The sequence below is a fragment of the Bombus fervidus genome, chromosome 4 (assembly GCF_041682495.2).
Source record: "Bombus fervidus isolate BK054 chromosome 4, iyBomFerv1, whole genome shotgun sequence".
NCBI classification, from domain to species: domain Eukaryota; kingdom Metazoa; phylum Arthropoda; class Insecta; order Hymenoptera; family Apidae; genus Bombus; species Bombus fervidus.
The window spans coordinates 10,971,853-11,256,185 of NC_091520.1; the positions used below are offsets into that span (position 1 = coordinate 10,971,853).

The following is a 284,333-nucleotide window of genomic DNA, read 5'->3' on the forward strand; positions in this document are numbered from 1 at the left end:
GAATTTCTGGAGTTATTATACGTGTATATTTATCAATTTTCTCTTTTTATAAAAATGAAAGAGAACGAGAGGATTTTAGTTCTGGCTATGGGTAAAACATTCGATTAAAACATTAAAACATAATATATTTAATGTTAAAGTATTATATCTAGTATATAGTTAAACGTTATCTAGTTACGTAGTACATCTAAAGTATGGATTATCTTGATTTTTCGAATGTTAATAGAATTGAAAATTGCGAAAGAAATTGTAATTTTAAATTAAACACGACAATGGCCAGAGATCCGACAAGACCCGGCAAGTCTGGAAAAATCCGAAATCCAAGCACGTGCGACAAAAAAGTTCCACAATTGCATCTACGATACTTTTAAAATACTCTTCGCAATCTTGTAATTCCCGTCAAAACTAAAAGCAAGAAATTCCAATTCTAAGCACGGATAAAACATCTACAAATCCAACAAAATCCGTGAAATCCCTCGGCCGCTTTTAAGGTACTAAACAATCTCCGCGACACGACTATAACAAATTATCGAGTTTTTCCAATTGTCCATAAAATTGCAAATAAAACGAATCGGAATAGAACGAGGCAAGAAAAGAGGAAATTCCAATCTCAAATATCCAGGAAGAAAATATCCAAGAATTCATCGAAACCCACAAAGTCTCTGGAAAAGGCGCGATACGTCCCGGATAGAGGTGTTTTAATTTGGAAACGTTTCTTCGCCGGGTCCATCGAGCACGCCATTATGATAGTCCAATTACGAGATATTGCCTCTTGGAGTTGAAGTGTTTGAGGAGTGCTGGTCGCGGCGGCGGCGGTTCAATAGGCACTCGAGGAGAGCTTGAAGACCCTTTCACCGTTCGAGTCCTGTCCGATCGTAAGTTATGAAACGCTGAATTTCCTAATTAATTCACCCTTTCGACTCTGACGAGACGAGGCCAAATGTTCGGCTTGCTCTGTAGCGTGGCGAATTTCTTTGTAATGTTATTTTAACGAGGAATTGACCAGGCGAATTCTTAACGAGAAGCAATCGCGTATGGAAGAGAGATACTTATTGGATTTCGTTTAACTCGTCGATTGAGTTGGCTACGAAGCACACGACGAGATGTAAACCGTTTTACGAATACACGCAAGGAAAAGTATCCAACGAATCCTTTATAGCAAAGAATGGAGAAATTGGCTCGGTTCTTTGTCAGTAATGTGAATGACGCGTCAAATTTGGTTTCTTTATGGAATATTCTTTACTTTTATAGAAGAAGCGCGATCTATACGTTTCGTTTTATCAACTATGTATCACGTATCTTTTTTGTTTATTCAAAATACACGTATATTTTTTTTTTAACTCAAATATAGCGTTCAGAATAATTAAAAAATTCTTCGAAGGATTCTATCGTATCAATTAAAAACTCCTATATTGTGCTATGAATTTCTACGGGTCAGTCATCGAAAAACATATTCTGCTACAAAAAGGATGGGTATAAAAATCGAAATAATATAATAAACGATTCTTTAATCGTTTTGAATAATGCGGTAGCCTTAAAGTCGAATCTTAAAAATTATATCCTATATAAATTTACTACTGACGATAAGATTTACGATACATTTAATGTCTCTGTATAGTGATACCTACAAAAAATATTCCTCAAAGACCTACGAGAGTCATAAAAAATGATATACAATACGTTAGCCAGGCGTATCGCTGAACAATCTCTCGTCGAGGTAAAAAGCACGGCAAAGAACTCGTCGTTGAAAAATGCATGCCACGATAATTGGTCAGGTATTCGCGAAGCATTCCTCGACGTTCGCCGTACGCGCAGATATCTTTTATGCAGGGCGTTTCAACTTTCTTCCGAGGGCGAGTCGCACGGAAACAGCGAAGTTTTGAAGATCTGGATCAGCTTGAGATTATCAGGCAAAGGGGAGAAACAGTTAGGCTAGGAACTCGCGATCGGGACATTCCACGAAACTCGAAGAAGGCAGTAGAATTCAATTATAAAACGTTGAAGCGCGATTGAACCCTGAATGCTGAGGAATTTTAACAACGCCACGTATTTCGACGTAGTGGACGCTCGATTCGAAAGCGCCTCGAGGAATCAGAGTGCTAGTTTCGCTCAGACGCTTTCGTCCTCCGATTCTCTCTGCTATCGTATCGTTTTTAATTTCTCTGCAATTTTCTCTCGCCTCGGTGAACATTCTTATATCTTTAAAAAAACAAAACAAAATGTAGTAAATGGTAGGAAAGTTGCGTAAAAATTAAAAGAACTAGAAACAATCTCTACGTTACTCGTCGCGCGATGATAAACTCTGGTGCCGTAGTAAGGTTTTCTCGTTCATCAAGAAACATCGTAATCGAGTTTGCACTTTCTGGAGGAAAAAAAAAGAAGAAGTGAGATTGAAAAACAAGAAGGCGCGAATTCAGCTATCCACGATGAAAGAAAGGAGCTCTGTCGTTTCGAAAATTCTGGAAAATTTCATTTCTGGGCTGAAATACTTGCAGTTAACGAATGACTGAAAGTACCTGGGTCAGAGCTGGCTTATCCCGTGCCTTTCCTGCGGCTGGAATATACCTGTATTATTTCCATGGTCGGCGAATGATTATTCAGAACTCGTTCCACGATGATTATTCATGTTATTCGTTTTGCATTTCCAGTATAATTATATGTATACTCGTTCCTAATGGTCTATTTGCTGATCCAACATTTTAAACACCTGCGCGAGATGATTATTGAAATATTCGAATAATTAATTTTCCACTTGTTATTGTTGAAAACCGTCTGCGGTTTTATTTCACATAAAATTTATCCTGACACGAGTAAGAGCGTAAAGCAGCAATGTTTAATCCTAACTGATTATTAGGTTCGTGCGTATGAAATGTTTCTCCGAAGTTTCAATTTGATGCGATAATATTGCTCATTTAATTTTGTTCGATTGAATCGATTACAAACACATAAAAGATGTAATATCAAAGAAGAAAAATTAGATATAAATCGCGTGTATTTTATTTGAAAAATTTTTATAATAAAAATGTGGAAAAATATTTAGAATGAAACCGCCACAGCTGCGTTCCAAGAACCAATGACTCTTATTAATTTGAGATAACGGAACTAATTAATCGTCGAGAAGGTATATTGAATCGCGTGAGAATTAGTCCGGCTAAACGGCCAATATTTTAAAGAAACGATGCGCAACAAAAATTTCATTTAAAATAAACATTTCATACGCGCCAAGTTAATAGATGAAAGATTTAAAATAGCAGCTCCATATTTGCATATAAATTTTAGCGATCAGTTCCTCGAATAAAAGCACTGCGTGTAATTAAATCTAAACGAATGCCAAAAATTTCTCTCGTGAATTTCCATCGATCTCAAATGAAACGAAAAATTCCTGTTCGAATTCCGGTCACATAATTTCATCGCAGAACATGTATTGTAACGCAATTATCGAAGCTTTCGGTCGGAATTTTTTTGTGTTTCAATCTGTATGCACATGCAGATGCATCTTTGTGTTTCGCGAGGTTTTCTGGGTCGCGCGCAATTTGTCCTCTCGCGACACGGAAAAACCAGATGTTGCAATCTGCAACCCGCGCGTTTCAATTTCACGAATATCGCCAGGTTCTTACTCGCGCGACCTGAGTACGCGAATAAGCACGTCTGATCCGTTTCTTCGCTCTGTTCCACACCTTTGTCCATTCGCTGTGCGCGAAACTTTCGCGCCAATGTCGCGGTTATTAAAACTCTACCAATCTGGTTCGTGGGAACTATCGAATCGAGCTTCTGTCTACAGACAAGCAAGTTGCGAAGTCGTTTGGAAAGACAGTACAGACAATTTTGAGTGCAGATAATGCTAGCGTTGAATTGTACAAATGGACATTTTGTGGTTTCATTGGAAAAATATTCGAACACTTGTGGAAACTTACTCCGCATACATTACGTATTATTAAAATTAGAAATATAAAATAATAAAATTAGAATAAAATATTCGAACACTTGTGTATTATTAAAATTAGAAATATAAAATATATATAAAATTAGAAATATAAAATAATAAAATTAGAATAAAATATTCGAACACCTGTGGAAGCTTACTCCTTATATATTACGTATAATTAAAATTAGAGGCAACGCAACGAGATGCTATTTACGAATCACGAATGATCACGTTCGTTTCTAATCACGGTGAGTTTTCACAGAGATTTGTGATTTTCCGTAATCGCTTTTCATTCCCTCAAACCATAACCATTCTTTACACGCATCGCACAACCTGTATGCTTTGTTTTAACGATATCAAATGAATGTTACGACTGAAATCAAAAGGAAGAATTGATATTTTGCTCTGAGATATAGATACAAGATAAAGAAAAGAAAAGTAAATTATTTTCTGCTTTTAATATTAAGTTACAAAGTAAATTTACATTATATGCAGATATTTTTCTGCAAGCTATATTGTAGTGTTCTATAAAAAATAATTCAATCAAAATCAAGAATTACGACCATAGCGAGCAAATCATGTTCACGGCCGTGATACTGATCATTGTGATAAAATAGCATAAATTCCAAATAGATTTTTCATAGTTTTAATGGCAATATTAATATAAGGGCACATATATATGGTGTAAAATATTTAAACATGAAAATTATGATAGTAAGGGAAAATTTGAAACGTGACCTTTTTGTAGAAAAAGACGAGAAGAAATGAGAAGAGTAAAAAGGAGCAACATTTGAAGGAACAGTGGCCCGGTTCTAAGTAGAATAAATACCATCTTTTATTAACGCAACATAGAAATTTTACGAAGTGGTACAGATTGGCTTCGACGAAACGTTCTATCGAATACGTACATATGTACTTACATATGTACCAAATATGAATTCGTGAAATTGGCGCCGTATGGCTTACAGCAGAGTCGCTTATGGTGCAAATCCGAGGCGGCTGCAGACCATTCAATAATCCCGATGGAACTTACATTTTGATATTACATTTCCATTGTTACTGTTTTATTGTTACATCGAATTCTCAATCAAATTTTGCCAATCCGAGTCTAGATTTACATTACTACGATCCATAGATATTTCAATTAAATAGGTTGATGCATACGCAACGTCGTTAATTTAATTATTGAAATAATTCAATTAAAAAAATACGATTAAGGAATTGTTCGGGCTTCTTCTTTATAATTTCTTTATTCTGAAACAATTTACGCGTTGAAAAGTTACCCAGGTATGTGTTTGAAAGGATGTGGCTATCTCCATTCGCCTTCTGCATGTCGCTTTACACGCAGAATCCATTTATTCATCTTTATTTTTCCAACTTTCGCTACGTGACGAATAATCATAGAATAGCTTTACGAGGTTTCATTTGAAATATTGCCCCTATTTCTGTTTGTCGTGGATTATTTTTCATATAATCTCTCTTAAAATATTATCGTCTTCTCTTGATACTGTACAACTCAAATATTTAACCATAACATGGTTCGCCATGATACCACCAACGCTCTACTTTCAACTGACCCAAAATTCTCTTCCCTTTATTAACTTTCAACCCTGCTATTGTAAAAAGCATCTAATTAGAAATAATGAAAAAGCCACTTTTCACGTACAACCACGTAATCCTATACAATCCAAATATTTAACCATAACATCCCCCTTTCCAAGATCTGGCCACGACTCAGCGTCAAACCGACCCGAGCTCACGACGAACGTTAATCGAATCAAGTATCCCCAAACAGCATCAAAACTCCATCAGCCTGAAAACCGGAGACCTGGCCGAATTACTCGGCATCCCCCTCGAGTCGGACGACTCGCCCTTTCCGCTGTCCCGCAGACTCGACCTCGGAAACCGATGCGCCTTCCCTGTACAGGCAAACTGACACGGTTGTCAGCCGCAAAGCTCGGTTCTTCCGTTTCTTGCTGCGGAAAACGCGACAGGGTAATTCTCGGGCAGAGGCGTCTCCTGTTTCCTAGATTAATATATCGCGACAGAAAAGGAGAGAGGGATTTGGCGTCGGTGGCGTGGCGTTTTCGTGGTGGTGACGCAATCAAGCGGCCTCGGCTCGCGGCTTCTCCGCCGGGCGAACGCGGCGTGATTAATTAATCGCAAATGTCGTATCGAAATTTCCGAAATTACCGGATGCAGTTTGCGTTCCGGCGCGGAGCACCTGGCGTTAGGAGGCAGCGTCGATCAACACACAGGGAGAGCAAGAGGTTGCGAGCGAAGAGGGAGGTCTGGGAACTTCAAGGGTTTCGCCAAGTCGAAGGAGGCAGGAGTCGGAGCCAGCTACACCGGAATCCGGGTGCACGCTTAAATATTAACAGTGTACTCAACGGATACATTAGTAACGCGGGAACAACTTGTATATATACACGCTATACAAGAGCGGAGGTACAAGAGAAAGAGAGAGAGAGAGAGAGAGAGAACGAGGAAGGGGATACAGGAAGCGTGTACAAGTGTAGGTAGATACGGTTTGAATCTCCTGCTCGGTTTTACCTAACGTCTAGACTCTCAACGACCGTCTAGAGGCAGTTGTGGGAGGTTTAGCCGAACGCCTTGTGTGACGGAGTCCTGGGTAACAAGAAACGTCAAAGGAACTCTTGGCAACGGCTTAGAAACCAGTTTGTGCGCGCCATCGGAAACGTATACCGTACAAATCGACAAATAGCGGTGCTTGGGTAATCGCTGCTATCGAACATGTTTGCTTTCCCTTTACGTACGCGCGTTCGCGACCCGAGAGTCCGTGAAATTAAAAATTCGTCAGTCAACAGGAATAAATATATCTTTATAGAATCATTTCGTTTGAGATTCGATTGAGAGACAAGACGTATGATTCTTCTTTTCCTTCTTCGGTTTGTTCCTTTTGAAGCGTGTTTGGATCGTGGAAGGAAAGGAATTGGCAGAATGTCAAAAAGCGAGGCAAAGCCATACGACATGGGCTAAGCGTCGTCCTCGAAAATGCCTACAAATTGCACGCAGTCTCTGAATTATACAGACGGTTTTGCGTGCACCGTACACGAAGTTTTGTAGCTATATAATTCAGTTATCATAAGCTATGCCGCTTAAGTTACTACCACCGCCAGATGTCCAAAATTGCGGTACACGCGTGTATATTTCGCGGCTGGTTACGCTTGCGCCGCTACGTCTCGCGGAGATGGCTTAATAAAACAACCAGGGATCCGTGCTCCCGAATAAAATCGTCTACACAGCCGCATCTACCGGTTTAATTGCAACTACTAATATTGCCTTAATCAGCCGCTGCTACCGCGACTCACGACCATTCTCTTACGAATATCTTTCTTCCTGCGGCACGCGTTTAATTGGCATATTTAACGCCACGAGAAAAGCTAATATATCTGACCCTTAATGTCTTCTCTGTGTTTCACTAATTACGTAGAAATCCTCCACGTAAGAGAATTTTATAAAAAATTTTACGAAAAGAAGATGTTTGTGTATTAAGATTTGAAGCTGAATCTTGAATCTTTTCCATTTCCAATTGCTTTATCTGCGGTCCTTTCTTTTTCTAGATATCGGGAAATTGATCTTCCGTATTATTTGAATAGAAAAGAGTCTTGCAAAGAGTACGAAAGATTGAAATACGTAAAGATGACAAGCACTACTAAAAGTTACGTAGGACAATTTGAAAAGGCAATAAATATATCAAATATATCAGGAGTAAAAGAATCAAGATTAAAGCAATGTATACAAGAAAAAACGAACACCCAAGACAACATCGATTACCGAGCAACAACTCAAGAAGCATCAGCGCAGCGTGAATACACGTCCGCATCTTTTTGCAACGATTTTTTACCAAAGACACTCATCAGTGGAACGTATCACCGGAACAGAACGTTCCCTCTCTTCCTTTTTTCTCCCTGACAACGTGAGACACACGAGTTACGCTCGGCGACTTTCTTTTTCCCGTGTTCAGCAAACGACGTTGAAATGAATTTCCGCTAATTGCCGGTTTATTTGCCGCGCAAGAGCTGCGCGAAAGAATAGAGACGAATTATTTCAGCCAGGCCGACACCGACGACCGATCGTTATCCTGTGTCGGTATTGATTTCATTAATACCGCGAACCGGCTACCTATGTGACTACCGCGCCGCGAAACAACCAGCCGTCTCATTAAGCCGGGCGACGGCCATTTTAATCTTTCCACTTTTATCCGGTTTCTGTGCATCCCCGGCGAACGTCACCGTGACGTTCCCCAAACGAAACACGGAACGCCATTGGCAACGGTGACAAGCGTACGTCTATTCGAGTTACACACCAGAGTCCAGGTTTAATCTCATTTGTCGCGGAGCTCGATGCGAGGATCATCCGTGAACACGGTACCGCATGTTCCTGCCTCCGTCGCCTTTTCGATCGCTCCGAATATTGCACAGCACCCGGCTAACGGGACAAATGCGCCGTGAAGCGAATGACACCCTTGGAGGATGACTGAGATTGTATAGGAGTAATAAGCTTAATAGGGACACGTCGGATTTTGGTGAATTTTTATTAGAAATTGGGGGATGATCGTGTTTAATAAACGAACTCTGTTACTAATTTGACTTTCTTGAAGATTGATCTATTAAGGGTAGGTACACGATACGATATTTGTGAGTTAATTGCAACAATCTATCGGGTTAAATTTTCCGGCAGATTTTATGTTCCGGGCAAAAATTTCGTGCTTTTTTAATAGAACTCTCATCTTTCGAATTAATATTTCATTTATGATAAATATATCTTCTTCGGTTATTAATATACTATATTCTGCAACAGTGTTATGTAGCTATTGCATTAATACAGGTATAGTTACAGGTATTTCGTAGCTAGAATACCAAAATTTATTATAAAACGTTAAAATATATTGCGTTTATGTATTTACATATAGTATGCAACTCTTTTTACTATGTACATGACCAGTCGAATATCTGCATTTTTTTAAGTTTCATTTTTATTAAAGAGATCAAATATTGTACGAAGGAATAAAATATTTTTTATCCAAAATATCGCTATATCGTCGATTGAAAATCCGTACTTCCAAAGTTTGATTTTCACTGGAACTCGAGTTGCGTTTAATATCGCAAACGAAAAAATTAGGCATTTTTTCGTTAATATGTTGCAGAATTTAAAAAATTTGAATATGTAAAATATAAAATATTCCGTGGAAGGGTCGTAGATAGAAGGGAAGTTTCGAAACGTAATGCACCGGAACCACATGTGGAACGATAAGTTGCATCACGATACACGGTATACCAGAGGCGCACAGATTATTCCGAAACATTTGCGTACGAGTTTCGAGTCGCGAGCAGCTACTCTAAATTGCATCAGATCCCGGCGTTTTGCATGAACTCGCTGAGGAATCAGTTTAGCTATATATTCTGTCCCCATACAGTTTTCGTTACGCAGTGATTCGAGGTGGATGGCTACAGAATCTAATTTTGATGGTAACACTTGGTCCTAGTCCACTGGACATTATTTTAACGGGACTAGAGATAATTGTCGCGATATTTATAGAGAAACGTCAAAGCAAGACACTTTGAGATACACTACAATTAGAACTTCAAGTAAAATTACTCTACAAGAGACGAAATCTAATTGTAACTCCAAACGTATCTCGACGCACATCTGAACCGAATAATCAAACGTCGTTAAATCATAAACCAGACAAAACCTGAAATTTCTAAAAGCTTTATAAAGTCAAAGACTAGTCAACTACCGTCTAAATCTCATTTTCCATTTTCACAAATTTCCATATCTGCACTTTTAACTCTAATTGTCCGTCATTTTTACTATTCGATTAATCAGCATTTAACAGACATTATCTTTTACAAATATGTATGTATGTCCAAAGAATATCTTTACAATTTGTACAACCCTTTCAAATCTCAATTTCTCCATTGCAATTTTCAATTGGTATTAATCATCTACGTATTTCTAGTTCCCCTCCCTTTTCCTCTATTATAGATAAAATACGAAAGTTTATTTGTCACCATCGTGAAAATACATCAACGTCGAACGCGTCACGTCGTCTATGAAACTTCGTTTCATAGGAGAAAATCATAAAATTTCGATGAATCATTCAATCGTAAACCATAATAATTTACAAAATATCCTGGCGCCATCAAGCTGCTGCATTTAGAAATTAACGAAACCAACTGAGCCTAATATCATTAACCGATCGTAAAATCTGTAAACTGGTCAACTTGCCCGTTAAAATTCGCAAATTTGACTTTGATTAGCCATGCAATCACGTTGAATCATGATCGAAAGTATCATCGACACGGCTAAAATCCACTGCGCGCGGACTCGTCCTGGAATCTCGACGCGCGGGAAAGAGGTACGCGACAAATGGATAAATCGATTACGTTAATCCAAAGCTATCGACCTGCGTTAGGGGTTTATCTGTATCGATTTCAGGGCGCAGATAGAGAACAGAGTACGCGCACATACGTATAAATAATGCCGCGCACATTAACAATCGGTAATAACATACGTGCCTCTGAAAGCTACATATGGGAGAGGGGCAGCAACCGAGGGACGCAAATATTAATGATCGGTCCCCAATGAACTAGGAATACATAATGCCTATTTGCATGACACCCGGACCACGCCAAGCTTAGTTAATCATTCGCACGCTCTGATGTTTGCTGATTCGGCATTGCTTACACACGCGTTCCCACAAATCAGCCATAGGACTCGCTAATAAATCGATGGTCATTTAATACTTTATGGAATTACTAAGAATGAGTCCCGTGCGAAGTGTACTTAGCTGATTAATTCGATTTTTGTCCCTAGTAGGTTCTCTCCAAGATTCTCTCCGATCGTAGGTTCCATGTTCTAGGTTGATGTTCTTCGGACGACAATAAATTTTACAAATTTGAATCGAGCTAGGACGATCAACAGATTGAAGATTTTTATGAATCTGAGAAAAATTTGAAGTTGTTGTATGGAGTATGCAAGTATATATAATAATATATTTAAAGTACCATAAAGTAAAGTAAAATTTGTACCTAATTTACGCTTCTTTAATTATGTTCATAAAGATATTGCGATGGTTTGGTAATTTCTGTGCCAAACATTAATCGTGAATTCTAGCGTTAAAATAAGAAAATTCTGGGGATGTAGGGTCGATCGATCCGACTTCTGTGAGTGGGTCAATTAAGAGGCAATGTTTAATTCTTCGCGTGTATTAAATCGCCAAAATTTACTAGAAACTGATAATCGAATATTCCAATAAAAGTTTCAATGTCTTATTTTACCACTTAGTTTTACCATTGCCGGGTATGATTGATTCATGAACAATCCCATCCTCGGAGTTAAATATCGATCTGCGTTGTAATCAATTAAATTTATATAGTATCTCACCCGAAATAATGAATCTTATGAGAAGTGCCTGCAATTGAAAATTCATATCGTGAGAAATTAACAATTAAAACGTAAACACTTGTCTTCTATTCTCACGGTAGAATTACTGACGAAGAGCAAAGATATATCCGATAAAACATTTTATTCTGTGTTTCGTGTATTCCAATCTGAGTAATTATATCGTATACGTAAACGCGTTCATATCACAATCGAGCAGAAAAATAAACAAGACAAAACAGGACGTCGGTACTATATCCGCTGTTTATTCTGCATTCGACTCGCGTAACGTAAAGTAAACGGAAAAACTGGATGGAAATGTTTGCTGACGTCATTAAATATTAATTTTACATTAATTTGCTCTCGCGTTACGATTCGTGTTTACAAATCAGAACGGAAAAAGTATCAGTAACCAATTCTGCGCGGCCGAAACCAACCCCCTTTCGTTATCCAGCTCGATCCTCCATATTGAGATAGATCGAAAAAAAGCCGGTTTGATGCATTATAATTCGTTATTGTCGGTTGACAGAGCGACAAAAATATCATTTCATTCCTCGCGTGAACGTCGGTAAACACGAAATGGAAAATTCCTGTTCCCTTGTAAAAAAGAATTTGTCAGTATTTACCATTAATATTGAAAAAAACAACTGTGTGTTTGCGCTGATTTTAGTATTACTTGACGAAGATGCAAAGAGGAAAATATTAAATAAGCAAGGGGCGAATCTCACAAACGTATATAGACAATTATTTTACAACGAATACAAATTGTATGGAGGCGGTATTAAAGCGAATTACATCAGGAGAAGTGAAACTAGAAGACGAAAGGATAGGAAGAAAGAAAACAGGAAAAGAAAGGAAAAAAGAAGAAAGAATGAAAGGATAAAGAAGGAATTTATTAGTTGATTCCATTGTTCGTTGCTTATGCTCTTTTCACGATGAATTATATCTCAGTTTGTAATCCATCATACAAACATCATAATGTCGTACGTATATCAAACGTATCGCGTATGTGCATTGCCGTGTGAATAATTCGACTTAATGTTATAATTTACACACAACTTCACTTCCACTGACTGTAGCTTTTAAATAAAAACGATTGACACACAGTAAAAGCTGCTGTACAGTGAATAGAGTTTCAATTATATTCATGGTCTTTTTTCTTACCATTTGTTCGTCACGTTATGATCAAACGTTCATAGAACGAAACAACGTTCTAACGAGTGAAAAATGCAGCGATAACGATCGCGAAACACAGGTTGGAGGCAGGAAACGGGGCCAGAAATCCCGGCGATTTGCACGCGATCGTTCGATCAGTGCGCAGGGACGCGCGGATCTCTCGCGAGTCCAGCGTACCATTTTCAAAAACGAGAAGCTACGAGAGCCGGGGATGAAACGAACAAACAAATCGAAGAGGAGACGCAACAATCGAGAGATAGGGCGAAAAAAAAGAGGTAACAGTAGTAGAGGGCGGAAACGAGATCGAACATTTATGCGAGAACAATTGATACGGTTTTCGGCAACAAATTCGATAACGTGTATCACGAGCGCATGAAGTGGCGTTATGCGCGTGGCGTAATGGCCATCGAAAACGGTACGAGAGAAAAGTAATCGCGCCCTTTTTAATTACCTACCCTCCGATAAAAAGGGAACAAAGGTGTAAAAATATTTACGAACAAACAGAACGACATTGGGAGAATGTCGACAGCTTGTATCGCTATGCGGAAAATTATTCATAAATGTTTTACTTGACAAAATATCGAGTCCCCCTACAACCGCCATCGTATTTGCTTTATTTATCCTGACAAAGGAAGGAACGAGAATCGCGCACGTGCAACCCTCGTAAGTGTAGAATTTTAATTGGCCCACGACCATGCAATTAATTCCGTTAGCTCTGTTATTTGGGAAGTCGACGCCAGTGCCGATTATCGATAGAAATTTGTCTAATTTCCATGGAGCATAGCTAACAAAAATATCTTTCTGTTTTTTAGTTACTCAACTGCGTATGCAGTTTGATTTCCCCTGGCCATCGAATTAGAACTATATGCATGCATATTGTCACTTCTCTCACTACAATGTACACGTATATTACGTATATTATCGGTGGACAATTGTCCTTGATTATGTTATCAAATACGCAAACGATCATTTACACACATATAGCAATGTGTCTATAAAATACAAGAGTGAAACGTAGAATGAAACGTAAAAATTCAAGGATCGCGGCAAGATTAATTAATACCGACACTCAACCGGAGTTGTTAAAAAATTTTAAACTTCAGATAGAACTACAAGCGGCAAAATCTAAATCGGATTGTTGGACGTCCGATTGAAAGCACTCGTCCACGGTACCCGAAGAGGCCTCTTCGCGGAGAACTTTTCAACGTCCGGGAATTAGCTCGGCCAAAGACCATCGGACTGAAAAGCCGTGCACGAAATTCCAGCGGAGGCTCGTAATTATTAACTCCACTGGCGTAATCTCCGTGTCGTAGAGGGAAAACAAAGCGAAAGCTCGTGGTACAGGGGTGGAAAACAGACCGGGCTGGACGATCAAAAGAACTTGGTCGGGAAACGGAGGAACGATGGTTAAGTAAATCTTTTAGCTCTCCGGGAACCGCAAGAATTCCTCGAGTCGTGGCCAAGGGAACCACAATTTTCGCCGGTGAAAGAGGAAGAGGAAGAGAGAAAGAGAGGGTAGAAATAAAAGAAGGCCGCAGTGGTTGCTCGAAGAAAAGAGCCGCAGGACCAAGCTGCCACGGGGGTTGGCTAGTCCAGAACAGATGAAACCGGCCCAGGTTTCAGAGACTGTACAGCTCCACGACTTTTCTTCTCTTGTTCCGTCGAGACGCGACGATTTACGTAGGACAATTTTCACGTTTCGCTGTAATGGCGGCCGATGGTAGCCCTGAGGCGGTAAGAATAGCCTGCGCTCGTGAGAGAAAAGTTGCGTAAAACGAAGCTAACGGCCTCCACGTCGGCCTCCTCGTCGTTGGAAAGCTAAAGCTTTCCCGATGCTTTTGATGTGGCCTTCTGAATGGGACTCTCCACATACGTCACTCGGAGTCTCATTTACCGTGGCGCATCCCATGAGAAGCAAGAGAGCTTACCTGGCCCGGCCACTTTGATGCCATCCGATGGGGACCGCGGGTTTGTTAGAACCAGCCACTCGTTTGATGTGGCTAACCATATTTACCGTGAAATTGAACATGCGAGATGTGAGGAGCCACCCCTCTCGTTCAACATTTATGCGTGTCTTCGCGATTTTTTTCCGCGAGGATCTTAGTTGGATTACTTCATGGATGTGGAAGGATGTAAATATAAGGGAGGAATTACCTTGCTATATATGTAGCGGTGTAGGTGTTAAATTTGCAAGAATGTAATTATCTATCGCGGGAGAATCAACAACGTGAAATTGGAAACTTGGGGCAACGACCACCGTGTACGTTCTAGCACGAAAAAGTTTTCCAGCGAGCGAGGAATTTAAATCAACGATGAGAAAGTAGAAGCTTTGCTCTTTATAAAATATAAGCACAAAGAGGTGATTCTTTTTTCACGAAATGACAATAATTCGACGATCGACGATTGGTCGGATAAGAAGTCAGATAGAAATTAATGAATCAGAAATATAGTGGGAAAGGATGATAACGATTGGAGAAGGATCTTCTGACCTTCGAAACTCGTTGACGGTAAAAAAAGAAAAGTATTCGTATGCTCGTGAGACCATGGTTGGTGTGTAGAAAGAACAAAATCACATTTTTACAAATTGCACCCTCGTAAAAGTTCGGTTTGAAGAACCAAGAGTCCACCGGAAACGGCGTCGTAAAACGTAGACCGAGCCGCTGACACGAATACCCGAATGAAATTCCGACAGGAGGGAGCGTTACCGCTTCGAAAATGCTTTCTTAAATCCGTGTCAACGACGAGCTTTCCGCTGCAATGGACGGTGCACCTGGCAGTGCCGATACGTGGCAACGCCCGTGCAACGAAATCTTCCTTCTCTCTCTTGGCGGGAGTTTTATTGGGATCAGTGGCGCTTTTTCTGAATCTTCGGTTAGCACGGTATGTTTCATTTCACTGCGTCGATTATGACGCATAAAAACGCCCAACCATTAACCCTGCCGGATGCGCGATAACGATTATTGTTGCTTTCAAAGTTACGAGCCCGGCTCGCCTACCGAAAGTCATCTCGGTGATTCTCCACTCTGTAATTCCAGGGGAAACGTTGTAAGAAATTTTATAGATTTTTATATTTGCTCCTTTTTCTTTTTAAAGAAGAGAGGCTTATATTTAGCACTCGATTGGGGAAAGGAAAGAGCAGGGTTAATATTTGGAATTAAGATGTCGATTAAAGTCTGATGTTCTTTCTTTAGTATAATAAAATTTTGTTAGGGTGTTGTATCGTGCTGGATTTGCGTTCGTTAGTGTTTGTAAGAAATTGAAATTAACTCTCGTAGGAAGTCAATAACAGTATTTTTAAGCACGGTATTCCCGAATATCGATGTTTGTTTGAATCAAATATCAGGAGCTTTCCAACAAAAAACGAACCAGTTGAGATAATTGAAAGATCGTCGCTATTTGCTTACATATTTTTGTTTAATGATCATTTGAGCTTTATTTTTCTCATACTACCATACAAATAACATAAATAATATCATCTAGCTATTGTGGACAAGATATATCGCTATTAGCCTTTGGAGCCATAAATCTTCATCATAAATCTTCCACGGTTCAAAACCTTCCGAAATAAAACCGATCGCCACGAAACCTTATAAATTACTAAATATTTTTCCACGTTGAGCTTTCACCTCTGAAAGCTCTACACCAAACTTTTTGGTGTAAAACCTTTGAAGTGGCAGCTTTCCGACATGAAGCTCCCAAAAGTGAAAGCCTTCGATCCCGAGCTTTTATCACAGCAGTTTTCCAACCTTGAACTCTACGAACTCCGAATGTTAGCAAATTTTCAGTTTCATCCTTCAAATTCGCTTTCGGTTTGAGTTCTCCTAATTCTAACTATCGCTCAAAGTGTATGCCAGTGAAGCTTTCAGAAGCGCGGGGCTTTTCGAACTGAGCCGCAAGCAGCTTAGCGTCTAGTTGTTTCGAGGCTTGGATCGATAGAACGAACCCCGTCCACAACCGAAGACCGAGAAACAGCAAGCCATTAAGCGACTAACACCATTACGCGCTTTTTCTCATGAAAATCACGGCTGACCATTTATTTTCTTGCCCTACGTTTGCCACGCAAGGGAGAACGAACGATCTCATCCACCCTTTCGCGAAAGTATCGTCCAGATAATCGCGTCGAATTATCGCTCGGTAGTTTCCTGCCACGCTTTACGCTCGTTAACCTTTTTCTCGTCTATTGACAAGATATCTCTCAATTTGAGTTTTATTCGAATTTTCAAACAAGATGTCCCATATATTCTTCGATATATATGTATGTAATAGGCAAGCTGTCTCTCAAATCTTTTACCGTCGTAGACTTTCGGTAATTATGAAAAGGATTCTAGTGCACTTATCAATGTCTGTACTGCGTTATGCAATTGATTGTTAAAGTGCACGCGTTTAGTACTTTTCTCAAGAGAAAGAAAAATCCGGAGAAGTGGAACTTAAGGGTGAAATTTCAATTGAGTCACGAGATGGATCGTAAAATAGGAAAATTCTCGAAACGTTACGTCCACAGAAGCTTCATTTTCCCTTTTTTTTAAGACAATATTTACATAGTCCGAAAAATATTCTTGCTGCTGAGAACGAAAGAAGATCGCTCACGGTATTAATAGCTTCACGTTAATCGACGATCTGTGTGTAAATTGTCAATAATCTTCGAACGATACAATATTGAAAAAATACATTTCTAGAAAAAAGAAACAACTTTGAGTATTCTTATATTAAGCCACAAAAAGGAACATTTCCATTTGATAGACACCTTAAGACCTTCGTAGTGTACTGTATGTTATTCATAAACGTGGAAGGATTAATACGGTGTAGGTGAGGCGAGAAGGAATTAAGACAAACAGATCTTTTTAATTAACAGAAACCAATCGAAATTCGAACGCGTGCACAGGTATACAGATGTTGGATAGTGGGCACGTAACAAAATATCCTTTGCCTGGGAAACCGCGGAGATATCGAATTTCCGCAGAAATAATATGAGCCGGGACAAGCTGCGGCCCGTGTTGTTATTGAATTATAAACCCGCTTTTCCTCCACACCACGCACCATATCGCGATACCGTAGAGGGTAATCTAATAATAGAGCAAGAATAACTATTATTATTAGCGTTCGGTATTTGGTTCTTGAATAGATCATGCATGCAACCTAGAAAATGTAATCAAACCCGTTCGTTGATGGATCTGAAAATCTTGGAATTTAGGTTGACGTCTCACGATCGTCATCCATCATTCGATTAACATTGCTTGCGAATTAACGAAGCGGTGCCTAATTCAGCCTTGTAACATTACCGGTTTAAGTCCCGTGGCAAACGTACAGCTGGAAACCCTAACGTGTCAATCTTCTTGCGATTCGCTTAACCCAGATAAGCCAAAAAAAAAAAAGAAAAAAAGAAGAATTAAGTTCAAAGTACTTAATTTTGTTTCGTGATCTCTCAACATTAATATTTTTTTAGAAGAATGACGTAGAATTAATTAATAGCAATTGAACATTTCACTCGAACGAAGGAGAAATAAATCTTGAAGAGGAAAAGTCACGAAAAAATATTGAATATTTCTGAGAGTCGAATTTCCGAGATACGTTTCATAATTTAAAAAATGTCTAAGTCGATTCTTCAAATCAGAGTAATTTCGGAACAAGAATGAGATAATACGAAGAGCCGAGGAAAATCCATAAACTTGCAAATACGTTTCTTCTATGATAATAGTAGGCAGAGACTCGTATTGTCGTTGAGAACATAGACATTTAAGCGAATAGCGAGAGATTCGAACGTTGAAGAATACAACTATTAAGGACACATTAAAAGAATGGAACTATCGACGATTGGATAGAGGGGCCATTGGCGCACGGAAATGGCCGGGAATGGGGATAGAAACGTGAACGGGGAACGTTTTCGGAACATTCGATACGCGACGACCGGGTTCCGGGCTATTAACCATCGAAAAAGGGGACATTTATAATAAAAAGCCATAAACCACAGCGAGGGATGGCGAAATGCCATTGCAATTGGTAGGATGGCGGAAGCTAACCTGTCCGGGGTGTCCCGTGGAAGTACAATGGCCGGTGAAGGGGCGATTTCGAGGCCTAGCCTGCCAAGTGGTGACACAGGTATAATAATTCGGACCGGTCGGTTAGACCCCGACATCGTTTAAGTGGCCACAGATGGCTGAATACGGCACCTCGATGCATTTACAGGCCAAATGATTCACGCTGCAGAGGATGTTCGACGGACTTAATTAAGCGGAACCACTTGCATCCACGCCATCGACAGACGATAGTCGCTTCCGGTTTGCGGCGAACCGCCTCTAGGGGAACGTCTCTTTCGAGATGGATGCGTGGTTCGATGGTCTATGTTCATGTCAGGTTGCTACCGGCTGTTTTGTGATGTCTTTCTTCGCATGGGTAACGCGGAAATTATATGGGGTGAGGAAATAATGACGGTTCGTGAAAGACCTTACGAGGATAGCGAGAGATTTGACGTAGGGTGTTTAAGGATGTTTTGAGAAACTGATCCTCACGGACAAAGTGTGAAAAAGATTGACAGTTGATGATAGAGGCTATATAGGGTTGTTGAGTGATTTAGAGTAAGATATTTGAGAAGAATATTCTGGGGATCTGATTCTCGTGGAAAAAGTGTCTGAAATATTGACAGTTGATGGTAGAGTTTATATAGAGATGTTGAGAGATTTGAAGTAGGATGCTTGAGAAGAATATTCTGAGAATCTGATTCTTATAGGGAATATATGAAGAAACGATGCAGGTTGGTGAAACAGTTTGCGTATGATGACGTATTGAGAGATGTAGCATAGGATGTTTCAAGAATATAGCGTGAAAATATAATTTTTTCATTTTCATGGTTCGATAAAAAGGCATTTAAAATTTAGGATTTTTTTATCACGACAAACTCAGGTCAATAAATTAAGGCTGACCAAATATCATTTGCATTATTTGGGAATTAATGTAGACAGGCGGGAGAGGACTGGCGTTATGCAAATCACGTGGTGTTATTGGGGGAGGATTTCGTTGTAAATGCGTTATAATGCGCTTTGTTTAAAACGAGAAGCTATCAGTGCATATTTCCAGGAAATCCGTTGTAGAGGTATGGGTACCGGTGATAATTCTAAAGAGTATAAGCTCTCTATAACCGAGTATCGATCAATTAAGCGCGACGAACGACACTTAAATGTTCCGAGCCACGTATAATCGGCCCACTCCATTTCCGTTAATGAAAATTTAATAACCGATTTAATAAACGGTCCAAATCGAGCGATTTTCATCGTGACTTCCACGACGACACACTAACGATCATCGGCGAGGAAACCTCGGATGGTCCCAGTGGTCACTTTAAATCGGAAGTTCCGGCTTTTTCGAAAGCTCTGAAAGCTGACAGAATGCTGGAAAGGAAACAAACGGGCAACATAAAACGAGAAAGGGACGTTGCACGACGAGAATCGAGGAAAAAACAATGACGATTCACTTGCAACAGTTCTGCAACGCGTTAAATAAATATTCATAAGCTCGCGGCTGTCGAATAAATTGCGAGTAAACAGTCAGGTGGTTCCCACGATATGGAAAACTACTGGCAGTTCGATCTTCCGTGACCATTTTTCGAACAATCTGTGGTAAACTTGCGCCGTTTCGTTTTGAATATACGGGAGGACCGCTAACATTTTGGATATGTATAATAAAGGCAAAAGGAATAGCGTTAAAGCAGTTCGAATGACACGGATTTTTATTTCGAGAGATATGGATAAAGTTGGATGAAAGACTTTGAATGATTTTAAATATTAAGGATCTTGAAAATCCACAAACAAGCTATGGAGCAGAATGTTTATGCAGATTCGTATTTACGAACGTAACTAAAGTTTGAAATCAAAATAAACTAAGTTTGTTTCATTCTGGAGATATTATAACGAATAATTTACTTTGTATATTTTATATTTATATATTTATGCATATATATGCTTATTTAGTTTCGCACTTTTGCAATTCAAATTTCAAATGCATAAATATCCACAGTCTATTCATAACGATATCATCTATACAAGTACGGATCTTGTGCATCCCATTTTGCTTATTAATTCTTGTGTTTCTAAAATAATGCAATTCTACTATACCGAGCCTTTCAATGCAAATTTTATTCCGATCTTTCCATACTTTTAAATGTCCATTTACCCAGAGGATTCTTTCAGATTTTAATTCTGAAATTATCAAAGGTATCATTTTCAAATATGAGAAAATTGTACAGTATTTGATACTTTTAAACACGTTCTCGGCAAGGTTTTCTAATAAAATTTTAAAAACATGATTGGACTCGTGACATTAGCTAAAAATTCTCGATCGAACAAAACGAGGTGCGAAGATTAACAAAGAATAAAAGGGTACACGCGATTGAACACGAACGACATCGAATTTTGCGACCAATAAGAGCGCAATATCAGCCGGAAACGGGAGGCAAAATAGCGAAAGCAGAAGGCTGCGACTGACTGCCGTTGGACGTGGCGTTAAGTAGCGACAATAACAATAGGACGTGGCGTAGAAAGAACGTGTAATGGGAAAGTAGATAACGTGATAAGTGGAAATAAAACGCGGGGCGGTCAGTTGCGTTCCTTTACACGGTTATTATCGTTGAAAACGAGGAACCGTGCACGCCATTTTTTCTACACCCTCGTCATTCTGAATCAAGTCTCGATCGGTTCTTTCCACGTAATTATTTTCCAGATATTTCAACATGTCGTGTTTATCGTGTATCCCTCTAAGTATCTGACAATTGTTTTTCTTTTTGAACGTTCAATAACTTGAAAGATTTTGAAAAACTAGACTCGCAACATGGTGATTCATTGCTGCATGATTTAATTACATATAATCCTTAATACAAATACAGATATACTTGTAAAAATTCTATGATGCGGTGAACACGTTGTTGACGAAAAATAAGAATCGAGTATATCAAAGTTTTATCTTTTTTTTGCTAAAGAAAGATGAATATCGACGAGAATCGTTTCTGTCACGGGCCCTTCGAACGTTAACTAAGAACTAAAGCTTCTTTTCTGTTCTCACAATCCTACGCAGAATAATTTTAAATATTTATATAGGAAACATATCGTTACGGTAAAAGTAAAGGTCACTCTCGAAAATACCCAGAACAAAGTACCATGAGTCACGATACGATTTTATAGAATTAATTTCTCGGATAAATGTTCCCATTACAGACCATTAAAGCGCGGAATAGCAGAAAAGTTCACAGCCGACCGATTCCATGCGAGAAGTTCGCGATGACAAAAATTAGTACATCCATTAAACGAATGGGATCGGTTAAAAGACCGGAGAAAAATGGAATGAGCGCGTGGCGTGGAGAAATTTGGAATTTTATCGAAATCCATCGAAGCCACTCGAGAGGGTGAAAAGGTAGAAACGGGTGAATTTTTGTACGAGAAAGCACCGTCTGCTACCCCTAGCACGCGCGATCGACCGTCTTCCCCATTCATGTGTCACCGATTCGCATCGGTAAATTGCGGCGATTCGTTCCGCACATGTGTCCAGATCCGATGTCCCCTGTGCCGTGAAAGCTACTTAACGCGATGATCGATATCCTTCCGATTCAATCCGTGAAACGCGATATATCATAGCGAGGATTCGCCACGCGAGAAGAAGTTAATCTGTCACAATGCGAATTCATCCCCGTGCGACTTACACGTGAAACGATACGGTCCCTGTATAATTACGTTTTCCACTGGAAATCTAGGATAGTTTACTGTTTTCTCCAATCGTGAATCTTTTAACAGAAAGCAAGAGAACTAATTAACAACCGGTGAAAGCTCACGGGAACTTGAGCTGAATAGCAATGAATAAATTAAGAGGGTAACCCATACCTGATAACGAAAATCATAGATATCTTCAGCAATTTTTAAGTGGAAACTCGCGAAGCGTGTAAATTGAAAATCAGGATGAAATGATTTATCGTGCATATTTGGAGCAACATAAGTGTATCTTTTATTCAACAGAATATCCGCGCTGCGGCTGTTTCACGGTAAGAAGCACATACGCTTACTACCACACGATTTAAGAACAAAAAGCTATGAATTCTTATTTTTAATGAAACATGCATGTACATGAATATTTAGACAAATGGATTCTTACGCAAGTGGTGGGATATTTGGACGCGAAGTCTCAAAAGTTTATACATAATAATGTCGATAGCAAATCAGTGCTTCGATATATTCAATGTAATCCGTGTTATAATCCATATTCTTTAGAACATATCTTATGCAAAATATCACAAAGTACGCGATAAAGATCGTAGACATTTAGATAAGCGGCCATCTGAAAATCTTTCGACGTAAGGAAATTCCAACGCAACCACTTTTTTTCAAAAAATACCCAAGGACACCAATGATTTTCACCCGCCGTTGGAATCTACAGGATGATTTCTCGCTTCGAACGCATAGTTCGTGTTTTCCGCGAATTGTTCATGGAAATCGTCGTGAATCCGGTGAGTATCGAAGAAGACATGCACGACGATGGAACGGCGCGGAAAGGAAAAATATCACGGCGGTCTAGGGACCGGATGAAAATAATTCAAGTCCCGAGGGGGCCCTTCGCTAAAATTACCAGCCTGGCCGAAGTATTAAACTTGTTAAGATATTTAGAGCCCTATGGAGATTCGCCGTGAATTACGACGGTAAACGGGCGAAAGGCTGCGTAAAATTTCAAGGCGTCGCCGTAGGAGCTTGATAAAAACTCGGCCGTTTCTGGCCGGGGGCCACCGCGAAGAATGGCTGTCGCAGCCAGCGCAAAGATCCCCTGTTTCGTTATTTAGGGACAAAGCCAGGCCACAGAGATAACTTAAAGAATGCAAATTTTAACGCAGCAAAAACCCTGAAACTCTAAAAAGTCCACGAGCTTTTCGTTTATAAATTTTTATCTAAATCGGTCTACGATTTAAATTTCGTAGGGCTTTCGACGATTTTATATTGGAGGGATCAACTTTGAATAAATGGAATGCAAACAATGATACATATGTAACTTGATGGAATGTCATCAGCTGTTTGAAAGGGAACATTCTCCGCGCAACTTTCGTGGATTTAACTCGTCGAATTGTAAAGAGGATTGCTGTAACCATGGAGGGGACGTATTGTCATAATGCGAGCAGCTAAATTCGAGACCTAGTTCTTAAGATTGAAGCGAAACTTTCTCAAAAAATGATCGTGAAAATATATCTTCTGAAAGTTGGAGATATTTTTTACGAACACGCATGATCGAATTTATATCAGGCAATATTTCCTTGCGATATCACTGCGAGAACTTTGGACGAAAAATAGCTGGAGGATGCTGTACGCGCGAAAGTGATTCGAGCGGAAAATAAAAAGCATTTGTTCGATGTTCAACGTGACGAGGGTGAGACATAGCTATGTTTATAGGGGAGCTGTGATGTTTCAAAGGAAACCGACTGTTAGAAACATCACGTATATAGGATGGATCTTCAAACGTTGCGATAAGTTACGAATAACCGAAGCGCCTGATTTAATGACGAGTTTACGGCCTGGAATATATAACGGGCTTAGAGCTCAGTTAAACGTAACTTCGTAAAATGAACCACACCCCTTGTTCTCCACTCGTATCATCTACAACCACGAATTATGCTCTGCATATTGGCTGAACAGATTTTATCTTAATCCTGCTGTTCTTCCGGTCATTTTCCTTTTATATTAAAATATTTCTTAACAATAGAGAAACTATACACGGATCGTTGTGAACACGTACGATTTATCGTATACTTGAATTTTCCTCAAATATTAAACGCTTTTTGCTCATTAGAATAAAATTGAATAATAAATAAAAGTCCGCGATCACATCGTAAATGAAAAATCATTAAAGATGGAAATAATTCTCTATTATTAAAAGCATTTCTTCGTTTTACATCTGTTCTGATTATTCGAAACGGCGTCTAACAATTTACTCTGGAACGAAACGGAATTAATGGAAATAGAAATGGAGGATTGAGCCGGGTGAATATGTATTCATTTACCGGGCAATATAGTTCTTGTGGAGTATTTTGTTACACAGAACTCTGGTATTTTTTCGTTATTGGAACGGGCATCGGGAAACGAGGAAGAAAAGGGGAAAAAAGAAATTGAATAATTTAATAACACGGAGGGAAAACAACGAAAATAAAAACTCTTCCTTTAGAGGGAACCGTGCTCGCGGAGTAGGTGCATGATTTTTTCCTTTCATTTTTATTCCGTCCTCTCCTTTCGATCGGTGCGCGCGTTCCTTTCGCGCATCCGCTTATGGAGAGCTGCACTCGAATAGCGGGAACAAGGCAATAAGAGTCGAACGAGTTAGAAGAAGCAAATTGAAAAATTTAATGGCGTATCGAGAACGACGCAACGGATGATACGGGACGACCTGGAATGCTACGCGAAATATTCCGCCGCGTTTGTCTCTTTCTGTTCGCGCGGAACGTCGTTATAGAAACGGAAAAAACGATAATCGTGAGAAATTGAAAAATAGAGAGCCGGCACGATGCATACGCGGGTTGAATGGAAGAGAATATTGTTATATTAAAAATCTAGAGGTACATATATTCCACAGCAGAACAACAAATAGAAAAACATGAAACAAAAAATATACGGATATTCTACGATGTAACAGAAAATATGTTTATCTTTTTATTGCTCTGGCTACAGATATTACAACGATAATATCTATTCATTAACGAGAACGAAAATTTAGAAATAATTCCGTAATATGAAACTGTACAAGTTCTACATTCTCTGTTGACGATATTTCAATCGTTATTAAAGGATTACAAGAAAAATTGTATAGACGTAGCAGAAAGATGGAAATTTATCAACGTTCTATTCTATTTCCCCCGAACTCACACCCACACAACACGAAACGCTTGGAGAGCAAAATTCATCGAAGAACCATCTACACAGGAATATCATAAAATTAGATCACCAATTGTGAGATAAATACGCCTACAAATCACACGAAACCAATCAATTATACCGAACTTAAATCCTGTAGTTTCTTGAACGCTAGTCATACATTCTAATATTAAAACTAAGAATTATTAATACAGTTCGATCTCTAAGTGGATCATACATGTGTACGATAATACACACAAGTACGTACATCATCAAAAAATGATAATCATTATCAAAAAAAAAATAATAAAATCCCCTCGTAAACGAGAAAGTATCAAATGAAGAACTCCGTAGACCATTTCCGGATCAACAGCGTCCATTTCCGTGAACAGAGTCGCCAAGTTCTCTCTAACCAACGGTGGTCGACGACGTTTTGACGAGCGTTTACCGTTCCAGGTTAAAACCTCACGCTTTGACCCCGGGCTGGAGGACGGGTCACCGAGGAAGCAGACCGTAGACAATGAGAAGAAGCGAGTTACTGCATCGGCGGTTGGTGGAGGAGGGACGAAGAAAGGTAGGAGGACAGAGGTGAAACGTTGAGAAAGAGAAAGCAGAGAAACCACACGGGTCGCGGGTAAGCGGTAAGTTTCTAACGAGAAGCATTAGCGGAGTGGACGAGGCGACATCAAATATGTAGATAGCGCTACGGGGAATTTCTCCGGAGAACAAAGTTGCTACAACGTAGCTCCGGACTCGGAAACAGAAGGAGGTGAATCTAAAGGGGGAACAAGGGGGAGTGAAGCCAACACGCGGAGAAGAGAAACAAGAGCCACACGGAGAGAGAGGAACGGTCTTGCCTCATCCTTGGAAGGCAGCTCGCGGCATCAGACTCCCTTGTGGTGCGCTTCCAACCCTCCGTACGTCGGATAATAATGGGAAAAGCTGGCGAGCTACGGCCCCCTGCACCGTAGCACGAATTAAGTCTGCGGAAACGCCGCCGCGTCTGGAATTGATTAACCTTCGTAGTTCACGAGACCAGCGAAACCCTCGTGCGTGCTGCACGAGGCAGTTTGGATGCCCATAGCCTTGAAGAAACGATGGATTTCATAGCTATTGCAATGTTTCGCTGATGTTCACGGGATTCGAGGTTTTAGGAGTATGATAGGGGTCGTGATATAGTGAGGTCGTAAGATTAAAGTCAGTAGTCGAAGCACAGTGGAACTTTGTTTATATAAGGTTACCAGGATTTCGCGTGGATCGCTCTGGATTTGTAATTATGTTTAAGGTTGTACGGGATCGAAAAGTCTGAGAATTTTGTGAGTGAATGGTCATAGAAGCTGAAGAAGAATATGTTGTTTAATTGCGTAGAAACAAGAAGAGGATACATACGAATATTTTTCTACTTTTGTTTGTCATTTTGTTATGTAACTTGAAGCTGAAGAATCTGTTAAAGAACAGACATAGTTCGTTTAATTAGAATTTTCTGATTTATATAATAACCTGATTCTTAGATAATGGATTCAATTAACGGGAGGTTATTTAATCGGGCGTTAATTGGAACAAAGTTAGAACTTCACGATAGATCGTAACTATATCAGGGCAGAGAAATTGTTAGAGGAATTGAATAAATTTTTTATACGCAGTCAACGTAATTCATTGTTACGATTTGAGTCTTCAGGATCCTCTAGAAATCGTATCTGATCTTTCACCAGCATAGCTTCTCACATGAATGACACATTGATATTGGTCTATATCTGCTGGCTCTCGATATTTATATATTTATATACTGTGCTCATATCATGGAACATTGATCACTAGAACGCGAATATTTATGGGAAATTTATACGTGCAGAAATATACAGAATACACAAATACAAAGATATACGAAATATCCAACATAAAAACATTCGTTACAATATTTAGTGCATAAAAACAATTTCTATTCAGATTTTATATTTTTACTACTGTTCATAAAAATATGAATATGCATAAACATCCGCAGTTTATTGATCACCAATCAGATTTTTAATTGGCCAACAAAATAATTTTAAAAATTAACGTTTAACCTACTTCGTGCAATACATTCCCATGAAAAATAGTTACGTTACAACTGTTTTCGTTGACGAATTTCTTGAAACATTAGTTGCAAGTAAGTGCAACATTATTAATCACGTGTCGTTTAAAATTCACAGTCCCAAGATACAATCAACACTGTTACTCGATAATTCAATTTATAACTTTAATATATCGTGGTCCATACTATGCCATAGTCCATTTGATATTCGATAAATTTGGTAATTCAATCGTATCGAACGAAGTCGGGTCTTCTAGCTTATGATTTTTCAGCGGACATTGTTTCAGCGATTCAAACGACGAGACTTCCTGTAATCGTTATCGCGGCAATTTTCAATTCTACCCTTTTTCGTCGCTGCCCCCCGATGACTTCATCAGAGCGTGGAACGTAACGAGATGATGCGCCGACACAAAAATGATCCATGTAACGTTATTCGCGTGCACGGCCACGTAAAAAGCACGGGACCATTTCGATTCCGTTCAATCGTTCATAAAGCGAACCAGTTTACCGTGTCACACTCTACGCGCAAATGATTTTCCCCTGTATTTAGGAAAAATATTGTCGTCCCGTCCTGCATCGATGTTTCGCTATTTTCCAACACGGATATTCCCAATATCAGCGTCCTTTATTTTTGTTTTTTTTTTCGTTTAAAATAATTTACAAAAGTCCTTAATTCCCTCAGAATGGATTGAAATTTTGTTTCGTTCCGAAACTTGATTAACGGTAATGGATTTCGAATTAAAACAAAGGATATCTACATCGAATGTTCTATGGCGAGAGGGAAACCCGTAAAACTCGGTGGAAACGAATGATACGACGTGCAAAATTTAGAAACTTTTTCAGAAAAGACAGACAAAACTACGAGAACGGAGTAGTTTTTACATTAGCGCTAACCAACCGGTTAGCGAATGATAATGACAATTTCCATGAGAGAACTTACAATCAACCTCGAACATTGCATCGCATTATGCGGTATTGCTAACTGGGGAATCGTCTAATCCAAAGTTGCCAGGCCAGATAGCGGAATTAGTTAATATGTAAAGCAGCCGGGGCTGTTGGAAATTCCAGAAATTCCGTGTCGTCCCGGAGTTTCGCTTTTCGCTTCAAACCGGACCCTCCCCTCCGTCGCCTCCTCGCGGCCTCTTTTCTCCGTGATTTTGTTTGCATTTCAACGTTATTCCCGTTTACGAAAGCGGCGACGAGCCGTTAAAAATGAAACCCGGTTAGCCAGGCAAACGTTACACCTGAGTATTTAACTATACATTAAACCGCGAGCACGTTGAATGTTTTCCAGTCTCTCGAAACCAGCTGGCAGCTTCATTTATCTGGTTTTTCGACAACAGAAAAATAGTAAAAGTAATTCTTCCCGAGAGGTAGTTAAAAATTCCTTTTGATTAATAATGGAAAATGGTACAAGTTGGAACAAGTACACGGTCAGAAATTAACGTAACCTTTTGCCGTATATAACGTGGAGGTACATTTGATGGCAGCGGTTATAGTTTCGACCCGGTAAATGAATATTAGATTTGTAACGGGGATTAGCTTGAATTTGAACTTCAGCTTCGGTTCTTTTAATTAAGAAGGATTTATATGCGATTTAACAAAACGTACATGATATTTGGATATAAGGCACTCGTTTAACATTATTTCACATTAAAACTGACAGAATTATTGAAATCACCAAATTCTGTTTTTTTTTTTTTTTTGTTTTGTTATAGAAATTTTTCATAGATTTACAATCGGCGTATTTTTGAGGATCAGGATGACTTTCAAAAGTTCATTTCTCTCTTTGCATTATCGATTATTCGTTTCCATTCCCTTGACACGAATTTTGTGCTTCAATCGCTAATAAAACCCGAAGCAGTTGTTTAAGAAATTTATCTGAAAAAGCCAGAACTTAAACGTTTCTACGGAAACCGCGAAAAAAGAAAAAAATTATCGCAATTCCCGATATTCTATTTAACCTTTGCTCCCGAAAAATCACCAACAGCCAGCTAATAATCATTAAGATTCCGCTAGTGTATTTCCACCCTAAGAAATATCCCCTTCCTAAATATCAACTCTCTCTCAAACGATCCATCTCGGAAAAAACTCGGTCGATCGCCTCGATTACAGATCGTCATGCAATTAGCGCGCGAATTCGCACCGGCGGACGTGAAAAGTATTCGCATCGTGAGGATGTCGAAACCGGGCAAAGGGAGAACGTAGAATATAGAGGGGTGGAACGTGGCGAGGGGTAGGAGACAGAAAGAGGAGAGAAAAGAGTGGAAGAGATAGGGCAAGTGGCTGGTACCACGTGCTGAATCAAACTAAGCGTAACGTTTTGGGGTTGCACGAGGGCCGAAGTGTAACGAGAGCAAAGCTACGCGGCAGAAAGGGGCGGGCGAAAGGTGGAGAGAAGAGTCGGGACACGGTATCGGTGAAGTATGGGGGCCAGAAAAGGGATGCTCCTCTCAGCAGCTTTCCCAGTAAGACGGGGAAAAGCGAGGGGTGAAAAAGGGCTGGCAGAAGGTGGTTACTCGCACAGGGAAAAGACGGCGGGACACACAGAGAAGGAAGAAAACGATGGTGCCCGGGACGGAGAAAGTTTCGGTGTATCTCGCCACGTCGTCAAGCTACTCGCCGGCTGAATAGAACGGAGGAACGAGAACGAAACCCGACACGTCAGCCGCGCCTCCACTTAAGGGAATGGAATTTGTCAACGGTTCCTCGAGACCCGTCGTATAAAATTCAAATGGCCAGAAAAGGGTCAGTGAATCGACCACTGGCTTCTAGTCTTCTTACGTTCACCTTCGGAAGTTTTAGGGCTCTCGTAATGGTCGACGCTTAATTCCGATCGACTTCGGCCGAGAGGATGGACGATGGTTATATAGGAGAAGAAGAGTTATGTAGAATGGTGAGAATGGTGATGAAAGGAAGGTGGATGTTTAAGATTGTTTTAAGAGATGTAAGAGAACTATTCTTTTTTAGTACTTGTACTTGATTAAGGTTACAGACAGTTAGGGTGAGAGGATTTTTCTTCAGATTATATCTGAGAATACTCGGGAGAAAATTTTAAGATATTCTATTATGGTCGTATTTTTGCATAATTCTGGAGAGGGAGAAGCGAACTTGAGGAATATTTGATACACGCGATATAAGGGAATTGTTGATTGTCTTCAAGTATAAAGTTATTTATATATTAATAATGTATAATATGTTATATTGTGTTTTATTTTGAAAAAAAATGGATAACTGATACAATTGAATAGCGTAGAATGTTTCAGATTTTCGTGACGAGAATCAGTTACAGTTAACGTTGTTAACTCTGAAAGAACTTTCCCAACGAGGAACAAGAAAATGGAAAACGTTAATGTGAAAATCGCCAAGAATTTCTAGACAAAGCTTCTTTTTAAGTGGAAAAATCATTTTTCAAGTGAGTATTATTTTTTATAATTAAATGTCCACCTTCATGCTGGATTAAAGGCTTCTCTTTCTTTGTGAGATAATCACTTTGAAAAGGTACGTGAAGCTTTCCAGTTATCTACAGTCTTCTGCTGTCGGTTCATCCGGGAATAGAGATTTTAATTAGTAGGTAGACGTCTTTACATCCAAGCAACCAGCCGGACTATTAATTTTCTTCTCGTACCCGTTACTCGCAATTAGACGTTTAACCTTCCGTTTTCGATAAACAAATTGTCTCTCTATCGATTCTGTCGTCCCCTTTCTTCTCACCCTACTGGGTTAATCCCACATAATTTATGAATATGTTCATAACACCCTCGATGGGATTCACGACGCGTATAGCACCAATAATAGACATAGAACTTTCACACGATAGAATATTAAATTTGTGAACGATAGAGTTCTGAATATTTGTGATCCAATATTATAGCAATTTTTATTATAATATTTTTAGTATTGCTAGAACAGTTCTGAAATGTAAAATGCATAATATACATATTACGTATAGCACAACATATATACACGATATACATTAAATACGATAGAAAACAACGCAATGCGATTCAACTCGACGATCATTAATTAAAAATATTCTAAAATCCAATTAAAGCTTCGAATCACTATGCATCTTCCTTTCGCATCTCTGACACACGAAATCCAATCACCTGCAATAACCAATCAACGAAATTTCCATTTTTAGAATATTCGATAATTGCGATAGTCGTGATAGTTGTTACCGATTCTATATCGACCCGCTTTAAACAAAATTCACAAACTCCTCGAATATTTAAATAACGATCCAGTTGACTCTCTTTCATCGCCATATATACATTTTAAAAGTGGATCGAAAGAAATATTCAAAGTTCTCGTTTCTATGCAGTTAAAGTTGCTCCATTGAAAGTGCCAGAATAATTGTCGGTTAAAGAGCCTAAGGCGATTATTAATGCGGAAATTAATACCTCGGCGTTGTTAATTATCCCGGAGGGTCGTCGAAGGAAAGGTGGAAAGTCGGTCAACGGAGTTGAACGTCGATGAACAATATTTTTCGGATCATTTTCGACTTCCTTCGTTTCCCTTAGTTCCTCGTCGTCTTTCTCAATGGCCAAACAGAGAGATCGTTCCCTTCCCTGCGGGAGAGATCGATCCGAATATTCCATAGAATCCTCTATATCCGCAGACGGTAAACTACTTTCGACTCTTTTTGCCCGGACTGAAAGAAGAAGAAGCTGGGGGAGTTGAGAGGCGGTTGGGAGCAGGTCCAGGAAGCTGCATTCAAACTCTGGAATATATATATCCCCCCTCCATCTCTTTGGCATCGGGAAAACTAACGAGAGGGCATTCCAGGACTTGGCTTAAGGAAGTTTATTTTCTTAATACTGGGCAGGGAGGGGGGGAAGGCGTGCATCAGTCTTCCGGTTAGAGTCGCAAACCCGGCATTCAGAAGCTTCATTAGGAGAAGCGAGCATTCAGAGGCCATTTGATTCCTCCGTTGGTGAACTCGCGTGACCCCCCGACCATTCTAAAGGTTTAAGAGTATCGGTGTCTTTTTAGAATTTCCTTCTCCTATTTTTTTTTCTCTCTTCTGCTCCTCCCCGGTCTTCCTCTTCTTCGTCTTATTTTAGTTCCTTTTTCGTTCGCCAAGACCACGTAACTTTTTCGAGGTAATTTTATACGGGGATGAAAGACGCATTGGAAGACGCTCTCGTAAAATTAGTTTCTAGAGGCAGAAATTGTTATCAGAAAAGTCTTACTGCTCCAATAAACCCTCACTGAAATTCACTCTTTTTTATTGCACTTTGAAAATCTTTGGAAATTGATACGACGTTGGAAAGTTCGATCAAACGAATGAGTAGATTCCCCTTCGCGTTATCGTATCAAACGTTTCACCTTTAAAATCAAGTGAAAGATCAGGCATATCATTTTGATTCACTAACGCATTGGCGAAGGTTATTGTTTTCACTAATAAGTATAATTATACATGAGCTTTTAATTATACAGAAAGACAGGTATTATTTTCTGATAATTTGTTTAAAATAATAGCCTAAAGTTACTCTTCGGCAATTCTTTTTAAAGTATGCTTGAGGGGAATATCAAAAAAAAAAAGAGGGAGAAGCTGCGATGTTTCTAGTATTAACTTCCAAAGAAGCAGCAGAAAAAGATCACAGAAAATAATTCTACGCAAGCAAACATCAAGAAGGGTAACCATCGGTAACCGGGATCATTATTTAATCCCATAAAGCAACCAGGCTTTTCTCGGCGACTGAACCTACGCGAAGGCTTTAGTTTTATCATGGCGAGTGCGTTGGAGGCGGTCGCGAAGCGCTAGTCAAAGCGACGTCCGCTCCATTTAACGCTCACCTTATTGACCTTATGCTTAATATTAACGAGGCGACGCGACCAGCCTGCTGGACACACATGTAGTTACCGTGTACACGGGGCATACAGAGAAACGTAACTAGCCTGAAGGCCGTTAACCTCCTCATTTGCAGCGCTTTGATCCAACCCTACTTTCCAGCGTTTCCCCTCTTGTGACCCACCGATCCGGCCGATCGATTCTCGAAATCGTCCTACCATCGCATCGCCCGATTTCATGCTAACTAATGTTCCCGACCCCAACCAGACGCGATATAAAATCAAATCGGTTAAACCGGATTGATTTGCATAAATAATTGCGCACATATCATCAAGACACGATCGAAACTGGCTAATTAGTAGAACGTTCCAGTGTAACGAGGCCGCGTCAAGGTGATTACCAACGACGTTGTACGAGTTAAGCCGGACACAGCAACGAGATCGGCCTTTATCTCGCCAGTGGAAATGGAATTACGGTCAGACACAGGCGTTACTAATCGAAACTTTGAAGTTGCGCTGCAACTGGGCATCCGCGGTAACCATCTTCAAAGTTTTCTGTTTTATTAATATAGAAAATGAAGAGTACCGTTGTTGACTTTGGAACTTGGTACAGTCGCGTACCAGCAATCGGGAATATAAGATTTCGGTAAATAATTGAGATGAGAAGAAGAAAGAAATATCTGGCAATAACGACGTTACAACCAGAAGAAATACGTAAAACGGGAGAAGCTAGGAAGTCCCGCATAAACCGAGTGAATCTCAAAGTTAGCCTTGGTTGCCTTTACATCAAACTGAAAGGGCGAAAGGCTAGAAGCAGTTTCAGGTCGACCGCGTTCCACACGGTAACTCCGGTAACGGGAACGAGATTACACCGGTCCAGTTTGTTTCCAGTCGAACTTAAATCTCGATCCGAACGAACTGCAGGTATTACTAGAGTTTCGCCAGGAAATTCCTGCGCGAAAACTCGGTATCGGCAACGTCACCCGGCGACCTAGAAACAATTTCGCATGGTAACGATCACGGAATTCTTTCATGCAATCGAGCGTCAATTTTCTACCCGTAATCGATCCTCGCGAACAGCAAACGAGAAATAATCGCGACGATCCAGGCCAAACGTGATAAAAGAACGTGGAGAAGAATATCGGGCGAAAGAGGAAGAGACAGTTTCATTACGCGCGGCGCGGTTACGCGGCCACCCCGTCAGGGACCGGATGACAATGCGAACGGAACGCGCAAATCACCCCCGTGGAATAGAGAACGGCCCGATTCGTTTTAACGACCGTTAACCGGACGAATGGAGAATGCGATGTTACACTTGGCGATCGTTAAAACTTAACGAAATCCAGCCCTCCCATCGTCGTGCCCGCGGCAGTAGAATGGGCCAGTATGCTGTCAGCCTGGAAATCGGGGTCAGCCATGCAGGGGAAAAGGATATAATTGCGCCCTTACTCAACGAGACTGAGTTACAGCTAGATAACCCGTACTAGTTGTAAGTGGAAGCTCTAAAGTCTAAAGCGAGGTGCTCGATAGAGAGTGAACTGATAGTTGTGGCTGTCGATAGAGTAACGGTGCATAGTATCGTATAGTCGATGAGAAATAAATCGTAAAGCGGATTAGAAGTTACAATCTGGACTTTTGAGGGATTGAAATAAAGAATTTGAGACGTTTTAGGAGATAGAAGAAACTTGAATCTCGTTCAAAGGATCGATACGTTTGGGATACGATCTTCTTTTATATTTAACGCTCGAACCGAATCTGTTAGAATAACGAGTTCTGCAATTGTTATAAATGTATAGGTGTTTGGCAAAATTAATGTTCATTTTTCTTGAAGTAGGGGCATGGTTATATATACTTATCCATTTTCATTATCCTATTTAATTATGATCGTCTAAATGTAAATTCAGCATAAATTATGTTTGATCGCCAATGAGAAAGAATAAACGCGTTCGAATATTTCCGCGTTTTATCTACGATTTATATCGTCCGTCGTCATAAAAGGAACAATCTTACGATATGAACAGTATTATCGTAAGATTCCAACGAAGTAAACATGGAGTCATAAGAAAACAAACGTCGTTCTTCGTTTTTCATTTGATTAACTGGCAGTCGAGTACAACTGCGAGAAAAAGAACGTCGTTTACTGAAAATCGAACGAACATAATTAAACACGAGATAAAAGAAACAAACGCTTGCTTGTCCTCCCCAATATGCATCAAGCTTTTTTAGAACCCATTCATAAGTTGGTGTTATATTTAGCAACGCAAAAACCAGGAAGCGTGTTCTTTCATAAAATAGAATACACCGATTTTGCTTGTACCAAGAACGAGATCTAATGAAGAAAGAACCAACGATGTACCAACTCGTTCCATTTTCATTTCAGAGTTGCAGAGCTTTTCGTATAATTAAGGTAGCGCGTGGATGCAAAGTTTTCACAGCTGTAAATTAAATACGTCACCTGTGTACATTAGAGTTGCACATCAGAAGTTTGAAGAAGCCACCCGAAATGATACGAGCTCGTTGTTGTAACGAAACGAGCGTGTGCGATATGTAATAAATCTTATGTAGTTGCGCGAGTTGGAAAGTATCGTGACGAAGATTCGCGTGGTTAGTCCCAGTTTGGATCGAGGGACATTTCCCCTGGTGAGAATGTCTGTTGGTCTAACCCCCTGGAATTAAGCCTTTGGGGCTGAAACTACGAAGGGTTGATACATGGAGAGCTGGAAGGTTTTTATTGCCCAGGTCGTGAACGGAGAATTGCGGCCTGTGTATCATGAGGGTGACAATGGGAACTTCGATGAGTATGTCGTTTTAAATTAAACCGCTTTAGCGGTGCATTTATATTAGGCTCGTTCGGCATTATTAATAAAGATCACGCGACTTGATATTTTTATTAAGTAAATCTAGTATTCGCGATTTGTAACCAACGTTATTTTCGTCATATGTAATATGCAATTAAAACTTCAACATCATTGTGGATGAGATTTCACCCATCTGAATTCTATACTTTCCTACTTTTCGTTTAATGTTAAAGTGTATTTATTCGCCTCGTTGGATTTCTAAAATAAAAATAAAATATAGCAAAATAAAATTTCATCCATGAAAGCATTAAGATTATAGATTTTCTCCTGGTTGATCGACATTTTCCATAAATAAGTATTGGCAGAAGAAAATTTTCTCTCCCTTTCTCTCCCGTTATATACACAACGATATCGATCGTTAATAATAACGTAATAACATACAAATTAACTTTAATGGAGAAAAAATATCTAGAAAATTAGTGTACTAGATAAAAGTATTCGAATTCTCGGATGATCGTCATTCGATGGAGATTCTTCTTCTATTTGGGGGTCTGTTGTCAGCGTGAACAGCTGAAACTTCCGATAAATCCCATAATCCGGCATGTCACATTAGAAATACGAATTTCTCGTGTTGGCGTTGCAACGGCACACGCTTTGCAGAAAGGAAGATCGCACTTCTTTTATATTAGAGGGGGCGTTGGAATCCCGGAGCTTCCAAGTAACGTAACGCAGACAAATTACACGTGGCAAACCATCCCTTGGTCCGTTCTTTGTGTGCGCACGTGTACAGACCGCTCTATAATTGGCGATACGTGTGCCGCTCACCATGGGGTGATTCCTCGACGGAACGGAGGAGCAAAACGAACAGCGTTTAGCTTATTTATGACGCCATTTTTGGGATTGCCAGCTTAAACGCGCGGTCTATGATCTCTAAGGCGTACTGGAAAACGCTGGAGGGTCCCTTGAATCCAACGAAACATTTCCGTTGCTGTTATTTGATATTCAAATAACGATGGGGATTTTTGTTTATGCTGTGATTAATCTTAATGCCCTGTCAGTGGCACGAGTTTGAATTAAAATCCATTACGACATTTCCGTACATTACGAAAATTAATGGTAAGATGTTTAAATTTAAAATATAGGGTGACTCGCAAAATATTTGCTGTAAGACACTAATGTTTACACATGATTAAGATGTATTTCATGCTGTATCAAATAATGCTGTGATTTCTAAAAAATTTATTTCGTCAGTAAATGTGTTTTAATTTCTACAGAAACGCAGAGTTGTTTCAAACCTCGCTAACAGAATTATTACATATTGTTCATGTAAGATATTAATGGAATTTCAATGTACAGCACATATAACATACCACAAAAGTTTTCTGTATTAAATATTCAAATAATAATGCTATACTTTCACGAATTACCATATGATGGCGGAGCAGAAATTATTAGACTGAGATATAAAAATTACCGTTTTACTTGATACAACAGAAAGTCTGAAATGAAATATCTCTCTGATTAATAACATTCAGAATAGAAAACTATAAATCAGCATCACCGGCATAATTCTATTTGAAAATTTTATTTCTCTCGCAGTAACCCTAAAAAATTGAATTTCACGATCCTTCTTGCGAGTCAGACGAAAAGCAGACTAGCCAAATTTCAAAACCACTCTCATCTTCGTAAACGATAAAACGTAACAGTAAAACGATGCGAACGGAAAACATAAATAACAGATCGTACCAAGCAACGTGTTCGCGTTTATTTCGCCGTCAAGTCAGGGATCAGTTACCCTTCGCTCGCTATCCACTAATTATGAAGCAGCCTGTACGTGTATGCACACACGTGAACGTATCACGAGAATTTCGCCGCTTTCCCTCGCGACGCCTCTTCCTTCGCGCGACATGTAATACACTTTTATGTCGCGTGCAAAAGGGTCCGCAGCCCCCTCGGATCCCTATATTCCCCATACGATTCCGCCGGTTTGATATGCTTCAACCTTCGGAATCGTCGGGGTCGTTGCTTTTTCCTGGCCCTGCCAGATTTCCCCAGCCAGAAATCTCTTCTCGCGGGAAAGGAAAATTTCTCTTTCCATCCCATGACGGACTGGCGATTTTACGGGGCTCAAGAATTTACTATGAAGGGAATTTACTGCAGACGATTCTCTTATCCTGGTTCCTTCTCTTGTTTCTTTCGACTTATTCTCTTTATACTCGGTGATGGTGACATCTCATTTTCTCTAAATATAACTCTGCTAATTGACGTTAGAACTACAGACGACTAAAAAAAGTACAAAGTATGGAGATGTTGCATCGATTATCTATAGATCTTATAAAAAGTCAGAGAAAGGATGCAACATTGTAAATTTATATAATTTTTATATAAAATTATATACTAGTTATTTTGACTATTCTGTTCTAATATTAATATATACGTATGTGTATATTAATTAAGTATTTAATAAGTTAATAATGTATATGTATATTACGTTTATTATTTCATGACTAAACGATGATTTATATTTGAATTAATAATAATAATAAATTATACTCTTGAAATTCTTATTCATACTTTAATTACGGGAGCTTGTTATTTTCTACTTTATAATTTCCATAAAATTACCAGACGCGAATGCGTTAAATAATTAAACATGAATTATAATTTTTCCAGCCTTATCGAGCATTAAAATGTGTATCCAGATATATTCTATATGAATGACTATAATTACCGCGATACGATTATAACAAGTAGATACTTGTAATCAGTGATTATTAATCACATTTCTGTCTCCATAGAAGTCAATATTAATTCTACCAATATGCTATCCGTATAATTCTAATAATTCTAAATAACCTGCAATCCGTCACTTTGATCACTTTAATTTCTAAATTCTAATGTTAAATTCTATCGTTAGATATAATTGATTAATTAAAGAATATAAATTCCAGCGTTAAAAGCTTCAAAATTTCAGCTGAAACATATCATTGCTGACTCAATGGTACTCTTTAAACGGATAAAACTCTTGAAAAGTTGTCCAGCCTTGACGTCGTCGTCATTATCTTCTGGTCATCCTCGAGAATGTCGAGAACCTCGAATATCGGATGGTGTAGTCTTCGCGAGTCCAAATAAACAATATCAAGGCTGCTCATTAGCATGATGTCTACTTAACGAAAGTTTAGAATTTAACGTAGTTGAAAGTAATCCCGGGGATGCCGACGCAATGACCCAATTACTGCACTCGTAAAGTGCAACGGAGTGAGACGTGAGCCACATGAAAGCACCGAACAGCCGGAAACTTTGTTAGTCTCGTAGTCTTTCGACACGTTAAGAGGCAATACTCGGAGCGCGCACGTGGGTTCCCAATGCTTTTGTTCTTAATTAGTTAAGCCACCCCTTAACAAACGACAGAGGCAACGATACTTGAAATATTCTCGCGGTGACGTGTAATTATTTTTCGCGAGAGTACCGTCGGATCACGTGAGGTGCGGACCGAAACGTTTATCGCCAAGCCACGAAAAAAAAAGGGGGTTGTGTGCGGAGGAGGATGGAATCACGGTGAAACGAAAACGTCGGACGTGTACACCGAACGAAAATTTAATTAAATCCAGCGTAAGGTTCCGGCGTTTCGGTATTCGAATCCGATCGCATTAATCCGATCGAGCAAGCAAATCGGTTCCCTAAGTAATTTCATTGATATCGGAACGGACGTTTAATGGCCTCAATGAATTTCCAACTATTTCTCTTTTTTCCACCACCCTTGCCGTTTTGTTTCCTTCTTTGAATTATCACACTGTACGCAATTCTGTTTCACGCTTTAAACGACTTTCAACATTTTCATTTCCCACGTTAATTCGTTCTATTCATTTGCGCGGAATTCGCCGCCTAAAAATTCCTCTCTGAAAGTACGAAATCAATGTGAAGCGTGGTAAGAAAAATCCATTCGCCACGGTGCTATTAACCGCCATCCCTATCGACGTTTTTGTTGTCGTCCCCTACATTTTCGTCAACGAAACCGCCCCCCTTAGTCTATAGCACGACAACTTCCGGAGAGAGAGTTCCTCGACGACGAACGTACGAGGACGAAACGTCAAGCTAGTTCACGCGGCTTGCCAACAACACGAGCTATCCCAGCCAGCCAGGCGCCGTTTTCCGAAATTACGCCAATAACCTGTCCGATATAATGTCCGACTTCAGCGTATTAATTAGCCAGAGCAACAACGCCTGGGAACCATAACTCGGCCACGAAGGTACATAGATCCACGATCGAATTAGCAACACCAATACTGGTGTGCACGTTGAATAATGCACGAGCTGACATTTCGTCCAATAACAAACGCCCCGTTATTCCAGTATGGTTATTCTTGCCGGCTCGCTGCCTGGTCATTTAATCGGAACTACCTTTTCGGTTGCAGTATCTCACCACTCTCGTGGGATAGATGATAGATATATACAGCCCCTTAGTTACGTCTTCTATAATCAAATTCAAATCGACGGATCGTAGACAAGACTAGCGTGCACCAACCCTGTTGACGTATTGTTACGTATTATCCAATGAAATTTATGTTTTCGCGAGCCATAGGGGGCTGATAACTTTCTTTAACGCGTTAAACGTATTCCTGGACTTATCATATTTGTACGAATCCCTGGTGTTAAGCCTGACAAACGAGGCAACCAAGCTTCTCGTTATAAGGGCGACGAAAGTCCCTTTTTATCGACGCGTCGTGTTTCCTACATGGGGATGAATGAGTGGAAATTTGATGAGAATTTGACTAAATACTGTATAGGGAGGCTCGAGAATCGTACCCGTTCATTTTTCTTTCTAATCTGTTGAAAAGTTTTTCGACAGAAGAGAAATATTTCTTAAAGAATCCCCTCATAAAAAACGAAACATCTAATTTAGCATATTTCTCCCCTTGTGATCTTCGTATCGTCGGTTTGCTAGGAAAGTGTCACGATTAGAAGCAAGTTATTAATTACTGAACTCTACATATATAACGATATTTCTCTTTTTTACAATTTAGCTAATTATTTTTGGGTTTCGATGCTCTCTAATTGCTTACTGTAATAGAAAAGTTAAAAGTTAACAGTTAAAATATTAATGTTGGAATGCAACGATATTACATGCATAGACACAAATACTCTTACACAGACACAGACATTTGAACAGGACACTTACACAGGTCATACTCATTACTGTATAGGGAGTGGGGTTCAAAATATTTAAGGGATCATGGGTCACTACCTACGTCTAGTCTGAGAGTAACTGGCCAACAATCAACAATACGTTGGTAATTATATCACTCGCTTATATACATAAGGTTCTGTAGTTCTGTTTAATAAATATCACTGAATATTATTTTAACACAAACATTGTGTCTTCCACAGATTATTAATCTTAACTTTAAGATTAAATTCTAACAATTAAAAAGTTAAAACTTCAAATTGTGTAGCATTATATAATATGATTTTATTAATATTACTGTTCTAGTATCATAGCGCACTCTTAAAATTAATCTTTTTTCATATATTTGAAAATGGACGATTACGGCCGTCAAATTGATGATCGAACCAACTATAAACGAATACAAATGATCGAAAATAATGGTATTATGAAATCTAAAAGCCATATTGATTGAATTATTCTATGAAAGAAACGCTCCCTGTATATCAACTGGAATTGTTAGAGAGCCCTATGTTTCGATATTAATAGCAACGCGTGTGCCGGTTCGTTTAGTAAATTATAGATAGAGGCTGGTAACGCGAGTATCGTCGAAATTTTCGCCGCAGCGGGTACCAGTAATAAGATAGATCGACATTATGTAACCCCATAATGAACCAACGTGTTGTTAATTACAGCTCGGTGCGCGGTGAACGCAAAACGCACCGGTATTCGCACGACGATTTCATTTTGTCCATTCATGGCGTGTTGCATTGACTGAATGGTTGACGCTATTTCCCACGATGGAAACGCTCCCATTTCAAAAATCACGAGATTCACGTTGATACGGATTCTGCCGTATCGATTTCTGTACGGAATTTTCCCATCCTGTTTATTTTTCCTCGAACATCATAGGACATTACGTTCGTAATCGTCCGAGTGGCTTCCATCGGGCAATTTATTGATTCGCTGACGCGAAGAAACTCGTAACGATGTCCACGCTAATTACAACAGAACAAGCTGCTAACTTATTTAGCTTACACGTGCCGGCTGGGCCAGCCGCCTGCTCGTCCGCTGGGATAAACTCGAATAAAGATAGATCCTGGTAGTTAGTAAGTACACTCCGCTACATTTCAGGAATTAGGATGCTAGGAGTAGCACTTTCGCCTCGAAATGGTTTATTGGATCTTGAAACGAATATTAGAAAATTAGAGTTTCAATAGAATTTTCGAGAACTTATATAATTGGATTAGAATATTTAATTACAAAATTCTTCGTACTTTGACGCTCCATGTATTAACATTCTCGTTAATAATATGAGGGTACGTGATATTCAATCACAAAAAGGAATATTTAATTACAAAATTCCGAAAACATTTTAATGCCCCATAAATGTTTAGTAGAGTGCCAATGGAATTTTGAATTTTCAAGAGTCATACAATATCATTAAATTGCATTCGAACGTTTCATCATAGAATTCTTAACTCCTTGACGAAAATATCCTTCTTCGACTATTTTCTATTTTTAAACCTTGAAGGAACATTGAAGAGAAATATTGCAAAAATCCACGACACTATAGCGACACAATTTCTACTTAAACGAACAAAGTCAAGACAAACTAGTCTACAGAGTCAAGAGACAAAATTGCCGGCCATAAGACCGCTGGAAATGCGGTAGTGGAGCCGCAATGGAAACTGCAAATCCCGTTCTTTCATGAAACTCAGGCTGGCAACGACGTTGCCCGATGACATCCGCCAAATACCTGAACGCCAAAAGTGCTCCGTGGAACCTACGGACCTCGAAATTAGCTACTTTCAGCCATCTTCCAGCCGAGACGAATGGCTGGCTGTAGAAGGCTAGACAACCGGACTAATACCGTGCGTTTCGCCGTCTCGCTGGAGCTGGTCCTAATGGAAGCCTAGAATAGCCAGAATCCCAGCTTTTGCTAATTTATTTGTCGATAGTCCGGTGACTGTATCTACGCCCAAATGGCTATTCCTCCAGACGAATGAGGAAACTGCTTATAGGAAAACAAAGAGTTCCGAGTGAACTCAGGGATATTTGCCTGAACCTTCAAATTAGTCGAGTTATTTTAATTCGAACTATTCTTTTTATTTGTATAAAATGAGATAAATGTATACGCTTCTCCTTGTCAGTGAAATTAATTTATTTCAAATCGTTTACATTCAAGCAACTTGATATCGTCTTATAGAATCTAGTGAAACTGTTGTTTAATTTAATTTGAAATATGCTTTCAGGTTTCAAGCTGAAATTCTTCCAATTGTTATCTTGAAGGGAATAACAATTATTGAATTCAGTTTTGCGCTTGCTAATTAGTTTCCTAACCAAGTTGCCAGTAACCATAACCCGTATTGTCATATTGCCAATAACCCGAGTTTCTCTAACCATTTACCAAGTATACTTTGTCCATCTTACATTTAACAATTGGTTACTCGAATTCAGATGATTTCAAGTCAAGTAAGAACATAAACTTGAAATCAATCTACGTTATTGTTATTGAAGCCTTTGATTTAAAACGACTCGAGTTTAACTCGATTGATCTGATGGAGACTTGCATAACTGACAGAACCAGATCATAAATACATCTTAAACAGTTTCGAGTGAAACATAAAAGCGATATGTTCTTCTCCATGGAATTATCGGTTTATGACTCAGAATCCAAGCGGTTAATCGCTTAATAGCTCATATGGAATCCGTTTTATATCACTTAACGATCGACGTATCGTAAGCTGATTTCCAACCAAGCGAAAAGACTCGTTGGCATCGTCTGAATCTCTGCCTCCGTTTCCATCTGTTTCTACGACTTTCCGTGCAATCGTGGAGTTCCCAGAGGTAGTCAGGGAAAAATCGACGATCCATTTGGCCTGGCCTGGCGGAATCGGTCCCACGGGCGAGCCGATACGCCAATCATTTCGTTCCGCAGCGTCACCATCAGCTGTCCCCTCGTTGCTCCGCGTCAATTCTGGATACTGGCTGATTTACTCCGCGTAGATATCCTCGATTCCCTTAACGCGGTCACAGTAGATAGAGCAAGTTCCTGTTCCTGCTTCTCTGCCAGCCACAATGACGTCGAACAGATCATTCGCGGCTAACGTGATTGATAAGCGGTCAGTTTGATAAACAGGAACGTTAAGCGTGCGTGGCAACGACCCTGATAAATCAGAAATATTTTCGTAAGACGGTATTATGTTTCTCGTCTGTTCTTACTTCTCTTTATTTCGCACGTTTTCACATAATTGTTGAGAAACAAGAGAATATCGCCGGGTTCTTTATACGTCTGTTGTAAACGTTGGTATAACGAGACAGACGAATCCCGAAGCGCAACAAGCCACGAGGATTCTCACCTGTGCACGATATTTAATCCCTTACGTGACCAGCCTGTAACTGTCGTCTGATATACCGGTTACACCGTGTCACCAACTGATGTTACGTGCTCCAAAGAAAAAATTAAATATGTATATAGTGTAAATTACGTTTTAAGAAATGAAAATTACGAAATAATTAGAAGATTGTGAAGAAACCTATCAGTTATAGTCTCTTCATCTTCTTCGAAAATTATCTACTATAACATTATTGCTTCTTTTATTCTAAAATGAATTACCTAAGTGATATACGAATAAAAGACGACAGGCATTCTTTGAACTACATCTTTTTTAATTTTTTGGGATTAATAACAAGTGCTTTACAATTTCTGTAAAGTAAATTATTTCAACTCTGAAATTCTTATACATTTAACTTCACACAGGTTTTGGTATACTGTTTTATCCGAAAATCTGTCTTTCTGTTGTCAAGCTTGTTTCTTATCCAATTCGTTTGGATCGTAATGAAAGCGTGACACACGTTCGGCAGGTGACAGTGGAATTGTTCTTGGTGAAAGATTTTTTTCCATGGAAATACGATCGCCAGTGTTTTCATTAAATCGTCGCCTGTTCCGGCGCGACAAAAATTGAACTCTTCGGCCAGCTGTTCCGCGCCGTGTAACAACGCGAAACGATACGCAGACCACGGCGTTAATCGCGCGAGCTCCGGCAAAAAAGTGTGCCATCGCGCGAGAAACAAAATCGCTTCCATTTCACCCGCTAATAAAATCCGTATCATATTTTCGTGTTAACGAATCGACCTGCCGTCTGCAGGAAATTGCTATCAACCGTTTAATCGATACTTCGCTCGCGGGGAATGTTTTCGTGAAAACTGACCGTCGTAGTTTTAACTTCGTATGTTAGCGCCGCGAATATTAGACATCTTGAAAATAACGTAAAACGATTTAACTTGGAACACTCTATAAGCTGCAGAATTCATTTAGAGACTTAGAGACAACGATCCACCCTATATAGAGACGGATGTTAAATTTCTAGATGTAAAACGGAAGGAAAATGTTTGTACAATTCTGTAATCTGATGTTGTAAACTTGGTATTTTTCGAAATTTAATTTTTTTAAGCAATACACAATAACGATTCATCGTATACTTTATATCGTGAATGCAAAGACGGACTTTAAAAGAAGCTCTTGAATAAGCTAATTTCCAAATGCAGAGCAAAAATTTTTCAAAGATCCTTTAACGTGAAACATCATAACGTAGAATTCTCTGAAAGCTCCGAAATTCACTTAATCGAGAACTACATCGCGAAAGTTCAGAGGCAAACGCCAAATTTCCAAATGCAAAGTCGAAAGAGAATTTTTCAAAAATCCTTTGAAAGCTTCGAATTCACTTAAATGACGCGCTGTGTATGTTACACGAATTGAAACGCCAAACGAAGGGCAAAGTCAAGAGAGAAAGAGCAGAGAGAAAACTCGACTTTCATTTCTCTGGGATGAATAGCCGCGTATCTCCATTATCTCCTTCCGGGAACAGCATCGATAACAGCATCTAGGCAGGCAGAGAGCAGTAACTCAAACGAGGATAGCAACCGTGGCAGCGTACTCGGAAACCCTCGAACAAAGAACGCGCCGTATATCGACGAGCTTATCGATGCACCTTTTCCTTTTCCGCAGGATTATTCGCGTCTGGAATCGTCCTCGTTTTTTTCTTCTTCCTTCCCGGTCGTCGATAAACGGACGCGTACTATGCCAGATCGAAAGCATGCCGTCCGCCAACACACCTCGACAACCCCATCGGGCATGTAGATAATCCAGGATAAAGGTGGCACATACGTGCATCGAGCATGATACGCGTTCGAAGATGCACGAATCCGCGTATTCCTCGGATTTATACAAGCTGAACGGCAAAGCATTCATCTCGTTCGATCGGCTGAGAGATCGAGGTTAAAGGAGACTACGGATCTGCGTACATTATATTAATTAAATTCGCCGTTTCAGAACGATTTTACCAAGTCACGTGTATTTCTAGCCAAACGTTTCCCTCGTTGCGCGAATCGGCAAACTTTTTTCGTTCGAACGTAACGATACCATCGAATTTCCATTATGCATTATTATGGGAACGTCACAATGCTGTTCGCTGATTTTGTTCTCGCTCGACGTTGTTTTCAAAGGCGAGCGACACCTCCGATAACACATCAGAGTACATATCGCGGATTGTTTTTACGTTCCATTCGCGTTCGTATTAGAATTTATGTTCGTGGAAATGCCGCGACGTGTATTGTGCAGAATCAGTCTACTAGGAGGTGACTAGTCGCACGATTAATTATTTCCTTTCTTTCTTTACGTATAACTGGGAATAAGAGGATTACATATATTCGTCGAACGTTTTATGTTATCTTTCTCGTTGAAATCGACACGAATCGGAGATACGTGTATCGGTAACGTTATTGAGATTTTCATAATGCGAAGGTCCAATGCTGCGAAGAACGATACGTAAAAGGAGAGGACGTCCAGCGCAGTTTCATGAATACGAAAAAAGAAACAAGGACGAATGCGAAGCCGCGAAGATTTGTAGGCCGGACAACAATATTTATTGCAGGACGTCGAGTCATCTGTAAACATAAAATAACCAGCCGCATCGCGTGCAGCATACGCGCGGCCCTATTGCAGCCCGTTGGCTAGTCCGGCGCTCGCTTCAATTTCCTTTGAGCTGCGTTGGGGAGACCGAGAATTTGTCAGAATGAAATATCTAAATCCCCGTGTATATTAAAATATCCCAACGACGATGGTAGTGGCTTTACGCGGCATTAGTCCTTTGACATTGTACTCTGGATGCCGAGCCACATCTAACTCTTTTATGCCTCACAAAAGCCAATTTTGGCCTCCATTTTCTCCAAATGAGAACAGATAATGACAGCATGCTTTCATTTAAAAACCCCGCTGGAGGGACACATGCCAACATGGAATATTCAGTAACGTAAACATTATGCAAAGATCAACGTATTCGTGGTTCTTAAGCTCCTTCTATTAGGCTTTATCGATCGTGTCGCTCTATTTTGCTTTTGACAAGAAAGAAATTGGGTCTTTTTTAACTGTAACTACCATACAATTTGAGATGCTTCTCGTCATATCTTCAGTAACAATTAATGTTTCCATCTTCTCTTGTAGCTTCTACGTATATTTCAAATACGTAGGATTTACTAAAATCACCAAATAAGCAGGATTGTAAAGATACAAACAAAATGTAGCATGATTTATAATTGGAAGAACCAGGTGCTGAAAATCGTTTGAATTTGAGTGAAACGTCAGTCAGATACTGCAGCGTACTACGTTTAAGTATTTAAGCAGAAGTTTCCTAAGCTATTATTTCAAAGTATGCCAAGGGAACTCTTGCAAACGTCAAAGGTAAAATCAACGACAACCAAAGGATTTCGTAAATGCTTATGTATCATCAGAATTACGTTTACTTGTTACATTAATGTCTAGTACACGTATGATGCGTTGCTATGTACGAATATTCTTAACTCCGTCTTAACAAATACGATTGCCTGTGAAACGTCGTTAAATTCCGCTACTCGCGACACGATGGAAATATCTTCTAGCGACATTAACAATTCTATATACAGGTTATGAGTTATCGTTGATGAAAACACGTTGGAGAGGAACTACCATGGTCGAGGATATTTACATTAATATTTCAGTTAATACTACGTGGCAACGAAATTAATAATACTCTCACGAAAGATTCAGCATCATAAGAACTATTGCAAATAATGTGACAAAATATTCCCATCGTCACGAGCATCGTTCGTAATACAATTGCTCTTCGTAATTCTCTAAAACAGCATCGTGGCCTATCCACCGTGTGCTCCTATATAATTTCCATGAAACAATTGTACTACTACGGTTTGTACACGGCTACGTAAGTATCCACCAGCGGAATACTCGTTTAGAATAATAATATCCTCGCGTAAACATATATACACACACATATACATACGTATGTATATATATATTTATACATGAAATTAAATTACCGCTATTATCTCGTCCTTCTGAACGATGCGCTATCATGGCACGATGCTCTACACGTCTTAAAATACAACGATGATGGTCGATATACATTTCTAAAATGCTTGACTCAGAAACACAGACAAGAGCCTGTAGTAATTACTAATATGTATTTATAAACATGATGCAGCAATACTGTGAAAATACCTGAGTATATTTATGTTTTCTTTCCTAAATGGAAGAAGCATTATAGGACAATGCACGCATAATACGTATGTATTTAATAAAACTCATCGTACATATGTAGACGTCTAGACGACAGATACACTAACATGTCGAACGATAGCCTTAACTGGCAGCAACGAGGCATAATTAAGCACGTTAAAAATTAAACGGACATTGCACGAACGGGAGTGGAACGATCTCGCGCGCCTTATCTATCGGTTGCGCAAGCGAAAAAGGAACAAACGAGCTGGTGAATTATCGACTAGGTCTGATAAATTGTTGCCAATCCTCCCCGGAGACTATCTTTCTCCCTTGACTATTTCATCTATAATCAACGACTCGTCAACTCGTTTCGCGACCAGTCAATTTTATGGCAAATTGATCACAAGCGAACTCTGTTGATTTCAACGCATTGAAAACGAGGGTACTGTGTGACAGCGCGCGTTTAAGCTCCCTTCGTTTTAGGAATTTCCTCGTGCGTTTCACTCGGAAGCTTTCAAACCATGAATCAGGTAGTCACAACCGATATTCTTCGCACCAGGAGGAGAAAAACTTTTGAAAGACATTGCTGCTGCACGTTTCTCACCACCACTTTCTCCTTTTCTTTTCAATTCAGTTTCGTTTTTTATTCGTTTCTTCCCTATCTCGTTGATTTTCACACTTTTTCCTTTTTTTTGTTTCCTTTGCCCCTACTCTCTTCCATTTGTTTCTTGCATTTTGTTCTTTTCCGGATTTATAACGCGCTGCGTTGCATCCGACCGCCCTTAAGACGGTGAATCCTGCAGTTCCTGTTTCTGCTGCACTTTACCGATATTCTCCGCCTCCCACACCGTGTCCGGAAGTTTGGTTCCCAATGTTTCCGGGAAGAATAGAGACAGCAGTCCCGCGGACAACGCCATGCATCCAAACAGAATCAGCGGCAGCTCCGGCATTATTTGTGCCTGTATCATACAAAAATACGTAAAAACACAAGAAAACGAAGTACATTATATCTATATATTGCGTGTATTTCTTCCGTGAAAAATTCATTTCGCGAAGATTTATAGATTGTTATTTGAGCAGTTGGTCCTCTTGCACACTATACCAACTAATGATATTATTAAATTGATAAGTAACAAGTCTTAAGTTGTACTTTACTATCGCAATTCACTTCGAGCAAGAATTTTATCTGTTTCGTTATTAAATCTATTACTATCGGGTACAAAAATTTATTAGCGTATCTTATAGTCATGATATTAATGTAATTGTACTAATCCACGGAAACAAAGAACAATGCACAACTGTGTAGAAATAGCTACAATGTAAAATTTCGTGTCTGCAAAAGCCACAAAGCTCATTCTAATTATTTTGTCCAGTCTTTAAGCCTTCCTTAATCCGCAAGCTTAACATATCGATAAATCAGAATCTTTGTTTCACTCGTATTGTTCGAAAATAAAGCGCAAGCATGCAACAAGCGGCTCGTATCGGTATCGTTCTACGATGTACATTCTTGCGGTGGTAGACTCACCAAAAGAGGAGTTTGCGGTGACAATATTGACCCCATGCGGCCAGTCATGCTGCAAATTCCAAGAAGGGAGTGTCTCAAGTTCGTAGGAAACAGCTCCGCCGTGTAAATGTAAATCGTCGAGAAGGACATCGTAATACACCATTTCCCGCCCATGTACAAGAGCAGTGGTAGAAAGCTCAGCGAACCTGCAATGGATTCGTTGTCTATCGATACTTGACGTTTCCTTTGTAAATTAATCTGTCATCGCTCGAACATTTTCAAACGAATAATATAGAAAGGATGTAAGGCAAAATGCTGTAAATTGCAGAGAGAATTTCAAAGAAAATCCAGGTTACCTGTCGGTAAGAATTGTATAGCCAGACAGAACACTCCGCTCAGTAAGAAAGACGAGGAAAGGGTAGCTTTACGACCAATGTAATCGGTCAGAAACCAGGTCAGAAAGTAAGCCGGGATTTCGACGATGGCCACTAGTATGAAATTAACGTATTTGTCACCGGCGAAAGCCACCGAGTTTAACGATAATCCATAATAGACGAAAGTGTTTGTCAGCCAGCAAAACGAACACGCCAACAACCGAGTGAGCATCACCGAACTGTTTAAAACTTGCATCGCTGGTGACTTCTTTTCGGCTTGTACCAATCGTTCCGTCTGAAACATACGATGCCAGATATCGTTTCGAACTCGAATATTTTCCTTTGTACTCCGTTGAAAATTAATCCTACCTTTTCTGTCTTCACCATGTTCAATTCTTTGAACGCTCCAATGGCTTCCTCGGTGATTTGTAGTCCGTTAATACGCGCCATTTTCCGATAAATACTTTCCACCTTTCTGTGTTTTCCATTCGCCAATAACCACCTTGAAAATGGGCATCATTGTGTGTGTTTTTCTTTTTCTTTTTTTTTTTTTTTTCTACAGTAATTTTCGAACGGAGAAACGATTGAGTGTATCTTTGTATAGGACACGCTTTATCGATAACCTATAGCGTAGATAGAAAAAAAAGGAACGATGAGAAAACTAATCTGATAAAATACGATTACAACTTGAACCAAAGATTAAAAGCAGCCTACACATTCTCGACGATCCCTCGGTATCGTGATCCGTGTTAATTAATTAGAGAGTACCGAGGTCCAATCAAGGGCGCAGTGACGTGAAAAGTTCAACGGTTAATTAGCCGGATGTCGTGAAACGCGTTTAAGGGAATTCATTTCGAGATCGTTAACAAGGCGTCGGGACAATGCGAATGAAACATTCGCCAGAGGAAATTACCTGACTGATTCCGGGATCAGGACGGGCAATAAGATGGCGAGCAATGCTGGACCGTAAACCATCCGAAGGACCATCCGCCATGATCTCAGCCACATCGCGATCAAACCGAGTAACATCTCACCCACTGCGAACATGCAGCAGATGATCGTACTGGCTAGCACTCTGCCGTTTACTCCTGCCATTTCCATCCCTGAAAATAATCAAACGTTGCTCATACGGTGAACTTGCGGTTATTCGCTAGCAATTTAGGCTATGGTTACAGCGAATGCATTCTCTGACAATCTTATGCTATCATAAGAGTTCAAATTCGTCGTTGTTCAGATGTTTAATTTGTCAGAAAGATACTTCAAAGGAAAAGGCATCTAATTATGTTCTCAATGAATTTCCGCTTTAATCAGCTACATTTTTGTTGAGATGAAAGCTATCAACTAGTAGGTCAAGGTTTGATATTGCTCTGCGAACAAAGTTAAATTAAAGAAGCAAAAGAAAGCCGCCGATATTTTTGTTAATAAAAATGTCCAGCAATATGGAAAACATTACAAACGTTTATATCGATAAATGATAATCGATGTGTATTTTTGGCACTGATTCTGAGATCCGTAAGAGATCAGAGTCGCTTGATCTGATAAATCGTGATAGGTGATTGAAAGGCTTTTCTGACGAATTATTGGAGCTGGCATCATTGAAACGTGCATTATAATACATACACTGTATGGATATTGTATGTACGTATAAATGAAATATTGATGAAATTATAAACGTGGCAATAGTAAACTGGAGGACAGCAATGGTTACCTTCGGTTACGTTTTTCGATATCGAAGGGTTCCTGCATCGAGTGGCCAGTAGCATGTGAAACATGGCCGTTATTTATATCAGCATTATTCACGTCGAACATCTTCCCTTACTTTGCCTCGTTATTAACTCACCTAAAATAAATCCAGCGCTGTAGATACCGGCCGCGACAGTCGCGTCGATAAATTCGAACGCGAGAAACATCCAATAATTCACGGAGAAGGAATGTATCAGGCCGCTGATTCCGCTTAGGAATGTGGTGAGCGTTAGTATCGTGCGTCTTCCGTATCTGAAAGTGGCGAAACGAAATATAAGCGGACGTTGAGGATTTGACGACTAGACAGCGTTTCTCTATTTGTCGATGATTCCCATAAAAACTTCAACGAACTATGTTCTCGATGTAACTCTAGAAGGTTTTTGATAAGAACGAGAGGAATGAGAAGGTTCATATCGAAAACTATCCTTGTCAATTTTCATATTTTTTCAGAAAAAGAAGAAAATACTTCAACGTCCTTTGTTTTCGTTCGGTAGATTTCTATTTTTGAAATAAAATATTTATCATATCACGCAGTTACTAAGACGAGCTATATCGATATAATCACGAAGTTGCGCAAGTTGGAATAGTACGATGGACAATGTACTCTCTTTATGAAATAAGAATAACAAACAGTGGGATAGTTAGAACATCAGTATTTTTGTTCTTCGCGGCTGTTATCAAACTGAATTCTGTTGATATGTGAGTCATCGTTTAAGAAAGCAATGATTGTGGTAGTCCAAAATACATAACTGTCTCACTAAAAGTAATAGCCTTGGTAACTTCTAGAGAAAATCAATTGTTATGCTGCGATAGATCATTTATGAATTTTCCATCTAACGATTAAAATATCTATTATCTCAAATATTAAAGAAGTCGACAAGAATTGTTCTCGTTACGAATCGCTCGACCGTTCAAAAAGGGGAATCTCAAAAAACAACCTGCAAGTTCGAATCATTGTCATAGATCTTCAAAGTTCGCCCAAAGTACAGTTTCATTTAAATACAATTTCCCCTTTGGACAATCTCAAGTATTCCCCGACTTCGAATTAGGATTTACAAACCACAGACTCGCGAAAGTCGTCTGTCTGAATACCGGAGTTCCGGTTCTCCAGGGACACTCTAGCACGTGTCATAAAACGCTCTAAAAACCTCGAAGATCGTCGAGTTCAAACTGCAGGAAATAGTCTGGAGAAAAACTTCATAGATCTCAGTATAAATCCGTCACGGTTCGATTTCTCTGTATTATCAAGCATCTTAATTATCTCTCACACGTTTTTCCACGTTTTATGAGATGATTTCGATAAGCGAACACTAACGACCTGTTGATTTCCACCGAATCTCAGTTAAAGTATTGCATCCACCCTCTTCTTCGATCGGACGTCGTTAGATATCCGGTTCGAATCCAACAGACTCCATTATCTAGACTTGAGATTCGAACCGATAAGGACTAATTGATAGATTGTGGACTTTTGTAAGTTTAATGGAAATTTGAAAATACCAAAATACATGGAACACATATAACATTAAAAAATACAGAAGTACTCGTAATCGTATTATATTACGTAAAACAATTCTCTGCTTAGGTTCCATTTGTTTAATTATATTTGTAAAAATATAATTTGCCTAAACGTCCACGGTCTTCTAATCAATTTTGCTACATATAATCTTTCGGTAATTTCCAATCGAATCGTATTTTTCCATCGTTAGAAAATTTCCCAAATTTGAAGACAATGCGGAAAAATCGCTATTGACACGCGTGATTTCTCGTTTCAATTTCATACCAAAGGTTTCTTTGGAACATTAAAACGAAAACGAAAACGAGATTGTGACATAAAAAATTCGAGAGTCGCAAATTTTAATGATTGTTTCTCACTTGTCCGATATATATCCAGCGAAGATCAGTCCGACGAATTGGCCAACGTTATTTATCGTGCCCACAAGCGTGAGTTTCCATCGATTAGTGTCGCAGGTGAGGTCCCACTATATCGAGAAAACGATAGGATAAACGTGAGTCATCTAAATAACCATAATTAGCTGCGATCTGTCGATGGCTCGGTCGGTTTTACCTCGCTGAGCACCGTGTTCTCCGATGGATCGTAGATCCACGAATCGCATTTCTGGGTAGCGTTAGTGAAAGTCTGATTTGTGCACACCCCCGTGTGATTCTGAACGACGTATCGGTTGCACTTGGACATCTCCGACACGTTCGGAACAGAGTCCGGCACCCAGGACTCGTCGAACTTCGTATTCAATGGATTCTCGCATTCTGGTACCGCGCACCTATTTTTGAAATAATCATTCATTTATCAAGATGAGAATTTTTTAATGAAGATCGAAATGTTAAGGAGGAGATATGTTTCCAGAAATTATTTGAGCAAGTGAATTTTTCTATTCTATATGAATATCCCGGAATGTTTTCGACGATAGAACTGATAGTCTTTACTGTGGTAAAATATATATATCTTATAATTAATCCTAATATGGGAAATGGACCTCCTTCAATAATTTTTTATTGTTTGATGAAAATATCACGAAAGTACTTCGAATCTTCGTTCCTGCTTTACTTAAAAATTTTCAGCGATTGTAAGAACGAAAGACGTAACTATACTGTTAACGCAACACATAAATAATCATTAAAGTAAATCTGGTTCAACGATCCATCTCAACAATGTTGTGTTTTATAAATTTATTAATAATTGTTCGAAGTATCTCGCAGAGGTCTATAGAACGTTATTCAAAGAAATTTCCTCTTAAAATAACGTTAAATTTGTTAACAGAGCGCGGTTAGTTGCTTTAATAAAATACAGTTAGCTGCATAAAAGTGGTCGCTATACGCGTCTAAAGCTCGTCTACCGCGAAAAAGTTAACAGGATGGCTAATAAAGTAATCGATTATCCGTCGCATCGATTACATAATTCAATGTTCGATCACTCATGTAGTCGCGGAGCATTAGGTGCTCCTCGTTGATTGCACTTGACCGGCGCACATTATTCAAGCCTTCTCGCCAGAGTTTATTCGTCCGAGCACGAGCCATGAACGACACTGATTCGCTGTAGGCGACTAGCCCCGAGTAGCTCGAACAACAAAGGAGACGCTCATACACACAATAAATTACACAGAGATAGAAAAAAAAAAATGAAAAACACGAAAAGAAAAAATAAAATCACTGCTCGAATCGCTGGTTGCATCATGTGGTAACGTACCTGTATTTAACTTCGCCGGCTGTGAATACGTAAGCAAGCGTGAATCCTGCTGACAAGAACAGAGGCAGGCTGATTATCGCGAACATGATCATTTGATAGTATCCAAAGCGATCCACTTCCTGCTTCCTGTCCGATCCTCTCTTTCCCTCTGCGAAAAACACGGTTTTCCAAACGATCAAACGATATCGTTCGATTCGCCTGGTATCTAAAAATTCTATCATTCGGAGGGAAAAGCATGGAAAAAAGAGGAAATCGTGAAACTCTTGAACTTTAGAGCCAGCAGATTCTCCGGTGAAAATCGACGCCTGCCGTTGACACGCGATATTTCTTCCACGAGCTTACGAGAAAGGAAAAAAGACGAAGAAAACATGATTTTACATCCCCCGCCTCCTCTGGTACGCGTAATCGCAATTATGATAATTTCCTTTTAAATTATATATCAAGCGTCTTGTTTCATTGCTATTAGTCAAGCAATCACAACGGTATGGTCTAGCGGCCATTGATTTATTCGTCATCGTTAAAACTAACTTATTTTGTCTCTCTCTCTTATTTTCTTGTCGGCTAAACGGACATTGTTATTGTTGTGATTCAATTGACACAAACTTAGACCAGAACAACTATCTAATTGATTTAGCCGGTGTTGTTAATGAGTCGCGTAACTAAACAATACAGACCGCTTACTGATTTTCTTTCAAGCACGGTCTTTGCGTAGATCTCTTTGTAATTCCAGCAATAGGCGACAAACAATAGTAAACGATTAACTCGAGTTACGACTAATCAAGACGAATAGACGCGTCAAGCAAATCGCGCCGGTGGGTTGCAAACGGGCACGCGACTAATCGACGTGGTAATTATATAATGCCATGACCTATCTACGATCTACGACATGCAAAAATAAATTTTTTAATATTCTTTGCTATTCAATAAGGTAGACATACAAGGAGATGAAAGTGTTAAAAATGAAATCACTATTGTAACTAGATCGAATGTAGAGTACTGCCATATTTACATTTTTAATTAAAGAAATCAGTAGAAAAGAACTATATCTTTTTTCTAAATATATACAATTTACATTTATATAGAATTTCATTTCTTCATAAATTTCGAAGCTTTTATGCGAAGATACAATAACCTGTTTTGCTGCCTAGCAGCATACAGATTATTTCACTTGTATAACGTAGGCATTTAGGCATATGTTGCATGCCAGATATATGTTTTCTATTAGGAGTACTGCATTTGTAACATAATATACTTATACATCACCTACGAGAAATTATGTAAATATGTGTTATACCACTTTTCCTTTAGTCTCTTCAACTTCCTTTTCTTAAGACACAGAATACACGATTTTATTTTCGTTACTTGCGTTATATTTCAACAAATAAATTCCGCATGCTAGCAAAATTTTTCATGCACATGCAAATCGGCAAATCATATCGTGCAGATACCTACCGATTCAAATCACAGACATAAACCTACATACAATACATACATATAATATTAATAAAACAAGCGATTACCTGTCCCATCTTTGGTCGTCGAGGATTCGCCACTCTGCGAGGAAAAGAGCTTCATGCTGTCCTCCTCGTCGCCTCTCAGGCTGCAAACATACAGAGATTCGAAAATTATGCCTGATCCGTGGGAAACGCTTCTCCATTGACCCTGCTTCGAAGATCAAATTGCTGTTCGATCGTCGACTGCTCGAAAAAAAACACGCGGGAACGGCGCAATTCAACACATTACATAAAAGCAACGAGATCGCGCTAAGGTGCTTCTACAGACGTTCTACAAGGAGAAAAAACGTAAAAAAGCAACAAGACGCAAAGAAACCAGTCGCGAACGGGACTTTCACGTCTGTCGTCTGTCATCTGATTAGTCTTAACGCGGCAGAGAAACGAACAATGCATGCAAGACACACGATGGTTCGTATCCGCGAGTTATCATCGTAAAAGCAAAATCGTCGATGTAAAACTAACTGTTGACAGAGAAGTTGGATGAAGCAGTATGGAACCGTAATCGTTGACACAAGGTCCAGCCGATAAACGCCCGATAAAAGGGAAACGAGCTGCCCGCGTGTTCGCACGAACTCGACGCGCGATCGCAACCAACTGCTCGCGGCGAATCCCGATTTTCTACTGGCGCGAATCGAAGCGAGTGGACACTAAAAGAGAGACAAAGGAAAAACCAGTGCAAACAGAGGCGTTCACATCGTCCCATACATATATACATGAAAATCAGCGCGTCATGGAGCCATGCTCTCGAACCCTAGCTGACCGATTTCTAACCGGAACTGCACGCTCCCATTGGTTTTCATCGGAACGGTTTCAATCTTTTCAAGGATTTCATTGTATAAATAGACTATAAAATGGTCTGTATAAGAAAAGAGGAATCTTGATAGACTAGTCGGACATCAGAGCCATCGGTATGATCATCGTTTAGCGACGGTCTTTCATACCATTGACTTTCTAATACGAAAGAGCGCGTCTGAAACTATTGCACGTCTCGATACTCTGTATTTATATGCAGTTCGTGGCAAACCGTCTCCTTGACGATCCTCTCGTAACCAACTGCACGATGCCGATTTAACGTTTCAAGGAGGAAACGATCCGTCGTTGCTCTTCAATTTCGTTCGATAAATATGAACGTGGAAGCTGGGCATACCACGGAAAATGAGCACGTTCTCCATTGTCTTCGTAAATCATCGGTTTATTGTTATTTATCGCCGACATGTAACTACTATGTAATTCTTCTTTGGTCTTCTCTTTTTTTTCATTCCGATCGCGCGTTCCCGTATAGATAAATTGTGATTATTACAAGGTGATGTCACACGCGGAGGATTTGGAACAGCGAGAGAATGGCGGAACTTGGAACTGTATCTTTTATATTTGTTAATCGTCCCAAGATTCCTCGTTTCCTGAATTACACTTTGCCCTTCTTAACTAAAATGTCCTTCTGAAATTTTACCATTTCCTTTGTGCGATTCTTTTTCATTCAATTTAAGATACATAACTAGTCATTGTTTCGTAAGTCTGTATAATATAAGTCTATTTAAAAAGCGAAATATTTGACGAAGGTATTTCCACAGATCTTGAAAAAAGGTAGAATGCTAGAACGTTTTAACTAAGGAGGATAATAACGCTCGCCTGTGACGTTCTTCCATGTTTCGAGTTTTACGTCATGCAAAAAATTCGCCACACGATAGCTCGCAGAGATACGAGATATTATGCGGCATTGTTGCACGCGTGACGAACTACCTAAACGCGAATCCAAGGAGAAGACGCAGTGACATTCGTTGAATTGACCGTAAAGATTGGATCGCAGATGGATCCAGGTCATTTGTCCTTCGCGCGTAATTCCACGATGCCTGCTACTCATTCAAACACTCGGTGAGATTAACATATATTTAACGATATAAACGACCTGTCATAAAGAATCCTAATTCTTCAATAAAGACGCCAATGTGCGCTGTTCGTATCGCATTACTACGGCTGCTATATCTTTTCTACATCCTCGAATTTTTCCTTCTTCACTTTGCGCTCCAGCCAGTTTTAACTCGGCTGATTAGCAGCTGGTTTTATAACTAGTTCTGTTGCGCAAGGTTAGGGAAAAAAATTACTCGAAAACATAATGAATTTTTTAAAAGCCTTAAAGAAATTATTAACTCATGCATGACTGGGTGTTTGTCGAGCTGTGTGAAACAATTCTGCTGACTACTGGTAACAGAAACACATTATTGCGAGAAAGACATAACGTACCAAAATTAGGAACAGTTTTACTGAAAATTTACATTTATTGTTTGATTAATTTTAGATTAAATTTAATCGAGCCTCGATACGAAGATTAGAAACATCGCTAAAAATCACGTCGAAAGAAATCTTAGATTATCTAAAACATAGCAATTGTGTAAAATTCTTCTTACTACTATTTTACTCGAACCTCGAACGGTTCTTACAATTAAAATTTTCACTGAACGAAAATTTTCTGCTCAATAGCTGATGATCCGGATAGGTCGCCCAGTCAACTGAATTAAAGTCTAACTCGACTCGTCAATTACAATATCGCGATTCGATCAACTGAAACGAGACGGAACTAAACAAACGCAACAAGAGGAACAAACAAACAATACCGAGTATATCGTCTACCTTGAAACGCAGTCTTGTTATACGATCAATTATAATCATCAACTTAAACGCTTTCATCTGATCGCTATTCTTCTTAACTTGACGTGCAATTGAACCTAAGTCTTCAACGAACACGGAACAATTTCCAGCTACCATCTGAGCGAAAAGAATAATTGCGCCCATTCGATGGTACTCTAAATCAAGAACCTATCTCGATCAAGAGACAAACGACCTCAGATCGAATTCCATGTACTCGTGTAATTACGATCGCGTATCTTAGATCGTTCCATTCATTCTGGTAATTCTTGTTCTATGAGAACACAAAAGTTCCCAGGATTAACAGTGGACGAAGGAAATATGATACGCTTCAAGATCTAATGTGAACCGATGAAAATATCAATATTCGTTGGACCAAACCTATTTGCAATATTTTACTATATTTAATATAACATGCTTGTAACTTGCTAACTGAATCAACCTTTAAACAGATAATTCTATACTCGCAGAATCAGATATTAATAAATGCAAATTAAATTCCATTAAGTTGGTTTTAGTCAGCGTAAATTTTAATGTAATACAGGGTAGAACTCCATTTATATGAACGGTATATAGTCAAACAAAATTTTAATTAATCATTAATAAACTCTGATTAAACGGACTCTTGCTATACGAATCAAAAAATCATGCATAGTTGGGAAATTTATGTATTTCAATTGCGTTGAACTATTACACTGTATCTTATTTCCAAGAAAAATGATGACATGCAAAAAAGATATAAAGAAATTACTATGTTCAAAAAATTGCTAATCCAAGCAACGAATTGACTCTTTCTTATTTAACAGATTGAGAGAAACTACACTCACAATTAGAACCAATTCACGTTCCTATCCGCAACGTGTTGTCGCTCGAAACAAAGTATGTAACACGTGTGAAAACAGGTGTCCAGCTGCTTTTCGTTTTCTTTCGCGAACACGCCTACACCATCGTCTGCGTGTCCATCGATTGCGTGTGACTCGTTAACTTCACGGCACGGAGAACACCGTTAAGTGAAAAAAATCACGGATCTGCGCGTGCCAAGAACACTATATCGGTCTAGCGACCACGACCGCCTTGTTGCTGCAGCAACTGTCTTTGAAGGTAAACGTATGCCCACAACTCTGTTCTGTTCTCAATGGTCACCCGTGAGGCCAGTGGGAGAAGTGAAACAGAAGGAGAGGGGAAGAATCGGTCCTTCTTAAAGTTCTAGCCTTTTCGATCGGTAGGTCACTCGCTTTATCACTGGCCAGGTATCACGCAGCTTTCACGTCAATTGCATACGCCATAAAATAATCCGATGACTATTTCGGAAACTTATTGCACAAGAGGCGTGCTGGTTCGAATAAACTGGCGATAAAAATGTTTGAGAAATGATAGAATATCCGAAAAAAATCGTCAAAATTAAAGAATATACTTAGGATCATAAGCATTAGGACACCTATCGATATCTAGTGTAAATTAAACGCTATTTACGATACTATTGTATAATACTTCAAGTATTTTATTGTGAATCAGTTATTTCATTTGCAACGTATGTGTCTTATAATATAAAATAAAATAAAGTGGAAGTTTCCCAATGAACGTAAAGAATGGATGTCCTAATTATTTATAGCCGACAGTGTGGCTTTGATTTAACGGATATTGAGCAACTTTGTCGAGTCGCGATAAATCCTGATGTTAGAATAGAAGGAATGATAGATGAATAGAATGTCGCGTAAATTCACTTTGCTTGGAATCGTTTGACAAAAAGGACAGAAAACTAATTATAAATCTCCATAGCCTGCAGTGCGTTGTGATTAATGTGCGACGAATAACGCTTAAGAGACATTTACAACGCTGAAATTGTATTGCCACCGAATGATTATGTTAAGTAAAATATTGGAACAATATAGCTTCCTCACGGTTCAGTAATTATCAGTTAATTACTAAAATTTCGCGGTTCGACGCCAGTATGCGTAAAGTATGCGACGGTCGATCGTATTTCACAATTGCACGGTGCTTGACGAAAGACATTATGTCGCTCCTTGAGCTTCTGGCCACCATTAAATTAGGTTGCAATTTTTTCGAAACCTGTAATTTGCTAAAATCTAAACTTCGAAACGTTTTAAATATTAAAGAACCACCCAGAAGCTTTCTTTTAACGTTTTAAAAAATATCTTATCATAGAATTGAAACAAACAAATATGCGTGTTAACAACGATCATTTCACACGAATCTCTATCTTAAAAAATCGTTTAGCGCGGGAGGAACACGATTGAGTCAGAAAGGATCTAAAGAACACAAGAGAGTTAATTGTCATCCTGCTAAGAAAATATGTAAACGAAAGTGATCGCAGTTACCAAAAGCGCAATCATAAAATGTTCTAAACGCTCTAAACGATGGAATCATCGTTTCCTCAGAAAAACGCCAGCCCCGTGGCGAAAACTTTCTCGCTCCAGGAAATATCGAAGCTGCATACTAGGAAAATCCCCGGATTAAACGTCCCGCGTGCGCTATTATTTTGTTTACGCTGTCACCGTTGCGTTGAAAAGTGACGGGTTTTTGCTTGGTCGAGCAGCGCTAGATCCACATGGGCGGAGAAAACCATGCGCACGATTTCCCGCGGTCGACACACCGACAGATAACGCGATAGATAAGAGAGAACGAACGAGCGCTCGCGCTCGCGATTGCATTCGCATGCCCATGTATACGTATTTTTGTCTTATTCAGTTCATCGAAAACAACCGGAGAAAAATCAAATAAAACTGGTTTACGCCGGCTTAGAGCGGATGCGACAGCTTAGTTGCAACTAACGTGCGACGGTTTATTGTTACATCGACCGTTATATGCAACGGGTCTATGGAAAAATCGGTTTTCCCCGTCGTCCGATCGTCGAACAAAATTGAAAACCGATATCGGTGGCTCGTTTTCGCTGCTCTCTCGCGATCTGTCTAGCTCGATTCCGCATTTTATCCACCATGTTCCGACCGGATGAACGGAACACGGAATAATGACGGATTAGACGAAATTGTATCTGTGGTAGTTGAATTTTTGCTACGAAATTATAGGAGTAATTATGACCATATGTCACGCAGAAGGCAAACTAATGCGCTCCAAGTCCGAGCTAAATCGTTTGATCTCTGCGAAATTGAACGCTAATTGCGTAGATTTTCATATGGAAATTTAAACATTTTCGGGATATGGGGCTGATTACTTTCACTTCTAGAGAACTAGAGCTCGTTCGTATATAGCGCCAGACTTGTTCGACGTGGCATGTATTTATGCGAAAGTGACACTTAAGAAACTTGAGGCTGAAATTTTTGAAAAGTTCAAAAAAACAAAATTGACAACTTTGGTTCCTAGAGACATAGAGCTTGTATCGGTATAACGAAATTGTATCGAGTGTGCTTGTCCGATGAGACGAACCTGAGAATCGTAAAACAACTGTGAATGAAGTAATGAACGCCGTCACATTGGCGACTATGAAAATTACAGAAGACGGAAAATGCGCAGCAAATTTCAAATTAATTTTGTTATTAGTGTTCATGTCTCTCTCGATGCACGATGCTACTATGATTCAATTGGATAGGTATAATCTACTACATATATCATTCTGATTGTATCGTTGATATCGACATACGATTACGTTCAGACGATTCTCAAATCAGAGCGTTTGAAATTAATTCATGGATCTCGTGACTAAAGGATGAATCCGGTATAAAGAATCGCAGAAAATATTAAACATCTCATAATGCGAATAACATTACGAGATTTCTTTACTCGAAGGAATGTAAACTAGGAAATTTGAATTATTTATCACGACACGATAGTCAAGAAACGGGATATAACTAACTTCATAAAGAATGTCCTGAATCTTTTTCTGTAATACCAGTTCAGAGGAATTTGAAATCTAACAAACACGATATTGCATTATATAAATGTGTTAGTAGGAAATGATAAATATGAATTACTAAAACACGGTTTATCGGCTCGTATTAAAAGTTCGCATCTCATTAAGGATTCGTCAAAATATCGATAAAATGTTTTTATCGTAATCAAAACAATATCGAATATCGTATTTAAAAATTTCTTTTATATAATATCATATTTATATCGAGTATCTATCCGATAAGTATTCCCGATTAAATATTTTCGATCAACAGCTTTCAACGATAATAAAAGACAAATAAGAGATGAAAGATTACAATGGAAAGGAAAGCGTAAGAAGGTCGATAATTGTACAAATATTTACGAACTACTGCAGTTTATCGAATTAAATAACGTTCCATGACCTAGTTAAAAACCAGACGAAAGGGGAAGCGGCATCGACGAGGATAAAGGAAAAATAAAATAAATGATAATGGTCGTTTATCTTGACCGTCGAAGAAAGGCTGCATTCATCGAACGAATGAAGATTGCTTAGGATTTGCTTAAAATTTGTTTGTTCAAGATTTTTCATGATCTCGTTAATGCAAATAATATTCCCTGATGATGGTCGCTCGTTAAGGAAACCTCCGATGAATCTTTGACAAATAAATCTATCTCAACCTTTAAAACTTCCACAGAAGATAATTTTCACTTCCTTTAGAAATCAGTTTTACACGAACACCAAACACTGGAAAATTATAAAAACCTGTGGTGATCCATGGTTTACGTTTCTAGAGATTCGCACTGAGTTATCGCCAAATCTTCACTGAAAAAGTATATCGCGTACTCGTTACTCGTCAACAATTTTTTTCCTCGATCATACGACGTATTATCGTGGACTATGTTCGTCATTAAATATCTCCAACTGACAGAAAAATCTTATCTACAGGTTGTTCAATAAAACAAACGAAGGAAAAATGGGGTCGCATAATTATTCATGTTCGAGAAATCACGCGTCACAAAAACTTCGCGAAGGAAACAACTGTTTGCTCATACAAATAACGCTATTTAACGCTTCTACCTCCGAGTTTTAAATCCTCCGAGCTGCACGTCGAGTCATCTTGTTCGATCGCAAGATAAATGAAACGAAAAGATTCGAAAAAAGGTGAGAAAAGGAGAGCATAATTTGGCCGCGTGAATTGGCATTGATTACGAGAATCGCGCCGCTTCTAAGCGTTCCCGTAAATAGGAGTTAAATTCTGCAAACATTTCGAAGGTCGGTTTCGACGCGACACTAATGATTCCCCGCGCGAATTAGTCAGCGAAGCATAATGGCAAGGTAAATGAGCCCACGCCGTGCGTCGCGGCAGCCCCGAGTAATTTCCATTCAATTTCAGTGTGTTCGACCAGATGGTTGACGAACCCTGGTCTATACGAACGGCCTCCGTTACGTTGCTGTGCGACGATAATCGAACATCGGAAAAAGAACAATCGGTGCGTTTTAAAAAATGTAAATCATGAAACAAAACGCTCAAGTACACCGGGTTACCTTGTGGAAGTCTGACTAATTTTGCATCGGACCAAAGTCGCTTAAAGAGAACCTTAAACGATTTCCAAAAACGTACCAGCTTATTGCTAGCGCGAAGGTTCTTTTTACAGCTGACATACAATCCGTTCTTATTTTTTTATTTGCTCATTTGCTGTTCTACTCATCTACTACTATTAACCGTATTTCAAGGAAAGTACTATAAGAAAGTATCTACATGTAGATATTGTGATAAGAATATGGCAAGAGCATGTGACAACATGAAACTCAAATATTCGTTAATGCGAAATAAATTATGTTTGAAGATACAAGTTACTCAGAAATCGTGTTTATGAAATGTTGATCGGTTCTATGAATAGAAGAATGACGATGATATATATACCTTCTTAATATTTACCTTCAAATTCGAATTTATTATCTTTTTGTGATAAATAAATTGGGAACAGTTTGTTTGCCCTTTATACTAATTATATACAGAGCTATTCAAATTGTTTAAAGTAGCATATGAATGACTCGTGTAAAAATTAGTTTCTCAACATATTTTCCTATTTATCCTTGCGCCAAATACACGCAACAAAGACGCGCTGTAATTACTAATTTAGCACAGCACATTCGTCGGATGTAACGAATCATTTCCAAGAGGTCATCGCGGATCGTAGTTCGCGATAATCATCCCAATGATACTTTTTCCTTTTTGAGGAAATTATCAACCACGGTAAGACGCGCGACACCGCTTCGTTCTGTTTGCTCCGCGAAATTATCAAAATGCTTTATTAAACACTCTGGTTGATCAAACAAACGGATATGGATGATGGTGTATCGCAAACAAGAAAATCGACAAGAAGACATAAAACTTCAGCCGCGAGTCGTCCTCGTATGCGAGGTTTAATAAATATGCGCATGCTGTATGTTGATCCATTCCGAGTGTAAGTCGCAAAGTGTAACGACCGTATTATCTTTAAACGATTCATGACTGAAAATTTCTCCGTATCTCCAGATACGACTGTTCCAGTGTGACGTAAGAGACTTGTCTATAAATACAAGAAAAATAGTAATCACCAGCGAAAGAAGAAAAATAAAAATCGAATAGAAAATCAAACCGTGGATCGTCGTTTCGCGCACGATCATTCATACGAGTAACAACCAGTCGATCGCTGGCCTCTCATGCTTGTTGCGCGTGAAACAACGCACAACGATCAACGAATAACCAAAGAGAAGGATAAATGCTCGTAAATAAACGTGAAACACGCGTCCTTATGAGTTACTTACATTCTAGAGCCCATCCTGGACCCCATGATCCTGCCACGTCGAAACTGGTCTAATGTACTCGAGTCGTGAGAAGAGTGACTGCTGTTAAAGCGAAAAAATATTTTCCACTCCGCGAACGCGCGACGAGGAAATTGTCGAAACCGTTCGACTTGACGCCTCTCTCGCGCGGCACTCTCTTTTGTCCTATATTCTCGCAACTCGCGAAGCTTCAGAGACACTCGAAAGTTTGTCGGTGCTTAGTCGTACAGTGGCGGCAGAAGTTTGTACCCAGTACTAAGTAGGAGGTGGACTGGTGCACAGTGGTCGACGAATGTTACGAAAAGTCGGGAGAGAGACGCGAGGCCTTCGTGGCTAGAAACCGCGGCATTTTTCTCACTTTGATGTCACACTTTCTTATCTGGATTATTATAGTTAGATCGACGATTCTTGATACTCCTAGGAATATGAGACACGTTCTATGAGACTGATTGGACTACCGCGCATATCTCCATGGTTTCTTACATGAGGTCATACGTTTTCTTTCGTCGTTCTTTTTTTCTTTTTTTAACGCCATTTCTTTCACTGATACGTCAAAGAAAAGAAAAGTAGAACTTCCTTATTTACTCCGTATCATTACGGAGTACTGATTATGGCCGTGTAGTATCATCTTCAAAATTTTGTAAAATCATCAGAGATAACAGAAGACATTAACTTAGTAGATCGCGTTCCAGATGCAACTGATAAACGATTGCTACACCTCCGATCGCGCTTAAGCGATACTGAGGTCTGACTATTCCGTACCGATTCTGTCGCGTTTCCCCGATGAACCGTCATAAAGAAATCTTTTCAGACAGATACGCGACATGTAGTAGGTATATGTAATGCTCGATATGTAATTTTAGCATAGGAGATATAGTGGACATTTATGTAAATATAATATAGATTATATATTCGAGATGCTAGTAGTCTAGATCCTTTGCTAGTTCGTAAGAAGTATCGAACGTTATTATGCGATTTTGATTCGCAGAAAAACTATTAAAATCGCATATAGAATTATGCCGCGGTCACAAAATTTGACGGAGTTATCGATTCGGTTTTGCTTGAGTTTTTATACAGTCATATAGCTAAAACGCGTTTAGTGATTTTTTAATCAAATATTGATTCTAGTCAGCAATAGAAATTATCTCAAGTATAACACTTGGAGTAAAATTAATTTATCAAAATACGATCATATCTGATAATTTTTAATCACCGTATGTATCTTAAACTTAGACATACTTTCATATACGATTTCCATAAGCTATCCTTATCAGATTATAGAGAAGTGTTCTTGGATCTTTCTATCTAACATGATACTTTGTTTCAAACTGGACCGCTCTTTTTTAGTTCGTCGATATATCACTATATGGCGCGCGCATTCGACTGCATCTTGGAATTTGTTGTTTCTGATCTATCAAGAGATGCCTGTCATTGTAATTTATGGTATGAATTATATTCATTGTGTTGAATGTCAATGAAATTTGTTAATTCTGGAAAATACATAATTACAAGTCCGACGATTTCGTTCGTTTCTCAATGAAAGTTCTGTGCATATAGAATTCCTATAATTATATCTTAAATATCTCGCCCGTAATGCCTTGACAAAAGGAATTTGGCTTCTGAACTCGCTGCATTTATTTGATAAACAAGCTATCTTTCGTTTGACAGGCTTGTCTAAACAAAAGTATCGGGAAGCATTTAACAATGTCAGCCACCGAAACTACGGTCATTTTCGCAAAACTGGAAGCACTGAAGGACATCAAGTACATATACGAATTTGCATATACAAAGTCTTTCTTTAAACACGATGAAATGTTTTGAATAATCCGAAAAGTTTAACGTGCCTTTGTGCAACGTCACTATAGTGAACTGCAATACGATTCAATTTATATTTTTCTAAAACAAAACTTCTAAATATTTTGTGTATTTTGTTAGATCGAAAACACTCCAATTGGAAAAGATGAAGCAGAGAATCTTGCAAGAAGTAGAACAAACTGAACAAGAAGAAAAATGTTTGCTGGAGTACAAACAAGAAATGGATCTTCTTATGCAAGAAAAAATGGCACATGTCGAAGAATTACGTCAAATACATGCGGATATAAATGCGGTATGATGAAACATAAATCTAATATCTTGGTTCTAGATTATAGGTGTAATTATTTATGTAACTATGGTAGATGGAAGCTGTTATTAAACAAGCAGAAGAAGCTAGAAATAAAGCAAGAGAGACAGCAAAATTAATCCATAATAACGATTATCAACCTCTAAAACATGATATTGATCGTATGCGTAGGGAATTTTTAGGATTGGAAAGGTTACCAGAATTATATGAAACAGAATCTGATCTCATTTCACCAGAGTAAGTTGAAATGTGAAATAAATAGAAGCTGTCTTGAGTTGAATTACTAAACTATTATAATTATTATAACAAAGATTGTTTGTTCATAGCTACTTTGACCGTCCAATGCAAAAAGCAGAATGGAGGGTCGAAGTAAGGGGAGAAGATTTATTACCCCCTCTTACTCTGCACCATCCTGGACACCCAGGTGGTTCTACACCTTTCCTTGCTCCTCAACCTCTTCAAGGTCCAAGTAAGCCAGAACCAAGACCATTGCCACCAGCCCCAGGCCCACCTGCTCCAACATTCAGGTACCACTGGTATATCGCAATTTTATATTATATTTCTATATAATACATAAGTCACATTAGCCAACTAAGTTAGTTGTATCCAATATATTTAACTTTATAAAAATTTTTTTGACAGTGACAAATAACAAAAGTGCTCTATATGTTATGATATATTAAAATATACTATATATAGTAGTATATTAGCTTTTATGTTTTGTGTCTTTGCTTTTAGGCAACAACCACCCCCTATGAAATCATGTTTATCATGTCACCAACAAATTCATAGAAATGCACCAATCTGTCCCCTTTGTAAAGCTAAGTCGCGATCACGTAATCCCAAGAAGCCAAAGAAAAAAGACTAATTATATTTATAAGCGTTATTTATATTATGAAACATCAAGCATTTCTATCACATAATTCTAAGGGTATGTGTTAATGCTTTTTTTATAACTTAAAATAGTTTGACTACTATAAAAACATGCATTCATGCAAAGTGTATAAAAGTGTTTGCAAAATGTATGTATTTATAGTAATGTTTTTAACTTTTCTTAGAAATTTATTTTTGATTTTTATAATACTTGTATCAACCAGTTGTAAGACACTGAATTTTCACGACGATAATTAAATAATTTTTACCATAATTAGATATACAAATAAATCTGCACGATTCTTAAGATTTTAATAATTTTTTTATATTCATTTTTATAAAATAGTAATTGATGCAAAGATAATTTCTTCAAATACAAACACATATTGCTTTAGGCGCATCCTTTATTGCACACGTCGTTTTATATAATTATTTTAGCAAATATATATACATTTTATTAAAACGTACTTCACTAACTACAATTATTTTAATGCAAAAATTTCTAATTTTTTTTTTAATTTGTAACCTTATCCAACTTTCTTCATTCATAATACTCATTGAGTTTATTAAACTGTAATATAAAACATCATTCAATTATTTATGGTAAGTACTTATAAATCCAGATTATTCTGTGAAAAACATTTGTAACTGTTAAATTTAATTGCAGCCTTATTTTTATATAAATTGAGCTAAATATCAGTCTTTCTATGTTATTATGACAGGTATATTCATATAAATTTAAAAACTATACACAATATTTTTAAACAAATTTTTCGATAAAAAATATACTTGTATGTGTATACCTGTATAATTTTCATGTATTGAATCATATCATAAAATCGTAATAAGTGTTGTAGAATTCTTTTTTTTTTTTTTATCATATTGTATTATATATCATTTTCATTTTGTAATTTTACTTTATGAGATTGACTCTAAAACTGAACAAATTCATTACTTACATTATATTATTCTAAAAACTACACGACCCTGGTTATATTCTTTCATTGTTACCTACATATTTATGTATATAAAATATGTATTTTAAAAAACCTGTAAATATCCATAAAAAATATACTTGCATTTCATAATATCATAATTGCATTTATATTAAACTCTTAGTGGCAGCTGTATGTTATGTATATAAGCTCGAAAAAAATAAAATCGAACTTAGAGTGTAGTACTCACTACACTTTATCACATCCCTCACTTTTGTTATTTTTATGTGAATCATTTGATCCTTGAGCATCATTAGATTTGAAGTGAACTAATGGAATTTCCGCGTCTTTTGGTGGAATTGTTACTTTTGGCGGAACCAACCGTTCGTTTACAATTTGTAACCATATCATACATACTATCAATGTTAAACCAGTAACACTAAACGTATGATATGTTCCAAAACGAGTATAAATTACACTAACAAATATTGGACCTAACACACGAGAAGCACATCCAGCACCTGTCATAAATCCCATCCAAACTCCTTGAGGACGAGGTCCCAATACTTTACTGAAGATAGTTTGTATTAAAGTGACACCTAATGGATATCCTATAGTAGTGAATCCGTACCCAATGAAAAACTGTGTGACAGTAAGTTGCGGTGTATAGGTACACCATTCTTGAGTATGTGGACATCCTACGATGTCTATACCATCGGCATCTTTTGTAATGTTGTTAAATGCTATAAAATAAAATAATTTTAATGTCTCTAGATTTAAATATTATATACAATATAAATGAGATGTTCTGTTTATTTCTGTACATACGTCCGTAATCTGCAATTTTCGGAGGGTCTGGCCCCCATGGAATATATAAAATTCTTCCTATTACCATAAACAAAAATCCACCCCATAACATTACTTTACGTTCATTAAATCTGAAAATATTTAAAAAATAAATAAAGAGTCATTTTCCTGCAACATATCTCCACAAAAAGTTGATACCTTTTGCATAAAGGTTCGATCATAACAAATGTGATACATGACATAATAGCCCCAATACTCATTAGTAGACCCATATAATATAGAGATTCAGTTTTCGACCATGCAAACTGATCCATAGTTAAAGAAGTACCAAGTCTATAAAGAAATAAAAGAGTATAAAATATGACATAAAAAGATTTTATATTTTGAAATTGTACTTACGTTTCAAGAAGGACAAAATTAAATACTAAAACAAAAAAAGCACATATCAATGTCACTGCTGCCAGAATGTCTGGTTTTATAGACTTCAGGGTTTCTTCTTCTGTAATTAATAGATGAATTTTTCAATAAAATATTAACATATCTATTTAATTAGAGTATTATTTAATTTAAATACATTTACCAGTTTGTTTTCCTTCATTTCTCATTGCTTCGCGAATAGCAATTCGATGTTCTGTGAAATTCCATGGAAGGAATAAAGCAAAATTAAGGATTCCCATTATAACATTTATCCAACCAGTCATAGTATACATATTAATAGGTACATTTATAAAATATACGCCCTTCTCTCCAAGAGGTGTAACTGCAGCTTGCAAACCAGGACCTACTACAAATCCTAACACCTAACACATTTTAAAACAAGCTATATATAAAATTCTATTAACACATATGAAGAAATGTTAAATCACATTACCTGAGCTAGAGACACCATTGAAACAGCATGTGTTCTTTCTACAAATTTTGTAGCTGCTGAGAGATAAGATCGAGCTACTGCGATATTAGCTAAAAACATCATATTATATAAATAAATAACAATTCTCTTTTAACTGGTGATATTAAAATTAAATAAACTGCTAACCAGAGCTAACTCCAACCAAGAATCTAGCAGCTATCATGTACATTTTTTGATCACCTGGTACAATCTCAAGAACACTATATAATCCTGATGCAAATGTAAATAGAGCTAATGTTGATAAAAGTGGAAGTCTTATAGATCCCCTTCTATCTCCCCACCATCCTACTAAAGGAGAGAATAACATTTGTCCCAAAGGATTTGCTGCAACTACATATCCCATGAACTCTTTACCAGCATCTTTATCCAACTACAACATTAATCCATAATAATATTTTGCATATCAAAGTTCATCTTTATTATATCTTTATTATACTTACTTTATCAAGATATGGCCATACTCCTGTGAGTATAATACTGAATCCAAGCGACATAAGAAACATGGTAAAATAAATTGCATAGATGCTTCTCCATCGTTCTTTTCTTTCATTAACAGTTTCTAACTCATCATCCACAGGAATAATATTTCTGCCAAAATAAAATATTAATATATCAATATATCAAAGTAATTAAATATTTCAGAATTTTAATGTTCTTTTATATAATACCTTTTGTGAAGTAATTTCCTACACCACTCCATTAAAAGTCATATAAAGTTTGCATAAAACAATGAAGTACACTCTCTTTTTACAATTATAAATTTAGTATAAATATAAATATTAATTTCTCACAATCTTTTTAATGTTAGCTGACTTCAATAATAATGTTACAAACCTAAGAAATGATAATATATAATTTTAAATATATATTTTATTGTTAAAGATTACATTGTTAACATCATTAAACTTTTGTGAAAAACAAATAAATCGCATTTATATCATTTATATTTATATTAGAAAATACTTGTTATAAAAAAAAGCATTGTATACATTTTTAAACATTCCATTTTCATCTTGTCGAAAAGGTATTTAAAAATATTTTATGGATATAAAATAATTTACGCTCTCAAAAATACATAAAGAACAAGAAATGTTACTTACTCTATTCAATGAATAACTGAACTACTAAATTATGCTTTTATTATCGCATTTTAAATGAACATTTTCGATATATCAAAAATAAAAGATAGTAGAACACAGGATTTTGCGCGTGCTACTTCCTTTTAAAAATTTGCGCACACGCATGTCACTTGAGAATATTACAAACAGGCTAAATTCTCACTGTAGACTCAAAAAAAGTTTGTCCTACGTCATCGCAAGTGTTTGTCGAATTTATTCACGTCCTCTCTCATATACCAAACAATGTACTGACTGCTACAACAAGTTAGATTAATGCATAGACGAATGCAAACGAATGCTCAATTGATTCACTTATTATTATGGATTGTGGAGCATACGCTTTTCATTTACATATGAATATTAATCACTAATCACGTTTCGAAGCGACTACTTTCTAACTATCAACCTTTACTTCAATTCCACACATATATCTCTAAAAATGGATAGTTAACTCGTGACATATCTACATGTCTCTCTTCTTTGTTCAATTACGTTTAATGATATCTGTCGAAGACAAAAAGAACACGTGTTTCAAACCTACTAATATAACAGCTGATTGTCTCATTTAATACATGTATACATATATGAACATATAGTATATATATATATATACACATATATAAATTTATATTGCTACATAAGTGCCACATTCTTAGCTGTATAATATTTCATCTTCATCGTGTAAATATGTACCTATGTTTGTATGTACGTGTTATGCAAATATGTATTTTGCAGTCTTATTGCATTAGTCCTGCGTTATAAGTATGCCCGTTAGATGTTTTATCATTTTACAATAGAAAAATTGATGATTGGATAATTAAAATTATTTATTGAATTAGATTATACATCATGAGAAGTTTCTAACTATTTGACATCTATCTCGTGACTTTTATGACAAATAACTTTTTAAATTATATCTCAAATAGGTTATTTTTTAAAAAGAAATAGTTCATTCCTATTTTTCTTTTATTTCAGTATTCATTGAAATCAGGTCATCATGATTATATGATGTCAAATTTAATTTAACTCCATCAAAGACAGCATTTAAATTAAAAAGTAAAATTTAATATAAAAGTGCGCAGTATATGTAATTGTAATAAAATATTCATTTGGTTCAACTATAAACTACCTAATTTTATTTTGGATTATTTTAAGTAACATGCATCAAATTTGTTTCTCCCAAAAATTAAATTGTACAATAATTAATAAAAATTATATTACAATGTAAAAAAAGTACTAATGTTTTTATGAAGAAATTATGTACAAACTTATATTATTTATATTATTAAATTTATATTGTTATATTATTGTAAACAACTATGTGCTTAAATATTTTATTATCCAATAAATGATTACAATCAGTTGTAGAAATTTATAGAATACATATTTGCAGGAATTTATTTATAACTTCAATAATCATGATCTGTGATAAGGTTTATAGCGATGATTAGAATAATGTCTACCACGATGTCGATATCTTTCATCCCTATCATTGTTATATCTCTTATTTCTAGGATACCAGGGGTCAGCAATGGGTGGCTTTTTTAATTCCATATTTTTAATTTTCATAAATTCTGTATCTTTCTCAGTGTATCGATCTTTAAATTCCTCTTCACATTCTTCTAAAAATTTTTTTTGTTCATCAGTTAGGTTTTTTTCTCCCATAGCATTCCCTTTTGTTTATGTAAATTTGATAACAACAATAGTATATAGCTGTAAAATAATTAAACAGTTTTAAGATATACAAAAATGTAAATATTAAAAAATATTAATCAAAAATATTATCATAATTTTGAAAATAAAAGTAAATTTGGTTTATCTAAAATTCTTCATTGCTTGATGTTTATAAATAGCTTACAATATAATAATACGCAAATCTTTTTGTTCTGTTTATGCAACAGAAATACTAATTTGTTCTCAATATGTTTTTTAAAATTTTCCATGTCACGCAATTCTATATATTTATTATTATTATTACCTTAACTATGATTATTTAATTTAAAATTTCGACCGTGTACTCGTCACTTCGTACAAATTCAAAATTCCAAGATCTGGTGTAGTTTTGTAGGTTATATTTATATTTACAAACAGAAATTACAATTTTACATCGATCATATCTGTGAGATATGATGCTTTTATAAATAACATTTATATTTTTTAGTAAATATAATTATTTCTAAAATTAGAGTATGTTAGCTATTTTTACGTATAAAATAAATATATTGAATTATATAATTAACCAATCATGTTTCAAAACATAATGCGGCTTTTAAATAAGTAAAGGATAATATTTGAATTAACAATTTATTCGAATTAAATGTGAAGTACGAATATTAAAACATATTAATAAATATAATGAAACATAAGATAAATTTGTAGATTACAGAAATAAATAATAAATATATAAAACAAATGAAAATAAAGCGTTTCTATGTAGATACATATCAATATGGCACCAAACATGGTATTCTCATGTGAACTAGGTTTAAAAGATTTTGGCGGTACAACCGTCAGCGTTGTGTCCTAACACTGTTATATGTATGCTATTCAGCTGAATTTTGTAGTACCCTACACATTGCAAGAACGAGAAAACGTGTTCATTTGTAATTATTTTTTAAGGTACAAATACATTCCTAGTGCATTTATTTGGACATAAATATAAGAAGTTCGTATTTTTTTGAAGAGTAATAACTTCTGTAGAAAAATTCGATAAAAATAATCGATTTTATACAATATGATATCCGCTATTATACCAAAGGCAGAAAGTTACGAGGTAGAGAAACAAATACAGGATGAAAATGATGGGGGAGAAATACCCTTAAATAGTCGAATTATCGAAGAAAATAAGGGCACAGGTAAGAAATAAAAATAATTTACAAAGATACATAGTTCGTAGTTTAAACAATAAGGGTTAAATTTAATTTATATTTATTAGTGACTGACGCTATGATACTTCAAGAAAATAGTAACGATAGGAAAAAACTACGTAGTGGAAAGTATATTAATATAGATCCCACATCTGATTTAAATAAAATTAATGCAGATGTGACTAAATATCCATCATCACAACAAAGGTCCCAGTCAAAAAAATCTGTTAAAAGGAAAAGTAATGAAAGTGAAGAGTTAGAAGCAAAATCTCCTATGTTAATACAAAAAGAAGAAATAATATGTGATAATAACATTGATTTGGTAGTGAAACAAAAACAATCAGATTCAAGTGATGAACCTGAGAATATCCTAAAGAAAACTAAAACTGGGAATAATGATACAACGAATACAGAAGAATCCAAAATTTTGCCCCAGAAACCTGTCAATGTACATCAAAAATGTGATTATTGTTGTCAAAAATTAACAAGCATAGATATAAAAATATATCCAGGGCATCCTAATGGTGCAGTAGAAGAAATGATTGCATTAACAGACCCTAGATTATCTTTATTCACAGGAGAAGAAGCTATGGTTCATGAAAGTGACGAAAGGCCACAAAATAAATTGACTCACTTCTGGTAGGCATTCCTTATAATAGAAAAATTATATAAATCTATTTTCTCTTAATTAAATTTCATTTTATGTATGTTGTCTTTCTTTTTCTTTTTATAGTGTATATGATAAGAATGGTCATTTGTGTTCTTTTGATACTGGTCTAATTGAAAAGAATGTGGTGCTTTATTTTTCTGGTTATATGAAACCTATTTATGAAGAAAACTCATGTCCAGAAGGAGGTGTGCCTACAAAAGACATGGGACCAATAAATGAATGGTGGGTGTCAGGATTTGATGGTGGTGAATTGGCACTTGTGGGATTCACCACAGCCTTTGCAGAATATGTACTGATGGAACCTGCTGAAGCATACGCACCATTTATGGATTCTGTAAAAGAAAAAATTTACATGAGCAAAATAGTTATAGAGTTTTTATTGGATGAAATCAATCCTACATATGAAGATTTATTGAATAAACTGCAGGTAAAATTTTTTTCACCTTTTTAACATAAGATATTTCACATTTGATGTATTAACTTTTATCAAAACATATTTTTTAGACGATAGTTCCACCAAAAGGATTGGCTAGATTTACAGAAGATTCTTTGTTACGGTATGCACAATTCATTTGTGATCAAGTTATTTCTTTTGATGCATCAGCAAGACCAGAAGATCCTTTATTAATTACAAGCCCGTGTATGCGTGCGTTAGTAACGCTTGCTGGTGTAACATTAAATAAGAGGATTGCGCTACGCAGAACACAATCTAGAGATCCAAAAAATAAAAAAGTCACTTGGACAAAAGCTACAACTACAAAATTAGTCAATAATATGTTTGAAACATTTTTCTCTGATCAAATAGCTACAAATAATGACAAAGAAGTATTGGTATGTAATCAAGATTTTTATAATAAATAATGTTATATGTATACATACTATGTATAATATATTATTATAGGGACCTAAAAGACATAGATGTGGGGTATGTGAAACTTGCCAACAGCCAGACTGTGGAATTTGTACAGCTTGTAAAGATATGATTAAATTTGGTGGATCTGGAAGAAGTAAACAAGCTTGCAACAGAAGAAGATGTCCCAATATGGCTATACAGGTAAGATATTTTAATAATAAATGCCATTAATATAAAACATTTTCTTTTATAAAATATACGTATTAAATACTTATTAATTAATTGTAGGAAGCAGATGATTCAGATCAAGAAGACGACGATTTTAATGATACATTAGTAGAAAATGTAAAGATTACTCAAAAAATGATTTTGAAAGAATTTAAACACGTAGAGAAAGAAATTACATGGGTGGGAGAGCCAATCATAGACGATGGACGAAGAACATTTTATAACTCTGTCATAGTTGTTGATGAAGAAATAAAAGGAAATGATTGTGTTTTAATTGAATCAAATGATCCTACTGTACCATTACAAATAGCTAAAGTCATTTATATGTGGGAAGATAAAAATGGTGCAAAACTGTGTCATGCTAACTGGTTTAGAAGAGGTAGTGACACTGTACTTGGTGAAACATCAGATCCTTTAGAATTGTTTTTACTTGATGAATGTGACAATGTTCCATTCACTTCAGTTAAATCCAAAGCTACTGTAATTTATAAAACCTGCCCAAAAAATTGGAATAAATTAGGTATTTATATTATCGACTCTCAAGGAATATATAATGATAAATTTTAGACATTAGTTGATTATATTTCAGGAAATGTATTGCCAGAAGATGAAATACAAAATAAAGATGGGAAGACATTCTTTTATCAAAAAAAATATACTCCAGAAACAGCTCGTTTTGAGGATTGTGCTTCAGATCCCGAATGCCCACGGAAAGAAATCAGCCATCGTTTTTGTCCTGCCTGTGTGCGTTTTACTACATTGCAATGTTATTACACACCAAAAGTTTTTAATAGGGAAGAAGAAAAGAACAGCAAGGAAGTGAAGTACAGTATGGCAAAATATAAGGGCGAAGAATTTAGAGTTGGTTCCACTGTATTTTTAATGCCAGCGGCTATAAAGTATAAATTTACATCGACGTATCATATTTCTCCCAAAGTAAAAAAAGGGAAAGTAGATGAAGATATGTATCCCGAATATTATCGCAAATCATCAGACCATGTGAAAGGGTCTAATTATGATACACCAGAACCATTTCATATTGGATACATAAATTCAATCTATGCAACCACTAATAATAAATTAGTTGCATCATCTGATATATGGATTAAAATAAATAAGTTGTATCGACCAGAAAACACACACAAAGGACTCACATTAATGCAACAGGTTGATCTCAATATGGTATATTGGAGCGAAGAAGGTAAAATATTACTTAAAAAATTCAGAAATTATATAAGTTAATGTAAGTCAATTAACATATCTTTTAACTAAAAAATTTCAGTTTGTGATGTTAAATTTTCGGATGTAGCCGGAAAATGTTATCTGGCGTATTCAGAAAATTTAGATCAGTCTGTAGAAGAATGGACTGCTGCTGGTCCAAATCGTTTTTATTTTTCTCAAGCATATAACGCCTTAGAAAAGACGTTTGTTGATCCACCATACTATGCTATGAATATTGGAAAATCTGTGATTGGGAAAGGGAAAGGAAAAGCAAAGTGCAAAAGTAAAAAATTAGAGAATAGTGATAAGAAAATAGTTGATAAACCTATAGATTATTGTAAGGTGATAAGAAAGTTAAAGACGTTAGATGTTTTTGCTGGCTGTGGTGGTTAGTACAATCCTTAAAATTTAATTGTGTGAGGTACTGAAAATTTCCTAAAATTGAAATTGCGTTATAGGATTATCTGAAGGATTACGACAAGCTGGTATTGTTGACAACCAATGGGCAATTGAAAGAGACGAACCAGCTGCATGTGCATATCGACTCAATAATCCTAATACAACAGTATTTTGTGAAGATTGCAATGTACTTTTATGGAAAGTTATGAAAGTAAGTTTAGCTAACAATGCAAAATTATAAAAAAGATACGATATATATAATATAAAATATATTTCTATCTTTTGTAGGGTGACCTTTGCGATAATAATGGACAACGTTTACCTCAGAAAGGGGAAGTAGAATTATTATGTGGTGGTCCACCTTGCCAAGGTTTTAGTGGCATGAATCGTTTTAATTCGCGGCAATATTCGTTATTTAAAAATTCTTTAGTTGTATCGTGTTTGTCTTATTGCGATTACTATAGACCAAAATTCTTTATTATGGAAAATGTTAGAAACTTTGTATCTTTTAAAAGAAGTATGGTACTCAAATTAACGTTAAGGTGCCTTGTACGAATGGGTTATCAATGTACATTTGGTATTCTGCAAGCTGGAAACTACGGTATTCCGCAAACAAGAAGAAGGTATATAACATTTAAATTATATCAATTAATTGTTTTGGCATATATATTCTTTATTCATTTGTTTCTAGATTAATAATATTAGCTGCTGCACCTGGAGAAGTACTTCCAAAATACCCTGAACCAACCCATGTATTTAGCAAACGGGCTTGCCAACTAAGCGTCATTGTTGATAATAAGAAAGTAATTGATTTAATTAATTAAATTTATGTAGACATTAATACTAATTTGTCTACCTAGTGTATTTATTAATACATTTGTATAAGTTCGATAACATATTTTATGTCTTTTTTAATAGTATTCATCAAATTGTGATTGGATAGAGTCAGCACCATATAGAACGATTAGTGTTCGTGATGCAATGTCTGATTTACCTAATATCCGAAATGGGTGGAATACAGAAGAAATGGCTTATAGCGATGAGCCAATATCCCACTTTCAAAGAAAAGTAAACAAAATAACAGTAACTGCTAACATAGCATTATTAATATTAACATAACTTTTCTTATATAACTTTCCTTATGTTTGTTTACAGGTAAGACCTAAAGAACCAGATGCAATATTGAGAGACCATATTTGCAAAGATATGGCTCCACTAGTTGAAGCGCGCATAGCACATATTCCGACTGCGAGTGGATCTGATTGGCGAGATTTGCCAAATATTGCAGTGCGTTTAAGTGATGGAACATACTCAAAAAAACTGTAAATAACTTTTATTTATAATTTTTTAGATATTAGAACAGAATGATTAATTTAAAGAATAAAGAACTTATTCTTCCTTTGTTATATATTGCAGAGAATATCTGTATCATGATAAGAAAGCAGGTAAGAGTTCTACTGGAGCACATCGTGGCGTATGTAGTTGTTGCGCGGGCAAGATGTGTGACCCAATGGCTAGACAGTATAATACTTTGATCCCGTGGTGTTTACCTCATACTGGAAGACGTCATAATCATTGGGCGGGCTTATATGGTAGATTAGAATGGGATGGATTTTTCGGCACTACCATCACTAATCCTGAACCTATGGGCAAACAGGTACGTATTATGTTACTTTTAAAATTTTATTTACAAATATTTAATTGTGTCGTTTATGCATAGGGCCGTGTCCTACATCCGGAACAAACCAGAGTTGTCAGTGTAAGAGAGTGTGCTAGATCACAAGGTTTCCCGGACTCTTTTCGTTTTTACGGAAATATACTTGATAAACATCGTCAAATTGGTAACGCAGTTCCACCACCATTGGGTGCTGCTTTGGGTTTCGAAATTAGAAAATGCTTAGAAGATGACGATGCCAATCATATAGAAAAGAAGATGGAAGATTTTCAAGATTGATAAGAATATTATAAATATAATCTTTATAAAAATTAATAATAGCATACTAAGTTACAAATTTTCTTTTATCTATATAAATTTATCCGCATGTGTTCAGTAAAAATATGTGGATGTTTTTACTAGTTACATAACCAAAAGTATTATGTGATGCATATTTTTTATGCAATATTAGTCGTAAAAAATACAACGTTTATTTCTATATACTAAATAATTTCTAAGAATAGATAGCAGTATTTTAAGTTAACTTATCAAAATAATTTTCAATATATTTAAGACTTTGTATGTATTAAAAACCATTTTATATAAAAAAACATTTGTGATTTTATTATGTCATATGTATATATTGTATCTTTTCAGTTATACGTTAAATTTATTGTTTATCGATATAATTTTAGTAATTACAAATAAAGTTTAAGTAATGCACAAAATATTTATTATATAATAAAAGTTTTATAACAAAAAAATGTGTCCGTAATCTTTAAGCTTATATAAATTATTTTTATACCAATAACAAATATTTCTCTTTAATTTTTCATAGCAAGCACCCATGCACGTATAGTAAAAGATGATGAAGATTAGTTTCTCTCCCATTCACAATTGTTCAAGTTTGTTTGAGAATAGGCATGGTGTTTTCAATGTACACATTGTATATCCGAATAGCTTAAACGTTTAAACAGTATTTCACGAATTCTTTCTTTTATCATGTGGGCTGATACTATTTTAATCGTATTTATTAGTATTTGTACAGCTTTATTAGGAGAAGGTAATGCCATTTTTTAAAAGTATTGTTTTAAGTTTAAGGTTATATTTATTTCTATATTATACTTCCTTGGTTAATTTTGATATTATTGGTAGGTTTAACATGGTTGATGGTTTATAGAACAGAAAAATACCAAAAATTAAAAGCTGAAGTAGAAAAACAAAGTAAAAAACGTAAGTTTTTAATCATGACTATATATGAAGGAACATTGATTATTTAAACATGCACGAAGAAAACTGATCATAATTTTAATAAATTAAATCTTTATCTTTAAATTAAATTCATTTTAGTGGAAAAAAGAAAAGAAGCACATGGAGATTCATTAGATAAACAACAAAAAAAGAAGATTGAACGGGAAGAAGAAAGATTAAAAAACAATAACAGGGATTTGTCTCTTGTAAAAATGAAATCAATGTTTGCAATTGGATTTGCATTCACAGCTCTCCTAAGTATGTTTAACAGCATTTTTGATGGCAGAGTTGTGGCAAAGTTGCCTTTTGTACCCATTAGTTGGATACAAGGTTTATCACACAGGAACCTTCTAGGAGATGACTATACAGAATGTTCATTTATTTTTTTATATATACTGTGTACCATGAGTATTAGACAGGTAAATTCATACATTTCATGTTTGATATGATTTTGTTATTATTAATTTAATAACCTTAATTAAGAAGTACTGTTGGTTGCAGAATATTCAAAAAATGCTTGGATTTGCACCCTCTAGAACTGCAATTAAACAGAGTGGAAGTATTTTTGGTCCACCACCTCAACAATTTAAATGAACTTAAATCATTATATTGTAAATTCAATATTTTATGATTCATTGTGTAATTATTATTTAAATTTTGATACCATACTTGGTAAATATTTAAATGTTTATGAATGACCAATATATGATAAATATAAACCTAATGTATGTTATATTTGTTAAGTATATTTAATTATATATATAATGAATACATATTCAATACTGATGCTTCTTTTTTAATGAAACTTTATATAATACATTATATCAGTGAGCATTATAAAATTATTAACGTTTCAGACAAATATATAAAATTAACGAAATAGACTATTATAAACACAAAAACGATGTTTTGATGTAATAGTAAAAAGGTAAATTAGAAATATTTAAAAATAAATGGAGAAAATAATGTATACATATTATAAAAATGTTATAAAGGAAGTCTTTCAATTTAATAATGCAGCATATTTTAGAAAATAGGTATGACTCATGTATTCCATCAAGCAGCTCTTATACAACAATCAATGTTATATACAAACATAACGATCAATCATATACAAAAAAATAACCACTACCTTTAATTCATAAAAAATATTTAATACAATAATAGTATATCAGTGATCTATTTCATGGAGCACATGACCAAATTTATAAGTGAAAATGTACTCTATGAATATTAGATCTCTTTGAATTTAACTACTTTAAATCATACGTACACATTTTTACTAAAAATTGTTGCTTTTTAATATTATTACATATCATTTAAGCCTAAAACAGTCTCTTGTTATTAGAACTAGCGACACTTTATACAAAATGATACAATTATGATATTTACAATCAATCTACATATACGATTAAATGTAAGATATCTTCATTTAATAAAAAGTTATTTAAACTGTTATTTGAACTTTTGGTGTTATAATGTTCCGTGGTATATTACGTTTAATTCGTTTTAACAGCAGTTTAATTACATATATTCATTAGTAGAAAGCGATTAAACACCCAACTGGCAATCGTGAAAGACAAATGCTTCTCAAATTGGAATCTGCACTTCCTGCTTACTAGCGTCATACTTTGAAATCACTATTTGTCATGCCAATAAGATTAAAACTCGCAAAATCCCATTTCTTTGATTATACTAATCATTCTTTCGGCAGTGGCTATCTGTAAACCGTGAACGTAAAGGGAAGACATAATCGAGAGTTCATTTTACATAACATGTCCCAATTTTCTTTATATTCTGAAAATAGACCAATAAAAATACTTTTGATGTATTTTCAGTTTTTTAAAAACTCCTATTCAAAATCATAATAAAAATTGATGTATAGGAACCTCTTGCTGTCCAGCAGCTGATGAACCTATTGTTTTCTTGTTTATTGTCATTTTAAATTTAAAATGACAGTTTCCATACTTGAAATTCTGCGGGAATAATTCACGAAAAATAAATTTATCACGTATTCTTTCTATAATATTTATCTTTAGCATAATGTGACGCAAATAAATCGGAAATTATCGAATATCATTTAAATCTTGTGAAAATATAACTGTATAAATATTATGCGCTTAATTCTTTGTATCATTAATAAAAATTGCACATTATTATTCATCCTTGTAGCTAACATGAGCCGGTATCTAGTATAATTTAAAAATTTTAGGATCGTTCAGTTCCATTGATTCATTTCAAATAGAATGAACATTTATATCGTGCTACTGCAGAAATTTCAAATAAATAATTATGTTAATTTCTTTCAAAATGGTGGACAGTTCACTCCGGGATGTAGATATTGGCATTTGTCACCGACACGACAATAACCGTTTTTTGAAAATTGTCTGCATACGGGTGGTTGTTTCCCGTTTCCCCTCCATCCGCCACCGCCACCCCTCCATCCGCCTCTTCCTGGCGGCCCCCCACCACCTCTATACCAACCAGGTCCAGGAACGCCTCTACCTCTACCATGTATTGGACCAGCGCCTCTAGGACCTTGAAAGTTAGGTCCAGGGCCGTATAAAGGACCAGGAGGGCCTTGGAAGTTGTTTGGATTCATATTATTGAATCCCATATCTTCTGGACCCATCATACCATAACCTTCTTGTTGTTGATTATACATAGGTGGTGGCCCCATCATTCCAGGTGGTACCATTGGACCACCTTCCATACCTGGTGGAAATGCATTTGGCATATTTCCCATTGGATTCATTCCCATTCCATCAGGTACAACGACTTTTCCATCTCCAGTTCTCCAGCCGCCTCCTCCTCCAGCAGTCAACGGACCTCCCATTTCGGGACCCATTGGGCCCATATGAGAAGGTCCCATCATTTGTTGAGACATTTGTGGCATTGGACCCATTGAAGTTTGAGGACCCATGGGTGCCATTACCGGCTGTTGATTATGTGGAAATGTAGGATAATGGAAATTTGAAACTGCCGGTGTTTGAGGTTGCAACTGAGGTTTTGGTTCTGGCCAAGGCAGGGACGTGAAATCTTTCTCGCTTTCCTTATTTCCCGTAAGATCATCCAAAGGAATGATTTTAGGTTCACTATATACATGATGCCGTTCTTCATCGGGTTCTGCCGCAGAGTCTGGAATCCTAAAATTAATATTTATATACATAAAATAAAATGCTTTTCTAGCAATTGAATTATAAAAAGATATTTTTTAAACAAATATAATTTGTAGAACTCGTATCAGTGAGTACAGTTTATATGTTAAACTGTCCAATGGTTCGATGTCCCTATGCTTTTAATATAGTATGCGTATCATTTTTACACGAATATGTAAATTATTAATAATCGTGTATTTTAACATACAATACTGAATTCTATTTTAATAAATGAAACTCTATTTTGATAAATAAACTTTATTATAATAAGAAAACAATCGATTAAAATATACACATACATGCTTCGGTTGAAGTATAGAGCTTGTAAAATTCCTTTCTCTCTGGCATATTGAATATCTTTTTCTCTACTGTCTTTCCCAGGCTCTACTAAAGGTGGCGGTAAATCAATTGGAATCAAGGGCTTCCATCTTGTTCTTTCTTCCATTAAGTCTTCATTACCTACAAGATTAATTTATATCAATCATTTATTAAATTGTTAAAATAGTTTTTTGATGTTTAAAATAATAAGGATATTATTGTTAGCAACAAATAATTATATTTTTGCTACTTACTCAATTTTCTGGCCATTTGGAATGCTTCTCTTTCGTTTTGTTTTTCCATTTGTTTCATATCCGTAAACGTTTTCGTAACGTTTACTCTTTCTGTTTCATCCAACTCGAAATAACGCACCGATTCTAGATCTGTTTTCCATTTTAATGTTTTCTTCGGTCCTTTGCGTTTTTGAAGCAATAAAACGCTTCTCAGACCATCAACGTATCGTATTTCTGGATAAGAACCTATATTATCCTTTTTCATCGATTCAGATAGGGAAGATATGTCTTCCGGAGAATCGGATGTCTTCTCTTCCACGTCATCGTCCGGTGTTGGTGCTAAAAAGTAACAGAATATTTTTCAACGTTCTTTTTTTTAAGTAGTATATTTATATATAAGAATATATAATTATAAACAGATATCGGTAAATAAGAGTAAAATACTTACTACTACTTCTAGCGTCATCATCAACATCCGATTTGAATATCCTGTTTTCTTTCTGATCGTCCAGCATCTCTTCTTTATCTTTCTTCACATCTTCATCTGAATTGTCCCTCTCCTTTTGTTCTTTATCTTCATCTGTCTCTAACGTATCTTGATAAAACTATAAAATAAATATTTTTATGTGTAATAAATGTATAAATAAATAAAGAATGTATTAATTTCTATCAGCGATGAAATTTCGTAATTATGTATACCTTAAAGTTAGGCTTGACAACTACGGGTGATTTTTCATCGGCACTTGGTGGTGAGGTGGGTGGAGGTGTAACATCACGATTATCATTACTGGCAGTTTCTTGTTTCTTAGCTTCTGTGGGACCATCCTTCGTGATAGATGTTCTTCGCTTCCTCTTCCTTGGTTCTTTACTCTTCGTCGACGCGGTTAAAGCATCCATAAACATATCGCTTTCTTGTAAAACCATTGCTATAAATAAGAAAAATAATAAATATTTATAGATAAAATAAAATGCAAGAATATTAATCAAAACATATTACTTTGAATTGGGAGAAAGATTTAACACTGTCTTAATAATTACATGCAATAAAACATTTGCGTTAAATGACTGATTTACAAAAATCATAACTTCGAATTAGACTAAAAATTATAATAAAATATTTTGTTAAGTAATTCTAGGAGCTACGCCGCGGAAAGAAAATATTTATAATGTTGCTCCTCATCAGCTCGAATTAATGACAATGATCTTACAGAGTTTAAAAATATTTCCATGATAAAATCCTATAGAGCAAACATTAGTTTTATTCGATTGTACAAAATTTTATCACATATAGTCAGCAACAACCTGCAAAGAAAAAAAATGTATATCGCACGAAGACAGAAATTAAACTTATTCCTTGGTAGAGCTGAAACCAGATAACGTTCTAACAAATATTGGGTGAAGAAGGAATGAGAAAGACATCCGTAATGAATCTGCAACAAAAATACAATTATTGTCTTTTAATAATACGAAATAGTTTATTTTAAAAACATGTTAGAAGTCATTGCGATTTATTAGTAAAGAGAATTTTTTATAAAAATGTTATATGTACAATGGGACAATTTCGCATTTAATGTTGAAAAAAGAAATAAAATTTTATTATGCATTTATAAATATAACTATAAAAAGCATTTACATCATTACATGTTTTCTAAGACAGATAGATCAATAAATTTATCAATCGATCATGATCAATTAGATTTGATCCACTGGATCATTTTATTTATTCAAAATTTCAAATGAAATTTAAAACGGAGACTAAATGCGTGCATATTAGGACCAGTATCGAGTATTTCAACGTTGTAAAAGTGCAAGGAATTAGAAAAGTAAACGTTAATTTAGGTGAAGCCTTTTATATAATATAGATATGAGATTATATTTTTTGCTATTAAGATATAAAACCTTTTTCTTTACGATTAATTAAGTACTAATTCAAAATCTTTTAAGTGAACAATATATTTTATTTAAATTAAAATTTTATCATTTTTACGTTATAATAGATGCGTTTGATTTAGTATCTTTTGATAATGTTATATGGAAGATAATATATTAATTATTGTTTCAATACAGCTTGTTCATAAATGCATTTCAATAACGCACAAAAAACGAAGACTTTGTACATCCGTTTGGCATTTAATGCAATATGTCTTGAATTTTGTAAAAATTGATAATTATTCATTAGATGATACCTAAACTGCTGTAAAAAATATGAATTTTGTTCAAAAATTGCTTGCTATCAGACTGTGTTCATATATAGTAAATTAATGTCGAATTCAATAAATATACAATAATAACAAAAGTCGTTATAGACATAGGAAGAAACTATAAGATATATCAAATCGATAATAAGTCGCATTGATAAACATATCAATATTTTTGGAATGTATTCGATAAAAGTGATAATAGTAAACTGGGGAATAATATGCGGGTTTTAATTATACGGCTCCAATTTTATTTCCATAAACCTTTGATTTATCCTCAAGAGTCGTTTACTTCGTTTTAAAATGTTTCAAATCGTAATAGTACTCTTAACGTATTATCTTATACGTAACAATCAAGACGCATTTTTTTGTTAACATTTCGTTTCATTTGTAAAAAAGATCTTCACGATCGAATAGTACACATTAATATATTGACTAAAATTATTATTAAACTTTTACGCAATGTATCAATAGCGATGGTTTTCTATTCCTTGTGCAAATGCCTAAATAGATTAAAATCTATTATTATTAATTATATAATTTTCATCTTCTTTACATAAGGGACTTCTACATATTTTGCTTTATATAAAAGTGAATATATAATCATTAACGATATGCAATCACAGATATTATAACAGTATAATTGTAATTACAAATAACAACTTAAACTTGAGCAAACTATAAACAAAAGATAATTAAACATTAAAATTAGTGCAACTATTTTCTTTGTATCATGTTTCATGAAAGGCATAAAAATTATTATAGATAAAAAAACAACTTTGTTTCTTTAAGGTAATGCCTCGTATATCATAAATTGTAAGAATGTGTATATCTCTTTTATAACGAACAAAAACGATTTTTTTCTCGAAGTAAAAGAGCATTTCTGATAGAGAGAAGATGAACTAATTTGATAATATTAGTTTAAATAATGTGTAACTACTGTAAATTTTATTTTTCCATTCCATCGCTTTTTCAAATTCAAATATAAGTGAGGTAAATACCACATGACAAGCATTGTCCACGAATGGCGCGGACCTAAATACGTTGAATGGTTAATATACTATGTGAGCGTAATGCAACTACTACGAGACAGAATCTGACCCCATACACGAGTGTCGACATAAAGACTATCGCAAAAACATCAGCCTCGGTATTCTGCCGAGCACACTACGAAGTGCGTCGTTGCGCAACTCCGTCGCTAACTCCCACCTATCCTCCTTTACGCGTCTTATTCAAATGATTTCCAAATGCTATCTTTTCCATGGTATTTAGTCATCTAAATTATTATCAATATCATATAAAATTTTTTGCTTTTTTCTTTCAAATGAATGACTAGATAAGGAATTAATTGTGCTCTGTTTTATTTTAAACTTTTAAGAAGAAAAATTTTTATGATCGAGTTAAGATATTCTTGCAAACTAAAGCGAACTATTCTTATTTAGGAAAGTTCAGGTATACAAAGATACACCATCTCAAAATTACTTTTTAACTCAATAAAACCTATATTATTTAAAAGAATATAGTAAGCTCGAGAGAATAATACTTTAAGAAAATAACAATTTCCTTCAATTAATGACGAGCACAACATGATCATTCTCGTTTCGTTTTTCCTGTCTTCTTCTTTATATTTTTTTCTCGTTCCAGTAATGTTTTTTCACTCGATTGTTAATCCGCGATTACTGGCAAGGAAGAAGACTTCTTCGCCATGTCGACGTTGTCATTGCAACTAGACGATTATCTGTCGTAAGAAGAGGCCCGCTGATCCTAAGGGGCGGCTTGTTCGAAGACGTCGAGTCGATATGCAGCGTCGTATTTCATGCATTTTCGAAAGTGCTTTCGTTCCACGAAATTCTGCATTCTTTTTTTTTTTGACAAACTTTCTTCAAACGTCGTGCCATATTTTTCTCGCTTTTCCATCTACTCGTTCATACATACTATTACTCTCGCTCCCTCTCTCACTTTCGTTCACGCGTTCTTTTTCTCTTTCTCTCGCGCTCTCTTTTATTCTTTCTCACTTTCATAAGGATATCTTGGGACTATGCGCCCGCAAATTTCAATTCTCTCTGATGAACGCACGAACGTATTCGAATCATTCTGCAAATCCACTGTAAACTAAACAATGATACAAAATTGAAAAATAACATAGCACTTACAAGAATTTTTTCCCTTGTGCAGTGACACTCAAAATGGTGTTATTATGTTAAGTATTATATAATAATTTTAATATAACTATTCAAGCAATACAAATATGTGCAAGAGGAATTACTAAATAAAAATGTGACTTCGCTACGAATAAGGTTAAATGTTATTATTTCGTAAGAACGAACTCACAATTGATCAAAAATTAGCAACAACTAATTTTTTAAGCGTTATATCTTTATTATTATTATTGTCTAGAAATTCAGTGTATAATACCATTTTGAGAGTCCTGATTTTACTTGCACTTTAGATATGTGCGATTAGTCACCGAGAGGATGGAAATCTGGATGGGCTCACGGTATGAGTGTTTGCTTTATCAAGCATTCAGTGAGCAAGATGTATAGCAGAAACCCAAGAGTTAAATATTTCCAGATTTCTGATCAATTTATTTAAATGCTTAATAGGGTGTACATGTACAAGGGAAGAAGTATGGACAGACAAGAGTTGGTTTGTTTCCTTACCTAGGTAGATTAGTAATATCCATAGTGACTTCTATCGGTGTATCGTTCGTCGGAGAACGGTAAAACACACATCCGGGAAATTATATCGATATAAAACACACCTTTTTTCTTTTATCCGAATAATTTTCAGAAGGAACTGCACGATTACTTCCGATGTATTAGTTATCAAAAAATATTCGACTCTATTTTTTACTAAATGGCACTAGTTATCAAACATTTCAACCGTACGATTTAATTAATACTTTATCGAAGATTACCTGCTGAATCTTCTTAATATAGGAAATAAATCGATGCTGAAAGAGCCGATCCTAATGTTCTTCATTCTTCTAATGTGACGTTAATTATAGAGGCAAGCACGAGAAATCCGGTCGATCCACTTCCACGTGGGTCAATTGATACAGGTTTTCTTTTACCTTCTATAATACTCTAATAACTTTTAGGAAAATAGCATAGGGTTCTAATAAATACTATAAACTAAAATATAATATGCCTGAAAGAAATTGCAAATTAATGAAATACACAAAAAATCTATGCAAATTTTGTCCAATTCAGTAAAACGTTAACGTTCGCGCAATACATAAAGTATAGAAGTATATAATTTGCTCGTGTTTCTCCTGGACCCAACCACCTGCAAACTCAATATTAAGAAGTTAGTAATAGCACATACAATAGAAGAAACTAGTGTTCAAAGACCAGTTAAAGTTAATAAAGTTAGTAGTTTTCTCCCCCTAATTTGCAATGTTCTTTATATCAAATATTCATCATAGAATTAATACTACAATCTTTAACTGAGGTCATTTTATTATATTTGATATTATTTTTTATATCATTTTATATTTTAAAAATTAGAGAAGTTAAAAAACAAGAATAATATATAACAAAACAAATTGAACCAATTTATCACATATAACACATATAATCCTAGACTGAAACTTAATATAATATCAAATATAATTTCATCTCAATTCTAGATTGTTTTTATTAAAACACATTTGATAACTTAAAATTCATTAAAGAAAAGAGATATATTTACGTTTATTATATATTTAACATATAATATCTTCAATTTCTTTTTTCTAGTCTTTGAACATTAGCATTTTATAAAAATTTAAGACAGTGTGTACCTTTCTCCCTAAAGAATCAAAATTATATTTGTTGAAAAAAAAATATATATATACATATTTGTGTGCAAAAAGAAATTTTTAAATATAATATTTGAGACACTATGTAATACTTACGTTTTGGTTTAGGTGGTATTAATTTGATGCCTCCCTTCTTTTCTTCACTTGGGGGTGTAGTTGGTGAATCCAATGATAACTTTGTTCGTTTATCTGTTGATGGAATAGCTTCTCTGAGTGGGGATGGCCTTTTCAAGGCAGGTAATTTCTGTGGTATGACCTTTTTGTCAATGACAGGTGGTTTCTTTGCTGATCTTGGTGGTGGTGGTTTTACTTCTTCTTCTAAACCTGTTGATCTGAATTTAGAGTTAAATGTTTTCACAGTCTTCGGCCGTGTTGTGGAATCTTGAGAATTTTTTCTACTTTCAATGGAAATAGAAATATTCTTCTTCTCTGGCATTACAACAGCTTTCTTTGAATCAGTCTTATTTTCTTTAGAACTATCTCGAGAGTCTGTTGATGACTTCCTTACAATTACATCCCCAGATTTTTCTTCTTCCAACTTCTTTTTGGGTATTTTTCCGAATTTTGAACTCAGTGCCTGCCCTTGAACCTTTTCTAATGTTGCTTTGTCCTTTTCTGCCTGATCCTTCTTCTGCTTCTCCTTTTCTCGCTCTTTATCAGATTTACCCTTACTAGAACTATGTTTACTGGATGAATTGGATGAATGATGTTTTTCCTTATCCTTGGAAGACTTATCCTTGGAACTAGAACTTTTTGAACTACTACTGCTAGAACTAGAGCGATGACTACTAGATTTGTAAGATATGGAACTAGAACGATGTGAACTGGAACTTGAGGTATGTTTAGAAGAACTTTTGGAGGATGAAGATGAGCTATGGTGATTCTTCTTATCTGAACTACTAGACTTTTTTTCATCTTTCTTAGAAGAGTCCCGATTTTCTTTATTACTAGATTTACTACTTTCACTATTACTATTGTCTTTAAGGTCTTTAATGTCTTTACTTTCTTTACTTTTAACAACATCCACATCAGGGCTATCTGTGAAATCTACTACAGTTTGTTTCACTTCACTTGAAACTTGGTCTAATTTTTCAGATTGTGCAATGTCCTTTTCACAATCTTGACCACTGACTACACCATCACTAAGTTCTGTAGATACTACTTCCTCGGGAGTTTGTTTCACAGGAAGAGCATCTTCCACAACATCTCCATTAACTTCTACATTTGTACTATTCGTATTTAAAACACTATTAATATTTGTAGCATCTGTCTCCACTTTTGTAAGAATCTGTTTGCCTTCACGAATTGTAATTTTATACACAGGAACTGGAGATTGTGAAGATGCAGATACCACAACAAAAGCTGGCTTTTTTGATTGCTGGGTTGACAATTGTTGTTGTATTTGCATTTGCTGCGGTTTGCTAACAACTTGCAATTGTAATGGTTGCACAGTTGTCCTCTCCTGGACCTGTTGCTGGTCTTGTGATTGTTGTTGCTGCTGCTGCTGTTGTTGTTGCTGGTGAATGTGGGATACTGCAATAGTTGATGCAGAATTTGGAATAAATTGCAAATCTTGCACTTGAACTGTTGCATTTTCTGTGCCATCCGAGACTTGTTGGATACCGCAATGAATAGAATACTGTTGTGTTGATTGAGGTACCAAAGTTTGTCCTAAAACTCCAGTACTTTGTGCTGGAATAGTCATAATTTGTGCTGGCACAGAATTTGGTGCAGCTTCTCCTTTCACTATTTTTAACCACTGCTCAACCAATCGACTAGCTAATACTCTAACACCTTGATGACTACCTTCTTTTGATAGACCTTTTATTAATTTAGGGCAATTGTTGCTTTTCAATCTTTCTATATCTACTGGGCATAACAACAAAAGTTCTAAGAGTTCTTGAATTAAAGCCCAATTTTTTGCAAGAATCCCATCTGTAAGCCACATATGAATGAGATTCCATCCTCCAGCTCCCATAAATCTAAATGAAGAAGAAAATAATAAATTGATCAAACTATTAACTATTCTGTTATAAATTCATTATGCTTTAAAAATATATTAAAGATATCTTATGGGACTCACATCAGTGAGTACAGTTCATTAGTAAAACTGTCCAATGGTTTTGAGTTCCTAATTTTTTACTGTTGCATACATTTTATATTTTACACGATTATACAAATTATAAGTATTCGTGCACGTCAGTATGCAATTTGCATAATTTTACTTTACATAAAAATAAATTAAAATAAATATAAATATAAAAATAAATATTTAATTAGTTATTTTACAAAAAATGTTCTATATATGATTTAATGAAAGAAGTTTGTACTTACTGGCTAAGTAAATCAGTATTTGTTGTTTTTAATATTTGTATGTAGATGCATTTTGAAACAAGTTTCTTTGAAAACTTTGTCATTAAATTAGCCAACCGATGAACTTCTTCTTTACTTTTAATACCTCCAGTTGGCCCCAATAAGACACTAAGACATTTCAATAAAGATAGAGGGTCTATACGTGGCTGAAAAAGCACATGCAAAATATTACAAATTTTTACTTTTTTTGAGGTTATGTATAATCATATAGAAAAATTTAATCTCTATCAATTAAATTGAAATTAGTCCATCTTTGACTGACTTAACAAAATGTAATAGTCTGTTATATGAAGCAAAAAAATTGTAATCAACTGGTATTTATATAATTGTATGTTCAAGTATTATTAGTGTTTCTTCAAATTTAACCTTTACTGAAAAACCTTTTTAAAGACATATATCACATTTCACATGAATAATTGCCTTCACTATAATAATGATAAATTGTACGTTACAGAAAAATATAACTAGAATAATAAATAGAATAAGAATTTAAGTATCAAATAAGATAACATCACATAGAGTCGTCGCGCACAAGAGAAAAACGCGAAGATCATTTACTTTGCCCATTCTGCTACTCAATATATAAGTATTACTAATACGTATTAAATTAGTTTTTAAAAAATTGTCATTAAACTACATGAGCGTTCGTATTGTACGATCATTCAAAGTTAGCGAAGCCAAAAATAGGATATGAGGTCATACGAGCGAAGGTTATTGATCTTACCGCTTTCCCCTACCATTACATCTTGTCGTAATTTGTCGTATATGGCGCCCTCTTTCCAAAAATTTACGAAGAAAAGGGAAAGTAACTGGATTTCAATAAATAATTTGACTTACCATTTTGATGATATTCTTGATGATTTAACGCATATTGAAGTACAAACATAGGATCATGACGTAAATCTGTAATGAAACACAAAGATATTCGGTTTTTTTCATGGATACAAGTAATGTACTTTTTCAAGGATAAGCATACACGTACACCGCCATATTGTTGAATCTTTTTCACGCACGTAAAATACAGCTAACAGATTTTTCTATCTACGAATACGAAATTATTTTGTTAAAGATTATTACCTATGTCTAAACATATCTCCACCAATAATTATTCGCAAAATATACCTAATTTGCTTTGCTACCCTCTCATTGTCTTTTCATTTCTATAGGAATCATCTATATCACGAAATCGCAAATACCAATTAAAAGGATTTTTATATCAAATCTTTTCTATTTCAATTATGGTTTCAATATTTATATTCATTTCCTAATAAGAGGTAACTTGAAATACAGAAATTAAGCAACAGAAGCTACAAATAGGAAAACTATTAATCTAAGGTGTAAGCTTCTTAGTCAACGGCGATCACTCGATGGTCAACTGGCGAGTCTTCTCCTGCGCAATACCTTCGCGCATGTCGCACCCAAAATGGTTACACAACCAACCAATCACGCACGCGTTTTGAATTTTCTTTCTCGTCGACCAATAACCGAAGCAACCCCACCCCTTTCACTTGACGTCACCGAGCAACTGCTATTTATAGCACACCATAATTGTCCATTTGTGCTACATTAAAAATTTACCAAAATTGTTTCTTTTTAGGATTATGCAATCACTAACACTTTTAATAATACTTTAAATAATATCCAATTATCACTTGCTCATTTTCAAAATATAGTAGATAGCTTGCATGCAATTTCTATTGTAAAAACCAGACAATCCCAAGAAAACCTCAACTTGTATCACTAATACATTATTTCTTTTCACCTTATTTTAGCCTTAAATACCTTCGTATTAATCTCTTCTATCTTTTATTATACCCTCTATGAAATATATGTAAAATTATATAGTAGTAATTTGATAAATGAATAATAGTAACTAATAAACAGACAGTCGTTCTCGATCAGAAATTGTAGAAAAAATATGTATACTTCGGCTTTTTTGAACGACAGAAAAGCCACTCACATTTGATAAATAATTAAATCCTTTCTATGGAAAATATATGTTCACAGATGTGTATATGAAATTTAACATTTCCTATACACAAAAACGATGTGGCCCTACGCTCTGATGAAAATAGGCTACGCATCGGCAAATGTTACAAGATTGTCCAAAATCTGTAGATATCTTCTTGTTGATCTGCCATCTGCAATCAAACATTGTTTAAACTTTATTTTTATTACCTTAATGTCGGTTTTCTTGTAATATCTTGTTGAACGATTCCAAAAATCTACTCTTAACTGGAGTAAAATTATTCTCACCTAACTACGTAGAAGCTGCCGTTATTCCCAACCGGAAATGCTGTATTTTTTGTAAGCGAGTCAAGTATAAGCCTATTTCATCTACCAAAATTTATTGATAACTCACATTTAAATATTAAATATGAAAAATATATAATTTAATTAAAGTTGGAATATAAATTAAATATATAGGTCTCATAAAGCATTTAATACATTTTTGTATTATATGTATATATATTTGATTCTAACTTGACTAATTCAAAAATTAATCAAATTAGTATCTTCTATAAACAAATTTTAATAATAAATAAAAAGTACTACGCATATATATCATATATCTCTTTCGAAATAACAAAATTATTTTTACGTTTATATTAAATTTATATAATTTAATCTTTTGAAATATTTTGTCACTACTAGCAAAGATATCAAACTATTTTAAATATTGTAAAAAAACTAAGATGAACAAGGATAAGAATATGTAATATAAATTTATTGTAATATAAATTTAATAGATTTGTAAGTATTTAAGTAACTGTTATAATGTTTTGTGCTTGAGCGTTTTCAAGTTGAAGAATTCCGGTCTTATATACGAACGTGCATCATACGCCATATCATATAGTTCAGCAATATACTTTATAATATAATTGGAAAATTAGCTTAAAATAAAAATTATGCCATTAGCATTGAATAAATTGCAATTTGCTGCATCTCTTTTACGAAGTAATTTAACTCCGAAAGTAAGGATCACAAAGAGATAATCATTGTCAAAGGTCATTTAATGCTTTAAACGATTTTTTAGGTTATACCCGTGAAATTCATACATCCTACATTTATAAAACATGACAAAAATATTAATGATGAAGCAGTTCCCATTTCAAAAGATAGAACTAAAGTTATTCCTGTAGAAATTAGCATGAAATATCTAAAAAGTACTGGTACGTAATTACGTAACATTAATTTTGTTTCAGTATGACTTTAATCACATTTATAATTTTTTGTTTAGCTTATAAGAAAACCTACGGAGAGTATCCTGTTTGGAAATATTATAGAAGAAATTTCAAAGCTCAAATTCCTCCCCAAAAAACACGAAAGACTTGCATTGTATGTATTTTTAAGAAATAATTAAAAGACTTCTATTATTTTATTTCTTGAAATAATTCTACAAATTTTTTAGAGAGGTGGTGTAATTTCTACTGGTAGCCCATGTCCCATATGTAGGGATGAATATCTAATTCTTGATTATCGCAATATTGATTTGTTAAAACAATTTATTTCTGAATATAGTGGAGAAATTTTAAGTTACAAGTAAGTTTAACTTCTTCTAAATTAAAAGTAAGTATAGCAAGAGAATATCTATATAATTATATTGTTTATTTTGTTTTATTTACAGTTATACTGGTATATGTCAAAAGGCTTATAAAGATCTATGTGTAGCAATAATGAAAGCAAAAGAATATGGTTTACTTTCATATGGTGTTCCCTTCAGATATTATGATTATTCAGAATGGAAAAATTAATGTATTAATCTTTAACTTGTAATTATAAGAATTTGCATTTAAAAAATAAAACATGCAAAATGGATAAAGAAGAAATAAACTGTACGTTTGCAATAGTGGGTGGAGGTATAGCAGGAGTATCCTGTGCTAAAAGTATAGCCTTCCTTGTTCCGGAGGAAAAAATCATCCTAATTACAGCAAGTCCGTTAATAAAAGCAGTTACAAATATAGTTCCACTTAGTAAAACATTAATGCAGTTTGATATAGAAGAAAAGGACACAGCAGTTTTGATGGAAGCACATGATTCATTAAAAATTATTAATGATTTTGTAATACAAATAGATAGCTTAAATAAACAAGTGCAAACTAGAAATGGGAGAATTATAAACTATAAAATGTTATGTCTTTGTAATGGTGCTAGACCAAAACTGATAGAAGAACATAATAATTTTATACTAGGGATAAGAGATACAGAATCAGTTCTCCAATTTTCTCAAAAAATAAAAAATTCAAGAAGAATTGTAATAGTTGGAAATGGAGGTATTGCTACTGAACTTGTGAATGAAGTAGATGGTGTTGAAATGATATGGGTAATTAAGGATAAACATATTTCTGCAACATTTGTTGATCCTGGGGCTGCAGAATTTTTTATGGACAAGGTATACAAAACTGATCCACGTACAAATACTAATGCTAGTTCATTAACTAAAAGAATGAGGTACACTGTCTCTAATACATCAGTTGTAACAGGTGGACCAGCTTTAGGTCCAGATTGGCATAATAATTTTGATGTAAAAGGTGCTTTCCTTAAATCTGCAAAAGTACAAATAGAATATGAATGTGAGATCATTAAAATTCTTAATAAATCAGAACAAAAGGAAGTCGATCCCATGGAAGAGTGGTCCATATATGTTGAATTAACAAATGGAAAAATTATTGGCTGTGACTTTGTTGTATCAGCAACCGGTGTAATACCAAATTCTGATATAGTAGGTTTGGAGGATATAAAAAAAAGTGAAGATGGGGGGCTGCTGGTAGATTGGAAATTAGAAACTTCAAAACAAGATATATATGCCGCTGGAGATGTGTGTAGTGCAGGGTGGGAATTAGCAAAACATTGGTTTCAAATGAGACTGTGGACTCAAGCACATCAAATGGGACGGTATGCGGCAAAATCAATGGTTTCTAAATTAAAAAATGAAGAATTTTTGCAGGATTTCTGTTTTGAACTTTTCACCCACGTAACTAAGTTTTTTGGTTACAAAGTAGTTTTACTTGGTTTGTATAATGGACAAAAGTTGGATAACAATTATGAGATATTGTTACGAATGACCAAGGGAACAGAATACATAAAACTTATCCTAGAAAATGGTAAAATGCAAGGAGCGGTATTAATTGGAGACACTGATTTAGAAGAAATGTGCGAAAATTTAATACTTAATCAATTGGATTTAAGTATTTATGGAGAAGATTTACTAAATCCTGATATTGATATCGAAGATTATTTTGATTAACTGTATCTAGGAATTCAACTTAAAAACAGATTTATATGGTATATTTCACTAACTTAGTATTAAGAAAATATACTTTATCTAGAAAATGCTTGCTTAAATTTTGTTTGAGTAATATTATTATAATTTTACAGATCGTATAAAAATTTAATTAATAGTTAAATATTCATATTGTAATATTTTGTATGGATGTATGTATATAAATATTACATAACGCCTTATGAGTAATAAGAAATAAAATGGTACAGTTACATATAAATATAGCTAAATATATTTTTTGTTCCAATTAATGTCTTTAAAGTATATTATTAATATACGCTTTAGGTCTCTCTACAAATAGTTATCTTATTTAATTACGTTAAATATTATGTAATGATGTTAATTTTCATTAAGTTAATTCTTGTTGTAATTTATCATTAAATCTAACACTTTTCTTATCAAAACCGTTAATACTATTGCGTAAAGTAGATTTTGTCAGAGAAACAGATTTTATATCGTAATTTTTAGAAACTGCCAAATTTGCATCAGAATCTTCAATTACACTATTATTGAAACTCTGCATAGGAGTTACACTTTCATTGGAATATTTATTTATATCTTCTATTTCTAAAATTTCACGTAAACTACAAATGATACTTTGCATATTATCAAGTGATTCTGCAACTGACTGAATTCCACCATTTCTACTGCATAATTTACGTAAAGTTCTTGTAGCGAGTTCCATTTGAACAAGACACGTATTTATGGTTTCTTGATCTTTGGAAACATCAAACGTTTGATTAATTAGTGTACTTCCAAGTATGGACGTATCTAATGAGAGCTGTTGTAGACTTTCGTTTAAATGTTTTTTTACTGGTGTTATGTTTATTGAAATCCGGCTATTATTTAGGGAATCTTCAAAAGTTTCTGTATTTTCATAGGGTTCCCAAGTTTCTTCTGATGTACATAGCTCCTTTATTGAATCTTCTATATCATAGTCTCGCAAACGATGAACCCAATCTAAAAAACGCATTGGCTGCCAAAATGTCTCTCTCATGCTATCTCTATTACGTATACGAATTACTGGTTTCAGACTCTTATTAACAATTATTTGTTGTTGATCAAACTCCTAAAAATGTAACGAATAAACTTATGGAAAAGATATATCTTTTTAACTACTATCTATACAATAAATACAATAAATATTTACATAATTAAGACCAACTTCTCTACACCGTTCAGTAGCTTCTTTTACCAATATTTGCATTTCATGTAAGCTAATACCACCGTCACTTATTGCTTCTGCACTAGCTTTCATTTTGAGAGCGAATTCGGCATCTGCTGCCCTTTCACTTAAAATGCTTTCCAGTTCTTGTAAGAAATTAGATTTATATGGCGCGACGCTAACTTTTTTTTGATCTATTTGTATTTGTTTTAATCTATTATTTGTCTCAACTTCGTTTTCAAGTAATTCTTTTTCTAATTCTAATTCTTTCTTCTTTTGATGAATTTGTTCCAATGCGAGTTTTTGTTCTTGAACCGTGGAACCAAGAATTTCGATTTTACGTTCGTACGATAATTTTTGCGATCCCAATTGCATTTCAACTTCTCGTTTAGCATTTTCTAATTCTTTTATTGCTTTCTGTTTACTTTCTTCTAACTCTGCCCTTAATCTATTGAATCAAAAGTAACATAACGTTAAATACCTTTTAGTCACGCACATTTGTTGAATAAAAAGAGCTATTAAAAATTCGTACTTTTCTTCTTGCACTTTTAGAATTTCTTGATGAGCAAATTCATAGTCTACAGCCTGCGCTGAAATTTGTATATTGCTATGTTCATCATAAGGACTTGAGACTTTAAAATAATGATTGCCGCCAATTACTAATCGATCACCATGTTTTAAAATAACTTTGCCAGTTACCACCTACGATATGATAAATAAATTAATAATGATAAAAATAAAATAAGATCATAAATGTAAAATATGTTATACCTGTCCATTCACGAACGTATCTCCTTCCATTTCTGATGATAATATAAGTTTCCCATTACTGTTTTCAATAGTACTGTTGAACGTATAAAAAATCGATAACCATTAAAATTATCTATCTAAAATAATTTATTAAAATTGGTGCATATATAAATAATTTCAATTATATTTGACATATCTTTCCATCAAACGTAAATGATTAGCATTTCATGCTCATAAACACGATGAAAATGTATTTGGAATCGTTTCGGGATCATTATACTATACAGTGACAACTAAATAATGAAATACTGTCATGCAAATTTTTTTAACCAAACAGATTAATTACAATATTATTTTGGATGACTTTAAATAGATCGTGAGGAAAGCCCGTGAAGAACATGCACTCTTGAGAGGCAGAAAGGAGAAGGGAACAAAAACAAAGTAAAATAGTTCCCTCCAACATAATTCATAAGCGTCAAGCTGAAAAACGAGCACAGGAGGGAAAAAGAGGAACAAAAGTGAAAAACAGAAACAAGACCAACAACCGCATCCTTTCAAGTCATTGAACCAACCAATCCAATAACTAACCAGTGTAAAGGCCTAACCAGTGGTCCATCCAACATGATATCCAAATGTTCGGAAAAGTTCTGACAACCTGAATTTTTTCCGATACGAACAAGTCCTGGAGGAATGAGATACAAAAGCGTACCAGATAACATAGGATCGGCCGCGAGATTTATAAGACAAGGTTGCTTATCCTTCTCACGAAAATCGAGTTCAATAGCGATACCACAGCGACGTAAGTACTTTATTTCAGAATTTTTCTTTTCCTCGGTATCCCGCAATTTCATTTGCCAAGTCCTGCAATTACATGTAGCTAAATATTCAAATCTTCAATTGGTAAATATCCTCCGATCTGTTCCCGGAGCAATGTGACGAAACATTTATTATAGGAAATACATTATATTAATAATGATTATAGATAATTACTCATTGAAACAATTTGATTGTTCCGAATTGTTGTAATTAATGTTCTAAAATAACTATAACAGCTTACGTTGATGTTAACTTACATTTCAGTAATCGCAAGTTGTTCTTCAGTCTTCTTTAGCTGGTGCCTTAATTTATCAATTTCTTGTTGTTTCTGCTTAATTTCATCGTTATTTTGGTTAACCGGTGGGACGGAATCGAGAAGACGACGTGGAAGAATACCAAGTTGCTTTTCGTATCCTTCACGTACACCGCGCAATCGCAATACTTCCGCTTTCAATTCCCTAAGAGAAAGATCACAATTATATTTCAAATTAAAAGCTTTAGGTTAGGCTTGTTGCAAACTGGAAAAACTGTATCGATAATATTTAATGATATTCTTTTGTTTATCTGTCCCAAAGTGGAAGACTTATTTTATACACGAACTTTCGATTTATTATATTCATATTGGGAGGAAATCTGTTATATTTTATTGAATGTAATAATGAATTATTAGTTGTTCATTCATAAAGAATATATCACCGAATTAATTTCTCATGTGGATCTTCATTAATTCGGACACGATTAATAATGGCTCGAGCTTGACAAGCATATCGGAGTGTTGCAAGCGTCTCTTCTACATGTATATTAGCTGGTGATACTGTTCCAAGCATTGCTGTCCTTGAATTTCCTCCGAGGCTTTCCTATGTTTAAAAAAGGATAAAAGTTTAAAAAATATGTTGAAAAAAAGGAAATCTAACAGTTTCTAATAAATATATGGGAAAGTAGAAGCTCTGAAAAAGACAAGTTCGAACGTACATAGAAAACAAAATGAAGTCATTGAACTGTATTAATTAAACGAGTGTGAAATTGTAGAGCTAAAGAAGTGACATTGTTAGTTTTGCACGTCGTATTTCACTCGTTTCATCTAACTTAATCTCAATTCTTTTGCGCATAAATAATCATTATCAGTATTCTGCATGATAAGACAACACGCTCGGTTAAAACAGATTGCGATTTAATCTTTCCTAAGTAATACTTAAACTGTTATCGATCACACCTTGAAGTTTATGTTTCTCAATGTTATCCTGATATAATTAATAAACGATAAGATATCAGATAGAACATTAAATTCCTCAATGACATGTATACACAAGGGTGTGCTAAATCATCATATAATGATTCAACAGTGACCTCATACACCTTTATCTTCAACATTTTTTATATTTAATTAAATTTCTGGCTATCCTCGAGTACAATATAATTTGTAGATTTTATTGCAAGGTTTTATTCATTGTCGATAAAACTTATTGAAGCAACATGTATCGTTAATTAATCGACAGATGTTGGACAGAACCGAATAATTTAAAGAATTTGTTAGAGTACTATTTTTCATACGCCATCATTATCAATTTAAGCACTTGAACTACACTTGAACTACACTTGAACAAAATTTCTAATCAAGATACAATCAAAATATAATTATCAGTTTATAATTATGATAAAACAAATGTATCTATACATAAAATATCTATATGTCACAATCCTTTTTTTACGTTATTCATTTTATTTTATTCTTAAGATAACAAAAACATTAATATCTTCTAACTGCGTACCTTTCCTCAAGGTTTGATACAGCAAAAAACTTTTTATTGCACCTTATTCAATGTTATCAGTAAACGCGACTTTATTTCTGTTCATAATTGCTATTATTTGAAAAATAACTCACAATATACGATTATTTGATAGAGAAATAACATCTACATATTACCAATGTATATATTCGTTTCACTTAATTATATAATAAATCTCGCTATAAAACACATTCTATCCAATAATTATTATTGGATCATATTTGCTACTTTGAAAACATTAATGTTTTCATAGGTGATAACTATTTAAATAATTTTGTTTTCACAGGTGATAACTATTTAAATAATTTTGCTTTCACAGGTGATAACTATTTAAATAATTTTGTTTTCACAGTAAAATACACTTCAATATCCCCCCCCCCTTTTCTAATCGCTAAATGCTTGATAATAAACGAACAAATTGTATTATTATACGAACATGCATTTATAACATGAAAGATATGCTCATATCATAGGATAATAATTATCGGAAAAACAGTTCTTTACGCTTTCAGCAAGATTCTGGAGATTAGTAAGCATTTACGACGTACTGCATTTTATAGTGAGGCACAAAATAAACATTAGCTAATATTATCGTTATACAATTCTCGACAAGTACATAGTAAGCGTGAGGTATTATTGAAGTGTTAATGACGATTCCTAATAATAGCCTTAAAAAATACAATAGCAACGTTGTTTCTTATCTCTTATAAAATAACATCCTAAAAGTCAAGTATATATACATATGTAATGAACGATAAAAAAAAAACGGCGTAGAGAATTGAAACTAGAGAGAAATTTATTTAACGGTCACGCAATACCTTGCCACCACAAGAAATAGACCGTGTTGAAGTTGTACAAGATTAGATTAAGAAATTTGTGAGACAATGTCATAGATGAATAAGCGCGGGAAATGCGTTGAACAATCATAAAATCCACAAGAAATTCGCAAAGGTGATTGGAGGAAAAGGAGGGGCAAAGCGCTGAGTTGAAGGGCACGCGGTAACAACGGAGAGGAGAGGAGAGGAGAAACAAGATCCGATGGAGAGGGAATAACCGACTCATAAACATTGCATGCTCAGTGTCAGTACTTCTTTAGTTCAAAGTAAAACACCACAGCAATTCGAGCATAACGTTGTCTTGTTTTTTAGCGGTCGCAGCTTTTTCCTCTCTTTCTTCCTCTCGAGTAATATGTAATAACACGAATTCGATAGTTTATCTATAAGTTATTCTCAACTGGTGAAAGAAAGAAAACCGGAAACAACGATACCTAGCAAATTTTACTGGTAAAACGAGTTTTAGCTGCGTTTTAGAAAATCAGTGCAACTTTGCGTCAGCGGGTTTCATTATAAACTGAAAGAATATAAAAAAGAGCAGATTAAGTCAAGAGTTGATCGAAAGTATCAAGAAGGAAGGAAGATATACACGGGAATTTCTACTAAGAGAATAAATTCTGAATTTAATTATTCTCGAAGATACCTCGGGTTGGAACGATGGATTTAGTCTACGTTCCCGAAATCTTGACCTATGGTTTCTTTAGAGCTCCTCAGTATCGGGACTACGAGCAGCCGTGGAATAAAGATTATTTTAATTGTGGTACGTCTCAATCATATGAAAATGAATCACTTTTTATATATTCACATATGACAACTTTCTTACTGAAGAGAAAAAAAGGGAAGAAGAAATAATATTGAAGATCTATGATGATCAGTTTGTTATCGTTCTTCCTGGATTTCTTTAGACAGATACTATAATTAAATTTTCATTAATTAACATCACGATAAATATCATTTCATTATTTACTATACATAACTTCATTTATTCTAATTTCACACGATCATCATATCAAATACTATCATTGGTATTTGCTATTATTGTTTTTCACGGTTCTCAGCATTTGAATAATCTAACTCGAGAAATTAATATTATTTGCTGACATCTCGTGAATAAAGTTTTCCCTTTATGTCCTTATTCATATGATATCATACTACACCAATGATTAATGTTTATGTACGTTGTCGTTTTTATCACTTACTTTCCGTATTTAAAAACTTCGAAATATGCGACAAAAAATACAACCTGTCTTTACTAATGAAAGTTTACGAGTATTTTAGAAGTATTTAAATTGACTCTCAATTTCGAACTATTAATCCGTAAAATGTACGTGCATTCATCTATCCTGATCTGTGATATGTTTCAACAAATGCTTATTTTCCTTCTTAGAGTAAAATAAAGATTCCAACAGAAATGACCAAAACATAAATCAATTAAACAACTCAATAATAACAAATAATCGATTACATAAAATCGTTACGATTCATCTATCGAATGATTGTCATATTATTCAGTGTTCTAATTAATATGATAATAAGGAATTTCAAGATTCAATTGAGAAAAATGATTTATATATTTTTAATCGATGCCGGTGCATACGTGTAAGATATTTCACAGAAATATCTAAGATAACTCTTAGATATTTCTGTGCAACGTAGTTGCCCCTCCCTTTGCCTTATCGTTGTGAGGAATTGGTTGCCTGAAGGCAGTCCTCCGCATTATTTATCATATATTAGGTTTTGAATCTATCATTATCGCAATTCGAAAAACGCCATATTACGCACAACGTAAAATAGTGAGAATAGTACAAAAGAATTGGTATCATTGGAATAGCTTCGTATTCTATTTCATTGAGTCAATTGTCTTCTTAATGAAATTTTGGAAATGCATATAAATTACATATTTCTGAAAATTATATATGTATGTATGATCAAAAAAAGAACGCAGCATCAAAACAAGTTAGATCGTAAACACGAAAAACATGTTTACATCGTTACGATAACAAAACGGTGAAGGTTGTAATATAATATGCTAGATCAATTCCATTGTAATAGATATAATAATAGCGTTATAGTTATTATACTTGCGATTATTTATATTTTGCTACGGCTTGTTATTGAATAAAATAGTCTAATATATATATATATATATATATATATATATATATTTATATATGCATGCAGGTAAAAAGATACATAGATCTAAAAATATCTTTTGAAATCAGCATGACACATTAACGAGAATAAACAGAAATTAACGATCCTTTTATTCTATTTGCAATAACAGATTCTGCATTTGTATGTGCAGGAATGCTTCGCGTTGTGTGTAGAAAAACTCTCGATTATTCACGCATTTTTAGATGAAATCTTTATGCAATTGATTTACGTAATGCTATAATGAACTTACCGGGAGGGACATCTATTTTGATATAAATTCAATCTATTAATTTTTCTAGCAATCTATCAATGCAATGAAAAATCAATCAAAATCAATAATAGAATTTGAATAGGACTAGGAAGATATATGATGATTCTGCATTACTTTTATCTTATCAAGGTATCTTTTTTACTGCCCGTACAAAATATTACGATCTCGGTTATCAAATTTTTACCTATTGGTTTTTTTATCTTCAATAATTATTTTTCTTTACTGTTACACTTTACTAACATAATTTTCGCCATAATAGTTTTCTTTGAACACGTTAGTTTCACATGATACGTGTAACGCATCACATTACTTCATTCACGAGAAGCAATTATAACATATTTTTCGGGTTGAGAATGACTCAAGAACCACGAGTTAGGTCAGCAGATTGGCTACGTGCAACAACGCACGGAGCTACCTTTCAAAAAATCGTTGAACCTTAGATAACCGATAACCAGGATTAACAATAAAAAAATATTTTGAGGTGAAAAGGCCACTGATTATGGAAATTGACAAAAAGTTGACAAAAAAAACGTTAGTTTCAAATAAAAAAGATGTTGCGTATTTAACAGATATTTTATTTTTCCCGAAATAATAAAATTTAAAATGAAATAATAATAGAAAATAAAGTGATAAAAATAGAATACAATGGAAAAAGAAAATTATCTTTCAGGTAAGTCAACACAAGTTCATTCTCAACGATTGCCACAACACCATGAACAAAAAGCACTTTCAAAAGAAAATTGTTACTTGTGCCGGGAGAACAAGAGAAGAAGTCTCGCGGCTTATATACGAGAAAAATCACGAAGGAATTCTTGCCAACAAATTCACGAAGAAGAAGAAGAACATGACTGCATAGACACTAAAGAAGGAATCACAAAAACTGATAAGAAAACGTCAAAGAAAGTTTTAGAAAATAACGGATGTATAAAAATGAATAACATAACAAAAGACGACAAATAGAAATAGAATACATATAAAATCATGTTTCAGCATTTTGATATGGTTTCCATAAATTGATACCGAAACAGACGTACCTCGTATATAAGGAATGCAGAATTATTGTACCAAACTTCTATGATACATGTATTGTATTATGATGTGATGATTTGAAATGTTATTTATTTTTAAATACTTTTTTCATAGAACAAAAGATTTTAATGAATAATTTATGTCATTTTATATCTCCTCAGCTATTTGATATAATGCATAATTTATTGATTTTTTTTTAATAATACTAAAAAGAACATTTTCTATGTATTAATGAAATTAGTAGTTTAGGTGTTATTTTAAATGATACATATATTGTACAAATATCGCAAAAAATCATCAATCAAGTACATAATATATGTATATCCTAACAATTTTGTATAATATATTATTCTGTACATGAGTAACACAAGGTTATGAAGCAACTGATAATATTATCTGTCTTTCTTTTTTCTTTTTTTTTTCAAAATCTAGCATAACCAATAATTGCATTTACAGTTAATATGAACTGCATTAAACTATAAATTAAAATATATTTATACTATTCTAGAAATGCTTTAATATTAAAAAAAAAAAGTAGATTAACTAGATATTCAATGAAGAATTGAATAATTTATAAGACTGAATATGTACATAAAGTTATATAAAAAATACATCTTCAAAAATAAAGTAAACCTAACTTAAGTTTTCTGTATATTGTATAAGAAAAGAAATCATATACATAAGTAATGATTCACTAATCATTAAAGCCATAAAAGCCATTAACAGTAACAGCTTTAATAATTGTTACAACAAAGAACTTTGTCATTGAAGATTCAATAAAAAAAAAATTATTTACTTATATCGAATCTTGTGTCAGTGACTTAATAACACTTACCTTTAGCAGCCATGTAAGAACAGATTCACGATATGGAACAAAACCTCGTTTACGATTACTTGTATTCTCAGCCAAGGATGCAATTACTTTTCCCAATGTAAGCAATGATTTATTAATAGACACTCCTTCCTTTGGAGTACAATAAATTTTATTATTATATGAATAAAATTACCAGACTATAATCAAGTAATTAAATGTAATATGACATACCTTTAATCTGTCACCACTTGCACAAGTTTGACTCAGTCTTTCACTACCTGCTAAATCTACTAAATTAATTTTACTACGGCGACTAGCATCCACAGATTCATTATTTAATTGATTATTTTTTTGGGTTTGTGTTAATATGATACTAAATATACTATGGGACCTTGAACTCTTTTCATTCATTCCAGTTGCTGCTGTGGCTCGTTGTGAATTGCCTACCTTGAGCCAAGTCTAAGAGAAATATATTTATAACAATTTAATAATTAACAAATAATCTTACAGCAGATGCAATTACAACTGATATTATAAATATACCTGCAAATCTTTGTAATTTTGCACACAATGTTGACTTAAATCAACAATATATGGTCCAAATACAGGATGTTCTCTTACTTTAAGAGGAGCCCTTTTTACTCCACTGTTAACATTTGTTAAAAGATCATGTATTTTTTCATTATAAATTTCAAAATAACTAATCTCTACTGTAGTTTTAGTATTCGTATTAACAGACACCCTCGTAAATATTTCTTGACAAAATCTTGGAATAATACCAATTGCTTCATCGAGTGATATTGTATTATTTTGTGCAGATTCTTGACCCATCATGCTATAACTTTTACCAGAGCCTGTTTGTCCATAAGCAAATAAACAAACATTATACCCTTCAAAAGCATTTTGTACTAATGGTAAAACCATATTTTTAAATACAATTTCCTGATTAGCATAACTAGGTTCTGATGCATCTATTTGTGATATAAAGCAATGGTCATATGTGAAAGTATGTTGAACAGATTCGCAAGTAACAATAATATTTTGACCATTTACTTCTACGACTGATATAACTTTTGAATCATTTAGTTCTCTGAAATAATAAAGAACAGAAAAAATATTAAATCATAGTAATACCTAAAGAAAGCTCTTGGTATAAGAATTTAATAACTTACTTTGTATTCAAAGGTCTAACACGTATACCTACAGTCAAATTACTATTTTCTCCTTCATATACAGTCTGATCTTCAATACCAATATCGTTTGATTTACCACATGGTGTTTCAACTTGAACAACATTAAAACAGTCAGGAGTAGCTTGTGATAAAATGTTGTCACTAAAATAACGTTTTACAGGTGTTTTATTTGGAGGCAAGATATTTATTTTTGAATTGCTTGTAGTACTATGAATTTTATATTGTTTGGGAGTACAAGAATGCATGGTTAAAGTCTTTTCATTCAATGAAGTAGTAGACACTGTTTTCGTAGAGGTTTTATACTTTGAATCAGATGCTGCATATTCAGGAAATAAAACTTGTTTTCTTTGAAATGTATTTATAGACTTTGAATGACACAGATTTATAGTATAAGGTGTATTTGTTGATTTCAAATTTTCAGTATCATTGTCAAGTAATATTTTACGCTTTTCTAGTTTTAAACATTTATTTTCAGTAATATTTTGGACTCCTCTTTGAGGTGTATCAAGTATATCAGAACATGTTCCTTCCCTACAAAATAATAAAAAGAATTAATATATGATAGCTTCTATTTTTTTTTCTTTTTTTTTTTTTAATGTACTAATATAAAAAAAATCTTACTTCTCATTTAAAGAGTTTATATTCTCCTTATCGAAATTAATAGGCGAACTTGAAAAAATTGCATCACAAAATCCATGTCCCATAGATTTTAAAGTATTATGTGACATGATGGTGGAATTTTTTTAACTAAATACCATCAGTACGATAAGATTTGCTTTCCTCTCAACTAACCTCCTCAAATTCTGTTCTTTGACAGTTCACATGAACTATTTGGGAGAATATTCACCAGTTCGTCACAGTTTGGATCCTTTGTAACGAATTTTTTCGTAATAACAATATAAAAATGACATAAACTTCAAAAATTATATTATGCTTAATGGTTCAATACTAACACCGATTGTTCATACATTAATAACAGACTTTGGGTTTAAAACTGATTGATCTATTAATATTTTAGTTAAAATATAATATCTTAACTATTGTTGTAACCATCTTTTGAATTTTAAATTTATAAACTACCAGAATAGCCAATATTAACAAATCAATGCTGCCAACGTTAATCTGTTATTTTTTTAAAAGAACAAAAGTGATAACGCATCAACCTCTGACGTGGCCGCAATCATGACACAATTCTTTAATTCTGTTTAACATCATAACTACAATATCAAAATTGTTACACTTTTACACTTCTGCACGGATGTTAAGATTACACCAACAACGATACGTAAACCGGTTGTGTTTTAACAAGACTGTGCAAAATTATAGAAATGATCACGACTACACAGGATAACCAACGAAGAAGCCATGCGAATAAATGGATTTCACGAATAGCACTTGGGACGTTTTTATTACTTATACTTCTAAACTTGCCGACTCTTTGTCAAGCTCATTACCATGACGAGTCACCAAGTTTTAAGTATTCCAAGGAAGCTAATGAAATGTACTTAGAAAAACAACATTCTATATATCATAATGAAATTATACATCAACATAAACATGAAGATGATAACTATGACCATCAGCAGAAATCAGTTTTGTCTGACAGGACTTACAACGAAGTGATTTTCAGAGCTACTGTGTCTACCTTAATTATATCAGCAGCACCCTTCCTTATTTTGTTCTTTGTACCTCTAGATAATACTAAAGAAAGTGAACCACTGTTAAAGATATTATTAAGTTTTGCATCTGGTGGTTTATTAGGAGATGCATTTTTACATTTAATTCCTCATGCTTTGGTTCCTCATACACATCTGTCTTCCGAAGAAGTACATTCGCATTCACATTCTCATAACCAAGGTGATGAAGAATCAGAACATGGACATGATATGTCTGTTGGTTTATGTGTATTATTAGGTATCATTATGTTTTTAATTGTTGAAAAAGCAGTGAGAATTATTAAAACAGACCATGGTCACATACATGTACATAATGTCACAGAAAACCTGTCAAAAAAAAATAAAAATGATAAGAAATTACAGAAAGGTTCTGATAAATCTGATATAGACTTTAAAGAAAAAGTAGAAAATTCTGAAAATGAAATAAAAATTGCTGGTTATTTAAATTTAGTTGCTGATTTTTTACATAATTTCACAGATGGTCTTGCTATTGGAGCTAGCTATTTAGCTGGTAAAAATATTGGCTATATTACCACATTTACAATTTTGTTACATGAGGTACCTCATGAAATAGGAGACTTTGCTATTTTAATACAAAGTGGTTATAGTAAAAGAAAAGTAAGATTTAAAAAAAGATGGAGTTAGCAGAATAAATTGTTATGATAAGAATTATATAATGTGACTTTGATTTTAGGCCATGATGCTTCAACTTACAACTGCTGTAGGTGCTTTATTAGGAACTTATGTATCATTACTTGCAGAAGGCATGGGTAAGAGTAAGTTGCAATACATCAATTAAATTCAAATAAATGTTATATTTATCTTAAAATTTAATTAAATATTTTAGGTGATCTTGCAACTATGTGGATTCTTCCATTCACAGCTGGTGGATTTATTTATATAGCTACTGTTTCTGTAATACCAGAACTTTTAATAGATACTAATTTTAGGCAGTCTGTAAAAGAAATTATTGCACTTCTCTTAGGTGTATATATGATGGTACTTATAGCAGAGTATGAGTAGTTTTATATAAAATTTTTTTAACAACATATTGTGATCACTTAATAAGAGTTCATTTAACTGCTATAATAAGAATTCAAAATTAGAATTTATATTTTTACAACGTTCTAATTGTATTGTTTAATGAATGCTAGTGAGTATTCTAATATGTTGTATAACATGAATACCAGTGAAAACAATACTGTATAATTATCATAAATATTAGCATTATATAAAAAAATTGGTACATTTTACGTATCATTCACGTCACAAATAAAAATAGAAAGATCGTGAAAAGACGCGTTATTAAAATATACTGAAACACTGAAATAATTTATTACTAGTTTCATAAGAAATAATAAACATATACCCGTTACACATTCAATATATTTTTCTCAAACGTATTACATGTTTATTTCTACAAACCATTTTATGTTTAATTATTGGCAACGATGTTTTTTACGAAAATTGTGTTAGAACTTCATTTATGCTGTGAGAAGATATATTTTTTACACGTTACATTTATTTATTTTTTTATAGATATTGCTTACACGTATATAGACATGTAACTACTGTAAATGAAAATAAACATTGTATGTTTTCTATATGTATACATAAAAACATATGTATAAAATATTATACATTTTTCTGTAGTTATATCAGTTTTCTATATTACAATAAGAACTTTTATCTAAACACAATGTAAAAATTCATAAAATTATATGCAAATTTGTTTTATTAGAGTCAATAATCTTTACATATGATATAGAATTATCTTTCATTCTACCAATTAATTTTTAAATAAAACGTTTATATATAACGAATATATTATAAATATGTATAATATGTTTAATAATTTTTCACTGTATACATTTTCAATTTCAATATACCTATAAGTTAAACAAATTAAAGTACTGCAATTTAATATTTACATTTATATTACAATATTAAACTTTCTATTTGTTCAAGACATTTTTTAGCTTCCACTACAGTTTCATTGTCATTTCTAGCTTTCGCTAAATTTTCTCCCTTACTACAATTTTTTTTTGCTTCTTCATAAAGTCCTTTTGAAATAAATGCATGTCCCAAGTTGACATGAATGAAACCTAATTCAACCATATCGGGTAACTTGTTTCCTAAAAATATAATAATCTAATTTGGAGCAATTCAAATACAACAATATTTGTATTGAAATTACCTATTTCTGCAGCTTTAGATAAATATTTAATCGTTTCATCATATTTTTGTAGTATATAACAGACACTTGCTAAGTTATTTAATAGAATAACAGTTTGTTCATTTTCTTCACCATTTATTTTTATGGATATATCATAAGCTTTAGTAAAGTACTCGAGAGCATTATTATACTGCGATTGTGAGAAAAGCATAGATGCATATTTTTCTAAATTTAAGCCTAACAATTGTAATACATCTAGATTTTCACTGTTTTTGGCTAAATGATTTTGTAAATGTTGTAAACAAAATTTATAACCATTGTCTGCTTTTCTATATTAATAAAATAAAGTATTTTATTGTTTTAAATTATTAGATATTGTATTTTATAAAAATTTAAAAAATAGATGAAATTTGTTACATGATTGCTTACTGTTTATCTCCTATTTTATCATATGTATCAGCAATTTTAAGACTAATATGAATAATTGCTAAATCATCCTGTGGAACTCCCTTAGCTATTAGTCTCTGTAAAACTGATTTAAATAGCTTTTCTGCTTTTTTATAGTCATTTGTATCATATGCTAGATTTGCCATTACATCATACACATAAGTTATACCATCATAATGTTGCAAAGTTTGTGCTTGGCGCAAAGCAATATGTAGCATTTGCTCTGCTTTTAGAAATTCTTCTTTCTATAAAGTTTGAGAATTATTGCTAAAACTATATTAAAATAAAAAGTTTGCATTTAATACAATAATGCAACATCGTTAGCACTTTTATGATAATATAAGAGTGTTATGTCTAACCTGAATTAGTAAAATTGATCGTTTAATTGTCATTGTTAATTCCTCAACATCATCTTTTTCTTCCTTAGGAAAAAATAAATTAAATAAAAAGCTACCTGATAAAATAAAATGTTTAGTTTGTGGCGAATTTTTCCTTTGTTTAATACTATAATATTTTTTCATCTTATTAATTTGTTGCGAATATATCATAAATGTACTTCTTTTTTTATTCAATAAACAGAAATTTACAATATCATAGTTAGACCTTGTAATTACTTGAAAATATTTGAATGTATTCATGATTATCTTTTGACAATACATTATATCGAACTGTGATTGTTTTAATATAATTTTGTAATGATGAATTATATATACTTTTCATTACATAATTTTTTGATAACTATATACATTTACACATACATGGATGAAAACAAATTCTAATAATGTTTGTGAAAAACAATTGCTTTAAGCGAATACTCTGTTCTCAATTCTACGTATATACACACGTGTATCCAAATTTGTAAGTTACAAAGTAGTAGCAACTGTAGCAAGTGAATTGGAAATCAATTTAAATTAATACACATTATGTGTATAAGTAGATGCAAACTCTCTGGTAGATGTATGAGATGTGTCACGTGTATGAAACTATACCAAAAACGTAGTATGTAATTTTACAAAACAGCGCACATTATTATGTTAATTAATATGTATAATTATTTACTTATGTTCTACTAAGTATTCAGAAACGAAATAGAAATAAAAATATATGCACATTTATGACAAATTATTGTAAATATAATTATATGTAAGTACGATATTGTACAATGTCGTTATAGTATTCTTCGCCCCACCCTTGTTTTTCGTATAGCAATGCTGCACACCTTGATTTCGTGCATTACGTACCTTTTCACCTTACGGATATGAGATAGGTCATATCACAACAGGTAAGAAAGTTTCAGTTGTATCATTTTTTTATATACAAACATAGCAAACATAAAGTATATATATATATATATCTATATATGATATTATCTCCGTTAACTTCATGATAAGGATTGCATATAAATATTTCTCGAAGTTTGGTTCCCATGCATATTCGTACTTTATATGTGTTATCATATTTTTTGCTTCATTGAAACTTTATTATCATGTTGATATAAGTATTACTTAACATAATGACTTACCTTTTTTTATTCTAGAGAACCTTATATATATTTCCAGTTCATGTTTATGTTGCAAATTACATGTCCATGGACACTCCCTATTTTTTTTTTAAATCACTGTTTAATAACATTTATCACCATATTTAGCATATTTTGCAAATATATATATATTTTAATGTATTTTAATATAAAAATTAGTTTAATGTAATTTATGTGAATTGTTTAAATAAAGACATTCTATAAATTAATAAAATATGAAATATAGATATTTAATATTTTTGAGCATTAATTACATATATATATGATTTGCTCTATTTTTTATTATTTCTTTAGTGAAAATGAGCTCACAAGATACAACTGACCATGTGTCAACAGTTAATTCACCTAACATATCTTCAAGAACAAAAAATTGGGTCCAATTTGAAGATGAAGCACCTGTTAAAGATAATAATAGTTTAGAAGAGAAAACTAAAACAAATGCACCAGCTGTAATAAAACCGGAATCAGTAACAGTAAACGTTGAGAAAATTGGAAAATCTGTTGATACTTCAGATAATCAACAATCAAAAAATCATGAATATAGAGGTGCTGTGATATCAACTGAATCCGTCCAAATTAATTTAGATAGGTCAGGTTTAAGTCGTTCCATTACATCTGAAAGTCCAGATCTGAATTTACCATCTGATGTAAGAGTTTCTGATCCTAAGAGTGCTTCTCTGAAGACTATTGATCTCAGAGATGTATCTAATGGCAGAAGTACTACTAATAATATTATAAGTACACCTATTGGAAACATTAGACAAGGTTTTGCTAATGGGGATACTATAGTTACTCTTTTACCAGTTAATACTAGATGGCCATGGATTACTCCAGCTAAATTTCGTCCAGAATTAGTACCAGAAGAATTAATGGCTCAAGGTTTAACGGTAATTGTTTAATTATATTTTATTTCCTTTACACTGTTTTATAAAAATCAATAATTTTATTTTATATTTTTTTGTATGTAAAGTTATGTATATTTATGTATAAGATAATGTATTAAATTTTTACAGCTTACAGTAGAGGATTACGTACATATAATGGAGTTGCTTGTGAATGATGTACGTTTCAATATGTACAATGTATGCTACAAGAGAATTCTTGTGCTTTGGATATTTACTGCATTTATTGTATTACTTGGCTTATTGTTTTCTGGAGTAACTGGTCTTACTTTATTTGGGCTTGGCGTCATGTGGTTAGTCCTCAATGCTGCTGCAATATTTTTTTGCATGTTCATCAAGATAAAATTAAACCACAATCTTGAGAAATGTATGGGTCAAGTGAACAAACATTTACTTCGACATAAAATATTGCTTGGATTGGATGATAGAGGAAAAATTTCATGTCACAAAGTCAATCTTTGCTTTATATACTTTGATACTACAGATTGCATCGTAAGTGTTACTAAATATATTTAATTTATACTATCGAGGCTTAATGTGATTGTTATACGTATTGTACGTTGTTATATGTATTATTTTTAATTAAAATTAACAATTTTGTTTAAAAATTGCTTATATTTTGTTACATATCATTTATATAATATATTCAAGAACTTATTTTATTTTACAATAGAAAAAATTACAAGAAGTTATAGAACGTGAAGAACGCGAAGGAAGAGTAATTGGTGAAGATGGGAATTCCGAAATGCGACGAAAAAAAGAATTACAACAGCGAATGGATATAGATAACAGTGATATTGTAATACAAGGCAATACAACCACCAGAATTTCTCGCAAGCAGGTATGTTATTTTTATTTTAAGTACTTGTACTATATAAGTGGAATTTATATTCACTTATTTAACATATATTTTCTATAGTATATATGATGTTTTTATAAAGTACATTTTACAAAAGTGAACGGTATTTTCCTTGATTTTATAATCATTCTTACAATATTTTATGTTTTTATAAAATAAACTAAAAAAATATATCAGGGTAAAAGCGAACAAGTATTCTGCCGCTATGTACAACGTTGGGCAAAGGATTATTTACGTCGCCGATTGGATTGGACAGTAGACGAAGAAGGTGGAAATCCTTCTTCACCTCGTCACTTAGCATCGGCTTTATGTCCGTGTCAATATATAGAAGAATGGTTACGCAATAAGCCTCATGTTCAAGGCAGAGATTTCTGTCCTAGCTGGAGTAGTTTTCTTAAAGATAGAGGCATTTAAAGCAAAACTATTTGATAGATATAAAAATTAAAAACAGTATTGTTCAAAACAATTTTGATAGATTTAATAATTTTTACTTTGAACTTATTGAAATTAATTTTAATATCAGCATTACAATGGTTTTTAGCAAGACATCTACATTAAATAAAAGATATTTTAAAAGTCAAAGAATTCAAATAGATCTATAGCTATATTAAAGTGTAATAGCTATATTAAAAATAGACAAATCAAAATTTATATTGATGAATGACAACTAGAAAAACTAACTTATACGAAATATGAAAACTACTCATAATTATGTACTTAACTATACAAGATTTTTACTTGTAACAATATTAATTACAATTAAGTTTATATATGATATTAATAAGTGAAATATTTTTCTAGAATTATTTTTTGGTGATTTGGATTTTTAATGATACACTTGGTATTGTTTTTTTTTTTAATTATATTTTTTGTTGACTAATATGATATTAAATATGATATTACTATTAAATTTCATATTTGTATAAAACTTGTATAATTACACATATATGTGTACGTACTACAAGCTTTATTTTTAGTGTTTTATATAATTGTACATAGTATGTAAATTAAAATAATTCAGAATTACAAGCTTAATATACATGTACGTAGGAAATATTTCTGTAAAATGGTAAATGGTAAAAAATTTCTTAAAATATAATACAATCTGGTATGCATTTATGTTTGATAATGTTACCACTTATGCATAACAGATTTTTCAATTTCATGGGCTGGCTATTGATGTTTAAGAAACGGATTTACATTATTACTATTATTTTGGCTCTAGGTTTCTGAATGATGATGGTATGTGTTGACAGGAACGGGCGGAGTTGCTGTTGCTGAGGTATGCATCTCGATGGGCACATCACTTTGTGCGCCGCAGACTTGATCTGGTTATAGACTCACAGGAACGTAATAGAGACATCGCGGGTTTATCTGTTCCACCACGACATTGTGTCTCCGCCCGTTGTCCTTGTCAATTTATTGAGGACCATCTTAAGTACAAGCCTAGAGGCAAGTTAATATTTCGTTCGTTTTTTTTGATGCCGAACTTTGGTGGAAAATAGCTACAATCAGTCATTTCATAATTATAATGTAATCATAATTCGAGGTAGTTAGATCTACTTTTTACACATATGAGAAACTTATATTCCATTATGTAAAGAAATAGCAAATTGAAATTAATTAATATTATATAATTAACCAACATAGGTAGTTACTATCATTAGTAACTATTAGATATATACACAAAACTACATATTCTATAATATTATATTATTTCTTCTAATGATATGAGATTATAAAAAATTTTTGTTTCAGATATCTATATTATATTCTTGTTTAATCTGGCAGTACTTTAAAAATATACTAATTTATATAATCAGAATTCATATATTTTATACATGATATCAAATTTTCTAAGGTCATTTGTTTCATTTTGCTTTATTTTTAATTAATCCAAATAACATTCACCATTTTACAAAATACAGTGACACATTATGTTAAGCACAAAAAAGTGATAAAAGAGATAGATTGTTAACTTAAAAAAAGGAAAGCTATAACCATTCCATTATTGTTACATTATTCTCTACAAATCAAATTATTTTAAAATTCTAAAGACATTTAATACATGCTTTTATAATTATAATGAATTTTATAGAGAAATTATATATATATATTATATATGTGATGCTATATAATTTTCCCATAGTAATATTGGGAAGCTTATACTATATAAATTATATGTGATTAAGAGGAATTTGAATATCATAAAACTGAATATCTTTTGACTTGTAAAAAAAAGTTCCAGTATTCATTTAAGTTAATACAATTTATTCAATTGTAGAAATGATATTAAAGCAGGTTAAAGCAATTTGTCACAATTGCGAATAATTGATTATTATAAATGTTGTAAAAAAAAATACAACAATGAACTTATATATCTCTGAATTCCGTCCTAATTGAACATATCGACGCATTATGTAAAAAATATAATTAATATATTGTATACTTTTATATTCCGTTTAAAAAAATACTTAATACCTATAAATGAATAGAGTTGTTCTACTTTTATATAAAACAAATGTAAAGCACTTTTATATATATATTATTGTTACAGATGTTATAAATAAAAATAAACACATAATATATATGTTTTTTTTGGTGGAGGTACAGTTGTAAAGAAAACCTTTTCATGAAAGTAAATTAACTACTTTGTGTAAGTCGTTTGTTTAGCCTTAAATATCTAGATATACCTTATGTGTATAAATATTTTCCTAAAACATAGGTATTTGTCACTAACCACTGACTAATCCAGGGATGTTACTTGCATGCAGCTGGACTAAAGGCAATACATTTTGATATTTCATTTCAACCACATTTTGTGAGCACATGAAAATCATTCATTAAATAGTATAACTGTAAGTACTGAAATCTGAATTCTTATCATATATGCTTAAACATGATATAGGTAATTGCTTTATATGTTGTTTATACATATAATTACATTATAATCATAAAAATACCATAACACAAAATAGGAAATGTCTTTTTCAAATACATATTTAATTATTTCATCTACATAATATTTTCATATTTTTAACAAAAAATATTAATTTAAAATTTTGTGCATGATTTTTTCAGGATATCCACCTGGCTTTACATGGTGTGCTTATCTTAATGACCCATTAGTTAAGTATGATATTACAGCAGGTATCCCTAATTAACAATATTAATGATTGAATGAATGCACAACAGTATTTATTAAGAGATTTGTAAAGAAAATCATATTAATATCCATTATTCTACTATCTGACTTATTTTTTACTATATTCGAGATATAAGCACAACGAAGTTCATATCATGGATATAATACATAATCCAAATAATATAATAAAGAAAAACAAAATACATTTAAAAAATTGAAATTAATTTATTATTTCATATTCTGAAGTACATGTTCAAATATATACAAAGTATAAATATCATAAACTTAAATAGAGTTTAATTAATGATATTTACTATTGTAACTGTAGTGCCTATGAACTGCCTATAACTATTATATTGGTTTACATTATGTAGAATATGTAAAGATTTACAATTGAGATTAATTTAAGAAAAATCACAATTAATTATATGTATCAAATTATTCAAATATATATTTGTTTATATATATATATTTTGATATATATTGATATACAAATAATATAGAAGAATAATTATGTATAATATTTATTTTTATAAAAAGTTAATTATATATATAATAGAGGGGGTATTAATATTTTATATAAAAATATCTATATACACATGTATAAATTAAAATATAAATATATGTATTATGATAAGTATTATTTTGCATAATTAGCTAATTTTTAGTACATGACATTAATAATTAAAATAATATGAAATTGATAATGATTATATATTAAAATTTTTTTCATATGAAGGATTAATCAGTTGATTTCAGTAGAATTTATAAATATAAAAAATTTATGTTATTAATGCAGCTTGTGCTTGTTTTTTAATATTGTCTGCAAGTTTCCTTATTTCTTCGTTATCAGCTTTCAGCTGTTGTTCTCTTTCTGCAAGAGTAGTTTCCAAATATCTTAACTGTTGTTTTATACTTAAATACATCTTCACATTCTGATAGGTATCAGAAGTATTTGTGTTTATTGAATGTTCTCCAAAAGCTTTATCTGGGAACAAAATTTTTATTTTCGTATAGATCAATATTAATAAATAATGACACAGAATTATTATAAGAAGTAAACATATATAGTTAAGCTAACAATGAAGCTATAGCTCAAAACATTAGTTTAATATTCTTATTACAGCCATTAATAGTAAAGTAACGAAATAATACCTTTATTAATTATTTTAAATGCTATGTCATCTATAGGAGCATTATTAAGGTCTTCTAATATATGTTCAGAATCCGGAATATGAGGTCTCGGTGGTAAATTGTTCTTTTTATTACTAAACATATTTAATTTGATGCTATATTCGTTTTACTTCTCCCTCTTGCGATCGTTGTAGGTGCACACAGATACATAATCACTTAAGTTTATTAATATTAATATCATACGAGCTTAGCATAAGCAAATCTGTGTCAGGAAGATCAATAGAAAGGTAGATATTTCGTCTGTTTCAAGTTTGTCTCATTCCCTCTTCCCCCGTGCTGGAATTTTTTCTTACGGGGATAAGACATACAAGTACAACAAAGAACCCACGACCACGGTCATATAAAAGGCACTACACTTATATACTGAAACCTGACGAAACTTAGGAAAAACCGTCCGAAAATTAAGCTGTTACTATTTATGAAAAATCAACATGGAGGACAACAAGGTTCTCGTTCTCGTTCAGCGCATGCGTGATTTGTTGATCTTTCATATTGATTTTGTAAGACTCATATTCGGACGGTTTACCCTAGCAAATGCCGAAATGTGATCGAGATCTATTTATATGATCGTGCGACGGAACCTTAAACAGACCATGGCGTGTATGGCCACGTATGGTCAATTGAACACACAGGCACTAACCACAGCTATCACATCTATCGATGCTTTGGCATGCATACTAGGGTCTAGGCCCACCTATTAATACCTATAAGCTCTCATATAGTCATTAAGAAGGAAATTAAGATTACATTAAATGAATTATAAAGTTACTGATGTTTAAAGTTGGAATACTCTCGTACCAACTTAAGTATATCTCCTTTAACTAAGCTTCTTGGAAAAAGTATCATTAATGCAAATTATATATACATATTAAATTATACATAAAAATTACGAAATGAAAATTTTTTTAAATCAAGAAATATAAATCATTTTCGCTATCTTGCGATGTAAATAGTGTGTACTATGCTGGAAGAGAAATAAACAATAAATTATTTTTGATATTATTTAAATTTATAGAAATTTGTATTAAATTTAAAATCACATAATATTTTTTTCAGTAAATATATTTCTTTTCAGAAATAAATTTACGTAGCTATATACTATTATCATAGAGGAAATTCCTCTCTACTATTATCTGCTATTACTATTACTTCACATTCATACTTCGTATTACCAGGTATCACATTTGTTATACATTTGTTTTAAATATGTATCTTATCATTTTATAAATTTCTAAGTTTCAAATTAAATATAAATTTTAATATTCTATCTATAAATTTAGTAATTCAATTATGGTAATTAAAAAATTTATAATATAAAAGAACAATATATGCAAGATATTTAATTTAAGAATTAATAATTTATCTTCCTAAATACGTTGTCTGTTTTTATGTAAATCTTTCTCTTTTAGTTTATGTGTGTGTTAAACAGTCAATTGAATTAAATTCATGATATCGCGCAGTTTTCAAACTTCCTTCAGGATCGTGCCGGTAACGTACTACTCTTTGTGTGTTATACACTTTATATGTTTTAGATATATTAAAATAGATCAAATATTTATGACATAGTAAAATAGAATAAAAAAAGTCATTTCGATATTGCTAATATCATAATATTAATAATTTTTTAGCGATTTCTGTGTAACAACGTAATCAACATGCCTCCAAAACAAACTCGAGCTCCAAAGGTTAGACAATTAAACAAATCATACTTTAAATATTTTTATCAGTGTAATAAAACAATAATTTTGTGTTAGGATATATATTTTTATAAATGTAATTGCAACACTTTGTTCAAAATGTTTTATGTAATTCAATTATAGAATATGTTACTGCAAAATATTGAGCAATTTATAAAAGAGATATTTACTTTGCTTTTATTTTGAATTAGGAAAATTCTATGGGAATTAAAAGTGAAAAAAAAAATAAAGTAAAATCAGAAGCAACAAAGAAAAGATCTAAACGTAGTACAGATGATAACGAAGAACCTACTGCAAAGCGTTTCAAAACAGACAAAAAATCAATTTTGAATAGAATAGATACAAATTTAAATGAAATTGATTTTGGTTGTTCAAAGTTAAATGCAAAAGGAAACAAATATAATTTAAAAATTTCCAGTTGGAATGTTTCTGGCATAAGAGCGGTCATTAAAGTATGGTAACAATTTTATTATATTCTGTAGCTTTTAATGAAATTTTATGTCAGTTTGATATTATATTGATTTAGAAAAATGGAGCAGAATATATGTTGAAAGAAGATGCAGACATAATTGCATTACAAGAGACCAAATGTGATAAAAATAAGTTACCTGAAGAAGTTAAATTAAATGGATATCATTATTATTTTCTTGAGAGTAAAGAACTATTTTATAATCTATTATAAATTTTTATTTATAAAATAACAAATTATATATATGTTATAAATAGGTAAAAAACCTGGATATTGTGGTGTTGCATTATACACAAAAGAAAAACCAATTGATATAAAATATGGTTTAGATAATGTTGAATTTGATAGTGAAGGGAGATTAATTACTGCAGAATATTCAAATTTCTACTTAGTTAATGTTTGTAAGTTATTCGGACTTTCTATGGATAAAAATCTGTGGATATTATATACTAAATTTTGTAATTGTATATAGATGTTCCTAATGCTGGTCAAAAATTAATAACATTGCCAAAAAGATTGAAGTGGAACGAAGCTTTTAAAGCTTATGTAAAGAATCTGGATGAAAAGAAACCTGTTATTATTTGTGGTGATATGAATGTTGCTCACCAAAAAATAGGTAGAATTCTTTTCATTCATTAAATTATTCCTTCCTAATTTTTGAAAATTAATGAAATTATAAAGACTAATTTCATAATTTGTTTAGATCTCAAAAATCCAGACACGAATAAAAAAAATGCTGGATTTACACAGGAGGAACGAAGTGGTATGACAGATTTCTTAGATGCAGGATTTGTGGATACTTTTAGAGCTTTATATCCTGATAAGGAAGGTGCATACACATTTTGGTCATATTTTGCTAATGCACGTAGTAAAAATATAGGATGGTGAGTATAAAAAATTTGTTTATTATGAATTTAAATATAAAAAATAGAATCTTCATATTATATTTTATAATTTTTTATATAGGAGACTAGACTATTTTTTGGTGTCAAAACAAATTAAGGATAATGTTTGTGACAATGTTATAAGGGATAAGGTGTATGGGAGTGATCATTGTCCTATTGTACTTTACATTAACATATGATTAAATATGTATAACTGAATGCATACTTTATACTTATACTATGTGTTCAAGTAATTTACTAAGTTTGTTGTATTTAACCTATTTATTTCGTGTTCTAAAAATAAAATTTTATTTGAAAAATATCATTTCATATTTATTATTACAGCGATAACATAAAATCTGATTTTTTTAATAGAAATAAATATTTGCAGATAATGGATATCTGAATCCTTTTATTTTTCTCTACACTGTGTAAGATACATTTCTAAATAGTATTCAATATATTGAATTAATATAATTTTAACATTAACCTAACATAAATGATACTTTTGAGGTCTAACCTAATCTCAGATATAAAACTTGATACATTTTATCTCTAGTATTTACTACCGTTTATGTTTTTTAAATAATTGTTTTCGACGGTTTTGAAATAAATTACAGTACCTTCATTCAAATCTCAATAAATCAACTTTTAACAAAATGTATAACATAAAAATCTTACGATCCTTTATCAATAATGATTGAAGAATAAAAGCAATAACTGTAACAAAAACGAACCGATAAATTTAATTGTAATTGGAAATGACTTCGGCAACGGACAAGATTATTAAATTGTATAAATATGAAAGTTTCTTATATTTTCTTCTGTGGACTGGTGCAGTATTATATTCCATTTATAAAGTATTTTTAATTAATTCTTGTAAGAATTTAAGCATTTATTTTATGTCTATCTGTTATAAATGTATATCTATATTTCAAATTATGTACATAACTTTTAGATTTTATTAATTATGATGATTTGTATGGTGATTTTGCACCAGGATGGACATGGATTGGAAGGGAACAAGATATTTCTGATGAAGAATGGAGAATATGGGTACCATTGATGATAAAATTAATACCTTGGTTATTTCTTCATCACTTTATCAGTCATTTTATAAAGATTATATCAAATTCTATGGTGTGACAATTTAGTATTATTCTATATTTTGTTATTTTTCTCTAATTATTTCACTAACAATGTTATATGTTTCTGCAGCTATTGTGTTGTTGGTACATTCTTATATCTTTATTATTTTTGTATTATTGTATTGGAACCTTCAGTATGTTATGTGCATTAATACATCCATGTATGCTCTATATTTTAACATATAAACGTGGCAAATCTATTATATGGATGATAAATATATTATTTTTATTTATAATACATTTTCTTAAAATTCCGGATGGTTCCTTCCAAAATACATTTAAATTAAATGATGAAGAACACTACATTTTAACTCATATATTATGTTGGGTTCAACTAAGAAGCATTAGCTACAGTATGGATAATATAAAATCACATTTAGAAAATAAATGTGATTATATACTCTCTTTTGTACAGAATCTTTTATACAAATTGGCATATTGTTTATATTTGCCTACATTATCCTTAGGACCACTAGTTTTATATCAGGAATTCATTAATTCTGTATGTATCATATTTTATTAAAATCGTGTTTGTTTTTAATTATTGAGAACAAATGAGAAATACGTTTTTACATTCTTACAGGTAAAAGGATCATTTCAATTTCTGCGACCTGCAAATCTTGAAAATTTTCTTTTTAATGTCATTAGATACATTTTCTGGATACTGTTCGCTGACTTTTTTTTGCATTTTCTTTATTTTAGTGCAATACAATATCATCCAGAGGTAAAGTTATTTTTCTACATATAGTATTTTTCATTGAAAATCTATCTATTTATTTTCATAAAAACAGGTTGTTAAGGATTTAAATCCATGGGCTTTATATGGATTAGGATATTGTATGGGGCAATTTTTTTTAATTAAGTATGTCGTAGTATATGGACTCAATCACACTTTATGTGCAATAGATAATATAAAAGCTCCCCCTCAACCTAAATGTGTAGCAAGAATTCATTTGTATTCTGACATGTGGAAATATTTTGATCAAGGTTTATACAAGTTTCTTATTAGGTATGATTAAAATATATAAATATGATATGTAATTATAACGAAAATTTTCAAAACAAAACATTTTTCAGATATATTTATGTACCTTCGTTGAAATCAAATTTTAACAAATTACTCGCCTCGCTTTTATGTTTTACATTCGTTTTTTTATGGCATGGGATGCAGATAAACATTTTTATTTGGGCATTTCTAAATTTTGTAGGATTAAATATTGAAAGTTTAATGAAATTAACTGGTGAAAACAAATATTTTTTAAACATACGAAAAAGATATCTGTCACAAACAAATGCGAGACGATTTCATTGCATCTTAACAAGTCCTCTATTAGCAATGTCTGTAATATCTAATTTTTACTTTTTTGTTGGAGAAGAAATTGGAAATATTTACATCTCTAGAATATTACATGGTACTATTTTATTGTATTTTACAACTTATTTACAACTTTATTATTTCAAATAAAAGTAAACAAATATGTATTATATAATTTTTGTGTAGTTCACAGAGTTGTTTACTTTAAATTTTTGCATGTTTCATTACAGATACATGGTATAGTACATTTGTATTACTCTTCTTCCTTTATTGCTGTTGTCAAGTTTCTATAGATATAAAAAATTGGGAATTACAAAAATATTCAAAATTATAAAAAGCTGAGAATTACACACCACTATACAAAATATTTTGAGAAAATGTATATTTTGTTCATAATTATATTATCAAATAACTTTTAAACATTTTATTGTTTTAAGTACAAAATGAGTATAAAAATACAATATATAACTAAAATTACTTTTTATATTAACATTGTTGTAAGCCTTTAACGTTTATTACAAATGATAATAAAAAATTAGTACAAAGTATATGTATGAATATTTTTTATGTAATTATTATTGTATTTATGATATACTATTAATAACCAACTTTATCATACCTACAAGGCACATTATATTTCGTAATATATAAATTTTTGAGAAAATAATTTTTTACTTCTTTCCTTTTATGTTTTATATAATATTTAATCAATTTATTTGTTTACATGTTTCTACAGAGATACACGAAATGCTTCTGTCTTATTCATATACCTTAAGACACTCACATTTTTATTTTTGAAACTTTACATTAAAATATATTTTCATTAAAAAGTTTCAATTGTACTTTATCTTTAGAAAAGATAAACAAAATTTTATGTAAATTTTCAATATTAAGCTTCAAGCAGTAAAAAACCCGAATTTGTTATTTATGAATGTTAATTTCACTATTATTTTTATTCATTGATATTTATAATCGTTGTTTTGAGTGAAAGAGAATTTTTAAGTCACCTACGTATAATAATTTGAATTTTTGAAATTTGTTTTTCTGTAATGAAATACTGCAATATAAATTACTCAACTTTTTTTTAGCAAATATATTCAATATATTATATTATTCCTTGAATATTAATATCTGCAAGATAATAATAATAAATTGTTTATATATTTTTATAAGAAAACGTTGAGAATATGTATAATATCAAGAAAACCTTAAATTTTTATGGAAGACATTTTTGAGCTATATTTGAAGAAATATAAGTATCTCAAAATATTAAAAAAGATAGCACAATGAATACGATTATTTGCTGTTTATAAATGTTGTACATTTTGCGATAAAAATATGATCTATATATATAAAAGAAGAAAGTGTGCTACAAATAGAAACAGGTAATACATTCTCCATAAATTGCTTAAAATAAATATAAAATATAATGAACAATATTTTTGTAATTCATTTAAGCAAAATATATGAGAACTTAGAAAGTAACCACCAGTGATATTAAAAATTTCTGTTTGGCTAAGCAAATTATGAATTTGTACTACATTTTCCAATATTTGGCACACAAACAAATATAATTGTTATTAAGTATCTAAATTTCTACTGTAGTAAGTAAATTAATAATAACTTTTATATAATTGATTTGTTAATATATACATAAAAAACTGTTATAGAAAATTTAATAAACGCTATCTTTTCAATTCTAACATCTGGAATGCCTAATAAAAACTTTATGACATCTATAATTTGTTTTCAGAAATTATAGGTTGAACAGTTTTAGAAATAATTTTATGTCACTTGAAAACAATATATGTGTATGTATATATATAAATGCATTTTTATTTAATTTTTAAACTTTATTATATATCAAAGCTATGCTAATACTGTGTACTTTGTATGATCGAAATCATATAAAAATATTTTATTAAATGCATTCTTTTCTGAAGATTTATTATTATATATATTGAACTTTCTTTCTTCAAATAATAAAAGGTTATTAAATCTACACTTCTAACAATATTTACATATACAAAAATTCAAAACATTATTGTAGTATTATTTATACTACAAGTGCATTTTTATTAAAACTGTATCCATAGAAATAGGGAATTTATCTTAAAATTATATCTTTTTTAATGCGAATGCCTGATTCAGAAAAAATTAAAAAACTTTTAATGCTTACTTACTTTTCTCAAATATCTGTTCTTTAATTTCAGTATCAGCAGTATTATTTTGATCAATTTTAAGGATATTATTTTGTAACGTATTATTGGTCAACAATAAAATTGTATTTTGATTTTCATTTTGGTTTATATTAATAGCTTGCATGTGTTTATTCAAGAGCGTAAATTTTTTACTTTTATTTAATTGTGTTTTTGATTGAGTTTGTGGAAATATATTAATGCATTTATTTTGTACTATTATACTAGTTAAAGGTTCATTATGAATATATAAGCGTTGCTCAACTTGGTTTAATAACTTTTGATCTTTTTCAAAAACATAATTTGGAGATGCAATCACTCGATTCTTTATCGAATTTGTTATAACTGTTTGATAATTGCTTAATTTTTTATCTTCTTGTAATAGACAATCTTCATTTTGATTCGCCAAAGTTTCCGTAATTGATATTGTTTTATTAGTAATTTGATTAATTCCTTGCAATGTATTTAAATCTATTAAGTCTTCTGAAACAATCTCATGGGTCTCCATTTCTTGAAAAGGTTTGCAATTAAGAGTAGTAATATCATTATTTTCTTTTTCATATTTGATATGTTCTTGACTAAGTATTATATGTTCATTACTATCTTTGTTCTTTGTTTTCATATGGGTATCTACTTGCATTAATTTTGTTTGTTGTTCACTTACAGAATTATTGGATTCCTCATCAAAATAATTTTCAGTTTCATTAATTATATGTATAGGATTCTTAATTTGATTTTCAGCGAATTTAAAATTTTCTTGAAATTCTATACTATTCTCATTTTCTAAATCTTTAACTAAGTTGCTATATTCTACTTTAATATATGATGATGCTTCATTTATATTATGATAAATTATTTCAGGTTGACCAACATTATCATGACATATGATTTGATTATTTCCATCTTTAACTATTTCTAACTTAATATAAGAACCACTTTGCAACTGTGGCAATTTATCTTCTACTTTATCTGCATATTCATCTGATAAACTATTTTCGTCTTTATTAAAAACTCTATTTTTTATAGATAATTCAGTCTCTATCGATTCAGTCTTATTTAAATGAGGTTCTGAACACACCTCGTAAGTTTCAAAACAATTTTTAATAATTTGTATTGTATCACTTGATTTCCAATTTTTATCACTATCAGTGGTATCATTATTTATAATATACTCCTCAGTTGCAGTATTTTGTAATTGATCATTATCATTTTGACAATGCATGATTGTTTTTGTTGCAATTATGCCTTCATCTATTATGTGATCTTTATTTGTATTATTCTTTTTCTTTCTATTAGTTCGAACTTTTTGAAAATCTTCTTCCGACAGATACAGCAACTCTCCAGTAGTTGTTAGAACTTTTCCATGTCTTGTTTTTAAATGACGTTTGTAAGTGTTTCTTGTTTTAAATCTGATTAATATAAAAATATCTTTTTTAATAAAAAAGTATTATATTATAAATATCTTTAATATATTGTATTCAACATTAGCTTACCGTTGTCCACAATCATCACATCCAAATGGTGCTTCACCAGTATGTCTACGTCTGTGTTCTCTGAAATGTGATGGATGCCTAAATTTCTTTCCACAATCAGCGCATGTAAATCGCGTTTGATTTTGATGAATTAACATGTGATATTTCAAGCTATGTCTTCTCGTAAAAACTGCTCTGCATATACGACACTCATATGGTTTTATTCCAGCATGACTGCGATAATGAGACACCAATGTTGTAGGTGCTGTGAAACTTCGTGGTGGATTACAAATTCGACATTCGAGATTACTTCCAGTTGGATTTCCCTTTTTCTTTATACGATCCATAAAAGCTAATGCCATTTCTCTTTCCTCTTTACTAGTACCTATAAATTTTGCTTTCCCTTTGGGTTTACTAGTTATAATTTCTGTATTTTTGTCACCATTTTCAGTTGACCATGATATTTCTGAAAATAAACCAAAATATTTATATTACATATAAATAAAGAGAAATAAACATAAAAATATGTATTTATATTACATAAATAAGACATGCTATAATATGACACACATACAGGATGCATTAAAGTATTATAATAAGTAAGAAAATTGTATTTATTGCACCATCTGTACATTTCAATGTTTTCGGATATAATACATGCATTAAAGTATTATAAATGTTTTATACAGTTACCTGGCAAATAAACGGTATCAGATTTTTGATTGATTTTTTCTGACAATTTTTTATTAATACGTGGATATTCTTTCATATGAACACTGTCAGCACCAACAACCATAAGTACAATCTATATAAGGAAAAAATTGTATTTAAAAATTACACACATTATATTTTTATTTCATATTTACTACTTACATTTTCATCTGTCATATTTTCAAGAGAATTGTTAAATGGTGATGTTTCTTTCTTGCTAGGAATTTCATCTTTTAAGCGTTCAAAATAACTATGATCTCCAAGAACTTTAAAATCCATTCTTTCTGTATCTTTCTGTTCAGAATTATGTATTTTTTTAGAATTTTCTACTGCTTCAACATTTTTCTTTTTATCTAACTCATTAAAAGTCGAATCATTTAACAAAATATTTCTTAAGTAATTTGTTGATTTTTCTGTAATAACATTCTTATTCTCTTTATTTAATGTTTCCTGAGGTTTCCGTGATTGTTGTAATCTGCTTTTCTTACTTTGAGGACTAATTTTATAATTTTTGTAACTTACTGACTTTGCAGTAAAAGTTTTATCTATAAAATATAATTTATGTTTTATAATTAATAGATAACTTCTTTCCTTATAAGCAGGTGTAAATGTTATGTTTACTTACATGCTTCTTTATTAGTTTTTAAATATTCTAAATGTTCTGCTAAATGTGCTTTAATAGACATTCTTGCTCTTCCTTCGCTTGCAAAACTAGTATATTTTTGTACACATCCAATGACAAGAGCACATGTATATGAGTATTGCCTTTTTAATTCATCACTTGTGAAAATAGAAAATTGTTTAACTAATTGTGATGCAGGCATAGAGAGAAGCTGTGGCACATTAAAGGTTAATTCATGAGCCTTCCTTTTTACATAATCTGTTTTTGACTTGCATTGTGATGGTAGTGATAATTTACTACGCTTTTTCTCTGAATGTAACGTCTGAGATGCAACTTCTGCGAGCATATCTAATAATGCACCTGGACTATCATTTCCCATAATACCTAAAATGGTCATTATTGCAAAATGAAATGATTTTGTTATTATGGTATACTTTTAAAAAGTTTTTAGAAAAAATTAATATATATTCATTTCGTAAATAAAACAAACCAGTTTATATAATAAAAAATTAATAGTTAATAATTAATAAGCCTATATTTTTCATTATTTAAAATATGACTATACAAATTTTGCAATGTGAAAGAATACATAAACTTATGGAATGAATTTTCGATTCTTTATTAAGGAGTTTCAGTGATATATCTTTATTTTATTCATCGTGTCAAATGTTAATATTTATTGAACAATAAATGTATAAATCTTTATTAACGTTATGACATATGACGGTTTTCGAAAAAATTCTCAAATCTTAACTTTGTTATTCTATAAAAATAATAAAAAATTTGTTACATTTTTAATATTGCAAAATATTAAAATACTACGAAAAAATTAATTTTTATTTTTTTTACATATGGAAATCAAATTTGTTTTTCAAGCGTCATTCTAGCAGACGCCATAAGGACGCCCAGCAGACGGTTTTTCAATTCTTCTTTACTATGTTCTTAACAAAGTATGTATATTTTTTATTAATATTACTACATTCAGGAGAAGATAATATCAGTTACTTAAAACGAATAAACAAATACCTCCATTATATGAATTAGAAGCATATTCATGGTTTATTTTGGTGTTCATTATGGGATTTGTATTCGCGGCGTATCTTCATTCCACTGCCTTCTGTGCACAACAGGTTCCTTTTTGTTGCTTCCTTGTTTGCTTCCTTTCTTGTCAATCCTGAGTCCTGAGTTCAGTATTGCCAATCTGTGAAACAAAGATCTGTATACGCATGTAAAACTTGATGTAAAAATTTGTAGTTCATTTTTATATAACTGAAAATGTTTTATCTCCGAAGATGGTTCTTTATTTAGATAACAGATTGTGCAATTTACAAATAAAAAGTTTCTATTTTGTTATCATTTATAATTAAGTACATATTACAATATTACAGGTAATATTGAATGTAATGTAAAATTAAATATAGTCTAAATATTAAATATGAGTATCCTTTTATTTTTAATAATTATGTTTTTAATATATATTATTGTTAACTATATTTTTTTGAATAAAATATTATTTGTATTAGTTTCTTTATTTAAATAAGTAATATTACATTATATCTACATAATGTCACCATTGTGACTAATTGAACTATCTTTTTAATTGCCATAGAAAACTCAAAATTTGTAGAGAACTATGAGTAATTTAAAGAATATATACATACACATTGATATAATTATATTTTCAAATTTGTAATTACGCGTTGTGAATTTGAATATAATTTTAATTAATATATGTAATTTAATGTATTTTAGAATACCTTGTTTATTAGATGTTATTGTTTCTTTATTACCAACAAATATACAAAATAAATATAAATATAATTAATGTAACATTAATTACATAATACACATATACGTACACTCTGTATCTATTGACACTGACAACCGCAAAATAAATCTAATAATTTATAAACACTTAAATTATTAATATAATAGATATTTATTAAAGAACTAAAATTAGGGTAAATGATGTACAAAGCTTTTAATAGCATATCCTTAAATAATTTATTACATAAAATAAGAAGTTCCTAACCTCTCATAAAATAGAGATGTACATGTATGTATAGTAGTATCTGTATTATAAAAAAAATATAGTTACACACATATTATAATTATTTATATAGTCTATGTTTTGACCTTGCAGATATTTTAGTATTTCTCTTTTTTTCATTTATATTTCAGTGTAATTTGTTACAATTATCTGTTGATTCATTTTTAATTACATCAGTATCAAATATATCTTTAATAATTTCTTGCTTTTTCTTCATGTGGGATGGTAAATCAGGGAACACATTTTCTATCATTTGCTTTCTGTTTGTTACATTATGTTTTTCATAATCTTGGTTTAGAAATTCCATATTTTCATTATTATCAATAGCTTTCATTGATGCTAATAACTTTTCTTTGTTATAATCAGTCATTTTTGTTTTTATATTGCTTTCAGACATAGTACTAACATCAGTTAATATATCATGAACTGAATCATTATCATGAGATTGTACATTGTGTGAAATCATATCAACATTTTGAAACTCATTCTTATTTAATTTATTTTTTGTTTCTAAACTATAGTTCTGTAGCAGTATATTTTCACTTAATATTCCTACTTCTGTTGTATCTACTTTGTTTATTGTTGCTTTATTTAAATTCTGTGAAGAATTTAATAAATCTTGTGTAGAAGATCTTTTTTGTGTACCATTAAAAAGAGTTTCATTTGTGTGTGATATTTTTGATTCAATATCTACTGGCTCTATATTATTAGTTTTGAATGATACATCATGTTCATCTTTAAAATATGTTTGTAATGATGATTCACTTTTAAAATCATCTTTTTTTATGCTTACATTATTAAATTCTTGTATTTTAGATGGAGCTTGTCCAAACATATAGTTTTCTATATTTCCTGAGTTTTTATATTCTGTATGTATATCGTATTGAGCATATATGTTTTCATTTTCTACATTTTTAGTTTGTATATGCATTTCATCAATTAAAGATTGATAAACATTCTGTGATTCATTTAATATATTTTTTGAAGATGTAAATTTTTCTGTTTCTTTATCAGAGTCATAATGAGCTTGATTGTCATAAACAGATGAAATTAATTTGAGTGTATCATTTTGATGATTCACTGTCAAGTAATGTTCAATTGATTGTTTTCTTATTTCAGATTCTACTTCTGAATCACTTACATAGGAATTTTTTCTTTCTCTTACTAAAACCCTCAATTTATTTCTATATTTACAATCAGAATCTTTTGAATCTGAAGTGTCATCTGCACTGCTAATTAATCTGAAAGATAATAAAATATTTTACAATTAAATAATTATTTTAAATAAAAATAAATGCAAATCATACAAACCTTGCATGCAGTTGCTTAGAATTGTTAGTAGCATTTGTATAATTATTTTTATCATTTTCATGTTCATTTTCATTTTCGCTTTCACTACCTCCAGATGAACTGATAAAATTTTGACATTTTCGGTTGTTATATATTTTTCTAAATTTAACTGCGCTTATTTGATATTTCTCCTCCTTTTTATGTTGTTTTTCTAATTGTTCTGATTTTTCTAAACCTATTGAAAGCTCTGAATTCTCGTTTACAGCGAAATCTATTTCCCTGGATTCTTCTTCTGAATTATTCAATATATTTTTGTATGGCGATTTTTGAAGACGATATCTTCGTACTTGTTCCAAATTTGTCATTGTTTCAGATTTTATACAGTCTAAAGTTTGATTTGAAATTATCTTTTCCTCTGTTTTTATGTTCTTTTCATCTAATTCAGATGTATGAAGTATGGGCTAAAAGTTATCAATATGAGATGAACATAATATCTATTTTCAGAAGATATAAATAGTATACACAATTATACAATAAAATTTATTTTTACCAAATTGTCTTTTTGGATATCTGTTTGCCATTTTTTGTTTTTACTTGGTATCTTTAATGGATTTGATGAGCTAGAAGAAATCACCGAATATGAAGAAATGATTAGTTTAGTATTATATTTTCCACATACCTAATATCTCTTAGATTTGTGAGAGATTGTGTGCCAAAACGTTGATTCTTATCAGGAAACAATAATTGTCCACTATAATATAACCTTCGTTCTCTATTATCTAGTAAATTTTCTAAAGATCTTAATTTTTCTGTTGTTTCATCTAAATGTTTTTGTGTTTCTCTACGCTTAGAAATTTCTAGATGCAATTGTTGTTTTAAACTTTTAGTTTCGAGAGTTAGTTTCTTATGTAGTGTCTAATGAAATAATTAAATGTATAAATATTATGTAAGAAATCAGTTACAAATATAAGATTACCTGTATGGTATCTTGTTGTTGTTGTATTCTATGATTTAAATCAGAAACTTCTATTTGTAATTTTTCTCTCTCTCCCAAATTACGATCCTTACTAAGTTGTAATAGATGCTTATTTTGTGACTAAGGGATAATATATAACTATTAATATTTTCACTTTTTGTTTGAAAACGTTATATATACTAATACCTACCTGTAGCTGTTGAAGCTCATTTTCTTTTTCCTTTAATAAATTACATGTTTCTTTTTGTAAAGTTTTTAATTTTTTATATTTAATCTGAAGTACTCTCAATTCCTCATGATGTGAATTAATAATCCGTGGAAGTTCAGCATTTGTTCCTTCATAACGTTTTAATGCAGAATCTTGTCTTTTCTGTAATGCTCTTAACAATTTGTTTTCAGTTGCTAATTCCTGTGAAAATATATAATTATATTCAATATGCCTGTCATTAACATATACTTGTGATATATACATGAATTTTAGAAATTTTAGAAATTTATGTGATACAATTTGAAATCATTACATTTAATCGATAGTGTGCATCCGCCAACTGATTTTGTAGCTCTTTAATACGTAACATTTTTGCAGACAGAACTCTTTGTTCAATGCTACTCTTATTAGGTTTTGATTGTTCCAAAGAAGGACATTGTCGAACATTACTTTGATATGGTCGTACTGTATATTAAATAAAATGTTAAAAGATTGTTTTAAACATCCAGGGATCATGTATGTTTAAAAGATATTGAAAATTACTTCATTAATTTAAACATTAAAAACAAAATATTATAAATCCTTTAATAGTAGAATAAAGTGCCTATTAATTAAAGTTTTATGAATTAATGTATTAATTCTTATTGAAATTTTAATACAAACCAAGTAAAGGATGTAGGTTTTTTTTCTTAGAGGAGAGATATGCTATATTTTTGTAAGATGAATTAATTTTTGTTTCCACTGATGGTCTTCCTAAGTTAGAATTTTGTTTTCTGTAAATTATATACAAGATTTCTCAAGATTTATAGTAGAAAATACAATTTAAATATATAATGAATATGTAAATAACACAAATATGTTATATGTGGAAAAATTAAATAAAAAGAAATTAAATTGTAAAACAATATACATATATACTAAAATGTTTGTTACAGACACATTGTCGTGATAATATAAAGTATTCAGTTCTCAATTTACATCACAAATATACATCAAAATATTTATAAAATGCTTGGCACTACTATGATTACCTATTGAGATTCTTATGGGCATTGAAGTGTACTACAGGCAACGTAGGAACTTCAGTTTGCATGTTTTATTTGCAAATTCTACATCACAACTAGCATAGTTTTTATAAGAACAAATTATTATATCATTATCCAAACTTATTCAAGACTAATCAGCATCCATAGTTGTTTTTAACCGGTTTCCAAGGTAACCAATGCAACAACATTTCTCTAATCAATGTTGTTTAAAGTTATATGTATTTAAAGAAATCTGTTCAAATGAAAATACTTAAAAACATATTTTTGTAAATGACAAATGCATGTATACATATAAGGAATGAAATATTTCGATTTTATTTAAAAATATTTATATATCATATATTACTATTTTGTGAGAAATCTATATATACATAGAATATAGAGGAATAATAATAATAATAAATTTTTACTTATCTTTTTATTTTTGTTCTATCGACTATATTTTTCAAACATTAATTGTGATAATAATTATACTTTGGAAATTTAACCACAAACTTGTAATTTTGTAACAAATTAAAAATATTATATATAATGCACATGTATATTATTATGTTACAAATTTTTATTATTACAAGCAATTTGCCAAATTTACCATTGCTAGTTGCATTTACAATATACAATAATACATTAAATAATAAATATTTAATCTTACGTAATATTAATTTCATATTAGAACTGGGAAATGTTTGATTAGAATCAAGTCGACTTTTTGGAAATATTTTTGGCTCATTTTGTTAGATTATGATAAACAAAAAAAATTATAGAAATAAGAATCTATTGTTTAGATATATATAGACTTTTCAGTATGTTCAAATGGTTAATTTCAAATTCAAGACTATATGACATTATTACCTGTGCATTATACAATTTCTGTTTCAAACTCCTGGAGTTCTACAGTTATTATCTTTTTCTTGACTAGATTTGAGCATTCCTATGTGTTGTGTTTCCCACAATTTACAATATAAAGAATTTGGCACAGCTAATAAAGAGTCATGTGTTCCTCTTTCAATCAAACTACCATTATCTAATACAAAAATTTCATCTGAATCCATAACAGTAGATAATCGATGGGCTATAACAATGGAAGTCCGGCCAACAGTTGCTCTACGTAATGCTTCAAGAATATTCTGAAAGTATGTTATCAGAGTTAAATATTTATAGTAATAACATTTAACATATAATAGGAACTTACATGTTCTGTAATAGAATCTAAAGATGATGTGGCTTCATCAAAAATTAATATTGGGCTATTTTTTAAAATTGCTCTAGCAATTGCTACTCGTTGCTTTTCACCACCACTTAACTTTAAACCACGTTCTCCAACAGGTGTATCATATCCTTTTGGCCATTTAAGAATGGAATCATGTAAATTTGCCATTTTGGCAGCTTCAAAAACATCTTCCTTACTTTTAGATAAATTACCATAATGGAGGTTGTAAAAGATACTTTCATGAAAGAGAACGGTGTCCTATAATAATTTGTTGATTTTAATATTTTAATTATATGTATATTACTAAATCTTTTTTAATTAAAATTTATGATTTAAATTGATAATAAATGATAAAATTACCTGAGGAACAATTGCTATTGATTTTCTTAAGATATCTAAATCAATGTCTCGAATATTATGTCCATTTATAAAAACAGCTCCAGATTGTGGTTCAAAAAATCGGTATAACAATCTTACTAATGTTGTTTTACTAAAAAACATATATTATTAATTAATACTTTACTTTTATAAAAATTATGTATATTATATTTAAAACTTACCCACAACCAGATCCTCCAATAATAGCTATTTTTTTACCACTTGGAATAGTAAAATTAATATCTTTAAAAATAGGCTTGCCTTCAACATAGTGAAAGCTAATGTTTTTAAATTCAATATCCGAATTCTTTGAAGTTATGTGAAAGTGCGTTGCATTCTCTTTAGACTGGTATTATATCATAAACTGTATTAATTATTTATAATCAATAAATCTTAGAAAGTATGTATAAGTACCTTAATAGCAGTATTCATTGACATCAAAGTAAACATAGTTTGCATATCGATGAGAGCTTGTCTAACTTCACGATATACTGAACCCAAAAATCCTAAGGGAACTGATAGTTGGAATAAAAGACCATTAACCATTACTAAGTCTCCTACTGTCATGGTACCTACATTTGATTCATTTAAATATTATATCAAAATTTACACTTTATGTTATGTACATTGTAAACATTAAAAAATTACCCTCTATAATATTATTGGATGCTAGTACCATTATTAAACTAAGTGCAGCGCTAAATATAGCGTTTTGTCCAAAATTTAGCATTGCTAGACTTGTACTTGTTTTAAGTGATGCAATTTCATATTTCTTTAACGATGCGTCATATCTTTCAGCTTCAAATTTTTCGTTATTAAAATACTAACATAAAAGATATAAAAATTAATTATTTATATAGTACCAATACTAGAATTATATAGAAATATAAATATCATAATTGAAGCATTTGCAGCAAGAAGGAGGCAGCTCTACTTTTTTTCATTTTGTTTCATTAAAAAAATGTGATCTTACACTTAGTGGAAAAAGGAATTAGCTCCAAGAGGCACAACTAAATACATTGAGAATGAATTTGAACAAGTAAAAATGTTCAATATCAAAAAGCATACATTTATAACAATGAATAATCTTCAATCAACATATAAAAACTTCTTACCATTAAAAATTTCAAAATATAAAGGCCTGTTAGAACTTGCAAAGAAGTGCGTTGCAGAAAATAAGATATGGTTCTATAACAAAACCAGAAAACTTCAGATAGTTCTGATGATAGGCTTCTGAGAGGATAAGTTATTTGAAGATGATTTTACACCATATCATACTTCAAATATCATTCTTTTTAAATGCATTAATCATTATTGTCATGATTATAATAAAATATAATCTCTTTTTAAATTTCTTTAATTCTTTTAGTAATTTACTATCTTGTTTCTATTTTTGGCACAAAAGGAAAGTAGCTCCAATATTGAAAATCATATTTATTGAACAATAAGAAACGTATAGATTTTATATTTAGTGTAAAAGTACATTAACATGTATATAGATTGACCATAAATTTATAACATGTTTAAAGCAGTACTTGAGTTTTGTTGATTTGATTGCTCAAATTATCTTAAAGTTAAGCTACCTCCTTATTACAGCAGCCCATTCAATTGTAAAAATGAATAAAGTACAAAATATACCTTTACTGTTTCATAATTGATAAGTGAATCTATTGCTTTATTACTTGCTTCATTTTCTGCTTGATTCATAAAAATTCTAAATTTCGTTCGCCATTGAGTAATAGCCAATGTGAATAATGCATAAATTCCAACACAACTAAGAGCAATACTTGCATATTCTGCTCCACATTTTAAATATAAGACTGTACTAACTAATGATAATTCAAAGACAGTAGGAATAATATTAAATACCATAGCATTTAATACAAAATTTATACCACGGCTCCCTCTATCTATTGTCTGCAACAATTTGTATTGAATAAATGATTATTTCAAATAATAAAAATAGAAACAATAAAATTATCTTACTTTAGATAATGCTCCAGTTTGTCTACCTAAATGAAAAGCCATGTCTAAATTATGTAAATGCAAGAATACATTTTTAGCTATTCTACGAATAGAATGATGAGCAACTTTTGCGAATACTGCATTTCTCAATTCACTAAATCCGGCTGCACCAGCACGTGCTACTCCATCTGTTTTTCAATATTATAATATTAATAGAAAATATCTACTCTCAACAATTTATAAATCAGAAAGAATATTCTTTTTATAATAATAACTTATATGATTTTTGTACATACATCCAATAAGTAATGATGTTGCTACTGTTGCAACCGTATCTGATGCAGTTCCTAGACTTAAAATGGCATTACCAGTAGTTGCCATATGTTGGGTATTAAGAGTATCTATTGCACATTTAAAAATGAAAGGAACGCCAACATTTAGAGCTTTTGCACCAACAAGTAAACCCATGGCTATTTTAACTCTTCTTCGAATATCTGGATCATCCTATGAATAGATATATCTATATTATTACAATATTAATTAGGTCTCTAAGATAACTTACTTTTGGCCAAATATATCTAAGCATTGCTCTAATCATATTTGCAGATTTAACTGCCTCCCTTTCTTGAATATCAATACATTCATGGCTTAAACTAGATACACCAGGATGAAAACAATCCCTTTTTTGTTGTCCTGATTTTCCCCCAGTAAATCCAGGTATTACCAATGGAAATTTAACAGAACTTATAACAGATTTCTTTTTCTGTGTACGATCAATTACATTTCCACTGCAACACTATAAAAATAATTAAACTTGTATTGAACATTAATAAAAAATATTATTAAACATTTTAAAGATTCCTTAGATACTATTAATAATTTGTCAAATGCAAAAATATTTTGTTCAAAATTATAAATAAATGAAGATATATCTTATTTCACATGGTAGAAAAGCAAATAAAATTTAATGAATAATACTATTGTTTTTATTAAAGTAGTGTAAAGGTATAAATTGTTTGAATATGAGTCATACAAAACTCAAACTAATCAATTTTATCAAAATTAATCATTTGGTACCTGAAACTGAAATCTAATCATGTATTCTGGAAAAATTAAGAAATTCTCAGTACATATTAGTTTATTAATTCATATAGTTTATATGCTTAGTTTCTAAATGACTCTTTTACAACAAACATTCTCCTATATACATATTACAAATTATATCTTTATGTTATCAATTATACATTTTCATCAAATTAGTGAAATGTACACAGACTATTATATGATTCATTTAATATTGTAATATATTCTTCTACAAGATTTATTGCAATTGAAAAACATTGTGTATAATATTTCAGCTTTTTCATAGTGGTCAAATGATTTAGTAGTCCATTTTTTTTCAAATTTAGAATTGGTTTTGCTATGTTATATGCGTCTATTATATCCTCTGACATAAATGAATTTCCATATAATTTTGCATTCCAATGATTTTTCTGTAATTTTGTATTCATTATGAATAATGTACAGAGTGCATTATAATTTAAGCCATCTCTTGTAAATGCCATGTTTTGTTGTAAATTATTAGAAATAATGAAATCCAATTTAAATTTTGGGACATCAAAACAAACTTTTACATCAGAAATATCAAAATAAATTTCATCCAATGGATTATCTGATATAAAAAAGCCATAATGGACATATAATTTAAGACTATTATGCGCACCATAATTGATAAAAACTTGTGATCCTAAATTAAATGAATTTAAGGTAGTAATTTGATAAAATTTATTCCCATTTTTATTTATAACTACAGATGCATGTGTTATGGTATGTATATTATGATTAAATAAGTCTAAAAATGGTGCTAAGGCTAAATTATTTGGTTGTTTTATATTAATAGCAATATCTTGATTTTTCTCAATTTCAGCTGTATCTATGTATACAGCTCTTGTATTAACAATATAATATGCCCATTTGTATCTTTCAAATGTAATTATTTTCTTAAGATGTAAGTTGCAATGAGGACAATGAGATTCTCCATTTAACTTCAAATTGTTCATAGATCTAATTAATAATTGAAAATCATTATGTATTTTATGGAACTCATTCATATAATCTGTAATTAATGTTGGTAACAAATTCTTTTCTTTTTGTGTACAAAAATCTGGATTTGTTAGATTTCGTGGCAAGCTATTAATATAGTGATACCATTTTGAAGCACTTTCTAAATGTGATTCGTACAAAATAAATACTGCCAATAAACATTGAGCACTATAATGTTCAGTATTTGAAAATAAAATACTGACATTGCTTTGAGATAATGTATATGTTGTTATTAAGATTTCATAAGGTAGTTTGATCAATATATCATTAATTTTAATGTCTTTTAATGTTTTTAATCCTCGTCCTGTAATAAGAAAGTTAAATGGAATAAGATCATAAACTGATGAACAGTTCTTTGTTAATAACCAAGATCTAAGATGCATCAAACTGTCTTCTGTATTTTCTGCTATTTCTTTATTTAGCTTCTTCTTTTGATGACGTTTTCTTGAAGTTCTACCCATTATGTAAATGTTATATCTGCAGAAGCAATAAAGAGATGCTTTGAAATAAATACCTGTTTAATTAACATTACTTAACATGTTATATGTTATTTATTTATTATTAATTAATAAACATTTAACTTATTTTCATGATTTAAACTTGATACAATAATAATTGGAGAATTAGTAAAGACCCAATATTTCAAAAAACATTGTTATAAAGCTTGATTAATGTTTATAATATTTTATAAAGGTAGAATATGTAAATTAAAAATATTACCCTAATTCCAATGGCAGGATATATTAGAGTACGTGTCAAAATGTGAGATAAAACTTCTTCGCGATAAGTAATTTGTCTTCGTGATTTAATTGAACACGTTACAAATGATCTGGTCCAGAGTTTTTTTTCATTATATCCAATCCGTAACATGCGACGACATAGAATAATACTTAACATTATGCTAGAAATATTTATTCACAAATGACAATACAAAAGCAAAATTCACAAATTAGATTATTAGATCATGATAAAAATACAAATCTAATAAGCCACACCGGCTATTGGTTATACAAGTGTACTATATATGTATATGCATTTAGAGTCTCTGACTGAATATACATGTATGTACTATCAGAGAGAGATACTATCCATCTACAATTTATATGTTCAACAAACGTACAAGTAGCATGTAGGTAATATCAGAGGGGGAATTCCTCTCTGGTAGTATTTAGAAAGGTAATGCCAAGAATTAAGATGGTATTTTTATTAGATCATATGATTTATATTTATACATGATTACCTTTATACATATACCTATGATACATCTTTTCTTCTCTGAACCAAATTGACTAAAGTTACATTACATTTTATATTAAAATGAATATTAAATCATATATATGTAATTTAAACAATATTTTTTAACTTACTTAAGGAGATACAATTGATACCTATATAATTTGACAAAACAATTTTATAGTTTCAATTTCATTTTATTTCCTTCTCTGGCATGTATCAAATACTTACGTTTTCAATCCTAACAGTACGTTGTTCTATCTGGAGATGGCGTTTAGGAGAGTTGTTTGCTCTCATTTTGTTTCGATGAATACAATCTTTACTGTGCAATTCCCTGCTTCATATTACGATTGCTTCGTATATAGACACAGAAATTCATATAGTGATTGAGTGCAAACTTAGTTGCTTCCGGGGTGCAGGACATACAGTCATGTGATACTTGGCGCCGTATTGATCATTGGTCACTCACTCAATGATGTATATCAGAAAGGGAAAATAAATCAGTTAATCAGTTATACTGATTCAGAAACTTGATAAGAATAAGATTGCGCTTGCGCAATCACAACCAATCATCTATGCGGCCCCACGTATCACGTTTCCCGGAAATAGCATCATCCCCATTAGTTATTGCTCGGTCTTCGGTCCCTATAGAGCTATGCCCATATCTATGCCTTTATATTACAATTTTCTCAGTCTTTAATCCTTAATAACTTTCTACATTAGTTCATTTTTCTTTACATTCTCCGTGTTTCATTCTCATATTTCTATTGCATTACATTTCTACTTTTCCGCTTATTGTTTTGTTTTCTTAACTTATACAATATAAAATTAACAATTTCATATAACTGCATAATTGTGGATAAGTTTAAATACCATGAGAATGGACATAATATAGAAGCGTTCCTGCAACACTAATTTCATCCTAATTCTCTACATATTCTCTCTACATACTCTTTGCATACTAAACCATAGATATAGGAGTACGGTCCATGATTAAAACATTACCTTCTTATATAAAAGAATTCATGTACATTGCTCTATTTAATTGAACGATAAAATGTATTATAAAACCATGTATAAATATATAAGATACATATTTGTTTAATGACTTTCCATGATAAAAAATGAATAATTTTTTATACCTAAAGACAAATCACATGATATATTTTAAGAATAAGGTCAAAAGTGAAAGCCTGAAATGTTAATCATATGCGTTATACCTCTTGAATGTGCGACTAATGTTAATGTCGAGAGAAAACGAATTCCACGGGTGTGTGCAGTGCAAAAATGTTTACGAACAAAATTACATTTAATTTATTGAGAAACAGAAATATAACCAGAGGAATCTTATGCAGTGATCATAATGTGAATTGTGAAAGACAAAGAAATATGCACATCTCTACACAAAACAGATTCCATTTACATCAATCCAACAAGGTTGAAGCAAAACTTGGAGGAAGTCAAAAACCAGATTGGAACAGAGCTGTTTCAGAAGCAGAGAAAATTGTTGGATATCCAACATCATTTCTGAGTTTACGGTGGCTCTTAAGCGATGAAATAGCAAATGTAGCTTTGCATTTGAGAAAACTAGTAGGATCTAATCATCCTTTGTTAAAAACAGCCAAGTAAGAATTTTATTAATATATTTCTTATAAATCTACAGTACTATTAGTTCTTCTCTATATTAACATTTATTCAAATTTATTATAGAACTGTTATTTATAATGGACGTAACAACATGCAAGCATGGGGTCTTATTGTATTGTTAATTTCAAAAGCTGCTGGTCATTTAGGCGTAGATGATATGGAGAAAGACAAAGCTGCAGGTATATTACACAGGTATTTATTATAGCTCTTAATAATATAAAATTTTAAAGCATCATAAATTTGTAACAAAAATAATATTAAACGAATTTTTATTTAGTCAAAGAGCTTTAGCAGAAGTAACTGAAATGATACGTATTAGTTATCTTGTTCACAACGGTTTAGTAAATATAGAATCTGATGTTTATCTAGAAACATCAGAATTGAATGATATGTATTTTGGTAATAAAATTGCACTGCTAGGTGGGGATTATTTATTGGCAAATTCTTGTGCTGAATTAGCAAATCTTCGCAATCAAGATGTATGTATAAAAATTAGGTATTTTGATTTATATAAATTGTTTGTATTATATTTTATATTATAATCACATTTAGATTGTTGAATTAATGTCAAGTGCTGTGAGAGACTTAGCAGAGGCAGAATTTATAGGACGTACAGATAACCAACATAATCCTTTACCTTCTATACCACCTGAAGTTCGTAAGGATTATGCAGTAAAGGAATGGACTCTTAGAAATGTTTTAAGTGCTGGTGCCTTATTAGGAAAATCTTGTAAAGGTGCATTAAAATTAGCAGGACACAGCAATGAAATACAGGAACAAGGTTACAATTTTGGAAAGCACTTAGCATTGGCTTGGCAAGCTTGCTTAGATTTAGGTCCATTTATTACAAAAGATCAAAATGTAACATTCAATCTATGTTCTGCACCAATTATGTTTCATATTGAACATGACCCATCAATTTTGACAGAAATTGATAAAGGTTTGAAATCTGTAAATAATGTAGACTATGTTAAGGTAAGCATATCAAATTTAAACATATTTTCGAATGTGTAATAATTTGTTTTCCATTTATGAAACAAGTCATTTTAACAATTTAATATGCAGATTCATAAAATTGTTATGATGGGACCTGGAGTAGAATTAACAAAACAATTACAGAAAAGACATTCACAAAGAGCAATGGAAGTTTTAAGTGTATTTGAAAAGAATGATGCAAGAACAGCATTATATAATATTATTGCAGCTATGGGGGATTTCTGAACAACAATTTCAATTAAAGAGTAATATATTTTATATAATTGCCCAACGATCAGTTTGAGGACTCCGTCCTATTTTAAGTTTTCAGTTTTAATATACTTATGAAATTTATATTTTGTCTATATTATGAAAAAAATATTATTTAAATTTCAATATATATATATAAAATTAAGATAAAATTGACAAATATGTATAATATATATAATAAGATTGGTACATTTTATAATAAACAAATATTTAAACAAATGTGTTATTTACATTTAATACCTAATACCGTATTTATTTTTACTATTATTATTTTACTATTTGATACACATCTTTACGAAGAAACGATGTATTTGTGTACATAAGCTAATAATATTCCAATTTCTAATAAATTATTGTATATTATATAAACATTTCGCTAAATAATTTTAAATAATTTAGATCTTTGTAATTATTTAACATAATTATAAATGTATAAATAATTTGATAATAAATTAAAAATTAGATGGCGAATATCGACTCTGTCACTATATCCGATTGAAGAATCGTACACACATATATAAATATGTCACGAGCAGGCACGAAACTTGACTCAAAAAAAGTTGTGAGTATACCACTATATTGCTTTATTAATTTTTACAAGACATTTAGATTATATGTTATTAAATTCTGTTCTGTTGACAAATAATCATTAAAAAATAGATGTTAAATTATAAGTGAGGTTAGGAATAATTTTAATGTATAGTTATATGTAATTTCATTCTGTGTGAAAGACATATTAAGCTATGATATGATGCTAATTTATGTATAATAATAAATTTCAGAATTCTGAATTGTTTACATTGACATATGGAGCATTGGTAGCCCAATTACTAAAGGATTATGAAAATGTCGAAGATGTAAACAAACAGCTGGAAAGAATGGGTTATAATATGGGAATTCGTTTAATAGAAGATTTCTTAGCTCGAACTGGATCTGGTCGGTGTTATGACTTTCGAGATACAGCTGAGAAAATACAAACTGGGTTTAAAATATTTTTGGGAATAACACCGACAATCACAAATTGGAGTGCTGCTGGTGATGAATTTTCTTTATGTTTTGAAGCAAACCCATTAACAGAATTTGTTGAATTACCAGATCATTGTTTAAATTTAAAATATTGTAATGTATTAATTGGAGTATTAAGGGGAGCTTGTGAAATGGTACAAATGGAGATTGCTTGTTGGTTTGTACAAGATCAACTAAAAAATGATAATGTAACTGAATTACGCATTAAATTTATTAAAAGATTAGAAGATGCTATCCCAGCAGGTGAAGATTAAATAATCTTGTTATTAAAGGTATATGTAAAGTTATACATTGTGCACATTTTTCATTATATATATATTTTATAACATTCATAAATTTATTAATTTAATATTCGTAATTACTATAATAATGTAATGAATGCATAAAAATAAATAAATAAATAAATATATAAATATATATATAATGTGATTTTTTAATGCTTAAATACTTTATATAGAAAAGTTTTTTTTTATACATATCTGTTCATAAGTATATAAATGAAAAATATAAGTTTTTTTATCTCAATTATTTATTTAATAGTAAGAATATTATAAAATAATTTAAATTAATTTTTTACATTGAGTATATATGATTATGACAAAAAAAAATATAATTAAACTGTGTGTAGACATCATTTTTTACGTCAGTTTTTAACCTATACTAATATGTTTCTAGTATATAGACTTCTTTTTAATAATTTTTTTATAAAGTCTTTCTTTTATATATACATAACCTTTAACATTCTGCTTCTATAATATTTACTGAAGTAAAATTAACTTATGCAAAATTACTTAAATTAATTAATGAATCAAATATTGATAAAAGCATCAAACATTTGTAATATAATATATTCTCTTTTTACAGGTTATGGAAGTGAAGTGCAAACGTTGTAGAAAAAATCTTTCTAATAATGAATCTATTTTATTATTTACTTCCCATAATGAAGTCAAGAAAAATCCTATGGATGTTGGATGTGAAGCAAATGATTCTGAATCTTGTTCATATATCTCAATGGAAAAGCTGCCTAAATGGATTGAACATGCTATAAATCAAGTAAAGTTTCTTTTAAAACTATGTTATTGACAATTTAGTATTACTATATGTGATTATAAATATTCTTCAGAATATTTAATAGTATGTAGAAAATAAATATCACATCAATGAAAATAGTACAGGTAAATTTTAAAACTTTTATCTAAAACCCATATAAAATGGTACGTGCATCTTTTACAGGAATCTTGGACGAAAGGTAGACTTCATTGTCCAAATTGTAATAATCGTATAGGTACATTTAACTTCATAAATGAGTTAAAATGTAACTGCAGTACATTTATTACACTACCAGTCAAAATAACTAATAGCAAAGTAGATATTTTGTTTCATTTTAAATAAATCTAATACATTCCAAATTCATCTCAAATAATGATTTTATTATTTAATAGTAGTTATATAATCTTGAGTTCTATTTCACATATTAATTTTATACACAAATATACAAATAAATAAACGAATTAATAAATAAATGTAACAATAATAATTAATTAAATACATTAATATAATAAATAAATAAAGTATTATAAATGTAATTAACTATATGAATAATTTAATAATTACTGCCACTCATCAATTTTTATCTCTACAATGTAGAAACGTAAAGCAAATCAAGTTTTTCCTTATTTTTATTTGATTTATTTGCAATATTTGTTTTAAGTACTTTTGATTGTATATTTAAATGTAAATTACTTTATTAACAGATAATTTCTATTTTACATTTATACATAACAATTGAATACTTTTTAATATGTATTATGTGTATATATATATATATACACATATACATGCATGTGCATCTAAAAATCTAAATAAATATAAATACTAAACGTGTACATTTTATATACAGCACAATTAGTATTTTATGCTACACAATGAATAAATTATATCATACACATTAAACAATTTTTTACTTAAAGTATTTATAATTAACTACTAATGCATAGCATTAAAAATGACTTGAATTGATTGTTATGTATTCATAACAAAGTGAAAAAATAAGTTAGACCATACATGTGTTTAATATAAACTGTAAAATTTATTGTTTCTTTCTCTCTCTCTATATATATATATATGTATATATATATAACTGTCTAAACTAAATTTATCGCTTGTTCATTGAACTTCAATTCTTTTGCTATACCAATTTATAGTTGCTCTTACATAGTACATAATATATTAATATGTATAAATAATATAACAATAATAACATATAATGTATATTTGGATAGATAATGTTATTATATAACAATGAACAAAATGTTAACTAGACAATATAGACAATATTAACAGGTACCGTATTTTCTTCTGTAAAATCTTTATTAATGGCATCAACAATAAATTTATATAACTCCAAAAATAATTACAAATGATCTATATTAACGTAATCAATATAAATTTTATATTTATTAGCTTTTGTAAATGGAATAATTATTTTTATATCACTAATATTCATTTAAAAATTTTAATGATAATTTCAGAAGCAAAAATTTATCTTTCAAATTTAATGAAACCAGTTTATTAATATTTCAATATAATTCATACTAAAGTCATTTGTGCATTATATATAAACTATTCTCAAACGACGATAGTTCTTGGATTTATTAAATTTTGTAATGAAGATTGCTAATTATAAATATCACCGAATTATAAATATCATTTATTATGTAATTGTAACGAAAGATTGAGCATTCATATTAATTTTAATAATATTTCGTATTATTTGTCCCTAAAATAATAATTAGAATATTTTCTACACAAACGAACTCTTTGTTATCCAAGCTGTATTTATTTATCTAATTTTGTATTTGTTTTGTATTTTTAAAAACAAAATAGATTAAATAAACAAATAATATCGACAACGTTTTAAGGAAGATCAAACAATAATTTAGAAAGTGGAGTTGTACTGTAAGAGAGTATAATATTTAATTATATTAATATTTTAAATTATAATTCCTATAAGAGTTCCAAGGAGAGATCGGAAAGTTTCCGGAATCGTCGCTAGGAATTGCTTTATCTGTTATTGTTATTGTCACTCCAAAAACTTTTCAATCTGCCCTCATATTTTTGTTATATAATTGAGGCCACAAAAGAGACATAATCGAATAAAATTCTATGCCCGGCAAAATTATAAACAGTCTAGGAGTACATGCTATCATTCGCAATAAAATTGGATAAATTGACCTCAGGGAAATCATAAACTTAATGTCATATATAAAATATAAGATAGTTTATAAAAATAACAGAAATAGTACACAATCGACTTGGATTAAAGGCACATATGGTTCACTAAGAAATATTGTTTGAACTATTTTAAAAATATGCTTGGACAATACGAGAGCTAGTTGATCCATTGTTGATCGTACTCAGACTACAAGAATAGAAACGATCAATTATCTTTTATAAATGTTCCTAATATTTATAATATATGATAAAAATATCATAAAAAATTTATGAAAAAAGAAATGAATACAACTTACATTAATATTGGATCAACCAATTTTAAATATGCAATAGTCTTCTACTATTTCCAGTACATCGTTTGGTATTCAATATATCTTTTGTTCAAGCTCTTTAATGACATTGTCAATATTAAACATATTACAGTCTAATAAAATTTAGTTGCTACAACTGGAATATTTCATCTTGTTGCTGCTGAAGTCTTTGTAACGATGTTTTTACTTTCCTGCCCTGAGTCATAACTACAGCAGTTGGAAAATTATGCATATCACTAGAAGATGACGGTCTTAATGGTTCTGAAGCAGGTGGTATTGTATGTGTATTTGAAGTTATAGGAAGCGAGTTACGTAATTTAGAAGATGCTCTATGTGATTGTACATAGATATCACTATCCTCAGTGCAAAATCTGAAGTGTAAGTCATTAATAAATTTATATACGAAATTTTTTGTGGTATAAATTGTAAATGTACAATTAATATTATTCATTAAATATTAGTAAATGACTTACTCACTGTTCCCCTGAGTACGTTTAACATCTCTTTTAGCGCTGGCTATAGAAGAATCCATTTTAGCTAAAAAGTCATTAACTGAACTATCATCATCCATAGATAATGTTATTGATGATGGACTAGAAACCTAAAAATATATTTTATCTTATGCAATATTAAATAATATCTTACTAATAATATAAGAAGGTATATACATTTTGAACTATATTATGTTCAATTTCGTCAGTATTGTCCAATGATAATGGGCTTTCTGGATTGACAGGAATAAACAAATGTTCCCGTAAAAATAAACTATCAGAAGCCCATAATCTGTTAGCTCTTCTTATCTGTTCAGTCTAAATAAAATAAAAATATATGAAATATACTATATATTTTTAATTGCTCCTTATCAGTTATACAATAATGAAATAAGATAAAGGATACATACTGTAACTCCATATTTTAAAGCAATTCCTTGAAGAGTATCAGTTGTTGATACAGTATGTTTTAATAAATTTTCATTTCGTGTAATATGTTTAGCTGTACTACCATATTTTTTCAATGTCTTCCCAGTATCTCTTATGCACATTCGTTCTTCCATTTCCCTCGCCCCATTTCGCTCCATTCTTAATTTTTAAAATAGTACTAGCGCTTATAAAGCGCAACAACCATATCACTCTTTAATATTTATGGATAAGAAATTTGGATACACTTTAAACAACATAATCACATAACCTATACAAATATTTAACAGGATTCAGTTCACATCTTATAAATGTTTCAGTAACGTAAATAAATATCACCCACTTTTTGACACAAGTAAGATATCATGTAATTTGCCAAAATATATGAAATATTGTTATTAGTAGGATCTGAACTCTAATTTGCCTAACAAATTATATCTTCCAAAATATGAGTACATACAAAATCATTGAAAGACATACATTTTACTTAAATATATTTTCTTTATAATAGTTGTATTTTCTAAATTTATAATTTCAGCTACAATATGTAACTACACTTAGAATGTTCTCTCAGCTGATCAACGTGATAATAATTTATAGATATTCTTCAACCTGAATGATAATATATGCTTCGTTTTGATTGGACAGTCAAAGGGCGTTACACACATACACACACGCGCGCAAGTCAAATTAGTACTAACTGCTATTAATTTAAAAAAACTTCACTTAAAACAAATTATAGAGATATAAATATAATAGTACAGCGTAAAACGTTCTTGTACTTTATATTAATGTCAACATAATATAAATAATGCAGATTATTTTATTATTAAATCTTATTACATAATACATTACATATAGATTTATACATATTAAGAAGTATAAACTACATTTTGTATGTTCATTTGTTAAATAAAAAATTGTATTATTTTTATTTCGACGTTTTGATTTCATCTTTTATATATATATATTTTATATATATATAAATTTGTTGAAGGAAAAAAAATAATAGAAGTGGAATTAAATTTTAATAAAAACATGTTCATTATAGTACGTTACACAGTTCATCTATTTTTAAATACAATATATTACAGAGAAACACACAGTTATAATTTACTGTTATTAATATTATGTCTCTTATGTTATAATTAACTTATTACGATTATTATTATTATTATTGTTGTTGTTGCTTTTTTGTTGTTATTATATGCCAACCTCGATAAATACATAAGGTAGCATAAAAATCATATAATGGGAGACTAATTGATGTAGGACAACTTTATTTTCGCGTAGTATGTCTTAATCTCCAGTAGCTGTGCAACAGTAACTGTAATATTGGTAATAAATAGTTAACATAGGGATAAATATTATGCTACTGCGGCAGTGTGCTTCCTGGATCCTGGGTAAGGGGTATTTCATGATCTAATTATCAGAACTATATCAACTAATATGCTACAAGACAGACCCCTTCCGCTATCCCAATTAATATTGCTACTTAGTGAAAATTTTATCAATAAGCAGCATTTATATTTGAAATCACTGTTTTGATAAATTGTTGCGGACAAGGGTTATGTGCAAATTTTGGTTTCGTAACATGGATATCTATACGCCCAATTTAATTTCCTAAAGTGGTACTTCAAATGGTAGAGCAATATAAGTTACAACAAAATTGGAAGTGTAACACGTATAGGTAAAACTATCTAGAAAGAATGAGTACAAAATCTGTTCCACCTGATGTATGTTGATAGTAGAAATGTGTATCTTAATTTACATTTCACACATACACCTTAGCAAGAGCATCAGCCCCTGCACTTGCTATAAAAGGTCGTGAAGGATGAAATGCTACGTCTAAAATACTTTCGTCAAACTTTTTACGATGTGCTGTTATTTCTTGAACACAAGTCTTATTATCCATATTCCATAATCTTATACTGCAATCATGGCCTAAAAGTGAGAAATTAGTTATTTAATAATTCTTGATATATTGACATTTCATTTTATTTAATTTGCTATTACTTACTTCCTGAAAGTAAGTATAAACCATGAGGATCTACCGCGAGACTAGTAACTGCATCCAAATGAGCAACCATGGCATGAGCAAGGGTGGCTGATCGGTGATCATAAAATCGAATATGTCGGTCTTCGTGTGCCGCAACAACAAGTGGTAATGTAGGATGCGCTACGACGCGATTTACTCCCTTCGTTTCATTGGCCTCAAGACGAGCTACACTTTCACCAGTTTCCGTATCAAATACCACACAAGCTCTGTCATAGGCTACAACTAATTTATTTGATTCATCTCTAATGAAGTCTACCGACGTTGGTATGCCATCTGTAAAAATGATAAGAAGAAAAGGATAATTCTAGACGCAACTATATAAAACATATTTTTAATAATCTATGTCCGAAAAATATACCTTGTTCAGAAACATATGTATGAAGTAATGGTGATTTGCTTTGTGGGCTCCATAGTTTTACAGTTCCATCAGCACTGATTGACAACAATTGTGATCTCAGTTGATACATGCTTAAACCCCAAACTGCATTTGTATGTCCTTTTAATGTTTGACTAAGGACACTTGGTTCATAAGAGTCATATGGATCTATATTGGCTGATGGAAGTGTCCAACAGTGAATCATACCATCTAAACCACCACTGTAGCATTGATTGCCTGTGCTACACATAGCTAAACATAACACAGGACCTGTATGTGATCTGAATGTATATAATGGTTCTACATCTAATGAAGCTGACCTGAAATGGGAGAATGAACATTTTTCAATAGTCCTTATAATAGTTCGTAATTTCAGAATACAGGTAACCTACTTTTTAGCTGGTAAGGTTTTGTGAAGGTTCCATAATTTAAGTGTATGATCATCACTTGCAGTTATAAGAACGGGATCAGTGGGATGGAAGACAAGAGCTCGAACAGCATCAAAGTGGGATCGCAATGTATATTTTGCATTCCATGTTTTTCTTAAACTTTCCTTTGTAGTGGCTACCATCTATATATAAAATATGTTTAATTTAAATATATTCTATACTAAAAGTGAAATTAAGCTTTCACATAAATTTTATAAAAATATTAAGATTATATATATATTAACATAACATAAATATACACATATTACATACATCTATGGGCATTAACAATAAAAATAACATAACCAATGTAACTCACATCATATGAAGTTTCTGCTTCATTGTTTACACATAATTGCTCTAATTCACCCAATTCTAATGTCGAATCACCTTCCTCATTTAGACGTTTTTGATCTGGATGTCCACCCCTACGTATTGCATCTGTAAATTTTATTTTAATATTACTAAAATATCAATAAAATAGAAATTTGTCGATAAAATTATAAGTAAAATAAATACTAACCCCATTCAGATGAATAGCGAATAGAACGTTGTGGTGATTCTTCAATTTCTGTGAGAAGATTTAGTTCATTTAATACTTCTTCAGCTTCTGCATCAACGTCTTCTGTTAAAAGCATAGATGGCTAAAAGTTGAAATAGAAATAATGTATTAATTAATATTACTTCAATAGAATTCTATAACAATATATATAATAGGACCATATATATGAATTACTTTATTTGGTTTAGGATCCATATTAGTATCATAAGTATCATCTTCTACATCCCCTTCTTCTTCTTCCATATCCATACCTGTTTGTGCCAAAAACTCAAAGTTTGCCATCACAGCTGCTTCTGTATCAAATATCATTGCTTCTATTACAGAAGATGGTTGCTGATAATATAAAAATATGAAAGTATTAATATGTTACTGTAGAAATTTATAGATATCATAAACATATAATAGTGGAATAAAAAACAAAGTGATTAAATTCCAACAAAGTTACTTACCTCTGCCTTTTTTCCTGGGACTCTACGAACACTGTTTTCTGATGCTTGTTTGTTTGATGGTTCATTGCCATTTAATGCAGGAGTATTCATATCTTCTGAGTCTGTATTATTACTTAAACCAAGTAGAGATCTTACTCTGCTAGATCGTACATCTATTATAGTATCAGTGTAACCAATCTCTTGTAAGTATCTAAAGTTACAGTTATATATACACTATTAATGATACTGTACTTAATACCTATTGTTATATGAAAATAATAATTGTAAAAATTATAAAAGTTATATTTTATTTACTGTCTTAAAATTTGGCGGCCTTGTCTCCAACTGATGTTACTGACGGATGTGAATGGAGCTTCCCCATCACCACCACCTCCAACATCAGAATTAGGACAATTACAAATACCTTCTTCATAAATAGGAGGTTTCGTATCTCCTTGTATTACCAAGTCAGTGCCATATTTTAGTTTGTGATACCTTGCTCTGTAAAAATTACAAAAGTATTGCAAATATATTCCTAATATCGAAATTAAACAAAAATATCTCACCGTTCTTGTTTAAGTGCATATTCTAACATTTTTATTCTTCTTACTAAGTCATTCTTTAACCTTTCTTGGCCTTTTCTCTCACCTTGTAAAAAAGCTATCCTAGCCTGCAGAAAAATAATAATAAACATATTATATTTCTTTTAAATCATTCTTAAAGAATTAGTTGTGCCTTTAATGTAATTATTTTATATTTTATACATATTATAAATATTACAATGTAGCTTTCCTTTAGAATTATCCATTTTATATTACAAAGAATTTACAAAAAAAAATAAAGATATAAAAAATATAGAGTATTCACAGCTTCAGTAACTTTTATAAGAATATAACATAAATATAATATACATGCAACTAAAAATAATGTAAACACTGCATTCACTCCAATATAAGAGATATAACTATTTAAATACAACAATTTCGTACTTCAGTGGTATGTGTATCATTTGTTACATTAAAATTTAAAGCATAATGTTACAATAAATAAAAAGAATATTCTTATAAAATATTTCTTAGTTTAAATTAAAATAACTTTAAAATTAAATATATACACAAATTGTATTGTGTTAATGTTATACATATTTAAGTTAATCTTGTTTTTACAACGTTCTGTCACATGACAGATGAAGTGACAATAAGAAAAGAGTATTTTAAAGTAAAGTATACAGAGAAATTTTGAAAATTTTCCAAAGAAATTAGGATTATACCTGGAATTCTGCTTTATCAAGCTCCCATTGCGATCTTTCAAGTTCAAAGCGAGTCCATTCATGCTGAATAAAATGTAGAATACCAGGCATAGAGTATTGTGGTCTTTCGTTCTTAGCATCGCCATTAGTACCATTGTCATTCCCTTGATGTTTATTATTTGTTAGTGGAACATTCGCACCACTAGATAATTGTCCATTATGATTTTGAGATGCAGAACTGGAGTTCTCCTCCATCGTGGAACCACAAAACTGGCTCGGTACCTTCATTTCATGACACGGCAGCCATTACAACAACTTTTCTTTCCTCTGGAGCCTAAAGAGTGCTCTCCTGTCGGATAATGTATTTCGATCGAGTATGCGAAAAGAAGTAATTAATACGCATGCGGACGTATTTAATTTCAATGTAACTAATATACTGTGTAGAAAATATTATGGTTCGTTGCTTATCTATCAAAATTTATTTAATTGTTCAACTCTTCCGAAATAGCAAACAAATATTCTCTTCTTCGCACATCTTCGGAATCGTACTTTTCTTCACCATCCTCATACAGTATATTCAGGTATATTACAACCTTATACTGACTTTCTATGAGAGAATATTACACCAATTACAATATAAATTGGTAAAGAATAAATAAGTAAAAAATAAGTATTTGTTACTGACTTATCTCATAGTATAATTAAATAAACAAGAAAAATGTAAAATTTCATTTTTTTTTTCTGTATACTATGACATCAATTTTACTGCTTTATACTAAATAATAGTATTAAGACCTCAGTTGATATAAAAACATGAAAATCTAAATTTTACATAAATGATTACATATTCTTAGTTAAAATATAATAGAAATTTTTATTTAGTATAATATGTATGACATATATAAATGACAAATATAATACATTTCTAATTTTTCTTGTAAGGCTGATTCTCAAGATTAAAAGACTATACAAATACACGGCAGTATATTTCATTATATGCTAAATGATAAGGCCGACAATGATAATCAGCTGCTAATACAGTATTATTTTATGACTAATATAAGATTTTATGCTGCAGTGTAAAAATTTGTGTTTTTTTATATAATGTGATTTGAAAGAGTATTAATTACATACATTATTTTACTAGAAATTATATACTAGGAAATAAGCTAAAGGTTATTATGCCATCAAATTATAAATATTATAACAATTTAGGATAAAATAAATTATATAATTATAAATAAAATTGTATTATTTCAATAAAATTGTTTAAGGAAAGTTTATCAACATAACAAATATTCTTATGAAAATGTCATTTATTTGAAAATATCTATATAAGTATGAATACTACAAATACACTGATATTAATCCAATTTTTAATAGACTAAGCAAATAACATCCATAATAACACTAAATGATATGATTAGATAAACATTATTAGCTATTTGTTAAATTTAATTGCATTCATATCTTATTTTTTAGTTACAATACTTTATATTACTTTATATAGTTTATCTAGTTTCAATATATGATATAACTATATCGTTTTAATCCTTCTTGAAAAAGATTGTGTCTTCAGAAATGTATATATATGTATATACACAATATATGTTTTTCAGTGTTTTTGTTTCCTCCTCTTATGTATGTACATAATATACAATACAATAAAAAAATAATTTATGTAACTAACAATAATATATTTTTGAAGCACATATTATGAATATAAAATGATATATTTCATTTTACTTTCATCTTTATTATATTAGCATGTACATACATAGAATTTTCTTATCACTTATACATTCATCTTTTTTTCTTTGCTTCTTTTTAACAAAGAAAAGTAATTTTTAGTATTATACATTAGTTTAGCAATATTTTGTAGCTATTTCATTAATATGACATTTATTAATCTTGGTATAAATTATAGTCAGTATAACACATGTTTGATTAATAATTATTTAGAAAATATCACAAAAAAGATATTTGACCCTAACCCATGCTTAATAATACGCGATGTTTCTTATACTGTTAATAACATATCTTACAAAATGGGCCAACGAAACGAGGCATATATAGTATGATTATTATGTACACTTTGAAATAACATTCAAATAATTTTTGAAAAGAAAATCTTCAAATGTTGAGAAGAAATGTTCCACGACTACATGATTATTATTGATCTCACATATTTGTATACATTTTTATGAATAAGGAGTATTTTGGTATCTAAGCAGAAGTTGAAGTACACTTTTGTGTACTTCAACAAATATCATAAGTTCTGAAAGTATTTTATACTATAGCGCATGCGTTACTAAAATCTGAGATGCAAACTATCGTATCTCTTTGTGTACTTACGTCGATAGTTTTGTATATTTCTTTTCACGAAATTGGTAGTCTGTGACCTTTTAAATTTATGTATTTTTTAAAAGTGATCAATTCGAAAACCTACTGGGTTCAACTTCATCTTTAATCGTATCCAAAAACATTGAGTATGTTAGCGGTTACGAATAAAAGTGGCAACATTGCCTGTCGCTTGTTTAGGTTGCGGTGTTGCAGATACTTCATGAACGAGTATCACAGTGTGTATCTTCGTTTCTGACATTTATCGTAAATATAACGTATTTTTATAAGACAAAGAGCATGTTTAACATTGGTTGAAGACTGGCTGCATTATAACATAACGTAAGTTCACTTACATACACAATTACATGTCGCCATTCAGGAGTGGGTCACTTCAGATTTTTTGATCTAAATTATTACACGATCCGAATAATAATATGTATTTATTTAAAATTCCAACAAAATTAAAATTTTTTAAATTTTATTTTTTAAACGCTTTGGAAGGGAAATAAATTATTTAATGTTTAGTTAAATTTTAAAAATTAAAAGGATTTTTTAATTAATTTGTTATATATGTATGTATTTCGTTTGTATAATAATGAGCATTTGAAATAATAAAACCTTATTTTGAACTGTTTATAATGCACTTAAGAATGTGGGCCTCAAGTCCCAAACGTAAAGATCGAATCTATTGTAGACATCAAACTATATACATATAAATAGCTGCCATTTTATAGAGCATAGATACGCCATTTTGTGGTTTCGTCATACAAAATGAAAGTTGATAAATTGATATTTTTAGTATCCAAATTATACAATTTTTGGTCTGAATGTGTTTTTCCGGAGATATTTTGGATCGCCAAAGCCAAATATGAAAGTCATTTCTCACGGAAATAAACAGTTTTAAAAAATTGTTCTTATAAACATTTAAACAACAAAGATCTTATCTTTAGGAGGCCGGAAAATAAAAAATAATCCAAACTTAATCCAATACATACGATTCAGATACATACAGAGTAAGCTATATAGTAGGTTAAGAGTATCAAATTTTAAAAAGGTTTCGTTAAAATCTACGAGGACGTTATACATCAATAGATTGACCAAAAGTTATGTCTTATTTCCGTAAAAAACAACCCATATTTTCGGCTTCAACGACTTTAAAAACTTCTACAAATGTCATTCTAACTGAATATATTACAGTTTGGATACTATAATAGAGCCTACTTTATATTGAATTATAACATGTTCAAATTATAAAATGGAATAATTATTTTTAATACGAAGATAAAATAAAATGACTTTATTGATGCAATGTTATAAAATATTTTTTATTACAAAATTATATATTCTATGATATTAGTATAATAACTATTAACCTATAAATTTGTACAATACGTTGTATCATATTACTACTGCATCTTTTATGAGATAGTATAAATTTGAAACAGGATGAGTAATGGAATTTTTCTTTTTAAAAATATCTAATAAATCTTTAATAAAAACTTCATTGCTTTTAATAATGATCTATTGAAAGTTCAGATTATGAGTATAAAAATACTGGATCTATGTAGGCCCGATCTTTATAATGAGTTATGAAAGTACAATACTTCTCCCACTTAATAAATTCAACATTGTATTACCAGTACGACGAATGTTGATCTCATCAGCGAATTGAAAGAGAAAACAGTGGGATTATTTATACTAAACTATATATCTAAACTAAGAATGTTTGCAAATTGTGAAACAATGCTTACAGGTAGTATTTTAGTGTACAAACGTTTTAATAGTAGTATTTTTTTAGTATACATTGTATTGAAAAATATGTTTATATAAAAGTACTCAAACATGTACATTTGTACACTTACATCAATGTATTAAATTTGATGAAATTTTGATAAAATTTGCACAAATATTGCTACTATCGCGAAACATTAAGTATTGTTAAGTGGCGCATAAGTAAGAAGGGAGTGGGGGTATCATGAGTACGAACTTCTTAAATATTTCAGATTGTTCAGTATTAATTCAAGAATAAGATAATTGGTATAATTTTACATGTTATGTAAATATATATTTTTATTATAAAATTTTTATTTCCTTTACTTATCAAGAATTAATTTATCGGTAGTGAAATGAGACGCCATATTGCTAAACTTCGTGTGCAGTCGTTGAATTTCGTTTGGACACATATCGGGACCTATGTTCAGCAGTATTCGTTCAATAGAGAAGCTTGTCAAGAAGCCCGCCTTTCTGAATATACATTTTTCGTAGATTAAATCATAATTATTTTAATATAGTATCATTTTGTATTAACTGTAGCTATTTGTGTTGTGTATTTGTATTTGATTTTATAAACAAACAGTATTATTGACTTGAATCTCTTAAAGTTTTAAAACGTTAGTGAAACAAATACAAACTGATTTAGTCTATTATGTTAAACTATTTTTTTTAGTATATTATTGATGTAAAGTAAAAAATTACATTCAATTATTTAAAAATAACAATCCTATTGTTATTGTCTGCGACAATAAGGTATATTTGTTATTTGAAACACAATGACGAGTATTAGTAATGTAGTATGTATTTCCAATCCGCCATTTTTGTTAATTGAGTACTCATGGGCCAGGGATGGTATATGTTAGCGCGCATCGAAGGGCCCACATTTTATTATCTGTAATACTTGTATGAAAGTCTAAATTCTTTATGTACTTTTACATGATATCTTTACTACTAATATTAGTCATCAATTTTTTGTATGCATTGCATGCTTAATGATATTGTAGTACCAGACGGAAAACATTGATTCACAGAAAATAAGGACTTATAGTTCATATAGGTTTAATACATTTGTAATTAGTTATTATCGCGAAAATGTTAAATTAAAAATTAAATCTGTTTAAGATATATATCATCCAAACTGTAATGTTCTGTTATTTAATTATGAAATATGAAATAAACTTTATTTTTGGTTTTGATTGAACTTTATTTCAATTTAAAAAAATTATAGTTTATAATACTGAAGGTTCTATTATTAATCTTTTATCATATTTACCGATTGTAGAATTAAAATAGTAAAAAGTTGGTAAAAATTAAAATTATTAACAATACATAATAAATGATAAGAACTATTATATATTGTTTTATTATGAATTTGCAATAAAATTGATTATCACTTCAAATTGATTAAAAAAGTCAAGTTAAGTCAAGTTAAGTCAAGTTAGAGGTACAAAAATATCTATGAGATATGTTGTATGTGTATATAACCAAGTATACTGGTGTATATAAGTATATAAAGTTAATATATGATATTTTAAAATAAAGTTATTCGAAGAAAAGAAATCACAAGTTAAAAATTATTAATTACAGGTTAAAAATTATTACATGAGTAGCTTGTGACATTGTCTTACATACTATATATTTTCTATGATGGAAGCTTTAAGAAGTGATATATTACATACTCCTGACTCTATACATTCTTTGTCTTGTATTAACACACATAATATTGATGAACTATCAAAAGAAAAAGAAGAGGAGTTGTTATATAGTACAGGTGATGATGGTGATGAAGAAGATGCTCTTTCAGATGATAGTATGCGTTTAAGGCTCTCTGATGATGAAATTGAGACAGAAGATATTTTAACACCTGTTTTAGATAATCAAGAAAATACATTAAAAACTAATGAAATTGGTAATCATTATATATTACACTAATTGTAATATTATGATCTGAAAAATTTAAACGACTGTTTTATTTAAATTATAGAAATGACATCTACAAGAACTGAAGATATGGAAATTTCTTCTATCCCAGAAAAAGATATAATGAATACAGAAGCAGATATAAAGAAGAGGAAACACAGTTCAGATAATGATTCGGATGAAAAAATACTAATTGATTATGAAAAAATTGTTAAGAAAGGTGAAAGTGAACTGATGAGAAGACCACGAACAGCTAATGTTTCACGTCTATGGCAAAATTATGGATCACAATATAAGTATCCTAGAACTCCCAATGGTCGTTCTTTTCATTTTATTAATCAAAGATTTCGTCATTCAACACCTAGAGGACGTTATAGACTTCAATATAACTGTAATACAAGATTTTATAATAAATTTGGTCCTTCTGAACGAGGAAGAGGCAATGGAATATTTCATTCATCTAGATCGATTTATGGTGGTAGGCGTCAAAAGAAAGGCTTTAGTTCTAATACAGTGCACAAGCAAAATAGTTCAACAGAATCTAATGTAAGTCCTATATCTCCATCAAATAAAAACATATCTGTAGAAGTAAATGATAATATTGAAACTGTAAAACTTGATAATGACGCAACAATAGATGGAGATAGTATATTATGTAGCAAATCTTTAGTTAATAGCGATAAGAATGACCATTCAAATGAATCATTTAGTGGAAAAGTTGAAAATACTCCTATTAAAAATATTAGAAAAGAAAATTCTGTTAATACTGATTCTGTCAATAATTCATTAGAACTAAAACACGACTTGGAAGAAAATACAAAAATAAAAGTATCTAATGATTCTAAATGTAAAAATACTACAATCCATACTTTGAATGAGAATTCTAGTGAAAATCCTCTAAATTCTGAAACTGATTCTCATAATGATAATAATAATAAGCAAAAAGACGAAATAAGTAAAAACAATACGAATAATGCAAATATTGATTTTAGCGATTTTTGTAATTCTAATAATTTCAAAGTGGAAGCATTGAATAGAGACATAAAATGTAAATCTGGTAAAGATGAAACTATAGAATATACTGAAGAAAAAAGTAATCAAGAACAATACAAAAGTATAAATAATGAGGGACAAAATAAAATAACTAAAATAACTGATATAAAATGTAAATCTGATAAAGATGAAGCTATAAAATATACTGAAGAAAAAAGTAATCAAGAACAATATAAAAGTATAAATAATGAAGAACAAAATAAAATAACTAAAATAACTGATACAAATGAAAGTACAGAAATTAAAGAAGTCTATAAATTAGAAGAACAAGATCTTAATAGAAATAAGGAATTAACAGAACTCAGTCAAGAGATAGAACTATCTGGAAACAATTGTAAGACTACTGTTTTAAATTCCATAGAAGAAAAGGAAATAGTAAATAATGATATAATACTAAATGGAAAAGTAACAAATTATAAGACAGATGAAATTCTTAGGGATAAAAAAAAGAAAATTTCTTCTGAAGATATGAAATCAAACAAAGATTATGAAAACAGTGAGTTTAAATCAACAACTGTATTAAATAATGTAACTAGCAACAAACATGGTAATGTGCCAGAAAAAACAGTTATTAATAGTGTAAAATGTGATAATCAATTAAAAAGTAGTGATAATAGTACAAATTCTATTGAAATTAGTAAATCCAATGCTTCTGAAAATCAATTAACTCATCCTATAATTGATCTTTGGGAACAAAATGAGGATGTTACTAAAAAAGATATAAAAACTACAAAAAATGAAAACTCAATAATAAATTCTGCAAGTAAAAAAAATTTAAGTGAATACATTGAATTGATGTTGGATAAAAATAGTTCACCTAGTGTAGAACTAGAACCTAGTGTAATCACAGAAAATGATTCATTAGATTTTGTTACTAATACAAAAAATAATAGTGATGATAGTGATAAAAGATCTGTTGAAGTTCCTGTGACTACTCAAAGAAGGAAAAGGCGATCAAAAAGAGAGATTGTTGTAGTAGAGCAAATGAATTGTACAGAAGAAAAACAAGGTAGGATGCATATTGAATAAATGGGATACACATTGGTTCAAAAATGAAAAGATATCACTTTTCCTCTATAAAAGTATGTTCTTCCACATACAACTTGAGTCAATAAGAACTAACATCTAAGATAACTGGCTATATATTGGCTGTATCAAAAAATGTTTGAAGTGAAATGTATTATATTTAAGGAGCCTGAGAAAATGAGTACATTTTGATTTCTTAATAGCTTATAATTTTTGAGATATTACACTAACATTGAGTTTTTTTATTTGTTACCATATATTTTTTATAATCGATGCAGTTGGACATTCTATACAAAAAAGAATCCAGCTATTTATACCGAAAAACCATTAGTTTGGCAGATATAACTTTAATTTGTTAAATGTAATGTATAAAAGACAGGGAAAGATGTGAAGCAGTATTCTTGTATTTATGTTCTCTTTGACTTTCTTAGTTCGTTCCTATTGAATTACCGTGTATATGTATTGCATTTTTATGAGTATAAAATATTTAATATATCTTTAAAGAAGAGTTAAAAAATTATAAAATTATTAAGCATTATCTTTTTTGTTCACACTTTCGTTGTTTTAAAAATAAATTATATTTTTGGAAATATTGCAATTTGTAAACTAAAGATATATGTTTAATAATGGAAAAGAGTTAAACAATTTGGTTATATCTATTTTTTATTTCTTAGTTCTGTAAATTACTAAGTTTTTATTACAATATTTGTAGCAGTGAGGGAAAGTGGAAGACGGAAGAGACGAACAGCTAAAAATGCAGAAGAGATTATAAGAACAAAATTCCTTCATAGTGATGTAGAATCTAGTGATGATTCAGAAAAGTTTGTGGCTATAAATTTTAAAATGAATCAAGATGCACGTCCTTCATCGCCACCTTCATTAAAAAGGACTTGTTCTAATACTGATACTTCTGTTATGAATGGTAGTGTTAAGAAAATTAAAGTAAATTTTGAAGAACGATGTAATGAATTAAAAACACAAGAAAATAATTCTGGCAACATTAAAAACCTTAACTATATTCATAAATTTTTCCGAAGAGACTTGAATGAAAAACTGCCAAAATTAAAACAGGAAGTATGTCAAAAACATAAAATTTTAAATTAATTATTTTAATAATAAAAGTTTTATATATTTCAATGATGATAATTTCTTTAAGGAATTAGAAGAACTTCTGATACAAAAAATTGTTGAAACGATTACTATGCGCGACGAAATTGGTAAACTAAGAGAACAAGCACGTATATCAGAAAAAAATCAAGAAGTAACGCGTGCAAAATGTCAACAATTAGCTAAACAAATTAAAGATTTTGAAATGGTATTAAACCGTAATGCGGCAGATCGGCGCGCGAGTAACGATAAATTCAGTCCACCAATTAAGATCAATAGATCTGTTGGATTACAAGTTAATTTTGTAACGGTATATATGAACCATTTTGCGAAGTTATATATGATTTTATAATATTTTATTTTAATTTTATTTTATTGTAATATATGTTTATATAGGATCATGTAATGCAAAATTTAAGGCAATTACAACAGAATTCTAATATGAAGTCTCTACATGTTTCAAGTAGTAATAATGCATCAAATACTTCTGTTAATGAAACAAATAATGCAACCAGTCCAAGGAGAGGAATTAAAACAAGATCACCCAGGAAAACTGAGCCAATAACTGGACAAACCTCTGTGGTGGCACAAGGTCATACTCAATCTCCAAACATTATGACTACTATCACTCCTGCAGCTTTGGTTGTTGCTAAACCCCTAGATTCACAGCACCCTTTGACATTATCAAATCAGTCTAATGTTCAACAAATTATATCAAATGTAAGTACTTCATTCGAATTTTCTTATTTTTATTACAAATCTAATGACAAAAAATTATTATTGGTTTCTGTAGCAACAGATACAACCACAACAATCACAGCAAGCTATAATTTTAAATGGAAAATTTCCAAATCAGATAAATCGTCAAGGATCTACTACAACAAACGTCACAAAATCTCGTGCAAACGATCTTATTGATCTTACGGATGAAGAAGAGAAAAGTAAAGGTATTAAATTTCATAATTTTCTTATATATTTTTGTATTAAATGAATAAAAGCATATTAAGGAACTTTGGTAATTTATAGCTACTACTGGTATGCCAGTTGTAACAACTACAGTAACTGATCAACAAGTAAATTTAACACAAAAAACACAACAACCTTGCTTCCAAAGGGTAATTCAGACTATTCCTGGGAATGTAGCCATAACAAGTCAACCGCCTAGTATAAGAGTAGTACAACCTGCTAGTCAGCCAACACCTACTGCTTTAGTGGTAAGTGTATAGTAAGATATGCATATATTATTCATTTCATCTATTATTTATATAATTTTATTATATGTTTACATACTTTTTTATAGAATAATATGAATGCGCCTCGATTAGCATATGTGATGCCAACAAGGCAATTATTAATAACACCAAATTCCAGTCCGGTAAAATGAATATTTTCTGCCATATTTTTATTAAAATGAAGTTGAAAAATAAGGCTTTGTAGTTAATTTATAATTTTATAATAAACATTTCTAATCATAGATACGGCCTGTGACTTCGTGTAGAGCTTCATTTCCAACTTTAACGTATAAAACTGGTAAGTAGTTTCAGTTTAAATCATCAATATAAATAATATATAGATATAATACTATCTTATTTATAGGAATATCAACTATTGCAAATGGAACGGTTCGATTTTTGACAACTCCAGCTACTTCTAATGTACAGTTAAATAAGGTATACTTTGAATTAACTGTTTTGTTTTAATAATACAGTTATCTATGTCTATTTATGTTTATGCTTGTATGTTTATAATTGTATTTGTTTCAGCATCCAGCACCCTTACCAGATACGCGTAATTATGCTGTAAATCCTCTTTGGAAACTTTCACCACCAGCTCCATCATTAAAAATTTCTAAAGTTGCACATGGTACGTTACAACTTACAAATTTATACTTATTGAAAATGTTAATAGAATACAAAAATTTATTATTATTATCTAGGAATAGTATTATCTTGGAATATGAATTTGTCGGACAAGTATGCAGATATTGTTAGTTACCAGTTGTATGCGTACCAGGAAATTGCTGGTGTTCCTCCTAACACATCATTGTGGAAGAAAGTAGGCGATGTTCGAGCTTTACCACTACCTATGGCGTGTACACTTACGCAAGTAATTTGAACAGATTGTGTTTAAAAACTAGAGTATATTCCATAGATATTTGTAATGTCTTCCTTTTTGCAGTTTTCTGAAGGAAATAACTATCACTTCGCAGTTCGAGCAGTTGATATACATTCCCGAAAAGGACAGTATAGTATACCTGGAAACATTTCTTTATAAAGTATATGATAAATTTTGAATTATTCTATCAATATTATTTTTACGCACAGTTATAACAGTTCACGACTCATGTAACAACAAATTCCGTACAGTCCTTTGCGTTATCGTTCAATTTATTACATTTATTACATGTAAAATATATTTAATTCAATTACAGAAGTGTTTATAATGATCAAATATGATGTATAGATTACATTACAAACGAATTTGTTGTATAGTAGTAAATATCCATTTAATCATAAGTAATTCATACAATCCTTGGTACTATGATACAATTGTAGCTAACGTATTTTTATCCGTCGTTTTTTATACACCTCTTAATTTATAAAATCAAAAAATACAAATCTTAATTTTGACAATATACATATAGTTTACATCCTTATGTCTTTGCTCACAAAATTGGAGCGTAAAGGCTCCATGCAATTTCGTGCCATGTTTCATGAAGTATTATCATTTGATAGTGTGGAATAAGCAATTATTAAACATTTTAGATTCCGTATTTTGAACTTTAAGTAATAGTATAGCATCTAGACAAAAACAGGAAAAAATATTCTAGTCAAAAAGAATTTTTGTACTAATTCAATATTTACCTTTCATAAAGACTGTTACAGTTAAAAACTATATATTTGTTGTATAAATCTGCTATCAATATTATTATTCATTGAAAGTGTTCACAAATATTGCTTCCCCGTGTTTTATACATAAAATACCATTTATTTTCTCTTTCTAAATTTACTTTATTTTTATTGTTACTTATTGTAATTGAATCTCACTAATATATGATTTGCTCAATTTTGATACAATTGTAATAAATTCTAAATGTTAAATGATAAAATACTCCATAGATTTTAACATAAGACAAACTATGCGAATCACTTCATATTATGTATGTAAATATTAATGTTTATATGTTCTGACTGTTAATATTTGTATTGAAAATATAATGATCTAGAGTATAATTATCTAATATCATATTTTTAAGTTTTATTTTCATTTTTGTGTCAAAAATGTATAATAAAATGATTGCTCATTTTTTATATGAGTTTATAATAAAAACAATTCATAATTGTTATAAAATTTTAAATAAAACGTGTTTTTTTAAAGAAATGAACCAATACATATAAAGAACAGAATTTTTTGCTAATTCTTTTAAGCAATACGAATGTGAGATTTCCCTAATATTTATTTATCACCATTTTAGCATAGCTTACAAAGGTTTCTTAATCAACAATAGGAAAAAGTTGAATATAGGAACGGTAGGAAATATACTGCCCTTATTGCTAATGTAATTTTAAATTAAATTTCGCGCATTTTTGGTAACAGATATGTTAAATTCTGTGATTGTTAGTTTACATAGGTAAGTATTTGTATGATATTTTTATTACAGATTTCTTGTTAATTGTATTATAATTAATTAATTAGTAATTAATTTAGAAATAACAATTGGTACAAATTTTCAATTTTATTATACACAAATAATGTTCAAAATTTAGTTATCACTTAAATAAAAATTCTATAGTTCAAAGATATAGTTTGTAAAAATAATGTCAGTTACAATTTTTTCTATATCTAAAGATTTACAGGATAAAATAAAGATCTTAAATTATAAAAAGGAATAAAATTTCACGAAGATATATAGAAATATATTAGATTTATAGTAAAAATTATTGTAAAGAGAAAAATATAATTGATATACGTTTTAACAAGTTGTCATTTACCCTTATCATCAACCAACACTTAAAACCACTTCGAAATTGCTTGAAACTGCACCACGACTTCATATAAAAAATTTACTAGTATTTGGAATCATGCTTTACTAAAATTCTAAACTTTCACTGTATACTAAACTATCTTCTATATTATAAATTATATGATTCTTAGAAATATAGGAAAATATATTAAAGCAAGTATAATTATGATTTTGCAATGTATGTATATCATGATACGAATGTAGCGACAATTTTTTCCGATATTGTAAGAAAAAAGTATAAGCAAGTGGGGGCGGAAGTAGTTAGTCGGTAATTTGTGTATACTGTTTGCAGTACTTTGTGACACAGTATATAAAAAGCCCGTGAAACTAGAAAAAAAACTATAAAATCGAGCAATATTCTAATGGGATGATCATACATTTGCAAAGTTTGATATTCAAAATATTAATGGATGTCCATTTCTTTGAATATTAATATGTGTGAAATATTACGTAGCAATTTTCTTACTTTCGCGATATATCTTGAAATGACAACCACAACATAAATAACGTTTGAAGACAGGAATATTTTTCAACCGTTTTAGTAGCAATGCATAATCTGTTTCGAAGAATTTATTTTTATATAGTTGTTTAATTACCAGTTTTACCCTTTTTTCATTAACTGTTTCGGATTTTGAGTTTTTTTGAAATTAAGTCAAGAATGTAATATGTCAGCAGATTTATGTCAAAATACAACTATATTGCAAAAACAGCAACTTCGCAACTTTCTAATAGAAATCAATATTCAATCACCTTGAGCTTATATGAAAGAAAACTTGAAAATGCCAACTAAGAGGATGAAATATGAAAAATATTGTAAAACTATGCTAGATTGAGTGGATTGAAAATATGCAGTGCCAAATTGTTTCATGGGTGTGACATTTCTCAATTTCATAATTTATATATATCTTCCATTACATGGCAAGTGCTGTAGCAAACTGTCTAAAAGAAGTCAGTAAGCATAGCTCTTGTCTGTAACTGGTAGTGAAATCTACATTGATAATTAGGGGATGCCCAGCCTACATTCGCTCGTCATACGACGAGCTCCACTGATGGATATGGGTACTGCCACCAGTTCTGTGACATCTGTCAATTCTTCTAATAAAGTTGCTGCAAGTCAGAAAAAAGTTGATAAGTCTAACAAACTCACTGGAGTCAGATTACCATTATTGCGCAAAGAAACCAGTGTTATAAATCTTTCATTGACAGAGAGAACTGTAGTAGGAAAAGGAGTGGATGCACCTTTACTTAGACCTGAAAGTAGTGCAAGCTTGGAAGCTCGTGGTAATAGTTGGTTGAGTTTAGGTCCCACAGGATTAAGAAAATGTGAAACTACTGTGGGTTTAAGCACTTCTGCTTTAGAGGGCAGACCTATAAATCGCAGTCGAGTATGTTCTCGCTGCTCCAGTTTATTATCATTGGCATCTAGTTCTCGCTACAGTTTAGCTGCAGGCAATTTTGTTCCTGCAAGTTCTCAACAAGCACTTGGACGTATCTTTTGTAAATTATGTCTTGTTGATACTTCTTTTTCTAAAACATTTAAGATAGAAGGCTGTGGTTGTTCCTATTGTAAAGATGTATGTGCAAACTTTTTTGATACATATTATCATATGAAAAATTATTTAAAATAAATATATTTATACATACATATAGTTATTAAACATATGTATTTTACATGTTTTAGTGTATGAAAGCATATGTTGAATTTGAAATTGAAGAAGGTGCATATGAAATTAGTTGTCCTGATGCACAATGTGAACATGGAACAATACTTTCCATAAAGGAAATATCAAGTCTTGTTAGTGCTGAACTTGTGGAAAAACATCATAAATTCCGATTAAACAGAGGTGTGTAAATAGTACTTTACTTGCTACAAACATTAGTATAACTTAGTTTAACAATTTTTTATATGATATGTAGACGTATCCATGGATAAAGCACGTGCTTGGTGTCCACGTGCAGGTTGCGAAACAATATGTTCTATAAATGCTACTGGCTCAAATGGAACTCCTATTGGGCCAGTTCATTGTCCTAATTGCTCTACAGATTTCTGTTCTATATGTCGGGAATCTTGGCATACTGGTCCTTGTTCAGATATTTCCTTAGGTATACCATTTGATGGTGATCATATCAAATGTTGTCCTATGTGTTCTGTACCTATTGAAAAGGATGAAGGATGTGCTCAAATGATGTGTAAAAGATGTAAACACGTGTTTTGTTGGTACTGTTTAGCTTCTTTAGATGTAAGTAAATTTGCTTATAGCTGTATAATAATGGTAATTTTCTTTTAAAATTTTTTAAATTTTATAAATGTATTGAATAATATAGGATGACTTTCTATTGCGACATTACGATAAAGGACCATGTAAAAATAAGTTGGGTCACTCACGAGCATCAGTTATTTGGCACAGAACACAAGTTATTGGAATTTTTGCTGGATTTGGATTACTCTTGCTCGTTGCATCGCCGTTACTTTTATTGGCCGCACCATGTATTGTATGCTGTAAATGTCGTGTATGTGGTTCATCTAGACTTGAACAAGAAGAAGGTGATACTACAACGTAGGAAAACATTAAAAGTTTTTCAATATTCCTGTATAATTCCTTTCCACTACGATAAATAATTAAATTAGTGTATCCAATCCGTGCACGTAATTGGTGACTTATATAGATATACATTGAATTTGGTGCATCATAAATTGTATGACAAAAAATAATATAAAGGGAATATAATATCTATATTGCGAAACATTTAATTTTATAAATGAAGCGAAATTTAATAATATTATGTTTTCAATCATTTTTGTAGATATTACTTATAATCAATAATTATTTTCATTATTTTGACATATTGCAAACTTATGAGTTTAAAAAGGATCAATATATTTGTATATATATTTATGGTATGATTGTTCTTATATACATAAGAAATTTACGTTTATTAAAAGCTACTTAATATCTAATTGATATTTAATAGTTACAATTTAAATTTTGAAAGCTAATAAGACTTTTTTACTGTTATCAGATTCTAGTAATATTTTCTCATTTTTAAAATGTCTATGTATCGTAAATACTCATAATTTTTGTTTATGACATTCCAGAAAATTATATTTATATTGCATTGGATTGACTGCCATATTCAAAATTGTTTTAAGTTCTTTTTTGTATGCATCAAATAATAGCTTGTTTCATAATTGTTTTATATATATGTGATTTGCTGTTATAATTTTTAGCAATACTCAATATTCTGTTCATGTACTTTTATGCTTTTACTAATATATAAAAAAAGTTTTATGAATATATCCATAAATCATAATAAACAATGTATATCTATATTTGAATTCAGTAAAACTAAGATATGATTGTTTTCAAATCTCATAAATTGTTGATTGTATTGTAGACCTTTTTGTTTTATCTGTGCCACTTCGTTTAGATTGGCAAATAATTAATTGTATGTATATTTATTATCAATCTATATGAATCGTTAAGCTCTACCAAATTTAAAAACATCAAATTTACGAAAACCTGTGAAAATTCCATTATTAATATATACTTAATATATTTACTATTAATATAATATTATTTATAAATACCATTTCCCGATTTGAAGGGATATTATTCCGTGTGTGTCTTAAGCAATTCTTTGAATTGATAATAGAATATAGACCAAAAATAGTAAAAGCAGTGTGTTATAATACATAAACAATAAAATTAGATTACTATAAAGTATATAAGAAATCATCCAATTTCTGACTATAATTATATACAATAATACCAGATCTATTAAAATATTCATTTTTGACTAAGAAATTTGTCTATCTGTTGTGATGAATTTTTGATATAATTGGCATTACAATGTAAGAATGATTTTCCTCATTTTAATGTGCATATACATGTAATCTCACGTGCACAAATGCATGTACAATGAACTTACAGTGCATATACATATGTATCATACACAAAGTTAGCGTTGCCTAATCATAGTATGTGATTAGTTAATAATAATGAATTATTAAATAAAAAATAAAATAGATTATGTAAACGTGCAAATTTCTAAATAGACATACATTTAAAATCTTTCTTGTATCATTGAGTATAACTGTATATAATCTGTATTTGAGCATGTATAACTGTGTATGTTATTGATCATGATATGTAAATATACGCATGATATATATATATATAAAATGCATATATAAAAATACCTATATCTGTGTTGGTGCAATTTTGCACAAAAGTCAGCTTAAGTCGAATATAAATAAAAAATAAAGAATATATCAAATTAAAAGCTAAATAAATGATTAAGATAAGTCATTTACGATTTATTAGTTGTACATTTTCGTATTAATTCTAATATGATACATAAGCAATTAATGTTAAAAAGTCATGATCTTCCTATAATTACATCTATATTCATTCTATATATTATTTTTTTAATATATATCAAATATAATATGTTATTGTATTATTTCTTTAGGAACGAAATCAATTAACATTAATGTACATGTTATTTTTACTTTCATGTCTAATAATTGAAATGACGCACGGTTGGAAGGATTAATTAAAATTCAGTTTTTCTATTGTTTTGATTTTAGATATTGAATATATATATATAGATGTAAATAACAATAAAAATGATTCTTTTATCTTTAGAATGATTAATATTCAAAATTAATGCATACACGCATTTATACTGTAGAACTTAATTTTATGTAAAATTTTAGGAAATTAACAAAACAGGGACAATTTTGAGAATAATGTCAACATTTATTACACAATAACCCATTTATTATTTTTTAATACAATATTTTTTGTAAGAAAATTCAAAACTTGTTTGGGTTAGAATTGATTGGAATGAAATATTTGCATCATTTAAGATGCATCAAATTACAAATAGAATTTTTAGTAACAGCAAATTTCTACTCGAATGAGTTTCATAGGGCTGTATACTTTAAAAATTCTGTCATTATTTAATGCATCTTGTTTGCTAATTTTTAACGGATCGTGAATGAATTGGAGATTTCATGAATTATACAATGATAGTTCTGTAGTCCTACTAAAAAGCTGTGATAGATCTTAGATTGATATTCACATATGTGGGCTAATTAAAGAAGAGGAAATAACAATCAGTAATCTAAGTCTATACACTACAACATATTAGTATTATTGTAAAGTTAATGTCAAAAGAATGATTAATAAATTTAATAAAAATTTAATAAAAATGAGTAAATATAACTATAATAGATAAAAATAGATTATTTGATAAGACCCTTAGCTCTAAATAAATCTCTCATCAAACCCTTTAAGTACCCAATTTCTCGTTGTAAATCTGTTACTTGATTTTTCAGTTTTTCATTATATTCAGTGAGCTCACGTTCTTCACCTAATATATCTTTTATTTCTTGCTTTTTTTTCTGCCTGTACCGTGTTGCCGCATTTTTATTTTGTTCTTTTTTTCGAACTTTTTTATCTTCGATCGATGGACGGGAATAAGGTTTCTGACGATTCTTCGTTGAAGCACATGTAGATTGTTTCGCACTCTTTTTTTCGGATTCTAAAATCCAATCTGGATCGTCAACGGAATCTTCCGATGAAATGTAGCTACCACCTGAGCTAGTACAAGGACTAGATGGTGGAATATCTTCTGTATACAACCGTACATATTCGTCTACGACAGCTAAGTCATGTGCAACATCTGTGTTTAGTGGATCCTCTAATGGTACACTTTTTGGATGCCATTGTACAGGTACTTCATTTACATACGATTTTTCCTCTGGAACTACTATGTCATATATGGGTTGATGATTAGGATATAATGGTTGTACAGGTTGTAAAGTAACAAGTAATTGGGTATCCACATTTAATGGTTTATGTGGTGGAGGTGATTGAGGAGGTGTAAGTGTGGAACTTGATGAAGGGACTATTTGATGACAAGCTTCTACATCTTCCAAAACGGTTTCAAACTCTTGTAAGAGAGTTTGTGTGTCATCATGATGAGGAGGAGCTTTTGCAATTTCATTATATGTTGTTGTTTTGATTTGTCCAGCTTCAGCAACTGAGAGTTCCTCAAAAATAGGTAATTCTATCTTCTCCTCTAACCAATCTGAAAAAGGCTCTGTAAAAAATGAATCATTTTATCAAATACAAATAGATACCATTTAGTTTTGTAATTAATTTATATGTACAAAGAAAAAACAGAAATTGGAAAGAACAGATAAAAGTAAATTTGTGTTCTTTTTTTTACAGATCTGAGTCATAGGAATTTTATATCATCAAAAATATTGATAGCGTATTAAATTTTGATAAATAGCAGTATTTACACGAATTTATTTTATCAAATATATTTTTAATTTTGTGATTAAAATTATTAGAAAAATATGATGAAAGACGTTTCAAGCAAATACATTAACAACTTATTAATTTTCTGAACATGAACATGAAGGTAAGTAGATAAAAATTGAAAACAATACTTGTGTAACTTGTTAACTTAGAAGTTAACAGTACTTTTACTTGTATCTTGCATAAAGAATAAGTAGGAGTGGTACATTGATGTATATATAATTTCATGGACATTACTAGTTTAACTAGAAAAACAAGTTCTTGATTTGCAATTTCTTTGGCTTCTAACACGACAACCAATACTAATACATTAGTAGCATGGTTATGTAGAGCATAATTGTTATCGAAGATATAATATACTTCTTAGTAATGTCTAAAGGTATCTTCAAAAATTGAAAAAAAGAAAAAAAGAAAAAAGATCCACTTTTTCTTTGAAATTTAAGTTTACAGATTAAGTTTCTAAATAAAAAAATCAATGGAAAGTTTTGAAATGTAGTCAGATTCGATTTTCTTTGTTTGTCACATTTCAATTTTCTTGTTCAGTTTCTAGATAAGTAAAATTCGATTGTTAAGGGAAATATCAAAAAAATTTCTACATCAAAACTTAGTCTACAAACAAATCCTATCTCCTAATTCTTGTTGGATCTTGGATCAGAGTCTAACTTTAAATGTTATCTTCATTTAAATACAGAGGGCATGGGGTTAGATAAGAATGTCCTCTTTTTATTGTAAGGAGTTGTTGAAAATATTACTATTTTGCCACTAAAAAATGATAAAACAAAATAACTTTAAGTAAATTTATTCAAAAATAAATTCTGAAGTTCGATTTCTGGTTTTTAAAATATTCTTCATCTTTATATATTACCATTGGTAAAGTATTAAATGATTTAAAAATATGAATATAAATGATTTAAATATTTGGCACACTTCTTTTTTACGCTATATACTAAATATTAATTTAAATATAAACTCGAGATTTGAGAAAATATTGTGTATAATATCAAAAATATATTTTACCAAATTAAAAAGTCAGTTATCGAAAATAAATTTATAGTTACGCGCGGTCAATAACGTTACACATAATGTATAACTAAAGAAATTTTAAGTTATAGACGAATTTAACAATGTAGTAATTTCATAACAATTGTTTGTAGACATCGACAGATTCGATCCAATTCTGTTATTCGATTATAAGAACAATGTGGCAACAGCGTTCTGATATGCGTAATAAAGATATTTTTTCATTGGAGCGAATGCTAGAAAGAGAGAGGAAATGAAACAAGCGAAAGGAAACGTACCACTGTAACATATAGCAGCCATTATCACGTGTGTCTGTTTTCGCCTAAATTCTTATTTAAAAAAAAGAAAAGAGGGAGGGTATACATGTGTTATAATTAAATGAAATTAAAAAACTGTTTTTTAATATATATGGTGGTTTTCGTCGACGTAGAGCAGCCAAGTCCACCAATGGGACGCGAATCGTACCGATTCAACGTCTTTTTACAAGTTTTTGGGAGTTGACAATGATTTCTCGGTTCCACGTGTAGCGATATGCGAACTGCATGCTATTATACAACATTAGCACACTCCAGCATCGAGAAGCTAGGCTTTTTTCTCCGTTCACTTTTAAAGGTGCCAGTATTGTTAAAATTCTTGTTCTAAACACGAATCTTTTTAACTATTATATACATATTATCCAGTTTCGTTGATTGTATTTCTTGCGATCAATTTAAATTATACGATCATGGGATACTACGCACTTCACCAAGCACTTGTCATCAATTATCGATCAATATGATCAATTAAAAATCACCATAAACGATGGTTTCAGTCCAACGGAAACTGGTTTGAAATTTAATATTTATCAGTTTATGTAGTTCGGAGTCCCACTACCGATCGAAACGAATATTGTGAGCACGTGCAATAGGCTAACGTATGTTATGAAAAATTCCCATTTGAAATAAATTCGATTTTGTCTTTTTCAAATGAATAATGTCTATAGACGTTTAAAATTTAAATACAATACAGTATATGATTCACAATAAAGTATTAAACAGTCAATTTTCTCGGCTGTTCAGATCACTGACACCGTCGACGACACACGCTTTAAATTATAATGAACGTGACAGATTCTACTACACTGAGAGAGACAGAAATCTTTCTTAACTCGTATTGAAAAACGATTTTAGCCAGACTATTGATAAATATAAAACAATAACAAAATGTATTAAGTTTGTCAAACGATTGAGTATCGATAGGAAATTGACTTGTAACGAAACTAATAAACAGAATCGTACGATCAGCTTGCAATACTGCGAGAGACCACTCCTGCTTATCTTTGGACTTTCCCCTCTGACGCCCCTACTCCAACACCGTTAAAACACACGTCATTCCCCTATCGGCCTTCAACCAAAGCCGTTTGTATAGAGGTTAACCAGTTTGTCCCACTCTCCTTTCCAGAAAAAAAAAGAAAGGAAAATAAGATACATGGTAGAGGAAGTGAGAAGAACGAAAGCGATAGGAATACATCGACAATGCAGCTGGACAAAACGCTAACATTTAATTTCTATGCTTTAAGTGCACACAATTTTGAAAACTACAGGACACTAGTTTAATAAATGCATTGGTTATACGGTTTATATATATATAAATCAATTAGAAATATTCGTTCACGTATCATTTAATATGTAAAGATATATAATATGTACCACAATATATATGATTCGTTTTGGACATAGCATATTACAGTAATTTCAGACTTATATCAATTCTACTTATCCCCAAAGTAATTCAAGCATAACAAAGTCTAAAATACAGTTGAGGAAACATGCATATTTTAAATCAATATATAGGTCTCTATATATTTTTGCTTGTAAAATACGTGTTTTTTAAGTACATAGTTTGATGTTTATATAAAACAATTTTGTCTTTCCATTATACTTAAAATAAAAGTTGTAGTAGTTTACATTGTACTAATTGTAAACTTGAATTAGTAGATTATATTTATGTTTAGAATGTATATGAATCTAAAAAAAATATTTTGATATAGTAACTGATTACAAAAATGAGACATAAGATATATGAGCAATATGATCGTAAACTTTTAATGTTTCTAATTCATTTGTTCATAAATTAATGTGTATAGGCTTATTATAAGGTCATTACAGTTTGTAAGAATTTTATATGAATATTCTTACCTTCTTTAATCCATTCATCTAATTTTTCCAGAAGTTTTGTAGCCACTTGTGCACGAGTAGGATGGTCCTCATATGCATCAGATATAGCAACTTCTTTAGTAGGATCTACAGATTTATCATCAAATAAAAACCAATCATCTTCAAGTTCATTCGACAGTGTCCCACTAGGGGATACTGGCTCGAACTTCCATAGCCAACTCTCCTGGTCCTGATTGGATGCCATTGTCGTTATAATCCCAATCAAGATGTGTTAAAAAAAGATGAAAAGAAATTTGTGTCGGCTGTGCGACGTAGCTCAAAATGAGCGCCATATTGGCTCTGTAAATATTAAATATATGTATTAAGGATAATGTAAACAAATACATATGACAAATTGAATAATTCTGTGTTATTGAATGCATTTTGTTCCTTATTAAATATTTCACGTATGATATAAGGAGACACCTTATTATTTGAAATTTGAATTGCAAATTTTAAAACAGAAAAAAGTAAAAACATAATGAAAACATAATGTGAGACATGAAAAATGAATTATTTATTAATCGGAGGCTATTAATAAAATACATCATTTATACATGTAATTGTATCGTTTATTCGTTACATAAGTTAAAAGTAATTCATAACCATAAAATATATCTATAAAATGTGAGAAAAATGACCAATTACATCTTCATGACGCAACATTAGATCATGTCATCTGGCCAAATTTTTTGATCATGTTTCGTAACTTAATCGTGCCATAACCTGATTTTGGAACGTAATGTGTAATAGTAACGTAACATTGAGGGAAAAAAATGCATATTAGTTGGTGAAAGGAGTGTTTTTTAAGTTTAAGCGATCTATGGTGGTCTCGGACCTCGGGCATGGATATGATTCACAAAATGGCAGACATCGTATAATGATCCGAATATCGAATACAAAATTAGTTTTTTTTGAATGATAAATATTACTTACTCCATGATTAATTAGTCGTGTCGGCACACTTGCGTGTGCAAGCTGTTTCGTGAACTACTGACTCATCTTGCTCGTGATGCGAAATATAGAAAATATTCAAACGTCTTTCCTTTGTGACACATGGATGGCGAATGAGCGTCTCTTTCGGAGAATTTGACCACTGAGGTCACGTGATTAGGGAATGCGTACGCAAAGGTGCTCAGTTTGAATCATTTTCATGGATTTTCTGCGCAGGTTATGTCACTACAATATCGTATATTTTCTCTTTTTTTTACTTTGTATGCGTATTGTTATAATTACTGCTTTGATTTGATAGTATCATAACTTTATATATAATTATTAATAATTTAGTGGTAGTTTTCAAATGTAATATAAAATACATTACAATTTAAATGTTTTCGTCGTAAATTAAAGAAACTGTGGCTTAATGATTTATAGGAAACGTGTTATCTCTCAATAAAATATGTTTACACGTACCTTTTTACATCTTTTAATTTATAGTCATTAAACTTTATTATTCGAAAAAGAAATACGACTTAGAGCAGAGATTGGGATGGCAAGTCTTAAGGAAAATGTAATATAAATGGAGAATGAAAGGCATATTTTGCAATACATGACATGAATAACGAATAGATATTTTCAACTTGATAAAAAACATTTATTATATAATCATACTTTCTAAAACACATTTATGAGTAATTGTTTCGAAATACGCGGGATTTTTAATCCTTGACAATGAATTTCATATTCCTCCATGCGATTAGTCAAGTAATTAATACATGAAATAATGATATTTCTTTGCACTTCATACATTTTGTACATCGTATATCTATGTATATTAGGATTTAACTTTGCAACAATTATCAAATATACATATAATTAAATTTCTTTATCTAATTAATAATAGCACGGAATTATATCTTTGACTACTACGCATTGTCTGGTGGTTAGTTACTTCTTTTCTGCTTGAAATAGTCATTCCTTAAATACTTATTCATAAGCATTCCAAATATTGTTCTTGTTTGTACCGGTAAAAGTAGTACAATGATCTTCTGAATCCCGTGGCTCCAATAGCCTGTACTGGAATTCGTCTTTCCAAGCGTATTAATTGCATTTTTGGCATATGTCGTCGTACTGGGAACAAAAATGCTAGATACCTGTAACGTTATTAATCAATTATAACCATTATCTGCAAATTAATTTACTTATTTTCACGTATTTATCTTCGATTTACCTGTAATCGATCGCTGAACGCGTTTATCTTTGTATTTACGAAAAACGGGGTCAAATGCTGTACAGTTATTCCACATTTGGAATATTCGGCTCTGAGCGCCTCAGAAAAGCTTTTGATATAAATCTTTGTCGCTGCATACACGGTCATTAATGGCAATGGTTGAAATGCCGAACCGGATGATACGTTAACGATAGCACCTTTTCCACGTTTTTGCATTTGTCCGATGACTATTCGTGTCATTAATGTAGTAGCTCCAACGTTAATATTGATGATATCCCATAATGTGTCTTCTGGGACTTCTCCAACATACATCGGATAACTATACTGCACACCCACGTTGTTTACTACAACATTGAACTAGGATTATATGTATAACCAGACGAGTATTTTATTTTATGTTAACGACTTTCAATAGATAAATATCATGTTGCGTAAAAAGTAAAATTTATAAACGGATTCATAAATGTAGACAAAATAAGCAAAAAGATGATGAGAATGTCTCAGTTACCTAAGATACCAATTGGAATATCTTTCAGTTGTTTTGCAAGCTTCTCAAAAATTTCTTTGCCTTTGCTGAAATCCGCCACGATCACCTCTACTTTGATCGTCGGATTCTTTTGTATAATTTCATTTTTTGTTTTCTCCAGTTTCTCTAGAGTACGACTGATTAGCACCAGGTTTATTCCTTTTGCAGCTAACTCTTTTGCGTAAGCTTTGCCAATCCCATCGGTAGATCCAGTTACGACTTAAACGAAATATTACTCAATATTTGACGAATAGATATATATTTGAATATATATGTGAATATTTGAATAATTATATTATATTTTTGAATAATTCTTACCTGCCCAATCACCAAACTTTGCTCGTAGATCGAGTGGTTTCGAATTAATTATCGGCACGAGGATCTCCCATAGCGCACCACAAATTCTGCTGACAGAATTTGAAAACAACCAAAACACCAGCACGATGACGAATAGCCAGAATACAACTTGTAACATTTCCCTTTGAAGTAATTATCTCGTTTTATAGTTTCGACCAAAATGATAGGAGGTTGTTATCTGCAAAACATTTTATGTTCTAATTTAAATAAAATCGAGAAGATTGACCATATCAACTTTTGAATCTAACTATTCTGAATCTAACTAAACTGAAGAATCTAAACTATTAGTTCAATAGTTTAAAATATTTTATATATTAATTTTCTATATGTAGAATTCTATTTCCCGTAAACAAACATGATAGCAATAATATGTTATGACTATGGCATGGTATGATTTTCACGAAATCCTAGTTCTGCTTTTTCTCATTGGTTAATATATAAAATGGACGATAATCTCTTTAACTCCCTACGATACTTCGTTTTATTTATTTTTAGACAATGGTTAAACAATAAAGACCGAAATGAGACTGTAGCTACTTATGATAGGTTGACGGTATAAAGGCGACTGAAGGCTGAACACTTTCTCCAGTTCCAATAAGTAACATCACGTGACGGGCCAACAGGTGACTATAATTCGATTCCTAACGCGCACAAGTACAAAATGATAGAATTATTTCTGTTTTACCTTCTCTGGGCGACTATTTGTCGTCGACTCACGCTAGATCTGCCGGTAGAAATGTGTTTGATCAGAACTTTTGCATTTGTTATGCATCTCATTAATTTTTTATTCTTTGTAATTATTGATCACATGTTCTTAAATTGTGACGAATGGAAAATCCTAAATGCTGGTAATTAGCAAGGTTGAAATCATTATTACATTTATTTATATGCCTTCAGCGTTAATATTTCTTCACCTTAAAAAAAAACGAATTGTATATGAAATAGTCAACAATTTATATTATAATTAAGATTATCCTTCTATGATATGCATGTTTTCTATACCATGTAATTTTTCTACGATTATCCCAACGAACTTAGAGAAGCTTAATGAAGAGAAATCAAATTTTAGCAATTATCTACCAGACGAATTCGTGGCCACCTCAGCCTCGGAAAGTGGGTACACAGGTGAAGAAAAAGGATCGCCACGTTTGCCAGCGAAGAAACGAGGATGGGACGTAATAGACGCGCGCGCACAGTTTCTTTCACTTCTACAAACTGGCACTACGTTCCGTTCTTCTGTCAGAGGGGCCTTCGAGTCAAGGCAACAGCCGTTTGTCCATCGTATCAGTTCGACCGTCCAAAGTATTTCATGTCGCGTGTCTGCCTCGAAATCTACGGCATTTCTAGTGACTTTTCGTGTCGCGCGTTTGTCATCGATTAATTAAATTAGATTAAAAAATTTGACTGAAGGTGGACTCAGCTAAATGTAGGTCGTTTTATCTAAGAGGCAGTTTATCCGCGATATTTTTTGGAACGAATTCCTAAGAATTTTGGGGGGACGTTCGATAAAACTTTTACGAAGGTGCACAAGCCAGCTAAACATGCCACGTAGAATTTGGCAGCGCATGGTGACGCCTAACAGGTGAGTCTATCTCATTTTTCGACTATTCGAGGACGATGACGCGTGTTCGAGTAATTTTCCGGCTCGACTGCTCGCGTGTTCGTGTTGACAGTTAAGCACGACGAACATCGATACCTCGTGGCATCGATAATTTTTATTGATGTAAAAGATAAACGTATATATTTATCACTATGGTTCTTAATCAGAAGCAGGATTCGCACGATACGGTCAAGAACGAGTTCCAATGCCATTGCATAATGGAATACGAGATTCGATTGGTAACGTCGTTCGATTATTACATCGCTTTATTGACGTAATGAATTTTTAATGTCTATTATTTCTTCTGCAGCATACTTCACTTTCGTATTTTAGTCTCAACCGATATCATGGTCGAAGGTTATCGAAAGGTTAGCTCATTTATTGAATGAGTCTCGTTTGTTCGCCGTTAATCCTTTGTTCATAATTACTTGGATAAGGAAATTTCGAAATAAATCTAACGATAATTGTTAGAATGATTGTAAAAATGTCGTCTATTTGTTTTTATGTGGTCTTTGTGACATTAAGAGTCGGCGTTAACAGCTGAAGCGTCACCGATAACTAAGGATCAGTTATAACGGGCATAGTAATTTCATAGTCATGAATATCGATGTCTCCATTCATGAATCCAGAAAATATTTAGATCAGGATGCTTTTTTGCATGAAACTTGTGAATTCCCATAGTTGTTATCTTAAACCTTTGTAGGATATTACAAGTAAAATGATAATATAGAAAGATGCCGTACGATGACAAAATTATCTTGATCAGTGCAAAATATTTAATTTTTGAGCAAAAATTTATTAGCCAGTCTATTTTATAGTGGTATTTTATTCAATTTTTATGAATACAGTGTCGTTTTATAAAGCTGTCTACTTTTTTATTCCATAGAAAATCGTTACATAACAGAAATTGATACTCTGTTATTATAATCTATTTTTGAACTTACATACTAACGTTTAATAAATTAATCTAAATTTAATCTTTGCAAAGAAATGGTGTCATGGCCTAAAAGGGATGTGTATGTATTATGAAATTTTAGAACAGGTCTTCTCTCGAGAGATCGGATGAATTTTTTCTTCGCGGAAAAGTGGTTTAGCTTCAAGCCGTTTCGAATTAAACGTAGCCCACTTTTGCAGCTTGTTAAAGGAGTATGCTCTAGATATCTAGATGTCAAATGTACCGTGCGCTGTCCATTCAGAACCGGCTTTAAAGGACTTTAGTTGGGAAAGAATTCGAAACGGTGGCGCTTGACCTGATTATCATGTCTTTTGGATTCCGGTTACGATATAGATCGTTCTATGCTTCGACTGCATTGATAATTATCAAATGTGTTTAACTTATTTCTTGTTTTCTCTTTCGCAATGGTTAAATAATTCGTTGAGTTTGCACACGATTTGCGAAGAGTGAATGCATGGCTGGAATCGGGAGAATTGACATCAATGACGTTTAATTGAAGTAAGGTGGCTGAGCTGCTGGTATTTCTCAAGCGATTAAAATTGACTCGGTAAAGCATATAACACGATCGCGAAAGCAAACATTTTACGTACCTCAAAATAACATTCTTTCATTCTTTTTTCTTTTCTTTTTCTTGAACGATGTTTTCAAACGTAAGAAATTCCGTTTGTAATGGAATTATTTTTGAACTTTACAGGAACATTTGAACAAATCAAAAAGCTTGATAAATAATTCTATGTCAAGATAAATCAATGTCCCGGGTGGACGGAAAGGACGATGACAGAATGCCGTGTCTGGGGGACAGTTCTGCTTCTTATCAATATTTCAAGTTTAATGGTAGATGCGAGCGCATTTGGGGGACGCACTTCGACGAACGATGAGAAAAGAAGATCCTTCGAGACGGAGGATTCTGTATACTCTTGGACAGGACCGAACGCCCTGGCGAGATCCGCTTTGGTGGAACGTCAGGAGAGATTACAGTACAATTGCGAGGAGATATTCGAAGACAGAGACTCTCCGAATGAGGACCTGAATCCAGAATCGTTTAGGAATATTCTCGTCGACGAACAACACGAACTTTTATATTGTTACGTTCCCAAGGTACAAATAAATTTTAGATACAGGAAGTAAGAAAAGGAGTAGGTGATGTTATGAAAATAATATTTCAGCCAAGAATCGAAAGAATTATAGAACTTTTTGATAGGTTCTATTTAAAACATGGGTCGTGGAACTTTTTTAGAAACTGTTCTCACATTATAAGTTTCGATGAGAACAGATAAAGAAAAATTCTTGAAAAAAAAAGTTTTAATTTGGATAGAGCTTATAAAATATAAAAATAAAGATTTTTCTATAACAAGAAGAGGTATTTGATTCATCAATATTAAATTAATATTCATTAGTATTAAAAGGTTCTCAATTAGTGTAACAAATACCATCCAATGAATAGTAGTACAACAATATTAACTAATTATTACAGTTATATTCTGAATATTCTAAATATGTTATTTATTTATTTATAATATTTGTTTAAATTCAATTCGATACATTTATTTCTAATGAAAATAACAGTTAGGAAGTTAAGAATATTATTGAATACATACATGCTATTGACAGATATATATTATCTATATGTATCTTATATTATAGAATTGCTATGTATTTCAGATTATTTACATCATAAAAAGGTCTTATCTAGGTATTATTCTTAACAAATCCACTTTTCTGCTCAGTACTTATTACGAAATTATTAATTACCTATATTATGATTTTCATACCTTTTATTCAATAAACATATGAATAATAATTATTATTATTTAATAAAATTAGTACTATTATTAAATATAATTAGTACTAAATAGTTTATTTATCTTATGGATATTTTTTAATACATGGTTTAAAATAACTTGTTACCATGAAACTTATATTATACATTCAAAAATATACATACATTAGAACATTTTTTAAAGAAGCTTCTAAGGATAACATGTCTTTCCATAAAAACTCCACGGGAACGTATCTTAAACGAAACATATAAGTTTGAGTAGAATTTTTTTTAAAAACGAAAGATAACTCTTTCTTTCGATCCTTGATTTCAACAGATTCATAATGTTTAACAAAATATCACACATTTCGTTGTTAAACATAACTAATAATAATATATTTTCCTGATCTTTAACAAAAAGCTTGATTTCACTACAATACTTCCAATAATGTCGTTCTTCAAACATATTAAGTAAGTAACTGGAAATTGTATAGCAGAGCGTTTTACAACTCGTACACGATCATTACGGACGTTATCTGTTATATTATTGTGATTCTTTTGTTTCATTTTAAATCGACGGATTCGTGTATCAGGTTGCGTGCACGAACTGGAAACGAGTTCTGATGGTGGCTACGGGGAAATGGCCAGGTAATGATCCTATGGAAATACCTGCTGATCAGGCGCATTCTCCAGGTACCTTTCAGAGGCTCACCAACTATACCCTGTCCGAAATAGAACGAATGTTGGCAACTTACGACAAGCTGATCGTCGTCAGGCATCCTTTGGAAAGGTTGCTGTCCGCCTATAGAAACAAGCTGGAGGCGAAACACGAGAAGAGTTCGAAATACTTCCAAACTCGTTTTGGGAAGAAGATTATCAAGGTATCGCTTGATTTTTGTTTCTTTTTCCCTCTTGCCTCGCATGAGAGAGATATCAAAGGAATTACAGTGAGAACGTTCTTTCTTGCAGAGGTACAGACAAAATGCCACTGTAGAATCGCTGAGAAATGGTGATGACGTGACATTTAGAGAGTTCGTACAGTTCGTCACAGATGATTCGTCGAATGAGACACGAAACGAGCACTGGAAGCCAATTTACGAGCTCTGTCATCCATGCCTGGTTAATTATAATCTCGTCAGCAAGTACGAGAGCTTAGTTGAGGATGCCACAGAAGTTTTGGAACGGATGGGGGTCGAGTCAGTCAAGTAAGCGTTTACTTTATCCTTGTTTAGATCCTATATAGATGAGCGAATTTTTTCGTGCTAGTATTTCACGCGATTATTACACGCGAGAATATTTCACGCATGAACATAACACTCATGATTATTTTACGAGAGAGCATTACACGCGCTAACATTCCACATTCATTCCAGCAATCTATTGGATTATATAAGAAAATATATATACTTTTTAGGTGTTTATTTGTAGAATTCAATTCCTAGCTAGAAATATATACGATATTTATTGAAGCAATATCGCGTAGTTGGCGCAATCAAAGTGTCAGACTATGAATGTTCATTCCTTTCAAAGAAATATTCCTACTTAATCCATTACTTTCTATTTCGTTGCTATGTGTTCTATTGTTCTTTGATCAACACGCGAAACAAAATCGCTCGTTTGCATCGATCCTTTTGATTCTGATTAATTAAAATTAATTATTTTTATAGTTTCCCAACGAAACCAGTGAACAGTGAGCCAACCGCGAAGAAACTAGAAAAGTATTATTCTACGTTGACGTACAAGCAACTTCGAAAGTTGGCAGATTTGTATAAATTAGACCTAAGGCTGTTCGATTATTCACTGGAGGACGTGTTGGGATTCTCGTTGGCATGACTGAATTTTCATCGAGGATCTTTGTGAATAATACGCTTCAAATTATGAATAGAGATGTGCTAACGGTTAGATAGTTTGGTATTTGCTCGTTTCCATATGTTCTGTTCTCAATATATGCAAGCATGACCAGTTCGCGTGCGGTCATTTGTACGGGTCTTTCCATTGTATTTATGCTCGTAGTTATTAATTAATCAATTGAGTCACAGAGAACAATGCTCAAGCAGCATCGAACCGGTTGTTTCACAAATCTGTAAGATAGCCGCTAGTCGAGCAGAGAGATCTTTTTCCTCCTTTGTCGTTGCTCTTATTTTTAAAACGCGCGAAAGCCCTCGTGCCAAGAATTTAAGGATATAAAAACCGGTGATAGGTTGTTTGTGCCAATGAAACAACTGTTGATAATTACTTTCGAGAATGATCTTCGTGTTTATAGGTATTAAATATCCGGATGTTATTGATGCAAATGTCGCCTTACCTATGTAGACACTTAACAGAAGATCTTGTGGATTGTGCCTTAAGCAAACCTGTAACAGAATTCCCGCCATATTTGTGTACCTACGTATGTTAGTAATAAGGATACAAAAATTGTACGACACACATTCCTATAATTAATCAATTTTATAGTTTATACTATAAGTTACCACCCAAGCCTCTCTTTTTACCAATACACTATTGTAATTTCATCACGAGCTAAATAAAGAAATATTTTATAAAACTGCTTAATGTCCTACTTACTATATATAGATACATGTGGTAAGACTAAGCTGTAGTAGCTTAGTATTAAAAATATTAAGAAACATAAAAATCGATGATTTATGTGTGTCTCTGGCAAATATTATGTAAATAGCTGTCCAAAGTTTAGATCGGACCTGTTCGCGGACTTTGTCCATTATAAGGTTAATGTTTGATTTTCAAGTTAAAATTAGCCGAAGGTCTGGAAATGATGAACGACGTTAGCGTACATTAGCTAAAGAGGAACTGCTCTGCGTAGCTTAATCAAATGTTAAAACTACGCGAACGGGGTTTCGTCGGAGATGAAAATAGCTCTAGCCATCAATCAAATCGAAAGGCTCCTATCTACTAAACGCTATTACTCAAGGAAGATCGATTAGAAATTCTCTTTATCTCTTCCATTATCTTTGTTCTCTTTAAGAGATTGTTATAATTTTGAAAGGAAACAATAGATCGTTGCGTTGGAATATTTTTGTGAATCATCAATGTTTTTTTTTTTTTTACGGAAAAGGTTTTATATTTTTGTTATACTTCGTCACGTGGGAAATACCGTGGCGCCAGCACGTGAATTCTGTCAACATTCCAAGTTCGTCGCGTGGGCGGGAATAAGTTTCGCTTCAAAATAAGAGTTGATTCCTTTTGGTCTCTAGTATACAGTTAAATGACATCGACCGTTTCTTGCGACGTGTTATAATTAAATTAACGCCCCGACGTTGTACGGCTGGTTTGTGTTGTATTGACCGTAACGCTGATACGCACGTTTACGCACTTGCCATTTACGTTGCGAGCTTTATTTAATGCATCAAACCATTAGAGCCATCTGTAACTTGTACAGAGATAAAATCAGTAAGAGTGATTCATTAATAAATCATTCAATAAAGAAAAAGGAATAAAAAGACTGCAGAATATTTTGTACGTAGAACTGTGGATAAATCTGTATCTTCATTGCTTCTGACATTTTTTCTCAAAAGGTGTATGAAAGGTATATAAAACAGTTTAGATCAAATATTTCTTAGAAAAGTTCAAAATTTGAGATATTAGAGACAATGTAATTCATGACGTATTTTAATATTTCAGGTTTGGTTAATTTCTTACATTGCCATGATGCTTCTAAGAGACCGTTGACTCTTAACGATTCGTGATCGTCACCCAGATGACCTTGAACCCTTGAATATCTTTACGTCGATGATGATCGTGAATCGATTCGGAACATTTTCCACCGAAGTTGTATCCGATATTCACGATGCTTAATATAACTCGAGGTGGCGGAACTCGTTGGTTTCTCACCAGTAAAAGACGGTGGTGGGACCTCGGCCTACCAATCCTGGATCAGATGTTATAAGGGAAGGTGCAACGTGTCGGTATTCGCGATCGAATTGGTGGGGATTTCATACGGTTCCTGGAGGAATTTCGGGATCTTCGTTGTATCGTGAATCCTGCGTTGAGTGATCTAGTCGGAGATCGTACGCAAAGTGGCGCGGTGCTTGGTTATTCGTCTCGATCGTTTTCAGATTTCATCGTTTGACTCCAACGTTTCCGGTAATCAGCCGGATCTTTCAGTCGTCGAGCGAATTTTTGAGGGTTTCGTGATCTTTTTTCGAACTTTCGTTTAATCGATCGATTGACGGAAGAGGCGCCAGAAGGAATAAAAAAGAAATACTCAACACGACGATTAATATTTTGGGTATTAATATTTTGAGTATATGTATATCGTGATTACACCTGATATTGATTTTTCTTTAGTGTCGTGAATCATCCTCTGTGAATGCCGAAAAATGCCACAGGCAGCCCACGAAACGAAAAACATCTTAACCACGTACTTTATATTGATCCTCTTGCTGATTTGCCTCTGGTTGTTGTACTCGGGATTGTTTTAACTCTAGAATACATTCCTCGCCATGGTAAGTTCGCTTGCAATTATCCCTTGTAGACAATTGCTACGTAACGCCTGCTTCCTATTGTAGTGATCATTGAAGTCTCCGCAACAATGGTGCATTCTGCTACTTTACAACAAAATCTCTGCTTCGTAGTAAAGTGTTGTATATTATCATTTTTATTTTTATTGATTTTAGGAGTGAAGTAAGAAGCACGAAGAGTATCACACACGTTCGTCGATAACCAGATATCCTTGATAGATCTACTATTACTCAGGATATGCCAGATACCAGTTTTTCCTTCATCCAATTAATGACTGCTCCCTCTCCGCGTCGCATTTGCGACGATACCTGTTTCAAAATGAAGGAGACAAGCGTAATCCACTTAAGCTCTTTCAACGTTCTCTATGAGTTTCATGTTCGTCTATCCCTTTTCCCTATGATTTTATGTATTTCACGGACACGATAATTGGACGTCAAAGAGATAGTTCTATTTCTAATAAAAGGAATAGCCAAATTTAAGGTGGTTTCGTCGGAAACAAGGGCGTGACTGTACTAGTACGATGATCAAAGGGACCCGTATATGTTTCTCTCGTAAATTTGAAAAATTATATCGCACAGGGATGACTATCGGGGCTGGTTACACACGTGGAAACGCGTTCGCCCGATGGCGAGCTAAACTCTGTGTGTAAATGTTGGAAACCAAATAAAGAGAGAAGAAATACTCGGCCGAAAAATCGAGGAAAAAATATCGAGTGCTCGCGCGAAGATAGAAAACATCTCGGGGTATACGGACGATGGTTAAGAAATACGTGGGTGTTAAGTCGAAAATAGCGACCGATGGTTCCAGCTCTTTTCGTCGCTACACGACGGTGGTAACACGTTCAATGTACAGAAAACTAAATCGGTATTTTCGATAGCACTTCCGAAAATAGACGATATGAACACACCTCACCTATCCTGAATATTTCTACGGTATGAACGCGTCCACGCGATACTGACCGAATTTCCACGGTCATTACGTAACTTATTCGCTGCTATTTGTCGTGGATCGTGTTACCGATTCTGCCGTCGATTTCGAGTGTCTCGAATATTTTTACTTATAAATAGAATATCGTTAAGGAACGTTAATCGCCTTCCCTTCCTTCGATGTATCACAACAAGAAACATTATCCTCCTCCTTTCCTGCCCCTCCGTCGTCGAATAAACGTACATTTTCCTATCTTTCGTCGCATAATTTCACAAAACTTTCCACGGCAGCTCTAGATCGCTTTCAAAACGTTCCTATCGTATTACACGGCCACGACGAGAATTAATTACGCTGGCAGGCAACGGGGGAAGCGTGACTTCCGGTTTCGACACGGATCGAGACAAGTACGCCGCACCGAGACAGCAATTAACTATCCTCGCACGTAATCCAGGAATTCGTAGTTCTTGGGTCTGTTGATTAAAGGTCTGTCCGACTAAGTGACATAATCACGAGGATAGAACATCAAAGCGAAAACATGGCGTGGCAAATATTTTTACTGGTCGATGGGTGGTAAACGTTGCCTCCGTTGGCGTTCCAGTAATCGCTCGAAATAGATCTAATTGCTCCAGATTCTCGCTGACACGTGTGCTGGTCTGAGTTATACAATAAACCGCGTGCGGAATCCACGTAACGAATCGTTCGGTCAAATTATTAGCCCAGGTATCGGAAAAATCCACAGTTTCGATACAAAAGTATTCTCGCAGGAAGAGAGAACCTTGCTAAATCTGTTCGAGGAATTTATTGAGATTTAATAAACACGTCGGCGACCGTTTATAAAGATCTCGTTGGTTGTGTGGTCTGTTTGAACCTCGTGTCTCTTACGCGCGAAGATTGCGCGACAATATAGGTAAACGAAGTAAACGATTTCCACGACGCTGAGGAAGCTGCATCCAAGGAACAAGCTAAAGATTCCACCGACTGATGCTGAAACGTAAAATAGCTTTTAAAGAAACTTATTTTAATAACAAAATGACAAGAATGTTTAAGCTCGGTACCTAAGAGATAAGTTTTGTCGGCGGCTGATAGAGTTAGCAGCATCTGGAAAGTTTGCGAATACATGTAAACTTTAATCACAGCACCTTTGTCCGCCGTATTCCTGAAAGTGAATGCGCTCGAAATGGAAAGAAACGTCTAAATTAAAATTTAGAGAATAAATCAATAAATGCGAATTTAACTCACGGGAAGCTGGCTTTCGTTAGCGATACCAAATTAGGGGAATTATCGTAGATTATGTTCTCGCACGGAGTCCTGCAAGAGCAGGTGAAATTCTCGTTCTGTATGTCTTTCACGATACTTATCAATTTCGCATTTCTCTGGATGCATGGCAAATATTCTATCTCGCAACGCTAAAAATCGATCGAATCGTAATTTTGAAGTTCGCGTTAAATATCTGTTTACGATAACAGAATGTATTTACTGAGATGTTGTAAGATTCAGCTATGTTGTCGTAGATGAATGGTAAGCATCCGCATAATTGTATCATGGCCTTGACTCTACAATTTGCGTAACAATTCGAGTAGCGATAAACCGAAAAATATTCCAAAGTGTTCTGGTCCTCCGCTATGCATACGGGGACTAATTGTTTCTCCTTATTACGATGTTGAAGTCCTGCTGGCTTTTGAATGAGTTCCGGTTTTATGGCAATCTGCAATACAACGATAATGCATTCTAGTAATCTCTATCTGTTTTATATCGAATAAATTACCTCCAACTCATGGTTCATTTGCAAGGTGTACATATTAGTATTAAGACCAGGATAATCCATTCTGTGATGTACCAATACCTGGTAAGGAAAAAAAAAAAAAAAAGGGAGCATGAATAAATTAATATTTTTTAAAATTCGACTTAATCGATCGTTCCGCGAAGTTGTTTTTCCATACCACCATGCCATTACTATCCACGACTCTCGAGGAATTACGCATGTCGTCTTGGGTGATCATGAACATTTCTTTATTGAACACGAGCTTTAAGCCGCTCCACAGTCCAAAATCAGCGGAACTCAAAGGCTTCGGTTTTGGTTGTCCCCTTTATATTATCCAGAAGGAAATGATCTTGGTTACATTAATTAAACGAAAGAAATCATTCTAGTTATATTAATATAATTTCTCGGACTTCTAGGATATTATCGAGATACTTGCTTCTGGGATCCTACGTAATTCTCAAGAAGATAGTTAAAGGAGCAACATAGTCCGTAAGAACTATACGAATGTTTAATGGATTTAGTGCAATCTATGCGTTCCGTACTCCACCAACACGATTCGAACATGTCCTCGCAATTGATTAGAGTTTTCACGAATCTCGCCACGCTCCACTTATTGGCATCCAAAAATTCTTTTAATTTGTCCATTTGTTTAAACTCTTTATTCACATACGGATGAGTTATAAGATGTCCGTAGCTATATTCAATTTAAAATTATTTCATCTATATTTCTTGATGTTTCTTGATCATTTTGCTTGATATATATATACGCACTTTAACATCTCTAACGCGAGTTCTCTGCTCACGTTCTTAGGTAAGATGGAGTTCTCCAAAATGGCCAGGCGTTTCTTCAGAGGAATTGGTATAGATGGACAAATGGTTACAGCAGGAAATGGCGCGCGGAATATCGGGGCATCGAAGGTTTGTATGTACGTGTTGGTCGGATTCTCGTTGTAACGACGTAAAAACTGCATTAACATCAAGCTCAAACCTGAAACGAGACGCGCGTTTAATCGCGTGTACCTTTTTAGATGATATACCTCGAAAGATTGACAAGTACAAACGAAACAAGTTAATATGGTAAAGGCCCATAGGATTTTCCCAAGAACTCCGACTTCTATATTCGTTTTACCGAAATATTGCAAACCGTGTACAGAAGTGCTCTCCAGGTAATCTGTTAAAACTTCTCGTGGTGTTGGATTCTTTTCCTCTTTCTTCGTTGATTCGGTTACATCCTTCGTGAGATCTGATTTGACGTTCATATTAATTTTAGCAATTGATTGTCTTAGAATCGTGTCATTATGCCTTGTATCGAGATATAAGAAGTTCCGATTTTGGTTGTTTAATATTTTCGACATGGTTATCGTGGTACTTTTACGGTTTAACAAGTTTTCTGGGTATGTTCCTACTTGATTGTGGCTTTAGTAACGTTTACGAAGCGATACTGACTCTTGAAATGCAGAATAATGCGTTTTATCATTGCACGACAGGATCGCGTGTCTAGTGTTCATGTAAATTATTCACTAACTATTTGAAAATTTAATAGAACATGTACGGTGTGGATGCTTACCGATCTTATCGCAATTAATGACACACTAAAATATCGAATTTGTACTCTGTTCAAGGTTCGAATAGCAATACCTATTATCTTCAGGAATAACCAGTTGAAATTTAAAAAATTCACGATTTAATTCTCTTCTGATATGTAGCGTACAGCCGCACGATACATCGTTACAATACTTTACATATAACAACTTACAAAATTATGACCATTTCTGTCATCACTTTTTATCACTTCTTTGTGTAAGAGGGAACATGTATTCTCAAGCAATTTCACTTCATGAGATGAAAATTGATTTGAGATTACAGTTTCTCCTTCGTGTTACATCGTTCTTTTCTTTCCATTTCTTTTTTTTTATTTACAACGTAAAACAACGAAGAAAAATGCCTAGCCTACTCAGCGAGTACGAATAAATAAACGAGGTGCACAACTAAATAATACAAAAGGGGGCTGCTATATGTACAAAATAAAAAGGTATTCCCTTACGCTTGAACGTAAGAGAAACTTTATACACATCACAATGCTGTTAACTCGACGATCCTAATCCCGACACGGAAGCTCTTCGAACGAATTTGCGTCAATGAATGCCTGGCACGGTTCGAATGTTCGAACGATTGTCCATGACGTTTCTTTTAGAAATCTTGAAACAGAGCCAGTTGTTCCGGTGGCAAGGGAGGCTGGGAACGCCAATCGGTTTCAGGATAATCGTCGAAACAGCTTGGGTCACCTGGTGCTTTTACTCGTGGTCTTATTGGTGGGGTCAGGGCTCTCTGCGGCACCTATTTATACAAAAAAAATGTGATATAAAATCTGTAAAATCTTACTTTGATAGAGAAAGTAATATTGTTTAGAAAACTAAGATTATTTGGAAAAATATCTCTACTCTAATGGAAAACTAATATCATTCAGAGAACGATTCTTACATTAGTATTATTTATTAGTACTAGAAGCTAGTATTATTTAGTAAACTATCCTTGCTTTAATACAAAAATTAATATTACTGAGAAAATTATTCATACTTCAGTAAGAAACTAATACTATTTAAAAAACTATTCTTACTCTAATGAAAAAAAAAAAATAATTTCACATTGACACTATCGATTTACTTGTGAAATTCATTAATTAATTACCAATGGCCATTCGACTAATTTAAACCAGCGATGCCTCTTCACGTCATCAGCCCCCTGTCTCATGTTCCCTAATCTCTTCGTTCGATCTGCGATCAGAAGCTTCTTGATCAGATCCTTGGCGATCGGATCCATATGTTTTGGCCATTCTATTCTTCCACTTAATATCTTCTCATAGATGCCAAAGGGATTATCATCGAAAAATGGTGGAAAGCCCGCTAACATTTCGTAGATGAGAACACCGAGGGCCCACCAGTCTACAGCTTTATTGTGTCCTTTGCTTTGAATTATTTCCGGCGCCAAATACTCAGGAGTGCCGCACAAAGTCCACGTCCTGCAACCGATAATTTAAAATAATTATTCTTCGAGATATGAGACGTTGCCCTATCGTGAGCAATTATCGGTAAATTTGCCGTATGACTACATATAGCAACGTTGAAATTGCTGATGTGTAGATAAGAATAAAAAAGACCTCCCGGAGCAAAGATACGATTTAAAAACTTGTAGTTTAATAGTTAAATACGTATGAAATCCATATACGTGGAATATTCCTACATGAACGATTCTAGTTTGAACAAGACAGCCGCACATATTATTATTAAACAAATGTTTGTGTACAGACGGCACATAGTTACTAAGAATAATTAATAACTTTCCACTTAGATTCCATTTGAATTTGCAAAAACATCTGTAATGTAATTATTATTAATCGGGTAAAAAAGAAAATAAATAGACGATCGTTATATAACGATCGTTTATTATTATATTAACCATCATTACGACCACTAATATATTAGAAATAATATCCTCTTACCTATCCGTGAGTTTCTTGGAGAAACCGAAGTCCGTAATTTTCAGGTGGCCCTGGCTGTCCAAGAGAAGGTTCTCAGGCTTTAGGTCCCTGTAAACGATGTGTTTGGTGTGCAAGTATTCTAAAGCACAGACGATTTCTGCCGCATAGAAGCAGCTGGTGGGTCCGGAAAATCGGCCAGCTGCTCTCAAGTAAGAGAAAAGCTCGCCACCGGCTACGAATTCTAACAGCATGTATACTCTCGCCTCGTCCCTTCCGCTCCAGAGCCTGAAACCATGCCGATGTTAAAGCAGGAATGGTACAACAGTAGAGATTTCCATAGTAGAGAAGCAGAAAAATGTAATTTCGAATCTAATATAAGAGAATGAGTTATTTTCTCTGCATCTTTTCGATCTCTAATTGTATGAAAACTATTATACATGCATGTACCATCGTTCACGAAAGATTAATATTTAAGTATCACTCTCGTCGTTCTTAATTACGCTTTCTTTTTCAGAAACTCCTCCGTTCGACTTTCTTGATCGTATGAAGGCACTTCCTCGCGTTGGAAGCGACAGTTTTCGATCGTAACCAACGAAACAATGTTACAGCTTGTCAGCGATCGAACGAGAGAAAGGAGAAAGCAAATCCGACTTACATGTTCACGATAAAGGGATGCTTGACCTCTTTCAATACGGTGATTTCGTTTCGCACGTGTTCCACTTGTTTCAATCTGATCACGTCTACCATTGAGAGGATTTTCAACGCTAAGGGAGTTCCTTGGTGCCTGCATAGCACCACTCTGCCGAAGGTGCCTGTACCTAAGAATAAAAACTCATTAGAATCATTTAATTCGTTAATCAATGTTTCGCATTACATTTTGTTACACCTCCTACGTGTAACAAATCAATTATTTGTTAATGATCAAGCATATGATTTTCAAGGCTCAGGGAGTGCCTGAAGATAAAAATCCATCAGAAACTCCTGTCTTATTGTAATCAATGACCTGTCACGATCTGTTCTATTGTAATTTATAGTCAATGATCTTCGTTGAATTCTGTTACGCCTTTTGCGCATAACAAATCAATTGCTCTTTAATGATCGAGATTATCGATCGCATACGTTCAGAAATATGCGTTTGGTAATATGTGTCAATTACTCAAACGTTCTTTGTTCAAGGTAATTATGCAAATAAAAAGAAGGTATCATTCGTGTTATCGATCATTCGAAGCAATGGGCAATTATCAACGCTCTCTCTAGTCGCATAATCCGTCGTCCGCGGTCTGTTTAATGCACTTTCCCACGAATGCAGGTGACTAAAGTTGGTCTGCTCAACGTACCGCGACCAATTAACAGAACAGCGATGGCCGCCGGGCCGAAATTAACCGGTAAATTGCATTGCACGAGGTGTTCTCATCACGGACGAGCGTTTTGCGTATTTTAGAGTGGCATTATTATAAATGCGGTAAAATTGGCAGACGGCGCGAATAAGGGGCGAAACCGTGTTGTATACACTGTGAAACGATCGCGGTGACTGTCAGTGACAGCTGAGAACAAGTGTCAATGATAGAAAGACGAACAGTTTCCAGCGAAACGACGCTTTAAATATCGTGAAATTTACGTAATCGATTGTCTCTGATTCTTTTCTCGCGACATAAAAAATAAACGAGGAAAAATAGCTTGTTTTATCGACTTGGCCCAAGACTCTGCTACGACTTAATCGTCCACTTTCGATCCGATATGATTTTCAAATTACTTTGTTGATTCTGACACGTCCTAAGTATATATGACAGATACATCGATCCCGTGCGAATAAAGAGGAAGTCTTCGAGCGAGAATAGATTCGATCGGAGAAGGTTAATGTTTTAGGTAATACCGTTCATTCATCACGCTGGCTGTGGCTACATCGCTCGAATTACGCGCACCAGACGCTTCCCCTCGACACGTCGTTTTTTTCCCGTATGGACACTCGAGAGAGGATTTTGGTGTGCGTCCAAAACTTGTTCTACGTCTCGAAAGCAGCAGCCCGCACATCTGTCGTGATCGATCACCGCTTACAAGCGTGTAACCATTGCTTTACCTGTATAATTCAACAATGACCGAAGTAAATGGGACGAGATGGGATCGATCGCTTATCGTTCTTCTACGTGCCCGATCATGTAATACTTTACTATCCTGGTTATCCAGATCCGATGGTACGGTGATTAGAACCCGGACGTCCTGTTTGCTATTATATTTCAAACGTAAATTGGAACACCCTGAAAATACATTTACAAGAAACTGGTCTACGGATGCTTTATGCTGTTTCATCGTGCAACGTAATGTCTCCAGTTCTCGTTTCTATTAGCCAACGTCGGTCATTCGAAGAATGGTTACACAAGAGACGAAAGAGTGAAAAATCAGCTACGAAACACCTGCACCTTGCCGTGTAACTCGAACTTAACGAGCAGTTAAATATACACTCGGTAGCCTCTCACTCTCCAGTGGCCCACTTCCTTGCTTCGAGGGTAGTTCGCCTCGTCTCTGATGTTTTCTCGCGGAGAATCAACAGCGCGTAACGAGTAACATTTGCGTTTTCAATTGATCTTAACAAATCTGTACCTCGTTTCAAGGATTCTTAAGCAATTATCAATTAATTCGACAGTACATACTATTAATTCGATCTGCTAGTCGTATAGAGGTAAAGTTACGAGTTCAACGAATTTCTATATAAGTGGTTGTTCTATTCGAGTATCGATATAGAGACGAATAGAAAGTTTTACAATGAACAGTAGGAGTTGCCAGTGAAAGGCGTCAGGATGAATAGCGTCGCGCTCACCTATGGTTTTGATGATTTCCAGATCGTCGATGTCGTATCGCGGCGAATCCTCCTGCGATCCCTCTTCGTCGGACGTCGTGTCCCCCGACATGCTTTATGAGCTACTGTTGTCGACGGTGTTCGGTGAAAGTTACTGATTTATTTCCCTCTGCGCCCGATGGACACGTGGAAAGAAAGGAAGCGAGGTTCAACGATCCACTCGCGATATTATTAGATCGCGTGGCGACCGGTCGACCTCATATCTGCTTTTCGCAATTCTTTGTGACGGTTTCCAGTGTTCTTCGCCAAATTAACGAGCATGAAGTCCGAACACAAATGACACACAAAGCCGAGGAAGCGAGAATTTAATTTTCACGCGTGACAGGTGTGTAAATCGGATCACGAGCCGGGACAAACGCGAAAAAATGGAACGTTTTCTTTTTAATTTCACAGGGAAAAGAAACACTAAAGGATGCACTGGTATATTTGTCACGCGTGCTGGCTGTCAACGACCCTCTTTTCTACAGTTCCTCGCTCGGAGCGGTGAAAATGTGTGCGTTGATTTCACAAGTGTCATTTATGGCGAGCATGCACCGCGAGCCGTGCTAATAGAAAGAAAGAGAGGGAAAAAGAGAACAGTGGTCCTGCACTTTCCTGGTTTCCTCTTCGTTAATGTATGCTACCCGTTTTTACGTGGCCGCCTGACGTTTGTTGATTTAAACAGAGTGAACGTGTTGCGTGTGCCGTCACGATCGCAGCTCTGCCGCTTTAGAAGCGGTCATCCTTGATACTCTGTTGAAACACGGAAGGGAAATGCGATATCTGTTCAGCGACGTCCTTGTACGTGTATTATCGACCGTTTTTGCACACTGTCTTCCTTTCCGATTCAATCATAACAGGTGACATTTGATAACGTACTATACCTTTTTCGAAAGAAGAAAGGAAAGGGAAAATAAACAATTAACGCTCGGCTAACACGTGCGCGAAAAAACGCGTATAGATCCACGGTAACCGATTCTCAGGCACCTGTCGCGTGATCGCAAACTATGGATCGCGATCGATCGGCAAGCCACTGTATCTCGTAACGATCAAACTTGCTCCAAACAGATCCTGTATCGAAGTGTGCGCGAGGATCCTAGCTCGTCTTCTGTCACATGATCTCTGGTGCGGTTCGAATGCCAAGCAGAACTAAACTGGTCACCGAGGGGTCTCAAAAGGCTGTCTATCCTTCTCTTGCCCCCTCCCTCCTGCCCCTTCACCCCTCCATCCCTTTTCATCGCGTTTCTCTCCCACCTCTCGTGCCGCCACCGGGAGAACTCTCACTGAGAACACATCTCTCGTGGCCCCAGGTCTTTCTCCTTTATTTTTCTTCTTTTTCTGTAGTAACGAGAGAGCAGAGTGATTTATAGGCAGCGATCGCGGAAGATTCGCGGCCGGCCGCGAAGATAAAAGGCGGCATTTAAAAATACGGGTTGTAACCGCGGAACGAAATCGTCATCGTGGACCCGTTACGCGGTTGCGTCAACGCGGCGCGGATTATAAAAGAGACTCGAAACCAGTCTCCTCTTTCTCCGAGAGCTCGGTAGATTCGTTGAAAACGAGATTTCCGACGAGAGTAATAGACAAACGAGTTCATGGATTTTCTTAAATGGACCTTGTGAATCATCCGATGAGAGTAGGACGAGAGAGTTGTCTCAGAATTTTTATATAGGAACCCTGTCATTTTTCTTGCGAGAAATATATCTTTATTTCAAGGGGGATGAGACAGAGCGTAGGATACGCGATCGTTTCTTGCCAAGCGGACATTACGGAAATAGTGATGATTCTCGGAATGATCGCGGATATTGAGAAGCGTTCTTCGAGACGAGTGTATCGCGATCGAACGATCGAAAACGATACAGAGGAACGGGTTGTAAACGCCTAACGGCTTCGTGTTGCGAGGAGACGCCAAGTGGTCGCGGACGATCACAAATCCGACGAAATTCGGCTTATTTTTGAATCTGGCCATCGTCCAGACACATTTCGCCTGCGAATGTTGAACGGCCTGACGATGAAAGACCTCTCTATCAGCTGTCGCGATTCGTCACCGATTTCAGTAAATCTTTGCACATTAGTCGCGTTACATCTTTGAAACTAATCATCGATTCGAGCCGCGACTTCGCTGAAGACTCGCGTTTCTTTCAGTAGGCGGGCCTCGAAATTGGAGCGATTCGCGTTAGCCTTGACGGAGGACGAGTATAATCCCACGGATGCGATACGAATTTGTAGTTCTTGTTACGAATAACGTGCAATATCCTATAAATAACGATGATGCTGGTACTTTAATATTTACGTTTCTAATAATAACACGGCGACGCGTTATCGGCAAACCAGTACGATTTACAGTAGATATCATGAAACGCAAACGTTCGATCGATTATGTAATAATTCTTGACAGTGTCATGACGATCAATATGTTTGACCGTTCGATCAAAACCCGTCACATTTATATTAATGATCGTAATTATTCACTAAAGTTATTATCGTATTCATAGGATGATGTGCTACTGTAATTTTTACTGTTGTGCTAACTGTCACTAATAACTAAAACGAAAATAATGGTTTTCGTGAATCTTATATTACAGACTCATTCGTTGCCAACGGACTCCAATTAGATTCTTCTCTATGTTTCCGTCAGTATCGTTGTTTTCTTTATAAGAACTTCATACATCCGGCCTGTCGTTTGCCTTAAAAACCACCGACGCAATTCAAATTCAATTAAACGATCCCTGAAGAAATGCGTTTAGAGCATGAGTTATATAATCACGCGTCGTTCCTTAGAAGACCTCGCGCTTTCTTTCTCTTTTCGCAGGCAAACTACTGCTGTGTTTTATTCAGACACGATAATAGAACGTTTTTCCTACTGTAATTCCCAGCACATAGCAGAGAATCGCAATAAAGTCGATGATGTATTTCCAACGTGCGTCTGATCTCGGCCGCGCGTCAATATTTATCTTCTTTATTGCTGATAGTTAAAAAGCGAATGTTGGCTTTTGAGAGGATTCGGAAATAATACATATCGTTCGAGCTCGCAGATAAATAAAATCAAAATTATTCAAGTATTTTTCGGTTGGAAAGACGAGACGCGTTGGCGAGACAGCGATATGCTTCTTCCGATTATTTTTATATTTGAAGCGTCAACGGAGCATCTGGATCGACGACGGCTGCGCGCCTTTTCCACGAGTAATTTCCTACCGTCCAAGCATCGACACTGACACGGAAGCGCGGACAATTCGTTTCTTCGGACCGCAGAAATATCGCTTGCTCCTCAAGGACGAGGAAGTTGCAAATTCAAATGACGTTGGTGCTCGCCCACGACTTCTGGATCCGAATCAATGCCAGTATTTCTTCGTTTAGAGAGCGAGGTGACACGTGCTCGATTGGGAACATCGACTGGACAAAGGTTATTTCCTATTCGAAGAACGAGTATCTTATTCCTCTTACTTTATAGATGTTTTACGATGTTTCGATACATCGAAACGATCATGGTGAAAGGCCACGAAGTAAATGACACGTTAACCTCGTACGTGATAAAATGTTGCTAGTACCGAGCACGGATCTTACGCGTTAATGTTGCTCGGACAAAAGAGGGACTCATCTGTCGTCCACCTTTCCCCATTGTTATGGGACCGACGGTGTTACTCACCTGACCATAAAGATAAGTTTCATGAATCATAAAGTTAACCATCCTCCGATGGTGTAGCATGGGCGTACAGGCGTGTGTGGGTTGCACACGTACTCGGAAGCGGATGGGTACGTTCGTGAATAGCTAATTCGGATTATCAACGTCCAATACCCTATTTTATCTAATACTAATAACATAGCGTAACACGGTAAGTATGTACAGGTAACCACGTATCTGCGGTCCCTAAAAAGAAGTCGTTTGTGGTGACATCACGAGCGAGTTACCAACATCCTCTACGATACCTATATCATCTAACTCTAACAAGTATTACACGCGATATACAGAGCGTATGTACATAGGCACTTATATGTGCGTGTCAAGTTAGCGGTTCCCATGGAACACGAAGGTGGTACGCGATATTTTCAAGCATCTATGCGGTCCCACGGCGACTTCCGGTACTGCGGTGCATTCGCTGGCTTCCGGTGCGATGACATTTTTCCTTGAAGCATGTGGGTAATGGCAGCGTGGTCGAGTGTGCCTGTAAAAGTAATTATTCCCCATTATCATCACATTATCATCTGTTATGATTTTCTTTCGTTATAATCTGCAGTTTAAGAAGAGAAAAGGAGAGATGGTAGAAACAGTTACTCATTCTCTTATACTCACGTTCGAGCGACGACAAACGGTTCGCCGGTGCAATCGTTCCTCGCCTTGATTTCTACCTTGATTTATTGTGGACTCATATCCATCCAATTACTCGGGTTTGTCCCGGTGTTGTATAACGACATCCATGTACCTGGAAGTCTGTAAAACACGCGATCTTAACGTTACGACGAATTGTGTCTTGGAAAGGAGGATGTAACGGATAACCTGGGAGAGTGTTTCTTTTTGACCTTGATCCTTTTACCCGTGAAATGTGGTGCAGGTGTTTAGCTGGACGATCAGGATGCAACCAGGCCCTGTACCCGTCCGTCGTGCTTCGAGTCAACTTGAAACCGGAAGCGCCGCTTTCTGCCCTGCTGCCCACGAACAATGAGATCGGGAGATTCCAACGAGGACGCGAGCACGATCAAACGCCGTGGTGTTTTATCGACACCGGGCATCAAGAATATTCCCTTCGAAGAAAGGGTTGAAGATCAACCATGGTGAAGTCGTGAATCTGTTTAACAAGACTCCTAGGTGCCTGGATGTCCCCATATAAAATATTCGTATCTGGAAAAATGTGTAACTGTTGAGTCAGCTTACCAGCATGTGTAATGGCGTATAAATAGAAAAAAAAAGAGTATCCATGATTCACGAGGACGATATCGTACAATGTGAACGCGTGTAATTTCGTAAGAAAGATAATGGCATCACCTGCATGGCGATAAGTTTAGCTTACCCTATCTTTAGCTTAGAAAATGGACTAGAATCGATGGTGTATACTCGCTTATCCACCCGCTTCTTGGTTTGGAATTTTTGATCAACCGTACGGAAACAATTTGCATTACGAGTATCGTTTCGTATGTCACCCCTATGATCTCATGCGTGTATGCACAGTAGATAATGAGTATAATTGTGACATATTGCTCGGTCGCTTTCAGCAGACGGTGTGTAACGATGGCAGCGGTCCGACCGGGCTCGTCCACACGATCGATATAAGTGTCGGGAATACAATGAGAAAATCTTTTCACGGCCACTGCCGTCACGTGATTCGTGTGCGGACAGCAACAGGTGTGACGCAACAGGTAATCAAATGTGGTCATTATGATTCGTTTGTTATTGTACAGATAAACTCTATATCCCAATCTTTGGTGAGAATTTCTTTGTATCAAAAATTTCAATAAAACGATCCACTTGTTGGAATCCGGAGAAGCTCGAGAGCTCATACTTACATACTTAAAATTGTGCGATACATTTTTGACCTTTTTGAAATGTGCAACTCGGCATACGACATACGAAACCGTGCAATTGCCAATTGTTAAGAAAAATCCTATTTTACAATAATCTAAGTGTCTTACGACGAGCCTCTCAGAAGCCAAATCGATCAACTCCATTTTTTCCTAATTTCTTAATTTCTCGATTCTCAAGAAACAGATTATTTACGGTTATAAGGTGAATTTAAAAAAGCAGTGTTTGTAATATCATCACTTTTCTGTACTTTCCAATTTGTGGAATTAATTAATGTAGCTTCTGAACGACGAATATTCTTGTCTTGGGAGAGGGGCGGTAAGTCTGACCCTTAATTGCAGGATAACCAATTAAACTTCCTCTGGATCCTGAACTTTCAGAGGAAAGGATAGCTAATGTACGAAGCAGTGTGTTGTACGGTCGCTCAAAACTCGTCTAAACCCCATCTTACATGCTATTAGCCGGTCGCCGCTAATAGGATGACGCGCGAAAACAGGATTCAAACGATATTCTTCGTACGTTTCCCCAGCTTTTCATAGCGCACAATGAAAAGGGCGAATGCACTTACTTGGTCGGCTCGTGTGACAGGTGTTGCGCGTCGAGTCGCGTCGCAAATCGATCCACACAGAGACCCTGGCCGCATCCTTTTTCTCCGACACTTTCTTCTTTTGCCTGTACGAGCTGTATTTCCGGTTAGGTACGCGTTCCCCGGTCCCCTCTTCCACGTGGACAGCCATTTCTCGGCCGACAAATGTGCGCCTCAGCCTCGTGTCCCTCTATATACGCCATCGCGTCGCCTTTTCATCGGAGAAGGTCGCCGCTTGTTGCCAAGTCGTGGCGAGGAGAACCAGCGAAGCTTTCGTGCACCACGTGCACGTAGACGACCATAGCCGAGAAAATCAGGCATGAACATAAAACGTTATCGCTAAATAGTCCCTTTTCGCGGTTTTTGCCCGTCCATTAAACGTTCGGCGGCGGAACGAGCCGCCTATCGTTGCTGATTCACGATTTCAACTTGCCTCGAGAGCTTCTTACTGCCTACGAGGAACGTGAACCACGTTCCCTACCGAGCATTAACGATTTCTTATCTCTCAGCATAGCCTGATTTCTCGACGCATTACCAAGTTGATATTGGTTACATAAGCGCGTCGACGATTTCCGGGTTCTCTTCGGGTACTCTCCGGTTGTTTCGTGAGAATCGTGACCGATTGCCTTCGACTCGAACACGATTATTCTTGATATTTAGAAATTGATAAAAAAACGCCGACGACGTTTCGCAGTGGGTCGATTCAAGTCGTGAAAGATAATTTTCCTTGAGCTTAAACCGCGTTGCATAGCCGGACGCTGTGTATGACACGGGAGCTCCACGGGCCCGTTTCTTAAATCCCCCGTGAATTCTTCCAGTGCCATTTACAGAGTCCAAGCACGAGGTTTATTCTCCGCGAAGCTTCTCTTCCTTGATAACATAAAATAATAATATTCGCGGAAGATGAGAAACAGGAGGTATCCACCGTGAAGATCAATGACCGGTATCATTATGTAATTGAACAGATATCGTTATTAATTGTTCGATTCGCGAACCGTGTCGTATCGCGTATACACGTATTAACGAACTTGTAAAAATGAGGAACGCTTCGTGAATCGTCGAACGATGAACGTAAGAACCGGCGGGAAAGAAACGAATTCTTTGCGGATAATTCACGGCCGGGGCATTGTCGGTTGTTTCTTTCTCTCTTCTTGCCTCTTCCGTCACGGAACAACGATCCTTCCCGGAAGCCGTGTCCGCCGTATCTACCGTGGCCTGCCACGATTTGTTCGCCAAGCGTTCACCGCGGCTCTCGTCCTTCGATTCCACCGATTTCCCACCGTTTCTCTTCTCTGCCTTACCCCCCTATGGATTTTCGATTTACCACCTTCGTTCTTCCTTAACAATTGTTCTTCCTCGAATTCGACAAGCTTCGTCTTTTCCTCTAACCTCTTTCTCTTTATTCGTTTCCATCTTTTTGCTCTTTTTTTGTGTCCGCTTCGTTCCACGAAGAGTCACGATTTCCCACGGTTACGCAGCTCGAATCGAGAGCATATCGAGGCCGATAGCGGATAACGCACTGTCACTGCGTTAAACGATCGATTATGAATGGTCCAGGAAGGTTCATTGTGAAACTTATTACGGGACTAAATTGCTAGACGCACACGAGTCTCCGTTCGATCGGACGCTTTCCTTTTTCTGCGTTTTTCCTTTTCTTTCCTTTGAGTTCTTCAAGTTGCTTCTTCTTCTCGGTAACGTAACGCGTGTAGAATCGTTCCGCGGCTTAATTTACAAGCATTAATTCGATCAGAGAGCGGCTTCCAGTGATTTATTATAAAGATGAAACGGTGTGGTATGCAAGGGAACCCGGCGGCCGTGTTTTCCCGTCTCGTTCTCACGATTCGAATCTTCTCAGTGCGCCGTATATACCTGCGATTCTTCAACGACTATCTGCGCGTCTCCTCAGTTCTCAAGCCGCTCTTCCGGTCATGCTATCATTCCGGTTCTCACGCCTGGCTTCGAAACATCGGGACATGCCATGGAAAATAATAGTCTCTCCCCGACAATATCTTTAAACTGCCTTCGTATCGTCTATTCGTCGTCTCTAAAGTCTCTAAAGGCGAAACATGGTAATTACAATTGGACGGGTCCATATTTCGAAGAAACTTTTTACTGTCTGGCTACTGTAAGAAACTATAGGAAATTAGGAACTGCGAGAGATAATCTTTATTGACTGCAGGAGACGCGTTATTATCTCAAAACCAGGGGAATACCAAGTGTGTCACGTTGCGTCGCGTTATCGATAATTTTCGAGCGAGCTATGTAACGACTTTTTACGATTTTTCTCAGCCATGACGCGTTCGTTCAAACGTTTCGCAGATACGCGGTGATTTATTACGCTTCTACGGTTCTTCTACAATTTTCGATACTTCTTGTATCTTTTAAACATAGAACTTCCTAGCCTTTGACGCATTCGTTGAAACGTTTAACAGACACACGATGATTAATATTAGTTTCTCTAGTAGCTCGATTATTTTTGAGCTTCTCGTACCGTCGTTTAAACGTCCATCTTTAATTCTGTCAATTTTTAATCGTTTCTTCGCATATGGTTTAGCTTTTTCAATACTGGAAGATCGCCTAATTAGTCCGAGAAACAAAGGTACGTGCAGAATGTTCCAATCGCGGTGTCCACGATCGTACGCCGAGACAAAACTAAAGTTTCTTATGTGTCAGGCCGTTCATAACGAAGATCGGTTCCCGTGACTGAAAGCAAATAAGGAAAAGCTGTAATAAATACGTGTTCGAAACTGGTTATACGGTAGAGTCGTATAGAAAACTGCCGGTTTCACTTGGTACCCCTATCTTTCAACCCGTTCCCAAGAGAATATCTTGGCTTTCCGCCGATGTTTTTTTGCCAGGAGGAGGAATTTTTCGCGAGATTCTAGCTACTCGTCAAACACGTAGTCTCTCTTAACCCGATATTCTCGTTTCTATTCTATAAACGAATCAATTTGTATCAACAATGATCGTTCTCTGTAATCCACCTCTCCACCAGACAACGTTTCGATCAAATAATTTTCCAAATGGAACAGGCTCGTCTATGAGAAACAATAAACCAGGCGTGATTCTGCCGTTTTCGCGTCTAAATCTTGCGGTTCTCCTCAAATAGGTCAAGCGTCGATCGTGAATTCCTCTCTCGTCGCGATCAGAGCGCGTCTTGGCGTGCCGCTTTACGAACGACTCGCGATTTGCCGCACGTTCCTCCACGTTTTCCGATTGACGTTCGGATCGAATCGACGGCACGTGATACCATGGATCGGATAGAGAGGCAAGGAGATATAAAGAGAGGAAACTATACAGCACGGCATTGTGGCCGGTAATAATGGCACAGAATATGCAGACGAAGCGTTAGCGTGCATTTTCTTGTCCGACTATCACGCGTATTGTTTATTGCATTGCACACTTCTGTTGCGTTTCTTTACTGACCTTCGTCAAACTGCTGCGTTTCTTATTCGTAGTTATTTTCCGTCGATTATTGCGTAACGCTTACAAAACATCGGCGATTGTATACGGTGGACCAATACGAAATCAACGATGGTAAGTATGGCTCCAGTGTAGTCAGTGGAGTGTCAATGACGTTGAGCGCGATATACGAAAAATTTAAATATCTTTTCCTATCTTATCGAGTTTCGTCGATCATATTACGGCGAACGAAAAAGAGAAGAGAAACGAACCGGGAAGAAAGAAGGAAAGGTGTCGATAAAAAAAAAGAAAAAAGGGCGACCGGAGAAGAGCGCTTGGAAGCCACGACAAAAAGATTCGAAAAGATTTCGCCGTAATGGCAACGATAATTTAGGACGAGAAAATGAGACAGTGAAAAAGAAAGGGCACGGATGATTATCAAGGAAGAACCGTAGACGGTGGATAATGAAAGAGAGCGGCAGCTTGAAAACAATAAAATACCAAACAAGCCTGAAACCGCGCTGGATAACGTTCGTAGCTCGCGACTTTCGAAACCATATTAAATCATGACATAGATTCTCGCTCCCCGAGAAACGTGCCCGTTCGTTCGTGTTACGTGGGTGAATTCTTGCCAAGTGATAAATCGATAGATCGTCGTTCTATGCATTCCGGGATACGCTTCGCGTGAAAGCTAACGCGAGAAGGTATGCAAATATCGCTTTATATATTATCGATTTCTTTATTAGTCACGATACACTATGTGATGATAGGTGTTAATTAACGACGCCTAATTCATTCTTAATCAATCCTCCATTGATAATCAAGCAATGATAATCAACGCGATCGATGGTATTCGAGGCTCGATCTATGAACAACATGGTCGGTACGATCTCGCGAAGACGAACAAATTGTACGAATGGTAAGCTCATTTCTCGGATGATCGTTTCGATTCTCGTTGCGCAATCGTTGAGCGCGACGATGTTTTTCGTGGCGAGGTCGGAGCCGAGGAATAACGGTGACCGTAGCGAGGACAGTGACCCGATGAAAATCTTAGGTACATAAGAAAGAGAAACCGTTGAGAACGTGCCCCCATCGCTCGTACTAGAACGAAATGGATTTCACCGGTGATCGTTCCTATCGATAAAAAGCTCGCGACATTTAAGTCGCTGGACGCGGGAACGAGAACCGATCGTTCCCGAGTAATAACAGTTGGATGGAAAAATGCCAAGCGATAAGAGATGATGATTAATTCGATATCGCGCGATTATTTTTTAAGACTAATCTTTGTTATGCACTTTGTATGCGATCCCCAATGACGTCGGCCTTTGAAAGGTTTTCGATCGACATCGAGTATATTTCCACACCATAAACCATACGTGACATTTTCTAACAGAATACCTTGAGATAGACCACTAAGCAAACTCAGATGTCGCGTGGTTAGAAAAATAAACGATTGATTTTCTATTCGATACCTGTGGAAAGATAATTTCCGATACCTCAGCCGTGTCGTCGAACGAGGATGATGCTCGGTACCGATCGCCATTGGTAACAACCTCTCCTTTGGTACCTCCCCTTCTCTCACTGACCGTGGTAATACCTTCTTCTCCCATCAACATTTCACTGTTGTCCAGTTTCAGCGTCCACATTCAAGTCTCCTATCTGTCTTCATTGCCCGATATATTCCGAACAACTATACAAAACCTCAGAGACTATACGGAACACGACTTTCTCAAGTTTTAATGTTCCATGTTGATCGAACCAGCGAGTCACCACGAGGCGGTATATTTCTTGTTTCCGATGAAAACGTCACGCGATTACGCGAAGAAGCAGCAGTAAGAGCAGAAGAAGAAGAAGAAGAAGAAGATAAAGAAGAAGATGATGATGAAGAAGAAGAAGAAGAAGAAGACTAAGACCAAGACGTTGAAGAAGAAGAAGGAGCAAACGAAGGGAAGAGAAAGGGGCCCTGGTGGATGGTTGGCCAAGGAAGAAGAAGAGCGGCGGTTACGTGCGTATACAAAGGAAAAAAGGAGGCAGGTTCGAGAGGAGGCTTTTAAAGTCGTAGGAGCGCAGCCGGGAAGACTCCGCGAACCGGTTGCTCGAAGTGACGTGAGTGAACTGAGGCTGCAGGCTGGCAGGTAACGCCAGGTAAACTCCAGCCGACCTGCGATACACACGCAAGAGAAGGAAGGTGGCTCGCTGGTCGAGTGGCTGGGTGGCTACGCCGAGCCAGCCAGCCGTAGAGACAGTCAGCTCAGTCAGTCGACCTGGGGAGTCAGCCTGCGGCCCCTGCGGCCGCAGGAACGAGCCACAGGTGAGGGACGTGGTGGAGAGGGTTAACATTTCGTCGGGAAGGGGTCGAAGGGGAAAGAGGGGAAGTACAGCCAGAACGAACGGAGGGGAAGGAAAAAGGAGGTGGGAGAGAAACGAAGGAGAGAAACTTGGTGTGGTGGTGTTGTGTGTGACTCAGCTCGGAATGAGCGAATAGGCCAACAGCATAGCAAAAGCTGTGTCCCGTGGCCTGTGTGCACGGGGTATACACACGTATACGCGTACAGAGTGATCGAGAAATAAGGGTCCGGGTATGGTCTTCCGGTGAAGCGGTGCGGATGATCGAATGGCGCCGATGTTTCGGGCACGTGGCACCGGCCCGCCGGATTTTTGTCAAACTGTTCTCTAGATTGTTCTTCCCTCTGCTCTTTTTATCCTTCTTCTTTTTATATTTCGTCGATGTCGTGTTTCGTCGACCAGAAAAATTGGCTGTACCGCATAAAGATCTCTATATACTCGAAACTAGGCAGGGAGGAGGAGTTTATTTTAGAGATACTTCGAGAGCGTTGTATTTTTGCACAAGGGTTTTCCACAGTTCAGAATACAGGCACTTTCAGAAGAGAAGCAACAAATTGGAAACGAAACGATCATTTTTTAAATTGAAATGGGATTTGTGTCGTATTAGTAGCACGGTATTAATAACGCGGACGATTTACGTGGTACCGATGATTTCACGTGCACCGAACCATAATACGTTGCCGCTCCAACGATTCCATCCGTACCTCGTGGGAATGCGTTTCCACGGTTTATTTAACGACGCCCGCTCCGCGCGTTTATGTTCTCAATAAAATGTCGATCGCGTGATTGAACCGAAGCCGTTCGGTTCTCCATGAAACGTTTTACCGATCGTACGAGCTACTTTAAAATTACCCGTATAATACCTCCGACAATCTTTGTCTATTAGGTCTATACATACATATATTTTGTACGTTATTGATAAAATCCTCGATCGAGGGAAATTGTCGTCACGATAAATAAACAAATGGAGAAACGGTTCGTACGTTCGACTTTACTCGCGATTCGATTGCAAATGGTAGACGAACAGTCACCCAGTATATTAGAGACTAACTATACCTGAATCCAGCAGAGCGTGACTTTTCACGTGTAGTCGTGCTGGAGTGGGGTATGATCGTAGCCCGGCGTAGAGTAAGATAGACTTTGATAGAATTTACACGGTGGCTTCGAACCGAGCCAAGAACCTCTGCGATGCAAAGACCGCGATGGACACGGATTGCGACAGGCAATCCTTCATTTTTTTCCCCCTCATAACCCGTGTCCTTCTGTGGACTTGGTCGGTTCGCCTCGCTCATTTATCTGGACACTAGCGACTTCGCATCACTGTTCCCTTTCGTGCACGATGTTATTATTCAGCGTTAAAAGGACTTGCCATTAAATGTCCCGAAAGAGATACGAGAACGAGTATCCTCCGTTCCGATCCATTCTCACCGTGCGATTCTATTCGCGCGTTTTATCAAATTACCAACACGGTAATTACCTCCTTGTAATTACCACTACGTGTATAGGGATTATTCTCCTTGTATCCTTTCGCGGCGTACAAACGGGGGAATGATAAATACTTCTCGCTAATTACTCGTCCTTTGATCAATCTTGGTCAAGTTGAATTTATTCAATATATTCTATATGGAACAAAATCATCGCTAGAAGGTGGGTCAACGACACTTTGCACAGATTCCGTTCGGAACGAACAGTCGGCCAGACTGTTACGGTACTCTTTTTTAATTATCGCTCGCATAGTTGCCCATCGACGGATGGCTAAACCGAGATAGCATGGAACGGACCGCGTTGCAGCTCGTGATTTTTTCACCGGAGATTGTTTTTCGGTGGTTATTTCCTCGTTTCGCGTGGTTCGGGCATCGCCGTTTCTAGTTCCTTCGAAGGAGGATTACCATGACCGTCGCAGCGCAACTGGTCTATGCGCATGGAGAAATGCAGCTGATGCGCACCGCTGAATCTCGAGGTCAGCGACTCGTCGACGGAGTTAGTGGAGCGCTTAGGCTCGCTCCAGGGATTTTATGAATTGGTGCATGGTCGCTGCGCGAAGATCGCAATGTGGAAGGAGGAAGAAGCATCGAGGAAGAAGACGCAAGAATTAGAAATGAAAGAGTTCTATCGTATTTAGACCGGCCAGCCTGAAATCGTCGAAGAAGAATCGCGAGGGAAACGATGGTCAGCATAAACTATGAAAGTTATACGTATGGAAAGAGTCGATAACATTTAGCAACAAGAATTTGCTCGTTGGTTTTATCTTTCCCAATACTTGCTCAAAGTTTTTCTGGTTAACTATATTCTTTCGGTATATTCTGACGAATATAGCAAAGACTGTTACTAGTTTCGATAAAGAAGATACAGTACTCGCTTTATCGCCATGTCGTTTTGTACATTTTTCGTTCTCCTTGGTTCACGATAGAAGAAGGATCACATGGTTCACGTGTTGGATTCCATTATCTTTTTCTTCGTTTGGCATCTTTCAAGGATCGGCATCGTGTACCACCTCTCGTCATCGTCATCGGTAGCAACTTGTAGCGCCATGATTGTCCTCCGTGTTCTATTCTTCGTTCCATCTCTCTGTCCTCCTCGCTTCATGGTGTTCCGCTCACGAGCCACGGAGTACGCAGGTGCATTAACCGGACATTCAGCACCGTAACGCTGGCCTTAGAGACGGGAAGATACCAGAGGAACGAGGGACAAGGAGAGACAGAAACGGGCGAGTAAGGACGGAGAGAGAGACGAAGAAAGTATATAAGAAAGTAAGGAGAGGGGCACCTAAGTACTAGAGTTTGCTGCTAGAGCAGATGGCTGGGATTCGAATTCCTCGGTCGCCCCGTTCTAAACCGCGAAGGCTTAAACCTTAAAGCTGCCCTCGGACGTCGAGACCGAACCAGCAAACGATGCAGCTTATTCGCGCTGGAATGTCTCTGCTTTCGACTACGGTGCCGCGTACCCGTCTACGACTTCGGTTACCATTGGATATCTCGCGTATTACGCTTCATCGCGCAGCTGACCCTCGTTATATTCATGAATTAATGCTTTAGACGTAATTCGTCTTGCTTTACATAACTGGTAACACGAAGACATGGAACTTTTAACGCGACGATTTAAAGAGTGGAAGTTGCCAGTCAAAATAAATACGCGAATCTTTGTTGTACTTGGCAAGTTGATTCGCTCGTTACTCTGGAACCCGGGTAATTAAATGGGTCAAATTGGAATTATTCCATGCCGAACGCTGTGTATTAACGCTTCGCACACAATGCACCGTAACCTGTATTAAGAATCTGCCGTGTTTGGTCTTTGGAGAAACTCGAAACTCGAGTTGCTAGCGATATTGCGTTCCCGAAACGAGAGTACATTAATCCGTGACAATTTGGAACTGCACCAAAACGGCAGGCGTGATATCCCATGCAGGTCTATGAAGAAGCGTCGAAAGCCTGGCGACACTGGCGGCTCGCCAATTCGCGGAGCCGCGTCGTACAGCCAAAGGAAAAGCGGCTTGACCCTCATTGTAGGTTTCAGACAGGTGCTTCGTCTCGTGCAGTTTCTTTGCTGTTGTTGGTTCGCGTCGATCGATCGGGCCATATGCCGAGTTGCGAAGAAGAAGAGTCGCAGTTGATGTTATAAATATAAAGTTGGGGGAATTCGAGACGCAATATCGTGTCTGGCCAAGTCTCCTTGTGGCCTATAGTCTCCATAGTATCGTTCCTCGTACGAAGAGACTGCTCCGTAGTCGCTTTTCACGAGAAACTGGTTTTCATCGCGCCACCGTGGTGATCCCGGTATCGCAGAGGCCGAACAGAGCTCCGTGTTCTCGAGACCTGGTCGCTGTACTCACGGGAGTCGGGTAATGCGGCTTTAATGCTCGAAGATGCAACATGAGACGCGCGTCCTTCCTACCTACTTTAAACGAATTCGATCAGAGAGGAAAAGAAAAGATTTCTTTGCCTCTAGGAGAATTTTACAGAGAATCATCTGCGAGTATCTGGTATAACGATGCATAAAGATCAACCTTTACCTCTTGCTTAACCCCGATTTCTGCTCCACAAGACAATGCAACCGTGGAAAGAGAAACGACGGTACCGAGCGTGAGTTATCTTCGCAAGTTCACGTCATCTGATTCGTCGGCCTATAATCGTTACGTACGAAAAACTGGTTTCCCAGAGAGTCTGATGGTCGCTTTATCTAACGACTATCTTTTATCAGATAGTCCGTGGCTGCGGCTCCGAAAAGTGACCGAGCATTCTCTCGGTTTTCGTTGGTACCGGTACGGTCAAAAGAACTTGTGTGTGGAACCATGAGAATGCTGTCCACCGCTTCTTTGGTGCATCTTTTAACGGGCGTCAAGATAAGAATCCTTGACACCCATCCTCATCTTCTGCACTGATTGAGTGTAGCACGTAGGAAAGGACGCTCGACGACGAGTGCGTCTCTCGTTGTTTTAATTTAGGGCTCGACCAGTTCCTGCCTGTCGTATCTGTAAATAATATCAGTTCTCACCGTGAATCCTTCTGTTCGCCTCATTCTTGAAACGGTGGCCGGTGGCGGGCAACTTGGATCGCTGTAATTTCTTTATGACCTTAAAGCGATACGTTCTGAATGCTAAACGATTCGTATGCCTTCGTTGGCGTGCCGTTCAGGACGAAACGAAACGAAACGAAACGAAACGAAATGAAACGAACGAAATCCACTGGTACATTATGCTTTTCAGAGAATATTTTTTTATACTTTGTGTGAGCAGCCACGTACGTGACGGCCACGTTTACAGCGCTTACCCCTCTGGGAATAACATTTCCGCCGCATTACAAATTCCTCTTTGTCGACTGTACGGGCTGACGGAAGTCGACTATCGTGCTGGTTCTCGACCCTGACCCAACGATCGTACTGCTGAAATCCCTGGACAAATATACCCTTCAAATACGTAGGTATCTTTCTTCGCTATTTCAATTTGCTTTCGTTTAAAAGTCCTAAGAAATCGGAATAAAAAGATTTTCAACAGGTTGCTTGAGTGGTCGTAGTATTGTGATTTAACTCCTTGCCTTATGTTTTTTTCATGAACGAAGATGTAGTTATTTCTAATGTAAAGCGTTGAAATATTTTACGCAGTTTGTAGTCGTTGCTCTGGAATTTGAAATTCGGAGTTAAAACTGGGCTAGAATAAAATTAAAGCTGTAAGTTTCATCAAATTAAATTTCATCCACGATCTAGATAATAAAGATAATTTGATACTACGAGACGAAGGGTCGTTTCCTCCCCTACTTCACCGTACTATTTCCTATCTAAGGTTGTTAGTCCCTTCAAAAATAGTTGAGAAACACGATCCCTCGATTGTCTCCAGTTATGTAGCGCGTTAACACTTCGTAGCATGTTGCTGCGTATTTATAGCGAGACACCGCACCGGTCTCTTCGGTATAAACGTTTGCAAGTGCTTTCAGAACGTATCTAATAATTCGTGGCGTTAGCGACAACATCCGAGGTGATTATGATACATTTGTTTGACTCGTCGATATTCGACGACCTGGTAGTCGAGGGAAAACCTGACTCAGAGCTGTGAGCTCTTCGTAACAGGTGTTGGACGACGATGGCGCGGTGTTTGGCTCGCTTCAACAGGTAAGACCTGCAGTGGCGGTGGCTCACAGGCAACGGACCGTTTCGCAGGTGAAGCCCACAGCTGCGAAATAAGACAGAGAAAGAACCACGGGAAAAAGAAATCGCTTTACTTGACACGCTGTGCTTCCGTCAGTTTTATTCAATAGGTTTCGACCAATTGTTTGTCTTTGTACGTCATTCAATAGAACTCATAGTTCAGATTTCCAATATCTTCATTCGATTCGAATTCATTTGTTAGTTAGGAGATGTTATTATTAGTGAACTGCAGATATTTTTCGCATTTGTAGAGAATTTTAAGTTTGTACAAATTTGCAGAAAGTACGTAATATGAAAAATATTTTCTGCGAAAATGCTCGCTTATTTCTATACACAGAGGATGTGTTTAGCTGTTTTATGATAGTTTTATATTCATAGCAGAGAATGCAAATAATTTCGATCGATGTACGCAGCTTCCAGATACGTATCTCGGTTCATCGTCATAACCAAAGTGTCTACGGGGTTCCTTCTTACAAATTACGACGCCCGCGGCCGTGGCATATCTTAATCTTGTCAGTAAACCGGCTCTCGCTTGATGCTTTCGATTGATGAGACCTGGCAAACCGTACTAGTAATACCTAGGCAGCTACATCGTCGAATCACAGCCACGATCCGCACTACCTCTCGTCATTACCGATCGAAGAAAATCCCTGGTGTAATTTTTAAGATTCTGCAGTTTGATATGTTTCTACGCGAAATCGATCTTTGAAGAACTAAATCTCTTGAAAATTCTCTAACACCAAAAAGATATCCTAATGCTAATCACTCGCGTTACTACGTGGTCGAATGAATTCTAGTCATCAATTTTTCGATAAAAATTCTGCAACAACATTTATACGCTTCTAAAGTCTATGTTAAAACACATAGGTTACGTAGCGTCATAAATTCCATAGTGTAAGTTCAACAGATAATAAAAGTAAAATTTTTAACGTAAGTAGAGTTTAAGCAAGTATCATAGCTGGTAGATGCAATGCAAAATACTATCTATTATCGAATAAAATTAGAGCAAGTAACGCTCTTAGCATACGACCCTTGAAACGTCTCTCCTTATTTTCCACGCGAAACCTCGTCAATCTTCCGAATGCGAAAGATTTCCATCTCTTGCTTGCGAAAAATTATTCTCGGTTTATTTCCCAATTAATGCGAAACGTAGGAAGTAGCGGCTAGAAACGATTTTTCCGACGCGTGCTTTCTATCTAGCGAGGAAAAGGTCAGCGTACCGTCATTTGTTCACCGGTAGAACACATATCGCGCGTGATGTGTGCGCGACGTAAGTGGAGCCCATGGTCGATGGGTACGACGGGTACGTTAGAGGTGCATAAACACACATAGAAGTGGAAATGCCAGGATTGGCAAGAGAGCTGCCGACCGAGTTCGCCGGAGACACGGCTGGCCGCCTGTGGCTTCGCTCTGCCGCTTTTCGTCTTTCCTTTTCTCCCATTCCGTAGACCGTTCCCTCTTCCCTCACGATTACCACCTTCCCTTTTTCAGATTCTGACGCGAACGTACTGTACACCACCGTGGCTGCAACCCTCTGTAGCTAAGGCACGATGAAACGAACTGGTGGTGTCTACCACGTTGCAGGTGCACGTCTACGGGGTGTTCTTGAAACGGGAAACATGGGAAAGCGGTGGGAAAAAATGGAACATAAAAGAGAACGTTACTTGTCGATGAATCGACGATGAGTTTTATAGTCTATAAATAAGCTGGGAAATCGAGAAGCCTATTATTGTCTTCGATGACAAATTTTCAGAAGAAAAGACTTTAACGCAACTATGTGGTGAAGTAACGTTTAATGGAAAAATCAATTGTACTACACTGACTTTGATAAAATTATTTTTCGCCTATGTTATGTTTGTAGAAAGTGTCGAGAATATTTTATTTGATTTTCCGCCAAATACAAAGAAAGAGTTTCCAAATTTTATTCTAGAGCCATTATTCACACAATTTACACGTCGATAGCTAATGTGTTAACGATGTAGTCAATTTGTTGCAATAACAGGATCTCGTTAAAAAGACGGCGACGTGGATGAATCCGCGACTAAGATTCGCGAGCTACCTACGCAATTATGAAATTTCCTGTGATCCGTTAGTTACGATGAGCATAAATCAGGTCTTCGCAACAGATGCAACTGCCGTTTTCCGTTATACGTACACCACGGGCCTTCTATCGTCCTATTTGTAGTATTTTGCAGCTAGCATCTGTCGCAGAGTAATAAAATACCATTTCCACTCTTCTCAAATCACCTCGTAGTATCTACTATAACTCAAAGTACCCACACAAAGTCACGAAGAAGCATCAAACAATCGTCGCTGCAAAGTTATCACGATCCTTATCTCCCAAGCGCTCGCTCAGATAACAACAAAAGAGGAAGAAACGTTTAAAGAAAACTGTAAAGAAAGTATTCTGAAGAATTGTCAGGTAATTTCGAGTCACCCTGTGTATGATTTAGCCGAGCTTCCGAGGTTCGTCCCAGAGTCGCAGCGGTAGGAGCATCGAGCACGAAAGAACGAACGAGCGAGGCTCACTCTTGCAGAGTGCCGCTGTTAGCGCATCGCACTATGACTAATTACGAGCTCAACTCACCCCACTGTCGGTCGATACGGCCCTATAAACGCCGCTACCACCGCGAGTCATTGTTCCTTTCCACGTCTTTGCGTGCACCTTTGCGTTCTTCGATCTTTTTTCCTCCCAAGTGTTCTTCTTCTTTTATATCTCGTCAAGTACCCGCGTACCCACTCGGGGGTACCGAAGCGACTCGCGATAGCTCGTGCCTCGAAACACGGCTTTGTCACGGCATGCACGTTTCCCTGACAAGAACAGTTTTCCCTCGTGATAATCTAGATCCCTTTTTTTTCATACGAATTTCATAGCCTGACGACGTCCAAGAAGAGAATTATTAGTTCCTGGAGCTTCTTCGTAGGAATTTGATGGAACGCTCGGCGGGAATTGTTTTACCGCCGCGGCGCCGCCATTATGGCGAAGGAGCGTGGAACGCGCGCGTTACAGCGACGATTATCGTGAGCATCGCTGCGATATTTCTTGGCTCGCGCCGCGAATCTGCAATTGTAATTGAAAAGAATTCTTTCCCATACTAACGAATTCTATTGTAAACTATAACGAATACTCTCGATCGCGACGATATACCGTTTTCGATGATATTTGACGAACGTAAGCGGGAGAAGGTACGACTTGTAAACAGATTCTTCCGAGTGGTAATCTGTAGGACGGGATCAAGGTGGCGGCGGTTTCTCGCCTTCGTAATTTAGGAGGAAACGATTTACTGTTTCCGGTAATGGGCACCAGCAAACCGTGTCTGCGAGGAGTCACGGTTCGCGATGAGGAAAGACGGCCAATATTAACAAAAAGCGCGTTTATTAGAGTGTACGCTCGCGCAACGGTCGCTTAATTTGGCCGGTACCGTTACGACCCGCATGTAACAGCTTGAACGGAATAAAAGCTGCCAGGAAGGCTTAATGACATATTGTGTGGTGCTTAAAGCACGTTGATAATTGTCCTATTCACGCCACGATGCACGGTCGTCTTTTGTTTCGACTTATTAATTAGAAAATTCTTTGATGAAAAGGTCAAACGAGAATGGGACGGAGATGTCTCGGTTGTTAACACCTCCCGTCTCGTTCTTTTTCCAGGGGAAAGAGTAAAATTAGTTTTTCTAATGTCTGGTGTTGTCTGGAGCACGGTGGATCGGAGTGTTTCGCACGTAGATAACTATGGGCACGTAGCATTGTTTCGAACGGCACTGTCAGTATCTTTCCACGAATAGACGATTTTACGGTAGGGGGGCTCGGAGTGCGAACGACACGGAAGGTAGGAGAACATCCTGTGTCGTAGGACCCCTCTTCACGCTCTGTTGGCTTTACTTCGTAACGCTGATTTCCTAAGTATCCTTCCTTTCCACGGTGTACTGACTTAAAGCCAAAGAGGAGAGCGAAGGGAGACGGGGCCCTCCGGTACCTGAGAATGGAGATGCTCTTAATTAAAGTACTTTGATCGCCGTGCTCCGGTAAGAGAGCGCGGTTTCTCACGTTTCAGTTCGCCCTTTTTTCATTAACTGTTAATTCAGAAAGGACTACGATAGATCGGATGTAATCTTAAAATGGACAATAAAGAAGAACACTCTTTCGATTTTAATGGAACGCTTGCCATTTTCTTCCACTATTGTTTGTAGAAATTTTTTGGAAATAAAGTGGGATTGCATAATTAATAAATATAGATAACATGGTAGAAAGCTTCTCTTGTATGCTAGAATCCTTATAATATTAGTGGTTTTATTCAGAAAGATTAATTTATATATATTTTGATTAATATTGATTGACTTGTCGCAAAACGAAATTTTATTAGTTAATGCGCTGTTAGCTAAATTTGAAGAAGATACGTATATTCAGTTCATAAATCTATGGAATACATATATGCATAGTGTTTGTTTCATTTTCTGACAGCTTTGTAGGTAATTTAGATTTATGTTTTATCGTTCTGTGTCGGTATTGTAACGTATTTCTGTCACACAGTCTGTCCTTACCTTGTAGCAACATTTAGTTTTAGTTTGAACCACTAGGAGTGTTGTTGTCTTATTCTATATTTAATCGGTAATGTTGAATAATATTTCAATTTGTAATAATTAAAGATTTTCTGAAATTCTTTTATAAAACGTTTAATTATAATACCTGATATAATATCTCAAACGATTGTCTGTGATAATATTTTATAATAATTTATAATTTTCTTAACTCAATTCTAAATATATATAACCCTAATATATTTTCACACAACCCTATTTTACTTTTTAATATAAAATTATGTTAAAATTTTAAAGTGATAATGGTAATTATCTATAGTTAATCAATATTATATATGCAAAAATAATTAAATTTTCTAAATATGGAAATGCTAAAAAATATTTTTTTTATTCATTTTCATATTCGACAAATGCTCTACTAATACGTATTTACATATATGCATTTCGAACTCACGTGTTTGTTTCCTCTTCCTTCCTTCCACGTGTAACATGATAACTTCGTAGTTGGAAACATTTCTTACCACATCAAGCGGGTTTTCCAAGAATTTGTTGATTCGGGCACGGTCGATTTACCGCGGGAATAACATTCATCCCCACCCTTATGAAACGTGCAAGGCGAACCGGGCCGCGGGGGGCGTCATTCAGGTGTCGAAAATCGTGACGTTAAGATGTATTAATTTACGTAGTGCGCGACGTGTTAATTGCGTAGTATATATTTATACTTCTATACCGCATTACATACTACTATTAGGTTTGTTCTATTAACGTTTGTTCACTTATTAATTTAATTAGCTTAGTATAACAAAATTAAGTAGTATTTCAAATTCTTCTTTATTCTTTCTTCTCGATCGTGTGTTTGGTTATTAGAGTTATTGGTAGCTTGTATGTATTATTAGCTTTTGAGATAGAATTTAAAGTCTATTATTGTTTTAGTTTTGTTGTTTGAGTATTATACATTTGTTTTAAATTGGTGATTTTCTTTTGTACAAGTTATTAGATCATAGCGAGACTACAACTGGGAATTCAAAATAGCGTGGGTTGGACGCCATGATGATTAATAGCCAATTTGTCAATTTTTCATGGAGATTGAGTTAGTTTTGTTAGAATCGTAGAATATTTTACTTATTCTAACGAAAGCAGACATATAAACGTATGCATATACTATTTATCTTTTGATTAGGTCATTGACAATGCAATTATTTATTTTATGATACATGTTTGATAAATACTTTAATACTATATAATTGATATTTCATATAAACAATAATTAATTAATATAAAAAATATTACAATGAATTAAAAATTATAATTTAATATAATATAACCGAATAACAAGTAATTTCGTCGTTTGTTGAGAATACTAAGATGAAATTGGAAAAGATTATTGGATTCACTTTGTTAGTTCGAATATGATGTTATTTCTTCATTTCGAATAAAATAAACGAATTATTTCATTCGTTTCATGTATATCTTAAACAGAATTCTGAATATTTAGAATAAATGTTCTTAATAGATTTTTCTCATAAAGTTTCTTAATAAATTTTCTTAATATATTTTTTAATTAGAAGTCAATTGACTAGATTTTATGTATATAATTTTCTGCATATCCCGCGCAAATTTTCTATAGTAGTGCCATCTGCACGCTTTCAACAATAATTTTTATTCTTTCTAAAGACGACGCCATTACAATACGTTTAGCTTTTGGCGCGTAATATTATCGTGCTCTTTAAGCAAGTTTTTTGCCAAGGTAATTTTGATATGTTGCAAAGATTGTCGTGTATTTATAATATGTGATATAGTTTATCACTGCAAGACTTATTTCCGCCTTCAGTAACACGCAGTCACGGTATAGTCCTCAAAATCAATTTAATTGCATTTATAGTATTCGTTTGTGTTCAGTTTAGAAATGTTCTATAAAATTCACAAATAATATTTCATGCTTATTCATACATCCTCTTGATAGCTTCATAAAAACAGCAATACTTTTCAAAACAAACGCTCGCTAGGAGGCAAAACGTAAATATGTAAACATGTTTTATTTCCTTCTCTATTCCGCCGCAAACCCTTCCCTCTTCCAATACTAACACAGTTCTACTTTCAGAGAATGTTTGCGATGGCGCGCAATGCGATTAATAGAGACAGTGTTTGTTTCGGAATTGTAATTTCAATATTTCTCAGAATAGTTATACGCGAAATTAGAGTCAGTGGTTATTCGCCGGTTTATTTAAACGGACAGGTTAATAGTTTTTATTTTTCTTTTTTTTAAATATATATATGTATTTTTTAAATATTCGTTCGCGATATTAAAGTCAGTGCTCAAGAGGACACAGTTTCTCTTGGAGCTCAAGAATGTAAGTATTTTTATGTATTTTGCAACAATTTAATATATTCCTTGTGTTTTGCTTGAAATATTATTAAAACCTATTCGAATAAAGCCTTAAATTTTCAATATTGAATTGAAAATCTAAATTTCAAATTGTTATGTTAGAGGTTTCAATTCTTAGAGTAATTAGAGTGTATTAGAATTTCAATTTTGATTGTTATTAGAATTCCAAGTAAAATTCCGTGTTTCATTATCTTGAATATCCGAAATAATCAACACTGTTGTTTTAAGAATAAATTATAATGTTAAGTATTTCATTAAAGGTTCCTTCAGTTTCTACTTCTTCCTGTTCAGTGGAGATCATCTTATAGTGCTTCAAAAGCCAAAAATGTAAGTATCGTACTTCAGTTAATTCTATTTTTATATTTTTCCTTAAACATAATTAATTAGTCAAGAAATAAAATCTGATTAAAAATCTTTACTTCTGCTTATTACATTAATAAAAAAGGAGGTTTTTTCCTTAAGAATAAATTGTAATATTCTATGTTTTGTTACAGATATTTCAAAGCCTGTATTTCCATCATAGGGCTTGATGGTTTTTCCTTGGTGACGGACTTCACGATGGCTTTTTCTGGGCTACTCCACCATTGATGACATCGTTCTTCGCATCTAACCGTGAGTCGCATGCATTTTTGTCCCTCCGGTCACTCAATCATGTCGCAGGATGAAAGGTCCGAATCGACACGGGTGACTGGTTGTATTACGTAGAATTTTTACGAGCATAGTGACCACGAGTATTTATTATACTCGTGAGTGGTAACACATAATGACCTTTAATATAGTTTATTTATTAGTTCAGGATAGGCCTTCTTGCATATCGCGTTTTTTATTAAGATGAATGACGTTAATGTGATGTTAATAATTGATTAACTATCTATGTATGATAATATGATAATAATAATAATTAATTTGAGTATCTATGATTGAAAATATTTTGTACAATTACTTGTAAGATTAGAATATACTTAATATAACTATTTATAAAAGTCAAACATATTCATACGGATATAGGTACACGTATTAGTAAAATATGAATAGTATTTTAATAAATAATAAATATTGAAATTACTTGAATTGATTGTTTTGCAGTAGAGAAGTCGGATATCCTTCGACTTTGTTGCAATAAAAATTGTAATTACAATGATGACAGTACATATCACAAATAATTTTCATAATAAATAATTTATTTCATCTTTTGTTTCATGATAATATATTAAATAATTTCATTGTTGTAAAAATATCAAAGTCCAATTCTTTCTGTACAAAAATGTATCTTTTATGTGCAAGAAGAAACTTCGCGGCAGGCAGATTCTGAACTCAAAGCAGCAAATTTTGAACATTTTTTCGTGATTCCAGAAATGTGCTTTGATGAAAGGATCGCCTAAGATTATTTAACATTAATATTCAATTTGAAATTTATTATTGCATCGAGTTTTAATGTCCTCATTCACAAATAAATTCTGTGTTCTTTGTTTTTGTCTTACTTTTTCTGCAATATTAGAATTTCAATAATCTATTACATTATTAAATTCAGTAAATTAATATTAGATTCAGAATAATTTCAAATAAAATGAATAAATGCAAAATGAAAGAACAGTAGTGCGTTAGATGCATACAAAACAGATAAGTACTAATCATCTTCTAGCTCAGGATTTTCAGGTTTAATCCCTTCCGTGACCATTGCCAGGATCTCATTCACGTGCCCAGGTGCTACTTGGGTGAAGGAAAGGCGATGGGCACGATGACCATTAATTCAATAATTTATTAGCGACTGACGATAGTTAGTGTATCGTGCACGACGTAATTTCCACATTGTGTGTGTGTGTGTGGTTAGGCTGTGGAGTTGCGTCGTATCGGTTCTTATTAGTATTCAAGGAAATCATAAATATTAATATAGATAATAACACTATTGATTCTACAATAATATTCAAATTACAAAATAATCTCATATCATTTGTACAAATAACGTTACTTCTTTAGAAAAAGCAATCTATTTCTTCAATTGTAAATCTATTTTTAATTAAAATTAAGACGTACGAGTGTACGTATTTTTATCGTATTTTACGCAATGGTCGCTATTTATCGTCAGTTGATTTCAGGGAAATGGTACGTACGTAAATTAGAGTGTGAAAGTTGTGTGCCAAACTCGGGTGTCGGAGACGTCCCGGGACGTTCTCTCTAGTGTAGGCTTTTGCGCCCGGGTTATGTGTGAGAACCGTGGAGCGAATGTGTTGGAGTGTTTGTTTTGTCACTTTTTAAATATAGGACTTAGGTAGGATAGGTAGTATACTTTCTGGTGTGAATATTAATTATAAGTAGGTAGGGCCGGGCAGGTTGGCACAGTCTCTGGTCGGGTAGGCGCGTTTTCGCGTGTTCAACCTGTTTCAGGAAATTTCATTTGAAAAATTGAAGCTGGCACGAGTAAAGAAACTCGTCTCTGGCCATCGATTTTTCGAATTTCGCGGACGTGGTCGCGAAATGTTTTCGAAACGAACGTATGCTCGAGCATGCACATGCGAACGGGCAACGATAACTATGATCCTTGCTCATCCATATGCACGGGGAATAGTATCCGTGATTTATATTTTTATTTCACCTTTGTAAGTTATTTTTTTTGGTTTGTGATTAGAAAGTCTCGAGCCTAGATTTAAGTTTCAGCGAGCATTGCGCTCGAAGAAAGAAGAGGCTACAAGCCGAAGAGGCCCGGCAATTGCCATAGAAGAGGGCAACTACTAATGGCTTTCCATCCTCTGGATTATCCAGAGCATGGAAAGTCATTCTTATTATCACTTTGTCACTATGCTCTTGTTTAGTATTTGTAGTAGTATTATGTAGTATCTTTTTGGCCGATTTACATGTCGGTCCATCATTATATTGGGCAAATCGCGGTTTTTTTTTACTAGTGTTGCGAATGATTAATATCGGTTTGAATTAGAATTGCGAACTAGTTAAAATTTCGCGTTATAAATTAGAGTTGCGAAAGAGTGGTAATGTCGGTTTGAATTAGTATTTGCTTTAGCGTTGCGAATTATAAGATGCCGTGGTTGTTTTTATCACTTTTTATTATCAGTTATTAGAATCCTACGGTGTTATATTAGAATACACTTGTTCTGTTTTTTTTCTGTATTTGAACATTAATTAATTCTGTAGTGTTGCGAGGTTTGCCTATCGCGAGTAATTGAAGTAGCTTTTATAATAATTTATTCAGAAATAGTAATTTTTATTTAATTTAATTTAATTTTATTTACTTCTAAGAATTAGTGTTGCGATAATTATTCAATCGCGGCCGTCTTGATTATTTTTATAATTAGCGTTGCGTCGATGAATGGTCGCGTTTTTTTCATTAGTGTTGCGTTGATAAAGTGCCCAAAAATCTTCCTACTGAGACTGAGGAAGTATGTTCCTGTCTTTTGGATCACCTGATGCAGCTGATAGTTGCACTGAGGTAATCGTACATCAGCAACCTCCCATACGGTTGCATTGAGACCTCCCGTCATTAGTGTTGCGTATATTTTAATACGAGTGCATAGATTAGCATTTACTAGCGTTGCGTGAAATGATTAACACATCCTTATGTGGTGTTAGCTTCCGGGAATTTTGTATTTTTCTTTTTTTTTTTGTAGTGGTAAATTAATTATTATTGCAAGCGTGATGAAGCACTCTTCGCGATTTATTCTTCAAATTTTCTATTTTATAACTAAATTTAATAAATTAGTGTTACGAAACAAAGAAATTATTTCATTCATAGTTTGTTCGGGTTTATATCAAGTGAATGGCCCTTCTGGCTAGCGACTTTTGTTCAGCACTCCTTAATTCCAGAGCGTTTGTTTTTGACAATACTGCTGGTATTTATTTGATACTGACAAACATTTCTAATTTGTTGTCGTATTGTTTAAAATTTGTATCATTTCTAAATAATTCTATTAAATAACCAATACTGAAAATATATGATTGAGTAACATTCAAATTATATGGAAGTAATTGAAATTACATAAAGTGTACTTCAATGTGAAGTTGTTTGGTTCTTAAGAGCCATATGGTTTTAGTCAATTCCTCTTTCATTTTATAGTATTCAAACCAAATCTTTAATTTCTTATTAAATTCAAATTCAGATTGCTTCACATTTAGAATATTTTGATTTTGATGTTTAGTAATTTGATTCTTTTATGCATAATGTTTTCCTTCTTGGTGTAAGTCCTTTTTATGTACTAATTCATTTAATTGTAAGAAGTATCTCATAGATATCATTATCAGAGGATATTAATTATAGAAAATGGATAAATGAAAAGATGCGAGTAAATACATACCATAAGATAGTGTCTTCAGCTTTGCTTATTGTGGAATTATTTATATTTCATAGAATTTTACTAAATTCTTTGTATTTTGAGATTACTGGAAGAAGTCTTATATCCTAAAAAGCATCCATTCTTCTTTTATTGCATTAATTAGGTCTTTATCTTCAGATTTTTATTTGGATAGTTTGTATAATCTTTAGGTTTTTGTACAAGTGGGATTTATAATACGAAATTTTTAGGTTCTTTGTAGGCTCTAAAGAACTTTGAGATTTAGTTAAACTAATTCTAATTTAAATTTTGTTCCAAAACCTTTTATAGAACCAATGAAAAGAAGTGCACAATCTCAATATTCTGTAAGTTATTTTCATTCCATACAACATCAATTTCATTAACATTTTTCCCCTTAATTATATTACATTTAGATATTTAGGTAGGACTTATAAAAATCTTTAGAGTTTTGATAGACAGGTTAACTTAAATTTAAGATTACTTAGGAGGTATCTTGAAGTTGAATAAAATTTATGATTATGATGATTTGGAAGTCAGGCTATTCTTAAGTCAAGTCAGGTTTATGTTTATGGATAATAGGCACTTGTTAGAAATTTGTTTAGTTTTGAATGAATAAATGTTTGTACATAATGTCCTAGGTAGGTAGTTAAGGTATTCATTGGGGTGTTTTAATTCCATAGCTACATATAATTTTAATTCCAACCACTAGTGCTATAGTCTTATTCTATACTGAATCGATAACGTTGCATGTGGAACGAAAATGATAAAGGAGTTAAGTTCGTGGGATAACAAAGGGTAATCTATGATTGTAATATTATTGACTAAGTACAGAATAGACGTAAAATGTAATGCTTTTTTGTGTTCCACGTTTTAGGGGTTACTTGATCCCTTACCATTTTTGTGTCACATGCGACGTTATCGATTGAATATAATAGTAGTTTGAATTAAAACCACGGACGAGCCAGGAATAGTTCAATGTTTTTTGTTTTTTTGAGTTCCAGGTTTTGAGGGTTACCTACCCTCTCCTACCATTCCATTTTCCTGTCGTATGCGACGTTATCGATTCAGTATAGTACTGGTTTGAATTACAACTAAAGTCTTCTATAAAATTATAAATAAAATATAAAACAAGATATCCTATAATTGCAACGAAATAGAGAATTTTTTATCCTTCTACAATACTTCAGAAAGCATTACACACTATCAAAATAATAAATTATTGTGCAATAATAGTTAAATGATTCGTTTAATCAGTTTCAAACAAAATTGTAATTTTATATATCTGAAACATAAAGATGTAAATTTTTTAATTTTTCCTATTTTAATCTTTGTATTTTATCAATTTATTTTATGGGTAATTTTTCGGTGAATTAAAAGGATAAATTACGTCCAATGGAAAAAGCGAAAGACCAATGAACAGAGCAAAAAGCAACGAAAAGAGTATACATACATCAATCAAGTACTTGATCTTCACAAATATATTAAAACTAAGGCTTAAAACAAACGATGCGAGCTAAAAATAAAAAGTACGAATACACCAATATCCATTTTTCACGAAACGATCATACTTTATTACAAAAAATATACAATAAAACATAGATTATGACCTACGTATATCTACTTTATAATTAATTCAAACTAAGACACATTCTTGCCACGATGTCCTTGAAACATCTCACGGTATCCCATGAGTTTGTCATTTCAGTTTAGACTGCCAAATAAGCTCCTAAAAGAATTTTGGATTGTTTGACCTGGACTGTGTTTGCCTAGTTTTTAGCTTAGCGCTGCTTTCCAAAGATTAATTAACTGATGTAAGAACAAAGTAAAGAAGCAATGTAAAGATTAATTTTTAAAAAACTATGCCAATTACCAGGTCTCATATACGTTATCTGCTGTCGGTAACTGAACAGCGAGTGATATATTATCATACAATGATACCACACAGTTTTGATAAATTTTCCCAAGTTTTAAACACAATCTTCAAACACATTAGTATATATTTTCAAATGTTCTAATAGAAGTTTCAAACTCATTTTTATTCATTACAAGCATTTGTAATTACATCTACAATCATTATCATTCTCGTATACGTTACAAAAGTATGCGCTAATAGTTATCTTCAAATGTAGAAATTATAAAATGTATTGCACTGGAAATTACCCTTCTACAAAGTAATTAACGTGCATAAATGAGAAAAGAGGTCTGCAGCAATCAGAATCAGAATCGTAGTCATAAAAACTTTAGAAGGGGACTTTTTGCCTTAACCGTCCTGCTCTTTATTCACATTCTGTGCTTTAACCAAGGAAAGCGTAGATAATCGTCGGCAAGCATATCCTTTCATGTTTTGTGTCTTACTTATGAGGCAAATATTAACTGGTGAATGATGTATTAAGTAATACTACGACCCTTTTTCTGCTTCACTGAAAACAATCATATCTTCCATAGCGATCCACGAATCTCAGTATTTAATTCGTAATTCACGTATAATTCATAATTCATTTTACATAAATCTCTAAAAGCTGATATTTGTTATTAAGAATATGTCTATCTATTCATTGACTTCATTCACGCAAAATGTTGCCTTTGACTAACACCGGAATTTGCCTTCGCTGAGTAAAAGGAATACGGAATTTACTGCTTGAGAATGCTTTAATACTATCTAATCTCCCAGCTAGTCTCGCGATATCTTTTATACCTATCATTAGAAGAAGCAGTGAGGTAAAACGACGCGACGGCGCGGCGGTTACCTAAACGATTTTTGCACGGACGAAACTCGGAAGTTGTTGCATCGTTTAAACTCGAAACTTCTCGTCATCTTTGGGTGTAGGTTATTCGATAGCGTCGCAATGAAATTGCGCTCCTCCATTCGCAAAGCAAAGTTAGAGAATATTAAATATTACCTTTGAAGTCTTAAGCGGTTTCACTTGCGAATACTAATGCAGGGTAAATAATATTACGTCGGTGAAATTCAAATATAAAATGTTATCAACGGTAATGAATTATCCTTTGTCTATAAACTATTATCCGATAAATTTCTAAACTCAGTTGCCATCGACTGTCAATTTTACATTCTTTAATTATCTAATCCACTTAAAAACGATTAATTAGATGATCGATGTAGAATCAACAAACAATCTCTGACTATTTTTTGACTATTTTTGAAAAGGCAACAAATTACATTAGAAGACTTCAAATTTCAGATCATCATTGAAAAAAAAAAAAAAAAAATGAATCATTATTTTGATCAACTACATTTACCATTCATTTAGTCAATAATTCATTAATGGCTTGTTAAAGTACATATAAATAATTTTGGTCATGAAAGAGTTCAAGCTTTATGTAATGAAAACATTTAATATGCTCCACCCTAACGCGTATCCACTGATCGATAATAATTATAGGTATTTCGAGTAATCGAGCTCGTGAATAAATAAACGCGATCCTCTCGAACCCTTGCTATTCTCAAGATGATCCCCACGAACCACGCGTGTGTTTCACTCTCGCAAGTGTGCAACTCAACCCGCGGGTCTGATTCAAGTTAGCCACACGCCGAGCAAATCAATCACGTCGCACGCACTCGGCACACATGCCGTTGATGTGCACGCGGGACCACCAGCTAGCGTCAGGGAGAAGGACCCAAGGATCAGGGTGTGTTTCCGTTTCGAGGATAATTACTCGCCGGTTCTCTGATCTTCCGCGGTTGACTACGATAACAGCTTCCTAAACAGGGAATCGCTTCACTAACGCTAGTCAAGAATGACGAATAGATGTTCGTGAATCAAACAGATTCACTGTAACAGCTACTTCCGTTTTCGCAATCTGCTTGGTTTTGAAATTAGGCACCTATAATTAGCTGGGGTTAATTGCTCTTTCGCGTTGGTTGGCTTTCAGTTAAATTTCTCGATCATAGACGAGAAAGTATTGTTGTGAAAATAGAGTAGATTTCATTGAAAAGTTGGATCTATTTAGGAAAGGAGAAGGGGATTATCGATTCTCGACTAAAGTTAGTCGATCAGCCAATTATTAATCAAGTCTTTTGCGAGATTCCATTATACTTTTCACATTATCGGAGAAATTAATTGCTCAGAATCTTAAATTAACGCAAAATCCTCTATAACAAAAATTGCTATATTGTGAAATGTTAAAAATTGTAAAAGTTATTTATAGAAATTGGAGATAAACAGTAAGTTAGGAAATATACATATTGAATTTCACAATCTTCTGATCTGAATCCTATTGAAAAATCAAAGAGGAAATTCTGAGAAGATTCTGCGATCACTTTTACATTATATCATCCAAACGTTATCCTATTCCTGTTTGTTAATTACTGTTTAGTAATCTTCTACCAAGTCGAAGGAAAGTAAGAATATTTTTAGTCTAAGAACTTTTATCTAACACGAGCAGACGATTGGTTGTGCGTAGTTATTTCGGTCAGACGAAGGAACCGGTTATCTTTTGAAGAAGCTGAAACACTCGGTGTGAATCGTTGTCAGAGACACCTTTGAGACGGAAGCAATTTTCCGACGCCATCAGGCGTAACGTAAAACATTTCTTGGCGTAGTTCTGGAGGATTTTTTTCCTGTGGATTCATGGCATGAAATGAGGTTCGGCTGTTTCGTTCCTTCGGTGCTGTTTGCTTTAATCGCACAGTGGATTCAAAGGCATAGAGGAAAGTGGGGTGTTCGATTAAGCGGGCTCGATTTTATGGTTCTACGATTATTCCAACTACTATTAGGCGGGATCTTCATTAGCCGATGTATCAGGAATGTACGGGGTACTTTGGAATTGCACTGGAGTTCGTTAATTAATTCGTTACCTGAGTTCGTTAAAGGGAACGAGTAAAACTGGGCTTTAACGCCAGGCGTGTTCCAATCTAAAGCTTTCTTATCTCCCATTCTTCCGCTATTGGCAAATTTTCTGATGTCATAATATTTTTGTAGAGGATTAAGTGGCAAATTGAACCACATGGATTATCGAATAATAATTTATTTTCTCAGAGATTTGTAGCTTTTTAATATATTATAATACCTCTTAACAATTTTTTATTCCTCTTGCTAAAAGAGTCCCTCTATATAAGGAACGACAGTTATGGTGTTACGTGTAATTTATACATATAGTTCCAAATCCACCATTCTGTAAATTATTTCTGTACAACACAGCGTTGGAAAAGTTTCCAAAAAGCTGGAGATATTGTGAATCATAATAAAGAATATCTTCAGAGTTTTACCTTTATGTTCCAACAGGCGTCAGTCATAAACGTTAACGTTTCTGACGAAGCTCAGGCGTAGTCGAATCTTTTTTCTCTACATCGAGTGCACGACGACAATCGACTGTATCGATCCCCTTTTACGGTTCGATGGTGTACGCCAGGTGGTTGGCGAGGAAATCGCGCGTCGGAATAGGAACTTGACGAGTGCAAGTGTGAGCGCACTTGCACGAGTAATTATCGAGCGACGCATACAGAGCGTGCCCGGTCTCTGGAGGATTAATTAACTCGTTCTGCTCGCTGGACACCGGCTCATTACGTGGATCGACGAGCCACGCTTCGTTGGTGTTTCACGAATCGCCTCTCCATGCGTGTACATGTTCAATTTTCTCGAATTTACCTTCTAATCCTCGAGACTCGTCTATTTCACTCTGAAAACTCCAAACTACCATCCCGAAACGATGTACATGTTTAGATACCGCCCTGGTTTCTCATTCGACCCGTTAACAGGATCATTTTTCACGTACATTTCAGCGTAACCTTTTCTCTTCTCTCGCTTTTTCTCCCTCTGACGCTTCACAGTTTCATCGAGCAGGCACATAAATTTCAATTTTAAACAGCCTGACGTCTTGCGTGTCCGCAGGAAGGATGATCTGGCGTTGCCCAGGTAGCCACTGAACACGTTGCAAGAGAGTAAAAAAAGGTAAAAGAGGAAAAGAGAGAAAAATAGAAGGAAAAGAAAAAGCGGAAAGGGAGAGACGAGAGTAGGCCGCGATTACGGTATCTGGCTTGATTAAAAGGCTATCCCGTACAGGCGATATTGATTTTGGTCGATGCTTTTAAAGCGGCTACGGGGGTCCACGAATTAATGTAAAAGCGCGCGCGACCAGGGATAGGCACGCTGGATTTTTCATGAAAATTAGCCGGCCGCCGATGTCATTTTACCTCCCACGTGAGAATTCAATTTCTGGAATCCGCCGCGCGATATGATTTACCCGAACGACGGACGTTCGATGTACCGCGCGATCCGATCTCCATGATTCATTTTTAATTTGATCCGCGTTAAGCCGCTCCAGATGAATGTACTGGCTGCGATGCTTGAAAATTTCGCATATAACCATGATGATAATAAATGTCGGTACGAGGAATATTCGTCGTGTGTAGAGAGGAATTTAGAGGGTTGTAGTTTGCACTTTATTCAAATTTCACGAAGAAATTCGATATAATATACTTGAGAGCACGTTTATGAGAACAAGAATAGCAGGACTATCATAGATTTCAGAAATTTTTATGAAATATATCCCAAGAGAACAACTCATATATGCACTCGAGGTGGTTTATTATACGTGTCGGTTAGTTTATTAAAGATACAAGTGAGGAGTTCGTAATTGTCAGTTATATTAAAATCACTTTAAGTACAAGCACGGATATAGCGCATGCCGGTCGTAATCGTCGCTCGCTCAATGCTACTCTAAGCTCACTATTTGACTATCTGACTCGTTATAATGTTTCTCCTAGAGAGCACGTCTATTTGTATCGACCGATGTTATTACAAAAAGTTCAAATGTAACTCCAGTTGACGATTACAAATAACAGCGATAATATTTTGTCCAGAGTTCGTTTACCTTTGAACCTAACAAATTAAAACAACGTTGATACTCCAAGGCACAACAATATGAGTCTCTTTCGATTCGAATCTTCCGTTGACTCGTGTCGTTACTCTTTTAAAAAGAACTTTGATTTGATTTGCACGTTTCAATCAAAAGTTAGGGTTTCGTTGTGTCTAACGCTGGACCGACTATATCCAAGTTTTAAATCGAACTTGAAACACGCGATCGTAGAAATCCGCTCTCAGTTGCATCGCTTTTTCACGCTTCACGGCTGCGGAGGCTGCGACGAGCATTAAAGGGGATGAAGCGAGGCGCGTGACACAGATTTAGATAAAAGTGTTGTAGGCTCGGCCCCGGGGCTAGCTTAAGCACGGAATTATAGAATTAGAATCGACGAGATCGCGATATCCCTTTATCGTGCTCCACCACTGGCGTCGCGTAGTTTTCGAAGGGATGATGTTATTTTCTTTCTTTTTATCCATTGGTGGACGAGTGAAAAGAATCATGAAGCGGTGAAAGGGACAAGGAGAGAGAAAGAGAGGACACTGGGCGGTGTAGAGGTGAACGGAACGCGTTTGAACGAAAAAAGGGGGTTGAAAGGGGGAGGGGTTTGGTTCCGAGGAATAAATCCGCTCATGCTCGACGTACACGCGCCGGCAGGAACGACGTCCGCTAGTACGTACACCCGCGGGATTTCCATAATTTGAATTGTAAAAGTATTCGGCCTCCAATTGCAGCCTCCGAATTTATGCAGTCCGCCCCCGTGCTGGCTATCCCTTTCGCGACGGCCCTTGAGGGAGACTTCACACGAAACCGAATATCGATGCGTGTCTCGGATCCTCTTTTACGTCTTTTACGGCCTTGAAAATTCTTTTACTAGAATTCAATGCTTAGAATCTCGCGAAGGATAAGAGCATCTGAAAATTTTCGTACGTAATTAGGACTAACTGATTCATAAGAAGTAAATGACGGGATGTATCTAGTGGAATTAGATACAGGATGAAGATTGGAATTGATAACTATAGATGGTTATAGGAATTCGTGTATCACGGTTGTTTTGAATCATCTTACATTAAAAGATGTGGCTCGTAGACATCATTAAGATATTATACTTTTATTAGCTTAATCTCAATCCTTTTCAGGAATAACACTACAATTTTTCTTATCTAAACTAGTGGCTATTGAGGCGAACTCAACACGTATAGTAAGAAATAAACGGACGATGTACCAAAGAAAAGAATATTCAGTCTGTAACTTAAGTTTCGTACTTACTTGTATTCAAAGCGAGTGGTGAAAACAGTGTCTACAGAAACGACTGCTTCTCCCTATGACGCGTCTGCACCTAAAGCTAAGCATACGAACGCTCGAAGAATTCGAAGTTTGCAATCTGTGGAACGTGTACGTGACACTTAATAATCGAAGTCTTGAGGCAAAGACATTTTTAATCATTCCCAGGAATCATGGAGAAAAGCAAAGATTGCAACCGATTCGAGACGTACGAGCAAGACGACATCGAGGGACGCAATCTCCACCGTGCCTCCATTTTCCGTTCGATTCTCGCGTGTGCCATCCCCGGGGACCGCGAACGAGAATTTTCGACGTTGAAAAATGCAAACTGCGTCCTCGACGAGGTGCGTAGTTCCTTCGTTTTGCCCCGGGAATATTTGTCGGTTTTTTTGGCACGGTTCTTCGCTATCGGATAACGTGGCAGGAACCAAAAGAATTATTATGCCTCTGTCTATGATTTGTCAACCAGATCGTGGACGTGTTCGGAATGTCCTCTTCTCGATATTTCCGCTAAAATATCTCGCCTCCACTTTCCAATACCAAGAAACAGCCATCGAAAGATTATGATTCATATATCGCCTGGAACATATATTCTTCGTTCTATGATTGCTTTGCTCGAATTAGGGATATACGCACGATAAACTCGCGCCCCAACGAGAGACAATGAAGACACTTATTATCGTCGGTGTATTAGGCGAAAAGGGGGAAAATTATTCGATTACGGGGGTGTATTCAGAGGAAAAGGGAGGATAATTGCATTAAGCAAGAGTTTATCATCCGAAATTAGAAGACCAAACGAGAAAAGTTCTTCGATTACCAGCTACATAGGAAGGGAATCCTTTTTTTTTCTAAGATACTTCATATTCCTTTTCGCCTTCTGTTTTCTTTTTCTTCTATAATCGAAAAAACGTGACTTCCCTTTCACAAAGTGAAAATCAAAAACAACATAATTATTAACACGTTCGTTGCGAATTCGATTCAATAATTTTCATTCGTAATATCTGTTTCTGTCTATATTGGAAGACTTTACTTGCGTATTTCATGTGAATTTTTATGAACTTCTTTCGAGAATTTCTTGATCTTTAGTTCGCGTTTCACTTTCAAGATGTACATAAATTAAAAGTACAAGTCAATTCAGATGAACGCAATGAACGTGTTAAGTATCAGAAATCGCGGAGAAACTCATCCCGCGTCGCGTAGCTAAAAGCAACGGCCAGATAAGCCCGACAACTTAGCCGCTAAGCCGTTCTTCCTCAGGATTATCAGTTCAACCGCGACTCCTCTTCGTCATATATACGAATCCGTCGGTGCTACCCTCGTTCTATTTCCTGCGGACAATACCCGCCAACCCCTGGACTCGTTTCGTCTTCGTCCATCTCGTTCGGTTGCTTTTTCCCTTTCTTCCTTTTTCTCGACGCGCGTGTGCTCTCGTTGTCTGGCATCCCCGAAGTCTGCAGTGACAGACAGCTTCGAGGGGATGACGTTCGTCGACCGGATGAATCCCAGGAACGTACAGCTACTCGGCCGATCCCAACGTGGAAAAATCCGATTCCCGTGTAAAACGATTTCTCCGATTGAAACGTTCGTTACCAGGGCAAAACTGGTAGGATCTCTAATCCCTGGGACACGTTTGATTTCTGAGAGTAGAGGACGAAACGACTGTGGAACGAGGAATTAACTTCTGCCGTTTGAAACGGATATCGTGTTGATTTTGCTTCAACCGAAAAAGGTTCGTTTTTACTTTGGACATTTTTGGTATGTGTCTGTGTTCGATTTGCATCCATGTTGAGTATTTTTTTATGGAAGTTAATAGTATACTAGAAAATATATTGGTAATGTTTTGTTAATGAGTCGTTGATGAATTTACTATAACCTATTTTTTACGGCACTGTCTAACGGAAAACGAGGGTTCTCGTCCTCGCCACCCTAATTCTGCGGATACGAAACCGTAGAGGGACATCAGGTTGTGACACCAGAGGGACGAGACGAGAGATGCCGTGACATTCGCCGTAGAATCTTGATTAAATAAACATGAAGAAAGCCGTTCATCACGCGTCTGAAGGGACGACGTAGCGACCCACTGACACGAAAGAATCACTACGAACTTTGTTTTCGAGGGGAAGCTGAGTCTAGGGGTGTGGGCGTCATTAGGTGCGGATCTTGATGAGAAGTGAGTGACGATTAGGATGCAATTTTATAAATGAACTACAATTTTATGCCTAACCAGGAGTAGATGCTTTATAAAATATACGAAATTTCTTTGTAATCTCCTTTTTTAGCATTCGTTGATCGCTATACAACAACAATCCGTTGTTATATTAAATACAATACAAGAAAAGACAGTAGTCTTTCCTCGAATTATACTTGTTAGTGAAGATAATAACTTTTGACAATTTGTTAATACTTCAAATTGATCTTATTCATCAGTTTGTCTAACGATAAACACAAATTTCTAAGTTACCAATGTTAAAAATATCAATTAGTTGCAGTTTATTCTTACGTTCCTTTAATTCTACTTTAATTATTCAAAGTTGTACAGTTTCTCCCCATCGTCAGCTACCGTTTGTCCTGAATCGCTGCTCTGCATTTTAATTCCAATCGAAGTAATCGCCAATGCACCATAGTCGTCGTATTAACAAGTAATTTATTTTCTGAAACTTTTGGAATCTAATCGCGCCAGGTACTCCGCTCGCGTAATTTTCGATGCTCATATCGGATCGAGGAATTAACGAAGTTGGAGACCCGGGTTTCCGCTCGACAGGTTCTGACCATCGTCGTTTAGCCTGGTTCGTCGGAAATTAATTCGGACATCCATATATCGATTGGAAGTTGTTCACGAGACGAAAGTGACGATCTCTGAAAGCTCGGCTCATTGATTCCGCGACAGGGTTGAAGCGTATCTGGTCTCGCGAGAGGAGAGAAAAACACTCTACGCAACGTACCGTCTTATCGGGATGATTTACAGAAGGATACAGTGCATATCGCGCGGAAGAAATGCATCACAGAGCGTGCAAGTACGTTCGTCTAGATTTATGGGGATCGTCGAGGAGCATTTCTAACCGGGGTTTCCTTAAAACCCGCCAGGAATTCGCAGTCTTATTCTTGCTTCCGTGCTCTCTCAGAAAGTACCGCCTCACCCACTCGTGGCTAGGAATCAATTTACGGTGTAGCGAAACACGCGAGTGTACGCCTAGCCTTCCTCGGGATCGCTCAGTTTAGAGCATTTCGCGATCTGAATAACTGTGATGAAGGGGACTAGAATTTTCACTGCACTTTCATGGTTCCTTGTGCTTTTCTTGATTTTTTTTTTATAGAGAAATTGTCTATCTATATTTTAGGATTTTCTTAGGTATTAGAATCAATTTTGTTATAAAAATTTTGAGTAGGGTGATTTTCTTTCGAATTTCATAAGATATCTACCGATATATTTTGGAAAGAGAAAATTTATTAAATATACTAGATATTATACGTATGTATATTGAGTATATTGTATATATATTCATATTGTATATATGTATATTAAGATTTTGTGTCAAGGGGCAGAAATCAGACAAACGATTAGTGAATATTAAAAAAGCCAACATTTGAAATTAGTTCTAAATTCCTCAGAAAAGTAGTGTACACATATTATGTCCATTATACTTGTGTTTCACTTAAGATTATGTTTGAACTGAACAGAAACTATATCTTCACATATGTATATACAAGTATTCCCTAAGCAACAAACTATTGTAATTACTTCGATCGATGTAACATTCATTTCCTTTTAACGTTTCAATTTCTTGAATTATCAAATAGCCCTATATGAAACTACAATACTCACCCTCTTCGAAAGAAACTCTTCAACTTTATCGATTTCCAATTTTACTCGGAGCTTCATCTTCCCCACGAATCCATTCATTCTCAGAGTTGCTCCACGCGAATTTCGAACAATACAACGACCACTAATAACACTCTAACGCGTGTTCTATCAACGGGCGTCGCCCGCGCCCTCGAATGGGGATGTAGGAGAAGAAAAGGAGAAAAAGACGATGAAACACAAGGTGAACGAAGAGAACGAGGAGGTGTACGGCGTGTCGTCGAGGGAGGCGAACGGGGTTAGGCAGAAAACCGGCATAAATCACAATTATAATCAACGTGCACGAAAGTTACACCAGGTTCGTCCCCTTTGGCCCCGCTACTCGCGACTGCCGGCGTCGCATGAAAATTTATCGCTTAACTTCGGTTTCCTTCAAGGTCGTTGTCTCTCGCTGCTTTGCATACGTTGCTTCTTTCATGGTTTTTCACGAGTTTCCCAGAGCGAGAAGGGAGAGAATCGCCGGTCTCGTTTGCGTCACGCTGCTGCGCCTTTCTGTACCGGAAGCTCGTCGAGACGAACAACGGGAATAGAAAGGAGATTATTCCCCGAACTCTCCGACCGTTTCCTTTCGCGTTAACTATGAAACCTCGGAACTCGGGAACCAAGAGGATAAAGCCAACGAGAATGGCGAATGGAACATTATTTATTCATTTGGTAAGATGAGAAAATATACCGGGTTATTTGAATAGTATGTAAGGTTTTTGAAAATCTATTTGCGTTCTGGTGTGCGTTTGGTGAAATTAAGGGAAGGTTAATTAGCGTGAATTTGAACAAATAGTGCTTGGATTGTTGAACACGGTGATTGTAGGAAGAAATTCGGAATTCTATATTAAGGGAGATATTTTTCAAGAAGACGACGATATTAGGTATCTTGTGACACGATGAAAAGTAGAAAAAGAATATTGAAGCTTAGTTGAAATATTAAATTCCAAACAAATCCCAGTCGTCGAATATATTTTGTCTCTAGACATCTTTCCTAATATCACGAAATGGAATACACAGATATATAAGAATGCTATTCGAGGAGAAACTTTCCTAAAAAATTGCACAATATAGCTTAGGCTCAGTGAAAAGAATAGTACGAATTTTTTTCTAATTTCACTACGAATTTCTCTATCAATTCTCCAATATCTTCGTCATACAAGACCGCGCTATACAGTAACAACTTACGGCGAAAGACAGGTTGATAATAATTCAATCAGCTAAATCGTGGAAGGGAGAGATTCACGGCCATTGTGACGAACTGGCTGACAGAGTGGGAGAGATCCATTATCAGTTCCGGATCCATGGCGGTAACAATGTCGATGGAAAAAGTTATTAATAGTTACGAGCTGACGGGCCGTATCGGCCTTTTACGGTCGAACAAAAGTTCCTCTCCGGAGAGGAGGAAGCTCGCTCAAGTCGTTAAGAAAGAATTTCCGGCCGATGATATTCGGGATCCTCGTATGCCTCGCGAAAATATCACAATGACGACAACAACGTCGGCCAAAGGAAAAAGGGAGTATTATTCTATATGGAAGATGGCAAAATGACGAATGAATCACACGAAGTGATATCTCGTGAATCACTAGAAGAGATATTTCAGCCAAGGTCTGAAGGATCGAGCATTTCTTCCATCGAATAATCGAGCGAACGCGAACGCGAGGGTCTACGTCGTGGCGCGACAAAGTATTTCTTGCCACTGAACGGTATCGAATTGCGCGTCGAATCGAATCAATCGGGGGCATCGTAATACAAAGCGCAGGCACGAAGAACCTGACCACGCCGAGAGGCACGTACAAAGTGGCCGGGGATAACTGGAAATCTAGTTTCTTCGTTACGAACGCCCTCGGAGGGTGTAAGAGAAAAAGGAAGAAGAAGGAAGAGGATCTCTCGGTACTCCTGGGATGTAGTGATTCATCTAACGTCACATCGATCGGGGAATACTTTGGACGTGGAAATGTGCAAATTGCAAGGATGACGCGAGAAGGGTGAATCGGTAAGAGTTAAGAGAACACGAGGCAAGCGAGGAACAACGGTAATTCGGCGAAGGAGACGATGAGCAAGAGGCAATTAGAGCGATGACAAATCACAAATTAATCGACGGCAATTAGTCGAGGGCTACGGGCGTACAATCGTCGTCGGTAAATTTAATTTCAGGCCAGACTACTTGTTACGCTGCTTAACGATGTAACAAGTTCCACGGAATTAATCCGCCGGTTGCGCTCGGCCGCGAGCCGAGCGTCGCCGCCGTGCCGCGCCGCCGGTTACCGCGTTCGCCAGTTTGACGATTTCTCATAGCCAAGCCTGTGAATGTACCTCGGGTAATTCTCGCGGAATCAATTACCGCGGTCTCGTCCCGTAACGGATGACCAACCACCCTCGAACCGCGCTGCAAGACGAATGATAATCGTTTTTCACCAGATGCCTCGGAACTTTGCATCGTTACCTCCCTTTCTCCCTGTCTTTCCTTCTCTGTCTCGTTTTCGCTGATATTCCATGCACCCCCAGAAGAGTAGTAAATGGTGGTATGCACCGTGTTCCGCCGCGACGTAATTTCTCGTCACGTCGATGCCAGGAAGAGGAGATGAATTATTCCGCGAGTAATGGCGAACAATTGAAATACCCTTAGTTGCGTCTCCGGGGGCGGTCTAGGTTCTCGGGAGAGAAAGCCCCTGAAAAATTAACGTTATTCCACCCCGCGTCCGATGGTACAAGGGGGAAGAAATCAGCGATGGGAAGGACAGAGATGACGGATCCGTGGGTGAAGGAATACACGCAGTGCGCTTAATGTTGTGATGATTTGAAATCGATAACGAGAGAGCCGGCCAGCCGTGCACAGAAGTCACGCTGAAGTGAATCTCTCCCTCTCGCGTAGGCGATGGGCAAAGAGCAAAAGTCGAATCGCATTACCGTCGAGCGGAAGCATCGTGTGCCGGCGCTTCAAAGAGTCAACTTGCCCTCGACCGAGCTGTACACGGGTGGATAGAAGGGAAGAAAGGGATAGAAGGGACAGGGATCGAAGTACGACCAAGTAGAATCAAACAACAGGCGGTAGGGGGTGGGGTGAGGTGAAACGCGAAGAGAAGAAGAAGGAGAGAAGGGTGTAGGAAGAGGAGCGTAGGAAGAGAAGAACGCATAGATACGAATCAATAGGTAGTAGGTACGTAGCCGAGGCTCCGTTTTACTGGATCTTCCTGTCGGTAATCAAAGATTTATATCTGCAAGGAGAGAGCGTTGCACGGGATGCTGCGCGCGGCGCACGGAGGTTGAAGGAGGCGCACGATCGACGATAGGGGAGGCTGATGTTCGCTACCGAGTTCCGTTCCAAGTGGAGTGACGGGTAAGCGCGCGCGGACTACGATCCACAGATATCGTGGTCGTCTATGCAAACCGAATAGTAGGATGAATTAATGCCACGGCTACGATACGATATGCTGCTTTTATGTTAATAGCCCGATGCGTCCACGCTCCGCGACGTACCATTCGCGAGGGAACACTGATGGATGTTTCGCGGTTGCGGCCCAAGATAAGTCGTCCTGCCATTGGCGTAACGATTTCGATGGTACTGCGATAACGAGAGTTAGCCGGTCGCGACTAACCGCGCGAGCGTTCACCGCAGAGATAGAAAAGGAGAGAAGAACTGCCAGAGAGAAACGTGGCACGAGGTCGTAAATAGAAATCCGTTCGCGTTTATTTTGCACGGCGGAAATATATATCGCTGTCCGGCGATAGGCAGCAATTTCGAATAATTTGGACAGCTCTTATCTTACCGATAACTTATGGATCGAAGTCTACACATCACTCCGAAACCTGTAGTCTAGGCCTTTCTCTGACGTACGTTCGATCGTTCGAGAAAGCAGTACAGTTGTTGCTTCGAACTTCGTCTAAGATGTTCGATTTTAACAAGACGCGTGTGCGATGTTCTTGGCATCGTAACCGTTGCTGCTTTTCGAATTCACACTTATCGCGACGAACGTAGCGACGAACTCGTCCCGAAGCATGCATTAGCATACTTAATGGGCCTTTGTTTGGTCAAGTTGAACTACGAATGTCGCGAGCGACACGGTTCGTTAACTTGACCGAATCAAATTACATGAATTTACTGTCCCAACGCCTCCGTGGTATTTCATCGTGGATCTATAGGCACGTGCACACACGGTACCCATCTCTCTCGAGCCGTATGCCGGTGGTTCCCTGGTCCAGCTGAATCAATTCCGGCAGGACCTTTGCTCTCTTCCTCGCGCGTTCGTTCGTTAAAGCTCAACGATGCATTTAGCCGGAATGATAATTCGAGGCAAACTTGGAAACTTCCATTTACAATTTAGAAACGCTCTTGCCTCGGTAATATAGCGTGACAATATTTAATTTGCATTACTTCGTGCCTCGTCACCTTTCACCGGGATGGGGGAAGCCATTATTAAATCACGTTGCCGTGCTAATAGTCGAATCTCTCGAATAGGTTCCCCTAACGAACTCGCTAACGACAAGCGTTTCGGTCGCTTCGTGCAAACTTCGAATGCCTAGTTTGAGGACTGCGTCAATTTTGCCTACCAAATAGGTATGGGAAGTTGGAATAGGAAAATACGAAAAGCTTTTCCATAAATCTAGTAACGATCGATCGATTAAATGGTAGAAAATATTGTTCTATTACGTCTCTGGCACGTTTTATTTTGTTAACCCCAGAACCACCACTGGCTGAAGTATAAAGAAAAGAAAAAAGAATGGAGGTGAAGAACGAATTATAACTAACGATGGTTGCAAATGCTTTTACTTCTAGAACTAGTTGTTTCACCGGAAGGTGTCAAGCGTTGTAAAAAGTCAGGGGTCCAGAGAAAATAATGGGTAAAGATGATCAAATTCGTGAGATTCTGGAGAACGCGTATCTTCAGGAATCATAGATCAAGGATAGCTGGTTGAAGAACGAAATAAGCATGGTGATTCGGTTGTTTAGAGGATGGGATGTAAAAGTATTTCGAGATTACAGTCAGAAGAGGAGTATGTTATAGTTTTACGCTTGCTTAATACGTTCTTTGTGATTGTAATTTCTTCTGCCGATGCATTCAACAAGTAAAGTACCTGGTACAAGCCGACCGAAGTAACCCACGGAACAAGAAAAAATGGCGGTTTAATGAACATATCGACGAGGATCCTAGGAAGATTCCGTAGATAAAAGCATCGGGTTGTATCGCGATAAGGGGTTCGGACATCGATGGTATAACGCGGTAATTTGCTGCATAATTCCCATGCTTCCGGCTAGGATTAAATCACCAATTAGTACTAATGTTACACAGAGACTAGTGTAGGCAAAGCGGCCGCAGCCAACAGAAGCGCTGCCGGCCGAGTGACCGATGAGTCATTGTCATTAGGCGAACTACGGCTGGAAACTGTTCGCGTTGGCAAGGGTTGACGTTAACGGATCGTCGTGCGTGTAAACGAGAGTTGCTCTGGGAGTCCGTGGTGTACGATTCGTCATTGTAATAATTTCGCCTGTTCCTCACCGTAGATCGTTGGTTGGAAAAGGTTGCGGAGGATACTCGATGAATCTCGGGAATTCAGTCAGAGTTCCACTCGATGGAGGAGAAGTTTAACGGTCTCGGCTTTGAAACCTCGTTGTCCCTAGCTCCCTAGCCCTCTGCTCGTTTTATAGCTTCATTACGAGCAAGGGTTCTCGTTTAATAATTCATCACGGCCGCAACCGTGCCGCTGCCGCTCTCGATGCCTGCTCTTTGAAGAATAACGGGCCGCGTCCCGTGCTTCATGAAATACCTGCGATTATCTTTCGAGTTCTTTCGAGTCATTCTCCGAAGGAAAGATTACTCCATACGCCTCTTAAAACGTTTGTTTCTTTCAAACACAATGGATCTTGAAATAAGATTTTGTATCTTCTTAGTTAGGATTTTTTAGCTTCATATTTAAGGTGGATTTCGGCGATAGTACAGTGAATACGTTTAAGGGAGGCTGCTCGAAGATCGTGTCGCTTGATTTCATATTTCTGTAGAATTTCGCAGGCAAAAGACACAATAGAATGTCTCATCCCCAACGGTGAACGTATTCCAACTACCACGAGGTCGTACTTTTTAATCTCCTGTTTGAATGGAACGGGATCGCAGCGGCGGCAAAGGTAGGATTAAGAAGCGAGCTAGTCCGCTTATGTGTACGGCAAGCGGTATTCAATGGTACACTGATTTTAATTTAACACCGATGTCTTCGAACCATACACGCGGGACGTTAAATCAGGGGAAACGCTGGCCCCAGTCTGGAGACCCTCGGCTGCTTTGTTCTCCCTTATAAATAATTGTTACACAGCATTGTTAGCCCCGCCATGGTAAGACGAATTTCGCGATTGTTATGGTCCGTGTTATTATGACGTCGTACACGGTGACCATAAACGAACGTGACGCAATAAACTACGAACTTCTTGGACGAGAGGAACGAAGAGGAGGAGAGCGTGTCCCAAGAGTAGTGTGTTTTATCCGAAAACATACATTCGTACGAGGACGGAACACGTTGCGGAGAAACGAGGAGCGTCCCCGAGATAATTACAAGTTACTTTCCACGAGAGAACGCCTCGTTTTCGATTCGAGCATGTTGTTTCCTCGATCCTTTTAACCTTCCGAAGTTATGCCAGGCTTGTGAAGTAAAAGAAGAAATATGGTCGAACTATTTATCGAATCATTACTGTCCATAGAAATCCAATGACGCGAGGAACTTGAGAAAGGGAGGGGCCCGTGTACGAGTTGGAAACACGTGGCATGCACGAAGGAAGTCGTGTTTCTTCGGTCGTCGGTCTGTGGATGCCAACGAAATAATTATTGGCTTGCGTGGCTCGATAAATATTCTTGGTTTCGAGCTGGAAACCGTCGACGCGGTGAGAACCTGCTTTGTTATGCAACAGTTACCGCGTAAAATATTTGGGACGGTTACGAAGTGATTTTAGTCAAATCTAGATAAAAATTTCATGGCTTTACGGTTCGTTTGAATTTTATAGACACGAGAAAAAGATTGGGAAGAGCATACTTGCGATACATAGCGCATAATGTTTTTTACACGTTGCAATAAAAGTTTCTTTCGCATGGATGATCTGAGTATCGGCGTGTTTCTTCTGCGACGAGAACGAAATACGATTCTTGAGAGCACGAACATCGAACCGGAACTCACGCAAGACGAAAGAAAGAGCAACGATGTCGGTGCGTTCCGGTATGTTTCGCGGTATAAGTACAAATCCAATTTCTACGACTCGTCGACGTGCTCGATGGCTCGTGAGATGAAGATACGCGGAGACGTCGAAGCTTGAGTACCCACGCATGCCTACAAGGTGTTCCGGAAGAATCGTTTAACGGGAATCGTGTTGCTTTCGAGAGGAGTTTCGCGGAATTTTATTTTCTTTGTCAGTGCCCGTATTCAAGGAAGGAAGTGCCTCTCGACTTACCAAATAATACAGTCCAATGAAGAATTATTCTTTCTTGATTACTATTGAACGTTAATCATTGACAATTTCAGATAGAAAATATCTCTAGTTACTTTTGCAATGTACTAGATAATTGAAGATTAAACGAGACACCTTACTCTACAAAGTTTTCTATGCAAAAAAAAAAAAAAATTCTCTACGGAATTAATTTTTCATTGATCGAAAACGAAATAGTTACGATAGTTAAAGGAACGATCCAATTTGGAACGAAGCAGCGCAACTCGAAAGAAATTTATGGCGGCTAAGATCATTGTCTTGGAATGTCTACTTGTAGGTTAAAATACTGAAGAAAGCGAAGCCTGAGAAAAAGCAGTCTTCAATATATGTAACATGTTTATAAAATTTAGATCACCCAGTAGACATGGAAGAACGGACTTACATTACGAAAAATGCGGAGCACCACCAAAGTCGCAAGCGATTTCTCTCGATTCCACGGGAATATCCTTTGCACGACAAAGGAAGGAGTTGTCCGTGGGCGACCTTTTTCATCGAGGTCCGTGGTCGTCATCCAGGATTTTGGTCTAGCGGAGGGCTCGTTTATTGCTCGCGGGCCGTGCATAAAGTATCAATTCTGATCTTCGTACGACGTGTTTACGGCATCCTCGGGTTAACTTTATGCTTTTCTTACGAACTTTACGAGGCGTCTTAGCCGCGCGCGACTGCACCAGGACGAGCGCTCCATATCGTTGCACGAAAGACGAAAAGCACGAAAAAAGAGAGGCCGGACGCGTTTTCGTCTTTCGTTCTCTCGTTGCATTCTGTCTCCTATGAATTCTTCGTGATACTTATACAGTCATTCACGAAAGTCTTTGTTCACCTTGTAACCAGACTATTGTGTCATCAAAGTAAAATCTAATTAAGTTTTATCGTAAAGCCAATATATTGAATGCTAAGTATTAGTGTCAAATTTAGTTAAGAGATATTTTAAAGTAACGTATTTTACTATGTAATAGTTATTGTTACTTTATATTCTAACAAATATGTTAATGATATTAGGCGAGGGTATAACTTGTTTGAATAAGAATAGTTGTTTTATAGGTACAAAGCCTTTCGTGAATGACTGCATAATACGTGTGTGATCGCGCGCGCGCGCAAAATCCTGACATGATTCAGATTACGCGGTGCTGTTATGGGTCGTTTATCGCGAGACAATGGATTCGCTGGATCGAATGGAATCTGACTACGCGGAAGATAGATAGTATTGTCGCGCGCGATGCCAGAGACTTTCTACGGTTCCGCGTTTATCGCGGAATTTATTCCGGCCGGCTATTGAATTTCGCGGCCCCGGCTGCAAGTTTCAGGGTTGAGCCGCGTGTAACACCGAAAACACGCGGGGAAACACACAATGCCCGGGAACCCACGTGTCACCACGGCTTTTTTTGTCACCCGTAGAATCGATCGGACTTTTTAACTGGTTGTTCTTGCACGTACTCATTCTGTCGCGGAGCTTTTCACGGATAAATCCCTCGAGCATTTCTAGAAAAAACTGGACACCGTCGATAATTTGTATCGATTCGCATTTTACATTCGTCGAACGCTAGAATCTTTTGCTGAAACATCTCTTAAGAAGCGTCGAATTTATGCAACAGAAGAAAATTTCTAAACAAAAATCTCTATTGTAATTACGAATAAATTACTATAATTAAAGTAGTCTATGCATTTATCGAAAATAAGTACAGGAATATATACGATGTACATAAATACGCAAAACTATAAATAATAAAATATCTAAAATATAGTATTTATTATCATACTTAGCGGACGAAAGAAATTTTCAATGAAAGAAAATTTTATTCGCATTATTCACTACATTTTCGTGTTAGCTCGTCGATGTTTACATCGCTCCGACAAAATCAAATCCCTGACACCTGTCTGCGTTTGTCTACTGCTCCGTGTCATCCACGGAGCTCGTCATCCTTCGGGGGGTGATTAAGACCATAATGCACCGTTTTGAAGCTTCCGTTTGACGCGGAACGTGTACGTATATCTCCCAAGGGAGCGGGGAAGACGACGAAGGGAAACGGGGATGAGGAGTAGACAGGGAGAATCGAGAGGAGAGTAGCGTGTATGTACATTCACCCTATATCGAGTATAATTGAGTTAGTCGCGTGACACGTCGTTGGTGCTATTCCAGCCGCTTCCGTTGGCTGTTTCGAGGTGGTATCTATACAGAGAGATGGTGCAATTCAGCGAGAGCGTGGGAGAGAGGCGGATGGAGGTGGTTTGGCGTTTACGGCGATGCTGGAAGTTGGTTGGTGGCGGAACTCGTTGCGCCGAGGTCGAACGCGTCGATAAAACGCAAACATTTAATTAAAAGATAATCAACCGGATTGCCCGGTTGCCGCTAATGTTGCAGAACGGGAGATAGGACGAAACAATCGGTTCTTTATGCATATGAGTCGCTGGTTGGTTGGTTTTGGCCCGGTGGACGGCCACGCAGACCGCCTATGTGATTTAATTTTACACGAATATAAATTCGTATCGCGCCGCCTGATACGCCACCTCTGTCCACCCCGTAGTATCCTGCGTCGTTTCATCCCCTTTCGGACCATCGGGATTCGACAGGCGGCTCGTTTCATTGCGGGGAAGAGAGCGAAGGCAGTCGTGACGCGGCGCGTTGCTGCGCTGATGGTGGCACCAGCAGGGGATGGGGATTGGCTGCACTGCTGGTGGATATCGGTTCGATTTCGTGGTCCTTCGGTCGTATTGCGTGACGCGGATATTTCGGATGTACAAGTTTTTCGGCGCATTGCCGAACAAAACCGTGACAGAAAAGAAACGGTGGAAACGGTGCAGCTTGTTTTTGGCAGAAAGGAAGTGTATCGATGAAATAAAAAGAGAGAAAAGAAAGCGGACGTAAGAAAGGAAGAAGATGAAGGAAGACGAAGGAAGAAAGTTAAAAAGGATGGAAAAAGGTGAAACCATTCTGGGATATTAAGCTCGCGGTCACGTACGCCATTACCGAAGCTAATGCAAAGCTGCCAGTCGTTTTATGCCATCTGTAACCGGATCTCTCTTCGACGGCGGGGCGCTACTTTAGCCTCTCCATCCCCTTCGACAACTGGCTTGCCGATCGATTCGACGTGGCTTCGATTAAAGACTTCCCTTTTCCCCTTTCCTCTCTCTTTTCTCACCATTGATTCTCGCTTCGTTCTCTTTCATCGGCCGGGAAGAAAAGTGTCCTGAGATTTTTTTCTCCCCCTTCGTTCCTCCGGTTGACGGCTTTCCCTCTATATTCGCCACCGCGAGTCAGTATTCAGCAGGCACGATCGCGTTCTTACATTCAGCGTGATAAAGCCCGTGGCTTATGGATAAGATTCCTTTCCGTGAGATCGCGACCTTCCCGAGAGTTTCTGCTGCCACGTATGAGACAGTTGAACTTATTAATTTTGTACTCGTTGCGTATTCAAACAAGGTGCTCTTTCACTGACAGCTTCCTTCTTTCATTTCCCTCGAACTGTAAATTTCTGTATTTATTAACGAACAATTTTGTTTCAGTACGGTAAAATTCCTAATTTTTCCCAATCGTATCACCCTTCATTAAGTTTTCAGATCAGTAAATTTATATCCATGTTTTTCGTGGGTTATACGGTGATCCTTCTTCGACGACGTGTCAACGTATTTTAACAATCACTTATTTTATTCGTGTGTTCATATATTTCACTTTTTCAATATTTATTCCGATATTACCAAACATCCCAATTTTTGTTCTCCAAGAGGTATTCAAAATTACTATTTGAAGATCTGTCGCCCAATCACGTGATTTGAAGACACGTATACCTGTTTCTCCCGTGACATACGTCTCCAAGTAACAACGGCGTCGGTGGTCAAAGCGTCGGAAACTCTAACGAGTCGGCTAGGAAGTCACAAAAGCGATCCAGTCGCTTTCTGGAGGCAGAGTTACGTGCACCCTCGGACATGAACGAAGCAGTTGACCACCTTGCACAATGGCGGCATCGATTCCGGAGGCATGATTGTCCCTGGATCAAAGAGCGACGTTCGTCCACCCTCGTGAAAGGACCTGGCCATTGAATCCCGCGTGGTTCTCGCGTGCACGCACACGTTTCTAGTACATTTACATCTATATATATAGTACATATATGCATGGGTCGTAACCGTTGTACGTATACAAAGTACGAATCGAGAGAAGAATCGCGGCGAGCAACGATCGAGGCTCGTTGCTGAACGCCTGGTTCCCAACGATCTCGGGTTACACGCATGCGGGCAGGCGAGTGGAGGAACGGAAAGATGCATGGGCCAGCTCGTCGATTGACAATAACGAATGCTAATGGACGGGACGAGTTAATTTACCTTTTATTAATTGATTGGCCTTTGGTAGCCGGCGCGAGTCGACGAGATGCACGCCGGAAAGAATCTCGACAGGGGCACAGAAGGACAAAGCGGAAGATCTAAACGGGTACAAAGCGGAGAGGAGGGAGTATCGCGACGAGGAAGGCTACTTTTCGCGGAGTTTACTGCGGACAGGTCAATAAACCCCTTTCATCTATCGGCAGGCGAAAAGGGGAGATGTAGAGAGACAGACAGAGAGACGAACACTAGGAGTCGGTGAGGGAGGGTCCTCTTAAAACGTCGAAATTAAATTCCACCAGCGAAGGGACGCTCGCAGGTTTTAAGGTCCACCCTTATAGCCGTGACTGCCGCCGTGTTCCGCGTTACTTATTTCCCACAATTCTCAGTCCGCCCTTATTTTCTTCCAATGCTCTCCCTCCTCTCTAGCCAGGCAGAGCCAGTTCTTTCTTTCTTTAGCTCTTAAACGAGGGGCGGTTCCGGCTACGACTTCGCTTTTCCACTCCCTTCGTCGAAACGAAGAAAAATATATGTGCGACCGAGAATGGCCCGTGCCTTTGCCTGGGCCAGAGCTCCAGCTCTCGAGCTTTCCATTAAGTGGCCGAAATATCGCGAAGCTTGCGAACGATCGTCCGGTTTCCCGGGTGTATACCTGTCGGGCTACATTTTTCACGGTACGTTTTCTCGCACGTTTATCGCACCGTTTTCGTACCGTCTTCGTTATCACCTCGAGAGACGAGTTACACCGTACTGTATTGTAGAATTTTCGTCAGACCGTCGATTTTTCTCGTTCGTTTCTGTTTCGATGGTGGCGAACAATTGGCAGGGAAATAAGAAGGAGCCTCTTTGAAGGATAAGCCATCGAGAATCGTTCGATCGCCAAGGAAAAGGTAGAGAACCTGCTCCTTTGCAAAGGTAAATAGATATTGGAAATTCAATTACCGAACCCGCCTGCCCGCCGCCTTCGTTATTTTTAATGAGCGAGTACTTAGGCGCGACGGGAAACGCGAGACGAACCCTTCCGACTGGCTCCTGACGGACGGAATATGATCTTGGATTTCTCAGTTTCTACTTCGCCTTTGTACCTTGATATTTCTTATCTTGAGGATTATCGAGGGGTCGCAGAAGTCCCTCAGACAGCGAGGAGAGGTATATCCGTCGTTCCCGAGGAGCCTGTAATCCGTTTAAATTCTACGACCCGGTTTAAGTGCTGCTTTCACGCGAGCAATTTGTCGCGACTGTTTTTGACAAAGATGAAAAATCTGCTCGTAATTAAATTGTTGCGATTTAGCGACATATAGGAAACGGTATAGGGATTCTTCGTTTCTTCGTAACGATCGAATAGAGAAATTAGGAGTCATTGAATCGTTTATTCGATACATAATAATTTTCTGGATTTTGTTTCGTTTCGTTACTATCCTTATCGCTATTTGTATCATGTTTTAGCACACTTTAGAGATATCGTTGGTGTATCGATCGCTGGTGTACGTGAAATCGAGTTTCGTTTCTCCGTAGAGGAAAGGTAACGAGTGGAATAAATTTATTGTCTGGTCGAGGTAAAAATAGGAGAAAAACGAAAAAAGTGGAGAAAAGGCTCGAAAGAAACGATCACAAAGACAATGGAGGTGGAGTATCGGCAAGTGCAATGAAGTGGCACTGACAATAAAGAGTGGTAGCCTCTAATAAACAGTCGCTGAAAGAGAATCATTATTTATTGCTTCCCATTGATAATGGGCCGCTGCGTTCCTCGACGCTATTAATTATCAGCGATCGACGGTTTTACGATATTTCGCCGCCGTTTGTCAGAATATTCTTCTACGCGGGCATGAGAACCGGATGCACCGGTTCGTTCGAGCATGAACGTAAGATCGATCACAGTGACTCCGTACGTTGCTGTTGCGCCTTTTTCAGAATAAGCCTTTGCCTTAATTAACTTTTGCCTGCAACTCGCGCTAGCGAGAAAGAAGCAATAAAAAAAACCGAAAGAAAAAAATTGGGAGAAGATTTCGTTCGTCTCCATGTTTATTCTGCATTTTCTTCGGCCATAAACATCTCCACCGTGATCAAGAAGTACCGTATAAATCGAGGGATTTCGTCTTTTTACAAGACGTCAGAAGCAACACCGTGGTATCGTATATCTTACCTCAGGCACTTTTGCCACCTATGTGCTACACTTTATTGCCCTGGACGAGTTCGACGTACAAATTAGTTGCAGAACTTGAATCCTTGGAAGCCTCGCTCGCTTCCTGTCTCTCAAAACGACGTGACGTGTCGCGAAGTTTTTCAAACCTAATCTAGATTTAATTTAAAGCATCGTAAGCAGAGAAAATTAGAATCTATTTATTCATTGACATTCACTGATACTTTCAAAGCAGTAATAAAAAGATGTAAAACAATGTTTAATATACCAGTTTTGAAGTAATTGCATGAAATTTGAAGAAATATCTAAAATTTCATCCTCACCGTTGATCTCATAAAAATCTACGAGAATCTAAAAATCTGTATTTAAGGTAACAACAGAGAATCTATAAAAGTATATAGAGTTCAACTTTCGGAGTAACAGGAGACAATTTACAGACACGTAAAAGATCGTAGCTTGAAAGCATCGCGAGAAAATCTACAGAAAATCCTAAAATTCCGCTTTGAAGGTAGCAGAAAATCTTGATGCAACAAAGCCACCCACGTTAGTACACCGATTACCATTATTCCTTACCACCGTAGATCGGTACAATGTTGCGAAAGAGCTCGAGACGAAGGGTTGCCTGCCGAGAATATATACATATACGGTTCTCCGGGCTCGAGGAAGCAAACAGGATGCGCGGATGCGTTCGAGCGTGGTAAGACCGATAGCGGTGTACACTCTCGCGTGGTGCGGCGGTTTTTCAAGAAGACTCTGCCCGTTTCACGGTCCCGCGACGCCAGACTTTGAGGCTGCTTTGGTCTGCTATATCGGCCCATTACCAACCTGGCACGTTGAACGTTCTCGTAAATCACCGAAGTGGCTGGTCGCGTTTGTTGCCGCGATTTCTTGCCTCGTGCGGATCGACGACATGTTCCATAGCGATCCACGAGGACAGAAACCTTGGAATCGAGCTCTGAATCTGAATGACAAAGTTGAACGACTGGCAACGCGCGATCTCTTTATTCATTTATTCATGCACACAGCTTCACGTTTACAGCTGTGGTTGCGTACTTTGATGAAGCATGGATAGATCTTTTTCTATTCTTAATTTTATTCTTATCAATTAGTACATTTATTGACTCGTAACCGGATTTCTTTTACGCGCATAAATATACGTATAGATATATGTGTACGTTGATCTGATATTATGAACTCGAAGGGACTAACAGGTATTGAAAGAGATGGTGATATACGGAAGAAAGATATTTCTTCGAAGAACTAGAAGATTTCTTAAGATCGAATTTGTGTATATATAGAGTTGACTTGTGGATATTTCAGTCAGATCGAAATTGCAAATGAAATTGAACGGTGAATATTTGATGAAGGGGTCGTGCCGCGAGAGGTATCGTACGACCACTTTTCGTACGGTGGTTACAATGATTTGGTAGTTTGGAAGGGGAAGAAATTACATATCGCGAAGAGAAACGAATATACGGATCATAGCATTTCTGTTTCCATTTCTGTCGCTCTTCCGTTGAGGAGACGGTAGGAATTTTCTCGATGATAGGTTACTGAACGTGTATAATCGAGTGTTCGACGAATCTCCTATATCTTCGAAACTCTACCATCTATAAGTAGTAGTATGAGTATATCATGACGTGTGATCAAACTGAGTTACGCCATACACTGTTCCAAACTACATACATCTCAATCATCCGTTAATGCCGCCTGTCAACGTAGTTAGTGTCGCGATATCGAACTAATTTTCCCCTGTTTTCGCGTTTCAAGTCCAATATCCACAGTGGCCATACTGACCATACGGGTCATACATGTATATGTATTGCTGTATAGCAAGGAGGACATGGGTGCAGAAACAGTGGTATTCTGTTAAACCGGAATACGAAATGAAGCGTATTCGAGCCACTATTAAATCCAGAGGCTCGTGAAACCAATATCAGTGTTCCAAAAGCCAATAAAAATTAAACATCTGTTTATCAAACATAATTCACAGTGCAAAACTGAATGTACGAAAAATATTTATATTAACCAATATATGACGAACGTAACGTAAGTGGAATTTTTGTAAAGGCAAGATATTGCACAGAATGTATAAAAATGATATGTCACGATTATCATAGCGAGATTCTACACTTTTACGTTTGAAATTCAGATGCGTGCACGTGCTACATATTTTTTACAAATATGCGCCGATTCAAAGATGGAGAATCCCATTATGATAATCGTGGCATATAATTTTTATTCACTTTCTACATAACACTACATATTCCATTTATTTTAATATATATTCTGTATGAAAACGTTGAATGAGTTGTTACTCATGTCAAATATATGTGTGTGTTTAGTTTTGTTTCATACTGTAGTCCCCCCGTCAGAAATACCATAGCGATACCGTACCGCTACCAAAGTCCAGGTAGAATTCAAAGTGATGAAGAGGGTCCACAGAAGTTTGGACTGGAACAGGGGTTCGTTCGACGCAATAGTAATCTATGTAAACTCGCGAGGCGAGAGATGACTATCTTTATACGCGAGGCGTTGGGTTCTATTCCGTGGTAGGTGGTGGGTTGCCCCTTCTGTTCCTCGAAACCATAGATCAGCAGCGGCTCGGGAGCCGACTCCTTTTCACTTTCTCGCTCTCTTTCTCGTTCACAGCGCAGGTATATTATCCGCGTAACGCTAAAAATACCGAAACCCCGAAAACGGACGTTAAGATAGCGCTGGGCGTGACCGAGTCTGAGGGTCTGCGGGCGAACCGCGCGCTTAAAGAAGGGTTACGGGCGAAGTAATGGTCCGTGCACACCGGGGTCAGGGGAACAGACAGCGAAGAGCACGAGGGTAGTGTCGAACAAGCCTTTTTTTCTTCGTTGCACACAGCGATCATGGACTACCTACGATGGTCTAGGCCTAAGAAATGGAAAATCAATATCTCACCGTCTCGTAATAATGCCCCTTTTCACAGGCTATACAGATTCTCCTCATATCGTGCGTCTTTAGGATTTATAGGGTGTAGTGCCTTTTATGTTTTAATGATATGTGCTTTGTAGTAGCATTTATATTATAGTACTGTTGGGAAGCAAATATATTTGAAAGCCAGCTAGCTCGTAAGTCTATTTCCTTCGAATTCTCTGAAGAGATATAAAATGGTACAAGCATTCAGAGAAACTATAGTTATGCGAAAAGGAAATTTCCTAATATGCATATGGTGGATGATCTTTGTTTTCCTAAGATGATTCATTGGAGTTTTTAAGACGTTCGCTGTTAAGGTTTGACTGATTCTCATAGAATAGAAATATTTTTGATGAAATCAAAAATGATCTAAGTTATTCGAACCTTATATTTTCTGAAATTATTGTCATTTATATTTTAATGACCATAAGAAAGTATGACATGTTGTTCGAACAATCTTAAAGAAATAACGACAATGTAATTCAAGATTTTATGCGAATAAAAGAAAACACTTATCGTTTTGTCTTTGGTAAATCGACCGCTAAAAATGTATTAACAGTTTTCTGCGAATTTTCACAATTTTTGTGGTTCCATCTGTCATAAATGGTCGGTCGCTCCGGCATTCCCGAAGGACTATTAAAAAATACGAAGGTGGACGTTGTCGAGGATCACGCGGAAGATTCTGAGTAAGAGAGTGTCGGTGGCCTGGGCATCGCGCCAGAACCGTTTCCGTAATTCGATTGAGAAGCTTCCCAGTCGCGAGCGCAAGAGACTCGACCGATCGGTTAGAGGATGGTATTGGTGGCTCGATAGAAAACTTCTGGTCGACTCGATTCCAATCGTTTCCGTGCGAATCAACTATTAATACCATCTTCCAGGGAGGTCCGTTCGATTGTAGCTCCATTGCTGTCGACCCTCCCGACCACGAAGGAGTAACTTTTCCGATAATGAGTTCTTTAGAAAATATTCTATCGGCGTCGAGCGGGCCGCCCTCGCGCGAGAATAATTCAGTGATGTCTGGAAAAATATTTTTGCGATCCACCCCTATCCTCCCTCCCTGCAATCGAAGAAATATCTCTCTCACTCACTTATTATTCTTCGCGGCTTTTCTTTCGCGAAAATTTTCCCTTTTCCACCAACCATCCCCCTTCGATCCGTTTCTCTCGTTGTCGCGCTACTTTGAATCTCAACGATAACAGCCAGCCTGTTTTTCGACCGCCTTCCGTGAACGCGACGAAGTGGCGTCTACCGGCGGTTGCCTCGATAATAGGGAACGCTATCGACAGCATCTACAGTCACCTAGAGTACTTTTTACGAGGTCTCGCGATACCGTTACAGGGTGAATTCTTAAGGGGAAGAAAAAAGCCGAGTAAAACTCTGTTTTAACGTACCTTGGCGTGTTGCAAAGGAAAACAGGACTTGTATTTCTGTTCCCATAAGCCACGGAACTTTGAGAGAGTTGTTGTTCCCTGTGTTGTCGGTTGAAGGAGTTAATAATTCGTTCTACCGCGCTAGAAATTAGACCTTATAACCGCAGTTTAACTTGGTTCCAGCCGGTGGGATGTAAAACTTGCTGAATCCAGGAAGGGCGGATAATGAAAAAGCGAAGTTACTCGCGGAAGTAGCCTTTCATCCTTGGGAACGGACGGATGGGGTGCGGGGTGGGGGAGGGACGTGTGGAAGTTGAAAAATAATCAAGGAAATTGCTGGCCCGGTAGGAGAAATCGGGTAAATAATAGGAAGCCTACGGTGAAGGTAAACTCTCGCGTCTATTTGCGAATGGAATTCGTTTAAGGCGAGGGGGTGGCGTGAAAATAAAGCGGCGAGTCGGTAGCAGAAGAGGGTGGAAAGTTTTTAACGGAAGTCGCTATCTTTTCTAATAACGAATGAAAATGTATTCGAAAGGGGACTCGCAGAAGCAAACAATCCTCGGACTGGCGTTTCGATTGCCTTTTACTCCCCGCGTCACTTTCTGGGGATATTTTTTCGAGGCGCGACAGGGAGGATGAGAGAGTGTCCCGTCTCGGTGGAGTAAAGTCAATCTCGTTGGCGAATTTACAGCGGACATTAAGCTACTCCAGCGTTAGTCTCGAGCACCGCGTTCTATTAATAAAGTCTCTCTCACTCTGTGACTGTCCTCTGATATTCGCCTTTATATTATTTCAACGAACGTGGCCGGCAATTCCGTTGACGTTCATGGCCCTTAACGGCCACCGTAATGCCGACGGTAACACCTTCGTTAACGCCACTAACTGTCATCGACGGCCATTACCGCGATCTCGAGAGCCGTTCGGTTAAAATTTTTCACGACCGTTCGACACTACGCCATCCTGAAAATTTATACCGTCCGTATGTATGGAACGGTCCGTGAATTTCTGTTTAACCTTTCGAGGATTCGAATGGCGTTCTGGACAGTGTATTTCTGGGTCAGGATGTTGGAAACCTTCCCGGCTGAAACGTATGCATAGTACGTGCGACGATGGTTGGATCCACGCTAGAGGGTCAACGCGTAGAAAAGGGGGTGCAGTGGTACGAGTCGAGCAAAGGGAAACGAAGAAAAGGGTAGAAGGAGATAGGAGAGCTCGTGTATACCTTCACGGATGAGGGAAGGACCAACGTAGGGTGGGGGATGAGGGAATAAATAGCGTTGTACGCATATCCCTCCGCGATATGGTTTCGTCTTTCTTCTCCTTCGCGGAGGCCATCATTTCCAGAGGCCTGGCTCCCCTGTAAATGGTGAGCCCGGTTCCGCGCGATGCATGCGGGCTATTCGCAACGAAAAAAGAAAGGGACCCGCGCGTTTGTGTCCCACATTTTTGACGGGTCGTTGGCTACTGCTATGTGTGTATGTCCATCTCTGTCCCTGCTCGCTTTTTTTCGTCGTTGTCTGTTTGTCAGCCCCGTGCACACGCGGGGTTAACATTAACTCGCGCTCAATAGACTGGATTTCGGTTCGCAATTGTTCGAAATTTTTGAATTGGAAGTACGTAAAAAACGAGGATTATTTAAAAATGAAGATTATGAGGGTTTTATAACTCGAATCATATTTCATTCGTTGCTGGATCATTAACTCTTTTCATTATAATATCGAGTCATATTCGTGATATGGATTACGGTTTCTATTCGACAGTGATGCGTTGTATTTAAAAAAAATTTAGTTTGAAATGTAATTTTTACTCCAGTTTTTCAGACACTCACAGAAATTCATGGAATACATATATGTTTAACAGTATAGCTTGAGAATGATTTAAGCGAGCCACAAAATATATCATCTTAAATTCATTAAGCCATTTCGTATCTTAAATGCTACAATTATGTTCTACATTCTTCGTTTTTACTTCTTTGTCGGTTTAAATATTGCGCTATCGGAGGATTAAAGAGGTATTAAAGGAACGATGAGAGAAGAGGTTAAGAAGCAAGGTTAAGCAGTTCAATCACTTTATAGAGGAGTGGAACATCCAGTTTATCGAAAGAGGTTCCGTCGGTATTTCGGCATCGAGAATCGCAAGCCGATTCTCCGATACCATGCGGCTAGGGTTATTAAAGGCTGGATTATCTTGCATTATAGTGGGCCGAAGTGGTTGGTCGTCCCTTTGACAGCGTTTCAGATTCAACGAACGACAGGTAGAGCAAAACGGTCCACGTAATCACGTTAAATTTAAATATTCATCGGTGCAGCGTAGCACGCGCGTTAACCGTGAGAGCTCGGTTCGACGCCAATCAGGCGTTCAATGTCCTCGCGCATGGAGTTACAGCGGCACGACAATGTCGCGCAATTATGAACTAATGCCGAAGCGGACAGGTGGCTAATGTAAACCGCAGGTATTTTAGTCTGCCTTGTAACTGTGATAACTTCATCAACGACTACGCGGAGCAACTCTCTCTCCAAGACAAATCGGTGCAATTGCCTGTTACAATTGCCGAATTAGTTTCGCTAAAAAATTTCGCAAAGTTAGTAAAAACATCACGTTCTTCTCGGTAGAAATCTGTCACTACGAGAAAGTTCATTTTTTCTTGTGTTTTCTATTATTTTAATCCATTATTTAGCTTTTCTTTAAGGGATGAGTTTCTTTGTATTTTCTATTCTCATCTTTTCAAAAGATAAAGAATCCAATTTCTTATCAAGTTTTACAAGAAAGAATTTTGTTACATTCTTTAATTTTCTTCTAAAGGAAGAGTCTCCTATTCTGTGGCAGATATTTTACACCAAAATATTTAAAACATTTACGCTTTACAATACGTGTAAGAATTCTATTGGAGAACTAGGTAGAAATTCCTCACAATATAAAAATAGATGTTCTCATATTTCTCACAATTTTTGTCTTCGTCATTCTCAAGAAAAAATGTCAAACTCTGAAAAATTTTTGTGGAAAAAATTCTATCCCCTCCGTTTTTTATATATCCCTCGAAGCACTTTAGCATAAATTTCTATTCCAGGATGTCTATTGATCCAATTTGAACATCTTGTGACTCCGAAAACTAATTCGGTATGAAACACATTGAAACGATCCAATACGCTGTCTCCCTCGCAGCAATCCAGTGATCTCCGTTAAAGGCTGAACGATGAAACATTAAATATTCACGCAGGTCAGCTGTGAAGCGTAGGTTATTACCTGCCACTCGGAATAAAATCATTTTAGAATTTCAATAACCGGTCGTGTCGGGCGAACAGGCGCGCTCGAGTTGGACGCTGGCGTCTCTCGGCGCCGTCAGGGTGAGACCCCTTGTGTCGGTTGGGGCTAATGGCAATCCCGGCCGGACTTCAAACGCAATGTTACAGCGGCGCGTATGCAAGCGCGATAGACGCGTAATTATATTGGCGGCCGATGGGCATCGCCTTTGACCGACTCGATTGCACGGTAAGCAGACCGCGAGAAGGAAATTACCGGACCCGATCGAGATGGTCGCCGCAGCCCTCTGAACCTGTTCCTTTCGCGGGGACTCACTGAAAGTCGTGTATCCTTGGCAAAGGACCTTAGCAGAAGATTTGCCGCCTCGTCGCTCGAATATTACCGGTCCACCACTCGTTTCCTGTATTTTGCCGCGTTGTTGGAGCGTTGTTGGATGTAATTTAAGGGTTGATTAACAAGTTTGAGACGAGTGGGTTGTTACTAGAAATCACTTGGAACTAGTAATCGCTAGAAGGGAATCGATTCTTTGAAAGAGAAAATTGCAGGTTTGATTGATTTATTTCTATTTGTACTGGTTCTCCTGGTAAAATACGGTTTCCAGGTGATCGCGAAGAGAGTGATATCGATAAAATGTACTTTTTCACGAGATTTCTTGGAAGTAAGAGAGAGGGAAGGTTAAATATAGCGAGCGTGATCAAGAGATCCCATCCAATTTTCGAGTCACGCGACCGGTTAAAGAAAACTCGAGGAAGCTCGACCGCGAGGACACTTCCGTATTAACCTCCATCCCTTTTATCCTGACGTTGCAGCGTGGCAGAAACAATTTTCTGAAATTTATGCACCCCGTTGTACTCCCCGTCGCGGCGTCGTGTTGCCTCTGTTCTTTCCACGATGCAGTCTCGGCCTTGTGATATTTTCACGGAGGAAGAAGTAAAACGACCGAGCTCGAAAAAAAAAAAAAAGAGAAACAAAGGACGAGAAAGTGGAAGGAAGAAAAAATAGGGAGCCGGGTGAAAAGAGACGAAATAAGAGGTAGGAAAAATACCAAAGCGGACGGGGCTGACTGGCTGTCACAGAGACGTCTTCCGTTTTCCCTGACGTTTTGTCGGGCTTCCATGGCGTGTCCGTGCAGGGAAACGTGTCTCCGATATTGCAGCCAGAAATTGACAGAGGGGACAAACCATGTTAATGTCGATAAACACGAACGGTCGTCGATTTTCCTGGACCCGACCCTTTCCATGCTGTTTCCCTCTCGCTCTGTTAGCCTCTCCTTCCATCTTTGCCCTTTCATGACACGCCAACCGGAAGATAGAGGCCTGGAAAACTGACACGTTGCAATTAGAATTTTCGATTCGGCCTGAAAGTTAGGAATTTGCATGGCACAGGCTCTCTCGCTACCCTCCCGTGACTTTTTCGTGTTCACCTCACTCCTTTTTAAACGTTGTCGCCCTGTCAAACGCTCTGTCCAACTGTAAATCGATATTTAACGCCAACATTTGTTGCAGCCTCGAGTGACGAGGGCTGCGTATCTGAATTTCTCGTGTTGCGGGAGTTCATCAAAACTTGAACATTAGCAACCACCGACGGTGCAATATTATGGCTGGTAGTTCCAGCCGAGTGCAGTTTCGGACCATGTTGCTAAACCATGTCTCGTATAATTCACGTTGCGCCGGTGTGTTCGAAAACTGTTCCTTTCTTTATCTCTCCGTATCAGACCCTGTCTGCTACAATGTAGCTACAACTTTCTTGAGACTTAAATAATTCAAATTTATCTACGAGATAATCTTGATTCTCTACTAAAGTTTTGTTGAAGGGTTGTGCTGAACGTTAGTCGAATCTTTTCTTATTACAATTTTATCTTTAATTGAAATATTTGCCGACGTACTATCGTATCTGTTAACACGATTTTCTCCTTTTGTATTTTATCCATAAGGAATGGTTGTCCTTGAGAGCCTTAACCCTCTTACCGGTTACACTGAAAAGTAGCGTTACCTTCTCTATACAAAAAGTAAAGTAGCAGATACTATAATCTAGAGATAGAGAAATTTTTTAAGGAAGCTCTTATATACGTATTTTGAGATTTATGGAGATTACTTCAAGTAATACGAAACATTCCAAGTGACTAAGCTACAATATTTAATAAAATCATCATTTAGATTCCATTTTCTTAACTATGTTTACAAAAATGTATATTTGCATCCGCAATCTCATCATCATGCATGTCGATTTCATTCACGATCGCACATTGCGAAGATTCTGGAGTCTCGAGAATGCATCCTTGCATTTATTCTTGCACGCTGGCATTTCTTTCGCTCGCACTCGCCAAGTTCCTTTACAAAATTTGAGAAAATTGGCTTATTTCGTTTCAAAAGCTATCTCACGTATATGTCGAGGACCAGACGGCCATCGAGGCCGACCGACGACCACAGACTCGCTTGAAAAAGGACGGTGTTGAGAAAAATACCGCTGTGAACACGTGTAACGATTAATCAGGTTCAGGGCGCCGGATTCGAAGAGGTTGTTACCGTCACAGCCAGATGACGGCTTGTGGCGACATAATATTGTATTTTATATGGTGTCGTATTTATGGGTTTGTGGTGGTCGCGGTGAGCTCGCGTACGCGCATACATACTGCTTCCAATTTGTTTGCGAGATCGTCCGGTTCCGTGTAGATTCTGTTTGGAATACCTGTACAGTCGTTTCTTTGGTTTCGATTTCTGTTCGCAAGCCAGACATTTTGTCGGTCGTTGGCGCTGATCCTCTGCGAGGATTATTAACGCGTACCACGCGTTAGGTGAATAGCAGCTGTGCGCCATATGTTGGGCGTGAAATTCGTCCCGTTTGAGGTGTGTATCGAAAACTCGTGTGTGGAATGGATGCTGAACGGACTGATAAAAAGGGGGATTTTGATTACGTGCACGTTAATACTATTCACGATGGTGACTCTGCTGGAAGGGTGTTGCGGTAATCATCGATGATTGGGTTATTCTATGATGCTACACCGATGAAGAGTTTGCTACGGTTGATTGAAAACCATGTGGGGGATGAGGGTTTGCCTATTAAGGAACCGTAAACTCCGTTTATCGGTCTATTGGGTAACAGAATTTAGCGATACGGATCCTCTTTCATCCTAAGCCATTCGATACCGGGGTTAACAGAGTCCTTTGAGATTTGAATAACAGAGGAAGATTCTTCCTTCTGAAATCGTCGTTTTCCATGGGGTAACACGAGAAACAATGGTTCTTACGAGTCTCAGGTGTGCAAGGCTCACCTGTCGCGCGCGCGAAGCAGAAGCTCGGTCCGGGAGAAAGGGACACGAGGTATACACGCAAGAGGAAGAAAAGCATCGTACGCGCGAGAAAGGATGCGATATCGTGTTACAGGAGATATAACAACGGTACAATGGAGCTTTGTCGAGGGCTGGCTAGCCTTTTATTAGAGTCCTATTGGCTCCGTGTGACCCTTCGTGTCGGCCATCGCTATAGAATGGCCTGTGACCTATTTCTCTCCGTCTATTCATTACTTCCTCCTGGAAACACGAGCTTTCTCGAGAGTCTCTTCTCTCTCTCTCTCTCTCTCTCTCTCTCTCTCTCTCTCTCTCTCTCTCTCTCTCTCTCTCTGTGTCTTCGTACACGCGACGTCCACACGGTGACGAATGCAATCGGCTGCCTGATATAATCCGATCTTGGCAACCGTAAAATCCGACTCGGATCGAGGCGAGCGGATTTATCGATTCGCCGGACGGAACGAGATATTTCATCGTCTCGTGGCTCGTTTCTGCACGAGAAACGACGCGTACTAAACCGAACTCGCCGAGTTTCCTCCGTGTAACTCGTATCTCGTTCTCTTTCAGTTCCTCTCGGTTAGTCTCCGTCTCTTTGACTTTCCCTCTATCCATTGCCAGTGCATTAGCGCGTACGTAGACGTGGTAAATAATGCACGGGTAAACGGTAAATCGTCTGTTAACGTATTATCGGTGGAAACGATCCCGGGTAATGTTCCAGCCAGAGTGTGAATAGCCGAAGACGGAATGCATCGATTCGACTCGTTACACGATCCGCTCGAACTCGCGTCGTCCCCGGCATCGGTGCTTGGTGTACGCGTGCACGATGATTTGTTGGACGAGCAGGCGAAACTCTATATCGTTCCTAAGTTCCTCCGTTCGAGTATGCCTAAACTTTCTGCAACTGGGAAACCGACGTGTCTGTCCGTGAGAGAGGAGAAGAAGGGGGTCTCTCGATCTTTCAGCTCGAGTGGGCAGAGGGAATCACGTCGCTTGTGCGTGAAACGCGTTCTAAAGAGAATTCGTCCGGCCGTTTGTAAGGAGCACGAATAATGGAATTTTTCGAAAATTTTTCGAACAGGTTTTCTGCCTCGACGCATTGTTCGATGAAAAGCAAACGAATATGGAAACAACCCTGTGTACCATACCATACAACGTTTTTCTTCCCTCTTCTTCTTCTTCTTCCCAATTTCATTACGTTCTCGTCTCACGACTCGCATTCGGAATTTTCGTAGTTTCGTTTTGATTTATTTTTTTCGAGGAATCGGCAACGGCCGCTCGTTTCATCGTCTCTTGGAAGGAGGAAATTCTGCTTGAACGCCAGACGCCATCCGGCGTTTGCAAATACAATAGATTCGAGGGATGTGCATGCAGGAGCCCCGGTGTCTTTTCAACGAGGCAGACATGAATTTTGAGTGGTCTCATTATCGGATCGTCTGGCATCCAGCTACCGTCAAGAATTCATAGGACTCGTAATCGCGCTGCCTGCGAACAAAAGGGGTGGTCCGATCGAGGGGTAGAGAGAGGGAGAGAAAGCACTGGCTCGTTGCAACTGGTATCGGTGGTAGGGGGAAAATCTGGTTCAATGTCCCGATGATGCTTTTATCAGGAGCTGACAATCGCCATGGAAGGCACAAAGGCAGTCGTAAAATTCCAATTAACGAAAGGTGAGCCCTTCGCCAACGACTGCCAGTCTACAAACGAGCTACGTCCAGGTTGTAATCGAGACTCGAATTTTATTCGTTCGAAGCTTCTACAGCCCTGTAATGGATGTTCATTTATGTACTAAATTATATTATATTATATTCGTTTATTACACTGTTGAGAATTTTGGATCTTAATTGCCGAAATAATGGTATAGGAACACTAAGTTTACACTTAGAATTTATATTAAAATAGTTATATATTTAGTCGATAAACGATTTCAAAGATATTCATCGATACACACCTGCACGCGTCTCAGCACTTTCTTTTCTCACCATCTTCCATACCAGACTGTTAACGGAACAGTTACATTCATCTGTTTTTCGAGACACCGCGCACACACATACCGGATAAGATTGTTGTACAAGAAGTTAACATAAAATACATTAAAAAACTCTAGTATATGTGAAGAATTTATTTCTGGAAAACAACAAAATTCTCTTTACTCGTACAAAAAGAACTTAAAAACGTAAAAAATGTATTCCTAAAATCTTTTCAGTATCAAAACAGAAGAGTTTAGAGATGTACACATAGAAATGAAAAATGGGGAGATATATTTATGTGCAGGTTGCTCTGCAATAATCTCGAGCGACAGGTTGATTTCGTACGAGCTGTAATCGCATTGTTAAGGATCGAAGGTATTAGGTATGCGTTCGCGCATCATGAAACGCGAATACGTTTCGACTGACTTCACGTAGCCCGACAGATTGGCGGGAAATATATATTCGCTGGGATCTCGCGAATAGATATTTTGTATCGAATTTCGAAACGATGCGCTCAGTAGTGAACGATGCGTCGCGAGAAAAATGGATTTCACTATGATATACGAGGTGCCGCGCGATCGAGTTGGCCTCGGAAACCGGCGCGATTTCGATTTTCCTTCGCTCCTGGCATTTGTTCGCTTCTGGAAATCACTACTGTTTTGAATTTCTGATTCGGATATCGGGATAGACATTTCCGTGTCGCGTAACTGCGTTGCTTGGAATCGATACGAGTTTCTCCTCGAGTCGATATCCGATCCCTACAACGAAAGTTGCTCCTTTGTCTTTAAGGAGAACTTTGAGAGAGATTTCGAGCTGTACGGAAACCAGATTGCTAGCCTTATTTCTAAATATTCGGTTTTAGAAGTTCCTAAATTGAATCGAAGGCGGTAGTTTCTATAAGTTTAGAATTTTTTCAAATCTGTCCAAAATCAGTAAATCATCGGGGAGAATTTGCTCTTTTCATCAACTTCGTTTCTATGATTTCTACTATGGCCAGCTAGGCTGAACGGGATTTTCTATTCGTTTCGATTAGATCGAAAACCGATATGGAGCTGATGTCCCTCTTTTGCTTAGAACTGACTAGCGTATGGAGCTTCAGAGAAGTGGAGGGTCTGCCCCAGCCAAATCGACTCACCTCACCTCCATGCGAATTTTCCATGGATGCGAAGATGTGAGTGGTACCATATGAGTCGTGTTCTGTTAGATGGGTGACATTGAACCATATCTGAATCCAAATTTCTACTTTTATTTCTAGATATTCGACGAAGGAAATTTTTAAATTGGATCGATAGCAACAGTTTCTTCAAATTTCAAAATTTTATAAATCCAGTTATGTGTCGTGAATCTATCGTTGGTAAATATCCTATTCCTACGACGAACATTGCTCTTTCTCTTTAAAGCACAACCTTGAAAAATATAGCAAATTTTAGAGAAATCAAATTTCCATTTCCATTAAAAAATATTTGATAAAGAAAATTTTTAAATTATCGTAGCTTCTATAGGTTTTGAATTTTTGTAAATTTATGATTGATAAATGCTTCAGATTTTTTTATATCGATCGAAATGCAAACCGAACTATCGACGAAGCTTTGCCCCTTTACGATATTCGTTTCCCGAGATAGATGCTCGAAGAAAAACTCGAGACGACGGAAGAGCCGCGGCTCGTCGTTTACTAAAGGACCAGGTTGCAAGGAACCTTTGTAAATTGTCCGATTGCAACAACGGAAACAATTTATGGAGATCGAGTTTGAGTCGCGTTTCATTTACATCGGATATTCTTTATATAATCACTCGTTGATCGACTCGCTTTATGACTGACTGTCTCAGGTAGGGAGATTGAGAGCTAACGAACAAGCAATCGAGCCGATGCTCGACAATGGAATTTATTAGCTCGCTACTATCGAACGTTGGCAAACGGACGGAGATCGACGCTGGAAGAGGAACGATTACACGTTCCTGTTGTTTTCTGATTTCGTTTCCGTGGAATCGAGTGAAAGCCAAGTAGGCAAACTCAAAGTATTCTCTGTAATTATTGGTCTGCGCTTGGTCTGAGTGTACGGAAGGTTTTGTTTGCAAGTCATTAAGCCGACATGCTTGGAAACGAGTCGATCGATGGTCGAGGCGTGGAAGGCAGGAAAAATCGAAGATTGAAACGAAAATAATGAAAAATAAGGGAAAAGAAGTTCTGGTGCGGTGCGGGGCCTAGATTGAAAAGGAAGTCTGGAATCAATCGAGGCCGGCATCTGAGGAAACTTCTCGATCGATTTCGATTCGAGAGGCCGGCTTTATGGCATTCGCGTTGTTTCCGCGTTCTTTGAATTCGACCAACTAATGCGAAAACTCTGTTTCGATGAATAAATGCGAACGAAACGAGTGGAAAAATCCGTGGAACTTGAGAAACGAAAACATCTCGTTGGAATACTCCGTGAGAACAATTATAAAAGTGTATGAGAAAATCTGGCGTACTGAATGGAAAATAGAATGCTAAAGTGTGAAAAGAGAAATAAGTCGTGTGATACGAAGACAGTTATTAATAATTTTCAGAGGAAGAATTTACATTTTAAATCGTTATGTCTACACTATGTAATTTATATTTCTATGAATGGAACTAAAGAAATAATCGAGTACTTTGATTCGAATATTTAAAATACTTTTGTATATGAGATTCCTGTACATTTTTACATCTGTACATTTCTCATGCATTTACGAATATCCATAGTCATAATCTAGATATTTCCATAGAAGGGCGTTAAAAATATAATTTTCATGAAATTTGCTAAAGTAGGTGGTAAACGAGTCACGGTGGGTTCTATCTTATCTAAAATCGAGTTTGGCCGTTGTCCGATTTCTCAAAGGAAGTAGACAGGATTTCTCATTGAAGTCGATGGCTCGTGAAATTCGAACGCGAACGGGACACATTGCAACGGGAGGCAACGGGTCAGTAGAAATTAATGTCTCGAGCAAGCGTATTCGCACGTGTACGGCGGTTTCGTTCGACTCCTCTTGCTAACTCGCGGAGAGCAGGTCAAGTTTAATAAGATCGGGCTTCCTGGACCTTTCCGGAACCGCAGAACGCCCCTTAAAAAAAAAACCTTGTAGATAATCGTGCGTGAAATTGACTCGCCAACAGTCTGCTGCCGTTGGAGGATCCGTTGTGTTCTTAATCGGTCGCGATCTCTCTCTCTCTCTCTCTCTCTTTACCGAGGCAATGGAGCTTTCCCAGCGTCAGATCGTCGTGCACACAAAAGACGACTGGGTCGTGACCGGACGCACTCTCTCGCCGGCTTAATCGAAATCGATGGCTCGTGCGATTTTCTCAGCTTGGGGATGGCTCGTGCAAATAAACCAGCATTTTATCGGAAAGAAAGGGTGGGAACGTTCTTTGGTAACGGAAAAATGACGCGAGGATATAAAAATAAAGAAGTTGACTGAAAATTTACGGCAAGGATATTAAGAAGAAGATACTTCAGTAATGGAAGAGATACGAGAAAAATTTTAGGAACATTTATCGAAGTGTTTTTTGGTAACAGAAAAATGTATTGCAAGGATGTAAAATAAGGTCTAAAGGTAAATTAAACTATAAAGTTGTCGATTTGAAAACGCGAAGCGCCCTGGTACACCAGCAAGTTATCACGTGCGTATCTCAGACTTCTTAGGTTTAGGTCGTGTGTACACAAATGGCGGCCGTGGATCTGGGCAGACGCGCGGGATACTCGTTGGACGGCTTAATCGAAATCGATGGCTCGTGCGATTTAGTAGCGTGGGGAGGCCCGTGCAAATAAACCATCGAACGTTTACAATGTACGTAGAAGAGGGTAGAAAAGAGATAAAGGACGCTGGCCGGCTGGCAATCAGGCAGGCAGGCAGGCAGGCAGGCAGGCAGGCAGGCCGCCGACGGCGGTGGCGTCGGCGTCGGCGTCGGCAGCCGCTTGTCACTCGCTTTAACCGTGTGTCAGTCGATATCATCGCGCGGAGTGGAAATCTCTGCTATTGACAAGCGTATGAATATCGTTAATAATAAATAATGCCTGGCTGGCTGGCTGCCGGCTGGCTGGTTGGTTGGTTGGTTGGTTGGTTCGACTCAACTACGATCTCGGCCAGGCTCGTCGATCCTTTTCAACAATACTGGGTGTCGATTTCGATCGAGCAGTCGAACGAGACCGGAGACGGATTAAAAAGCCACTGCTCGCGTCAACGACGCCGGAAAGTGTTCTTTCGCGGCACTCGAGGCGATTTGGGACGCGTCTATTGTGCATGGATGATTCTTGAACGCGTGTCAACATTTCGAGGGGCGAATTCTCGAGCGAAAGCCCAGGGAGAGGAGCGCGTTAGTTACGGTGAATTAAAGTAGAAATACGCGGGACCCTTCTTATTGCAAAGAGTCAGAAATTTAACAGGGTGGTACTTGTACTGGAATTTTTTATTACAAAGGGTAGTAACATTTATGACCGTAAATGATTCGGTACTCGTTAACCCAAAAGGCTGAAATCAGCTCACTCGAAATGAAGATTGCAGAGCCAATTTGAAACTTCACGTGCCGTTTAACGCGCGTTAACGATCGCCTCGAATCCTCGCTCTTGTGATTGTCTCGTAACTACCTATGATAGAGATTTCAGAAAAGGAAATTTCTCGTTTGGGCGAGGAACATGGGACCAGGTACATGAGCGATCTCGCGTCGTAACGGTGGATCTTGTCGACATCGAGACCAGGGAACGTGTCACGTGTATACGAGCGACAGAGAGACGAAAAGCGTTTATCGTGCCGCTCGAACGATATAATTGCACGTTAGTTGATACGAAAATTAAAGTTTACGACATTGATCGAGAATCAAGTAGCAATTAATATCGTTTTCATGAGAGCAATTACTGTTCGCTCCTTCCATCGTCGTTTCTTCATCGATCGGCCACGTTATGTTTTCATTTTAGCCGGACGAAGAATGGTAAACGTATGAAAGACTGGCATTTTGCAAAGCCGACGTTCATAGGGTGGCTGGTTCTTCGACGAAATCGATGAATATGTAGATGGATCTTTTCTTCTCTCCGGAGAGTTGGACCAAATAATCGTATAAAGAACGACTCGCGAGTGCATACAAGTTTCGGAAAAAATCCTTTGCATTTTTAACATTTCCTGGCCACGGTTTTCACCCATGGTTATGGCTTCTTTTCTTCCAGTTTCTTTACGTTAGCAGTTCCTCCTTCGAGGCTGAAGTTTTTGCTCGTCTTTCGATGTTGGAGGCAGAAGCACGCCGTTCTATCGTGAATTACGGTGCGAGTGCCTCTTGGAAGCGTGTTCTGTTTACATCGGATGCGGAAGACGTTTACCCACGCTGTATGCGTTTGAAGGGCTGCACCGTTAAGGTCCGATGAATATGTAAATTCTATTGTCTTCCACCTCGCCTACAGCCTCGCTGCTTCTTCCAGTCTCCCTTATCTTGATCGTCGCGTTCGAATTGGAACATCCACGGTAAACTTCAGAAACGTTGTTACGTGGCAGGATCGATGGAGAATTTGGAAGGTTCGAGAATGACTCACTTTTCACGATTTATTTTGTCAATTGGATATTACGTTGTCTAAGAATATTAGTTGCTTCGATGATTGGTCTAAAAGAACGCGGTGAAGATTTCAAGTTGTATTTACTTAAATGGTAAAGAATACGAATAAATTTTTGCTTCTTCCTTTATATTATGTAGCCTTCATCGTTTCATCATTTGGTTGATGCAAATTTTATAGTTTAGTTTTCGATAGTTCGTCTATGAAGAAAAATTAATAATAAGTTCATCAATCAGCGTATATGTATCTTAGAAACTCAATCTACTTTCTAAACTCCAGCTCCAATTAATTTCCAATCTCCGTCAGTTCGAAGAATATTTACAATTAGACAGCATGTCGATTCAATCTCCACCACGCGTTCCGACGTGAAGTACCTCAAGATCAACTCAATTTCCAACACACCCCGAATAATCTTACGGAACAACGGGGTCCAACGAGCAACATTCTAAACAACGATAATCAGGAAGCGTCTGAACGGGCCGTCAGGCGTCAGACGAAGGGAAAACAGGTGGCGCGTATAAAGCCGAACAGGGGACAAGCGAGACACGCGTGTGGCGCGTTGCTGGCAAACTTTCATCCCTCGAGGGACTCGCGCGGATCGCCGCAATGGCCGCGCGTTATGCGTGAAAGGGGTACGTTTTATGTATGCGCCAAACATGGAAACGAGACAGCGCGATTCACAGTGTCTCGATCTGTATTCCGTTGACGAGGAGGAAGCGAACGGGGTACCGGTGAGCGCCGACACTCGTAGAAAATAGATCTCGCCTCTGTTTGATGCGGATGAGACCAGCTATAAAGCACAGGCTCGTGTATATCGTTGGAGGCCTCCTCTGTTTCCCGGTTGCGTGAACGCCCGGGCAGAAGTAAATACGCGAGAGGGCGACGGCATTGTCGTATTAATGGAAAGGATTGCTTGTTCGAGCGTGTAGCGGGAAGCAGCGGTTCGACGGGTCTAAATTGAAATTCGATTGTCTGCCGGCGACGGTGTTTGCCGCGTCGCCGGTACGCGATTGTTAGGCTCGTGCTCTCGCTAGCTCGCGGATAGAGCCACGGATGTGAAACACACAGGGAACTATGCTCGAGGAATGCTTGGCTGCGGCTGGTTTTCGTCGACTGACCGGCCCGCGAATTTGTAATGTGTGTATGTATACGTATGTATAAGCATACGCGAATATAAGAAGTTTGCGAAACGTCGTGGAACCGAAGCGGAGACGAGACTTGTCGAATTTCGGGAGCCACGACGGGATAACGAGCTGCAGGAATTCCTAATGAGCACGCAGCCAGACGAACCGGTAATTCGGTGGCGCTAGTCGAATCGCCGAATCTGTTGTTGCCGGGTAGTGAAAGTTTGTGCGGCTTCCGGTAATTATGTCGCGTTGACGAGCCGCTTTTTCACGCTGCTATATAGGAGTTTGTCTGTGTTCTGTTTAATTAATGTCTGCTGGCTTGTGATATCCTTTTTTTTTCGTTTCTCTTTTTGATCATCGTTAAAGAGGATTTTGATGAACTTTTTATCGTCATCGTTAACCTTTAACTGCTACCGTAAAATGGATATACGTTAATTGTCTGGCAAGGTACCTCGGTAAAATTTTAAGTATGACTTTATGGTTCCTAATTATCAGATTTAACTTAATTGAAGATTTCTCAGCTAGTTAACATCGTGTGTTGTTTGAAAGCGTAATTCCGACAATGTCATTTACAATGGAGGAATTCACAGTAGCAATTAAGCTTGACAATTGGATGTTTGATTGGCACGAAGATATTGCGTGATTTTGCTTATTATACAAGGCGAGATTCACGAACTTTTTTCGCTTTCGTAGATTCTACGCGAAGTTGTTAATCTTTCTCTTCGTCTTCCTAGACCTCGTAGAACTTCAATCCCAGTTCCTTCGGCAATCTTTCGAGGCGCTTCAAGCCAGAACCGTGGTGTCGATCCTCCTTACACCTTGCTCGATTTCTTCGTTAAAAGGAAAGATGGAAGCGCGATCTTGGCTATGTAGATTTACGCTGTGTTGCCCGTGTAATCTTTACCTTGCGAAGGATTAGTGCTGCCTCGCGGAAATGTTTACAGATTTTCACTGTACCCAGTAACTTCTCTCCTTTAAACTCCAACCTTCCGTTGTTGTTGTCACCACATATCTTGTAGAAAGGAACGAGTATTCCGTTCTTGATAAGTATAAAAGAAAATATCGGTAAGCGTCTGATTTTTCCTTCGTTTAAACAAGATTTTTTATCCTTTCAGAAGGATACAAAAAATTCACATTCTAAGTAATTCAGCTTCATTCTAGCGAATTGTCAATTTTGTCTTAAATAGATATCTATTAGACAAGAAGAAAATTCGTCGGCTAGATTCAAATATATTAGTCACTAGTATTTCCTATCTAGAGATACACAGTTCAGTTACTCATAAGGGTAAAGTTCATTCAATTCTGGTAAATGTACACATAGCCTAAGATATTAGAAATTCACTACTTTGTGACATTACTTATAAACTAACTGTCAGTAATACTAGACGATTTCATTCCTTCACCGTAACATGTTACACACGACAGGCGAAATTGTCTGATTTACTCATAAATGCTATATATCACACATCATTCTTAGTTACCATCTAAGTTATCAACATGAGTTAATAATCTCTCTATGTCGTAACTTCAAAAATGCGAAATCTTCATCATCACTAACTTGAAGCTACTAAATTCCTCGAAGCCGCGCTATCTCGAAGAAAAAAGAGAGTCGTTTCGCATGGTTCAGCCTGAAAAAAATACAGCGGGCTGCTTGATTAATTCACGAGCCTGCTGGCGGTCGTACAGGTGATTATGAGTATGGGGGTTGGCCGGCGCTCGTTACACGAGTTTTCCGTTGGCCAGACCGTGTCGCTTCCGTTTCAAAGGGATTTATGTGTACGTCTCCCGCGCGACTCGCAATTAGTCCGACATTCAGGCGAGGATAGCATGCACGTGTTCGATAATGCCTGGTTGGATCTAGGCACGCCGCGGCTCCGGGTATAGACTTTCCCATGCATAAAGACAAACCGTGCGCGCAGGGCGGCCTTGTCACGTTCAGATGTAAACCAGACTCCCGAGTGCAACTACTACCCGGTGAAACACGCGTCACGGGGAGCCATGCACGTCAGGAACACGAGCACACCGGTTCCCCGCCGCACCTGGCCGTAATGCACGCTGCGCGATAGGTGTATAGTGTATATGCGTCATTGAATAAGTATACCTATGCGCGTGAGTTATTGTTGCGTGGTCCCCGGTCGCTCTCGCATCTCCGTCTTTATCTGTCAAAATATAGTACATCGTTTGATGCATCGTTTGATGAGTCGATTGTCCACTTCGAAACTTTCTTTTAGGACAAGGCGAAGACTTGTTTAATCCTCTCCTTATTGGGTACTATGTTTATTGCTTGTGAGGATACTTTAGACAGAAACGTTCACTAGACGATATGTGATTCGCTATGGTCATCAAGGAGAAACTGCAGTACTGTATAAGAATATACATAAGTGCTGTATCAATTAGATGTTACGAGCATCTGAGCACAATCTGTATTTATATCATTTATATAGCAGTTGAGCCAAGTATATGCGTGAGTGTAAATATGTGATTCGATGAATTTTTAAATGTGTTTTGTTATTCTCTTCGGATACAATTTTGTTACTCTTCATATCTTGAGATAGAATCTTCCCTCCGCCTCACATGTATACGTAGACGTTCGTGGAATGTGTACATTGTATATTGTATATTATCGAGGATAGTGAATGAGGATGCTTGAAAACTTTAATTACCAGAAAATGACAAGTGGTGACGAAACATTGTTACATAAATGTAGTTATCGACACATTTTTCACAGTTATATTTACACAGCAAACGTCATTTATAATGTAAATTCGTGTTAGTTTAGTGACTTGTACATACAAATAACGAACAGACAAATCGATACTCGTACCAAAGAATCTCATATCTTTTTAAAAATCCTCTATACGTTTCGAGCCCGGTCATAACTCTCGAAACGCGTCGGACTGGAGGTCCCTTTTGTTGCCACGACCCCTAATATGTAACAATGTTTGCTCGAGAAGTCGGATAAAATCCCAATGCACACAGCGACGAAATGCACAGTACAAAGGCTCGCCTGTGGATAAAGAACGACGCTTTTGGGGAGGAGCGCGCAGCTGAACGTTTCTTTCCTCGACAAACTCTATTAAATCGTTCTTGGAGCGTACGGGTCAGGAATTAACATCGGTAAATATCTTTTCGCGCCTATATCATCGCTCGATGTTTGCTGATGTTATGAAATCAACCATCATGCCGGCTGTCTCGCGGTCTTTCGGCCTCGATGGTCCTCGATGGCTCTCGATGGTCCTCGAAGGAGGGCCAATAATGGATAGCGAGGCGTTACATATACAAAGATTGTTTGCTGGTTGGGAAAACGGCCTTTTCGACGCGTTCATATCGAGCATCGTTCGACCATACGGCTTCTCCTCTGTTCGAGAAGACGGCGAGAGATCGGTGTCGAGTGGCGGAGGAAATCCTCGCGACAGTTGTACGACGAACGTAAATCTCTCTCGAGCATTTTTTACGCTCGCCAGGTCTGGAAGGGGATTATTCCGTGCACGCGTGAGGAGCCAGCAACCCTCTTGAACACGGCACTCTCCTGCCCCCTTGCACGCCCCCTCTCTTTCATTATCTCCGGAAAAGAAGCAAGCCCCTTCGAATCGAGACCACCGCCGCAGATGTGCCTCGAAATTAGACGACCTCGTCAAATCGAAAACGCCAGACGCGTCCATGTTCTCTCGCCGCTCTGAAAAGACGAACTGGACTGGGAGTAAATTAATATTTACCAACTGGCTGGACTCGGTTCTTCGTGTATTACCTCCATGTGTTTTTTTTTTTTTACCATTTATGGTAATTTTCTGTGATTTTATGTCATTTCAAGTTGCCATCATACACATAATCTTATAACATAGCCTGAAAGTACGCAACAACTTCAAAATCCATGTTATAAGCAACGAACATGTTAAAACACGAGGGATTCGGAAATTTTCTTCGTTGGAGAGCAGGTCTCTGAAGCCGACCTGTAAAAATTCTGTAGGCACACCGGGTGTTTATTCTTCCGTGCTGTGTCCTCGCATGCCGGGAGTCGTTGAAGAGACACAGAGCGTAATTCCAAGTTTCTCTCGTGCGCTAACGACACTTAGGTAATTGCACTTAAATTACATCGGTTTAGTAGCCGCAGCAGTCACGAATGAGGGTGGAAACCGACGTAACTCTCGAGCTCTTGCTTCGCCGACGAAATAGTCGCAACTTTTCCGCCGGTTTCGCCTTCGTTTTCCGAGCAACGCGTTCGACCGACGATTTTCTCTCTCTTTTTTTTTTTTTCATTTACGCACGCAGAACTTTTACAACCGACCATCCGCTCAGCCATTGGCGGTTCCAACAGCAGCTTCGTTTTTACAGGCGGCCGCTTTTCGAGCGAACAAAAGTTTGCACGGAAGCCACCGGTCTCGCTAGTTGGTAGTTTTCGTTGGTACATTATCGGACATTAAATATTTTAACGGCAACTACCGAACGTTTTACGATACGCGCATTGCTGCCTGTATTTTTCGTAATTAAATTCCTTGTTTACCAAACTCGCGGCATCGATTTTCAACTTTAATCTAATGAGATCATATTTAGCTTTTTTATTATTTCTAAATACCTCGCTTAATTTTTAGTTTTCCATTAAGGACGGCTAATTATCATATCTTTATATAGTACATTTATTGTACCTTGTACAGTAGCTAGAGAAAGTATTGGAACATACTATTCTTTTCCGTTAAAACATTGTTTTATCAGATTCTACACTTCAGTTTCGCAGTCGTACGAAAGTGCTACTAAACTATAGGAAATTTAATATACTTGATTTTAATCAGTTAATATGTAGATGTTATGATAAACACAACAGTATACTAAAAGTTTTTATTACGACTGTAATCATAAATGGTCTCGTTAGCATGAATATAATCTATCCACGTCGTGATTCACAAAATTCAACGACATCACCAAACTTTATTCTCAATGTCCCGTACCGGGTTCCCACGGGTAGGTTTACTGTTCGGGTAAGTTGCGGTCATCGTAAACCTCTCTCGTATCTCGTGCTTATCGAAAACGATGGTTTACCTGAGAAAGTAACCGGAGGTCCATCGAGCGTAGTCTGGCCGCGATATTTTGCCGTCGAAGGCACCTTAGTTGGCGTCCGAGCTATCTTTTCGACGTGACAAAAACTGGCCGAAACCTTGGCCGGGTATAGAGCGATCCAGAGGGATCCGGGACGCTTTTTCAATCCCGTGAACCGAGGAAAAAGCGGAAGGACGCGTGGGATTCTGGGCTTTAGGGTGACTTTATGGTAAGCAGCTTCGATTTTCCGTTAAGGTTACGGGCTACGGGTTGGTGCAGCCAGTCGGCTTACGGACCGAGTCTATTCCGCGGATTTTCAGGGATAACCTGTACCCGATAACGTCCCCCTTTCCTCCATTCTGGTGATAAACCCGCGTCGTCGGACCAACGACGAGGATTTTCAACTTTCTTTACATCGGCACGCGTCGGTATTTTCCACCGACAGATTCTTCGTGCGCGTGGATAGTGCTCGTTTTATTTGACGGCGCCTTTCTTCGGCGAATGGTTAGTCGATCTCACCGGGGCTGGTTTAACGGGATGAGAATGGAAAGCGCAGCTCTGATGCAATATCTGGGTATGCAAAGGTGGAGGATGATGAGATGTTAAGTTCTAAAGGAGTTCGGGAGTTGTAGGGGAGCCGTGATTCTAGGAATATTTGCTAGATAGCGAGACTTTTATTAGAGCTAGATTATGGGCTTCTAGCGATGTTTGACTGTAAAGTTTGAGAAGATGTTAGTCATTACTCTGATTGTTCCGTCGAAGCCGAAATTTGTACCTCCTGTAGATTATTTGTTAAGAGTCAAGATAACTTTTCATTAGACATCTCACTTGTACATATATTTGTATCTGTATTTCCAAAGTTTCTTTAGTACGTTGTTACCATACTTGGTAGTTGTCTGAAATATATTAATTAGCATCTCCTTCTTGGCGTTTTAGTTTTCTTACGAAGCTAACAAAAAGCCTAGACATCTTCGCGATTCAAATTATCTTGACGCAATATGCCATGTATCGTCGTGTACTTGCTGACAGAATGTCGTAAGGTTCTCGATTAGGAGAGAACGGTTCGATGAGTTCAGGAAACATTCAGCTTCGCTCAAACGTCACCGGAGCGTCAGCTTTTTAACACGCGGAGTTCATTTCGAACTGGATGCTCGAAATATCTCGCATTGTTTGGATAACACTCGGTCGGCGGACGCGTTGCGTAAATATCTTCCCCTAGAGGGTGACTCTTTGGCTTCGCCGTACACCATCAATCTGTCGTTGCGACGCTACCAATTATTGCGTTAAATACGCATCTGAGATCAATTTGAAGCACCGAAATGATGGCGTAGAGCGTAGACCGACAAGATCCAAGAGGGAGTATTGCGCGTCATGGTGGGGGGAATAGGAAATTCAAGGCGACGAGGACAAACACGGGTGCTGACATTGTGTAAACATGCTGTGACTACCCTCGTCCGCGAGACGTCGGTCCTGACGTCGACGGAACACGGCTTTCCGAGAAACTGGATATTCCGTCTTAAAGCGGGAATTAAATACATCGGGATTGTCACGGTAGAACGACACCGATTTTCTCGAAAACTCTGCTGCCTGACGTTACAGACAGGATCTCAAAGGTCATTGGCAGTAACCTCCTACGGTCGGGATATTGGAATTTATTCGAGGAATAGAAATTTCCAATTGTGTTTCAACGATGATATATGTGATAGCGTTTAAAATGATAGAAATATCACGATACAATTGACAACGTATAATTAAGGACGATAATGACTCGGTTGTTTAGAAGACACGGAGAGAAAATATTTGAAATATAAGATTCGAAGGAGAGGTATATCACAGGATTTTGGAATAAGCTTTTATAGCATCGAGTCAAATTCGTGGATAGTGGATCACGTATATTCATGGATAATGGATCATAAATAATACAGACGAACTGTAATTACATTGAACTTTAATATTGCATGTGGTATAAATTATTAAATTAGTAGATAATAAACTAATGTACTAGTGGACAAATTGTGAAAAGTAGGTCTAGGAATTGATGGACAATATTTTTGAAAATGAAGAAACTTTCGATATATACATACATATGGAATATTGTTAAAAATACAAAGATAATTTATCGTTGAATAAGAAATTGTAACAGAACTAGTGGTAATGCCTATTGGTATATTAGAGCAGTGTTGGAATAATATTGTTAGAGAATTGTCTGGTGATTCTCAGACGCAAGGTAGATGACACGTGGAACGTCAGTGACGTTCAATTTCGTAGACCGATCTACCTCGAAATGACCCTGTACCACTCGGAGCGTGAAACAGGCTAAGCAGGGTGGAGATATTGGCCGTGCTTCAGTACTAAAAGGGGTTGCTTCCTGTATCACGATTTGTTACATGGGCCTTCGGACCTGCAGGAAATGAGGATTGCCTTTCCCTCCCCTCCATATTGAGACGGTTCTGACGCTGTTATTCGTGTTCGTTTCCCTTGAAATGCGAAAACGCGCCGGTGCTTGCCAATTTTCCAAATGGCGCCGCAACGCGTACACGAACATTTTCGAGCTAACAAAACTACCGACTGAGTCGAACATCCAACGAGGAACATTGAAAAGAGGGAAAGAGATTTACAGGATTCATCCTTCGAAAGGCAACTTCTTGTTTCGCTGTGGAATTTACCACATCAACTGTTTCAGAAAG

The 284,333-nt window shown here is 35.3% G+C and overlaps 30 protein-coding genes and 5 long non-coding RNA genes across 78 annotated transcripts; 18 read left to right on the forward strand and 17 right to left on the reverse strand.

The window, feature by feature from the left end:
- The first annotated feature begins 265 nt into the window (after positions 1-265).
- Positions 266-26,774, forward strand: LOC139986304 (uncharacterized). Its single transcript, XR_011799615.1, has 2 exons — positions 266-875; positions 25,828-26,774. It is a non-coding gene; the product is annotated as an uncharacterized lncRNA (long non-coding RNA).
- A 21,195-nt stretch (positions 26,775-47,969) lies between these two features.
- On the reverse strand, positions 47,970-66,900 carry LOC139986211 (solute carrier family 22 member 21). 3 transcript variants are annotated; one of them, XM_072001366.1, is made up of 11 exons: positions 66,400-66,900; positions 57,102-57,181; positions 55,582-55,729; positions 54,445-54,658; positions 54,252-54,358; positions 52,477-52,631; positions 51,550-51,739; positions 51,006-51,138; positions 50,619-50,931; positions 50,284-50,468; positions 47,970-49,717 (listed from the first exon to the last, which is right to left on the reverse strand). In XM_072001366.1, the coding sequence occupies exons 1-11, from the start codon at positions 66,423-66,425 to the stop codon at positions 49,541-49,543; spliced, it is 1,728 nt and encodes a 575-aa protein (XP_071857467.1). In that variant the 5' UTR covers positions 66,426-66,900; the 3' UTR covers positions 47,970-49,540. The 3 variants fall into 3 exon arrangements, with proteins under 3 accessions (XP_071857467.1, XP_071857466.1, XP_071857468.1); XM_072001365.1 differs by lacking the exon at positions 66,400-66,900 and adding an exon at positions 65,348-65,397; XM_072001367.1 differs by lacking the exon at positions 66,400-66,900 and adding an exon at positions 60,566-60,777.
- Positions 64,575-69,684, forward strand: LOC139986220 (zinc finger C4H2 domain-containing protein). 8 transcript variants are annotated; one of them, XM_072001383.1, is made up of 6 exons: positions 67,520-67,860; positions 68,086-68,180; positions 68,353-68,524; positions 68,595-68,776; positions 68,851-69,075; positions 69,278-69,684. In XM_072001383.1, exons 1-6 carry the CDS (start codon positions 67,858-67,860, stop codon positions 69,405-69,407), a joined length of 807 nt encoding a protein of 268 aa, XP_071857484.1. In that variant the 5' UTR covers positions 67,520-67,857; the 3' UTR covers positions 69,408-69,684. The 8 variants fall into 8 exon arrangements, with proteins under 8 accessions (XP_071857491.1, XP_071857492.1, XP_071857490.1 ...); XM_072001384.1 differs by having other exon boundaries at positions 67,521-67,860; positions 68,851-69,066; XM_072001385.1 differs by having other exon boundaries at positions 67,525-67,860; positions 68,866-69,075.
- A 587-nt stretch (positions 69,685-70,271) lies between these two features.
- On the reverse strand, positions 70,272-73,733 carry Cln7 (CLN7/MFS domain-containing 8). Of its 2 annotated transcripts, none has more exons than XM_072001369.1 (10): positions 73,165-73,733; positions 72,733-72,898; positions 72,505-72,652; positions 72,245-72,434; positions 72,026-72,114; positions 71,735-71,954; positions 71,554-71,653; positions 71,353-71,487; positions 71,176-71,285; positions 70,272-71,090 (listed from the first exon to the last, which is right to left on the reverse strand). In XM_072001369.1, the coding sequence occupies exons 2-10, from the start codon at positions 72,762-72,764 to the stop codon at positions 70,597-70,599; spliced, it is 1,518 nt and encodes a 505-aa protein (XP_071857470.1). In that variant the 5' UTR covers positions 72,765-72,898; positions 73,165-73,733; the 3' UTR covers positions 70,272-70,596. The 2 variants fall into 2 exon arrangements, with proteins under 2 accessions (XP_071857470.1, XP_071857469.1); XM_072001368.1 differs by having other exon boundaries at positions 72,191-72,434; positions 73,165-73,728.
- A 70-nt stretch (positions 73,734-73,803) lies between these two features.
- LOC139986225 (uncharacterized) lies at positions 73,804-74,562 on the forward strand. The gene is made up of 2 exons (XR_011799600.1): positions 73,804-73,944; positions 74,158-74,562. It is a non-coding gene; the product is annotated as an uncharacterized lncRNA (long non-coding RNA).
- A 1,075-nt stretch (positions 74,563-75,637) lies between these two features.
- LOC139986206 (DNA (cytosine-5)-methyltransferase PliMCI) lies at positions 75,638-82,307 on the forward strand. Its single transcript, XM_072001344.1, has 16 exons — positions 75,638-76,037; positions 76,118-76,688; positions 76,783-77,146; positions 77,224-77,550; positions 77,621-77,773; positions 77,861-78,320; positions 78,390-79,001; positions 79,083-79,409; positions 79,480-79,631; positions 79,709-80,043; positions 80,112-80,223; positions 80,339-80,488; positions 80,576-80,742; positions 80,837-81,077; positions 81,141-82,156; positions 82,255-82,307. The coding sequence occupies exons 1-15, from the start codon at positions 75,917-75,919 to the stop codon at positions 81,372-81,374; spliced, it is 4,326 nt and encodes a 1,441-aa protein (XP_071857445.1). The 5' UTR covers positions 75,638-75,916; the 3' UTR covers positions 81,375-82,156; positions 82,255-82,307.
- LOC139986222 (calcium load-activated calcium channel) lies at positions 81,997-83,049 on the forward strand. Its single transcript, XM_072001393.1, has 4 exons — positions 81,997-82,137; positions 82,230-82,307; positions 82,425-82,744; positions 82,827-83,049. The coding sequence occupies exons 1-4, from the start codon at positions 82,077-82,079 to the stop codon at positions 82,917-82,919; spliced, it is 552 nt and encodes a 183-aa protein (XP_071857494.1). The 5' UTR covers positions 81,997-82,076; the 3' UTR covers positions 82,920-83,049.
- A 300-nt stretch (positions 83,050-83,349) lies between these two features.
- On the reverse strand, positions 83,350-96,814 carry Pnuts (Phosphatase 1 nuclear targeting subunit). 8 transcript variants are annotated; one of them, XM_072001352.1, is made up of 10 exons: positions 96,664-96,814; positions 96,368-96,548; positions 95,245-95,310; positions 94,369-94,515; positions 92,131-94,016; positions 86,734-86,960; positions 86,483-86,639; positions 86,056-86,373; positions 85,783-85,942; positions 83,350-85,471 (listed from the first exon to the last, which is right to left on the reverse strand). In XM_072001352.1, the coding sequence occupies exons 4-10, from the start codon at positions 94,449-94,451 to the stop codon at positions 84,631-84,633; spliced, it is 3,672 nt and encodes a 1,223-aa protein (XP_071857453.1). In that variant the 5' UTR covers positions 94,452-94,515; positions 95,245-95,310; positions 96,368-96,548; positions 96,664-96,814; the 3' UTR covers positions 83,350-84,630. The 8 variants fall into 8 exon arrangements, with proteins under 8 accessions (XP_071857453.1, XP_071857446.1, XP_071857450.1 ...); XM_072001345.1 differs by having other exon boundaries at positions 94,369-94,553; XM_072001349.1 differs by having other exon boundaries at positions 95,485-96,548.
- Positions 96,815-97,192: 378 nt separating this feature from the next.
- On the forward strand, positions 97,193-98,309 carry Mrps18b (mitochondrial ribosomal protein S18B). The gene is made up of 5 exons (XM_072001392.1): positions 97,193-97,382; positions 97,445-97,580; positions 97,649-97,746; positions 97,820-97,950; positions 98,036-98,309. Exons 1-5 carry the CDS (start codon positions 97,317-97,319, stop codon positions 98,160-98,162), a joined length of 558 nt encoding a protein of 185 aa, XP_071857493.1. The 5' UTR covers positions 97,193-97,316; the 3' UTR covers positions 98,163-98,309.
- On the forward strand, positions 98,222-103,768 carry Pyroxd1 (pyridine nucleotide-disulfide oxidoreductase domain 1). The gene is made up of 3 exons (XM_072001373.1): positions 98,222-99,693; positions 101,980-102,405; positions 102,687-103,768. Exon 1 carries the CDS (start codon positions 98,222-98,224, stop codon positions 99,653-99,655), a length of 1,434 nt encoding a protein of 477 aa, XP_071857474.1. The 3' UTR covers positions 99,656-99,693; positions 101,980-102,405; positions 102,687-103,768.
- Positions 99,358-111,471, reverse strand: Neb (kinesin family member nebbish). Of its 2 annotated transcripts, XM_072001354.1 has the most exons (12): positions 111,125-111,471; positions 110,483-111,034; positions 109,854-110,400; positions 109,542-109,769; positions 109,332-109,460; positions 103,119-103,279; positions 102,680-102,880; positions 102,195-102,467; positions 101,628-101,700; positions 101,389-101,558; positions 100,842-101,304; positions 99,358-100,760 (listed from the first exon to the last, which is right to left on the reverse strand). In XM_072001354.1, exons 1-12 carry the CDS (start codon positions 111,229-111,231, stop codon positions 100,041-100,043), a joined length of 3,624 nt encoding a protein of 1,207 aa, XP_071857455.1. In that variant the 5' UTR covers positions 111,232-111,471; the 3' UTR covers positions 99,358-100,040. The 2 variants fall into 2 exon arrangements, with proteins under 2 accessions (XP_071857455.1, XP_071857456.1); XM_072001355.1 differs by lacking the exon at positions 102,195-102,467.
- LOC139986224 (uncharacterized) lies at positions 105,215-109,138 on the forward strand. The gene is made up of 2 exons (XM_074111671.1): positions 105,215-105,802; positions 108,138-109,138. Exons 1-2 carry the CDS (start codon positions 105,700-105,702, stop codon positions 108,425-108,427), a joined length of 393 nt encoding a protein of 130 aa, XP_073967772.1. The 5' UTR covers positions 105,215-105,699; the 3' UTR covers positions 108,428-109,138.
- A 174-nt stretch (positions 111,472-111,645) lies between the features above and the next one.
- Positions 111,646-113,582, forward strand: Catsup (zinc transporter catecholamines up). 2 transcript variants are annotated; one of them, XM_072001377.1, is made up of 3 exons: positions 111,646-112,797; positions 112,874-112,955; positions 113,027-113,582. In XM_072001377.1, exons 1-3 carry the CDS (start codon positions 111,832-111,834, stop codon positions 113,200-113,202), a joined length of 1,224 nt encoding a protein of 407 aa, XP_071857478.1. In that variant the 5' UTR covers positions 111,646-111,831; the 3' UTR covers positions 113,203-113,582. The 2 variants fall into 2 exon arrangements, with proteins under 2 accessions (XP_071857478.1, XP_071857480.1); XM_072001379.1 differs by having other exon boundaries at positions 111,648-112,797; positions 112,874-112,949.
- Ttc19 (tetratricopeptide repeat domain 19) lies at positions 113,546-115,758 on the reverse strand. The gene is made up of 4 exons (XM_072001382.1): positions 115,162-115,758; positions 114,785-115,047; positions 114,377-114,684; positions 113,546-114,314 (listed from the first exon to the last, which is right to left on the reverse strand). The coding sequence occupies exons 1-4, from the start codon at positions 115,459-115,461 to the stop codon at positions 114,118-114,120; spliced, it is 1,068 nt and encodes a 355-aa protein (XP_071857483.1). The 5' UTR covers positions 115,462-115,758; the 3' UTR covers positions 113,546-114,117.
- A 171-nt stretch (positions 115,759-115,929) lies between these two features.
- On the forward strand, positions 115,930-121,325 carry LOC139986215 (uncharacterized). Of its 2 annotated transcripts, XM_072001374.1 has the most exons (6): positions 115,931-116,084; positions 116,637-117,229; positions 117,356-117,736; positions 117,918-118,085; positions 119,360-119,555; positions 121,185-121,325. In XM_072001374.1, the coding sequence occupies exons 2-6, from the start codon at positions 116,642-116,644 to the stop codon at positions 121,265-121,267; spliced, it is 1,416 nt and encodes a 471-aa protein (XP_071857475.1). In that variant the 5' UTR covers positions 115,931-116,084; positions 116,637-116,641; the 3' UTR covers positions 121,268-121,325. The 2 variants fall into 2 exon arrangements, with proteins under 2 accessions (XP_071857476.1, XP_071857475.1); XM_072001375.1 differs by lacking the exon at positions 121,185-121,325 and having other exon boundaries at positions 115,930-116,084; positions 118,281-119,592.
- A 527-nt stretch (positions 121,326-121,852) lies between these two features.
- Positions 121,853-122,877, reverse strand: LOC139986223 (uncharacterized). The gene is made up of 2 exons (XM_072001394.1): positions 122,404-122,877; positions 121,853-122,236 (listed from the first exon to the last, which is right to left on the reverse strand). The coding sequence occupies exons 1-2, from the start codon at positions 122,522-122,524 to the stop codon at positions 122,031-122,033; spliced, it is 327 nt and encodes a 108-aa protein (XP_071857495.1). The 5' UTR covers positions 122,525-122,877; the 3' UTR covers positions 121,853-122,030.
- Positions 122,878-122,951: 74 nt separating this feature from the next.
- Rrp1 (Recombination repair protein 1) lies at positions 122,952-125,814 on the forward strand. Of its 2 annotated transcripts, XM_072001380.1 has the most exons (10): positions 122,952-123,052; positions 123,518-123,617; positions 123,852-123,930; positions 124,071-124,127; positions 124,331-124,591; positions 124,666-124,792; positions 124,866-125,009; positions 125,081-125,224; positions 125,312-125,492; positions 125,575-125,814. In XM_072001380.1, the coding sequence occupies exons 3-10, from the start codon at positions 123,889-123,891 to the stop codon at positions 125,690-125,692; spliced, it is 1,074 nt and encodes a 357-aa protein (XP_071857481.1). In that variant the 5' UTR covers positions 122,952-123,052; positions 123,518-123,617; positions 123,852-123,888; the 3' UTR covers positions 125,693-125,814. The 2 variants fall into 2 exon arrangements, with proteins under 2 accessions (XP_071857481.1, XP_071857482.1); XM_072001381.1 differs by lacking the exon at positions 123,518-123,617.
- Rasp (protein-cysteine N-palmitoyltransferase Rasp) lies at positions 125,793-128,503 on the forward strand. Of its 2 annotated transcripts, none has more exons than XM_072001372.1 (7): positions 125,793-125,923; positions 126,493-126,632; positions 126,711-127,142; positions 127,224-127,364; positions 127,432-127,649; positions 127,718-128,052; positions 128,186-128,503. In XM_072001372.1, exons 2-7 carry the CDS (start codon positions 126,558-126,560, stop codon positions 128,287-128,289), a joined length of 1,305 nt encoding a protein of 434 aa, XP_071857473.1. In that variant the 5' UTR covers positions 125,793-125,923; positions 126,493-126,557; the 3' UTR covers positions 128,290-128,503. The 2 variants fall into 2 exon arrangements, with proteins under 2 accessions (XP_071857473.1, XP_071857472.1); XM_072001371.1 differs by lacking the exon at positions 125,793-125,923 and adding an exon at positions 126,158-126,371 and having other exon boundaries at positions 126,451-126,632.
- On the reverse strand, positions 128,199-134,122 carry LOC139986209 (uncharacterized). Its single transcript, XM_072001356.1, has 6 exons — positions 133,985-134,122; positions 132,962-133,342; positions 132,499-132,881; positions 132,319-132,430; positions 131,647-132,091; positions 128,199-131,562 (listed from the first exon to the last, which is right to left on the reverse strand). The coding sequence occupies exons 1-6, from the start codon at positions 134,031-134,033 to the stop codon at positions 130,131-130,133; spliced, it is 2,802 nt and encodes a 933-aa protein (XP_071857457.1). The 5' UTR covers positions 134,034-134,122; the 3' UTR covers positions 128,199-130,130.
- Positions 134,123-134,937: 815 nt separating this feature from the next.
- On the reverse strand, positions 134,938-145,990 carry LOC139986210 (iron-sulfur clusters transporter ABCB7, mitochondrial-like). Of its 9 annotated transcripts, none has more exons than XR_011799598.1 (14): positions 144,905-145,041; positions 144,388-144,661; positions 142,644-142,877; positions 142,378-142,585; positions 142,103-142,269; positions 141,755-142,033; positions 140,765-140,939; positions 140,531-140,688; positions 140,299-140,462; positions 140,099-140,228; positions 139,721-139,996; positions 139,381-139,655; positions 138,146-138,255; positions 137,547-137,683 (listed from the first exon to the last, which is right to left on the reverse strand). XR_011799598.1 is itself a non-coding variant. In XM_072001361.1 (13 exons), the coding sequence occupies exons 2-12, from the start codon at positions 144,643-144,645 to the stop codon at positions 139,404-139,406; spliced, it is 2,301 nt and encodes a 766-aa protein (XP_071857462.1). In that variant the 5' UTR covers positions 144,646-144,661; positions 144,905-145,041; the 3' UTR covers positions 137,547-137,683; positions 139,381-139,403. The 9 variants fall into 9 exon arrangements, 7 of the variants coding, with proteins under 7 accessions (XP_071857459.1, XP_071857458.1, XP_071857463.1 ...); XR_011799597.1 differs by lacking the exon at positions 137,547-137,683 and adding an exon at positions 137,872-138,064; XM_072001361.1 differs by lacking the exon at positions 138,146-138,255.
- Positions 143,202-144,381, reverse strand: LOC141445741 (SET domain-containing protein 4-like). The gene has a single exon (XM_074111670.1). It carries the CDS (start codon positions 144,190-144,192, stop codon positions 143,338-143,340), a length of 855 nt encoding a protein of 284 aa, XP_073967771.1. The 5' UTR covers positions 144,193-144,381; the 3' UTR covers positions 143,202-143,337.
- Positions 145,991-146,051: 61 nt separating the features above from the next.
- On the forward strand, positions 146,052-148,309 carry Pdss2 (Decaprenyl diphosphate synthase subunit 2). The gene is made up of 5 exons (XM_072001376.1): positions 146,052-147,042; positions 147,128-147,256; positions 147,342-147,543; positions 147,617-148,039; positions 148,130-148,309. Exons 1-5 carry the CDS (start codon positions 146,705-146,707, stop codon positions 148,283-148,285), a joined length of 1,248 nt encoding a protein of 415 aa, XP_071857477.1. The 5' UTR covers positions 146,052-146,704; the 3' UTR covers positions 148,286-148,309.
- A 473-nt stretch (positions 148,310-148,782) lies between these two features.
- Bet3 (blocked early in transport 3) lies at positions 148,783-150,515 on the forward strand. Its single transcript, XM_072001967.1, has 3 exons — positions 148,783-148,871; positions 149,092-149,607; positions 150,200-150,515. Exons 1-2 carry the CDS (start codon positions 148,833-148,835, stop codon positions 149,587-149,589), a joined length of 537 nt encoding a protein of 178 aa, XP_071858068.1. The 5' UTR covers positions 148,783-148,832; the 3' UTR covers positions 149,590-149,607; positions 150,200-150,515.
- A 1,245-nt stretch (positions 150,516-151,760) lies between these two features.
- Positions 151,761-154,418, reverse strand: Red (LysM peptidoglycan-binding domain-containing protein red). Of its 4 annotated transcripts, none has more exons than XR_011799670.1 (5): positions 153,782-154,418; positions 153,549-153,689; positions 153,354-153,481; positions 152,866-153,251; positions 151,761-152,756 (listed from the first exon to the last, which is right to left on the reverse strand). XR_011799670.1 is itself a non-coding variant. In XM_072001965.1 (5 exons), the coding sequence occupies exons 2-5, from the start codon at positions 153,956-153,958 to the stop codon at positions 153,011-153,013; spliced, it is 687 nt and encodes a 228-aa protein (XP_071858066.1). In that variant the 5' UTR covers positions 153,959-154,068; positions 154,141-154,418; the 3' UTR covers positions 151,761-153,010. The 4 variants fall into 4 exon arrangements, 3 of the variants coding, with proteins under 3 accessions (XP_071858066.1, XP_071858067.1, XP_071858065.1); XM_072001965.1 differs by having other exon boundaries at positions 151,761-153,251; positions 153,782-154,068; positions 154,141-154,418; XM_072001966.1 differs by having other exon boundaries at positions 151,761-153,251; positions 153,782-154,068; positions 154,278-154,417.
- Positions 154,419-154,842: 424 nt separating this feature from the next.
- On the reverse strand, positions 154,843-159,478 carry Cka (Connector of kinase to AP-1). The gene is made up of 11 exons (XM_072001955.1): positions 158,921-159,478; positions 158,217-158,320; positions 157,966-158,151; positions 157,672-157,861; positions 157,397-157,555; positions 157,184-157,304; positions 156,980-157,101; positions 156,625-156,803; positions 156,215-156,552; positions 155,818-156,129; positions 154,843-155,741 (listed from the first exon to the last, which is right to left on the reverse strand). The coding sequence occupies exons 1-11, from the start codon at positions 159,185-159,187 to the stop codon at positions 155,572-155,574; spliced, it is 2,148 nt and encodes a 715-aa protein (XP_071858056.1). The 5' UTR covers positions 159,188-159,478; the 3' UTR covers positions 154,843-155,571.
- A 1,342-nt stretch (positions 159,479-160,820) lies between these two features.
- LOC139986548 (uncharacterized) lies at positions 160,821-161,393 on the reverse strand. Its single transcript, XR_011799672.1, has 2 exons — positions 161,255-161,393; positions 160,821-161,177 (listed from the first exon to the last, which is right to left on the reverse strand). It is a non-coding gene; the product is annotated as an uncharacterized lncRNA (long non-coding RNA).
- A 50-nt stretch (positions 161,394-161,443) lies between these two features.
- On the forward strand, positions 161,444-170,572 carry Wde (Fibronectin-III type domain-containing protein windei). 3 transcript variants are annotated; one of them, XM_072001951.1, is made up of 14 exons: positions 161,444-161,581; positions 164,603-164,924; positions 165,000-166,997; positions 167,727-168,088; positions 168,171-168,431; positions 168,518-168,841; positions 168,915-169,068; positions 169,148-169,335; positions 169,422-169,496; positions 169,597-169,651; positions 169,718-169,791; positions 169,885-169,984; positions 170,058-170,227; positions 170,300-170,572. In XM_072001951.1, the coding sequence occupies exons 2-14, from the start codon at positions 164,660-164,662 to the stop codon at positions 170,393-170,395; spliced, it is 4,122 nt and encodes a 1,373-aa protein (XP_071858052.1). In that variant the 5' UTR covers positions 161,444-161,581; positions 164,603-164,659; the 3' UTR covers positions 170,396-170,572. The 3 variants fall into 3 exon arrangements, with proteins under 3 accessions (XP_071858052.1, XP_071858054.1, XP_071858053.1); XM_072001953.1 differs by having other exon boundaries at positions 167,730-168,088; XM_072001952.1 differs by lacking the exon at positions 161,444-161,581 and adding an exon at positions 162,809-163,632.
- LOC139986547 (uncharacterized) lies at positions 169,493-170,243 on the reverse strand. The gene is made up of 2 exons (XR_011799671.1): positions 170,117-170,243; positions 169,493-169,995 (listed from the first exon to the last, which is right to left on the reverse strand). It is a non-coding gene; the product is annotated as an uncharacterized lncRNA (long non-coding RNA).
- A 1,858-nt stretch (positions 170,573-172,430) lies between the features above and the next one.
- Positions 172,431-177,669, forward strand: LOC139986541 (probable E3 ubiquitin-protein ligase RNF144A). The gene is made up of 5 exons (XM_072001956.1): positions 172,431-173,015; positions 173,150-173,719; positions 173,827-173,989; positions 174,063-174,385; positions 174,471-177,669. The coding sequence occupies exons 1-5, from the start codon at positions 172,992-172,994 to the stop codon at positions 174,705-174,707; spliced, it is 1,317 nt and encodes a 438-aa protein (XP_071858057.1). The 5' UTR covers positions 172,431-172,991; the 3' UTR covers positions 174,708-177,669.
- Positions 176,888-182,793, reverse strand: Crc (bZIP transcription factor crc). 2 transcript variants are annotated; one of them, XM_072001957.1, is made up of 3 exons: positions 182,632-182,793; positions 181,678-181,995; positions 176,888-178,256 (listed from the first exon to the last, which is right to left on the reverse strand). In XM_072001957.1, exons 2-3 carry the CDS (start codon positions 181,898-181,900, stop codon positions 177,397-177,399), a joined length of 1,083 nt encoding a protein of 360 aa, XP_071858058.1. In that variant the 5' UTR covers positions 181,901-181,995; positions 182,632-182,793; the 3' UTR covers positions 176,888-177,396. The 2 variants fall into 2 exon arrangements, with proteins under 2 accessions (XP_071858058.1, XP_071858059.1); XM_072001958.1 differs by lacking the exons at positions 181,678-181,995; positions 182,632-182,793 and adding an exon at positions 179,779-180,779.
- A 474-nt stretch (positions 182,794-183,267) lies between these two features.
- Positions 183,268-185,968, reverse strand: LOC139986544 (inactive hydroxysteroid dehydrogenase-like protein 1). 2 transcript variants are annotated; one of them, XM_072001961.1, is made up of 6 exons: positions 185,829-185,968; positions 185,434-185,472; positions 184,710-184,926; positions 184,374-184,610; positions 183,866-184,209; positions 183,268-183,788 (listed from the first exon to the last, which is right to left on the reverse strand). In XM_072001961.1, exons 3-6 carry the CDS (start codon positions 184,864-184,866, stop codon positions 183,579-183,581), a joined length of 948 nt encoding a protein of 315 aa, XP_071858062.1. In that variant the 5' UTR covers positions 184,867-184,926; positions 185,434-185,472; positions 185,829-185,968; the 3' UTR covers positions 183,268-183,578. The 2 variants fall into 2 exon arrangements, with proteins under 2 accessions (XP_071858062.1, XP_071858064.1); XM_072001963.1 differs by lacking the exon at positions 185,434-185,472 and having other exon boundaries at positions 185,829-185,936.
- A 46-nt stretch (positions 185,969-186,014) lies between these two features.
- Positions 186,015-191,607, forward strand: LOC139986543 (carbohydrate sulfotransferase 11). 2 transcript variants are annotated; one of them, XM_072001960.1, is made up of 5 exons: positions 186,015-186,330; positions 187,998-188,401; positions 189,656-189,943; positions 190,032-190,267; positions 190,730-191,607. In XM_072001960.1, exons 2-5 carry the CDS (start codon positions 188,078-188,080, stop codon positions 190,893-190,895), a joined length of 1,014 nt encoding a protein of 337 aa, XP_071858061.1. In that variant the 5' UTR covers positions 186,015-186,330; positions 187,998-188,077; the 3' UTR covers positions 190,896-191,607. The 2 variants fall into 2 exon arrangements, with proteins under 2 accessions (XP_071858061.1, XP_071858060.1); XM_072001959.1 differs by lacking the exon at positions 186,015-186,330 and adding an exon at positions 186,337-186,484.
- Positions 191,608-192,591: 984 nt separating this feature from the next.
- LOC139986551 (uncharacterized) lies at positions 192,592-194,015 on the forward strand. Its single transcript, XR_011799673.1, has 4 exons — positions 192,592-192,606; positions 192,702-193,308; positions 193,368-193,525; positions 193,697-194,015. It is a non-coding gene; the product is annotated as an uncharacterized lncRNA (long non-coding RNA).
- A 1,239-nt stretch (positions 194,016-195,254) lies between these two features.
- LOC139986549 (sodium channel protein Nach) lies at positions 195,255-197,752 on the reverse strand. 4 transcript variants are annotated; one of them, XM_072001971.1, is made up of 8 exons: positions 197,288-197,752; positions 197,002-197,218; positions 196,667-196,924; positions 196,409-196,553; positions 196,234-196,311; positions 195,946-196,173; positions 195,708-195,874; positions 195,255-195,624 (listed from the first exon to the last, which is right to left on the reverse strand). In XM_072001971.1, exons 1-8 carry the CDS (start codon positions 197,583-197,585, stop codon positions 195,300-195,302), a joined length of 1,716 nt encoding a protein of 571 aa, XP_071858072.1. In that variant the 5' UTR covers positions 197,586-197,752; the 3' UTR covers positions 195,255-195,299. The 4 variants fall into 4 exon arrangements, with proteins under 4 accessions (XP_071858072.1, XP_071858071.1, XP_071858073.1 ...); XM_072001970.1 differs by having other exon boundaries at positions 195,255-195,452; positions 195,524-195,624; positions 197,002-197,752; XM_072001972.1 differs by having other exon boundaries at positions 197,292-197,466.
- A 145-nt stretch (positions 197,753-197,897) lies between these two features.
- Pka-c3 (Protein kinase, cAMP-dependent, catalytic subunit 3) lies at positions 197,898-203,710 on the reverse strand. 3 transcript variants are annotated; one of them, XM_072001973.1, is made up of 5 exons: positions 202,524-203,710; positions 200,364-200,526; positions 199,730-199,993; positions 198,919-199,249; positions 197,898-198,567 (listed from the first exon to the last, which is right to left on the reverse strand). In XM_072001973.1, exons 1-5 carry the CDS (start codon positions 202,612-202,614, stop codon positions 198,421-198,423), a joined length of 996 nt encoding a protein of 331 aa, XP_071858074.1. In that variant the 5' UTR covers positions 202,615-203,710; the 3' UTR covers positions 197,898-198,420. The 3 variants fall into 3 exon arrangements, with proteins under 3 accessions (XP_071858074.1, XP_071858075.1, XP_071858076.1); XM_072001974.1 differs by lacking the exon at positions 202,524-203,710 and adding an exon at positions 201,582-201,757; XM_072001975.1 differs by lacking the exon at positions 202,524-203,710 and adding an exon at positions 200,595-201,193.
- Positions 203,711-284,333: the final 80,623 nt, after the last annotated feature.

Excerpts from the sequence above, each read along its gene's own strand:
- LOC139986549 (XM_072001968.1), bottom strand. The coding sequence starts at position 197,585 with ATGTCGAAAATATTAAACAACCAAAATCGGAACTTCTTATATCTCGAT. Across the intron at positions 196,925-197,001 it reads CTCGCGTTAGAGATGTTAAA|CTACGGACATCTTATAACTC; the intron begins GTGCGTATATAT and ends AATTGAATATAG. Across the intron at positions 196,554-196,666 it reads AATTACGTAGGATCCCAGAA|GGGACAACCAAAACCGAAGC; the intron begins GCAAGTATCTCG and ends GATAATATAAAG.
- Pnuts (XM_072001345.1), bottom strand. Across the intron at positions 86,374-86,482 it reads TGATGACGCTAGAAGTAGTA|CACCAACACCGGACGATGAC; the intron begins GTAAGTATTTTA and ends GTTACTTTTTAG. Across the intron at positions 85,943-86,055 it reads CCAAATGGCCAGAAAATTGA|GTAATGAAGACTTAATGGAA; the intron begins GTAAGTAGCAAA and ends TTAATCTTGTAG.
- Rrp1 (XM_072001380.1), top strand. The coding sequence starts at position 123,889 with ATGATATCGCGCAGTTTTCAAACTTCCTTCAGGATCGTGCCG. Across the intron at positions 123,931-124,070 it reads CTTCCTTCAGGATCGTGCCG|CGATTTCTGTGTAACAACGT; the intron begins GTAACGTACTAC and ends ATAATTTTTTAG. Across the intron at positions 124,128-124,330 it reads AACAAACTCGAGCTCCAAAG|GAAAATTCTATGGGAATTAA; the intron begins GTTAGACAATTA and ends ATTTTGAATTAG.
- Bet3 (XM_072001967.1), top strand. The coding sequence starts at position 148,833 with ATGTCACGAGCAGGCACGAAACTTGACTCAAAAAAAGTT. Across the intron at positions 148,872-149,091 it reads AACTTGACTCAAAAAAAGTT|AATTCTGAATTGTTTACATT; the intron begins GTGAGTATACCA and ends AATAAATTTCAG.
- Cln7 (XM_072001368.1), bottom strand. The coding sequence starts at position 72,764 with ATGGAGTGGTGTAGGAAATTACTTCACAAAAG. Across the intron at positions 72,115-72,190 it reads CTTGGTTGGAGTTAGCTCTG|CTAATATCGCAGTAGCTCGA; the intron begins GTTAGCAGTTTA and ends TGATGTTTTTAG. Across the intron at positions 71,488-71,553 it reads AATTTTGTCCTTCTTGAAAC|ACTTGGTACTTCTTTAACTA; the intron begins GTAAGTACAATT and ends ATTTCTTTATAG.
- Pdss2 (XM_072001376.1), top strand. The coding sequence starts at position 146,705 with ATGTTTACGAACAAAATTACATTTAATTTATTGAGAAACAGAAATATA. Across the intron at positions 147,043-147,127 it reads CCTTTGTTAAAAACAGCCAA|AACTGTTATTTATAATGGAC; the intron begins GTAAGAATTTTA and ends AATTTATTATAG. Across the intron at positions 148,040-148,129 it reads ATAATGTAGACTATGTTAAG|ATTCATAAAATTGTTATGAT; the intron begins GTAAGCATATCA and ends TTTAATATGCAG.
- LOC139986541 (XM_072001956.1), top strand. The coding sequence starts at position 172,992 with ATGCAGTGCCAAATTGTTTCATGG. Across the intron at positions 173,016-173,149 it reads AGTGCCAAATTGTTTCATGG|GGGATGCCCAGCCTACATTC; the intron begins GTGTGACATTTC and ends ATTGATAATTAG. Across the intron at positions 173,720-173,826 it reads GTTGTTCCTATTGTAAAGAT|TGTATGAAAGCATATGTTGA; the intron begins GTATGTGCAAAC and ends TACATGTTTTAG.
- Pyroxd1 (XM_072001373.1), top strand. The coding sequence starts at position 98,222 with ATGGATAAAGAAGAAATAAACTGTACGTTTGCAATAGTGGGTGGAGGT.
- Cka (XM_072001955.1), bottom strand. The coding sequence starts at position 159,187 with ATGAAGGTACCGAGCCAGTTTTGTGGTTCCACGATGGAGGAGAACTCC. Across the intron at positions 158,321-158,920 it reads TTGATAAAGCAGAATTCCAG|GCTAGGATAGCTTTTTTACA; the intron begins GTATAATCCTAA and ends ATTTTTCTGCAG. Across the intron at positions 157,862-157,965 it reads GGCCGCCAAATTTTAAGACA|ATACTTACAAGAGATTGGTT; the intron begins GTAAATAAAATA and ends CTGTAACTTTAG.
- Catsup (XM_072001377.1), top strand. The coding sequence starts at position 111,832 with ATGATCACGACTACACAGGATAACCAACGAAGAAGCCATGCGAATAAA. Across the intron at positions 112,798-112,873 it reads GTGGTTATAGTAAAAGAAAA|GCCATGATGCTTCAACTTAC; the intron begins GTAAGATTTAAA and ends CTTTGATTTTAG. Across the intron at positions 112,956-113,026 it reads TGCAGAAGGCATGGGTAAGA|GTGATCTTGCAACTATGTGG; the intron begins GTAAGTTGCAAT and ends TAAATATTTTAG.
- Neb (XM_072001354.1), bottom strand. The coding sequence starts at position 111,231 with ATGTCACATAATACTTTAAAATCTATGGGACATGGATTTTGTGATGCA. Across the intron at positions 111,035-111,124 it reads ATAAACTCTTTAAATGAGAA|GGAAGGAACATGTTCTGATA; the intron begins GTAAGATTTTTT and ends ATTATTTTGTAG. Across the intron at positions 109,461-109,541 it reads CAAGTGGTGACAGATTAAAG|GAAGGAGTGTCTATTAATAA; the intron begins GTATGTCATATT and ends TGTACTCCAAAG.
- LOC139986215 (XM_072001374.1), top strand. The coding sequence starts at position 116,642 with ATGAGCTCACAAGATACAACTGACCATGTGTCAACAGTTAATTCACCT. Across the intron at positions 117,230-117,355 it reads TAATGGCTCAAGGTTTAACG|CTTACAGTAGAGGATTACGT; the intron begins GTAATTGTTTAA and ends AAATTTTTACAG. Across the intron at positions 117,737-117,917 it reads TTGATACTACAGATTGCATC|AAAAAATTACAAGAAGTTAT; the intron begins GTAAGTGTTACT and ends ATTTTACAATAG.
- Mrps18b (XM_072001392.1), top strand. The coding sequence starts at position 97,317 with ATGCCATTAGCATTGAATAAATTGCAATTTGCTGCATCTCTTTTACGA. Across the intron at positions 97,747-97,819 it reads AAACACGAAAGACTTGCATT|AGAGGTGGTGTAATTTCTAC; the intron begins GTATGTATTTTT and ends CAAATTTTTTAG. Across the intron at positions 97,951-98,035 it reads GGAGAAATTTTAAGTTACAA|TTATACTGGTATATGTCAAA; the intron begins GTAAGTTTAACT and ends TTTTATTTACAG.
- LOC139986209 (XM_072001356.1), bottom strand. The coding sequence starts at position 134,033 with ATGAACACCAAAATAAACCATGAATATGCTTCTAATTCATATAATGGA. Across the intron at positions 133,343-133,984 it reads TTCTAATTCATATAATGGAG|GTATTATGGGAAATGATAGT; the intron begins GTATTTGTTTAT and ends TGACCATTTTAG. Across the intron at positions 132,882-132,961 it reads AAAAACTAATAAAGAAGCAT|ATAAAACTTTTACTGCAAAG; the intron begins GTAAGTAAACAT and ends TATATTTTATAG.
- LOC139986210 (XM_072001357.1), bottom strand. The coding sequence starts at position 138,575 with ATGCAAACTGAAGTTCCTACGTTGCCTGTAGTACACTTCAATGCCCAT. Across the intron at positions 137,395-137,464 it reads ATGAGCTTCAACAGCTACAG|TCACAAAATAAGCATCTATT; the intron begins GTAGGTATTAGT and ends ATTATCCCTTAG. Across the intron at positions 136,250-136,319 it reads TCTAAGCAACTGCATGCAAG|ATTAATTAGCAGTGCAGATG; the intron begins GTTTGTATGATT and ends ATTATCTTTCAG.
- LOC139986220 (XM_072001383.1), top strand. Across the intron at positions 68,525-68,594 it reads TACATGCGGATATAAATGCG|ATGGAAGCTGTTATTAAACA; the intron begins GTATGATGAAAC and ends TAACTATGGTAG. Across the intron at positions 69,076-69,277 it reads CCAACATTCAGGTACCACTG|GCAACAACCACCCCCTATGA; the intron begins GTATATCGCAAT and ends CTTTGCTTTTAG.
- LOC139986543 (XM_072001960.1), top strand. The coding sequence starts at position 188,078 with ATGACAGAATGCCGTGTCTGGGGGACAGTTCTGCTTCTTATCAATATT. Across the intron at positions 188,402-189,655 it reads TATATTGTTACGTTCCCAAG|GTTGCGTGCACGAACTGGAA; the intron begins GTACAAATAAAT and ends TTCGTGTATCAG. Across the intron at positions 189,944-190,031 it reads TTGGGAAGAAGATTATCAAG|AGGTACAGACAAAATGCCAC; the intron begins GTATCGCTTGAT and ends TCTTTCTTGCAG.
- Red (XM_072001965.1), bottom strand. The coding sequence starts at position 153,958 with ATGGAGCGAAATGGGGCGAGGGAAATGGAAGAACGAATGTGCATAAGA. Across the intron at positions 153,482-153,548 it reads AACATAATATAGTTCAAAAT|GTTTCTAGTCCATCATCAAT; the intron begins GTATATACCTTC and ends ATATATTTTTAG. Across the intron at positions 153,252-153,353 it reads CGTACTCAGGGGAACAGTGA|ATTTTGCACTGAGGATAGTG; the intron begins GTAAGTCATTTA and ends CTTACACTTCAG.
- LOC139986224 (XM_074111671.1), top strand. The coding sequence starts at position 105,700 with ATGGATTTAGTCTACGTTCCCGAAATCTTGACCTATGGTTTCTTTAGA. Across the intron at positions 105,803-108,137 it reads TAAAGATTATTTTAATTGTG|GTAAGTCAACACAAGTTCAT; the intron begins GTACGTCTCAAT and ends ATTATCTTTCAG.
- Wde (XM_072001951.1), top strand. The coding sequence starts at position 164,660 with ATGATGGAAGCTTTAAGAAGTGATATATTACATACTCCTGACTCTATA. Across the intron at positions 168,089-168,170 it reads TGCCAAAATTAAAACAGGAA|GAATTAGAAGAACTTCTGAT; the intron begins GTATGTCAAAAA and ends AATTTCTTTAAG. Across the intron at positions 169,069-169,147 it reads TGAAGAAGAGAAAAGTAAAG|CTACTACTGGTATGCCAGTT; the intron begins GTATTAAATTTC and ends GGTAATTTATAG.
- Rasp (XM_072001371.1), top strand. The coding sequence starts at position 126,254 with ATGACTTCGGCAACGGACAAGATTATTAAATTGTATAAATATGAAAGT. Across the intron at positions 126,633-126,710 it reads AGATTATATCAAATTCTATG|CTATTGTGTTGTTGGTACAT; the intron begins GTGTGACAATTT and ends ATGTTTCTGCAG. Across the intron at positions 127,143-127,223 it reads ATCAGGAATTCATTAATTCT|GTAAAAGGATCATTTCAATT; the intron begins GTATGTATCATA and ends ACATTCTTACAG.
- LOC141445741 (XM_074111670.1), bottom strand. The coding sequence starts at position 144,192 with ATGAATGAGTTCCATAAAATACATAATGATTTTCAATTATTAATTAGA.
- Crc (XM_072001957.1), bottom strand. The coding sequence starts at position 181,900 with ATGGCATCCAATCAGGACCAGGAGAGTTGGCTATGGAAGTTCGAGCCA. Across the intron at positions 178,257-181,677 it reads AGATGAATGGATTAAAGAAG|AGCCTTTTTCAGATTGGTTA; the intron begins GTAAGAATATTC and ends CATTTTTTACAG.
- Pka-c3 (XM_072001973.1), bottom strand. The coding sequence starts at position 202,614 with ATGTCGGGGGACACGACGTCCGACGAAGAGGGATCGCAGGAGGATTCG. Across the intron at positions 199,994-200,363 it reads CATCCCTTTATCGTGAACAT|GCTCTGGAGCGGAAGGGACG; the intron begins GTAAGTCGGATT and ends GCATGGTTTCAG. Across the intron at positions 198,568-198,918 it reads AATTAGTCGAATGGCCATTG|GTGCCGCAGAGAGCCCTGAC; the intron begins GTAATTAATTAA and ends TTGTATAAATAG.
- LOC139986206 (XM_072001344.1), top strand. The coding sequence starts at position 75,917 with ATGATATCCGCTATTATACCAAAGGCAGAAAGTTACGAGGTAGAGAAA. Across the intron at positions 77,551-77,620 it reads ATAATGACAAAGAAGTATTG|GGACCTAAAAGACATAGATG; the intron begins GTATGTAATCAA and ends ATATTATTATAG. Across the intron at positions 78,321-78,389 it reads AAAAAATTGGAATAAATTAG|GAAATGTATTGCCAGAAGAT; the intron begins GTATTTATATTA and ends ATTATATTTCAG.
- LOC139986222 (XM_072001393.1), top strand. The coding sequence starts at position 82,077 with ATGTGGGCTGATACTATTTTAATCGTATTTATTAGTATTTGTACAGCT. Across the intron at positions 82,138-82,229 it reads TACAGCTTTATTAGGAGAAG|GTTTAACATGGTTGATGGTT; the intron begins GTAATGCCATTT and ends TATTATTGGTAG. Across the intron at positions 82,745-82,826 it reads GTACCATGAGTATTAGACAG|AATATTCAAAAAATGCTTGG; the intron begins GTAAATTCATAC and ends TGTTGGTTGCAG.
- LOC139986211 (XM_072001365.1), bottom strand. The coding sequence starts at position 65,382 with ATGCTCTTGCCATATTCTTATCACAATATCTACAT. Across the intron at positions 51,740-52,476 it reads CAGCGCTGGATTTATTTTAG|GGATGGAAATGGCAGGAGTA; the intron begins GTGAGTTAATAA and ends GATTATTTTCAG. Across the intron at positions 51,139-51,549 it reads CTGATCCCGGAATCAGTCAG|GTGGTTATTGGCGAATGGAA; the intron begins GTAATTTCCTCT and ends CCCATTTTCAAG.
- LOC139986223 (XM_072001394.1), bottom strand. The coding sequence starts at position 122,524 with ATGTTTAGTAATAAAAAGAACAATTTACCACCGAGACCTCATATTCCG. Across the intron at positions 122,237-122,403 it reads ATTTAAAATAATTAATAAAG|ATAAAGCTTTTGGAGAACAT; the intron begins GTATTATTTCGT and ends TTTTGTTCCCAG.
- Ttc19 (XM_072001382.1), bottom strand. The coding sequence starts at position 115,461 with ATGTATTGTCAAAAGATAATCATGAATACATTCAAATATTTTCAAGTA. Across the intron at positions 115,048-115,161 it reads GATCAATTTTACTAATTCAG|AAAGAAGAATTTCTAAAAGC; the intron begins GTTAGACATAAC and ends CAAACTTTATAG. Across the intron at positions 114,685-114,784 it reads GATAAAATAGGAGATAAACA|AAAAGCAGACAATGGTTATA; the intron begins GTAAGCAATCAT and ends TTATTAATATAG.
- LOC139986544 (XM_072001961.1), bottom strand. The coding sequence starts at position 184,866 with ATGTTACAAGTTGTATTCTGGCTATTCGTCATCGTGCTGGTGTTTTGG. Across the intron at positions 184,210-184,373 it reads TATTCCAATTGGTATCTTAG|TAAACAACGTGGGTGTGCAG; the intron begins GTAACTGAGACA and ends TCAATGTTGTAG. Across the intron at positions 183,789-183,865 it reads CGTTCAGCGATCGATTACAG|GTATCTAGCATTTTTGTTCC; the intron begins GTAAATCGAAGA and ends ATAACGTTACAG.